Source organism: Giraffa tippelskirchi, chromosome 1 (genome assembly GCF_054371585.1).
Source record: "Giraffa tippelskirchi isolate mGirTip1 chromosome 1, T2T-mGirTip1v1.2.pri, whole genome shotgun sequence".
NCBI classification, from domain to species: domain Eukaryota; kingdom Metazoa; phylum Chordata; class Mammalia; order Artiodactyla; family Giraffidae; genus Giraffa; species Giraffa tippelskirchi.
Genome location: NC_137275.1, coordinates 88,163,323 through 88,447,383, shown reverse-complemented (window position 1 = coordinate 88,447,383; position 284,061 = coordinate 88,163,323). Strand labels below are relative to the sequence as shown.

Here is a 284,061-nt window from a genome sequence, read left to right as displayed (position 1 = left end):
CAAGAAAAACACAAATAACAAATGTCAGCGAGGATATAGAGAAAAGGGAACCCTCCTACACTGTTGGTGCAGATATAGAGTGGTACAGCTGTTACAGAAAATAATACGTAGGCTCTTCAAAAACTAACAATAGAACTACATATGACCCAGTAATTTTACTGCTGAAAATATATCCAAGGAAAAAGAAAATACTTATCCAGAAAGATATATGTGCCCAACTATTCACAGCAACACTACTTACAGTAGCCAAGACATGGAAGCAACCTAAATGCCTATCAGCAGATAAGTATATAAAGAAGATGTGGTATATATATGCATACAATGAATTATTCACTTCAGTTTAGTCGCTCAGTCGTGTCTGACTCTTTGCGATCCCATTAATCACAGCATGCCAGGCCTCCCTGTCCATCAGCAACTCCCAGAGGTTACCCAAACCCATGTCCATTGAGTCGGTGATGCTATCCAGCCATCTCAACCTCGGTTGTCCCCTTCTCCTCCTGCCCCCAATCCTTCCCAGCATCAGGGTATTTTCCAATGATTCAACTCTTCCCATGAGGTGGCCAAAGTATTGAAGTTTCAGCTTCAACATCAATCATTCCAATGAACAGCCAGGATTGATCTCCTTTAGGATGGACTGGTTGGATCTCCTTGCAGTCCAAGGGACTCTCAAGACTCTTCTCCAACACCACAGTTCAAAAGCATCAATTCTTCGGTGCTCAGCTTTCTTCACAGTCCAACTCTCACATCCATACATGACCACTGGAAAAACCATAGCCTTGACTAGACAGACCTTTGTTGACAAAGTAATGTCTCTGCTTTTAAATAAGCTATCTAGGTTGGTCATAACCTTCCTTCCAAGGAGTAAGTGTCTTTTAATTTCAGGGCTGCAATCACCATCTGCAGTGATTTTGGAGCCCCCAAAAATAAAGTCTGACATACATGACCACTGGAAAAACCATAGCCTTGACTAGACAGACCTTTGTTGACAAAGTAATGTCTCTGCTTTTAAATAAGCTATCTAGGTTGGTCATAACCTTCCTTCCAAGGAGTAAGTGTCTTTTAATTTCAGGGCTGCAATCACCATCTGCAGTGATTTTGGAGCCCCCAAAAATAAAGTCTGACACTATTTCCACTGTTTTCCCATCTATTTCCCATGAAGTGATGGGACCAGATGCCATGATGTTAGTTTTCTGAATGTTGAGCTTTAAGCCAACTTTTTCACTCTCCTCTCTCACTTTCATCAAGAGGCTCTTTAGTTCTTCTTCACTTTCTGCCATAAGGGTGGGGTCATCTGCATATCTGAGGTTATTGATATTTCTCCCAGCAATCTTGATTCCAGCTTGTGCTTCCTCCAGCCCAGCATTTTGCATGTTGTACTCTGCATATAAGTTAAATAAGCGGGGTGACAATATACAGCCTTGACGTACTCCTTTTCCTATTTGGAACCAGTCTGTTGTTCCATGTCCAGTTCTAACTATTGCTTCCTGACCTGCATACAGGTTTCTCAAGAGGCAGGTCAGGTGGTCTGGTATTTCCATCTCTTTCAGAATTTTCCACAGTTTATTGTGATGCACACAGTCAAAGGCTTTGGCATAGTCAATAAAGCAGAAATAGGTGTTTTTCTGGAACTCTCTCGCTTTTTCGATGATCCAGCGGATGTTGGCAATTTGATCTCTGGTTCCTCTGTCTTTTCTAAAACCAGCTGGAATATCTGGAAGTTCACGGTTCACGTATTGCTGAAGCCTAGCTTGGAGAATTTTGAGCATTAATTTACTAGCGTGTGAGATGAGTGCAATTGTGCGGTAGTTTGAGCATTCTTTGGCATTGCCTTTCTTTGGGATTGGAATGAAAACTGACCTTTTCCAGTTCTGTGGCCAATGCTGAGTTTGCCAAATTTGCTGACATATTGAGTGCAGCACTTTCACAGCGTCATCTTTCAGGATTTGAAATAGCTCAACTGGAATTCCATCACCTCCACTAGCTTTGTTCATAGTGATGCTTCCTAAAGCCCACTTGACTTCACAGTCCCTGATGTCTGGCTCTAGGAGAGTGATCACACCACCATGATGATCTGGGTCGTGAAGATCTTTTTTGTACAGTTCTTCTGTATATTCTTGCCACCTCTTCTTAATATCTTCTGCTTCTGTTAGGTCCCTACCATTTCTGTCCTTTATCGAGCCCATCTTTGCATGAAATGTACCCTTGGTATCTCTAATTTTCTTGAAGAGATTAGTCATTAAAAAAGAATGAAATTCTGCTTTTTGCAACAATGTGGATGGACCTAGAGGGTATTATGCATGCGTGCTAAGTCACTTCAGTTGTATCTGACTCTTTGCAACCCCATGGACTGTAGCCCACCAGCCTCCTCTGTCAAAGGAATTCTCCAGGCAGGAGTACTGGAGTGAGTTGCCACGTCTTCCTCCAGGAGATCTTTCCAACCCAGGGACTGAACCCGTGTCTCTTATGTCTCCTGCATTGGCAGGTGGGTTCTTTACCACTAGTGCCATGTGGGAAGCCCAGTGGGTATTATGTTTAGGGATAATAAGTCTGACTGAGAAAGACAAATACACCTGTGACCAACCTCAGGACCATCTATGTATGAGCTTCTGATTAAACAGACTTAAAATGATCCTTATACCAAATGCATCATAACTGACTTACATACAACCATGACTGGTTTTCTTTTCTGAGAGATTTGGGCATTAAATTTTGAAAATTCTGATAGATATCTATGTCTAAAATAGAAAACATGATAATATCAATCTCAGTTTCAGTGCAGAGGAACCATTTTATTGGAGAAAATGATATTCAAAAGTTATAAACATATCGATTAATTTATCCTCCAGAAAAACATGTAAAATAAAAGGGTATGTAGCTTCAGAGAAAATAGATATTTCAAAAATCACAAAATTATAGGCATGTAAAATTCAAAGCATTAAATTCCAGAGCTCATAACTCCAATGAACTGATACTAATTAAACAAAGTCATCTAACTGAGGATGTCTGCAAACTGAATTAAGCCTTTATAATCTTTGTAGACTAATTTATTGCATTTCTCTATGATCAGTATTATACTAAAGCTATACTAAAGCAATTTCTATCAAAAAGAATTATATGACAGCCTTTTAAGCAGATCTGGTCAATAATAGTTTCACTACATGGAGATTAACATTTTAAAATTAAAATTTTAGTAACTGCAGATGCAACTATTTCTTTGCATTTAACCAACTTATCTCAATGATTAATTTGTTCATAGAAATTTAAAAGTTGTACTTTAATTTAGGAAATTAAAACTTTTAGTAAAGTTACTAATAAGCTTACATACTGATCTGAGCTGATACACATTACCATTGCTTCCTTAGATAATTTCATTCTGCAAAAGATGTAATTTTGAGATAAGAAGATATTTGCCAGGGAAAAAGCTTTTTGTCATTTTAAACTTAATGTAAATAAAGAGATTGAAGGAAAGATGTAGTTTAGCAACAGCCTTTAGGAGAGATAAAAGCCAGGCAGCCAAGGTACCCATGGTAAACCTGAAGTTGGAATAAAGATTTAAATACTATCTTGTTTTTAATCAGCAGCTTTTCCAGACTAACCATAGATATTCATGGATATGATAAGGGTATTTATGAAATATAATGAGTCAAATTATAGAAAGCTGTTAAAATTAAATACCCATATCATTCATCAATGCTTGAAAGTAGGAATGAGATATATCCTACCCCCCAACCTTTTCTTTTGTTGTTGTTTTGTTTGTTTGTTTTCTTACAACTTGAAGTTGCTGCTATTCAGCAAAGGAGGAAGGGCTGAAGACTGTCTTGGGGGTGGTATTTTTTCATGAATTCTACATACAGGTAGTGGCTGGCTTTAATGTGCTCAATACTACATGGAATCTTAATCTCATCAAGCGGAAATCAAAGTTAGATCACAATATGAATCAGCATATGGTCAATCTGCAGAGGAGTTAAGGCTTCACCATGAACTTTAACTTGGGTTCTGCCTTCAAATAAGGAATTAACCAGAGAGAATAGGGGAAGGCAGCACAGCAGCAAAAACAAGATGATTTGAAAACTCAAATGAAAATGGAGAATTTGAAGAAAATTGCAATAAAAGCTTGTTTTCTTTGAGTAAAAGTTTTAAGCATGGGAATGGCTTGATTTTGTGCCTTAGTCCCTAATCTGATGTCTTAAATGGATGACCTTGGTTGAATCTAACAGAAATCAGCAATCGTCCTTTTTCCCTTAAAGGTCAAATAAATGAGAGCACAACGTTAACAAATGATACTTTAGTTCTCATTTGTCAGGGCCTCCTTTTGCACCTCCTTAGATCCTGCAGCTAAAGACTTCCAAGCAGAAGCTTACTTGAGCCAAAATTTTACTTTTCTTATAAGAGATAATAACAAAATGACTGTTTTGAGGGGTAAAACTGTTAAGCATTATATAAATGTTCATTAAATCAAGTTAAAGGAGCTCCATGCAATGGAACTCTAGTATAGATAAGCATACTTATACAACTACACATTTTGAGTACTTTGAGTTTATAAGTCCCAAGACAAACTCTCACTATGGCTAAATGTGTATTGCAGGATCTTGAACCAGAACTTAAGACATTAAATTAAAAACTAAAATAGTCTTCCACAGCAAAAAATTAAATGTACATAACTTTATAATTCGTGTACTATTTATTATTATAAAAGAAAATTTAGCAGAGTCCTTTTGAATGCCAAAACCAGGACCTATGTTCATGCTTGAAGTCTGAACTAATCTGAAAATCAGGAGCATATATTTTCCATTACTATACTATTTGCAACTCAAGGAATCCACCTCTAGAAAGCTGTTTTCCCTTCTAAGTCTATCCTACAGATAGCATAGTTCCCATTGTCATAATTCTCTTATTCTTGTGAAAGTGAAAGTCGCTCAGTCGTGTCTGACTCTTTGCGACCCCATGGACTATACAGTCCATGAAATTCTCCAGGCCAGAATACTGGAGTGGGTATCCTTCCCTTCTCCAGGGGATCTTCCCAACCCAGGGATCGAACCCAGGTCTCCCGCATTGCAGGCGGATTCTTTACCAGCTGAGCCACAAAGGAGGTCCTTGTTATCAGTGTACAATTGGTATAGAGAAAAAAAATCCAAGTAAAGGAGAATATGTATGAGGCATATTCACTCTGGAAAACAGTTGGCAGGTCTCATAAAGTTAAAACATTCTTATTGAATGGCTCAAAAATCCCACTCTTGACTATTTATGCAAGAGAAATAAACACGTTTATAGACACACACACACACACACACACACGTCAAAATCTCATTCTAAGCAGAAATCAGTTTCAGGAAGTCCTAATTTGGGTCCATTGCCCAGTGTAATCTAGCTCATAGAACACTGGAAACACTAGAATAGAAATATCATAAGTTCATTGGCAGTTAAAGAAAATAAATGTGGCTTTTCTAGTTGTTTCTTAGGAGACTCAAAAAGCAGCTAATGTCCCCAGATAGGTTTTAAATCAGATTTGCTTCAGAAATGGACCTAGTGAAGTGTTTCCCTGCAAAACAAACTCTCGGTTAGGACAGAATAGACCATTAGTTTGCCCCAAATGGTTTCCTGGGGAGATGACACCAAGACTTTGACTTTTTTAGCCTCTCTGAGTACATTAATCTCTCTGATTTGTAGGAGAATTCTATGAAACTCAACCCTTATGAAATAAAGATAGAAAGGATTTAAAGATACTTAAAATAATACCTGAATGCCTTTTGGAGATTATATAACCTAATCCTTGATTCTTAGACATTTATCCAGTTCTATGACATTTTATTCAAGCAGAGCAGTAGACTTAGTTTTAAATTTGTTTTTGTTTTGTTTTAATGTGTTTGTCTTCTAATCTCCCTTTTATCTTTTCGGATTTTTCCCTTTGTGAGTTACTTACACTGAAATGAAAATTAAGCATGTTTGTATATTTAGAAGATAAGGAGGAACAAATTTACAATCAAATTTGCTGTTGAGAAAAGAGAATAGAACTTTTTCTGTTGTCTCAAAATTTTACCTAATACCTCAAAGCTGGAAAAAATGGGTGATGCATTATGAAAGAGGGAAAAGAAACTCATAGAATTTACAACCACCATGGAATCCACCTGCAATGCAGGGGATGCAGGAGACACATTCAGTCACTGGGTTAGGAAGATCCCCTGGAGGAGGATATGGCAACCCTCTCCTCTATTCTTGCCTGAAAAATCCTAGGGACAGAGGATCCTGGCGGGCTACAGTCCAAAGAGTCACAAAGAGTTGGACATGACTGAATGACTGAGCATGCACGCATATTATGTACCTAATTTAAATATCTGGTTGTTGTACAAATTAAATATGTGCAAAACTCTTAGCAAAAGATTATTGCTGTTTAGTCACTCAGTTGTGTCCGACTCTTTGCGACAGATTATGCAGTTATTTTTCTATAAGTATTATTGCTGCTGTTGCTGTTGTTATTGTTTCTTTAAGGAGTGTTCATGTAAGTATAATAGTATCTACTCACATGTTCACAGATATTTGATTCTTATATTATTTTTTCAAACTAACACCCAGTACATATATATATTCTCTCAATAAAAGAAAAAATATTTGGAAAGGGCACTAATATCTATTGATAAAGATTGTATTAGTAGCAGTTATGGTCTAAAATATCTAAACCACACCATTAAGCATGTGTTCCAAGACAAGAATTTCAAGGAAAACCTTCCTAATCACCACCTCAAGTCTCACTGAGCATACTATTAGTAAGTTTTCTAACATACGGTACCCTCAACACTTGCTTTTATAAACAGGGTAAAGACTGTCACAATCAAGCACTGGCTAAGCACCTGATTTGTCACTTATTGTTGCTGTTGTTCAGTCACTAAGTCATGTCTGACTCTTTACGACTTCATGGACCCTATGGACTGCAGCACACCAGCATGCCATTGATGACGAAGCATAAATGAGAGGGTGATTTGTGGAGGAGACATTACATTGCCAACAAAGGTCCGTCTAGTCAAGGCTATGGTTTTTCCAGTGGTCATGTATGGATGTGCGAGTTGGACGGTGAAGAAAGCTGAGTGCCGCAGAATTGATGTTTTTGAACTGTGGTGTTGGAGAAGACTCTTGAGAGTCCCTTGGACTGCAAGGAGATCCAACCAGTCCATCCTAAAGGAGATCAGTCCTGGGTGTTCATTGGAAGGACTGATGTTGAAGCTGAAACCCCAATACTTTGGCCACCTGATGCGAAGAGCTGACTCACTGGAAAAGATTCTGATGCTGGGAAAGATTGAGGGTGGGAGGAGAAGGGGATGACAGAGGATGAGATGGCTGGATGGTATCACCGACTCGATGGACATGGGTTTGGGTGGACTCAGGGAGTTTGTGATGCACAGGGATGCCTGGCGTGCTGCGGTTCATGGGATCGCAAAGAGTCGGACACGACTGAGCGACTGAACTGAACTGAATGTATGGTCGGTGGTGCCTTTTGGAAAATACAACTGAAGTTCTCAGAGACCCACTTGGCAGAAGGTTTAATCATTCCATTGCAAGACTCATTGAAAGCTCAGACTGGAGGTCGATACTAGTGGAATTCTCCAGGCAAGAACACTGGAGTGGGTTGCCATTTCCTTCTCCAATGCATAAAAGTGAAAAGTGAAAGTGAAGTTGCTCAGTCGTGTCTGACTCTTAGCGACCCCATGGACTGCAGCCCACCAGGCTCCTCCATCCATGGGATTTTCCAGGCAAGAGTACTGGAGTGGGTTGCCATTGCTTTCTCTGAGTAATGAAAAGGCAAACTTCTATTCCTCTTCACTTTGAAAATATTCTGTGTCACTCTTCTATCCCAGGAAAAGAAGAATAGTTGAATATATACTTACCGAGTTTTTCTGTGAAAATTGTCTCCAGAAATTTTAGCAGGCTTGGAAATTTTTTTGTGAATGATCAAATCTCCTAAGCTATTTCAAGTTGTTATTTCCCTGCCCTTGGTTAGGAGACAGTCTACTTTTGAAAAGTCTGTCTTTAAGAAAATGACAGAAAATACTCTCAAGCTACTGTCAAACCAAAAGTTTCAGCAAAGTTAAACAGTGTAAGTCTTCACTCAAGTCTACTGCAATAGGAAAGAGTGACCAGAAGTCAGCTATGCTCAACTCCCAGCAACGAATGGTGAGACCGTTTTCATCACTAGGGTGAGAGGAGAACATTAGCCACTTGTGTTTGCTAATTGACCTCACCCAGAGAAAAAGCAAACTTTCTCTTATGTTTATGACAGGAGATAGTTCTACAACTTGGGGCAACTGAAATTAGGCTCCTACTCTCCCAGAGAAACAGGGAGGTAGGAGCACTAACTTTGGTGATTATTATATTTCAAAAACATATCTCCCAGGTCCTTGAAAAAGATAGTACTGGAAACTGCCAAAACTGGCAAGAGGGATTTTTAAAGATTTACATCTCAATAGAACAAAAAAAGAATGTACAATTACACGTGTTCTAAATTAAATCCTCTAGGGAAAGGAAGGGGAGGGACCTCGGGGGTGAGGCCAAGTGGATTCCCTAAAAAGGAGGGATGAGAGAGAGGGGCTTATAGGCAGGAAGTGAAGTGAAAGTCGCTCACTTGTGTCCGACTCTTTGCGACCCTCCAAAGAGGGTCTCCAGGTCAGAATACTGGAGTGGGTAGCCTTTCCCTTCTCCAGGGGATCTTCCCAACACAGGGATCCAACCCAGCCTCCCGCATTGCGGGCGGATTCTTTACCAGCTGAGCCACAGGGAAACGCAGGAATACTGGAGTGGGTAGCCTATCCTTCTCCAGCGGATCTTCCCGACCCAGGAACCGAACCAGGGTCTCCTGACATTGCAGGCGGATTCTTTACCACTGAGCCACATATAGGCAGGAAGAAACCGTGTAAAACTTGGTCAAGCTGAGGAGAACACTCAGACCGCCTCGGCAACTAAAAAGTAAATGAGCAACACAAAAGATAAATTTATAAAATAAAAAAATTGTGATATTTTTCTTGTTTTTCCCTCAAATCTCCACACCCTTTTAAAATGTATTCCACCTAGATAAACTTTATTCTCTATTTTTATCCTAGCTTCTTCTCACTCTAGTAGCCCTTAATATTATTTTGCAATTCACCTCTTGTTCTTTAACTCCCCCAGAATGCTTGGATCTGAAATTACAGTGGCAACAAAACAACTTACTATCAAAGCCCCAGCTGGAACCCTGAGGCTAGTTAGTTACTTTCAAGTATATCCCATCTTCCTCTGTATTCCTTGCCTTTCTAGTGCCCTTGATCTATAATCCACATTGCAAAGCCCTCCATCTAATTTATCTCTTCTCCCTCCCAGAGCTATCTGATTCTACTTCTACCTCTTTTTACTGGAACCACATTGAATCCCATTCTGTTTCAAAGAACTTCTCTATAATGCACAATATCCTAACAATTCCCTCCACCTCTTGGCCCTAACTATACCCCAGCTCTCCTCTAATGATATAAAAGTCCTCCACAAAAGTTGTTAATTCTCCTTGTATAATATTTTATAGTGAGAAGATATATTCCTCTTTCTCCTATTTATCTACTGCAATTTCATTCTCATTACATTTGATGTTCACCCACAAATCCCTCATTTGAGCCCCTAAAAATTCAACTATACCCTGTGCTTCTGATTTTCATCACAGCCATTAACTGTCCTCCATTTTCTTATGCCATCTTTACTGTCCTGATTATAGTCTTTTATTCCACCAACTCCTGTTATTATTCTGAAAGACAATGCCCATGTGGACAGCCATTTAACAATCTTCACTCCCATTCCCCTCTGACAAAACGTTATTAAGGTCTATATTTCCAGTCTTGCCATTTTCCTAAATTCATCTTCTGATCTAAAATGTGAAAATATAATTTGCATACCTACATTTATACCTCTACCACTACCTGTTCCCAGTAAGCATCCATGAGGCCTTATATCTTCTTAACTCAAACTGACCCTAAGAACCAGCACTTCCAGGGCATCCTCACAGAACTGTTATTACTTTCCTGTGACAGTCACACCTCTGCCAGCCTGCTTTGTAAATCTCTGTCCTGGAGGTATGGCAAATGTGAGTATAATCAAAAAGTTTCTCTAATAGATAATTACATGTGCTTAGGCCTTAAATTTCCTAATCCTAAGTGTCCTCATCTATAAATAAGGAAAATGTTGAAAATATTACATGAACCACTACATATAAAGTGCTAAACTCATTCTTGCATATATAAACTACAGCCATTATTAAGCATTATCATCGTCAAAATGCCTTGTCTCTGAAACTATACAATACTGGAGAATATCATAATGGTTAGCTACCAATGTAGAGCTGTGGTTTTCAACCACAATTAAATATTTAACATTATTGGCTATTTTTTTCTTTTACTCATTAGCCTTCCTTCATCATTTCTCTTTGTAACTACACAAATTTTACCCGTCTTCTCAATTTTTATTCCAGCAACTACCTACTCTGCTTTGCAGTTATCATTCATAGGCAAAAACCAAAGATGTCACATTGGAGTTGTATCTGCGTATTTCCCATTATCCCTAAACTTACCTGTGTTTGTACTGACCCATTCATCTATTCATTCATCCGTGTATGCATTCAAGAAATAGTTGCCAAGCAACTGCTATCTGCCAGATACTAGGGATTTGGTAGAGAACAAGACAGAGTTTTACTCCTGAATCTTACATTCCAGCATGGCAGACAGTCATTGAATGAGTTATTAAAGTTCTCCTGGTGTTACATAGGATTCAACAACTTTCTGCAGGTACATAAAATATTCTTAATTCGAAATAATTTTCAGCTTGTGAAGAAGAGGATGAAAGGCTTATGAAGTAGAAAGAATGACATCGGCAAAACCCACAGGAAAGGAAAGAGCAATATAGGAACTCAAACTCTATGTCTCTGGAATACAGAGAATGAAGAAGGAGAGAACAAATGGAACTGAAACTGTAGTGAAAGCTCTTCTTCATTTTTTCCCCATGGTTTCTGAATATATGAATGCCCAACTGCATTACATTTCCCAGCTTCCCTTGGAATGAAGTCTGGTATGTAGCTATATTCTTTCTATTGGTGTCCCACTTCCATGTATACATGCTAAGTTGCTTCAGTCATGTCCGACTCTTTGAAACCCCATGGACTGTAGCCCACCAGGCTCCCCTGCCCATTGGATTCTCCAAGCAAGAATACTGGAGTAGGTTGCCATGCCCTCTTCCAGGGGATCTTCCCAACCCAAGGATCGAACCCGCATCTCTTGTGTCTCCTGCATTGGCAGGTGGGTTTTTCACCCCTACCCCTTTTCAAGGGTTGAAAGAATTGCAATTCAAAAGCAGCCTGGCCCATTTGACTCGGTATCCCTCTACTTTTCTCCCCTTGCCAGCAGATATAACAGCAAAATTTCAAAGATTTATGCCTCTGAGTTGAATATGTCCCAGTATCTGGAAGTTTTCCTCTTGTCCCATAGTTTGAATAGATCTCATCAAGGTAAAATTTCACCAACCAGTCAGTGCTTCCCTATCACATGTTGTGCAGTTGCTCAGTCATGTCTGACTCTTTGCAACCACATGGACTGTAGCACGCCAGGATTCCCTGTCCTCCACCATCTCCCAGAGCTTGCTCAGACTCATGTTCATTGAATCAGTGATACCATCCAACCATCTCGTTTCTGTCACCCCTTCTCCTCCTCTCTTCAACCTTTCCCAGCAACAGGGTCTTTTCCAATGAGTTGGCACTTCCCATCAGGTGGCCAAAGTATTAGAGCTTCAGCCTCAGCATCACCCCCTTCAATGCATATTCAGGATTGATTTTCATACAGTTCAGCTCAGTTCAGTCACTCAGTTGTGTCTGACTCTTTGCGAACCCGTGGAATACAGCACATTGGGCCTCCCTGTCCATCGCCAACTCCTGGAGTTTACTCAAACTCATGTCCATTGAGTCGGTGATGCCATCCAACCATCTCATCCTCTGTCATCCTCTTCTCCTCCTACCTTCAATCTTTCCCAGCATCAGGGTCTTTTCCAATGAGTCAGTTCTTTGCATCAGGTGTCCAAAGTATTGGAGTTTCAGCTTCAGCATCAGTCCTCCCAATGAATATTCAGGACTGATTTCCTTTAGGATGGACTGATTTGGATCTCTTGCAGTCCAAGGGAGTCTCAAGAGTCCTCTCCAACACCACAGTTCAAAAGCATCAATTCTTCGGTGCTCCGCTTTGTTTATTGTCCAAATCTCACATCCATACATGACTACTGGAAAAACCATAGCTTTGACTAGATGGACCTTTGTCGGCAAAGTATTGTCTCTGCTTTTTAATACGCTGTCTAGGTTTGTCATAGTTTTTCTTCCAGGGAGCAAGTGTCTTTTATTTTCATGATTGGTCACCATCTGCAGTTATTTTGGAGCCCAAGAAAATAAAGTTGTCACTGTTGTCATTGTTTCCCTATTTATTTGTCATTAAGTGATGGGACCAGATGCCATGATCTTCGTTTTTTGAATGTTGAGTTTTAAGCCAGCTTTTTCACTCTCCTCTTTCACCTTCATCAAGAGGATCTTTAGTTCTTCACTTACTACCATAATGGTGGTGTCATCTGCATATCTGAGTTTATTAATATTTGTCCCAGAAATCTTCATTCCAGCTTGTGATTCATCCAGCTTTGCATTTTGCATGAAGTACTCTGCATATAAGTTAAATAAACAGGTGACAATATACAGCCTTGACATACTCCATTCCCAGTTTGGAACCAGTCCATTGTTCCATGTTGTTTCTTGACCTTGCATACAAGTTTTGCAGGAGGCAGGTAAGCATGCTATCACATACTAAGCACCAAAGTAGGACTGGGATGGGAGTCCTATTGCATACTTCATATAAGCAACAAAATTTTTGAAAGCAGCAAGTTAGTACTTGTCTCAATATACTTTAGGAAGGAGAAAAGATGAGGAGGAATGGAGTTCAAGGTCCTGGTTAAGGTATAAACCAAATTTCTGAACTTCCTTATATTAAGAATGGGCATCTGAGTATTAAAATCTTCTCTATTCAACTTCCTACTTGACATAACTGTATGTTTGTCAAACAGGGTAATATAACATATGCATACCTGAACTTCTTGATTCTGATCTCCAACCCCCAAACTGACTTTTCTCTCGGTCTTCCCATCTTAGTAAATGCTACCATTATATACTTAGTTGCTCAAGTAAAAAACTTACAAGCTTACACTGCATGCAAAAGTTAACTTCAAGTCAATCTTAGATTTAAATGTTCAATGCACAATTATAAAATTTCTAGAAGAACATTGAAGAAAATCTACATGACCCTGAGTTTGGTGATGAGTTTTGCAACTTCCAAAAACATAATCCATGAAAGAAGAAATTGACATTAGATTTTATCAAGTTTAAAAGTCTGGGAACTTTTCTGCCAGTCCAGTGGTTAAGACTCCATCTTCCAATGCAGGGGATGCAGGTTTGATCCCTGGTCGAGGAACTAAGATCCCACATGCTACAGGGCAACTAAACCCACCTGCTGCAACTAGGGAAGCCCACACACCACAACTAGAGAGCCTGTGCCCCGCAATGAAGAGCCTGTTCATCACAATAAAGACCTAGCACAGCCAACTATTTATTTATAAATAAATAAAAGTCTGCCCTGCAAAGACACTGTAAAGAGAATGAGAATATAAGCCACAGGCTGAGAGGAAATATTGCAAAACACATATCTAACAAAGGCTTTATACCTAAAGTTGAAAAGAACTCTTGTACCCAAAATAAAAAAAAAATAAACTCTTTTTTTTATTTTAAATTAGTTTATTTATCTATTTTTTAACTTTACAATATTGTATTTGTTTTGCCATACATTGACATGAATCCACCATAAGTGTACACATTTTCCCCTACCAGAACCTCCCTCCTACCTCCCTCCCCATCCCATCCCTCCGAGTCATCCCAGTGCACCAGCCCTGAGCGCCCCTGTATCATGCATCGAACCTGGACAGGCGATTCATTTCACATATGATAATTTACATGCTTCAACGATGAAAGAGACACGTGTACCCCAATGTTCATCGCAGCACTGTTTATAATAGCCAGGAGATGGAAGCAGCCTAGATGCCCATCAGTAGACAAAAGAATAAGGAAGCTGTGGTACATATACACAATGGAATATTACTCAGCCATTAAAAAGAATACATTCGAATCAGTTCTAATGAGGTGAATGAAACTGGAGCCTATTATACAGAGTGAAATAAGCCAGAAAGAAAAACACCAATACAGTATACTAACACATATATATGGTATTTAGTTAATCAGTAAAGATAACCCTGTATGCAAGACATCAAAAGAGACACAGATAAAAAATAAACCCTTAAAACTCAACAATACAGAAACAACCAAATTTAAAAATAGGCAAAAGATCTGAGCAGATACCTCACCAAAGAACATACATGCACAGCAAACAAACATACAAAAAGTTGTTCACTACAGCAAAGTAAAACTGAACTACAGCAGATATTTCAAAATATTTTTTTAATTTAAATTAGTTTATTTTCTAATTTTTAACTTTAAAATATTGGATTTGTTCTGCCATACATTGACATGAATCCACCATGGGTGTACATGTTTCCCCTTCCAGAACCCCCCTTCCACCTCCCTTCCCATCCCATCCCTCTGGGTCATCCCAGTGCTCCAACCCCGAGCACCCTGTATCATGCATGGAACCTGGACTGGCGATTCATTTCACATATGATAATTTACATGCTTCAATGCCATTCTCCCATATCATCCCACCTGCGCCATCTCCCATAGAGTCCATAACACTGTTCTATTTATCTGTGTCTCTTTGGCTGTCTCGCATACAAGGTTATCATACCGATTTACTAAATTCCATATATATGTGTTAGTATACTGTATTGGTGTTTTTCTTTCTGGCTTATTTCACTCTGTATAATAGGCTCCAGTTTCATCCACCTCATTAGAACTGATTCAAATGTATTCTTTTTAATGGCTGAGTAATATTCCATTGTGTATATGTACCACAGCTTCCTTATCCATTCATCTGCTGATGGGCATCTAGGCTGCTTCCATGTCCTGGCTATTATAAACAGTGCTGTGATGAACATTGGGGTACATGTGTCTCTTTCAATTCTGGTTTGCTCAGTGTGTATGCCCAGCAGTGGGATTGCTGGGTCATATGGAAGTTCTATTTCCAGTTTCTTGAGGAATCTCCACACTGTTCTCCATAGTGGCTGTACTAGTTTGCATTCCCACCAACAGTGTAAGAGGGTTCCCTTTTCTCCACACCCTCTCCAGCATTTATTGCTTGTAGTCTTTTGGTAGCAGCCATTCTGACAGGTGTGAAGTGGTACCTCATTGTGCTTTTGATTTGCATTTCTCTGATAATGAGTGATGTTGAGCATCTTTTCATGTGTTTGTTAGCCATCTGTATGTCTTCTTTGGAGAAGTGTCTGTTTAGTTCTTTGGCCCACTCTTTGATTGGGTCATTTATTTTTCTGGTATTGAACTGCAGGAGTTGCTTGTATATTTTTGAGATTAATTGTTTGTCCGTTGCTTCGTTTGCTATTATTTTCTCCAATTCCTAAGGCTGTCTTTTCACCTTGCTTATAGTTTCCTTTGTTGTGCAAAAGTTTTTAATTTTAATTAGGTCCCATTTGTTTATTTTTGCTTTTATTTCCAATATTCTGGGAGGTGGGTCATAGAGGATCTTTCTGTGGTTTATATCGGTGAGCGTTTTGCCTATGTTTTCCTCTAGGAGTTTTATAGTTTCTGGTCTTACATTTAGATCTTTAATCCATTTTGAGTTTATTTTTGTGTATGGTGCTAGAAGGTGTTCTAGTTTCATTCTTTTACAAGTGGTTGACCAGTTTTCCCAGCACCACTTGTTAAAGAGATTGTCTTTTCTCCATTGTATATTCTTGCCTCCTTTGTCAAAGATAAGGTGTCCATAGGTGCGTGGATTTATCTCTGGGCTTTCTATTTTGTTCCATTGATCTATATTTCTGTCCTTGGGCCAGTACCACACTGTCTTAATGAATGTGGCTTTGTAGTAGAGCCTGAAGTCAGGCAGGTGGATTCCTCCAGTTCCATTCTTCTTTCTCAAGATTGCTTTGGCTATTCGAGGGTTTTTTTGTATTTCCATACAAATTGTGAAATTATTCGTTCTAGTTCTCTGAAGAATACCGTTGGAAGCGAAAATATTTATTCTTCTAAGTGGTTTCTATAATAAATCATGACTACACTGAAACAGTCTTTCTGATTTTTCATATTTATGCTATTACAGTTCAGAAAAAAATAAGAATCAAATTTTATTGAGAAGTTTTTAATTGTCCTTCTGCCTTTTCCTTTATACAACTGAATTCAATATAGATGGGTTTTTGCTCTGAAACTGAATTTGTTGAGAATTTCAGTTTTTCTTATGCATCCCTCAGATATTTTTACTTGCTTTATTGTAAAAAAAAAAAAACTTTTTGAAAAGTAAAATTATTAGCTTTATCTTAATATCTTTCTTTTTCCATGTTATGGTCTTATCTTGGTCCATATGCATTCATACTTTAAATAGTGGGAAAATGTCATGTTATCAATTCTCTGCCTCTATTCTTATTTCCTATTTGTTTCAGCTAGTATTTGGATATAATTTTCAGTCCAGTACAATGCCCCATATTCCAGTACTTTTATAACTTTAAGAAAGAACATGGAGACTGTTAGAGTCTATACTCCCTGGAGTTTTCATGGCTCTCAGTCTTGCATGATGAGAAAATTTGAATGGCTAGGAGAGCAGGGCATGTCCCTCCCACTTATAAGAAAGAAGGCAGAGTTCTTAGTAATTTCCAACTTTTCTTTTTATGTTATCTCCCCTTGCAGAGTTTTTCCCTTGTGAATTCACAGTATTATTGGCTATTCTTATTTCCAGTAAAAGCAGTCAGCAAAGTTTAAAGAGTTCTATTCTCTCCCTAGAGAGAGCAAGACTTCAATCCAAAAGAAGAAACTACACGACAGTGAAATTCTAGGCATTATATGATCTGGGTGGTAGAGATATTTTGGAGATGTCTTTCTGGCACCCTTCAGTTGCCTTCCAAAATACGCAAAGCCTGCTGCAAGCACATATACAACAGTGATTGTCTGTAATTACAGAAATAGTAGTTCAATTAATTCTCTCTTTTTATCATTAATTGCTCCTAAGTGGATCATAAGTTGGGAACTGCCACTTATTTACATATTTTTGGCTTGATAATTAATACATGTGATCCAATAGACACTCCTATAGATCAAGAAATTTTCTTCTTTGTTCACCAAATTCTTTCTCCTTAAGTTTTGCTAAATACATTGACAGAAAATGTTTTCCTACTCTGCTTTTTACATCCTCTGCTCTGCAGTTTAGTACACACTGGAACTTAGTTTTAATAAGAACTGCAAACTTTCCAAATTGCATTCTCTTCTCCCAAGTGTGTGAAAAAAATCTCTGTTTCTTAGTATTGGCCTCATTTGAAGTTATTTACTTTCTGCAGTGGATGCTTTGAGTGGGCTAATCGTACTTCTCATAAACTGAGAGAAAATGTTTCTCAAATCATAAAAAGGGCATAATTATGAAAATATAATAGATATTATAACTTTAATATATTGCAATTTTCAAAGTCCCAAACCTAATAATATCCTCTTCAACAAACATTCTCTTATAGAGAAGAGGCTTGAACTTCCAGTCTTTGGTAGAGAAGCATGAAAAATGCATAACTTCCACAAATCAAAACAGATACTCTAGAATTTAGCCAGGCTTGATCAGTTTTTAAAGGATGCCTTCTAGGATAATAATCTACTGTGAATAACGACCTGCAGAAAGAAGCAGCATGGCTTACGCCACCCCAACAGAGTTGAGCTAGAGCAATGAGAAGCTGGTAGAGGTCAATGTATCAGAAAGTAGAGTATCAGAGGTCCAAGCTGGGTAGATAGAGTTCTCCAAGAACCCACAAAAAGCTAACTTTAATGCATCTGGCAGACAGAGGGCCTAAAGACAAATAACAACTGTACCATTTCTTCTTGGGCCCCTCTCTGTCCCAATGCTGGAGGTGAAAGCAGTGATGATGAGGGAGTGGAAGAACAGGTGAAAAAGAGGGAAAAGACAGATCACAACTTCTTTCTCTGCTGGACTGCACAGTCTGGCCTGAGCTGAGTTGGGGACACAGTGGGGGTTTGAAATGAGACACTGAGGTTTCAATTTAGATAGGACTTGTCTTTTTAATATACAAAAATGGACTATAAGTTAATAGCTGAGAACAAGTAGCAAAAACTGTACCCTACTCTAAAGTCTAATCTTAATACTCAAACACTATTAGTGAGATTTGCTTATAGTATACACTTTTTAAAAACTAGACAATAAAATCATTACTTTTAAATTTCAATGTCCCTTCTGCTTATGTTCCTTCATTTTACTTTCTCTTTTGCTTTTATAGATTCTATGGGAGTACTTTTCTGTTTATTTTTCATCTTTTTTTCTTTGAATAGGGCCTGTTCCATCTAGACATCTGTTTGGCTATTTCTGCAAATGTGGGATTGGGCAAGAAGGGTGAATTGTTGCCTGGAAAGGTTCACAGCTACAGTTCTCTTCTGTAGTTCTGTAGTCAGGAATGGCCTAGTACTATCACACTTCTTTCATCTTCTTCCTGGGAGTAGGACTTACCTTGATTTTCAGAATTTAGGAGGTCAACTTCAGGGAAGTTTCTCACATCACATTCTCCTCATGTTCAATGAAGTGATGTTGCTTATCTTCCTTCAGTGCAAGGCTATGTTAAAGATGACAGCAATTGTGTGATGGTGACATGGTCCCTCCCCTTTACCTCCCCAGCAATGTTGTTGTGGTTTCTGTACTGTAGAGCTAAGTCTCTTTAGAGACATTACCAGGTTTCCAGAGCCCTTTTTATGCTTTAGATTTTGTTGATCCAAACTAGGAAAAGAAGTATTAAAGAAAGGTTTCAGAACTGAAACACTTCCTCTTAGAGACATCACCATACTTGGGATCTAAGAAATTATGAATCATCACCTAGTGTCTCCTTTCATATAGACCCATATTCACTAAAATGAGTACATATTTAATGAATGTTGGCATATTCTATCTATAACATCTTAATTATTTTCACAGTGTTCAGCTGATGGTCAATGGTTTGGAGTTGAGACTATTTTTGTTGTTACCATTAAATCTTTGAATGATAAGGATAAATCCATTTCATAAACAATGAGTATCTTTGTGTGTTGCTTATTTTATTGGGAAGCCCAAAAGAATACACAGCCTCATCTTCTGACACTAAGACAAATGAACATTTTGTTCTTGTCATACTTAGCATTTCCTAATTACTTGAGCATACACAGTTCATGACCCAGGCCTTTGACCATGCTGCTCCTTCCATATGTGTTCCTTCTTAGACCTCTCTTCCTTCATGACATTTCAAGAGTTACCTCTTTGAGACAACTACTCTGATTTCTCTAGGAAGGACAAGCCAGCCAGCCCCTCCTATATGTTCCTACAGCACTTCCTTCATGCTTTGCTCTAATATCTGACCTTTGACTGGGAAGACTCTCTTTCCTGGCCCTGGAGATTCCAAGCTTTGGAACTTCTATCACCTAAATAGTACCTTGTACACAACGGGCACTCAATAAATTTTGGGGAATAAAATTGAAACTAATAAATATCAAATAACAAGAAAATATCTAGCATAATATAGTCAATAACTTGTATTTTACACAGCATGGAAAGCTAGACAAAATTATGTAATAATTCCTCATGAAATTATGAGTATAAAAAATTAATATTTAAAGGGGATACAATTAATTTACATGAAAAACAATTAAGTGTAATATGAATATTGGAAAAATTAAGTATCATTACAAAATATTCATTCATATATTTCATTTTTCATAGTTTTAATAGAATTCCCAAAGCATTTTCAGGATATATTTCTACTAAAACTTGAAATATATCACTTTTCAGTGGAATAAGTACTATTAATATATTTCTAAAACAATTGCTTTAGTATATCTGTTAATAAACTGTGCAGTTAACCAAAAAAATTCTTTGAAATGAACTGGAAAAGATACAGGATAATGAATGAAAACTGAAAATTATGAATTTGCTGTCTTCCATAATTATAGCAAATGTACACTACTAAATTTTTTTTTCTAAGAATTCAGATTTAAAGGTCTTCCTTCAGTAGATTAAGCCATCTTTGTAGATATGTCTACCAAAAACCCACAAATCTTTATTAGTTATTAAAAATATATGTGCTTACTTAATGAATTTTGGCTTTATTTATCCATGACATTTTAATTTATTCTATCATCTAGTCAATAGCAATTTCAATAAACATCTGTTATTTTGAAAGCTATGATGTCACATGTTGCCATACAAAGAATGAAGTGTGGTCACTGCTTTTAAGAAGTCACTTCTTAAGTGGTCACTATAAATTTTATTTTATATTTTTATTTTTTAATTGAATAATTGTTTTACAATGTTGTGTTGGTTTCTGCCATACAACAACATGAATCAGCCATAATTCTATATATAACCCCTCCCTCTTGAGCCTCCCTCCCCTCTCCCATCCCACTCCTCTAGGTCGTAACAGAGCACCAGGCTGGGCTCTCTGTGGTGTAGAGCAGCTTCCCACTAGCTTTCATTTTACACATGAGATATAAGTCAACGCTATTTTCTCAATTCATCCTATCCTCTATTTCCCCCACACAGCTCGCTGTTAACTGAAGATACAGTTACTTCAGCAGAGAAATTGCTTTATGTGCCATAAAGAGATCTAAACATTGTCCCAAAAGAACCTAAAGGACATGAGCCTGTTTCTAATGCTACTGGAGTAGTCAGAAAATGCTAATATGAATGGAGATATTTGAACTGAGTTTTAATAGGTAAGAAACAGTTTGATCTATAACGAAGAAGGAATTTTCCTTCTTCTCTGACATTTTCCATATCCAGTTCATCAATAGGTCTTGATATTTACCTCCTAAATACAGCTGGAGTATTCCACTTCTCACCATCTCCAGTCTGACTGCGCTCCCAGGTTACTATAATCTCTCACTTAAACCAATGCAACAGCACACCACTGTTTCTCATTGCATTCATTCACTCCTCTGCCTTCAATCTCTTTACAAAACAGCCAAATCCGATCACATCACACAGACTGCTGGCATGGTTAATCCCCTTCAGTGATTTTCACTGACATTAGAATGAAGACCAAAAAACTCACCTTGGACACTTGGACCCTGTATAACCTGTTCCACACCTGCCAGTCCAAGTTCAGCACTAATGATTTGCTCCCTTTCTTTCTGTATTCCTACCACACAGCTCTTCTCTCAGTTTCTCAAGCAGATCATGTTCATTCCCATTATACAAGGTCTTTAATCACACTATTCTCTTTATCAGGAATGTCCAATTATAAAGGCAAACACTGTGATTCTGTGTAAGGCCAACTTCTCCACTAGGGCACTAGATCCCACTTCCTCTTACCTACTCAAAGAACTTACTTCTAAGATTATACCTTCCCTCTCATCATCACGTTTTTCATACTCTCTATTGACTTATTTAGAAAAGGCAGAGGAGCCAGAGATCAAATTGCAAACATCCATTGGATCATTGAAAAAGCAAGAGAGTTCCAGAAAAACATCTATTTCTGCTTTATTGACTATGCCAAAGTCTTTGACTGTGTGGATCACAATAAACTGTGGAAAATTCTTAAAGAGATGGGAATACCAGACCACCTCACCTGCCTCCTGAGAAATCTGTGTGCAGGTCAGAAAGCAACAGTTAGAACTGGACATGGAACAACACACTGGTTCCAAACTGGGAAAGGAGTACATCAAGGCTGTATATTGTCACCCCGCTTATTTAACTTATATGCAGAGTACCTCATGAGAAATGCTGGGCGGGAGGAAGCACAAGCTGGAATCAAGATTGCTGGGAGAAATATCAATAACCACACATATGCAGATGACACCAGCCTTATGGCAGAAAGCGAAGAAGAAATAAAGAGTCTCTTGATGAAAGTGAAAGAGGAGAGTGAAAAAGTTGGCTTAAAACTCAACATTCAGAAAACTAAGATCATGGCATCTGGTCCCATTACTTCATAGCAAATAGATGGAGAAACAGTGGAAACACTGACAGAATTTACTTTTTTGGGCTCCAAAATCACTGCAGATGGTGACTGCAGCCACGAAACTGAAAGAAGCTTGCTCCTTGGAAGAAAAGTTATGACCAACCTAGACAGCATATTAAAAATCAGAGACATTACTTTGTCAACAAAGGTCTGTCTAGTCAAAGCTAGGTTTTTCCAGTAGTCATGTATGGATGTGAGATTTGGACAATAAACAAAGCTGAGTGCCGAAGAACTGATGCTTTTGAACTGTGCTGTTGGAGAGGACTCTTGAGAGTCCCTTGGACTGCAAGGTGATCCAACCAGTCCATCCTAAAGGAGATCAGTCCTGAATATTCATTGGAAGGACTGATGTTGAAGCTGAAACTCCAATACTTTGGCCACCTGATGTGAAGAACTGACTCATTGGAAAAGATCCTGACACTGGGCAAGACTGAAGGCAGGAGGAGAAAGGGACACCAGAGGATGAGATGGTTGGATGGCATCACCGATTTGATGGACATGAATTTAAGCAAGGCCCGGGAGTTGGTGATGGACAAGGAAGCCTGGTGTGCTGCAGCCCATGGGGTTGCAAAGAGTCAGACATGACTGAGCGACTGAACTGAACTGAATTAACTTATTACAGTTATCACACAAATATGCTATAATATTTCCTATTAAAAAACATCCTTCCTAATAAAGAGGAACGACAAACTGCCAGAATACGGAATGGCCACCCCAAACACGGCAATATAAACAAGATGAAAAGGCAGAAAAATACTCAGCACGTAAAAGAACAGGATAAACGCCCACCAAACCAAACAAAAGAGAAAGAGATAGGGAATCTACCTAATAAAGAATTCAGAATAATGATAGTGAAAATGATCCAAAATCTTGAAAACAAAATGAAGTTACATATAAATAGCCTGGAGACAAGGATTGAGAAGATGGAAGAAATGTTTAACAAGGACCTAGAAGAAATAAAAAAGAGTCAATATATAATGAATAATGCAATAAATGAGATAAAAAACACTCTGGAGGGAACCAACAGTAGAATAACGGAAGCAGAAGATAGGATAAGTGAAGTAGAAGATAAAATGGTAGAAATAAATGAGGCAGAGAGGAAAAAAGAATTAAAAGAAATGAGGACAACCTCAGAGACCTCTGGGACAATACGAAATGCCCCAACATTCGAATCATAGGAGTCCCAGAAGAAGACAAAAAAGAAATACCATGAGAAAATACTTCAGGAGATAATAGTTGAAAACATCCCTAAAATGGGGAAGGAAATAGTCACCCAAGTCCAAGAAACCCAGAGAGTCCCAAACAGGATAAACCCAAGGCAAAACACCCCAAGACACATATTAATCAAATTAACAAAGATCAAACACAAAGTACGAATATTAAAAGCAGCAAGGGAAAAACAACAAATAACATACAAGGGGAATTCCCATAGGGATAACAGCTGATCTTTCAATAGAAACTCTTCAGGCCAGAAAGGAATGGCAGGACATACTTAAAGTGATGAAAGAGAAAAACCTACAACCCAGATTACTGTACCCAGCAAGGATCTCATTCAAATATGAAGGAGAAATCAAAAGCTTTACAGACAAGCAAAAGCTGAGAGAATTCAGCACCACCAAACCAGCTCTCCAACAAATGCTAAAGGATCTTTTCTAGACAGGAAACACAGAAAGGGTGTATGAACTCAAACCCAAAACAACAAAGTAAATGGCAATGGGATCATACTTATCAATAATTAACATAAATGTAAATGGGTTGAATGCCCCAACCAAAAGACAAAGACTGGCTGAATGGATACAAAAACAAGACCCCTATATATGCTGTCTACAAGAGACCCACCTCGAACAAGGGACACATACAGACTCAAAGTAAAGGGCTGGAAAAAGATATTTCATGCAAACAGATACCAAAAGAAAGCAGGAGTAGCAATACTCATATCAGATAAAATAGACTTTAAAACAAAGGCTGTGAAAACAAAGATGGACACAACATAATGATCAAAAGATCAATCCAAGAAGAAGATATAACAATTATAAATATATATGCACCCAACATAGGAGCACCACAATCTGTAAGGCAAATGCTAACAATAATGAAAAGGGAAATTAACAATAACACAATAATATTGGGAGACTTTAATACCCCACTCACACCTATGGATCGATCAACCAAACAGAAAATTAACAAGGAAACACAAACTTTAAATGATACAATAGATCAGTTAGACCTAATTGATATCTATAGGACATTTCACCCCAAAACAATGAATTTCACCTTTTTCTCAAATGCACATGAAACCTTCTCCAGGATAGATCACATCCTGGGCCATAATTCTAGCCTTGGTAAATTTAAAAAAAGATGAAATCATTCCGAGCATCTTTTCTGACCACAATGCAGTAAGATTAGATGTCAATTATAGGAGAAAAACTATTAAAAATTCCAACATATGGAAGCTGAACAACACGCTGCTGAATAACCAACAAGTCACAGAAGAAACAAAAAAAGAAATCAAAATATGCATAGAAACAAACGTAAATGAAAACACAACCATCCAAAACCTATGGGACACTGTAAAAGCAGTGCTAAGGGGAAGGTTGATAGCAATACAGGCTTACCTCAAGAAACAAGAAAAAAGTCAAATAAATAACCTAACTCTACACCTAAAGCAACTAGAAAAGGAAGAAATGAAGAACCCCCGGGTTAGTAGAAGTAAAGAAATGTTAAAAATTAGGGCAAAATCTTAAAAATTAGGGCAGAGGTAAATGCAAAAGAAACAAAAGAGACCATAGCAAAAATCAACAAAGCTGAAAGCTGGTTCTTTGACAAGATAAATAAAATTGACAAACCATTAGCCACATTCATCAAGAAACAAAGGGAGAAGAATCAAATCAAAAAAATTAGAAATGAAAATGGAGAGATCACAACAGACAACACAGAAATACAAAGGATCATAAGAGACTACTATCAGTAACTATATAACAATAAAATGGACATCTTTGAAGAAATGGACAAATTCTTAGAAAAGTACAACTTTCCAAAACTGAACCAGGAAGAAATAGAAGATCTTAACAGACCCATCACAAGCACGGAAATCGAAACTGTAAACAGAAATCTTCCAGCAAACAAAAGTCCAGGACCAGACGGCTTCACAGCTGAATTCTACCAAAAATTTACAGAAGAGCTATCCTACTCAAACTCTTCCAGAAAATTGCAGAGGAAGGTAAACTTCCAAACTCATTCTATGAGGCCACCATCACCCTAATACCAAAACCAGACAAAGATGCCACAAAAAAAAAGAAAAGAAAACTACAGGCCAATATCACTGGTGAACATAGATGCAAAAATCCTTAACAAAATTCTAGCAAACAGAATCCAACAACATATTAAAAAGATCATACATCATGACCAAGTGGGCTTTATCCCAGGGATGCAAGGATTCTTCAATACCCACAAATCAATCAACATAATACACCACATTAACAAATTGAAAGATAAAGACCATATGATTATCTCAATAGGTACAGAGAAAGCCTTTAACAAAATTCAGCATCCGTTTATGATAAAAACCCTCCAGAAAGCAGGAATAGAAGGAACATACCTCAACATAATAAAAGCTATATATGACAAACCCACAGCAAACCTTATTCTCAATGGTGAAAAACTGAAAGCATTTCCCCTAAAGTCAGGAACAAGACAAGGATGCCCACTCTCACCACTAATAATCAACATAGTTTTGGAAGTTTTGGCCACAGCAATCAGAGAGAGAAAGAAATAAAAGGAATCCAGATAGGAAAAGAAGAAGTAAAACTCTCACTGTTTGCAGATGACATGATCCTGTACATAGAAAACCCTAAAGACTCCACCAGAAAATTACTAGAGCTAATCAATGAATATAGTAAAGTTGCAGGATATAAAACCAACACACAGAAATCCCTTGCGTTCCTATACACTAACAATGAGAAAATAGAAAGAGAAATTAAGGAAACAACTCCATTCACCATTGAAATGAAAAGAATAAAATACTTAGGAATATATCTACCTAAAGAAGCAAAAAGACCTATATATAGAAAACTATAAAACACTGATGAAAGAAATCAAAGAGGACACAAATAGATGGAGAAATATACCATGTTCATGGATTGGAAGAATCAATATAGTGAAAATGAGTATACTACCCAGAGCAATCTATAAATTCAGTGCAATCCCTATCAAGTTACCAATGGTATTTTTCACAGAACTAGAACAAATAATTTCACAATTTGTATGGAAATAGAAAAAAACTCAAATAGCCAAAGCAATCTTGAGAAAGAAGAATGGAACTGGAGGAATCAACCTGCCTGACTTCAGGCTCTACTACAAAGCCACAGTCATCAAGATAGTATGGTACTGGCACAAAGACAGAAATATAGATCAATGGAACAAAATAGAAAGCCCAGAGATAAATCCACGCACCTATGGACACCTTATCTTCGACAAAGGAGGCAAGAACACACAATGGAGAAAAGACAATCTCTTTAACAAGTGGTGCTGGGAAAACTGGTCAACCACTTGTAAAAGAATGAAACCAGAACACTTTCTAACACCATACACAAAAATAAACTCAAAATGGATTAAAGATCTAAACGTAAGACCAGGAACTATAAAACTCCTAGAGGAAAACATAGGGAAAACACTCTGACAAAATCACAGCAGGATCCTCTATGACCCACCTCCCAGAGTATTGGAAATAAAAGCAAAAATAAACAAATGGGACCTAATTAAAATTAAAAGCTTTTGCACAATGAAGGAAACCATAAGCAAGGTGAAAAGACAGCCTTCAGAATGGGAGAAAATAATAGCAAACGAAGCAATGGACAAAGAATTAATCTCAAAAATATACAAGCAACTCCTGCAGCTGAATTCCAGAAAAATAAATGACCCAATCAAAAAATGGGCCAAAGAACTAAACAGACATTTCTCCAAAGAAGACATACAGATGGCTAACAAACACATGAAAAGATGCTCAACATCACTCATGATCAGAGAAATGCAAATCAAAACCACAACGAGGTACCATTTCACGCCAGTCAGAATGGCTGCTATCCAAAAGTCTACAAGCAATAAATGCTGGAGAGGGTGTGGAGAAAAGGGAACCCTCTTAACACTGTTGGTGGGAATGCAAACTAGTATATTCACTATGGAGAACAGTGTGGAGATTCCTTAAAAAACTGGAAGTAGAACTTCCATATGACCCAGCAATTCCACTGCTGGGCATATACACCGAGTGAACCAGAATTGAAAGAGACACATGTACCGCAATGTTCATCACAGCACTCTTTACAATAGCCAGGATATGGAAGCAACCTAGATGCCATCAGCAGTGCTACATATACACAGTGGAATATTACTCAGCCATTAAAAAGAATACATTTTAATCAGTTCTACTGAGGTGGATGAAACTGGAGCCTATTATACAGAGTGAAGTAAGCCAGAAAGAAAAACACCAATATAGTATACTAACGCATATATATGGAATTTAGAAAGACGGTAACGATAACCCTATATGTGAGACAGCAAGACACAGATGTATAGAACAGTCTTTTGGACTCTGTGGGAGAGGACGAGGGTGGGATGATTTGAGAGAATGGCATTGAAACATGTATATTATCATATGTGAAATGGATTGCCAGTCCTGGTTCGATGCATGAGACCCAGTGCTCAGGGCTGGTGCACTGGGATGACCCTGAGGGCTGGGATGGGGAGGGAGATGGGAGGGGGGTTTGGGATAGGGAACACATGTACACCAGTGGAGGATCCATTTCAATGTATGGCAAAACCACTACAATATTGTAAAGTAATTAGCTTCCAATTAAAATAAATAAATTTATATTTTAAAAAAACCCTTCCTGAATTCTCTATGTTGTTCTAACTGCCACTCTCTTTTCAATCCCCTTTCTAACAATATTCCTTCAGTGTTGTGCAAACTTGCAAACTCTACCTCACCACTTTGCATATCCTCTCAAACCTGTTTCCATTAGACTTGCCCCTGTAAAGACATCCAGATTGCCAAATCTAATGATCAAGTCCTTCTTACCCAACTATCCCACAGTATATGACATAGCTGATCACTTCATTTTACTCAGAACACTGTCTTCACTTGACATCGAGGATGCCACAAACCTCTGAGTTATTTCCTACTCAACTCATCACCATGTTAGCCTCCTTTGCCGCATCTTCTGTTTGTTGTTGTTTAGAGGCTAAGTCATGTCTGACTCTTTTGTAACCCCATGGACTGTAGCCCGCCAGGCTCTTCTGTCCATGAGATTTCCCAGGCACGTATACTGGAGTGAGTTGCCATTTCTTTCTCCAGGAATCTTTCCAATCCAGGGATCAAATCCATGTCTCCTACACTGGCAGGTGGATTCTATATTACTGAACCACCAAGGAAGCACATTTTCTATTTACATTCTAAATTTTGGTGTCCCTGAGGACTCAGTCTCTGGACTATTTTCTAGCCATGTTTATCCCCTCACCTGCCATTTACATAGAAATAACTCAAATTTTTACCATCACCCCACATCTCCCACCCTACACTTCTTACTTTTTATCCACTTCTGCACCTCCATCTGAATTTATAATAAGCATCTCATAGTTAACAAGTTCATATCAGAATTCTTGATCCCACTCACCTGTAGCTGGTGACCATGGATTTAAAATGAGATCAGTCAGAATAATGTTTTTTGTTTTTCTCCAAATTTCAGCTCAAATAATTCAGTCTTAGAGTAGACAGACATTTTTATTTAATTAGAATGTGATGTTTCCAAACAATTACAAAGAAACAAAAGAGACAAGGCAGTTAAAAGTGCATGTGTCTGTGTGATCCTGACCTGCAAAGTGTTTCATCAGCTGACTCCTGGCTGCCTCTCTGACCTAACTTCCTCCCACTTTCTCTCTGCCCATTCCCTTCCAGCCATCCAGCTTCCTTGTACGTTCCAATCTCTGAGTCTTTGGACTTGCTGCGCCTTCTTCCCTGAACACTCTCACCCTAAATATTCATCTACACCTCTACTCGAAAGGCACCTCTCAGGGGAAAAAAGTCTCTCATTAATTTACCTGGAATAGCAACCATATCACTCATTATCCCATCACTCCATTCTATTTTCTTTTATTTCACGTCTTGCTACCTATAATATTATGTACTTATTTATTTTGTGTCTCACTTTCTAGAATATATGGTACATAAGGGCAGAAGTTTAGTCTCTCTTATTACCTAGAATTTAAATAAGATATCCTATATAGCTAACATTCAATAAACATTTGTTGAAAAAATAAATTCTGACTCAAAATATCTATTTTGTGAGGCAGTTCAGATGTTATGTTTCATGATAATATTCTTACAGAAATAAGTATGGAAGCTTCTGCTAATAACAATGGAAATTTCAAGCAAGAGAATCTACATAGACTACTTAAAACAGCATCTGACAAGTAATGATCATTTAACACATACTAATTGTCATAATTAATGATTAATAGAAATAACACTTTAAAACTCAAAAGCATCCAAGACATATTTTTGGTTTTATGTGCCCTAATATTTTTGATTAATAACAAAAAAGAAAACTTTAAAATAACCATTTTCTGGTTTGCTTTAAGTTTATTCTAGCTTGTTTTTGAAGTTACTTTGTAAGTATTATGAAGAGCTTCAAAAGAAGAACAATGATCTCTGCAATGCCTTTTGTATTATAAAGTGAAAGTACATCATGCCACTAGCTCCATCCAGTCTTGTATATTGTTCTCAAATCGTTGCCTTGCATTCTCCCCTTTATCTCTAATGGAGCTGTGAAACGATGAAGAATTATAGGCTTTCCAACAGATATAGAGCAATCAAAACTCCTATGAAAGTCAAAACTGCGATTATTTTTTGAGACATATACTGAGAGAAAGAAAATAAACCTAGAATTGACAATTTAATTATGGTCTTCCATAGTTTGAGGATGTGGTGTTATATAGCATTCACTCTGGGCTGCTTCAAGTCTGAATCATGAGACCACTAAATTGCCTGGTTTGTCATCACCATGATGCTCAAAAACCTTACATTTAGTATGTATTGGCTGAAGTAACAACACATGTTTTGAAATAAATACGGCATTTTTATTACGAGAAACCAAAAGAAAAATAATAAAAATCTTATATCTTGTATAATTTCATTGAATGAAATGCATTTTCTATAGTGCCAGACAAAGAAAATTTAAGGAGTGAAGTCAAGACTCCACTCCAATTCAAAATCCCATCAAAATTAGAAATGAAAATGCCTACTGGACTTCTTAATATTTAAAATATTGATTTTCATTTCAGCTCTTAGAACAATTAGAACTGTTCTGCTGCTGCTGCTGCTGCTAAGTCGCTTCAGTCGTGTCCGACTCTGTGCGACCCCATAGACGGCAGCCCACCAGGCTCCCCCGTCCCTGGGATTCTCTAGGCAAGAACACTGGAGTGGGTTGCCATTTCCTTCTCCAATGCATGAAAGTGAAAAGTGAAAGTCAAGACACTCAGTCGTGTCTGACTCTTAGCGACCCAATGGACTGCAGCCTACCAGGTTCCTCCGCCCATGGGATTCTCCAGGCAAGAGTACTGGAGTGGGTTGCCAGTGCCTTCTCCATAGAACTGTTCAGTAGCTGTTAAATCATTTCCTGTGTGTTGAACCCCTTGTTATCGTCTCCTTGTGGTCTCTTTCATTCTCTGTAGAAACAGAGATTAAAAAGCTATGGATTTTGTAAAGGTGAATTTTTATTTACATCTTGGCTTCACATAGCCAAAGGAGAAGGTTTTGCATTATAACATGTCACCCTTTGGTCATGGATTTATAAATCTTCCTCTCAGAAGTTAAGTGGGCAGGATGGTCCTCCCCGTATCATTTCAAGACCTATCGGGTCAAAATGTCATATTAGTCATGCACAGTTGCATTGTCTTAGAGAAAACTGCAAGGGAGTTCTAGCAGTTTAGTAAATCACACATTAACAAGATAAGGTTAAGAGAGAGTCTAGACCATTCAATATTAAACAAATTGGGAAGCTTCTCTAAAGCTTGTTTTTCTCACTTACAAACTAGAGTCCCATTTTACAACAGTACAATAATACAAGCTGTTTTAGTCATTTAGGACTTCTATAACAAAAATATCATAAACTAGGTAGCTTAACAATATTTGTTTCTCACAGTTCTGAAGGCTAGGGAGTCTGCTATCATGTTGCCCGCACATTTTGTGTGTGGTGAAGGAACCCTTCCTGATTCATAGACACCCATCCTGACTGTGTCCTCACATGTTAGAAAGAGAAAGAGACTGCTCTGGTCAGTTTGTAGGGCACTAATTCCATTCATGACGCTCAACCCTTATGACCTAAACACCTTCCAAAGGCCTCATCTCCCAATATCTTCACACTGGGGGGTTACCATCTCAACTTGAGAATTTGGGGGCGATATAAACATTCAGTCCCTAACACCTCTTCATGAAGTTTTGAGACTTTAACAATGCTTTACACAGAGCAGGTGTTATATACATGGTTGATTCAAATAAGATATTGCTATTTCAGGTCCGATGCATGAGACAGGGTGTTCAGGGCTGGTGCACTGGGATGACCCTGAGGGATGGAATGGTGAGGGAGGTGGGAGGGAGATTCAAGATGGGGAACACATGTACACCCCTGGCTGATTCATGTGAATGTATGGCAAAAATCACCACAATATTGTAAAGTAATCAGCCTCCAATTAAAATAAATAAATTAAAAAAAATTTAAAAAAATAATAATACTGTTGTACATTTGAAAGATCTATGAGAGTAGATCTTAAAAGTCCTCATCACAAGAAAAACATTTTTTGGCCACTGGTCATGGGTGATAAGTAGACTTATTGTGGTGATCATTTTGCAATGTATACAAACATGGAATTACTATGTGGTATACCTGAAATCAATACACTGTTATCCATCAATTTTACCTCAATAAATAAAACAAAATCCAAAATACAAACCCCCTCCCCCCCCAAAAAAAAACTATTTTGCACAAGCCTGGGCCACAGTAAGCACTGAAAACATGGTAGAAGTAGTAATAGCAATGATAGTGATGTTAGCATTAATATTGATACTTACGTTAGTCATAATTCAATATTAATATTGATTTATTTTACAATGGATTGCTAAATCATTCATCCAGTGCTGAGAGTAACAAGAAGGATATTCCAAACAATCAAGAAATATGATCTATGCTTTCTCTGTCAGCTCTTTACTCATCTTTTTCTGCATATAGATTTACCAAAATAAACCTCATACTTGTTTTCTTCTTCTAGTTTCCTCTTTTCTTCAAGCCATCCTGCAAATAATGGTAACCCACTCCAGTATTCTTGCCTGGAAAATCCCATGGACAGAGGAGCCTGGAGAATTCCATGGGGTTGCAAAGAGTTGGACACAACTTAGCAACTAAACAACAACAACTACTACTACTACTACTTCAAGGTAGGCCTTGAGTAATATTAAAATATGGCCTAAACACCCATCTCAACAAGGAAACAGGATAAATTTTTTATTGATTTATTGATTTTATTAATAAATAATTAAATTTACAAATTAATTATACATGGGATCAGAGAGACTTGGGTTTGAATCCTGACTCTACTGTGCATAAAATCCTCAGAAAATTAGTCTCTATCAATTTTCTCTTTTATAAAATGGTGATAACAACCCACATTGTTAGTTAATTATGAAGATTAAATTAATAAAATGTGGATTATTATCAGAGGTATGCTAATAATGTTTAACAAACAGCATTCTAGTTGATAAAAAAAAACAAAACATGATTTGTAGCATTTGCCAATTTCCGGGGTATAAATACTCCCACCATGGTTGATCTCAAGTTACCAATATAATGCCGCTGAACACAGAATTACAGAGATGAGCACCATCAACTCTCATTATAACATGACTCCAGTACACCATGGGTTGATAAAAATTTGTCAAATAGCTGCAAACAATTTCCATTTCTCTTTGGTTCATAAGACAAAATGAGTTAGGCAACTCTAAAGAGCAGAAATCCAGCTCCACCCACCAGAACACCGACACAAGCTCCCCCAACCAGGAAGCCTTGACAAGCCACCTGTCCAACCCCAACCGCAGTGAGAAACCTCCACAATAAAGAGGAACTTCATACTACCAGAATACAGAAGGGCCACGCCTAACACAGCAATCTAAACAAGATGAAAAGGCAGAGATATACTCAGCAAGTAAAGGAAAATGAGAAATGCCCACAAAGCCAAACAACAGAGGAGGAGATAGGGAATCTATCTGAAAAAGAATTTAGAATAATGATAATAAAAATGATCCAAAATCTTGAAAGCAAAATGGAGTTACAGATAAATAGCCTGGAGACAAAGATTGAGAAGATGCAAGAAATGTTTATCAAGGACTTAGAAGAAATAAAAAGGAGTCAATATAGAATGAATAATGAAATAAAGGAGATAAAAGACACTCTGGAGGGAACCAACAGTAGAATAACGGAGGCAGAAGATAGGATAAGTGAGGTAGAAGATAGAATGATGGAAATAAACGAAGCAGAGAGGAAAAAAGAAAAAAGAATCAAAAGAAATGAGGAAAACCTCCGGGACCTCTGGGACAATATGAAACGCCCCAACATTCGAATCATAGGAGTCCCAGAAGAAGAAGATAAAAGGAAAGGCCATGAAAAAATACTCGAGGAGATAACAGTTGAAAATTTCCCTAAAATGAGGAAAGAAATAGTCACAGAAGTCCAAGAAACCCAGAGAGTTCCAAACAGGATAAACCCAAGGCGAAACACCCCAAGACACATATTAATCAAATTAACAAAGATCAAACACAAAGAACAAATATTAAAAGCAGCAAGGGAAAAACAACAAATAACACACAAGGGGATCCCCATAAGGATAACAGCTGATCTTTCAATAGAAACCCTTCAGGCTAGAAGGGAATGGCAGGACATACTTAAAGTAATGAAAGAGAATAAACTACAACCCAGATTACTGTACCCAGCAAGGATCTCATTCAGATATGAAGGAGAATTCAAAAGCTTTACAGACAAGCAAGAGCTGAGGGAATTCAGCACCACCAAACCAGCTCTCCAACAAATGCTAAAGGATCTTCTCTAAACAGGAAACACAGAAAGGATGTTTCAACACGAACTCAAAACAACAAAGTAAATGGCAACGGGATCATACTTATCAATAATTACCTTAAATGTAAATGGGTTGAATGCCCCAACCAAAAGACAAAGGCTTGCTGAATGGATACAAAAACAAGACCCCTATATATGCTGTCTACAAGAGACCCACCTCAAAACTAGGGACACACACAGGCTGAAAGTGAAGGGATGGAAAAACATATTTCATGCAAACGGAGACCAAAAGAAAGCAGGAGTCGCAATACTCATTTCAGATAAAATAGACTTTAAAATAAAGGATGTGAAAAGGGACAAAGAAGGACACTACATAAAGATCAAAGGTTCAATCCAAGAAGAAGACGTAACAATCATAAATATATATGCACCCAACATAGGAGCACCACAATATATAAGGCAAATACTAACAAGTATGAAAGGGGAAATTAACAATAACACAATAATAGTGGGAGACTTTAATACTCCACTCACGCATATGGATAGATCAACTAAACAGAAAATTAACAAGGAAACACAAACTTTAAATGATACAATAGACAAATTAGATTTAATTGATATTTACAGGACTTTCCACCCCAAAACAATCAATTTTACCTTTTTCTCAAGTGCACATGGAACTTTCTCCAGGATAGATCACATCCTGGGCCATAAATCTAGCCTTGGTAAATCCAAAAAAATTGAAATCATCCCAGCCATCTTCTCTGACCACAATGCAGTAAGATTAGACCTCAATTACAGGAAAAAAACTATTAAAAATTCCAACATATGGAGGCTAAACAACACACTTCTGAATAACCAACAAATCACAGAAGAAATCAAAAAAGAAATCAAATTATGCATAGAAACGAATGAAAATGAAAACACAACAACCCAAAACCTATGGGACACTGTAAAAGCAATACTAAGGGGAAGGTTCATAGCAATACAGGCGTACCTCAAGAAACAAGAAAAAAATCAAATAAATCAACTAACTCTACACCTAAAGCAACTAGAGAAGGAAGAAATGAAAAACCCCAGGGTCAGTAGAAGGAAAGAAATCTTAAAAATTAGGGCAGAAATAAATGCAAAAGAAACAAAAGAGACCAGAGCAAAAATCAACAAAACTAAAAGCTGGTTTTTCGAGAAGATAAACAAAATTGACAAGCCATTAGCCAGACTCATCAAGAAACAACGGGAGAAGAATCAGATCAACAAAATTAGAAATGAAAATGGAGAGACCACAACAGACTCCACAGAAATACAAAGGATCATAAGAGACTACTACCAACAGCTATATGGCAATAAAATGGACAACTTGGAAGAAATGGACAAATTCTTAGAAAAGTATAACTTTCCAAAACTGAACCAGGAAGAAATAGAAGATCTTAACAGACCCATCACAAGCACGGAAATCGAAACTGTAATCAGAAATCTTCCAGCAAACAAAAGCCCAGGACCAGACGGCTTCACAGCGGAATTCTACCAAAAATTTAGAGAAGAGCTAACACCTATCCTACTCAAACTCTTCCAGAAAATTGCAGAAGATGGTAAACTTCCAAACTCATTCTATGAGGCCACCATCACCCTAATTCCAAAACCAGACAAAGATGTCACAAAAAAGGAAAACTACAGGCCAATATCACTGATGAACATAGATGCAAAAATCCTTAATAAAATTCTAGCAAACAGAATCCAACATCATATTAAAAAGATCATACATCATGACCAAGTGGGCTTTATCCCAGGAATGCAAGGTTTTTTTAACATCCGCAAAGCAATCAATGTAATACACCACATTAACAAATTGAAAGAAAAAAACCATATGGTTATCTCAATAGATGCAGAAAAAGCCTTTGACAAAATTCAGCATCCATTTATGATAAAAAACCCTCCAGAAAGCAGGAATAGAAGGAACATATCTCAACATAATAAAAGCTATATATGACAAACCCACAGCAAACATTACCCTCAATGATGAAAAATTGAAAGCATTTCCCCTAAAGTCAGGAACAAGGCAAGGATGCCCACTCTCACCACTACTATTCAACATAGTTTTGGAAGTTTTGGCCACAGCAATCAGAACTGAAAAAGAAATAAAAGGAATACAGATAGGAAAAGAAGAAGTAAAACTCTCACTGTTTGCAGATGACATGATCCTCTACATAGAAAACCCTAAAGACTCTACTAGAAAATTACTAGAGTTGATCAATGAATATAGTAAAGTTGCAGGATATAAAATTAACACACAGAAATCCCTTGCATTCCTATACTCCAATAATGAGAAAACAGAAAGAGAAATTAAGGAAACAATACCATTCACCATTGCAACAAAAAGAATAAAATACTTAGGAATATATCTACCTAAAGAAACAAAAGACTTATATATAGAAAACTATAAAACACTGATGAAAGAAATCAAAGAGGACACAAACAGATGGAGAAATATACCGTGTTCATGGATTGGAAGAATTAATATAGTGAAAATGAGTATACTACCCAAAGCAATCTATAGATTCAATGCAATCCCTATCAAGCTACCAATGATATTTTTCACAGAACTAGAACAAATCATCTCACAATTTGTATGGAAACATAAGAAACCTCGAATAGCCAAAGCAATCTTGAGGAAGAAGAATGGAACTGGAGGAATCAACCTGCCTGACTTCAGGCTCTACTACAAAGCCACAGTCATCAAGACAGTATGGTACTGGCACAAAGATAGAAATATAGATCAATAGAACAAAATAGAAAGCCCAGAGATAAACCCACGCACATATGGACACCTTATCTTCGACAAAGGAGGCAAGAATATACAATGGAGAAAAGACAATCTCTTTAACAAGTGGTGCTGGGAAAACTGGTCAACCACTTGTAAAGGAATGAAACTAGAACACTTTCTAACACCATACACAAAAATAAACTCAAAATGGATTAAAGATCTAAACGTAAGACCAGAAACTATAAAACTCCTAGAGGAAAACATAGGCAAAACACTCTCCGACATAAATCACAGCAGGATCCTCCATGACCCACCTCCCAGAATATTGGAAATAAAAGCAAAAATAAACAAATGGGACCTAATTAAAATTAAAAGCTTTTGCACAACAAAGGAAACTATAAGCAAGGTGAAAAGACAGCCTTCAGAATGGGAGAAAATAATAGCAAATGAAGCAACAGACAAACAATTAATCTCAAAAATATACAAGCAACTTCTGCAGCTGAATTCCAGAAAAATAAACGACCCAATCAAAAAATGGGCCAAAGAACTAAACAGACATTTCTCCAAAGAAGACATACAGATGGCTAACAAACACATGAAAAGATGCTCAACATCACTCATTATTAGAGAAATGCAAATCAAAACCTCAATGAGGTATCATTTCACACCAGTCAGAATGGCTGCTATCCAAAAGTCTACAAGCAATAAATGCTGGAGAGGGTGTGGAGAAAAGGGAACCCTCTTACACTGTTGGTGGGAATGCAAACTAGTACAGCCACTCTGGAGAACAGTGTGGAGGTTCCTTAAAAAACTGGGAATAGAACTGCCATATGACCCAGCAATCCCACTGCTGGGCATATACCCCGAGGAAACCAGAATTGAAAGAGACACGTGTACCCCAATGTTCATCGCAGCACTGTTTACAATAGCCAGGACATGGAAGCAACCTAGATGTCCATCAGCAGACGAATGGATAAGGAAGCTGTGGTACATATACACAATGGAATATTACTCAGCCATTAAAAAAAATACATTTGAATCGGTTCTACTGAGATGGATGAAACTGGAGCCCATTATACAGAGTGAAGTAAGCCAGAAAGAAAAACAACAATACAGTATACTAATGCATATATATGGAATTTGAAAGATGGTAACAATAACCCTATATGCGAGACAGAATAAGAGACACAGATGCATGGAACAATTTTATGGACTCTGAGGGAGAAGGTGAGGGTGGGACGTTCTGGGAGAATAGCATTGAAACATGTATATTATCGTATGTGAAACAGAACACCATTCCATGTTCGATGCATGAGGCAAGGGCTCAGGGCCGGGGCAATGGGATGACCCAGAGGGATGGGATGGGGAGGGAGGTGGGTGGGGGGTCCAGGAAGGGGAACACATGTAAACCCATGACTGATTCATGTCAATGTATGGCAAAAACTATTACAATATTGTAAAGTAATTAGCCCCCAACTAAAATAAATAAATTTATTAAAAAAAAAAAAAAAAGATTTTCTTCAAAAAAAAAAAATGAGTTAGGCAAAATCCTTATAACTGAGCCTAATGTTTCATAACTAAAACTTACTGCTTTTGTGAAAGACTAGTCTATAGCCAACTGAAAATTGTAAATGATTCTCTTTTCCAGGATATCCTACTAACAGTTTTTACTAAACCACTGAGCACTAATTAGAGACAGCTCTGTTGTTATCTATATTAACTATAAAATAATTTAGAGTTAGTAAACTTGCTAATATCCAGAGGTTTTAAGTATTTTTGAAAATTCAAAATGTGTTCTAATAAAGAACCTTGTATACAAATAAAAACTAAAAATTTTATTTCATCTTATTTTATTTTTGAATACCTATGTAGAATATATTATAACTTGAAAATGGTTTACATTCTACAGCAATGTCCATTCTAGCATGTTTTATTTTGGTTTTTGTCGCTGAACATTTAACATGACACTTTCTAACTGTATCACTGTCCTCATTAAAAATATTGTTTACTAATCAGAGAAAATTTTGATAGCATATTAAATTAAGCAAAAAACCAGAATGCTTCAATTTCTTCTGTGGAAATATATTATTATTAAATTCTCAATATACAAAAGCCTAAATATTTGGTTTTGCTCATTGTGCTCACAAATATCTATTCCATTATCAGAAACTTAGAATGCAATTTCTGATTTTTTTTCTCTTAATAAAAAATTCTAATATCATTTCTAGTGTGTAGTACCAGAAAGTAATAGGAAGAGCTAATAATAAATAACACTAAAAAGGCATGGGCTTTAGAAATAATTCTGTATTGAGTTTTTCATAAAAGCCCAATTGCAATCAAACTATCAGAGTATAGTATTCCTGCAACAGACAAGACCTAAGCCATAACAGATAAGAAGATGGGCATTTTCCAACAAGCAAAACATGAGTGCCTTGTAGAGCACTTGTGTAATGACTGAAGTCACCCAGAAAAAAATAGTTACCTATCTCTAGGAACCAGTTAGGCTTAGGTAAAGAAGCTGTAGGGTGGCTACAGCTATGATTTTAGTTTAGAAAGCTTAAAATAACATTTGAGCAAACTAATGCATCAAGTAGTTATCTGGAAACACAATGTTAGGAATCAATCAAGAAGCAAAGTGATATTGATATCTGATAAGATTTCTGACGCAACATCAGAAGGAAATATAGCAACCTGGAGCTTTAATGATATGCTAAATATAGAATTAAAAAAAAAAGTCAACTCTGTCAAATGTGCTGTGTGCTGTTGAAATTGATTGTAAATGAAAAAAAAAATTAAACAATGGAACCAATAATTAGTCCACAGATTAAAGTGCCAATTCTAACTTCTTTGGGTACCTTTTAATGAATATGGATTTCCATAAAAGAGTATGAAGAAGAATGAAAGGAGTATGTAGAAAAAATTACTTTTAAATAGTTCTGAAACCTCCAACATCCTCTGACACTTAACATACTAAAGAAAAAAAATTGTACAAAAATCTTCCTTGTGTTAATTCACACTTTATTAAGTCTCTAAATGAAATCATGAGAAATCCTTTTACAAGAATTTTTAGTGTTATTAATATTTATTTTAATGATATTTTAGTTTAAGAAAATGTTACATATAGGAAGTTTCAGTTAACTGCTTAACTTTAATTAATATGCTAATTTTTAATCAGTTTGATAGCAAAAATTTTTACTATTGTTTTACCTAAGGCATGAAAAAACAAACTATAAAATTTAACACATAATAAATATGACTCCTATTAACAGAAGTTACAAAAATACAAAAATGAAAATAAACACAATTGAATATGTAATAATGAAGAAAATTAAGAAACTTTATTGAAAGACATTAAAGGAGTCCTAAATAAATAGAGACAAAATAAATTCATTGCTGAGACACAGAAAACTGTAACAATATCTATTTTTCTCTAAAATGATTATGAGAATCAATACAACTCCAATGAAAATTCCTATTATTTTTTATATCTTGACAAATTCTAAAATTTATATGGAAGAGCAAGGGGCCAAAAATAGCATGGATTTTCTTCCTAGACATTGATATTTATAATAAAGCTTTAGTAATTAAGACAGCCTTGTCTTAATTGGAAAGGACAGCTGAGAATCTAGAGACATACTCAAACCTGTGTGGAAATCCGGTGTTCCACAGACTTGGTACTGAAAATACAAAGATAAGGCATAGTTCATTAAATATCCAATGCTGCAACAAACTGCTAAAAAAAAAAAAGAAGCCACAGAATGGGAAGAGACTATATAAAATAAGCAAAATGGTAGTTTCTAAAATACATATATACTTCTTTCACATTAATAAGAATAAAAAGACGAGAATGCAATAAAAATTATTAGGGCAACAACTCTATTAAAATGGGAAGATTTGAACAGATACTTTATTTTTTTTTAAATAAGAATATTTACATGGCCAAAATGCACATTTAACTGAATAAAATTTTATTACCAAATTTCATGGATGTGCAATATTTAAGAATCTCATTGTTCTGAGAATTATACCACATTACAAAGAAAAATGTAACTAGTAATCTCTTTTCTGAAAGGCAAACTTGAAGAAATGTATGTGAAAATTCAATTGAGAAAAACAGCTAAAAACAGAAAAGACATTTTATCAAAAAAATGTGATCCATAATGACAGGTCATTTTAAAAGGGGGAAGGTAAGAATTTGGATTTTTTTTTTTATATATAGGGTATAATAAATTCTTTTAAAGACTTTGGGGGCTAAAATGTCATTACCTGTGACTTAATCCTGTTTATGAGCTGTTTATCTTTCTAATTTGGTATTATACCCAAGGAAAGAGTCTATTTTTTGGTGTCTTTCCATACTCTCCTTTCTTTATGGGCAAATATTCCTGACTTGAAACAGGGGCAGTAGACCAAGGACAGGACCAGATTAATGAGGCAGAGGGCAGAGTTTTCTGTAATACAACTAAGTGTTTTATATTGGTGTGGAAAACAAAACTACCAGCCATATAGAGTCTGAAAATGAATTTAATCAGGATTTCAGGTATAAGTAATTTATGTTGTTTAGTTAGGAGTTAAAGTCTCAGGCAAGGGTATTAACTTCCTATTGCTCTAACAAGAAAATACCACAAACAGTGGCTTAAAAGAACACAGATTTGTAATCTTACATTTCTGGAAGTCATGAATTCAAAAAAAAAAAAAATGATACTCAAGGGGCTAAAATCAAGATAGTGGCAGAACTTCTGGAGGCACTAGAAAAGAACCCATTTCCTTGCCTTTTCCAGTTGCTAGGGATCAGCTGAATTTCTTGGTTTGTGACCCACTTCCTACTCCAAAGACAGGAATGGCTGATTGAGTATTTCTCACATTCAGTTCAGTTCAGTCGCTCAGTTGTGTCCAACCCTTTGCAACCCCATGAATCGCAGCACACCAGGCCTCTCTGTCCATCACCAACTCCCGGAGTTTACCCAAACCCATGTCCATCAAGTCAGTGATGCCATCCAACCATCTCATCCTATGTCGTCCCCTTCTCCTCCGGCCCCCAATCCTACCCAGAATTAGGGTTTTTTCCAATGAGTCAACTCTTCCCATGAGGTGGCCAAAGTATTGGAGTTTCAGCTTCAACATCAGTCCTTCCAATGAACACCCAGGACTGATCTCCTTTAGGATGGACTGGTTGGATCTCCTTGCAGTCCAAGGGACTCTCAAGACTCTTCTCCAACACCACAGTTCAAAAGCATCAATTCTGCGGCGCTCAGCTTTCTTCACCTTCCAACTCTCACATCCATACGTGACCACTGGAAAAACCATAGCCTTGACTAGATGGACCTTTGTTGACAAAGTAATGTCTCTGCTTTTAAATATGCTATCTAGGTTGGTCATAACCTTCCTTCCAAGGAGGAAGCGTCTTTTAATTTCATGGCTGCAATCACCATCAGCAGTGATTTTGGAGCCCAAAAAAATAAAGTCTGACATGGTTCCCACTGTTTCCCCATCTATTTCCCATGAAGTGATGGGACCAGATGCCATGATCTTAGTTTTCTGAATGTTGAGCTTTAAGCCAACTTTTTCACTCTCCTTTTTCACTTTCATCAAGAGGCTTTTTAGTTCGTCTTCGCTTTCTGCCATAAGGGTGGTGTCATCTGCATATCTGAGCTTATTGATATTCCTCCCGGCAATCTTGATTCCAGTTTGTGTTTCTTCCAGCCCAGCGTTTCTCATGATGTACTCTGCATATAAGTTAAATAAGCAGGGTGACAATATGCAGCCTTGACGTACTCCTTTTCCTATTTGGAACCAGTCTGTTGTTCCATGTCCAGTTCTAACTGTTGCTTCCTGACCTGCATACAGGTTTCTCAAGAGACAGCTCAGATGGTCTGGTATGCCCATCTCTTTCAGAATTTTCCACAGTTTATTGTGATTCACGCAGTCAAAGGCTTTAGCATAGTCAATAAAGCAGAAATAGATGTTTTTCTGGAACTCTCTTGCTTTTTCGATGATCCAGCGGATGGTGGCAATTTGATCTCTGGTTCCTCTGCCTTTTCTAAAACCAGCTTGAATATCTGGAAGTTCACGGTTCACGTATTGCTGAAGCCTGGCTTGGAGAATTTTGAGCACTACTTTACTAGCATGTGATATGAGTGCAATTGTGCGCTAGCTTGAGCATTCTTTGGCATTGCCTTTATTTGGGATTTGAATGAAAACTGACCTTTTCTAGTCCCATGGCCAGTGCTGAGTTTTCCAGATTTGCTGGCATATTGAGTGCAGCACTTTCACAGCATCATCTTTGAGGATTTGAAATAGCTCAACTGGAATTCCATCACCTCCACCAGCTTTGTTCGTAGTGATGCTTTCTAAGGCCCACTTGACTTCACATTCCAGGGTGAGTGATCACCCCATCGTGATTATCTGGGTGGTGAAGATCTTTTTTGTTTCTCACATTACCTCCTTCTAATACTGACACATCAACCTCTTCCATATTAAAAGGACTCTTGTGATTACACTGGGTCCATCTGGATCAAATCCAGGAACTTTAAGGTCAGTTGATTAGCAACCCAAGTGCCATACCTGCAACATTAATTCTCCTTTGCCATGGCATAACATATTTGCAGGTTCACAGGTGAAGATGTGAACAATTTTGGGTGTAAGGGCACATCTTTCTGCCACCAACAGCAAAATTACCTAAGAAAGGTTCAAATTATTTTGCTTCCCTAAGTGTTTTGTTAGTGAAGTATTTATCTAAATACAGCTACATTTTTACTGTCTATTTGAATTGCTCTGCAGTCACTAAATATATCAGAAAGGGTAGCAAAGAATAAAAATTGAGTTTCTAAACCCTTTATCACACAATACTGAGTTGGAATTTAATCAGAAATCAAGGTCCTTCAGTTTTCACTTTTGAGAAAATTCTTAAACCTGTTCTATAGGTAGCCTTTATATCCACAAGAAAAAAAAAAAAGAAAGAAAAAATAGCATGCCTCAGTATGGTTGTTAGACAAATGAGTTTCCAACAGTTAGAAAAACAATTAACTATATTTGCATACCAGATGAGCCCTTGTGTCTTTATACCACTGTCTTACAACTGGATAGAACTTTTCAGGTTACAACAGCTTTTGTGTGCATTGTTTTGCTTCAGTCTTTTGACAGATCAGGAAATATGGCTATATTAAGATGACTTTCTGGAGGAAAAAAGTTTGCCTTTTAATAGATTGTTGCTGCTTTACTAGTAAAATATGGCTTTCAGATTTAATCATCTTGAAATAAAATAAGGAAAAGGATATTCATTAGAATACTTAGCCCATGCTTGTGGCTGGCTAGAGTACCCTTAGTCAGTTGAGATGGGTTTGTAAGACTCCCAAGTTTCATGACTGAATAACAATAGAAAGTATACAATTAATGGTGGATAAGCTCTAACCTCAGTCAGTTCTACAGAGTTTGCTAATGCTTTTTTGAACAACTGCACTATCTGATGGAAAACAAAATAGGTGCAGATGGTTTGATTAAGGTATTCTGGAAAAATAGAACAGATATTAAACTTACAAAAAGAAGATACTAATCTTTAGTAATTTAGTAGTCAGGGGACAAGTGACTGTCAGGTCACAGTTCAGGAAAGCAAACCAATCAACTAGCTCCTTTTTATTAAAAAAAAAAAAGGAGAAAATAGCATCCTATTATATTGATAATTTAAAGCAGTACATGATAGAGTTATTGAAGGACAAGTGGGATATATATATACATATGTGTATATATAATTTCTATTTTAGACCTTGAAAATGTTTAAGACTAATTGTTCTTAAGTATAATTAGGTATAATATAATTAAGTATAATATGATTAAAATAATATAATAATATAATATATAAAATATATAATATAATATATTATATATATTATATTATAATATATATAATATATTATATATTATATTATAATATATAATATAATATAATAATATAAATAAAGTAATATAATTAAGTATAATAAAAGTTCCTAAGACTAATTGTATATTCCTCCTGTATTTTACAGATAAAGATTTGGACCTGAAGAATTTAGAGATATTTTCAACATCATTAAGCTGGTTTGAAAGAGATAATGACATTTTTGAGAGCTTATTAAGTGCTAGACAATGCAGTACTTTATATGTGTGCATGCATGTGTGCAAAGTAACTTAGTTGTGTCAGACTCTTCGCACCCTACGGACTGTAGCCAGACAAGCTCTTCTGTCTATGGGATGCTCCGGCAAGAATACTGGAATGGGTTGCCATTTCCTCCTCCAGTGGTCTTCCAGACCCAAGGATGGAACCTGCTTCTACATGTCTTGCATTAGCAGGCAGGTTCTTTACCACTAGCGCCACCTGAGAAGCCCCATACTTTATGTGCATTAGTTATTTAATTCTCACCTAAAAACTAGGTAATGGATACTATTTCTACTGCCATCTAGTAGATGAGAAAACTAATGCTCAGAAAAGTTGTATAATCAAAGTCAGAGCAATAGTGGTAGATAGAGCTGTGAATCAGTTTTGTCTGGTAGTAATGTACTCGATGGACATGGGTTTGGGTAGACTCCGGGAGTTGGTGATGGACAGGGAGGCCTGGCATGCAGCGATTCATGGGGTCACAAAGAGTCGGACACGACTGAGTGACTGAACTGAACTGAATGTCCATTCTCCTACATACTCATATATTGTTCAGATCCCAATACCCAATTTCCATACTTTACCCATTAAACTACATGAAAAAAAAACCATTCTACATTATTATACATCAAAAATAACTTAAATTCTGAATACTTAGCTGTCCTTTCAAAATACTGAGTGATTAACAGTGAGAGAGTATATATTGAAAATGCCACTCTATAGCATTAAATATAAATTGGAAGTTTTTCATACTTATTGGATTACAGCTGAGTGAATTAAATCAACCAAACTTAACTCCTCCTTCAAAAAGAAATAGAAAATAGTATCCCATTATATGGATAATTTAAAGCAATATGTGATAGAGTCACTGAAGGATAGGTATTCAGGCAATAATTAAGGCAGTAGTTTATAAAAACATTTTTCTGAATTTAAAAAATAAAAGTCCAGGAATAAAGTTACCAAATCAATTTCAAAAGTACATATTGTCTCATATTGTCTCACTTTTCAGTTTGTATTGAAGTATTGTGCATAGACTAAACATTAAACATTTCTGATATCTCACAGATTGACTAAGACCAATATAACACTTCACTGTGGTCTATCCACAAGGTTTCTCAACCTTGGTGTATGGACTCAATAATTCTTTCTTATGGGGGAAGGTGAGGGAGGCTTTCCTAGGAGTTACAGAAGGTTTAGGAGCACCCCTGGAGCCTAGATGCTAAGTAGTATTCTTCTTCAGTTGTCACCATCAAAAATATCTCCAGACATTGCCAGATGTCCTGAGATGGGGTGGACAGAGGCTGTCCATAACTGCTCCCAAGTGAGAATCATTGATCTTTAGGAATGTGGTACATAGTCCAGCTCCTGCCCATGTATACTGCTCTGATTCTTGTTCAATTCTTTCTAATCCCACAGATCTTTCTGTCCTTCATATCTACTACAGATAGCCCCTTGAGAACAAGGACCTAACTCAGCATTTCCCATGCTTTATGCATTCCACACCTTACCCAATAGGACAATCCTACACTGTAGGCTCAACTTCCATATTCATTCTACAGAAACGTGTTGTTCAAAAATACCCTCCAGAATCATTATTTTCTCCTCTCCTTTAGTTTTATTTCATTTAATTACTTTGATCCTACGACTGCTATATGCTATGCAAGAAAATAAAACAAGTCACACCAAAATGCTGCATACACAGTAGACTGTCCTGAGTAGGCATCCCTGTTCTAGATGCTCTCAATTGTTCCTTCTTCTCTTTCCTTTCCATTTCCACTCACAGCAGTTCCTTCCTACATTTTAAGATCCAGTCATGCCTTCTGCTGTTATCCTGCCCCCTGCCAGGTTCTTATTCTTATTCATTCTAGAAGGTAAAAAAATCCATCATTTCTTCTTATAGCTCTTTCTTGGAACTCTCTTGTCTCTCAAAACTGTTCCATATCTCTACATTCTTCCTCTCCCCAAATCATTTCTTCCAAAACATTGTGGAATTTCTCCTGAGAGAGAAATAATTTCATTTCATCATTATGAACTAGTATTATTTCATTTACTGAGTTTGCATTTCTAGAATCATAAAATTAAACAACAGTAAGGATAGGATTAAAATAACACTCCATTTATTAACACTCTTACTTTCATCAGTGCCTACGTGAGTCCTTTGTTTTGTATTATAATATGTAACTATGCCAACAATCCTGTGCACTTGATTATGGCCTGAACTTATTCCTATGAGCCTCACAGACAAAATCCCTTTAGTCCATTTTACTAAAGCCTGTTTTGCAAGCTTAAATGCACTTAGCACAGGGAAGGAAAGAGCATTATTCAAAGCAAAGCAAGATTTGAGTGTGGGAATGGGGCAGAGGGTATAGAAGGAGAAGAAGCTTAAAATGGGAAGTTCATTCATTCATTCATCAAAAATTCACTGACCACCATAAATGCACCAGGGCCTGGGTGCTGGGAGCACATCAACAAAGAAAGTTGGGGACATTATAAAGGTTTTTTTATACAGTGCTAGGAAGTTTAGGGTTTTTCTTCTGGATATTAGAAACCATATAATGGTATTAAAGAAAGAATGTGCATTATCTCATTTTTATAATTAATGGCTATATTGTGGAGCAGGAATTGGAACAGAAAGATTGTAGTAAAACAGAATAGTAAAGTTACAATTTATACAGTCACTGTAAAGCACCAATGAGAAGACCAAACAATGACTGTGGCAATGAGATTAGAGCTGAGAAATATTTAAAAGGCATACATAGTAAACAAAACTGCATGATTAAATAAATGATGGGGATTTGGGGATACAGGCAAATTTTTTCTTAATTCTTACATAAAATTAGTAAAAGGATTTAATCCAATTGAATTAAATAACTTTACTAACTATTTATTAATCATATACCAGTAACTATTATAATTTTATAATACCTTACATTTTTAAAAATATGAAAATCATATTAGAGGATTCAATGGTGGGGGTTAGTAATGTCTTATTTATTTCCACAATTCATGACAAGAGAGAATAAATAAAACCAAGAGTAAAATGAAGATGCTTTCAGGTAATTGGCAGCTATTTGGGGGAGAATTAAGAATATAATCACTAATGGTGATATTATATCCTGACTTTAATTGTTCTATATAATCAAATCAAGCCTCTCTTTTTCTCCTATATTTTATAAATAATTCATTAACAATAAAAACCATCACTGAAACAAATTATCTCTAAATATCTTTAATAAATTTAACACTATCAAATAACTTTGCCCATGTTAAAGACACACCTAAATTATAATTACCTTGTTTTAGCTAATTTAAGTAAATTTGTCTTTTAAAGTTTAAAATACACATACTACTCATTATTTTATCAAAGATGTAAGTTTTTTACCCTTTGACTTTTAAACACCAAGTAGCTCAAGAATAATATTAATACAACAGAAAGCTATGAATATAGATGTTCTACAGAATTGAAATTCTTGTACCTAACACTGCCTTCCAGTACCACACTGGCTTGATGTTTTGTGTCACATACTTCCACAGGCACCATCTTATTTAATCTCCACAACCATCCTGAGAAGGAGGATCTTACAAAAGAAGAAACTGAAATTTCTAAGAACTAAGCCATTTTCCAGATCACGTGATTCATAAATGGCAGAAATAATCATTTCAAGTCTTGTGCCATTGTATACTACCAAGATATCATTGAAAATACCAATATTGTAATGTAAAGTGATATGGTAACAGCAAAAATTAAGGGGAAAAAGGAGTTCCAGAAGAAAAATGTAACAAATTAAATGGAAGGCAAAATGGTCTCCTTTTTTGGTGTGTGGGAAATACTCTGCTTTCTTGCAATCTAACATGCAGTCACTATGAGGCCCTAAACTGGGTCATTTTTACTGCAAGTTTACAATCATCTAACTTATTACTATGACCCTCCAGAACCACTTAGAGCAGGAGCTTCTAGACTATCTTTCAATAAGATAATAGAAATGTTCTTCAGAAAACATTCTTTTCTATGCTGTAGAGATGTCTCAGAGCATACGGCCAGTCTCTGGCTTAGTTCCAGGTTCTACCTTGCAGTTTAAACCACCCTTTGAAGAATTAATCATCAATATTGTTAAAGTGCAGATGGGACCCTGTAGGATAGAGGAGGCTGAGTAGAGTAGACAAGTTTATAAGCTAGGGAAATACGGGCTGATACTGGTATTCTTGCATACTCACAGGCAGGATGGAGAACAACAGAATTACCAAATGTTTACCAACCTTACATATTTAACAAATTAAATAACATAAAGTAAAGAAAAAAGTTTAAATATCTCTTCTTTTCATAATAAAAATAAGATTAGAAAAGGAAAAATGAAAACAATTTTCCTCTAGTATCTATATAAGAAGTAAAATCAATTTTATTATTATATTCACAGCAGGAAAATTCTCTAAAAGATTAATATAAAGAAACAAAGGTACAGACGGCCAAGAGGCACATGAAAAGAGGTTAAACCTCACTAATTATTGGGGAAATGCAAATCAAAACTATAATGGGGTATCACATCACACCTGTCAGACGGCCATCATCAAAAAATCTGCTGCTGCTGCTGCTGCTGCGTCGCTTCAGTCGTGTCCGACTCTGTGCGACCCCATAGACGGAAGCCCACCAGGCTCCGCTGTCCCTGGGATTCTCCAGGCAAGAACACTGGAGTGGGTTGCCATTTCCTTCTCCAATGCATGAAAGTGAAAAGTGAAAGTGAAGTCGCTCAGTCATGTCTGACTCTTCGCGACCCCACGGACTGCAGCCTACCAGGCTCTTCTGTCCATGGGATTTTCCAGGCAAGAGTACTGGAGTGGGGTGCCATTGCCTTCTCCCATCAAAAAAAAAAAAAAATCTACAAACAATAAATGCTGAAGAGAGTGTGGAGAGAAGGGAACCATCTTACACTGTTGGTGGGAATGTAAATCAATATAGCCACTATGGCAAACAGTATGGAATTTCCTTAAAAAACTAAAATTAGAACTATTAATACCATATGACCCAGCAATCCCACTCCTGGGCATATAATTCCAAAAGATACACCCACCTCTGTGTTCATTGCAGCACTATTTACAGTAGCCAGGACATGGAAGGAACCAAAATGTCTGTCAACATAGGAACAGATAAAAATTTGGCACATATATACAATGGTATATTATTCAGCCATAAAAAGAAATGAACTTGTGCCATTTACAGAGACGTGGTTGAACCTAGAGACTGTCACACAGTGAAGTCAGAAAGAGAAGGACTATCAGCACAAGGAGACTGAAAAAGAGGAAGCAGTCTAGAGAATCAAGTTTTTAAGGAATGAGTGGTGAATCATACTGAACACTGCTGAGTGGTAGAGCAATATGAGTACAGGGAAGGTTCACTGAATCTGGCAGTTTGGTTGTTATTAGTGATAGGAATGGATTGATGAGAGCAAAAGGCAGGTGAAGAATGGAACAAACAAGTTAAGACAACAATGTTTTGAAAACTTGGAGTAAAATATTTAGGGAAATATGAAGTCAAGGAATAGAATTTTTAATGAATGACATAAGAGCATATCAAGTAAAGGTGGACATAATCCACTAGAAAGGAAGCCTATTATGATACAATTACTTCAAAGGGTCTAAAACACTTGAGAGAAGCTGGGGTCTGTACCACACACAGAAGCATTGGTCATGAAGGGCTTCAATGGATGATAAAGAATATGACTCATACTCTCTTATCAAAATGGCATCACAGCTATGGAGCTAAGAAGATGAAATGGACCAATTCTTAGAAAAAGACATACTTTCTAAAATTAAAAAAAAAAGTACCTGTAAAAATGACTCTAAACTAGTTTGTCTAACTCCCGCTAGCAAGGTACAACCAGCAAGGTACAACCCAGTTAATACCCTTGAAGCACAGAACACTGGGCACAGTACATTTTTAAAAGAAAAGTGTGATGTCTCTCTACTCTTCCATCCCTGATTCAAAGATAAAAGATGATTACAACTTCACATTCTTCCTTGGGATGGAAATGACTAGACATGTTTATAATGCTCAGTTCAGTTCAGTTCAGTTGCTCAGTCGTGTCCGACTTTTTGCGACCCCTTGGACTGCAGCACGCCAGGCCCCCCTGTCCGTGACCAACTCCTAGAGCTTACTCAAACTCATGTCCATCGAGTTGGTGATGCCACCCAACTATCTCATCCTCTGTTATCCCCTTCTCCTCCTGCATTCAATCTTTCCCAACATCAGGGTCTTTTCTAATGAGTCAGCTCTTCACATCAGGTGGCCAAAGTATTGGAGTTTCAGCTTCAACATCAGTCTTTCCAATGAACATTCAGGACTGATATCCTTTAGGACAGACTGGTTGGATCTCCTTGCAGTCCAAGGGACTCTCAAGAGTCTTCTCCAACACCACAGTTCAAAAGCATCAATTCTTTGGCACTCAGCTTTCTTTATAGTCCAACTCTCACATCCATACATGACTACTGGAAAAACAATAGCCTTGACTAGATGGACCTTTGTTGACAAAGTAATGTCTCTGCTTTTTAACATGCTGTCTAGGTTGGTCATAACTTTTCTTTCAAGGAGCAAGTGAATTTTAAATTCATGCTTGCAATCACCATCTGCAGTGATTTTGGAGCCCCCCAAAACAAAGTCTGCCACTGTTTCCACTGTTTCTCCATCTATTTGCCATGAAGTGATGGGACCAGATGCCATGATCTTTGTTTTCTGAATGTTGAGCTTTAAGCCAACTTTTGCACTCTCCTCTTTCACTTTCATCAATGTGTCCTTTAGTTCTTCTTCACTTTCTGCCATAATGGTGGTGTCATCTATATATCTGAGGTTATTGATATTACTCCCAGCAATCTTGATTCCAGCTTGTGCTTTGTTCAGTCCAGCGTTTCTCATGATGTACTCTGCATATAAGTTAAATAAGCATGGTGACAATATACAGCCTTGACATACTCCTTTCCCAATGGGGAACCAGTCAGTTGTTCCATGTCCAGTTCTAACTGTTGCTTCTTGACCTGCATACAGATTTTTCATGAGGCAGGTCAGGTGGTCTGGTGTTCCCATCTCTTTAGGAATTTTCCACAGTTTGTTGTGACCCAGACAGCCAAAGGCTTTAGCATAGTCAGTGAAACAGAAGTAGATGATTTTTTCTGGAATTCTCTTGCTTTTTGTATGATCCAACTGATGTTGGCAGTTTGATCTCTGGTTCATCTGACTTTTCTAAATCCAGCTTGAACATCTGGAAGTTCTTGGTTCATGTACTGGTGAAGCCTAGCTTGGAGAATTTTGAGCATTACTTCGCTAGTGTGTGAAATGAGTGCAACTGTGTAGTAGTTCGTACATTCTTTGGCATTGCCTTTCTTTGGGAAAGGTAAAGAATGAAAACTGACCTTTTCCAATCCTGTGGCCACTGCTGAGCTTTCCAAATTTGCTGGCTTATTGAGTGCAGCACTTTCACAGCATCATCTTTTAGGATTTGAAATAGCTCAACTGGAATTCCATCACCTCCACTAGCTTTGTTTGTAGTGATGCTTCCTAAGGCCCACTTGACTTCAGACTCCAGGATGTCTGGCTCTAGGTGAGTGATTACACCATCGTGGTTATCTGGGTCATTAAGGTTTGTTTGTTTGTTTGTACAGTTCTTCTTGCCACCTTTTCTTAATATCTTCTGCTTCTGTTAGGTTCATACCGTTTCTGTCCTTTATTGTGCCCATCTTTGCATGAAATATTCCCTTGGTATCCCTAATTTTCTTGAAGAGATCTCTAGTCTTTCCCATTCTATTGTTTTCCTCTATTTCTTTGCATTGCTCACTTACAAAAGCTTTTTATCTCTCCCTGATATTCTTTGGAACTCTGCATTCAGAGAGTATATCTTTTCTTTTCTCCTTTGTCTTTCACTTCTCTTCTTTTCTCAGCTCTGTAAGGCCTCCTCAGACAACCATTTTGCCTTTTTGCATTTCATAAAGTTTAGAAAGATGAAGTAACATTCCCAAGCTGTATCACGTCAGTACTGAAATTCTAACCTAGGCATTGTGGTTCCAAATATAGTCATAACATTCAGAATACAGTTAAAAATACAGTAATGTGTATGTGAAAGTGTAAGTCACATCATTGGACCATTATGTTGTTGTTATTGTTGCTGTTGTTCAGTTGCTAAGTTGTGTCCAACTCTTTGGCACCCCATGGACTGCAGCATGTCAGGCTCCTCTGTCCTTCACTATCTCCCAGAGTTTCCTCATATTCATGTCCTCTGCCACCTGCTCTTCTCCTTTTGCCTTCAATCTTTCCCAGCATCAAGGTCTTTTCCAATGAATTGATTCTTCACATCAGGTCACCAGTGTATTGGAGCTTCAGCTTCACCATCAGTCCTTCCAACGAATATTCAGGGTTGATTTATTTTAGGACTGACTAGTTTCATCTCCTTGCAGTCTGACTCTCAGGAGTCTTCTCCAGCACCACAATTTGAAAGCATCAGTTCTTCAGTGTTTGGCCTTCTTTATGATCCAACTCTCACATCCATACATGACTACTGGTAAAACTATAGCTTTGACTATATGGACCTTTGTTGGCAAAGTGATGTCTCAGCTTTTTAATACGCCATCTAGATTTGGCACAACAGGAAAACATTGGACCATATCAGTTGGCTTTATCCAATAAATTTATTTTAGATAAACTTATTATGTGTACAATTTGGGCTTGAAAACCTCACTGATCTGATACACATATACAATGAGGAAATCAAAGTAGAAATTCTATTTTTCAAAGATAATCTATAGATTTTATTAAAAGTTTTACCCAAAGCAAATCAAACAAAAAAGGAGATTAATATCAAAGATTGGCAAAGTAAATGTTACAGAGAACTACAAAATTAAATCCCAAATGTACACGGTTTGATATTAAAGTTCCAGGTTCTCCTGTGACAACTGAAAATATTAAACACTTTTAACAATGTGTATGATAACATTTGCCAAGTTTTAATCTAACGTAAACATTTTTTTAATAGTTAAACCACTTATGTTGTACCTTAATGATACCATCAATGGTAGTTCATAAACTCTAGAATGTTACATATATGTATAATAATAAAAAATTTGGAATTTGCATATTATTTCTGTCTTGAGACTATACTAAAGCTGTTTACTTAGCATTATTTAATTTAGACTATTTAACATTTACTATAGAAGATAAAGTTTGTTTATTGCTCAGTTCAAAATTCCTCCCAAGAAACAAAATACTGTGAATCCATCTGAGTAAAATGTTTGCTCTTCTTTTAGATTTAGGTTGACAGTAACCCAAAGGAGCAGATTAATCTTGCAGATCAGCTTCAAGTAGAACTTAATACGGGATGTGAGGCACATCTTCCCTTTGAGCACACTCTTTTCAAACTATGCCAGATTTGGGAGATCCAGCTAATATATATTTTTCATGGAAGTCTAGACCAGAAAACTATTGTTTTTTCAAATATCTCAATAGACTAAAGAATTAGAGTATGTGTTCATTTAACAGAAAAATACAGTATTTTATACACTAGTAAAATATGTAAATATACTTTATGTCTAAAATGAGAATAGGTAGAATTGAAAAAGAAGTTAAGTTGTTAGGACATTATGCATTTATTAATTGATTCATTTATTAAAAAAAATATTTGAGTATTTCAATAGCTAGCACAAATGCTATAGATTTTTAGTGGGAAGAGTATAAAAAAGTAGAAGGGAATCACACAGGAAAGGAAGAGGCTAAGAAATCTTATCTATTCCCTCAAATCTCTGAAGTCTCAGCCTTTCAGACAGGAAGTACATGCTGGAGGCTACTGATGAATTGTTTACTTGACAATATTTATGTGTCAGCAACAGCTACTTCTAAACTAAATGGACCTCTTTATTCTGAATGACCTAGTGTGGTTTCTTGCATAGCTCAAGGTCTAGCATTCTGAAAATCTATTTATGTTTAGCTGAAAGCATCTTCAGTATTCCAGAGTATCAGGAAAGGTTTATACCAGTAACACTTTAAAGTGCGAATGCAGACTAATGGTTATTTAATACTTCTTCAACAAGAGGGCATAATAAAACCATCAAAAGGTCATAATAATAACAGGTCAAAATAATTACAAATGAAAAACTCAGATTCAAAAACACAATAAGTGCAATAAACCTGTTTTAAAATACAGTGTACTTTATACTAAAGAGGGAGAAAAAGTTGTAAAGAAAGTTTATAGGAGAGCTATAAAAATATTACAGTTTGGAAACACTACACCTTGGGTTTCCAAAGATTATGTGAGCTGAAAATTTTCAGCCTGAAGAGTCAAAGGTTGGAAAATAACTATGTTTTAAATTACAGTATGCAGAGTCTTTGGAACAACAGATGGCAGCAATCATTTTTTTTAATTCCCTAAATGACAGAGTCAACAAACATAAATACTTCAGCAAAACCGGTATCATTTTTATCATCACTGAAGAATGTACTGAATGTTTGGTATATACCAGCACTGTGCTAAATGCTATACATATTTTACCTCATTTATGCTCAAAAAACCTTTAGGTTTCAATACCCCCATTTGAAAAATTAAAAAGCGGAAGCTCATAAATATCATATAACTTGCCCAAGTTCACACAGTTGGTAAGGGGAGGAGCTAGAATGAAATATTTAACTCCAGCACCAATGCTATGAATCATTACACTAGGATTTAGTGTTAGTCACTCAATCGTGTCCAACTCTTTGTGACCATGTGGACTGTAGCCCACCATGCTCTTCTGTCCATGGAATTCTCCAGGCAAGAATACTGGAGTGGGTAGCCATTCCCTTCTCCAGGGGATCTTCCCAACCCAGGGACCAAACTCAGGTCTCTTGCATTGCAGGTGGATTCTTTACCATCTAACCCACCAGAGGAGCCCAAGGTTATTCTAAGAGAGAACAAACTGAATTGTTTTAAAGCTTAACTCCAGTTTCACAGTTCTGTCCCTCCCCATCCATGGAACTTTGATAAGCCATTAAAGGATGACAATTTTCTCATCTATAAAATTATCAATAGGAGTAATAATCGCTATGATTTCCTTCTATCCTACAATTTGGAGGCTCCAAGACCTAAAGAAACTAGTTGGCATCTACCTAGACATAGAGAATGTATAAAAGACTGTGGGGTATTCCATGAAACTCAAAATGGTTTACTGTTATTTCTTTAATCAGAAGTTTACATTGTGGTTAGAGAGACGATAAGTATGTGAAAAGTTGGCACAGAAGTTACATAATTGTTCAGGATGGCAAATAGATCATGGAGAAAATAAGTTCTACAGCAGTTCAGAGAGGAGGGAGTGACTTGACAGAGAAGACGTTGAGATGAAGATAGAACTTGAATGAAATAATTAAAAATGAGCTTGAATCTATACATGCAGGAGCATGTTTTATTGCGTACATATTATGTGTCACTCGGGCTTCCCAGGTGGTGCTAGTGGTAAAGAACCCGCCTGCCAATGCAGGAGACATGAGACTTGAGTTTGATCCTTGTGTCAGGAAGACCCCCTGGAGAAGGAAATGGCAGCCTACTCCAGTATTCTTGCTTGGAAAATTCCCTGGACAGAGGAGACCGGTGGGCTACAGTCCATAGCATCACAAAGAGTCGGACACGACTGAAGCAACTTAGACTAAGACTATTATGTGTCAAGCAGTATGTTAGGTGTTTAAGTACATTATTTTACTGAGACTTCAGAATGATAATCCTATTGTCAGGATTCTAAGATCCAGAGGGATGAAGTAACATAACTAGAAGCTCAAAAAGAGAATATGACTGAGCTAGGATGAAAACACAAGTTTATCTAAATCAAAGTCCAGTCTCTTTGCACTATGTGACACAGTTGTAGATAAAACTTTAGGAGCAAAACTGTTGGACAAAACATTGCCAAAGCTGTTCAATAAATGGTAAAGATGATACTTTAACAGGAGAAGCAAGCTTGAAGGTAGAATGGCAGAGTGAGACCAGAGCACAGAGCATCACTCAGACAGAAAGCCCAGACCTAAACAAAAATATGGCTGGAAAAAAAAACAAAAGCAGTGAATCCAGGGCAGGGGAAGAAGAGAGTGCACTCACCCAGAAAAATAGTTATATCTGCCTCATTTTACTGTAGTTGCAAAGTGGCAGACCAACAGCTGACTCTGGCCTACCAATGGATTTAATTTAACCTACAAAATGAAAGGTCGAAGTGTTAGTCAGTCATGTCTGACTCTTTGCTATCCCATGGACTGTAGCCTGCCAGGTTCCTCTGTTCATGGGATTCTCCAGGCAAGAATACTAGAGTGGGTAGCCATTCCCTTCTCTAGGGGATCTTCCTAACCCAGGGATTGAACCCAGGTCTCCTGCATTGAAGGCAGATTCTTTACACTCTGAGACACCAGGGAAGCCTTTAACCTATAAATTGTAAGTAGCTGGAATGTAACAATATAGAAATAAAGACACCAACATTTCTGTCTTTCCTTTCAAAATCAGACTACTTAATAAAACTCAACATCCACTTGTTGCCATTCCCAGATGACAGCATGCATTTACCTTCTATAAACAGGGCATGAACTCAGTCTAGACAGAGTGCCCTATCAAATGGGGTAGCTCTCTAATCTCTTCTGTTGGCACTGGAAGCATTTGAGTTTGCAAACTCTTTAGAATCTATTAGATTAGCTTTAAATATTAGAAGGAACTATTCTAAAACTGGTGTTTTGAAATTAAGTTGGATAGATAAAGAGAATTGTTTGTATTTTCTTTATAATTATGACCAAAGGAAAACATGATAGGATTATGGGAAAACGTTGCTGTTTTCGTTTTTCCCATAAGAGAATGCTTTAATCACCTGTTAAGAGAGTATGAGGAAAGGGATGAGGGTAAGGTTTAAACTGTGTCTTACTATTATAATTATTTTTAAAAAGTCAAGCATAATTGAAGCATATAAATTATCATATGTGAAATGAATCGTCAGTCCAGGTTTGATGCCTGTTACAGGGTGCTCGGGGCTGGTGCACCAGGATGACCCAGAGGGATGGGATTGGGAGGGAGGTGGGAGGGTGGTTCTGGAAGGGAACACATGTACACCCATGGTGGATTCATGTCAATGTGTGGAAAACTAATATAATATTATAAAAAAAAAAAGCCAAGCATAGGTGAAATAATTTTGTATCTATTTAATTTGCTAATTTGGTGTACAAGAGATACAACTCAATATCAAACAACAAACGATCTGATTAAAACATGAGCAGAGAATCTGAATATATATTTTTTCCAAATAAGACATACAGATGGCCAACAGACACATGAAAGGATGCTCAATATCACAAATCACCATGGAAATGGAAATCAAAATCACAGTGAGATACCACCCTAACATCTGTCAGAATGACTATTATCAAAAATATAAGAAATACACTGTTGGTGGGAATGTAAATTGATACAGCCACTATGGAAGATGGTATGGAGATTCCTTAAAAAACTAGGAATAAAACCACCATATGGCCCAGCAATCCCACTCCTAAACATATACCCCGAGGAAACCAAAATTGAAAGAGACACGTGTATCCCATTGTTCATTGCAGCACTATTTACAATAGCTAGGACATGGAAGCAACCTAGATGTCCATTGACAGATGCATGGATAAAGAAGTTGTGGTAGATATACACAATGGAATATTACTCAACCATAAAAAGGAACACATTTGAGTCATTTCTAATGAGGTGGATGAACCTAGAACCTATTATACAGAGTGAAATGAGTCAGAAAGAGAAAGATAAACAACGTATTCTAACACATGTATATGGAATCTAGAAAAACTGTACTGAAGAATTTATTTGCAGGGCAACAATGGAGAAACAGACATAGAAAGTAGACTTATGGACATAGGGAGAGGTGAGGAGAGGGTGAGATGTATGGAAAGAGTAACATAGAAACTTACATTACCATATGTAAAATAGATAGTCAACAGGAATTTGCTGTATGGCTCAGGAAACTCAAACAGGGGTGCTATATCAACCTAGAGGGGTGGGATGGGGAGGGAGATGGGAGGGATTTCAAAAGGGAGGGGATATATGTACACCTATGGCTGATTCATGTTGAGGTTTGACAGAAAACAGCAAAATTCTGTAAAGCAATTATCCTTCAATAAAAAATACATTAATTTTAAAAAATAACAGAAGAAATAACAAATGTTGGCAAGGATGTGGAGACAAGTGTACCCTCACACACTGTTGGTGGGACTATAAATTGATGCAGTCAATATCGAAAACAGTATGAAGTTTTCTTGAAAAAAAATTAAAAACAGAACTACCATCTGATCCAATAATTCCACTCCTGGGTATTAATCCAAAGAAAATGAAAACAATAATTCAAAAATACATATGCATAATCAGCATGCTGATCATGATGGATTATTATAGTAATAATAATTTCTGCCACCCTTATGGCAGAAAGTGAAGAGAAACTAAAGAGCCTCTTGATGAGGGTAAAAGAGGAGAGTGAAAGAGCTGGCTTAAAACTCAACATTCAAAAAACTAAGATCACGGCATCTGGTCCTATCACTTCATGGCAAATAGATGAGGAAACAATGGAAACAGTGACAGACTATTTTCTTGGGCTCCAAAATCACTGCAGATGGTGAGTGCAGCCATGAAATTAAAAGATGCTTGCTCCTTGGAAGAAAAACTATGACAAATCTAGACAGTACATTAAAAAGTAGAAATATTACTTTGTTGACTAAGGCCCATATAGTCAAAGCTATGGTTTTTCCAGTAGTCATGTATGGATGTGAGATTTGGACCATAAAGATGGCTGAGCACTGAAGAATTGATGCTTTTGAACTGTGATGTTGGAGAAGGCTCTTGAGAGTCCCTTGGACTGCAAGGAGATCCAACCAGTCCATCCTAAAGGAAAGCAGCCCTGAGGGTTCATTGGAAGGACTGATGTTGAGGTTGAAGCTTCAAGACTGTGGCCACCTGATGTGAAGAGCTGACTTGTTGGAAAAGACCCCGATGCTGGGAAGGATTGAAGGCAGGAGAAGGGGAAGACAGAGGACGAGATGGTTGGATGGCATCACTGACTCAATGGATATGAGTTTGAGCAAGCTCTGGGAGACAGTGAAGGACAAGGAAGCCTGGAGTGTTGCAGTCCATGGGGTGGCAAAGAGTTGGACATGACTGAGTTACTGAACAACAAAAATTATAGTAATGGCCTTTAATGAATGACATCTCTTTGTATCCATGTTCTTAAGTCCCTTCCACATTAATTCTGAGCTCAGCCAGTGACAATGTGACATGTTTTGGTTGATGCTGTGCTGTGCTGAGCTTAGTCACTCAGTAGTGTCTGACTCTTTGAGACACCATGGACTGTAGCCTGCCAGGCTCCTCTGTCCATGGGGATTCTCCAGGCAAGAATACTACAGAGGGTTGTCATGTCCTCCTCCAGGGGATCTTCCCAATCCCGGGATCAAACCCAGGTCTCCTGCATTGCAGGTGGATTCTTTATCAGCTAAGCTACCAGAGAAGCCCAAGAATACTGGAGTGGGTAGTCTATCGCTTCTCTAGGGGATCTTCTTGACCCAGGAATTGAACCAGGGTATTCTGCATTGCAGGCGGATTCTTTACCAGCTGAGCTACCAGGGAGGCCCTTTGGTTGATGAGACATCAGCAAATGTAATACAAGCAGAGGTTTTAAAGATCTTTTATGTTCTCCAGCTTGGCTGCCTTGCTGTTCATTGGGAATCCTTCTGGCACCATATAAAGAAGCCAAGCTAGCATCCTTGACAATGAGACCATGTGGAGATGAGACAAGTTATCTCCTCTGAGATCCTTTAGATCAACCAGCTCCCAACTTAACCACTTGCTGACTACAGTTGCATGAATAACCCCTATGAAACCAACAGAAAAACCACTCAGTTGAGCTTACTTCCCAAGTCCAAACTGCTGATCCATAGAATCATGAGCAAATGAAATGGCTGTTAAACCACTGTGTTTTAGGATGATTTGTTACAGCATAATAAATAACATATATATGTTTTGCCCTCCACTATATCACCAATAAGTAACACAGTACTAATATATATGGAATTTGAAAGATGGTAACGATAACCCTATATGCGAGACAGAATAAGAGACACAGAGGCATAGTACAGTCTTATGGACTCTGAGGGAGAAGGTGAGGGTGGAACGTTCTGAGAGAATAGCATTGAAACATGTATATTATCATATGTGAAACAGAACACCATTCCAGGTTCGATGCATGAGACAAATGCTCAGGGCTGGGGCAATGGGATGACCCAGAGGGATGGGATGGGGAGGGAGGTGGGAGGGGGGTTCAGGAAGGGGAACACATGTAAACCCATGGCTGATTCATGTCAATGTATGGCAAAAACCACTACAATATTGTAAAGTAATTTAGCCCCCACCTAAAATAAATAAATTTATTTAAAAAAATAAACAAATTGCACAATAAATATTTTTAAATGCTGCTGCTGCTGCTAAGTCACTTCAGTCCTGTCCGACTCTGTGCGACCCCACAGATGGCAGCCCACCAGGCTCCTCCATCCCTGGGCTTCTCCAGGCAAGAATACTGGAGTGGGTTGCCATTTCCTTCTCCAATTTTTAAATGAGGAAATGAATAAATTGATGATGAGGATGTTTCTAGTTATGTCTTCTTGAAGGATGATAATGTTATAATAATCTAGATATCATCTAAGGTTGACTATACTTGCAAGATCCTTAATAAATAGTAAGAACTAAAAACCATATTTTATATTCTAAGGAAGTCAAACCTCACCAAAAATGTAATAGATTTCTGGGATACAAGTTCTCATGGTTATGCTTTTTCTGTCTTTAGCCCTGAAAGACTTCATCTAATCATGAGCATTAATCTTTACTGGGATTACACACATACACCTACACACACACACTTACGAGCACACACATCCATGCCCAGAAGCATGCATACATATAGGCACACATGTACCTATGCAAGATAGAAAAAACTCACACAATCACATATATACATATGAAATGGACTTTAAAAAATATAAAAGGGTCAGAAGAAGGTCTCAGTAAAAATCCTCAAGTTGTCTATTAGAGACTGTTCTCCTCAAAGGTCATTTCATTCAAGGAGAGTCATCCCTTGGTATCCATGGGGGTTTGGTTGCCAAGACGCCCGAGGATACCAAACTTCACAGACGCTCAAGTACCTTAAATAAAATGGCATATTCCATACTCTCATTTAACTTTTTAATTGCCAAAGTGTTTTCAAAAGTATTCACAATATTTTCAATCTATGAGGCTTCCAGTTCCTCCACATCATTGCCAATATTTATTGCTGTCAGTTTTTTTTTTCAATTCTAGCCATTTTAATAGGTATACTATTATTCAATTGTAAACAGTAAAAATTTAATTTGCATTTATAAAATTAATTTATATTAGATAATAGCAAAATTTTTTACACAAATTTAACCATATAGGTAAGTTTCTTGTACAGTACAATCGTGATAGACTTTTCAGAAGTCATCTTAGACTCATAACCTATTCAAAGTCAGATATTAAAAAAGTTATTCTACCAACAGGGAAAACAATATCAGACATCTTTTAGAAAAGGTTTTCTCTCATACACGGGTATGAATTTTTTTCTGGAATTTGAAAAATTTGTAAAAACTATTTCCTCTTACGTTTACAAGTCCACTCAAATACCACACATTCAAATTTCTTTTTCAATTCAAAATCTTCAGGACCTGCAAAACTCCCCATGCTTCTCCTAAGTTTGTCTTAATGGTTAGGTTCCTTGACTTTTGATGATCTAATATTATATTTATTCCTGCATACTTTATTTTAAATCAGTAGCTACTGGTTAAATAATTTAAACATTTCTAAATGTTCCAAATCCGATTTAAAGCTTACTTCAACTGTTATTAGGTCTAACTTCCTTAACTTTAATTCTTATTCCAAATACTAAAGGAGAATTTTAATAATCTACCCTTAACATATGTAGAGATTTTTATTCCAAAACTCTGAGCTCAGAGAAACACAATTTCAGATTTGGAGGTCATCCTGACCAAAGTATATCTTTTGAGATCTTAGGGATTCCAGACTGAGAGGAATAAAACAGGGGGTAAAAAAAAACATCAATTATTGTTCAAGCCACAAGGATGCCAAAGGAGAGTGAATATTCTCCAATTACCCCCCCCCGCAAAAAAAAAAAAGTAAAAGTACTTGGAGTCTAAAGAGACAGATTCTAACCCTAACTCCGTCATTAACTATGGGAACATAGATAAGTTACTGGATCACTTTACCTCTTTTTCCCTAGTTAAACGAAAATCTTATGTGTTTGGTATTGACATTGGTCTACATGGTAGACATCCATCAAATGTTCTGATAATCTAAAAACATTCAGAAAGAAGGAAGATGTTTACGAGGCTCAAGGAAAAACATGTGAAGCCCAGTCAATAATAACTGTTTCCTAATAAATCTTAGACGAAGCACAGGAAAGTAGTATTACAGATTTACTACGGATTTTCCCAATATCCAGAGTCAATGTCCTGATTTAAACTGTCAGGTAGCATCAAGTTAATAGGTACAACTGTTTGGCTTTTAATGGTATACTAATAAGTAAAACTATTCCATAGAAATTATAATTGTAGCACTTAAATTCTCCTATTCTTTGTTATGATGGAAAAGAATACCCCTAAAATATTTGGTTCAGATGGTAAAGAATCTGCCTGCAATGCGGGAGATCTGGGTTCGATCCTGGGTTGGGAAGATACCCTGGAAAAGGGCATGGCAACCCACTCCAGTATTCTTGCCTGGAGAATCCCTAAAGACAAAGGAGCCTGGCAGGCTACAGTCCATGGGGTTACAAAGAGTTGCATACGACTGAGCGACTAAGCACAAAATATTTACCACACAAAACTATTTTATACAACAGTTTGGGAAGAAATATATAAAAATTTGAAGGTGGAATTTTTAAGTTGAAGACAGGAAAGAAGCCCAAACAATTTTGTCCAATAATATACAAAATAATACACGAAAATATGAAGAGCAAGAGAGAGATAAGGAAAAAATAAAGAAAGAGAAAAAGGTTTGGAAATGAATAGACCCAAAATCTAAAATCTCAAGAACTATAATATGATATTCAAGGATGCTAATGCTATGGAATTGTATCTTTCTAAAGTACTGAAAGATAACAGGGATAGTTCATTAATCCATATATTTGTTCATTCAACAAACATTTCTTGACACTATTGTAGACACTGGGTACACAGAGCTATAAGGGGCATCTTTGTTTTTGCTGTTTGTCACTCAGTTATATCTGACTCCTTGCGAACCCATGGACTGTAGCTCTCTAGGCTGCTCTGTCCATGGGATTTCCCAGGCGAGAATAATGGAGTGGGTTGCCATTTCCTTCTCCAGGGGATCTTCCTGACCCAAGGATCATACCCACGTATACAGCATTAGCAGGCAGATTCTTTATCACTGAGCCACCAGGGAAGCTCAATGGCCATTTTGGACAATATTAAAAATGCCACTAGCTCTGTGGAGAGAGGTTAGTAACTAATGATTGAACTAGAATCTCAGTTCAGTTCAGTCCCTCAGTCGTGTCTGACTCGTTCCAACCTCATGGACTGCAGCACGCCAGGCCTGTCTGTCCATCACCAACTCCCGGGGTCCAACAAAACCCATGTCCGTTGAGTTGGTGATGCCATCTAATCATCTCATCTTCTGTTGTCCCCTTCTCCTCTGGCCCTCAATCTTTCCCAGCATCAAGGTCTTTTCAAATGAGTCACCTCTTTGCATCAGGTGGCTGAAGTACTGGAGCTTCAGCTTCAGCATCAGTCCTTCCAATGAACATTCAGGACTGATTTCCTTTAGGACTGACTGGTCTGATCTCCTTGCAGTCCAAGGGACTCTAAAGAGTCTTCTCCAACACCACAGTTCAAAAGCATCAATTCTTTGGCGCTCAGCTTTCTTTATAGTCCAATTCTCACATCCATACATGACCACTGGAAAAACCATAGCCTTGACTAGACGGACCTTGTTGACAAAGTAATGCCTCTGTTTTTTAATATGTTGTCTAGGTTGGTCATAACTCTCTTTCCAAGGGGTAAGTGTCTTTTAATTTCATGGCTGCTGTCACCACCTGCAGTGATTTTGGAGCCCAAAAAAATAAAGTCTGACACTGTTTCCACTGTTTCCCCATCTATTTCCCATGAAGTGATGGGAATGGATGCCATGATCTTAGTTTTCTGAATGTTGAGCTTTAAGCCAACTTTTGCACTCTCCTTTTTCACATTCATCAAGAGGCTCTTTAGTTCTTCTTCACTTTCAGCCATAAGGGTGGTGCCATCTCTGTATCTGAGGTTATTGATATTTCTCCCGGCAATCTTCATTCCAGCTTGTGCTTCCTCCAGCCCAGCGTTTCTCATGATGTACTCTGCATATAAGTTAAATAAGCAGGGTGACAATATACAGCCTTGACTTACTCCTTTTCCTATTTGGAACCAGTCTGTTGTTCCATGTCCAGTTCTAACTGTTCCTTCCTGACCTGCATACACGTTTCTCAAGAGGCAGATCAGGTGGTCTGGTATTCCCATCTCTTTAAGAATTTTCCACAGTTTATTGTGATCCACACAGTCTAAGGCTTTGGAATAGTCAATAGAGCAGAAATAGATGTTTTTCTGGAACTCCCTTGCTTTTTCAATGATTCAGCAGATGCTGGCAATTTAATCTCTGGTTCCTCTGTCTTTTCTAAAACGAGCTTGAACATCTGGAAGTTCACGGTTCACATATTGCTGAAGCCTGGCTTGGAGAATTTTAAGCATTACTTTACTAGCATGTGAGATGAGTGCAATTGTGCGGTAGTTTGAGCATTCTTTGGCATTGTTTTTCTTTGGGATTGAAATGAAAACTGACCTTTTCCAGTCCTGTGGCCACTGCTGAGTTTGCCAAATTTGCTCGCACATTGAGTGCAGCACTTTCCCAACATCATCTTTCAGGATTTGAAATAGCTCAACTGGAATTCCTTCACTTCCACTAGCTTTGTTCGTAGTGATGCTTCCTAAGGCCCACTTGACTTCACATTCCAGGGTGTCTGGCTCTAGGTGAGTGATCACACCATTGGGATTATCTGAGTCATGAAGACCTTTTTTGTACAGTTCTTCTGTGTATTCTTGCCACCGCTTCTTACTATCTTCTGCTTCTGTTAGGTACATACCATTTCTGTCCTTTAGTGAGCCCATGTTTGCATGAAATGTTCCCTTGGTATCTCTAGTTTTCTTGAAGAGATCTCTAGTCTTTCCCATACTATTGCTTTCCTCTAATTCTTTGCATTGATCGCTGAGGAAGGCTTTCTTATCTCTCCTTGCTATTCTTTGGAACTCTGCATTCAAATGGGTATATCTTTCCTTTTCTCCTTCGCTTTTCATTTCTCTTCTTTTCCTAGATATTTGTAAGGCCTCCTCAGACAGCCATTTGCTTTTTTGTATTTCTTTTTCTTGGGGATGGTCTTGATTCCTGTCTCCTGTACAATGGCATGAACTTCCATCCATAGTTCATCAGGCACTCTGTCTATCAGATCTAGTCCCTTAAATCTATTTCTCACTTCCACTGTATAGTCATAAGGGATTTGATTTAGGTCATACCTGAATGGTCTAGTGGTTTTCTCTACTTTCTTCAATTTAAGTCTGAATTTGGCAACAAGGAGTTCATGATCTGAGCCACAGTCAGCTCCTGGTCTTGTTTTTGCTGACTGTATAGAGCTTCTCCACCTTTGGCTGTAAAGAATATTATCAATCTGATTTCGGTGTTGACCATCTGGTGATGTCCATGTGTAGAGTCTTCTCTTGTGTTGTTGGAAGAGGGTGTTTGCTATGACCAGTGTGTTCTCTTGACAAAACTCTATTAGCCTTTGTCCTGCTTCATTCTGTACCCCAAGGCCAAATTTGCCTGTTACTCAGGGGTTTCTTGACTTCCCACTTTTGCATTTCAGTCCCCTATAATGAAAAGGACATCTGTTTTGGGTGTTAGTTCTAGAAGGTCTTGTAGGTCTTCATAGAACCGTTTGACTTCAGCTTCTTCAGCGTTACTGGTCAGAGCATAGACTTGGATTACCATGATATTGAATGGTTTGCCTTGGAAATGAATAGAGATCATTCTGTTGTTTTTGAGATTGCATCCAAGTACTGCATTTCGGACTCTTTTGTTGACTATGATGGCTACTCCATTTCTTCTAAGGGATTCCTGCCCACAGTAGTAGATATAATGGTCATCTGAGTTAAATTCACCCATTTCAGTCCATCTTAGTTCGCTGATTCCTAGAACGTCAATGTTCACTCTTGCCATCTCCTGTTTGACCTCTTCCAATTTGCCTTGATTCATGGCCCTAACATTCTAGGTTCCTATGCAATATTGCTCTTTACAGCAATATTGCATCAAACCTCGCTTCTATCACCAGTCCCATCCACAACTGGGTGTTGTTTTTGCTTTGGCTCCGTCCCTTCACTCTTTCTGGAGTTATTTTTCCACAGATCTCCAGTAGCATATTGGGCACCTACCAACCGAGGGAGTTCATCTTTCAGTGTCCTATCTTTTTGCCTTTTCACACTGTTCATGGGGTTCTCAAGGCAAGAATACTGAAGTGGTTTGCCATTCCCTTCTCCAGCAGACCACATTCTGTCAGACCTCTCCACCATGACCCGTCCATCTTGGGGGCCCCACACGGCATGGCTTAGTTTCATTGAGTTAGACAAGGCTGTGGCTCGTGTGATCAGATTGGCTAGTTGTCTGTGATTGTGGTTTCAATCTGTCTGCCCTCTGATGCCTTCTCTCAGTGCCTACTGTCTTACTTTGGTTTCTCTTACCTTGGACATGGGGTATCTCTTCACGGCTGCTCCAGCAAAGCGCAGCCGCTGCTCCTTACCTTGGACGTGGGGTAGATCCTTTCGGCTGCCGCCCTTGACCTTGGATGTGGGGTAGATCCTCTTGATCGCCGCCCCTGACCTTGGACATGGGGTCGCAGCCGCTGTGCTCCTGCCAACTAGAATCTAAAGGTAAGAAAGAAAGCATGATCTTCAAGGCCAGATTACCTAGGTGCCTGGTATTCTCTGTTGTCTTCTACGTAAGTCCCGTGTGTTCCAAGACATTAAAGCATGTGATTTAAATCATTAAATTAAACTTATTTTTACTTTTGGATATATTTTAAAGTGGAAAACATATCCTTTGGAATGTGGTAGAAATAATGAGAAGTCCCAGGAGAGATAAAGGCGTCAAGTCAGGGACAGATTTTGCAGCCAGTTGCCAGCATCCCCGACCACATCTTCATTTCCATTACCTGTCAAGAATATTCTTATTCCCAATCCATTTTAAGACATTCTCTCTCTTTACAGTAAAAATAATTTGTGTATACCATTGAGTGGGGGGTGGGGGGTTGCATTTACCTATTTTCTGTTTCATGCTCTTCATGTTTAAGTAGTCAATTCTTCAATAGTTTTCCTTTAACATAAAACCAATCAAACTGCTTTCAAATTTTATGACCCTCTGATGATAATTACAGTTGGAAGCCAAAATGCCTCTAACTTACCATAAACATTTATGGATCATTGCTTTTATATTGTTCCATAATTTTATGAAGCCTTCTTGAAACCATCCACAATTTATATTAGTTCTAAATCCTGCTTCTTGATACTATCTTCTACATTTGTTCCATCTCATCACTGTCCCCTGGTTATTTCTATGTTTTTCTGGTACTCCTTTCCCATTTCCATTATAGATTCCCCTTCTTGTGACAATCTTTAAATTGTGGCATTGCTGATATTTCATTCTCCATACGCTTTTTTGTAATTCACTCATTCACACATGCCCTTAGCTTCAATTAACACCTACTTGATGATGATTTCCTAATTTAAGAGAATATTTGGCCATTGGTCGTTAGATTGTCACTTCCAATAACCAGGGCCAGGTCTTAAATTCAATGTTTCTTTTTGTAAAGTAATAAGTAAATGTTTCAAAAGTTCAAGGGACAACTCTCCGTGAGATTTTTTTCTTTAAACAAAATATATTTTATTATTTTATATTTTATTATTATCACATATTTTATTTACTATTTAGATTATTCTTCTTACTATATATGTTTTATTATTACTAACATAAATAACTACATATATTATTAATATTAGCACTGGTTTCTCACTTCAAAATCTGAAAAGGCACACAATGCCCCATTCATGGTTTCTAAATAGTATTCTCCAGTAAATGGAATCAAGACTCGTGGGCTAAATGGTTGATTCTAGAGTTAGGCCAGGGAATATACAAGATGAGCCTAAACCATCCTGTCATGTCAGAAAGTAAAGAAGTCTTCATAAGTCAAAAGGACAGTGCATGTCAAAAAACACAGGAGCCAATCTGAAGGAAATTCCAATGACTGAAGCTGGAACATTTGTTGCAATAAAATAATGTAATATTAAATCGTAATCAAAATTATAAAATATCTTACCTGTGAGTCCATGCCAAGGAAAAATAAATTATTATAAATAAATAAAGGAAGGGAGGGAGGAAAAGAAGAAAGGGAAGGAAGTAGGGAAGGATGAAGGAAGGAGGGAAAAGAGATATATCTTTAGTACAGAAGAATTCCAAATTATACAGATTCCTTCTCCACTCCAGGAATTAAGCTTAACCTTCCCTTTCCCACCCCCCAGGCTTGAGTGTGTTCTGTGCCTAGTGACTTGCTTCCAACAAGTAGTGAAAGTAAGGAAGGTGGGCAGTAACTTTGCTGTAGAGAAACTTGACAAACAGTACTTCTGCCCATTTATCAAGGTTAAGGTCCTCTTGATAGGATGTGATGAGAATGCAACTCACCTCTGTCATCTCCTTCCTTAAGCCTCTAACCTAATTCTAACAAAAAAAAAAACAAGGAAATGAAAACCAAAACCACAAGGATATCACCTCACATCTGCCAAAATGGCTATCATCAAAAAGACAAGAAATAAGAAGTGTTGGTGAGGATATGGAGAAAAGAGAAGCCTTGTGCAATGTTGGTAAAAATGTAAATAGTGCAGACATTATGGAAAACAGGGTGTCAATTCCTAAAAAAAAAAACAACTACCATATGATCCAGCAATTCCACTTTTGGGTATTTATCTGAAGAAAACAAAAACACTAAGTCAAAAAGATACATACACCCTTATGTTCACTGTTCTTTGCAGCATTATTTACAATACCCACGATATGGAAACAACCTAAGCATCCTCAATGGAGAATGGATAAAGCAAATTCTTTATATATATGCACTGCTGCTGCTGCTGCTAAGTCGCTTCAGTCGTGTCCGACTCTGTGCGACCCCATAGATGGCAGCCCACCAGGCTCTGCCATCCCTGGGATTCTCCAGGCAAGAATACTGGAGTGGGTTGCCATTTCCTTCTCCAGTGCATGAATGGGAAAAGTGAAAGTGAAGTCACTCAGTCATGTCCGACTCTTCGCGACCCCCTGGACTGCAGCCTACCAGGCCCCTCCGTCCCTGGGATTCTCCAGGCAAGAATACTGGAGTGGGTTGCCATTGCCTTCTCCAGTGCATGAAAGTGAAAAGTGAAAGTGAAGTCGCTCAGTCGTGTCCGACTCTTAGCGACCCCATGGACTATAGCCTACCAGGCTGGTCCATGGGATTTTCCAGGCAAGAGTACTGGAGTGGGGTGCCATTGCCTTCTCCATATTTATATCCACACACACACACACATATATATATATATACAATATACAAAATTATCCAGCTGTAAAAAGGAAGGAAATCTTTCCATTTGCAACAACATGGATAGACTTTAAGGGCTTTATGATAACTGAAATGTCAGACAAAGACAAATACAGAATGATCTCATTTATATGTGGAATCTACAACAGACAAACAAAACCATGCTCATGGATACAGAGAACAGATTGGTGGTTGCCAGAGGTGGGGGTGAGGTTACCAGAGATGTATGAAAGGGGTCAAAAAGGTACAAGCTTCCAGTTATAACGTGAATAAGTCATAGTGATGAAGGCCTGGCATGCTGTGATTCATGGGGTCCAAAAGAGTAGGACACGACTGAGTGACTGAACTGAACTGAACTGTTGAAACATAGAGGGTGTGACTACAGTTAATAATACTGTATTATATGTTAGTAGCTCAGTCGTGTCTGACTCTGCAACCCCATGGACTGTAGCCCACCAGGCTCCGCTGTCCATGGAATTCTCCAGGCAAGAATACTGGAGTGGGTAGCCATTCCCTTCTCTAGGGGATCTTCCCAACCCAGGGACTAAATCTGGGTCTCCTGCATTGCAGGCAGATTCTTTCACCATCTGAGCCACCAGGGAAGTCCCAATATGCAGATCTTAAAAGACTTCATCACAAGAAAAAATATTTTTGTAACTATCTATGATGATAGACATTAACTAGACTTATTGTGGTGATTGTTTTGCAATTTATATAAATATCAAGTCATTATGCTACACACTTGAAACTAATATACGTCAGCTACACTCAATAAAAAATTCAGAATCTTGAATGAATATATGCCCTTACAGATAAAATAACAACATGCCCCTACATCAGCCATTCAACCTTAAAAAAGGGAGCGTCTTAACAAAGATATCAATACTTGAAGATACTGTAAACAGAAAGGACATAGGGGTAATTTTTTCTCTGTCTTGACTAAGAAAACAGAGAAAATACATAAAAAGTGGAATGATTAATCAATGAGGTGCTCAGAAGGAACATGCAAGGAAAAGTCTCTCTAAAGATTAAGGAGTGCTTCTTAGAGGATTATGGAGATAAATGAGTGCTTAGATATTGAATATTCCTAAAAATCCTTAGAAAATAAAGTCATTAAACTATTACTTGCAATATGCTAAAAAAAGAAAAGAGAGTATTCTCATTGAAAGTTGACTCGGATGTCTTAAGAACTCAAGTTCCCATACTTTAGGTAAAATTTTGCAAATAAGACATCTTTTATTTCTATTTAATAAAAATAACTATGCCTTCTCTGATTTTCAGCATTAAGCATAACATGAGTTTATATATTTTTAGTCTATTTTAGCATGTTCTTCCTAAACTTACACAGAACCACTGATGAAATAAACCACTGCTACTTCTGCATAACATGTAAGGCTTTCAAAAATGTAAACTGGAATTTAACCAGATTGATCCATTATTCTGAAATTTTTATTTTAACAGTAATTACATTTTATATTATGTAAGCTAGATTAATATTAATATGTTATTACCCACATATTGGACAGGAACTCACTACCTTAGCAAACTTATACTGCTTTCAAGATTGTCTCTCATATCATTCAGGGTCCATTTGGGGCCACTTGATTTTTCTTTTAAGAAAAAGAGATAAGTATGTAATTTAATGCAAGAAGGGGAAAACTGGGCTCTGATTCAAGAACTGAAATGCTTACTACAGTGGGAAATTTTCAGAAAATAATGGACAATTTAGATAATGCCACTAAGGCCAAAGAACTCCTCGACCAAAAAGTTCATGCAGTTGAACACAAGTGGTTCAAATTAGAGTTGCAGTAGATATAATATGGGCCTCTTTAGGGGTGTTGTTCAGTCACTCAGTGGTGTCTGATCCATTCGACTCCATGGACAGCAGCATGTCAGGCTTCCCTTTCCCTCATCGTCTTCTGGAGCTTGCTCAAACCCATGCCCATTGAGTCAGTGATGCCATCCAACCATCTCGTCCTCTGTCATCCCCTTCTCCTCCTGCCCTCAATCCTTCTCAGCGTCAGGGTCTTTTCTTTTTTTTTTTTTTTATAAATTTATTTATTTTAGTTGGGGGCTAATTACTTTACAATATTGTAATAGTTTTTGCCATACATTGACATGAATCAGCCATGGGTTTACATGTGTTCCCCTTCCTGGACCCCCCACCAACCTCCCTCCCCATCCCATCCCTCTGGGTCATCCCATTGCCCCGGCCCTGAGCCCTTGTCTCATGCATCGAACATGGAATGGTGTTCTGTTTCACATACAATTTCTAATGAGTCAGTTCTTTGCATCAGGTGGCCCAAGTATTGGAGCTTCAGCTTCAGTATCAGTCCTTCCAACGAATATTCAGAATTGATTTCCTTTAGGATTGACTGGTTTGATCTCCTTGCAGTCCGAGGGACTCTCAAGAGTCTTCTCCAACACCACAGTTCAAAAGCATCAATTCTTCAGCGCTCAGCCTTCTTTATGGTCCAGCTCTCACATTTATACACGACGCCTGGAAAAACCATAACTTTGACTATACAGACCTTTGTAGGCAAAGTAACGTCTCTCTGTTTTTTATTATGCTGTGTAGGTTTGTCATTGCTTTTCTTCCAAAGAGCAAATTTGGAAGAGTCTTTTAAAATTAAAAGAAAGAAAAAAAATTAAAGAGTCTTTTAATTTCTTCAAGGGTAATGTGTGCTATTTTAGGGGAAGAATTTTGTACTTGCATCCCTGCAGATCTCTCTGAGATTTTTAATAATACTAAAAGTATCTGGGAAGTAAACAAAGAACAACTGCTTACAAGTGATAAAGAAAAAAAAAAAAAAAGACTTCTCCTTAGAGGGCTGCCATGAGTACACTTACTACCTCACTTGGTGAATTCTGACCTAGAACTCTCTACTCCCAAATGCTTCATAGCTACTATAGGAAATTGATGAGGGAATTTGTATGTAAAAAGACTGCATATTCTGATGTTATTTGTCAAACTGGTTATTACATTCATTTCTCCAGGCCATCAGAAACACTGAAGAAAATTTTCAACCCCAAATACGTATTGTTTAAGCCCAACATTAAAATTGAATTCTAAAGCTGAACTTTAAAAGCTTGAGCCTATCAAGTATAGGGAGGTTTAATTCACTGTCCATAGAAGTAGCTAAGGAAATTATATCAGTGATTACCCCACTCTACTTTAAAATTGGCTAACTTGGCTAATAAAACAGGATCTTGGAAACGCATCTGGGACACGAGTTCACATTTCATTTTCCTGTTTGCCAATATTAAATTGGCCATGTGTCTAATGGCACAAAATCAACACAGCATGCTGCTATGAAAATGATTCCATGGCAATAAAATCTCAAGTTACCTGGATGATTTATCTAGTTGAACTGAAAGACATTAACAGTCTTGGCCTAAGTTGTTAACCACTCTACACATTAAGTACCAATTGTAAAAAAGTAAATTGTGCCAGTGAATTAAGAAAGGTAACTATAATGAAGCAATATATAGCTTCTATCAAGAAAAAAGTAAAAGGCATGTTCTGTAATGTCTTCTTCAATTTCTCTTATCATAGAAAAGTCACTGATATCTTCATTTAGAAAAGGAGATTCCCTTAGAGAATCTGCTTCTTATGGACTGGCTGGCTTGGGCTCAGGATTCTTTGTTTATAACAAGTGTCCCAGATATTTTGTGGTCAAAGACTTTTGGAAAATACCTCTAGGGTATATTTTATATTTTCCTGTTAGTTCCTAAAATTTCTAATCTTAAATTCTTATGCATCTTCATGTTGCTCACATAACCCTGGCCCATGAGGTTTAAACATCTAGGACTTCCACTTGAATTTATGCCTATAGCACTTGACATATTGAAAACTTAAAATAACCTTCAAACTAATAATCCTCTCTCTCTAGGCTCTTATACAGATGCCAAACTAATCTTCCAAATGTACTTCTGCAATTATGTTAATTTCTTGATAAAGAAAATATTTTGAGAGCACAGTCAAGTAAGTGGAGGCTCTGGATTAGATTTCTGGGTTTGAACCTTCACTTGACCATTGACTTTCTAGCTCGACAAGCTTGTCAAAGTGTTTAACTCCTCAGAGTTCTACTATCTTTACTCAAAATATATACCCGTGCATAACATTTAATACTATACTGATTAATCAAATCATTAATTATTTAATCAAGATGAGATAATCCATGTGTATTGTCCCAGGTTCTGGCACAGGCTATGCGGTCAATAAATATTACTATCACTATTATGTAGTGAGAAAATGGCTTGAAATATTACTCTTTATATCGTATTTCCTTATGTGTAATTCTCCAATCAGTCAGAGATCAGAATTATGAAGTAGGAAGAAAAGTTAAAATAAACTGCCAATGTTCAGTTTGTATGCTTCTCATTTTTTTAAATTGTAAATAAGGTCCTGAACTCACAACAAAAATAAAACAAAACAACCAATTTTTTTTTTTTGTAGGAACCAAGATTATTAAGGGAAGAAGTGACTCTCAAAAATCAGAAAGGAAAACAGAAGCAGAGCACAGAGTTCATGTCATAAAAATAGATTCATAAGATTCATAAAAGACTATAGGATTACCCTGACTATCTGACTTAGGCAAAACTAAATGAGAATTATTGGTCTCAGGAGGAAAGAGGATTCAATGACATAGGAACTTGTAGGATGTCTATAGATCTCAGAATGAGATGCCAAAGACAAGACCTGGGGACTCTAGGAAAGGATTGAAATCACATCTAGGCACTGCTAAGCATTGTCTGGCCCCCAAAAAAATGTTAGACAGAGAAAGCCAAATGAGCCTATTGTCCATCCCTGTGTTAGGAGCGCTGTTAGATGTGCTCTTTGTAGCTGCTTGGTGCAAACCTTCCATTGACCCTGATTTGTCTGTATGTCTCTCGGCAGAAATGACACCCTCCAATAGCTAGGAATTTACTTAGTCCCATCCAAACTCTCCCTTGTGAACTAATCTTTTTCAATAGTCTAGAACATTCATAAGCTTCCTAAAACAGAGCTCAATCCTCAGAGAAATGGTGGAATAGAGGGAGAAAACTCAACAATTATGCCTGGGCTAATACTGAAAACTACTGATTGTTTTTATTATTATAATAATTCCTTATTGCTTTTTATGTCATATAAAACCCTAAGGCCTTCATAATCTAAACTCCAGAGTCAGATTATGCACACTATTTCCCCTCTAGCTGCAAGCGTAAGTCATTCATCCAAATCAGATCAGTCTCTCTAAATGTCTATATAACACAATGATGCCAATTCATGTCTTCAATCATGTTTAGGTTATTTCTGATGCTTCTCCTTTGTCTTTTCGAAACCTATCTATTTTCCAGTGCCCAGCTTAAATCCAATCTTCTCCATATGTTTTCTATAACTAAACCCAATCAACTCATCCATCTCTAAGCCACTATTATGGTTAGAAACTATGCAGTTACACCCTTGAATATATATATTGCCTTGTGTTAATATCTCTTCGTATTTTGTGCATTTTTCTTATATCTCCAAGTAGTTTAGATATTCATAATGGTTAAAGATTATATCTTTAAAGATATAATCTTTTGTATAAAGATACAATCTTGTGTAAAGATTATATCTTATTTGTCTTGTGTACACCATACAATGCCACTCCAAAGTCTGTCTTAAGTATCTGTTGTTTAATTGAAATGTTCTGAACATCACAGGTTCATAAACCACCTTTTTTCCAAAGTTTTACTTTTTATTTTGCATTGGGGGTATAGCCGATTAACAATGTTGTGAACTATCTATTTGTGATAGTGAACTTGTGAACTATCTATTTAACTGTTCAGGTATAAATGAAAATGTGAACTATCTATTAACAATCTATTAACTATCTATTAACAATGTTGTGAACTATCTATTTGTGATAGTGAACTTGTGAACTATCTATTTAACTGTTCAGGTATAAATGAAAATGTTTCTGAAAGAAAAAATCTGTAAATCAATATATTCCTGTGTTTTGTATCAAAATGTATTATATATGATTTTCATTTTTTCCACAGGCACAAAAACATCAGCAGAAGTGTGTGAAAATCAATTAAAAATAGTTTCTGACTTATAAAACTCTCTACCAGCTATACATCTTCCTTTTTGTTAGGCTGATCCATCTTTAATACTATTCTTGGTAATACAGTCTTTAACATACTAAAATTTTTATAAAATACTAATAAAATTTAAAATATGTTAAATATTAATAAAATAAAGTTTAGTAATACATGCTACCAAAGTTTCTTCTAGAGCTGATATCTGATCCCATTTAATGTGTTAGCTATACCTGTTGTGGGTAACTCAATGATCAGATAAATAAAGATCACAATCCAGTTCTTTTCTCAGAGGCTTTCTTGATATTTTCCTACTTTGAACTATCTACCCCATAGTATTCCACAGAACAAACTCTCCCTTATTTTTCCCTTCTTTTGTGTTTTCTACCCCAAATATGAAAAGGAAAAGGAAATTTCGAAAAACTTGTAGAATTTCTTGAATGAACTTAGTTCTCCACTATCAAATTTGAAAAAGCAATTATCACCTGGTAGAAAAGAGAAGTGTGTGCTTATAGCCCTACTGCATGTTAAGAAGGAATATGAAATAATTTAGAAGTCTTATTGCAATCTTGTCAAATGTCTTGCAGTGACTTTTCAAGTTCCTATGAGAGCTGTTCATATAACACCCTCAAGTATTCTCTCTGTGACATTGTCTTACTTCTTCTCTGGTCACACAAACTGCAGGGGCCCTGCACTGCCTATTTCCCTCCACATGAACTTCTCTTCTTCTGGACATGTGCAAGGTCACCTCCTCAGGCTTTTTGCAAATGGATCTATTCTTATCATCTTCCCTAAAATAGTAAACCACGTCCATTATCAACTCCATGTATTCAAGTTTATATTTTTATGCATTGCAATTATCGTTTTCCACCATATTTTACAATTTCCTCCCTCATTTTGTTTATATTTTATCTCCACCAATAGAATAAATTTCCAAGGGGATAAGGATCATTATCATTTTATTTATTCATATGTGCTAAACTTAAAACAGTTCCTGTAATATAATAGGTGCTTAATATTTATTTAACTTATATGTAGAGTACATCATGCGAAATGCCAGGCTGGATGAAGCAAGCACAAGCTGGAATGAAGATTGCTGGGAGAAATATCAATAAACTCATATACACAGATGACACCACCCTTATGGCAGAAAGCAAAGAAGAACTAAAGAGCCTCTTCATGAAAGTGAAAGAGTGGAGTGAAAAAGTTGGCTTAAAACTCAACATTAAGAAAACTAAGATCATGGCATCTGATCCCATCACTTCATGGCAAACAGATAGGGAAACAGTGGAAACAGTGGCTGACTTTATTTTTTGGGGCAGCCATGAAATTAAAAGACACTTGCTCCTTGGAAGAAAAGCTATGACCAACCTAGACAGCATATTAAAAAGCAGAGAAATTACTTTACCAACAAAGGTCCATATAGTCAAAGTTATGGTTTCTCCAGTAGTCATGTGTGGATGTGAGAGTTGGACTATAAAGTAAGTTGAGCGCCAAAGAATTGATGCTTTTGAACTGTGGTGTTGGAGAAGACTCTTAAAAGTCCCTTGGACTGCAAGGAGATCAGACCAGTCAGTCCTAAAGGAAATCAGCCCTGAATATTCATTGGAAGGACTGATGCTGAAGCTGAAGCTCCAATACTTCGGCCCCTGATGCGAAGAACTGCCTCCTTGGAAAAGACCCTAATGCTGGGAAAGATTGAAGGCAGGAGGAGAAGGGGACGATAGAGGATGAGATGGTTGGATGGCATCACTGACACGATGGGCATGAGTTTGAGTAGGCTCCAGGAGTTGGTGATGGACAGGGAGGTCTGGCGTTCTGCAGTCCATGGGGTTGCAGAGTCAGACACGACTGAGTGACTGAACTGAACAGAACTGAAATATTTATTAAATGAATGGGTAATTCTAAAGATGCTGCTGCTGCTAAGTCGCTTCAGTCGTGTCCGACTCTGTGCGACCCCACAGATGGCAGCCCACCAGGATGACAATGATGCAAAAGACACAGACATGGGACAGCCAAGAAGAAAACACTAAGTACCTTTAATTGTAGCTAAGAAAATGTATTATTTGCCTATAGAAAATGTAGTAATTAATCCAATTTAAATCATTGTTTAAAATCACACAGAAAAACCAATGCAATTTTTCACAGAATTACAACAACAAAAAAATTGAAATTTGTATCAAAACACAAAAGACCCCAAATAGCCAAACCAATCTTAAGAAAAGAATAGATTTTGAGTAATCAACCCCTTACTGAAGACTATACTATACTATACAAAGCAACAGTAAGCAAAAAAATATGCTGTAGCATAAAGACACACATATACATCAATGCAACAGTATAGAAAGTCCAGAAATAAACCCACTCACCTATGGTCAATTAGTCTATGACAAAGGAGGCAATAATATACAATGGAGAAAAGACAGTCTCTTCAATAACAGTGCTGGGAAAACTGAAAAACTACCAATACACATAAAATAATGAAGTGAGAACATTCTATAACACCATATACAAAAATAAACTCAAAATGGAGTGAAGCTCTAAATATAAGATTGGATACTATAAAACTCCTAGAGGAAAACATAGGCAGAACATTCTTTGACATAAATCACCACAACGTTTTTTGGATCCATCTCCTAGAATAATGGAAGTAAAAACAAAAATAAAACAAATGAGAGTTAATCAAACTTAAAATCTTTTGCAGAGCAAAGGAAACCATAAATGAAACAAAGAAACAATTTATGGGGGGAAAAAAATCTATGGAATGGGAGAATATTTGCAAGTCATTCAACCAACAAGGGATTAATTTCCAAAATATACAAATAGTTCATACAACTTAGTATCAAACAAACAAACAACTCAATCAAAATATGGGTAGAACACCTAAATAGACATTTTTCAAAAGAAGACATACAGAATGCCAGCGGGCATATGAAAAGATGCTCAACATTGCTAAGTATTAGAGAAATGCAAATTAAAACTACAAAAAAGTATCACCTCACACCAGTCAGAATAGTCATCATTAAAAAGTCTACAAATAATAAATGACAGAGAGGATGTGGAGAAAAAGGATCTTTCTTACACTGTCTGTGCTATTATAAATTGATTTACCCACGTGTAAAATAGTAAGGAGGTTTCTCAAAAAACTAAAAATAGCTACCATATGATCTTTCAATCCCACACCAGGGCATATATCCAGAGAAAATGATAATTTGAAAAGATACATGCACCCCAGTGTTCACAGCAGCACTATTTACAATAGCCAAGACAGAGAAGCTGCCTAAATGTCCATCGACAAATGAATGGATGAAGATGTGGTGTGTATATATATACGTATACATATATATATAATATATATATACACTCACACACAATGGAATATTTCTCAGCCAAAAAAAAAAAAAAAGAATGGCATAATGCCACTTGCAGCATTATGACATTATCATAGAGATTATCGTTAAGTGAAGTAAGTCAGAGAAAGACAAACATCATATGATATCACTTATACGTGGAGTCCAAAATATGACACAAATGAACTTATTTATGAAGCAGACTCATATATATATACACAATAACAAGTATATGTACAACTGAATCAATTTGCTGTACACTTAAAACTAACACAACATTGTAAATTAATGATATCTCAATTTTGAAAAGTTAAAAATAAAATAAAGCCATACAAAAGGGATTAGAAATCAAGAGTCCAGTGCATTGAGTTTATCTCTCCCTTGTGGTTCAGATAGTAAAGAGTCTGCCTGCAATGCAGGAGACCCTGGTTCGATCCCTGGGTCAGGAAGATCCCCTGGAGGAGGACATAGCAATCCACTCCAGTATCGTTGCCTGGAGAATCTCATGGATAGAGAAGTCTGGCAGGCTACAGTCCATGGGGTGGCATAGAGTCAGACATGACTGAGCAACTAACACACACACAGAACAAAATGTAAGCCGTATAAATGTTTTCAGTTCAGTTCAGTCACTCAGTCATGTCCAACTCTTTGCAACCCCATGAACTGCAGCACACCATGCTTCCCTGTCCATTACAAACTCCCAGAGCTTCCTCAAACTCCTGTCCATCGAGTCGGTGATGCCATCCAACCATCTCATTCTTTGTCATCCCCTTCTCCTCCTGTCTTCAATCTTTCTCAGCATCATAATCTTTCCCAAGGAATCAGTTCTTCACAACAGGGGCCAAAGTATTGGAGCTTCAGCTTCAGCATCAGTCTTTCCAATAAATATTCAGGAATGATTTCCCTCAGGATTGACTGGTTTGATCTCCTTGCAGTCCAAGGGACTCTCAAGAGTCTTCTCCAACAGCACAGTTCAAAAGCATTAATTCTCTGGCACTCAGCTTTCTTTATGCTCCAACTCTCACATCCATACATGACTGCTGGAAAAACAACAGCTTTAACTAGATGGACTTTTGTCAGTAAAGTAATTTCTCTGCTTTTTAATATGCTGTCTAGGTTTGTCATAGCTTCTCTTCCAAGGAGCAAGCATCTTTTAATTTCATGGCTGCAGTCACCATCTGCAGTGATTTTGGAGCCCAAGAAAATGTTTTAGCTTGGTCTAAATCCAACTTCTATCACTTGTGAACTAGATGAACTAGCTCAAGTTCTTCTACTTCTTTAGCCTTGACCAACTTAGCTATAAAATCAGATAATAATGCCTGTTTCTTAGGTCCACTCACTGTAGATGGTTTATATCAAGTAGTGAACCCAAGGAATGATTCAATAAAATGATAAAAATTACTTAGATTTTTTGGGGAAGAAATACAGAGAGGAGATCTTGCTTCTATCAGCAAATACATAGTTATTTAAACATAGCAAGGAGGCTTACATAATTCAGTATGACTTAGATTTTGCAGAGATATATCTCCTTCATTTTGCTTATAACTAATCTATCTGCAAGACAGAAACTCAAATAAATGTGTACCCAGTTTAAATTTACTCTTACCCTATAACTTAAAAGACCACACAATTTATCTGTTCATATTTTTATTAGTAAAAACATTTAATCTCCCATATAGCCAATCCATCCCCTGTTTCCCTCCCTAAATTGACCCCCAGGGATATAAGAAAAGGAATATGGCTTACGTGCCCTTGTGGCACAGCAAGCAAGGACACCCCTCTTTTCTTTTTTTTAAATTAGTTTATTTATTTTTTAACTTTACAATATTGTATTGGTTTTGCCATACATTGACATGAATTCACCATGGGTGTACATATGTTCCCCTTCTAGAACCCCCCTCCCACTTCCCTCCCCACCCCATCCCTCCAGGTCATCCCAGTGCACCAGCCCTGAGCACCCTCTATCATGCATCGAACCTGGGCTGGCGATTCGTTTCACATATGATAATTTACATGCTTCCATGCCATTCTCTCATATCATCCCACCCTCGCCCTCTCCCATAGAGTCCATAATACTGTTCTATATACCTGTGCCTCTTTTGCTGTCTCGCATACAGGGTTATCTTTACTGATTTACTAAATTCCATATATATGTGTTAGTATACTGTATTGGTGTTTTTTTCTGACTTAACTTCACTCTGTATAATAGGCTCCAGTTTCATCCACCTCATTAGATTTGATTTGAATGTATTCTTTTTAATGGCTGAATAATATTCCGTTGTGTATATGTACCACAGCTTCCTTATCCATTCATCTGCTGATGGGCATCTAGGCTGCTTCCATGTCCTGGCTATTATAAACAGTGCTGCGATGAACATTGGGGTACAGGCGTCTCTTTCAATTCTGGTTTCCTCAGTGTGTATGCCCAGCAGTGGGATTGCTGGGTCATATGGCAGTTCTATTTCCAGTTTTTTGAGGAATCTCCACACTGTTCTCCATAGTGGCTGTACTAGTTTGCATTCCCACCAACAGTGTAAGAGGGTTCCCTTTTCTCCACACCCTCTCCAGCATTTATTGCTTGTAGACTTTTGGATAGCAGCCATTCTGATGGGCATGAAATGGTATCTCATTATGGTTTTGATTTGCATTTCTCTGATAATGAGTGATGTTGAGCATCTTTTCATGTGTTTGTTAGCCATCCATATGTCTTCTCTGGAGAAATGTCTGTTTAGTTCTTTGGCCCACTTTTTGATTGGGTCGTTTATTTTTCTGGAATTGAGCTGCAGGAGTTGCTTGTATATTTTTGAGATTAATTCTTTGTCCGTTGCTTCGTTTGCTATTATTTTCTCCCATTCTGAAGGCTGTCTTTTCACCTTGATTTAAAAGCTTTTGCACAACAAAGGAAACTATAAGCAAGGTGAAAAGACACCCCTCTTTTCATGCAGACACTGTTTTCTGGAGCAATGTCATCTGTCTTCAGATCACTAGAGTCTAATGACCTCTGATAATCCAGCTACCCCTGGATCACAGTAGGCTCTTTGACTCACAGTATCTTTATAGACTACCTACACTTGGTGATCACCATTTACTTCATCCAGTCTCATGGGCTGGAGTTTTCACCTGTCTCTGTTGTGGGGTCACCTAACCTCATCAGAAGCTTCCTAATGACAGGCTGGCTGGCTCTCCTCTCAGGGTGCATGACACAGAGGAAGGCCATCAGGGCACTCACTCTATCAGGAGGCACCATATCCTCTAAAGTAGGTTGGTTATGCACACCTTCTTGGTACAGAGTAGCTAACCATATATACCAGATGTTCAACAACAAAAAAATTGTCAATTTTCCCAAATGTCTCAGTGTGATTTCTTTCACTCTAGAAAATGTTGTGCTCTGGATCATAAATTGAATTGTCACCCTACAAATGGGAGAGCAGATGAAAATGCCCTGCTCTTTACCACCCATTCACTTATCTAAGGTCCCTGTCTGTACCTTGCATCATCCCCTTGGAAACCAAAGACAAGAGACAGGAAATCAGGATGCAAAAGCCCTATGGCTTTACTTTCCTTCCAGAGTCATTCCTTCTCTTCTCTTTTCTTTTCTCCCCTCCAACTCTCAGACTCCAATCTGTTATTAAGCTTTTATAACAAGCAAGGATATTTCTTCCATGTAATAGGAGACATCTAGGAGCTGAGAGAGTCCTCTAGACTGGATATCTGGTATAATTATAAGGCAGATAAACAAATTCTGCTTAATTCCTTCTTAAAACAATAGACTTACAGATTCTATACTGTTGTGTAATCCTGTTTTTTAATGAGAGAAGCTGAACATTTGGCTCATACTCCCTGCTTTTCTAGAGCTTATTCTGTCTGTTGGGTCAGATTATAGACGTTAAGACTGTAATATCTGTATTACTCACCCTAAAGTGTTTTATTAATTTTCTCTTAATGATTCTTTCAGTCTTATATTAATTCAACTGAGATCTTCTTCAAAGAGATTAACTTCAATTACTTAAACACCAAAGGCAAGAAAGAATGCTCTGTAAATCAGAAAGTGAGTACCTCTTAATCAAAACATGAAACCAGAGCTGAAGAGGAGTAAAATTGTCAAGTTAACAGCTGGCCTCAGAACTGCCTCCACATTTCTAATCAGCATCCTCCTCTCCGCTGAGGCACATTCACCTTCCTACCAACCATTTCTTGATCAAATTTTTCTCCCCCTTAAACCGTGTGTTTTGTTCTTGACAAAAATATTCTCGGGGTACCATTTTATCTTCTGTCAATATCTATGCCATAAAAATAAACAACTGGGAAAGCACTAACAAAATATTCGGAAGTGTTATATGTTGGCCTTCCCTTGTGGCTCAGCAGAAATTGCCTGCAATGCGGGAGACCTGGGTTCGATCCCTAGGTTGGGAAGATCCCCTGGAGAAGGGAATAGCTACCCACTTCAGTATTTTGGCCTGGAGAATTTCATGGACTGTATAATCCATGGGGTCACAAAGAATCAGACACGACTAAGTGACTTTCACTTTCATATTATATGTCAGATGAAACAATGTGAGTCTGGGAAAATGAGTATCCAGTTTTTCTAATGTCTAATAGGCAGCAATGGGAAGGACAGTTGGGAAAAGATTTTTCAGTTGGTCAGAGAACAGCATTCGCCATGACCTCCTCTCACTCTTAATGTCCCTGAAGGTAATATGTCAGGAGAAATAGTACCTGTTAATTTTTTTCTTTTAAGATGGATTAATTCTTTATTTTTAGATACTTTCTCAAAGAGGTTTTCATTAAACTTTCCAGTGGGGAAGAGAGAATGTGAAAATGAGCCTGCAGCCATGCAGCTGCTCCGTTTAGGACCTAGGCTTCTTGTTGTCCCAGTGCAGAGGCAGAGACATGTGCATCCCTTCTTTCACTAGGTGATCCTAATACCTCTCAATGGCACTCACATCATTTTCCACTGAAGCAGACATTTTAATGAAAAACAACATAAAGATGTTCAGTTCAGTTCAGTCGCTCAGTCGTGTCCAACTCTTTGCAACCCCATGGACTGCAGAACATCAGGCCTCCATGTCCATCACCAACTCCTGGGGTTTACTCAAACTCATGTCCATTGAGTCAGTGATGCCATCCAACCATCTCATCCTCTGTCGTTCTCTTCTCCTGCCTTCAATCTTACCCAGCATCAGGGTCTTTCCAAATGAGTCAGTTCTTCGCATCAGGTGGCCAAAGTATTGGAGCTTCAGCTTCGCATCAGTCCTTCCAATGAACACCCAGGACTGATTTCCTTTAGGATAGACTAGTTGGATCTCCTTGCAGTCCAAGGGACTCTCAAAAGTCTTCTCCAACACCACAGTTCAAAAGCAACAATTCTTCTGCACTCAGCTTTCTTTATAGTCCAACTTTCACATCCATACATGACTACTGGAAAAACCATAGCCTTGACTAGATGGACCTTTGTTAGCAAAGTAATGTCTCAGCTTTTTAATATGCTATCTAGGTTGGTCATAACTTTCCTTCCAAGGAGTAAGTGTCTTTTAATTTCATGGCTGCTGTCACCACCTGCAGTAATTTTGGACCCCAGAAAAATAAAGTTTGCCATTGTTTCCACTGTTTCCCCATCTATTTGATATGAAGTGATGGGACCAGATGCCATGATCTTAGTTTTCTGAATGGTGAGCTTTAAGCCAAATTTTCACTCTCCTCTTTGACTTTCATCAAGAGGCTCTTTAGTTCTTCTTCACTTTCTGCCATAAGGATGGTGTCATCTGCATATCTGAAGTTATTGATATTTCTCCCGGCAATCTTCATTCCAGCTTGTGCTTCATCCAGCCCAGCGTTTCTCATGATGTACTCTGCATATAAGTTAAATAAGCAGAGTGACAATATACAGCCTTAATATACTCCTTTTCCTATTTGGAACCAGTCTGTTGTTCCATGTCCAGTTCTAAGTGTTGCTTCTTGACCTGCATACAGATTTCTCAAGAGACAGGTCAGGTGATCTGGTATTCCCATCTTTTTCAGAATTTTCCACAGTTTGTTGTGATCCACACAGTCAAAGGTTTTGGCATAGTCAATAAAGCAGAAGTAGATGTTTTTCTGGAACTCTCTTGCTTTTTTGATGATCCAGTGGATGTTGGCAATTTGATCTTTGGTTCCTCTGCCTTTTCTTAATCCAGCTTGAACATCTGGAAGTTCATGGTTCACAGGTTGTTGAAGCCTGGCTTGGAGAATTTTGAGCATTACTTTACTACTGTGTGAGATGAGTGCAATTCTATGGTAGTTTGAACATTCTTTGGCATTTCCTTTCTTTGGGATTGGAATGAAAGCTGACCTTTTCCAGTCCTGTGGCCACTGCTGAGTTTTCCAAATGTTAGAAATTTGTTTTTCAATTTTGGGTCTTTTTAAAAGTTCATCTTTGTAAATATAGTTCATTTAGGTAAATTTTTCAAAGAGGCAGAAATCCTGGGGGCTAGGGCATTTCCATGAAAGATTCTAGCTATACCCCATCTCCACAAATCATACAAACATAATACACTCACACCATTACATTAAAATGTGTCATTTAACACAAAGAAGGAAACTGTAAGGGTTTTCTTAGCTGAGCTCCTTCTATATGTCAAGTATTGTGATTACAATCATTGGTAAGATCTAGAGATAAGTCAACATTTATCAAGCATTTAGAATATGCTTAGCATGGGTTATATCAATTAATTTTTTATAGCAACTCTATGGGGTAAGTTCCATTATTATTCACAGTTGACAAATGAAGATAGGAAGTCCTTCAGAAGTTAAATAACCTGATCAAGATTACAACTGCTAGAAAGCAATTCAGATGGGATTCAAACCATAGCCATCTACCTCCAGAGCCTGAATTCCCACTACTAAACTATACTGTCAGCAGAGAGATGGAGTAAGAAATATTTTAGGAAACATCATGTGCAGGGTGAAAATGAAGAAGTGATACAATAGTAAGATTCTGCAAGAACTTCAGGAAGCCCTACATGGTAGTTAAGCTGCCTTTTCGGTAGTTAAGCTCACAGCAATCTTGTTTTTAAAGTGTCCAGCCCCAGAGACAGCAGAAATGAGAAGATATTGTGGCAGACACTGTTCTTCAACCAACTCAAAAGTCATTTCCCAACTGTCCTTTCCATTGCTGCCTATTAGAGAATCCAAAAGCTAGACATTCATTTTCACAGACTCACAACAGGTTGCCATGTGACAGAGTTCTGGTCAAAAAGTCATGAGTTTCAAAATGGATTAGATCTAAACGTAAGACCAGAAATTATAAAACTCCTAGAGGAAAACATAGGCAAAACACTCTCCGACATAAATCACAGCAGGATCCTCCATGACCCACCTCCCAGAATATTGGAAATAAAAGCAAAAATAAACAAGTGGGACCTAATTAAAATTAAAAGCTTTTGCACAACAAAGGAAACTATAAGCAAGATGAAAAGACAGCCTTCAGAATGGGAGAAAATAATAGCAAACAAAGCAACGGACAAAGAATTAATCTCAAAAATATACAAGCAACTCCTGCAGCTCAATTCCAGAAAAATAAACGACCCAATCAAAAAATGGGCCAAAGAACTAAACAGACATTTCTCCAAAGAAGACATACAGATGGCTAACAAACACATGAAAAGATGCTCAACATCACTCATTATTAGAGAAATGCAAATCAAAACCACAATGAGGTACCATTTCACACCAGTCAGAATTGCTGCTATCCAAAAGTCTACAAGCAATAAATGCTGGAGAGGGTGTGGAGAAAAGGGAACCCTCTTACACTGTTGGTGGGAATGCAAACTAGTACAGCCACTATGGAGAACAGTGTGGAGATTCCTTAAAAAACTGGGAATAGAACTGCCATATGACCCAGCAATCCCACTGCTGGGCATACACACTGAGGAAACCAGAATTGAAAGAGACGCCTGTACCCCAGTGTTCATCGCAGCACTGTTTACAATAGCCAGGACATGGAAGCAACCTAGATGTCCATCAGCAGACGAATGGATAAGGAAGCTATGGTAGATATACACAATGGAATATTACTCAGCCATTAAAAAAAATACATTTGAATCGGTTCTATTGAGATGGATGAAACTGGAGCCCATTATACAGGGTGAAGTAAGCCAGAAAGAAAAACACCAATACAGTATACTAATGCATATATATATGGAATTTGAAAAATGGCAACGATAACCCTATATGTGAGACAGAATAAGGGACACAGATGCATAGAACAGTCTTATGGACTCTGAGTAAGAAGGTGAGGGTGGGACGTTCTGGGAGAATAGCATTGTAACATGTATATTATCATATGTGAAACAGAACACCATTCCATGTTTGATGCATGAGACAAATGCTCAGGGCTGGGGCAATGGGATGACCCAGAGGGATGGGATGGGGAGGGAGGTGGGACGGGGGTCCAGGAAGGGAAACACATGTAAACCCATGGCTGATTCATGTCAATGTATGGCAAAAACTACTACAATATTGTAAAGTAATTAGCCCCCAACTAAAATAAATAAATTTATTTAATAAAAAAAAGAAATCATGAGTTTAAAAGGGCAATCTAGTAGAGAATTTCTGGAAAAGATTTCATTTGCTGACTTTTTTTTTAAAAAAAAGCAATTGATATAACTCTCTGACATAAATCATAGCAGGATCCTCTATGACCCACCTCCCAGAGTAATGGAAATAAAAGCAAAAATAAATAGGACCTAATTAAAAGCTTTTGCACAATGAAGGAAACTATAGGCAAGGTGAAAAGACAGCCTTCAGAATGGGAGAAAATAATAGCAAATGAAGCAACTGACAAAGAATTAATCTCAAAAATATACAAGCAGCTCATGTAGCTCAATGTACCAGAAAAATAAACGACCCAATCAAAAAATGGACCAAAGAATTAAACCGACATTTCTCCAAAGAAGACACACAGATGGCTAACAAACTCATGAAAAGATGCTTAACATCACTCATTATCAGAGAAATGCAAGTCAAAACCACACTGAGGTACCATCTCACGCCGGTCAGAATGGCTGCTATCAAAAAGTGTACAAACAATAAATGCTGGAGAGGGTGTGGAGAAAAGGGAACCCTCTTACACTGTTGGTGGGAATGCAAACTAGTACAGCCACTATGGAAAACAGTGTGGAGATTCCTCAAAAAACTGGAAATAGAACTGCCATATGACCCAGCAATCCCACTGCTGGGCATACACACTGAGGAAACCAGAATTGAAAGAGACACATGTACCCCAATGTTCATCACAGCACTGTTTACAATAGCCAGGACATGGAAGCAGCCTAGATGCCCATCAGGAGAGGAATGGATAAGGAAGCTGTGGTACATATACACAATGGAATATTACTCAGCTATTAAAAAGAATGCATTTTAATCTGTTCTAATGAGTTGGATGAAACTGGAGCCTATTAAACAGAGTGAAGTTAAGTCAGAAAGAAAAACACCAATACAGTATATTAACGCATATATATGGAATTTAGAAAGATGGTAATGATGACCCTATATGTGAGACAGCAAAAGAGACACAGATATAAAGAACAGTCTTTTGGACTCTGTGTGAGAAGGTGAGGGTTGGATGATTTGAGAGAATAGCATTGAAACATGTATATTACCATATGTGAAATAGATCACCAGTCCAGTTCGATGCATGAGACAGGGTGCTCAGGGCCGGTGCACTGGGATGACTCTGAGGGATGGGATGGAGAAGGAAGTGGGAGGGGGGTTCAGGATGGGGGACCATGTACACCCATGGCAGATTCATGTCAATGTATGGCAAAAACCACTACAGTATTGTAAAGTAATTAGCCTTCAATTAAAATAAATAAATTTAAAAAAGATAAAAAAGCAATTGATAGTACCACCCTTTCCTCCTTTCTTTCTGCCTTGACTATTGGCATAAAGCCAGGAATTACAGCAACACCTTAAGTACTGAAGTCAAAAAAAGAAAGCTGTGGAACAGACAGAAAAGATACGGATATTGTGGAGAGGCTGACCCAACAGCAGCCCTTACCCACATAAAGATTTGTTATATGAGAAAAATAAACCCTATTTGATTAATATAGCTGAATGCATTCCTAACAGGCATAAGGCCTTAATAAACTAAATCAATCTTTATTTCATTTTCTCAGAGTAGAATCAGCCTCAGTTGGATTTTAGGAGTTTCGACTAAATGACTAATGAATTGTGAATTGTTTACTACATCTGCTGCCCTCCCTTTTTCTAGTGGGTTGTACACTTTGTGAAATTAAAGATAATGTCAGGAAATACTGAAGGAACTTTGGGTAAATTATGGATTTTTTTCATTTTTTAAAAAATCAAACTTAAGCGTATTTTAGGACCTACATGTATTTGTTCTCCCACCAGATTTTTCAAAGCTTTATTTTTCGTTTCCAAATCATGAAAAACAAACTTGTCACATCACAAAACTAAAAAGTAAAGAGCAGTTCTTTTCTTTGTATTCAAAAAATAACTCAAGATATTGCTTTAAAAGCTGCAAGTAGTTAGATTGCCATGGTGGTTCAGTATTCTAATACATAAACACTCTGATTACTCATAGATATTAAGCATCTACTATGAATTCATCCATGTGCTAAGCTATGAATGTAATAAAAAAGATTCATTGTCTTAAAAATGATTGTATTCATCATTTCATGTTCTGTTAATGTACGTTAATCATTGCTCACATTACATACTGTGATTTCTGGAACAAAGTTTGTCAAACATAAGGGAGCATAAGAATTGTCTAAAGCAGTTATTAAAGATGCAGATTCCTAGACTTAAACTCCAAATTTTAATTCAGTGGATCTGGGTGGCATTCAGTCATCTGCTTATTTAATAAGCATTCCAGGAAACTGTGATGGAATGAGAATCAAATAATTGTCCTAAAAGGCAAGGACAATCTTTTTGTTTCTCTTTGTCCAGGAGAGTTCTTAATCACTTAATATAGGACTTGCTGATGAAGGGGAATATAGGAGTTTTATACACAGTTTTGAATAAATGAAAGTAAAATATATATAATAAAAAGCATAAAGTGGTTTTATGTTCATCCTTGCTGTCAGGATGCTTTCACAGTTTATATGATCCTACTCTGCTATAAATCAAAGCTGTCAACTATGATATGAGTTCTGACAGAAAGTAGAAATTTTACAACATGTTCTTTTATATCTATTGGTATTTATGGTACTTGTTGATATTTATTGGTAAGGTTAGTTATCTTAATTTGATGATTAAAATTTCCATTATAAACATTTAATTATTAAAAGTAAAATTTCTAATTGTAATCATTCAATTAAAGTCATAATTTTATTAAAGTCTCTTCAGCATTCATTCACATATGGATCATTTCACAGAAAAATTCATGATTCAAAATTAACATTTGCCTAAAAATTAGAATATAATAGCAGTAGATTACAGTCTTCTTCAACCCTCTTTGATCTTCTTCCAAGTGGTAGAATTTTGGAGGATAGATCATTTTACTTTTGTTTCCTTTACTCAGTTTCTCTTGTCCCTTCTCATTTCTTTTATGCAGTCTGAAGTATTTTATCATCAAGTCTAAAGATTATTTATGATTACAAAGCACTTCACATCATAAAAAATGCTAAACTTTTACCCATGTGATGTGATAATGGTTGAAGTGTTCTGACATACAGTGTTACTGAATATCAGAAGCAAGATAATAAAAAGAAAGGACTGATATAAAAATTTCTGACTTTGAATGAAATATATATTAACATATCCGAAACATGGCTTAGTGGCCTGTGAAACTAAGTATTTCTATTTATATCTCTTCATCTATTTTAAATAAACACACCCTCCCAATTTTCCTCACCTCTCTGAACTGTCTCTTTCCAGACTTTAGAATTACATTTTCTCTTCTTCCTCTGTGTCTCCAACACTCAACTGCCCCTCTGCTGCTGCCTGAGATTGGCCTCTCTTTCCTTTCCCTCAGTCTTCCTCACCATCAGAGGCTCTGTCACCTCACACACATCTGACTGTCACAGCCTTACCCAGAGAGCTGCTCTCTCTGCCTCCACTGCCTTTCCAGTTCACACCCACAGTTCATTGTGTTCCAACCTGCTGATACAAAGTTGCTCAAAAATCACTTTTATAATATAATTGTCCTGCTTGAGTAACTGTTATCCATTTTCTATCCCTGACTTTAACAGACTTGTCTCCTGCATAGATTTGCTTGTATCAGCCATGCTATCCAAAGAGGTAGCATGGGTGTCTTTTTAGCCAAAAGAAGCAGAGTATAAGATGAAGACCAGAAGACTCAGGAGCAGAAGTTAGTGACATATTTTCAAAAATATTTATTTATTTTACTTATTTGACTTAATTGTAGCATGCGAACTCATAACTGTGGCATATGGGATCTCATTGCCAGGGAGCGAATCTGGGCCCCTTGCATTGGGAGCACAGAGTCTTAGCCACTGGACCACCAGGGAAGTTTCATGGAATCAGTGACACATTTTTAACAAATCTAGAATCCAACTATTTTTGCAAAACTGCATTATATATTCTTATTTGTTAAAATTCATACCCTAAATCAGCCTTTCAATAAGCAACCCCAATTTTCCAGAAAGTAATGGCAGCATCTTAAGACTCATGACAGATAAGGAGGCAAATTTGGTCAGTATCTGAGACAGAAAAAAATAATACAATCTAAGCAGGTTAGGTATCTAAACAAGAAATTTTAACTGTAAAATGGCTAATTAGGCATATGAGAAAAGTAAAAGCAATGTAGTTATACTAGAAACATTCCAACATCTTCAAAATACCAAAGAATAAAAATAAACAGGGTACATATCAAAGGATAAATATCAAAGTATGGTATCATTCTATAAAAATCATCATAGAAAGGCTAACACCATAATGAGCTGATTAGGAAGACAGCTGAAGGCCGTAAAAATAAAGCTTTATAACATGTTGAGAAACAACAACAGAAAAAAAAAAAAAAACCAAGAGAAGAAAAGATCTGCTTTGAAAACAAATAGTGTCCTGCTGATGGCTGGCAGTGGGAAAGCAGCATTTTATCCTTTTTTCTCTGTCAATAAGAAAGATTATAAAACTGAAGACATAATGCCTGCCAGTATGCAGAAATCAAAGCCTAAAGGCAAAAATGCAAGAGAGCATTTAGCTCCCTAAAATAAGTGTCAGGCTCTGGTTAGGCAAATAACGTTTTAGGACTTCGAGACAATATCATGAAATCTTATCTTAGCATATAACATAACTTATGTGTGACTAAGAAGAAATGAGTTGCTCACAGATTTACTGTGGTTGTAAGACAAAGCACAGAGTGAAATGTAGAATATAATGGTGAATTATTCACAATAGATAAAATACATCTGCAATTTTTCTCATTACTTCTCTGGGAGAAAGAGTGTTGAGATGGGTTTTTGAAAGGAAGTCAAGTAGAGTAGAGCGAGAACATTATTGCCAAATTCAATCAGAAACTGTACAGCTAAAAACTGTACCATAACTCTGGACCAGGAAATGCAAAAAGGCACGTCACTCCCATGTCAACTTTTACCATGGGGAGGGTCTGCAGCACAGTTTTGAGATAATGAAGAATGAGTTGACTCCCACAAATCAAGGCAAGAAAGGGCTTATGCAATTAGTATGCTGACTCTTTAACACCTGGAGGTATAAAAATGAAACAATTCTTTTCCAATTTCTGATTTTTAAAAAAAATCCATTGACAAAACCCTCTTTCCTGTTCATTAATAACATTTTAAGTATTTTATTTGTCTCCAAGCACTTTTGATTATTAACGACTTAGTCTTGTCCATTTTACAACTCCAAGATCACATCCATTTCCAAGTTTTCCGTTTCCTCCAATGAGGCTAGATCTGTGACCATATGAGTTGTATGGAAAGGAGGGGGTGGTCTAGTCTTAACACTCCTCACCCTCCTCTTCAATTTTAGGTTTCAATGAAGTCATTTTGGGGAAAGGTAGAAGAATCCTGGGAAATTAAAATGTCCTGTGCTTACATGATGAGATGAGATCATGTAACTCTGCCTACAGGTCACTGATGCCCTGGACTGGCACTGACAGTTGTGATTTCTCCTCCCTGTATGACAAATGTCTACACTCTGACTCTCACATGGGTTGCACAGGAATACTTCACAAGAGCCCTGCATGGACTCCCCACTGGAGAATTCCCTGAAATAAGATCTGGTTCTGGATCACCTTCTTCCATCAACTCTCAGTCCACCTCTACCCTCTTTGGTGCACTTCTGGCAAGAGGGCTTGAGTCCAACTGTTATCTGTACAATCTATTAAATTTGTAAGAAACTTGTCACAGATTTTGCCAATCTAGTTCTGCCTCTTGTCCTCTCTTCAATTCTCTTTTCTTTGGATCAGATAGATACAAGTGAGGATCAACCAGGCCCCTCCCTAAGCAGATGAGCCACAGCCAGGAGATGGTCTACTAATTCTCTTTTCTTGCAGGCATCTCCAACCACAATCAGAGATTTCTCTAGGACCCTTTCTCTTTGTTTCCAAAATGGAAAGGAACAACCTCTTGCACAAGTACTGTATTCTCTACTGATGTATGTATTCCAGCATCTTCTCTTTTTCCTCCACAGACTTTTCCTTAACTGTTTTGGGGGCTGAATGGAGGATGGGCACAGGGTAGTTGACTCTAGTTAGGCTTTCTGCTTGATAATGGGGTGCTTAGTCCTTTTTATTCTCACTTTGGCATAAGTAGTAATTTAAGAATAGAGATGATTCCACTCAGTATCTTGTTAATTTAAATAAGTCCTAATGGCTTGGGAAATGGAGTGGGTTTTTAATAAAACATTTTTCAGAATCCTACAAATCTCATTTTTGGAAAGACTACATTCCTCCGTAAGAGAAGCTCAGTGACTTGCCCACCTTGCAACCATGTAAATGATAAATTTAGACCTATCTTCTTTGCCACTTTCTTCCCTCTCTGTTATTTCCAGTTTCTAAACTACCGCTAACCACATCCATTCTTTAGCCGTGCTACTCCTGAGACTCTTATCCTTGACATACACCAGATTTGGGACTAAATCTTTAGACACTGGCAAAGCTGAAAAATCAACATCCAAATTGAAGGGAAAAGCTACTTGCTTATATAAGTAAGATCCAAATAAATTGTGGGGCATACTTTCATGACCTTTGTTTCCAAGAGTATAATCATAGCTTCATAGTGCTTCACAAACTCTAATAGAAATCTTTGTATTGGTGTTTGTGCTGCACTGAGCAACTGCCACCACTGTCATGCCATTTGATCATTATACAAAAAACAGCAAGAAACTCTGACACTATAAGACATCAAAATGACTCACAACCCATTGAATACAGATCTTGATCAATCACATGTCCAGAAAGCAAAGCATTTTTCTTCAGTTTAGGCTAAATAATGACCAGAAGTGGAGAAGAGCATTGAGAAATAAAATAGAAAATCACAGAAACCACAGAATAACACTTTATTATAACATTTAAGCTGTACCTAATCATGATGTGCAACATAATAATACAAGCTCAAGTACTCTAATATTTTGAACATCAACTCATGACAGACTCCTGTGCTATAACAAAAGAAATATCGGTTGTTCCAACTACTTGCCTAGTTTACAAATTTATTAACCAATTCCCAGGCCACTTTTATAGGCACTCTTCAAAATGTTCCTACTGAGGCTCCCTTGCCCAGAAAGTTTATAGGATAAATAAATTTTCCTTGTGTTCTTTGCATGGGGGCTTCAATGGCGTACAACACATAGGAACAGGATTCAGACATTACAGGGCATTGTTAAAGGCTGAACTGTGTCTTTCAAAATTCATTTGAAGTACCTCAGGATGAGACTGCATTTGGAGATAAAGTCTTTAAAGAAGTAATTAAGTTAAAATTATATAATTGGGGTGGGCTGTAATCCAATATGACTGGTGCTCTTACAAGAAGAAAAGATTTGAATATAAACAAACACACACAGCAGGAATACCATGTGAAGACAGCAATCTGTAAGCCAAGAAGAAAGGCCTTGGAAGAAATTAACTCCATTAACAACTTTAATCTCAGAATTCTAGCCTCCAGAATTGTGAGAAAATATATTTGTTATTTAAGCCACCTAGTTTGTGGTGGCAGTCATTGAAAACTAACACAAACATGTTAAGAATTTTGGTCTCTTATCCTAACTATATTTGGAAAACCTCTTATCTTAGTCCATTCATGCTGCTATAACAAAACTACCATGAATAGAGTGGCTTATAAACAACAAACATTTATTTCTCACAGTTCTAGAGACAAGGAAGTTCAAAATCATGGCACCAGCAACATCGTTGTCTCGTGAGACCCTACTTCCAAGATAGATCTTCTCCGTATATTCTCACACAGCAGAAGGGAAGAGCTGGCTCTGTGAGGTCTCTTTTGTTGTTGTTGTTGAGTTACTAAATCGTGTTGGCTCTGTGTGACCCCATGGACTGTAGCCTCCCAGGCTCCTCTATCCATGGAATTTTCCAGGCAAGAATACTGGAGCAGGTTGCCATTTCTTTCTCCAGGGTTTCTTCCCAACCCAGGGACTGAACCCGAATCTCCTGCACTGGCAGGCAGATTCTTTACCATTGAGCCACCACGGAAGCCCCGAGGTCGTTTTTAACAAGGGCACTAATCCCAATCCTGAGGGCTCTACCCTCATTTTTAATCTGAGGGAAGATAAATGCCTTTTGAATGTTGAACTAAATTAAAACAGATCTACAGGGCTCTGCCCTTATAACCTAATCACTTCCCAAAGGCTCCACCCTCCTAATACCTTCAACTTGGGGGTCAGAATTTCGACATATGAAATTTGTGGGAGGACAAACATTTAGACCAATAGCATCTCTGTAGAATTTCAGCCTAGAAGAGGAGTAAGTAATAATCTGAACCAATTTATTTTCTGAAAACACTGATGAGACCAAAAGGTGGAAAACATATAGGAGAAGTGTAGATTGGATTGTATAGACTATTTAGGAAACCACTGCAACAAAGAGTCAGACAGGACTGAAGTGACTTGGCAGTATGCAAGCAACAATTTAAGTAATCGGTTCAGAAAACAAAGATCATGACATCTGGTCCCATCACTTCATGGCAAATAGATGGAGAAACAGTGGAAACACTGGCAGACTAACTTTTTGGGCTCCAAAATCACAGCAGATTGTGACTGCAGTCATGAAATTAAAAGACTCTTACTCCTTGGGAGAAAAGTTATGACCAACCTAGAGAGCATATTAAAAAGCAGAGGTGTTACTTTGCCAACAAAGGTCCATCTAGTCAAAGCTATGGTTTTTCCAATAGTGATGTATGGATGTGAGAGTTGGACTATAAAGAAATCTGAGTGCCAAAGAACTGATTCTTTTGAACTATAGTGTTGGAGAAAACTCTTGAGAGTCCCTTAGACTGCAAGGAGATCCAACCAGTCCATCCTGAAGGAAATCAGTCCTGAGTGTTCGTTGGAAGGACTGATGCTGAAGCTGAAACTCCAATACTTTGGCCACCTGATGTGAAGAGCTGACTCATTAGAAAAAACCCTGATGCTGGGAAAGATTGAAGGCAGGAGGAGAACGGAACGACAGAGGATGAGCTGGTTGGATGGCATCACTGACTCAATGGACATGAATTTGGGTGAACTCCAGGAGTTGTTCGGAGAAGGCAATGGCACCCCACCCCAGTACTCTTGCCTGGGAAGTCCCATGGACAGAGGAGCCTGGTAGGCTGCAGTCAATGGGACCGCTAAGAGTCGGACATGACTGAGTGACTTCACTTTCACTTTTCACCTTCATGCACTGGAGAAGGAATGGCAACCCACTCCAGTGTTCTTGCCTGGAGAATCCCAGGGACGGGGGAGCCAGGTGGGCTTCCGTCTGTGGGGTCGCACAGAGTTGGACACGACTGAAGCGACTTAGCAGCAGCAGCAGCAGCAGCAGCAGTAGCAGCAGGAGTTGTTGATGGACAGGGAGGCCTGGCATGCTGCAGTCCATGGGGTCGCAAAGAGTCGGACACAACTGAGCAACTGAACTGAACTGAACTAGAGGTGGCAGGCTAAGGACAGTGCTGGCAGTGGTGGTGGTCAGGCTTGTGAAAGTAGATAAGAGAGAGAGAAAAAAAGAACAGCGTTAAGAAATATAAAAAGAAAACAAGAAAGAATTTGGTGCTGAATTTTGCACAATATTGGTTAAGATTTAGATTCAGATACATTTGGAAGAAAAACCAAAATGTCTTGAACAACACAGCAGTTTGTTTCTATTTCTTTTTTTTTTAGTAATAAAATATTTGTACTTTTTAAATTTATTTTATATTGAAGTATAATTAATTAACAACATTGTGGTAGTTTCAGATATACAGCAAAATGATTCAGTTATACATATATAAGTATATATTTTTTCAAATTACTTTCCCATTTAGGTTATTAGTGAATATTGAGCAGAGTTCCCTGTGCTATACAGTAGGTCCTTGCTGGTTATCTATTTTAAATATAACAGTGCGTACATGTTAATCTCAAACTCCCATTATGTCTATTTCATATAAATTAAATCTATGGATAAGTAATACAGAGATCCAAGATTCTTCTACTGCTACTTTAATATTCTTAGCTTGCTACTCTTCATTCAAGATGGTGACTCAAGCTCTGGCCACATTACAGGTAGCAGGCAGGACAGTAAGAGGAAAGAAAAGTATGCAACCTCCAGTTAAGACTTCTGAGAAATCCCACATAATATTTCTACTTACATTTCATTAGTAAAACTTAATCATGTGGCTATATCTAGCTGCAAACAACCTGGGAGATTATGGGTTTTAACTGGATTCACTGCAGCTCCAAATAAAATTAGAGATCCATTAAGAGAGAAGAAGAGAAGAATGGATATGGAGTTTGTCCCCACCCAAGAAGGCTTTCTACAATGTTGTTGTCACTTTTCAGAAGCAGTGAGTTGATGTCATTCTAACCCTCGGTCACTGACTGCCATATAAAAGAGACTTGATGGAGTCCAATGATCACTCCACTTAAATAAATCCCTTGTTATTGTTGTTCAGTTGCTAAGTCATGTCCAACTCTTTGCAACTCCATTGACTACAGCATGCTAGGCTCCCCTGTTCTCTACTACCTCCCAGATTTTGCACAAATTCACATCCAATGATTCAATGATGCTATCTAACGATCTCATACTCTGCTGCCCTCTTCTCTCTTTGCCTTCAATCTTTCCCAGCATCAGAGTATTTTCCAATGAGTCAGTTCTTCACATCAGGTGGCCAAAGTATTGGAGCTTTAGTTTCAGTATCAGTCCTTCCAGTGAACAGTCAGGGTTGATTTCCCTTAGGACTGACTAGTTTAATCTCCTTGCAGTCCTACACTATGTCAAAGTATATGTTCTTCATTGGGTGAGTTAGTGGCACCACTTTTGTACAAGAAGACATAAGGGGAAATATTAATGAGAACAATGGATTAAGGGTCTACCAATGCTTTACGCATCTTCCTTCACTCCATACATCTTCCACCTGAACACTTACATAATAATTCATAATCAAACAAGTATAAAAATAATTCAAAAAGCCAACAGGAATCACATTTGAGGTTTAAAAAAAGTTTGAAGTTATAATACTATTGTAAAATGTTACATTTTCAGAAGTATAAATGGTATCTGAAAAATAGAGAACTGGCTCCTTGTTTCTACAGAGAAGGGAATCAACATTCATAGAAGATAAATGCCTTTTGAATGTTAAACTAAAACAGACCTAGAGAGTGAACTCATAATTTCTCATTCAGTGCTTGCTTCATTATATCACTAATCTACTTGACTGATACTATTAACTTATTTGCACTGATACAAAATGCCAAGCTAAAATGGAAAACATCTTCTTTTTATTCTTTTTTCTTAAAAATTACTCTTAATTTGTTGCTGAAAAGAGAGAATATGGCACTGATTCTTCATATACATGGAGAACAGCCATCTCTCCTAGAGTAGATATATTTTGATCTACATAATCATTTACACCGAATACTTTTGACAGAAATACAATTTAAACTTTGATAAAATCTCCTGTGCTCTTTAGTATGTAGCATTTAATATGTTCATACTATCCCTTCCTCCACCATACACCCAATGTACATTTGGGCCATATATTAAGGTATCCCCACATACACTATGCATTTTTATAGCTTTTCTATTTAAGAAAGTTCTTTCTTTCTGGAAGGGCCTATCCCTTCTTCCTTAACTGAGAAATTCCTACTCCTCCTACCACTCCAAACAGAACTGCTGATGTCTTCCTTGATGTATCCACATCACTCTGTGCCTCTATCCATAAGTACTTTTTACCCAGTAACATACTTAATGCATACATATTCTCCCAATGGGACCTAAGTTCCTCAAGAGCAGGAGCATGTCTTCTGCTCTTTATAAAAACAGAACCAGCCACAAAATCTGGCACATAGTAGGAATGCAAAAAAACTGTTAAAATCATGGATCCAAACCTTTAGCAATAGATATAAATTGTTCCAAATAAAAAAATTTTCATTTAGGGAAAGAAAACATTAGAAGATGGTATCATTTAGGATTTTTTTTTAACTTGTAGGCAACACAGAACTGAAATTAAATGGGTTGAAATTTACTACATAGGAATGCATTGGTTTCCATGACTGTGAATTCCACACGTGAGGCAGTCCTCAGGAATAACTTGATCGGAACCTGTGCTCCACTTGTCTTCTCACTGCCTTCTCTTCTGGATCAGCTATATCTTCACGTTGGCCCCACTGTGGTACAAAATGGTTTCAGGAATTCCAGGCATCACATCTGTATATCTCAGCTTCCAGAGGATAGGTGAGCTTGTCTTTTCCATACCATTAACTTAGTTAACAAATCAAGCACCCAGCAAAGAAGAAAGAGTTCAGGGGATTGGTTTACACTAGTTACAGCCCAGCTACCTGCAAATGATTATTTATAGCAAATCCTCTTGTCTGAGGAATTTGGTGTCCTATTTGAAGTGGGGAGGGGGGAAAAGAACAAGTGATAAATGATCAAAAATGTCTACTACAAATAGTTAATAACTACAGTTCCTTCTAACTCTTGGGGTTTATGTTTCTATTAATCTAATTGATACCCTTACCATTTAACTTATGAATTATTAAATGTCTGTATATTTTACCAAATTGCTTTCCATTTTAAAGAGAATGAAAATACTTTAGAATTATTTCACTCTCAACTCTAATACATAATTGATATATAATTGAGAAAAAGTAACAGACGATCCCTTCAGGAAAAGGTTTTTGCAATACTCATTTCATACGAAAAATACACATACTTATAAAACCTGCAATTTTTTGCCCTGTTTCATGTTATTACTTTCAATTTCTCTTCATGTAAATTTAGAGCCTAAAGTACAATCCATGTACAGCATTGTGCCTTTTCTGAGAAAAATTCTTTTACCTAAACAAAATGAAATTATTATTAATTATATCAATCACAGGTGGTTTTGGGGTAAATCACCCAGAACAATGATCGAGATGCTTATTTCATAAAATGAAAATTACAAATTAATCATTGGCATCTTGGCAGAGAAAGACTATTTTCAAAGATATATAGCATTATTGAAGCAAGATTTGTCTAAAAATGCATGAAAAGCTTATTCATTTTTCTGTGTCCTTATGGGAGAAAGTTCAGGCCCAAACAACAAAAGTCAGTGAAGGGGGGTGAAAATGCAGAGGGAGGATATGAAACCTAATACAAACACACTGAGTCACTTTGGAGAATAAAACCAGGATATCTAGGGCAGAGTGCACAAAGGTCATGGTGATTGTCCTTGGCTTTAAGTAGGTGGGAGCAGCAGTAGAGGAAGACCTCATGATGCTCTGGTTCCTGGCAACCTGCCCATTTCTAGCCATACTCTGGCTAATGGATGCTTAACTTCATTATAAGAGTTCTACTTCTGAAGAAAGGAAGGGAGGAAAGGGGGAAAGCAAGATAGAAAGAAGGACAAAATAAAAAGAGAAAAGAGGGAAGGAGAAAAGGAAAGAAAATGAAACAAATCTCAAAGCTATGAGGATGATCTAAATGATGGGTGCAAGTGATGAGTTTGACTCCTTGACTTGGAAGGATACGTAACAGTGAGTTGCTGGTAAATATTCAGCAACTAGGTTTCTGGAGGGGAAAAAATAACTCTCTTTTCAGCATCTGCAGATTCCTGTGGTATAAAAACCCCCACCATAACCCACTTCAAGCTACCAAAGTGATGTTACTGTACAGAGATACACAGTAGTACACCAATATGTGGTATTTCTACGTTGCATACAAAACGGATATAAAAACAATATAACATATGTGTAATTATAAATTATATAATATATATTAATATTTATAATTATATAATGATTACATAATATAATAATAGGAAAATATGGTAAAATAACGAGGAAGTGATGAAACTTGAGCTTTCATTAACTTTGTGTTCAGTCACTCAGTCATAATCGACTCTTTGTGACCCCATGGACTGTAGCCTGCCAGACTCCTCTGGCCATGGAGTTTTTGAGGTAAGAACACTGGAGTGGGTTGCCATTTCCTTCTCCAGGGGATCTTCCCAACCTAGGGGTTGAACTTGATATACTTTATTTAATAATAAGGCTATATAACTTTAATAATCATTGTGCATATAACTGATTCACAAAAATTCATGAAAATTAACCATTTAATTAACAATCAGCTCTTGTAAGCTGACTTCCCTACACCACACATGATATCTCCACCACCAGCAACTAGATGCAGAGTTTAATGACATAAACACATATTTCAAAACCACCTAAATATTAGGAAGATGTTAAATTAAAAATTATGTAAGATGCTTAAGCAGAAAATACGTGTTTAAGCATGATGGAATTGATACACATGTTTTTTCTACTTGTCCCCAAAATCAACTAAAATGTCCACGAAGGAATAAAAAATATTAAAATCTACAAGGCCAAAGAGAATTTGAAACAACAATATACCACAAAAAATATATATATATAGCCCAAATTTTGGAAGCTAGGAGTAGAGACATGAAAGGCAACTGTTTTATTAGCAGAACGGAAAAATAGAACTTAACTATCTATAGAGGAGCAGTTAGAAATCTGTATTTCTCATTCACACCTTTTATTTCACACAGTCATATGATCTCCCCTCCCCAGATACTTGCAGGAGGCAAAAGGATGTATATGGGAGGGTTGGTGTGTGGGTGTGGATGTACTCTGTGTGCGTGGATGTACTCTGTGTGTGTGTGTGTGTGTGTATGTGTGTAAAATATGAGAAAGTATTTAGTCTTAAGACTGTACAGATTAAAATCAGAGGCTGTCCACTGGCACTATTATATCTGAATTACATTAGTGTATCCTTGAAATAGCATGGTCTTTCTACAAACTGTATATCCTCCACCCAAATATAGCTGGGTCTGTCCATCTTTGCTTGCTCCATTAATTCAACAAATATTTTTTTGAGTGCCTGCTGTGGGCTGGGAAATTTCATAGGCCCTATATACACAATGAAGAATAAGAGGTACTTAGTTTCAAAAGACACTCAAAGATTAATACAGAAGATATTCTTATAATAATAGCATAATTATTATAACATAAATTAGAAATATAGAATTAATTAACATAGGGATAAGAACAGAGGGGGCACAAGCTGGCTGACTCCTGAAAATTAAGTAGGTGTTGAGTAGGGTGGGAAATGTTATTCTGTCAGGAAAACAGATTATAGGAAGGCCAAGATGGAAGAATACTTCAAATTTGAGAATCAGCAGGTAGATCAGAAGTAAGTAAGTATGGCTGAGATACAAAGTAGTTGTAAGAAATGAAGAAAGATCTAGATACAGAGGTAAACAGGGACCATATTATAAATGACGTAAAAAATCAGGTTAGGAATTTTGGAATTTATACTAAAAGCAATTCAGTATATTATATGGAGGAATCACAATTTACAATTTTTCCATAACTTTGGGGATCCTGACTTAACACTTGCTATTCTACCTGCTCTAGCTGAAGTTAATAGGACTATGGTTATTTGTATTCCAACATCATCTCCCTATAAAAATCTCCTTATAATTCACACAAAAAAGTATTAAATTCTGTCATAGTGAATAAGCTAAGTTCTATTTAATTTTCTACAGATTGATTTTCAAAGTGCATTTGTATGATGTTTCAGTTCAGTTCAGTTCAGTCACTCAATCATGTCCGACTTTTTGCTACCCCATGGACTGCAGCACGCTAGGCTTCCCTGTCCATCACCAACTCTTGGAGCTACTCAAACTCATATCCATCGAGTCGGTGATGCCATCCAACCATCTCATCCTCTGTTATCCCCTTCCCTTCCCGCCTTCAATCTTTCCCAGCATCAGGGTCTTTTCCAAGGAGGCAGTTCTTCCCATCAGGTGGCCAAAGTATTGGAGTTTCAGCTTTTAGTATCAGTCCTTTCAATGAATATCCAGGACTGACTTCCTTTAGGATTAACTGGTTTGATCTCCTTGCAGTCTAAGGAACTCTCAAGAGTAGTCTCCAGTTCAAAAGCATCAGTTCTTCAGTGCTCAGATTTCTTTATAGTCCGACTCACACCCATGCATGACTACTGGAAAAACCATAGCTTTGACTAGATGGATCTTTGTTGGCAAAGTAATGTCTCTGCTTTTTAATATGCTATCTAGGTTGGTCACAGCTTTTCTTCCAAGGAACAAGCATCTTTTAGTTTCATGGCTGCAGCCACCATCTGCAGTGATTTTGGAGCCCAAAAACTAAAGTCTGTCACTGTTTCCATTGTTTCCCCATCTACTTGCCATGAAGTGATGAGACCGGATGCCATGATCTTAGTTTTCTGAATGTTGAGATTTAAGCCAACTGTTTCACTCTCCTCTCTCACTTGCATCAAAAGGCTCTTTAGTTCTTCACTTTCTGCCATAAGGGTGGGGTCATCTGCATATCTGAGGTTATTGATATTTCTCCTGGCAATCTTGATTCCAGCTTGTGCTTCATCCAGTCCAACATTTCGCATGATGTACTCTATATATAAGTTAAATAAGCAGGGTGACAATATACAGCCTTGACATACTCCTTTCGCAATTTGGAACCAGTCTGTTGTTCCATGTCCAGTTCTAACTGTTGCTTCTTGACCTGCATACAGATTTCTCAGGAGGCAGGTGAGGTGGTCTGGTAGTCCCATCTCTTTAAGAGTTTTCCATAGTTTGTTTTCCAAATGCATACATCTATTCACAAAAGCCAGAATGAGAATGCAAATAAGAGCAGGACCAAGAGACAGTGCCAGAGTAGAAAATGGATAAATGTATAAGTTGGCTAGCAGTGAATGAGGAGACTCTAAAAAAAATTCAAATTTGTATTTAATATTGACATCTTTGGACAAAAACCGAGTGTGTTTATGTCTGTATCTGTGTGTAACTCATAAAGACATAAAGGTAAGACAAGCACTATGTTCTCCCTATGCTGCTGTGACTCACGGGTCTGTGCCACACGATCTCTTACAGGGGCGATCTTGTTACATTAAGTTTCCTCTGGAGCCTCTTTCTTCCCTGGATGGGCTTGCAGGTGGTCGCGTATCAGTATAGATATCTTTAATTCTTCTTATTCTTCAAAGAAGTCAAAAGACTCTTCTTTAGCAAGAGCCATTCTTATCCAAATGTGGATGGGAGTGAAGAGCTTTTCTCTATTGTTTGAACAGTATTCTCACAGAATACTAGGGGTTGTTGTACCTTTAAAACTAAGTGGGGCCATTCCTGGACAAAGCAGCTCCTGAAAATTCTGACCTCTCATGATCCATCTCTGATTATCCAAACCTCTAGCCTAGGAGAACTGAACATGACCAGCTCATCTTCTACATCATCCACCTCTCAGTTTTTCCAGAGTGTTCAGGTTTCTCAACCATCTGATCTGCATCTACTAGGCTTAGTAACTAATCCCAATTTCTCCAACAAGCTACTTATTCCAATAAGAAGCTCTAGACTTTATTCCTACCAATTTTCCTTATTCTTTGCTGTTTTGCCTTTCATTTTTTGCTTTATATTTCTGTGGATAATAGCCAAAGTGCAATAAAAAAGCACCTGCCTTGCATGGGAATTTGCAATACAGAATCCAGGCCAGGAAATATAACTTGAAATAAGAAATTAGGTTTGTAGATGCTGACTGATGATGAACTTAAACTACTGAGGATTAAAACCTCAAATAAAGAGGAACTCAAGCAGAACACAAGCAAACATCAAAGAGATTCAAGTTGGAGAAACTCAAATTAGTATTTCCAGATAAGAAGAGGTATAATAAGCGCTATGTTCTCCCTATGCTGCTGTGACTCACGGGTCTGTGCCACACGATCTCTTACAGGGGAGATCTTGTTACATTAAGTTTTCTCTGGAGCCTCTTTCTTATAATCTGAATTTCATATAAACAACAGTTCAAATATAATTATATTTTTATTTGCTAAATCTACTCACCCTACCTCCAGTGGAATTTTAACAACTCTGTAGAGCAGCATTCAAAACTCATCTCCCATCTTATTTAAGTGTGCAGACTTGGGTCAAAGAATTGCTGACCTTGAAAAAAGAGGAAGAGGTCAACATCCAGCATCTCTTTGATTATATTTAGAGGTAAAATTTACGGGAATGATGTGTATCAAAAAATTGATTTCAATAAAATTTAATTTTATTGAGTATCAATCTACACATGAACCTACACATGAACAATGACATGACTTCTTTACAAAAGAATCCAATATAGAGATATGTAAAATTTATCAAGTTTTCCTAATATATTATATACCAGAGTCAAATAAATCTGGGTATGACTCTCATTTCAGCTTTAGCAGGGTCAGTTTGAAAAACTTACAAAACTTCTCTCAGAGTTCACATTTGTACAATGAGAATTATAGTCTTCCCGGGTGGCTTCCCAGGTGGCACTAGTGGTAAAGAACCCGCCTGCCAATGCAAGAGACATAAGAGACGCAGGTTTGATACCTGGGTCAGGAAGATCCCCTGTAGGAGGGCATGGCAACCCACTCCAGTATTCCTGCTTGGAGAATCCCATGGACATAAGGAGGAGGTTGCCAGCTACAGTCCACAGGGTCACAAAGAGTCAGAGATAACTGAAGCAACTTAGTATATATATATATATATGTATATATGTATATATATATATGTATATATGTATATATATATATATATACACACACACATACATATATATACACACACACACACACACATATATAAATCATTATATATAATCATTCTATGAGGATTTAATAATATTAGATTTACAAAGGACTTGGCACAGAAACTGGTCTTTAGAAGTAGTCAATAAATATCAGTTACTAGCTAATTCAATCCATATTATGTTCTGCTGCTGCTGCTGCTAAATCACTTCAGTCGTGTCCGACTCTGTGCGACCCCATAGACGGCAGCCCACCAGGCTCCTCCATCCATGGGATTCTCCAGGCAAGAACACTGGAGTGGGTTGCCATTTCCTTCTCCAATGCATGAAAGTGAAAAGTGAAAGTGAAGTCGTTCAGTCATGTCTGACTCTTAGCGACCCCACGGACGGCAGCCTATCAGGCTCCTCCATCCATGGGATTTTCCAGGCAAGAGTACTGGAGTAGGGTGCCATAGCCTTCTCTGATATTATGTTCTAGAACGCATCAATTGTATAAAACAAACCTACCAGCTACAATTATTTTTAAATGAATGTTATAAGTGTTTCCCTTCCAATTGAGTATCTCTAGAATTTTGGAAAATCCTATCAATCTTTCCATTGTTCAAATCTGTCCCTCTAACAAGGTTAGTTCACAGAAGTGAAAAACAGTATATGAGCTCTTGATTTCTGGCACTCTGCTATACTAGGATGAGCTTGCCTCTTCTGAATCAGCCACTAATCAGATCTCTTTGTGTCTTCTATCCTACAATTTATGCAGTGACATTCTCTAATGATAATTGCTTTGTAAGGAGTGGATTGCTTCAGTGCTAAAATCTATTTGCTGAAACAGGAGAGACAAAGAGAAGTCTAGCAATGTTGTGAGCACCCAAAATTAATTCCCTCAAAATTATATTCTATATAGGTGAGATGCTTTGGCCGGTACTGCCATAGCCAACATTACCTCTGACATTTCCAAATGTCATAGTTAATCCACTCTTAACAGTAATGCTTTTAAATGTTTTTGAAGGAAGACTTCCAAAAGTCATGCCTAAGCTAGAGGAAGCATAGTGTTTTAGCTCAGGGTCTTTCTCAAAAAATAATAATAATAAATAGCAGTTATTTAGACATGCATTTGGAAAGTTCATTATCAGTAGTTTCAGAATCTCCACAAAGTTCAACATAGAAAATGTTTAATGTTATTAGTGAGAAGCTGGTACTAACGCTTTCATATGTTGAATCTCAATATGGCTGACTTAGTTTTACTCTACTCTGTAACTAAATATTTCCAGCCATGACATTTCACTAAACTCTTGTTATAGACCAAATGTTTATATGCCACCAAAATTCATATGCTGAAACCCTATTTCCCAGTGAGATGGTATTAGAAGGCGAGGCCCTGGAGTGGTAGCCAGGATTAGATGAGACCATGAGGGTGGAGCCCCCAGGAATGGGATTAATGGTTTTATAAAAGTCACCCAAGAGCTTGCTTCTACTCTCTATTCTCTACCACATGAAAACAGAGAAGCTGGCAGTCTGCAACTCAGAAGAGGGCCCTCACCAGAACTTGTCCATACTGGCACCCTGATCTCAGACTATCAGGTTCCAGAACTGTGAGAAATAAGTTTCTGTTGTTTATAAGCCACCTAGTCTATGGTACTTTGTTATAGCAGCCCAAACTGACTAAGACAACCTAACCATAGTAACAGATGTTGTAAGCTGAGTCTGACAAAGTATCCCATCCCCTTGACCACATAATTGACCTGAAAACTAGAAGGTGACATAACCGAGGCCAATCAGAATCATTCTGCTAAACTGTAAGAATGGGCACCATCTCCTTTCTCAGTAGTGGTCACTAAATTGGAATGACACAATTTTAAAGCTCTCTGTGGCTATGCACAACACGGAGATGCCAGTCTATTGTAGGAAGTCAACACATTAACAGAAACAGAGCCAAGTGATGGAGAAGATATTGGACAGAGAGATAGACCAAAAAAAAGAAAAACACACACACACACCACACACACACATATATGTATGTGTGTGGTGTGTGTGTGTGTGTATATATATATATATGCGTGCTAAGTCACTTCAGTCATGTCTGACTCTTTGCGACCCCACGGACTATAGTCCGCCAGGCTCCTCTGTCCATGGGATTCTCCAGGTAAGAATACTGCAGTGGGTTGCCATGCACCCCTTCCAGGGGATCTTCTTGACCCAGGGATCAAACCTGGATCTCCTGTGGTTCCTGCATTGCAGGCAGATTCTTTACCACTGAGCCACCGGGGAAGCTCATATATATATAAAATTCTTTGAATCTATAGTGGTCTTAAAGAGAACATCACCCTCTTGGAATTCTTGGTTACATGCATGATTCAATAAGTCTCATTTAAAAACTAGTTTATTTGGGTTTCTGTCACTGCAATATAACAGTATCTTGATCATACTATTTAGCCCACCTAAACAAAAAAGGACGCACATTTTATATTAAAGCAACCCTTAAATGTTGCTTTGAAGATTAACTCTCTATTGCCACATGATATTCTTAACAACATAAGCTCTTTATTTACAGCACAGTAGATTTCAACTGGAAAGTTCCATTGCAGTAATTATGAGCACACAATTTACCTGTGCCAGGATAATTCAAATAGTCCTTGCCTTTGTGCATGAATTTATATGACAAGATTTTGAAACTTTTACAAGATAGAAACATGTGCCATTTCACCTTCACACACTCCTCAGGTGGACCAATTTGTAGGAATAACTTCTGAGTTTTAAAAGAATAAAATATTTGTCCTCTCTTTTCAGAGGTCAATCAATATAAAAATGTTTTTATCAGTGGAATAGTATAGTGAGTTGAACAATGCTCCTCAAAAGGTTTGTCCACATCGAACCTCAGAATGTGAACTTATTTGGAATAAGGATCTTTGCAGATATTTGGAATAAGAATCTTTGCATCTTAAGGTAAGATCTTAAGATGAAATCATCCCAGATTAGCATGCACCTCTTATAAAAAGACAGGAAAGGAGAAGACACAGAGAGAGACAAAGAAGAAGGCCATGTAAAGATGGAGGCAAGATTGAAGTGATGTAGATAAAAGGTGAGGACTGTCAACAATTGCTGGGAGCCACTAACAGTTAAGAAGGAAGTAAGAATTCTTCCCTAGAGCCCTCAGAGGGAGCATGGCTATGACAAAATCTTGATTTTGGATGTCTAGCCTCCAGAACTGTGAAAGAATAAATTTCTGTCGTTTTAAATCAACAAGTTTGTGGTAATTTTTTATGGCAGCCCAAGGAAACTTATCATATAGTAATACATATTTCTTAGAATTAATTTGAGTGTTCTTTCTGTTGGTTTCTTGGTGGCTTATCAAGACTAGGGTTTTAATACTATTAGAAAATCTGCCATAACAGATTTTGCCATGTGTGAAAGTTTCTGAGAGTTTTGACTTATTTTTCCCTGGATGATTATTTTAAGGAAATGAAAGAGTATAGACCAACCTATATTCTACAACTAAACTGCATTTATCAATTACATTTCTATAACTGGTTTTCATAAGGTTTATACTTGAACAAGACATCTGCTGAATATTAATTAATACTATCATTCAGAAAGTATTTGTTAAATCTTGTAGTTAACAATTGCATAATCAATTTATTTTTCTGCCTTAGCTCATGTCTGTTTTCAGGTCCTTGAGTCTGTAAATCCTCTTCCCTATATGAAGTCTTGGCTTCTTTACTCACTGTGATGTTATTGGCTTCAGTTTCCCAACACTGAGATAAAAATTAAAATATTCGAAGGATATTTTAAAACTTATGAAGCATTTCTGCATACAACATGCTACTCAGTATAAGTAAATGTACCTAATATAAACCCATCTTTATAACACTTTGACTCTCTGGTTTTTAAATAAACTAACAGTGTTGATAGAACTTCTGGGTTTCTTTGATAATCTTATACGTCATATGCCCCATAGTGACAACAAAAGTGCTTTTTGTATAATAACTATCTACTATTTGTTTAACAGATGGATAAAAAAGTGAATGATTTTCTACTTTTATTCCAGAGAGATAGCATCCTCAAATTAAATACTTCCCTTCCATCTCCACGTTGTTTGCACAGCACTAAGAGAGGAAGAGTGGATGCCATGGATGAGGCAGGGCAAGATCGAAGGCCGTCGCTTTTCCCAGACTTTTCAAACCAACATGAAGAATCATAGATTGAGAGCAGAGTTACCTAATTTGAAGTCTGAAAGGGGCTCCTGATAGTCTATAAGAAATTTGCTATATAATTTACATCTAGAGAGGAGCTTCCTAACTTTCATCAGATTATCAAAAGGGTTCTTCATCTAAAAACAAGTTTAGAACTAACTACTGATTCATAGGTTGTGGCAATACAAATCAAAGAGAGAAATGTATAATGTATGCATTGAAGACATTTTTTTATTGCTCAGGAAAAAAGTTATAAAGCTATGAAGTAGGTATCTCTGTAACTAGCTAAAACAGTCTTAGTGTTCAAGTCATATTCTGTAACATTATTTTCTTCATAGATGGGCATCCCATTGTAAAACTGCTGTCAGAACCAGTTACCTGTCAAATATTTCCAGTCTCATGATAAGAAATTTATACTACATGTAACTGCAAACACAAGAGGTTTGATTTGACCAGCAAATAGCGAAATTAACTTTACTGTTAGATACTTTACTACAGAACTATGCATAATTTATTTCCATACTTGTTACTTTATCTTAATAGTCTCATCTTTATTTGTATTCAGATATAATTGACATTATAGAGTATGCATCTATCTCTACTTAAAATCCCTATATATTCAAAATCCCCTAGTAGAATTAGATTAGCACTTTTAATAAGTATTTGAAACAAAAATATTGATTAACTACAATATTTCCTTAATATGTCCACCACTCCACCATCCTGGAGATTTTTTCCTTTCTAGACTTCCTCCCATTTCCTGGAGCTGGCTCTTCTTTTCTGAGTTTTTAATCTGGGTCCTTCTGGTTACCCCAAACCTGATAACAGGACAAGCACAGCTCCCTCAGAAGAAATGAAACAAGAAATCAGGGGCAACTCTAACCATACTTTCAAGGTCTCTTGCATCCTCCCACATTCCTACACAAAACATAATAAACATCTCAGATCATTTCCTGCTTCTGCTACACTTGTGATAAGAAACAAGCCACAAAGGACAAGTCCACCCTAACCAATACCAAGAACAACAAAATTTGCTCAATACCTGCCAAAGTGTAAATTGACTCATGATGTCACTGAATGGGGTTATACGTTTTTTCATGTTGACTACAAAAGCATAATTTTCAAAAGATGTGAGGTCAGGTAAAAAAGAGGAATCAGGGACACATGTTTTAAAATCCTAAAACAGGAGAATTCTTCCACACCTGCAACTTTCCATTTAAATGCTAATTTGCCTGTTATAATTTTCACACTCGGTGCTTTCTTTCTTCACCACTCCACATATAATGCCATTCATTTTGTAGGGGGACCTCAGGAGAAGACACACATGCTAAGCTTCTACTTTAACCTTCACTGTAATAAGCTTACAATGGGCATTAAGTAATTTTTTATTGAAATGAAGTGTGAAATTTCTCTAAGAAACGTAGAAACAAAGGATTCAAGAATGCACCTGGCAGAAAAGTAGTTACGCATCTGATCTACAAAGGCACACAAAGACAAAAACAAAAAGCATTAATACTCTTAATACTTCCCAATGTCCATTTTTAGAGTCTGAAATCAATGAGGTATGTCTGCAGCAGTGAAGAATTACATAAACAACTTTTTATTGAAAATATCCAAGTAGTCAAAAGCTTTCTCCAAATGTACCTTTCTAACCAGTCTTATATTTGATACTTAGTTTATAACATAATATTTACTCCTTTATTTCTGAGGCAAGTTATTCAATTACAACATTTCCTTGATACAAAGGGACATAATCTTTCCTCCAAGAATCCTGGAACAATTAAAGAGGCAAAAAAGAAAGAAAATTTTAGATACCCATAAAACCACCCCCAAAGAGAAACACTTAATGCTTACCATTTTAAACTTTTTATAATACAGAGGTATTCTGAATAGAAATTATAAAAATGATCCATTGGCCACATGCAACCTTCCATATGCTTTTCTCATTCTACACATGCCACACGTTCAAGATTGCAGTGCCACAGAAGTAAGAAGCTGAGCTCCTCTATTACCACAGGGAAAGTTACCACCAAATATCCAATTAGACTGTAAGTGCATGGGTGCTAAGTCACTTCGGTCCTGACTGACTCTGCAATCCCATGAATTGTAGCCTGCCAGGCTCCTCTGTCCACGGAATTCTCCAGGCAATAATACTGGAGTAGCTTGCCATGCTCTCCTTCAGGGGATCTTCCCAGCCCAGGAATCAAACCCACATCTCTTGTTCTTCCTGCACTGCAGGTGAATTCTTCACTGCTGAGCCACCAGGGAAGCCCCCGATTTAGACTGATGTGTGAGTAAAAAATAAGCATGTTAAGCTACTGAGATTTTCACATTGATCTATTTAGCAACAATTTAGTTTAATCTGACTAATATAGCAACTGGTACTTGGAAATGAGATGTTGCCTTAACAAATCCTTAAATATCCATCATTAGCTGAGCAGTTGGATATTGAGTGGTGGGACCACTGACATAGGAGGTTAAAAACAATGAGCCTTATACATAATAGAAAGTAGTTACCTCTGTAACTACTATAAAGAACCATCATATGGGGGCAGCTAGCTGTTACGAGAAATAGATAAGCCCAGGAGAAAATTTGCTGACTTGCAAGGAAACAGAGTCAACAAATTTTGAACCCTGAAGAACTGGAAAATCTGATCACTTCCAGAAACCAAACAGTAAGACATAACATTGAGAAAGTTGTTGAAGGACCAAAGCCGTTTAAGACATAGTCTTGTGAAAAAGACAGAATAAGGAAATGGATTTTTAGCTTTAGGATGTTAGATTGCCTCTATTAGAAAGAGGATGAGAATGAAAGTAGAATAAAATGTGTATTTAGTGACTAGAAGAGAAGATAGTGTAAGAAACAATGCAATCTGTTCATTAAATAATTCTATTCCTGTTTTGAGCACACACATTAAAAAAAAAAAAAGTATTTTCAAGTCTCCTTGTGTCAAAATGGAACCTTTATTTTTCATCAAAGAGAGTGAGCAGAAGTTCTATGTTTCAAGTGGTCAAAATCCCTTCTCTACACTTCTTTTTTCTTTCCCTACTGACTGGGTGATGCAGTTATAGCTTTAAAGTCATGAATTTGGCCTCATGATAATGTGTGAGAGATCTCTGAATGACTACATGGAGCAGACACTTCTCACTCTCCTCCTCCCACCAAACACACGCACTGATCCACATCAGATTGTGAAATGAGAACTCAATGACCTTGTATTATATTTAGCAACTGCGATATTGAGATTGTAACAGGAATTAGCACTATTTCCTTGACTAATATAAATGAATAAATAGATCATGTTGTATTTATGTAATGGAATACCAACAGCAATGTAAATGAATGAATTAATGAATTATAGGTACACACAATATCAAGGGTGAATCTCAGGAATAAGATTACTGAGATGAAAATAAATAAATAAACAGCCAAACAAGCTTAAGAAGAAATGTGGGTAAGAAAACAAATTCAGTATCTCTGAGAATGAAGAAAGGGGTATGCTTTCCCCGCATCTTTCCCTCCCACTCCTAGCAACCATAAGTTTGTTCTCTAAGTCTGTGAGTCTTTTTTGTTGGGGGGAAGGGATAGTTAGGGAGTTTGGGATGGATAGGTACACACTGCCATATTTAAAATGGATAACCAACTGTACAGCACAGGGAACTCTGTTCAATGTTATATGGCAGCCTGGATGGGAGGGGAGTTTGGGGGAGAATGGATACATGTTTGTGTATATATGGCTGATTCCCTTCACTGTTCACCTGAAACTATCACAACATTGTTAATTGGCTATCAGTTCAGGTCAGTCGCTTAGTCGTGTCCGACTCTTTGCGACCCCATGAACCATAGCATGCCAGGCCTCCCTGTCCATCACTAACTCCCTAAGTCCACCCAAACCCATGCCCATCGAGTTGGTGATGCCATCCAGCCATCTCATCCTCTGTCGTCCCTTTCTCCTCCACTCCAATACAAAATAAAAAAAAAAATTTTTAATTTTTAAATTTAAAGAAAGGGGTATGACACTGGGGAGAACAGACATAATGCTCAACGACAAAGGCATTGTTTTATGCCTTAAATTAAGTGGTCCTTGTATCATTTTTTAAAATATATTTCCACATTTTATAAAAGTAATTTACTATTCAATTAATATTTACCTTAAAAAACTTAGAGCCAAAATAATTAGTACTCACATATTTGAGATCACAAATATATATATATATCTGTACCTACAAGGTAAATGAATAAACAACTGCCTAAATAATATGGAAATATATACTGAGACTTTTGAAAAGTCTCTAGTGACAGCACTTGGTGGGCTACACAGTTTGGTCTCAAAAAAACTTACAGTCAACATAATGTTCTCTGGACAATTATTAGGCACCCCAGAAAGTGACTAAACAATGAAAACAAGTTATTGATATCAAATATATAACTAAATCTTTGAATAAAATTAATTCCTAAAATGTGAAGAGGCAATATTTATATTATAAATCATATCATGTAATATATGGTTTTAAATATGTATTTACAACTACAAAGTAAATATAAACTGATATGTAACTGTGGATAGTATGATTTTTATATATATTTTGGTATTCAGTACTGTTTGAAGCTTTTTACAATGAGCATATGATCAGTTTTACAAAAGCCCTTCCCCACCCAGGGATCGAACCTGCATCTCCTGCATTGGCTGGAGGGTTCCTTACCACTAGCGCCACCTGGGAAGCCCCGGAATATAACATATGGGGGCCTTATTGGAGCGATAAACTTCACTTTCTATGTTAGCCATTCTGCAAGATTTTCATATAACATTAAACAACAGAAAACTCCACTTGAAGACCTAATAGGCATCTCAAATTTAACATGTCCAAAACTGAACTTCTAACTACCCTCTCAAACTGCTCTCCCCACATTGCTTCCCCATCTCAGTCAATAGCAACTTCACTGTTCAGACTACTCGGGACAAAAATCTTTAAGTCACCCTTCTCCATCCCTTAGTCAATCTAAGCAGCTTTCCCCACAAAACATGTCCTGGACCTGGCTCCCTCTTACCACCTCTACCATCAGAACCACAGCACAAGCCACGATGACCTTCTAACTGATCTCATTGCTTCCATCCTTCCATGCTACAGGCTTTTCTCTACACAGAGAATTAAGAGACCCCTTTAAAATAAGCTCAGAGTAGGTTACTCTTCTGTACAATTCCTTCAGTGCCTTTCCATCTCACTAAGAGTAAAAACCAAGGTCTTTTATATGGCCTAGCCTCTTATCCACTTATCTGCTCTTATCTCCTGGCACACTCTTCCTGTTCACTCTACTCCAGCCACATCAGCTATTCCTCATTGATTTGTTCCTCAAACACACCACGCATGTTCCTTCTGCAAGGCCTTTGTCTTGGCCGTTTCTTCCTAGGCACATTCTTCCATCAGATACCCACATGGCTTACTCTGACACTTTCTTCACGTCTTTGCTCAAATACAATCAATTCCTGTTATTCACAGTAGTAATGTTTTATGTGTTATGTTCCATGATATAGTAGTGCCTAGATCATAGAAGTGGAGAAGGCAATGGCACCCCACTCCAGTACTCTTGCCTGGAAAATCCCATAGACAGAGGAGCCTGGTGGGCTGCAGTCCACGGGGTCTCAAAGAGTCGAATATGACTGAGCGACTTCACCTTCACTTTTCACTTTCATGCTTTGGAGAAGGAAATGGCAACCCACTCCAGCGTTCTTGCCTGGAGAATCCCAGGGACGGGGGAGCCTGCTGGGCTGCCGTCTATGGGGTCGCACAGAGTCAGACACGACTGAAGCGACTTAGCAGCAGCAGCAGCAGATCATAGAAGGCACTCAAAACACAGTTGTTAAATGAATGAATGATATTGGTCAGGTGGGAGGAAGCCATTTTCTATCAACTGTTCAGAAGCAAAAGACATCATCAAGGAAGATTGCAACCCAGCCTAAATGTCAAGTAAGAAACCTAGGAAACTAGATGCTCTCAGCCATGAAGAACTCTTAGAGAGGGGCTAAGGAAAGAATTGATAAGATCAATTATATCTTACCAAAAAACGACAACTTTTATTGTCAGACAGAGTATCCGAGGGGAAAAATTGCCATGATCTGCCCCTACACAGAAAGCTAAGGTCCCCACTACTTTACAACATCCTGTGTTACCTAACTCTTATATGCTGGGATAGAGGGAAAGATAAGATATCTAAACATCTAGTGTAAAGCCCTAGAAAAATTCATTCGGCTTGTAAAATTCAAGCAATAAAATATTTCTCCCTTAAATCCACACACACATATGCTACTCAGAACCTCTTATGCTGCCTGTCACCATTTTTTTCCTGTTAAACATTCTCAAAATTCTACCTTTCCAGAATGGCTACATTCATAACAAGTTCTTAACTCATGGAGGCTTCAGCCTCCCCAGGAAAGACTTGGGAGTCACATGCAGAGGAGCAAGGCAGCAATACTGTGATTTTTCTTTCTCAGATGCACATCTATGAAAAAGAGATGCAGTTTAAGGTTAAGGTCTTAGAACACTTAGGTCTTAGCATTGTCATTTTTTTCTATCATATACATTAAATAATGCATAATCTTGGAACCACTGGTGTCTTAGAGTCAATGAAATGTGTTTAAAGCAAATTTAGAAGGATCAGCCAGAGCCAGAAGAGTTATGCTAATAGAGGCTTTTGTCAGAGGCTCATCTGATGAGGCAGAGTCAGACACGACTGAAGCGACTTAGCAGCAGCAGCAGCAGCAGCAGCATCTGATGAGGATTTTTTTGTTAGATGCTGACCAGAGTACCTGGCCTGAATAGAAGTAGACACTGTTCTCAGGCTAAGAGGTTTTCAAATCTAGCTGAAGAAGGAGCCATCTCCCTCAGCATGGAATGTGGGCCAGATGAAAGCCAAGTCCTTCAAGCTCTCTGCTTCCTTGCAGCCTGCTACCAGAATCAGGGTTCTTGTAATAGGTCTTTTAACTGAGCTTCTAACACCCATAGTAACAATTTCCACATATCCCAGTTTTGCTAACAGTAAATACTTAGCAGCTAGAGCTCCTTAACATATGGACATCATCTGGTTTCCTTCTCAACATTCAAACTCACTCATTAGAAAGATGATTTTAAATGTCTTCATATATTACCCCATTAACATTTTAAACTACACAATCTAAAGAGTCTTTTAAAGATAAGAAATTTCATCCAAGGGAAGAATAATAAAAGCATCTTATATACTTAATATCTTTCATATTTACCTCCCATATTTATAATAGTCTGAGCGGTAAATTTTAATTTCAGGTTTAGTAGAAATGTACTACTTACTAAAAGGAGGTGGGTTTATACAATCTTTTACTTAAAATAAGATGTTTAAATTATATCTCACACAGACTAGTATCTATTTTCGGAAAAAAAGTCATTCTTATGAGGAAATCTCATCTTTACTCTTGTGCTTCTTAATACTTTCATGACCACATTGCATGGCGACCTCCCGGGAAATCAGTCACAAAAGAAACAGGCTAAAATCTCATAAGCCTGCACAAGCTAAAGCCAAATCCATGGGAAAACGCACCCTCCCAGCCTGACACTGCCCTTCTGTATCTTGGCAAAGTATTCAGGCAGAGCAGGCAATTAAGAGATTGTTCAAGGATCTGGATACAGTAATTGAAATCCTGATCACTGAATTTCAATACAGTTGTCACCACTGCAGGGGACAGAGTAAGGAAATAGGACAGAAATAGGCTCTACAGAATATTCAGAGGGCACTTAAACTTAGTCAATTTTCTCTCAATAAATGATGACAGCTTCATCTTCTCAACAAAGGCTCTAAATAGTAATCACTGCAGATGAGCCTTGTCACTGTAACTCCCTTGAGTTATCTCATGTTGTTCAACAGATGTGCAGTTAAAAGGCATTTTTAAAATCTCATATTGGATGGTACAATCATATCAGATCTTCCTGAATGGACCAAAGAAGCAGCAACATTTTTTATAGGGAAGAAAATGCCTCATGAAGAAATAAAAGTCTCCAATCTATGTCTTTATTGGTGGCTATTCTATGGCGTTTTCAAAATAGCTCATATACCACTAATACATTTAAAGATAAATGAAGATAATTTTCTAGGGTAATTTAAAAATAAATACTGAAGAGCAAAAATGAAGATCACATGTTTTCCTTTCTTATTCTCTTCCTGTAACATCTCCTAACCTCTATGGAGGGATTAATGTCCTCTGTGTATGTGACTTTTTTTTAAATCAAATCATTTGGAAACAGTGAGAGACTTATTTTGGGGGCTCCAAAATCACTGCAGATGGTGACTGCGGCCATGAAATTAAGAGGCTTGCTCCTTGGAAGAAAAGCCATGACAAACCTAGACAGCATATTAAAAAGCAGAAACATTACTCTGCCAACAAAAGTCTATATAGTCAAAGCTATGGTTTTTCCAGTGGTCATGTATGGATGTGAGAGTTGGACTATAAGGAAAGCTGAGTGCCAAAGAATTGATGCTTTTGAACTTTTGAGAGTCCCTTGGACTGCAAGGAGATAAAACCAGTCAATCCTAAAGGAAATCAGTCCTGAATATTCATTGGAAGGACTAATGCTGAATCTGAAACACCAATACTTTGGCCACCTGATGTGAAGAACTGACTCATTTGAAAAGACCCTGATGCTGGGAAAGATTGAAGGCGGGAGGAGAAGGGGACGACAGAGGATGAGACAGTTGGATGGCATCACCGACTCAATGGACATGAGTTTGAGTAAGCTCCAGGAGTTGGTGATGGACAGGGAAGCCTGGAGTGCTGCAGTCCATGCGAGTCCATGTGACTCTTTGCAGTCCCATCGCAAAGAGCAGGACACAACTGAGCGACTGAACTGAACTGATTTGCCCTTCATTTGATGAACCAACTTCTTTCCTCTACTTCATGTCTTTTGAAATTGTTACAAGAAAGCAATTTCTTAGTATTCACTCTAGGAAATTAGTTTCGGATCAAAACAGTTCTAAGGTCTGACCAGGCAGTTCAAGTTTCCTATCATGGCCTTTCAAGATAATGTCCATTTAAGTCCAGCCAGTTAATTAGCTGGCAGTCTTCTCCCTCTTATTTGATCATTTTTCAGTAAAAGCCAAGCTTTCTGACTCACTAGTTATGGAATTTTTCCTTGAATCTCAGTGATGCAAGAAAGCCTACAGTACCTAATATGACACTTCTATTAACAAAGTCATAACACATGCTGTCTCTAAACTTTCCTACTAAGGAAAACAAGACTTGCTTTTCCTAAATAAATTCTCTTTCAAAGTCTTCAACATCTCTAATCTAATTAAATAATAAAGCAAGATGTTCTTACACACTCAAGTCTGGCACTTCATTTTTCTTTCCAACATCACATCCTTCTATCCTCATTTTTCAAATTTACAAATAGACAACCTGTCAAGTTAGGATTCTCATCTTGATGACATATGCTGAACAGGTTTTGGTTCCCTAAAGGTCATTTAGACACCATATAATAAACATATAGATATGGATGGTGTATGTGCATGTATATTGGTTGTGGTTTTTAACATATAATCATATTTAAATTCTGTATTAGATTAGCTCTGATTTAATTCTGTTCTTTAGACAAAAACTAATTGGTTTTTGTATAAGAAATTACATTTCATAAGATATTTAAAGAACTGCTAATTAATTTTTCACAGTGGTTAAACCTGACAAAGCCAACTGTGGTCATTTGTAATTTATATCTCATCTGTCACAATTTTATCACCAGTCTTCTAACCATTATGCCAAAAAAACTTGTCTGTACATACACAAGTAGGCCAACAAGGAGACCTACATAAACAGATATTTTCACAAAATTTTTGCCCTCAGAGCTACTTGTAATAGTCCATCTATAAAGAAACACAGTACTTCAAGCAATGACATTGTAGATTTCCACTGATCACCTCACAGAATAATGAGTGAGCACCTCACTGAATAATGTCAGTTCAGTTCAGTTCAGTTCAGTCGCTCATTCGTGTCCTACTCTTTGCGACCCCTTGGACTGCAGCATGCCAGGCCTCCCTGCCCATCACCAACTCCCGGAGTTTACTCAAACTCATGTCCATTGAGTCGGTGATGCCATCCAACCATCTCATCCTCTGTCGTCCCCTTCTTCTCCTGTCTTCAATCTTTCCCAGCATCAAGGTCTTTTCAAATGAGTCAGCTCTTCGCATCAGGTGGCCAAAGTATTGGAGTTTGAGCTTCAACATCAGACCTTCCAATGAACACCCAGAACTGATCTCCTTTAGAATGGACTGGGTGGATCTCTCTGCAGTCCAAGGGACTCTCAGCAGTCTTCTCCAACACCACAGTTCAAAAGCATCAGTTCTTCAGCACTTAGCTTTCTTTATAGTCCAACTCTCACATCCATACATGACTACTGGAAAAACCATAGCCTTGACTAGACGGACCTTTGTTAGCAAAGTAATGTCTCTGCTTTTTAATATGCTGTCTAGGTTGGTCTAACTTTCCTTCCAAGGAGTAAGCGTCTTTTAATATCATGGCTGCAATCATCATCTGGAGTGATTTTAGAGCCCCCCAAAAAATAAAGTCTGACACTGTTTCCACTGTTTCCCCAACTATTTCCCATGAAGTGATGGGACCAGATGCCATGGTTTTAGTTTTCTGAATGTTGAACTTTAAGCCAACTTTTTTACTCTCCTCTTTCACTTTCATCAAGAGGGTCTTTACTTCTTCTTCACTTTCTGTCATAAGGGTGGTGTCATCTGCATATCTGAGGTTATTGATATTTCTCCCGGCAATCTTGATTCCAGCCTGTGCTTCCTCCAGGCCAGCATTTCTCATGATGTACTCTGCATATAAAGTTAAATAAGCGGGGTGACAATATACAGCCTTGACATACTCCTTTCCCTGTTTGGAACCAGTCTGTTGTTCCATGTCCAGTTCTAACTGTTGCTTCCTGACCTGCATACAGGTTTCTCAAGAGACAGGTCAGGTGGTCTGGTATGCCAATCTCTTTCAGAATATCCCACAGTTTATTGTGATCCACACAGTCAAAGGCTTTGGCATAGTCAATAAAGCAGAAGTAGATGTTTTTCTGGAACTCTCTTGCTGTTTCGATAATCCAGCAGATGTTGGCAATTTGATCTCTGGTTCCTCTCTGCCTCTTCTAAAACCAGCTTGAACATCTGGAAGTTCACGGTTCACATACTGCTGAAGCCTGGCTCAGAGAATTTTGAGCATTACTTTACTAGTGTGTGAGATGAGTGCAATTGTGCAGTAGTTTGAGCATTTTTTTGCATTTCCTTTCTTTGTGACTGGAATGAAAAACTGACCTTTTCCAGTCCTGTGGCCATTGCTGAGTTTTCCAAATTTGCTGGCATATTGAGTGAAACACTTTCACAGCATCATTTTTCAGGATTTGAAATAGCTCAACTGGAATTCCATCATCTCCACTAGCTTTGCTTGTAGTGATACTTCCTAAGGTCCACTTGACTTCACATTCCAGGATGTCTCACTCTAGGTAAGTGATCACACCATCGTGATTATCTGGGTCATGAAGATCTTTTCTGTACAGTTCTTCTGTGTATGCTTGACGCCTCTTCTTAATATCTTCTGCTTCTGTCAGATCCATACCATTTCTGTCCTTTATTGAGCCCATCTTTGCATGAAATGTTCCCTTGGTATCTCTGATTTTCTTGAAGAGATCTCTAGTCTTTCCCATTCTATTGTTTTCCTCTATTTCTTTGCACTGATCACCAAGAAAGGCTTTCTTATCTCTCCTCGCTGTTCTTTGGAATTCTGCATTCAAATGGGTATATCTTTCCCTTTCTCCTTTGCTTTTCTCTTCTCTTCTTTTCACAGCTATTTGTAAGGCCTCCTCAGACAGCCATTTTTCATTTTTGCATTTCTTTTTCCTGGGGATGATCTTGATCCCTGTCTGCTGTACAATGTCATGAACCTCTGTCCATTCCATTGCTATAAGCATTTTCTCAGCAAGTTACCTTTTAAGACTAAGCTGCAGTTTCAAAGGCATTTTTTATGCATTTACATTTTGAGCTCCTAGGCTGCTCACAGTTTTGAGTGCAGTAAACTAGGTATTGCACAAGTTCTTCAGGTACTTACAAAACAGTACAAAATAATGTCTTCACCTTCAAGCACAGAGAATAATTCTAGCCTAAAGGAGCATTGTGGGTTCAAATTTTAAAACAATAAAAATAAAAACTAACCCTAAGGAATAAGATAAGGAATATTGCCTGGATGACATTAATGGTCTCTTCTGCATGTTAAGTTACTTCAGTTGTGTCCAACTCTTTGTGACCCTACGGACTGTAGCCCGCCAAGCTCCTGTGTCCATGGGGATTCTCCAGGCAAGAATATTGGAGTTGGTTACCATGCCCTCCTCCAGCATGATCTTCCTGACCCAGGGATCGAACCCTTGTCTTTTATGTCTCCTACATTGGCAGGCGAGTCTTTTTTACCACTAGTGCTACCTGTTCCCTTACTTAATCACACTTGAGAAACAACTAATCAAACACAACCCTCTACATCACTTTGCTTGAATAGATATAGTTTGTACAGATAATTACCATGACCTTCCAAATTATAACTAAAGTGATTTGATACCTAGATAGGAGTTCACATGTCTTCTGTCCTTTCTAAATCCTGGAATCTTCACTTATGCAGTATGTATTCCAAACATTCTGAAAGCTATCACCATATAAAAATAGTGCTTAACTCTTCTCTTTGTCTCTGAATGAGGACCAGAAAAACCAAGATTCTGTCCAAGTCTGCTGCTTGTTGCCTGGATGAACTTAGTTATCAAATCTTTACAAGCAAGTCTGTTCTCATCTGCTCAATGGGGATAATTTTGCACAGAACTCAGAGTTCTGATGAGTATAGAGTTAAATAATGAACAAAGAAGATCTTTGAAAAGAAATACAAAGTACTATGCTCAGTCGCTCAGTCGTGTCTGACTCTTTGCAATCCCATGGACTTAGCCCTTCAGGCTTCTCTGGGATTTTCCAGGTAAGAATACTGGAGTGGGTTGCCATTTCCTTCTCCAACAAAATACTATATCAGTGTAAATTATCATTTTTCATAGTTATATGCCATGAGTAAATCACATACAACTCTTCAAATACATGCCTAAATGTTATTCAGATCTAGTATTATCTAAAGCAAATGTCAGATTTTGCTACAGTCACTAGATTAACTTCCTGGATCTTTTTCTAAAGTTTTTCTTGACAACAGAGAACAGATTCAGATATATTACTATTTTATTTTTAAAAATAGTTGAACTTTTTAAATTAAATTGAAATATGTTTAAACATAAACATTATGAGATTTATTTAATACCAACTGGGTAATCCATCACAGGTGCACAGAAAGATCATTTAGGAACCAGATGTCTGTGCCTTTCACATGAAGGAGCCACATCTTGATTGCATCCCTTTCCTCACTTATCTTTTTAATAAATGACCAAATCCTCCTAAATACATCTTAAATATTAATATGTTTGCTCTCTTCATCCATTTGAACACTGCTCCTAGCCCTGGGAGCAGTGTACTGGGTTCGGGTCCAGTATATCATCATACAAATTGCAGATATCCACCTATTTTAAGATAAGAAAATCTACCTTCCCAAACTTTGCCAATCAGTTCTCCACCTATTTTTAAGGCAAGTATTAATAATCTCTTGATTGTGCAACACTATAATATCCTGACTCAGAGTTGTTCATTGTCTTCAGATAATCATCTCAATTTTACCCAGGCATAAACCCATATAAAGCTATCTTTCAAGCTTATATATAATATCAGAACTTAATCGGGTATATTGAAGAACTAGTAGGGTAATCATCTTTATTTGTGAAGAATAATACTAGCACCGTAACACTGAACATGATTCTCAGACTCGATCTTATTTTAGCACTAACCTCAGTAAACTCTCTCTAATCATCACAGTTAAATACAGAAGTAAAGTATTTGATGCTTCTCCAGATTATCTCAGCCACTTTCATTTCCATATTTTATATTTCAACCACCCAGAAAGTTTTTCAATTTTTCAAATGTTCTAAATATACTATGTTTCACTGTAAATCTTTTTACAAATGCTGGTATCTTTAACTGGACACTTACTACCCAATAGCCCTCCTCCATCAGTTTATTTTAATTCACACATTGTTCAGGTTGTCTCTCAAAGATATTCCTTTAGGAAGCCCCACCTGACTGTTCTTTTTAATTTATTTTTTAATCAGAGGAAAATTGCTTTACAATGTTGTGTTGGTTTCTGCCATACAACAACACAAATCAGCCATAATTATACATATATCACCTCCCTCTTGAGCCTCCCTCCCCTCGCCCCTGGCTGGGCTCCCTGTTATATAGCAACTTCTCACCAGCTACCTATTTTATACATGGTAATTCCTAACACAGGGATCGAACCCAGCTCTTCTGTATTGGAGGCAGATTCTTTACTGCCTAACCCATCAGGTAAGTCCAGTGTATGTATGTCTATGCTACCTTCTCCACTTGTTCCACTTTCTCCTTCTCCAGCTGTGTCCACAAATCCGTTCTCTATATCTGAGTCTCCATTCCTTCCCTGCAAATAGACCCATCAATACCATTTTTCTAGATTCCATTTATATATGTTAATATACGATATTTGTTTTTCTATTTCTGACATACTTCATTCTGTATAACAGGCTGTAGGTTCATTCACCTTACTAGAACCAACTCAAATTTGTTCCTTTTTTATAGCTGAGTAATATTTCACTGTATATATGTACCACAACTTCTTTATCCATTCATCTGTCAATGGACATCTAAGTTGCTTCCATGTCCTAGCTATTGTAAATAGTGCTACTATGAACATTGGGGTACATATGTCTTTTTCAATTATGGTTTTCTCAGGGTTGCTGGGTCATATAGTAGTTTTATCCCTAGTTTTGTTTTTTTTTGTCATAGAATTTTTTTTTTAAATAAATTTATTTATTTTAGTTGGGGGCTAATTACTTTATAATATTGTAGTGGTTTTTGCCATACATTGACATGAATCAGCCATGGGTTTACATGTGTTCCCCATCCTGAACCCCCCTCCCACCTCCCTCCCCATCCCATCCCTCTGGGTCATCCCATTGCCCCAGCCCCGAGCATCTGTCTCATGCATCGAACCTGGAATGGTGTTCTGTTTCACATATGATAATATACATGTTTCAGTGCTATTCTCTCAGAACGTCCCATCCTCACCTTCTCCCTCAGAGTCCATAAGACTGTTCTATGCATCTGTGTCTCTTATTCTGTGAGGTACCATTTCACGCCAGTCAGAATGGCTGCTATCCAAAAGTCTACAAGCAATAAATGCTGGAGAGGGTGTGGAGAAAAGGGAACCCTCTTACACTGTTGGTGGGAATGCAAACTAGTACAGCCACTATGGAGAACAGTGTGGAGATTCCTTAAAAAACTGGGAATAGAACTGCCATATGACCCAGCAATCCCACTGCTGGGCATACACACCGAGGAAACCAGAATTGAAAGAGACACGTGTACCCCAATGTTCATCGCAGCACTGTTTACAATAGCCAGGACATGGAAGCAACCTAGATGTCCATCAGCAGACAAATGGATAAGGAAGCTGTGGTACATATACACAGTGGAATATTACTCAGCCATTAAAAAGAATACATTTGAATCAGGTCTATTGAGATGGATGAAACTGGAGCCCATTATACAGAGTGAAATAAGCCAGAAAGAAAAACACCAATACAGTATCCCTAGTTTTTTAAGAACTCTCCATATGTTCTGCAGAGTGCCTGTATCACTTTATATTCTACCAGCAGTGCAAGAAGGTTTCCTTTTCTCTACATCCTCTCCAACATTTATTGCTGTACATATATATATTTTTTGATGATGGCTATTCTGACCATTGTAGTTTTGATTTGCATTTCTCTAATAATTAGGGATGTTGCACATCTCTTCATGTGTTTATTGGCCATCTTTATGTTTTCTTTGGAGAAACGTCTATTTAGGTCTTATGCCCATTTTTTGATTGGGCTGTTTGTTTTTCTGATATCGAACTATATGGGTTGCTTATATATTTTGGAGATTAATCCTTTGTCAGTTGTTTCATTTGCAATTATTTTCTCCCATTCTGAGGGTTGTCTTTTAAACTTGTTTACTGTTTCCTTTGGGGCTTCCCTGGTAGCTCTAATAGTAAAAAATCCACCTGCAATGTAGGAGACCCCAATTCAATCCCTGAGTCAGGAAGATCCCATGCAGAAGGGAATGGCAACCCTCTCCAGTATTCTTGCTTGGAGAATCCCATGGACATAGGAGCCTGGCGGGCTATAGTTGGACTCTGTAAGTCGGACATTGCAAAGAGCTGGACACAACTGAGCGACTAACACCTTTCACCTTTCATTGTTTTCTTTGCTGTGCAAAAGCCTTTAAGTTAAACTAGGCCTCATTTGTTTATTTTTATTTTTATTTACATTGCTCTAGGAGGTGGGTCAAAGAGGATCTTGCTGTCATTTACATCAAAGAATGTACTGCCTACATTTTACTCTAAGAGTTTTATACTTTCTGGCCTTACATTTAAGTCTTAATCCATTTTGAGTTTATCGTGGTGTTAGAGAGTGTTCTAATTTCATTCTTTTACATGTAGCTGTCTCATTTTCCCTGTACCACTTATTGAAGAGACTTATCTTTTCTCCATTGTATATTCTTGCCTTCTTTGTCAAAGATAAGGTGCCCATAGGTGTGTGGGTTTATCTCTGGGTTTTCTATCTTGTTCCATTGGAAAATATTTCTGTTTTTGTGCAAGTATCATGCTGTCTTGATGACTGTAGCTTTATAGTATAAAGTCAGGAAGGTTGATTCCTCCAGTTCCATTTTTCTTTCTCAAGATTGCTTTGGCTATTTGGAATCTTTTGTGTTTCCATACAAATTGTGAAATTTCTTCCTCTAGTTCTGTGAAAAATACCATTGGTAGTTTGATAGGGATTGCACTGAATCTGTAGACTTCTTTGAGTATTATAGTCATTTCCACAATATTGATTTGCCCAATCCAGGAACATGTTATATCTTCCCATCTGTTTGTGTCACCTTTCATTTTTTTCATCAGTGTCTCCTGACTGTTCTTGATGAAAGTTCATGTTGTATTCTCTTATTCCCCCAATAGAGCTGTTACCAGAGCTCTTGTAATGATGATTAATTTCTTTTTATTAGACAGTATCCTCCTGCCAATGCAGGATATGCAAGAGATGTGGGTTCAATCCCTGGGTTGGAAAGATCCCCTAGAGTAGGAAATTGCAACTCACATCGATCTCTTCTGTGAATGTAATACTTTTTTTCAGCTCTGTATATCTCCTTTATTTTAAATTAATATATCAACCCAAAATGCTGGGTTTTCTATTTTGTTATTCACTAAAGGCATGATAGTTTCTAGCCTCTTATATTAATCAGTGTCCTTAGTCACAAGCAATAAAAAGTGATTCTCACTATACTAAATATTTTGAGTAACTCGCAGAACCTGAAAGAGCCCAGCAACCAGTCAGACAGACTTCCAAACCAAGGAAATGCCCAAATTCATATCATAAAATTGATTTCATGAAGAAATCACAGCTACCATCCATGGATGCAGACATTCTTAGGTTATTCCACTAACCCGTAGTGCTAGCCATTAGGTATATCTACTTTCTATCACTACTGTCAGTTGCTTCTGGAGAGAGGATGCAGGGGCAGCCACAGCCTCACCTCAGCACAATGTATTCTGAGTGATCCCCCTAGTATCTGGGGATGTATGTCTGCTTGTCAGTGCTGGTCAGATGTCACGGGGGCCAGGAAGGGAGGTCCTCCAGTGGGAGGCACATATATCTCAGGAGGTGAAAGAGGCTTCACCTGAAGCCTGCTGAAGGTTGTACTGGGACAAAAAGGGGAAATGTCTGCTATATCCCACATGATACTTTCATGAGTTAGGATGAATGAATGGAGACAAAATCCTATCTTATTGTTGTGTGGTATCTCTCAAAGTGCCCAGAACAATGCACTGCATACACTAGAATGTAAATGATTAACATTTTGAAACAGTAATGGACTTTCAGGAAAAAACTATTGATTAAACTCACATCAAAAAATACCACTGAGGGGGGCTTCAAAAATCCCATTTGAAAGCTGAGTCAAATTGTACCACAATCCATGTGACCTTCTTACTTTATGCCACTCATGGATCGAACCCAGGTCTCCCGTATTGCAGGCGGATTCTTTTTGCAGCTGAGCCACCAGGGAAGCCCTACTTAAGCCACACCATCTGTGATATTACAAAAATCTAGGCCTAGTCAACTGTAGTGCAAAATAAGTGAAGCAAATTCTCCTTTAAGCAGCCAGCAGGTGCTGACTGCTTAGCAACATGGAATAATGAAGTGATTAAGGGACATCATAAAGAATATTGTAGATTCAGTATTAGGAAGAAGACATCACGTGTCATGCAGAAAACCCTCAGTAACAGATTCTCAGACAGCTGGTCACCAGCATCATTCAAAGGAATGCCTGGTAGAAAAAAGTCATAAAAGTGAACTCATTTACCTTTGAAAGCAAGCATTTCACCAATGAAGCAATAACAGAGAGATCAAAAACAGACTGTACATAACCACATGGTCTTTGAGTAATAAAACAGTTATTTCTTTCTACTAAAACAATTCTTCGAGCTAGTGAATAGTTACTAGATTTTAAAACTTCATTTCACAAAGCCAGGATTAAAAAAGATTCATTGACATGGTATTATTTATGTGAACAAGAGTTCACTTTCTGACAGAAATGTTCAAGTATGCATATTTGAATGAGCTTTCTGTAGTAGGCTGTGACCAGGCTAGACAAAGAACAATTACATTACTAGGTTGCTTTTTACCTCTAAGCTTGGATATAAAATTTAATCTATGTAGAAGCAATTTAAAAAAAATACACATAAAAGAGATTACCATGGCTTTTCTCTTCACACAAAAATCTGTTGAATAAAATCTTAATATCTGCACTGTAGTAATCATTCAGAAAGAATAAAGAAAGAAAATTTTGAAAAAGAAAGACTTCCGCTGTCTAACAGTTTACACTGTGGTGACAGGATTTCACACATAGTTTTCACAGATTTAGAAGACCTAAATAGTGTTAAGACCTTTGAAAAATCTTTCAGCCCTTATCTCCATATCCTTTTTGGAAATGATTAAGACTTCAAGCCATGCCCAAAATGTAAGCTCCAAAAGTTTTCTTAAATGTCTGCACTAAGAAAACTCAGTATCTTTCAGAAATGTTTTCTTTAGTCCTGAACAGAATACCAAGTTGAAAAAAAAATTAGGCATAAATCAAACCAATAAAAGATATGAATTTTCACAGCCTTCACATGCCTTACCTTAAAATAATTTATCTAAATAAACAGAAGAAACTAATAAATATGCTCAGAATGGGGCCACACAGCAATGAAACTATTAAATATTCCTTTATGCTTATACATGGCAGAGGTTACCAGTAATCTCCTATATCAATTCTACTCTTTCTTTAGGGCTTCTCTTTCAATAGGCACTAACTTTCTCAGGTGGCTCAGTGACAAGGAATTCATCTGCCAATGCAGGAGACACAGGAGATGCAGATTTGATACCTGGGTCAGGAAGATCCTCCAGAGTAGGAAATGGCAACCCACTCCAGTATTCTTGCCTGGAAAATTCCATAGACAGAGAAGCCTCGCAGGCTACAGTCCATGGAGTTGTACAGAGTCAGAAGCGACTGAGCATGCACACACAACTTTTACCTATACACACAGCCACCTATCATAAGAGGTGCATTTCTCAGCCTCCCTCATAGCTGAATCCTGCCAAAAATTTCAGAGCAACTTCAAGGACCATCACCATAATGCTGGCCAGTAAGTGCCCTTTTGGCTCCTTTGGTTTTATCCTTTTTTTCATCCAACTGCTTGAAATGTATATAATTAATGTTTGACCCATGGGCATGAGGCCCATTTTCCTCTAGGGATGGCAAAGCAGAATCTGAAAGGAATCTCACTCCTTGTACTACCTGCTCTGAACTTCTAGGAAGAAAAGTAAATTTCCCTCTTGTTTAAATCAGAGTTATCTGGGGTCTGTATTAGTAACAAGCAAACTAAGTCCTATACACACACATTGATATTAATACAATGTGTATAGAAACTACTGCTAGTGACCAACTCAGTAGTCTTTCTCCTCTTGTTTCTTAAAAAAATGAAAAAAAGGAAGAACAATTATGATTCTTTTCTAGGAAACAACTTTCCTAGGCCAAGAAAAATCATAGCGGGTGAAAATATCCATGTCAACTCCATGACCCTCTGCCAGAAAATCATCTTCTCAGCTTTCTTTACAGCAAATGAGCCAAATATCTAGTTCTGACCAACAGAGTAGGAGAGATTTATGGAATTATTTTTTCTCCCTGATGAAAGTACTTTCCTTACTCAGCATTTTCCTCCTGCCAGTAATGTTCCTCCTGCTACATCTTGAATGAAGATGTAGCACCTGAGGTTGTGGCAGTCACCTTATAGCCCCAACTAGAGATGGAACCTGTATGCCCTGCAGTGGAAGTGTACAGTCTTAGCCACTGGACTGTCCAGGAAGTCCCTCTCTAGCATTTTTTAATAATTTTTTATATGTAATTCTTCAATACATCTGAAATTTATTCTGGTGATTAGTATAAAGGAAAGCTACAAATTGATTTTTTTTTTTAGCACATCAATTTTCCCTTTCACGGCTTTAAATCTTAAATGTCCAACAGCTGTGAAAGAATATCATTGCCTAAATCTAATGAACCTAGATAAATCAAATGTTAGGGAAAAGAAAACAAACCATGGCAGAGGCAATAAATTTCAAGATCTTTTCATCTACTGCTGGCTGATAAACAACTGATTTGGGACACTGTTCTAGAGCATTTAAGGACCTTATATATCCTAAAAATCACACAAAACACAGTGCAGTTTGAGTTGGAAATAATGTCACATTAATAAGAGAGCTGGAAACCGTTTTAATTCTAATGTTTTGGCTGATTCGGATAAGTACCGAGTTTATAAGTTATCACAACATAATTTAGAGTCCTAAACTATCTTAACATTGTTGGAATCTTCTAATTCATTCAGAGCAGAAAACATAGACTCAAAACAAGGCCAGAATTTTCTGTGGTTTAGCTTTTCATGACAAGCTAGATGTTCAAGCTGGTTTTAGAAAAGGCAGAGGAACCAGAGATCAAATTGCCAATATCCGCTAGATCATTGAAAAAGCAAGAGAGTTCCAGAAAAACATCTATTTCTGCTTTATTGACTATGCCAAAGCCTTTGACTGTGTGGATCACAATAAACTGTGGAAAATTCTGAAAGAGATGGGAATACCAGACCACCTGACCTGTCTCTTGAGAAACCTGTATGCAAGTCAGGAAGCAACAGTTAGAACTGGACACAGAATGACAGACTGGTACCAAATAGGAAAAGGAGTACGTCAAGGCTGTATATTGTCACCCTGCTTATTTAACTTATATGCAGAGTACATCATGAGAAACGCTGGGCTGGAAGAAACACAAGCTGGAATCAAGATTGCCGGGAGAAATATCAATAACCTCAGATATGCGGATGACATCACCCTTATGGCAGAAAGTGAAGAAGAACTAAAGAGCCTCTTGATGAAAGTGAAAGAGGGGAGTGAAAAAGTTGGCTTAAAGTTCAATATTCAGAAAACTAAGATCATCAGTGTCAGACTTTATTTTTTTGGGCTCCAAAATCACTGCTGATGGTGACTGCAGCCATGAAATTAAAAGACACTTACTCCTTGGAAGGAAGGTTATGGCCAACCTAGATAGCATATTTAAAAGCAGAGACATTACTTTGCCAACCAAAGTCTGTCTAGTCAAGGCTATGGTTTTTCCAGTGGTTATGTATGGATGTGAGAGTTGGACGGTGAAGAAAGCTGAGCGCCGCAGAATTGATGCTACTGAACTGTGGTGTTGGAGAAGACTCTTGAGAGTCCCTTGGACTGCAAGGAGATCCAATCAATCCATCCTAAAGGAGATCAATCCTGGGTGTTCATTGGAAGGACTGATGTTGAAGCTGAAACTCCAATACTTTGGCCACCTCATGCGAAGAGCTGATTCATTGGAAAAGACCCTAATGCTGGGTAGGATTGGGGGCAGGAGGAGAAGGGGACAACAGAGGATGAGATGGTTGGATGGCATCACTGACTTGATGAACATGGGTTTGGGAAGACTCTGGGAGTTGGTGATGGACAGAGAGGCCTGGTGTGCTGAAATTCATGGGGTCGCAAAGAGTCGGACACGACTGAGCAACTGAACTGAACTGAACTGAAAGCTTCTTTTTAATTTTTTTTTTAATTTATGGTTTATTTGTGAAAATTTTATTCCACTGATTTAATATGCTTCCGTGGTGACTCAGACAGTAAAGAATCTGCCAGTAATGTGGGAGACCCAGGTTCGATCCCTGGGTCAGGAAGATACCCTGGAGGAGGAAATGACAACTCACTCCAGTAAACTTGTCTGGAAAATTCCATGGACAAAGGAGCCTGGGAGGCTACAGTCCAGGCGGTCACAAAGAGTTGGACACGACTGAGCAACTAACACATATTTACCATGCATTTATTTGTATGAGGCTCATATCCTCAATATTTTCTTCAGTGGAGAAAAAGAACAGTAAATGTGCCCTTTTAAATAATAACAGAACACTTGATAATAAATATTCATACTTCCACTAAACATTTCCACTTAACTAATCAAGTTCTTTTCAATAATACATGTCTTCTATGATAAAAATATATATATACTTTTTTTTCCATACTGACTTATATGGGGAATCTAAAAAAAACAACAAACCAGTTAATAAGACATTTTGCACTTCCAATAACAGTATTTGAGAGTTCCCTTTGCCTCTTTTTTATCTGCATATTTGTCATTTTGATTTGTCATCATGTTTTTGTGTAGATTCTGAGCTCCCCCTGGTATCTTTTCCTTCTGCCTGTGAAGCACAACACTAACTTTTCTTTATAATGCAGTTTTGATAATGTTAAATTCACTCAGTTTTCATGTCTGAAGATATCTTTAATTTGTGTTTGTTTTTAAATTCTATTTTTGCTGAATATATAAAATCTGGGTCGATAGACTTTTTCTTTCAGTAAAAGATGTCATTACACTGTCTTAAACTTTGAATTATTTCTGATGAAGAATCACTCAGTCTTTACTTCATTTCTCTGTACTTAGTGTGTTTTCTCTCACCCACTCTGGCTGCTTTCAGAGTTTTACTTCATCATAGCTTTTAAACATATCAATTTTGATGGGCCCTGGAGAAGAATTTTCTTCATGATTCTTGTGTTTGAAGTTTGTTAAAATTCCTGGATCCTTAGCTTTTATCGTTTGATAAAACTTTCAGCAATTATTTTTAGAAATGCTTTTTCTGTCCTGGCCTCTCACCCTATTTTCTTCTCAGGATTCTAATTTCCCACACATTAGGCCATCTAAAGTTGTTCTGCAGCTCACTGATACTCTGTTCACTTTTTCCCCAGACTTATTTCTCTCTGTATAATGTTGAATCATTTCTATTGCAATGTCTTCAATTCATTCATCTTTTCTTCTGTAGTGTCCAATCTACTGCTAATTCCATCTAATGCATACATCTCAGACCACGTGTTTTTTTTTTTTTTAATCTCTGCAAGTGTAATGGGTCCTCTTTTACATATGTTTATTTCTTAACATACTCTTTCTCTCCTACTTTCCACTTTCTTGATTCTATAGAATAGAGTTTTAATATGGTTTTAATGTTCTTGTCTATTAATTTTATCATCTGAGTCACTTCTGGGTACTTTTTAAAACTTATTTAATGTTTTAATTGAAGTATAGTTAGTTCTGGCTTCCCTGCTGGCTCAGTCAGTAAAGAATTTGTCTGCAATGTGGGAGACCCGGGTTTGATCCCTGGGTCAAGAAGATCCCCTGGAGAAGGGAATGGCAACCCACTCCAGTACTCTTGCCTGGAGAATTCCATGGACAGAGAAGCCTAATGGGCTACAGTCCACAGGTCACAAAGAGTCAGCCACAACTGAGTGACTAACACTTCACTTCATAGTTAGTTTACAATGTTGTTATTTACAAGCGTACAGCAAAGTGAGTCAGTTACACACACATACACACACACACATTCTTTTTCAGATTCTTTTCCACTATGGCTTATTACAGATACTGAATATAGTTCCCTGTGCTAAACTTGTTGTTTACCTCTCTTATATATAATAATGTGTATGTTAATTCCAAGCTCCTAGTTTATTTATCACCCCACCCTCCCACTATCCCCTTTGGTAACCATATAATTGTTTTCATTTTCTATGTATGTGAGTCTGTTTCTCTTTCAAAGATAAGTTCATTTGTATCATAGTTTAGATTCCACATTTCAACAATATCAATAACCTCAGATATGCAGATGACACCACCCTTATGGCAGAAAGTGAAGAAGAATTAAAGAGTCTCTTGATGAAAGTGAAAGAGGAGAGTGAAAAAGATAGCTTAAAACTCAACATTCAGAAAACGAAGATCATGGCATACAGTCCCATCACTTCATGGCAAATACATGGGGAAACAGTGGAAACAGTGACAGTCTTTATTTTGGGGGGCTCCAAAATCACTGCAGACGGTGACTGCAGCCATGAAATTAAAAGACACTTGCTCCTTGGAAGAAAAGTTATGACCAACCTAGTTCAGTTCAGTTCAGTCGCTCAGTCGTGTCCGACTCTCTGCGACCCCATGAATTGCAGCACGCCAGGCCTCTCTGTCCATCACCAACTCCCGGAGTCTACCCAAGCCCATGTTCATCGAGTCGGTGATGCCATCCAACCATCTCATCCTCTGTCGTCCCCTTCTCCTCCTGCCCCCAATCCTACCCAGCATTAGGGTCTTTTCCAATGAGTCAATCCTTCGCATGAGGTGGCCAAAGTATTGGAGTTTCAGCTTCAACATCAGTCCTTCCAATGAACACCCAGGATTGATCTCTTTTAGGATGGATTGATTGGATCTCCTTGCAGTCCAAGGGACTCTCAAGAGTCTTCTCCAACACCACAGTTCAAAAGCATCAATTCTGCGGCGCTCAGCTTTCTTCACCATCCAACTCTCACATCCATACATGACCACTGGAAAAACCATAGCCTTGACTAGACAGACTTTGGTTGGCAAAGTAATGTCTCTGCTTTTAAACATGCTATCTAGGTTGGCCATAACCTCCCTTCCAAGGAGTAAGTGTCTTTTAATTTCATGGCTGCAGTCACCATCAGCAGTGATTCTGGAGCCCAAAAAAGTAAAGTCTGACACTGTTTCCACTGTTTCCCCATCTATTTCCCATGGAGTGAAGGGACCAGATGCCATGATCTTAGTTTTCTGAACGTGGAGCTTTAAGCCAACTTTTTCACTCTCCTCTTTCACCTTCATCAAGAGGCTCTTTAGTTCTTCTTCACTTTCTGCCATAAGGGTTGTGTCATCCGCATATCTGAGGTTATTGATATTTCGCCTGGCAATCTTGATTCCAGCTCGTGTTTCTTCCAGCCCAGCGTTTCTCATGATGTACTCTGCATATAAGTTAAATAAGCAGGGTGACAATATACAGCCTTGACGTACTCCTTTTCCTATTTGGAACCAGTCTGTTGTTCTGTGTCCAGTTCTAACTGTTGCTTCCTGACTTGCATACAGGTTTCTCAAGAGACAGGTCAGGTGGTCTGGTATTCCCATCTCTTTCAGAATTTTCCACAGTTTATTGTGATCCACACAGTCAAAGGCTTTGGCATAGTCAATAAAGCAGAAATAGATGTTTTTCTGGAACTCTCTTGCTTTTGCGATGATCCAGCGGATATTGGCAATTTGATCTCTGGTTCCTCTGCCTTTTCTAAAACCAGCTTGAACATCTGGAAGTTCACGGTTCATGTATTGCTGAAGCCTGGCTTGGAGAATTTTGAGCATTACTTTACTAGCATGTGAGATGAGTGCAATTGTGCGGTAGTTTGAGCATTCTTTGGCATTGCCTTTCTTTGGGATTGGAACGAAAACTGACCTTTTCCAGTCCTGTGGCCACTGCTGAGTTTTCCAAATTTGCTGGCATATCGAGCACTTTCACAACATCACCTTTGAGGATTTGAAATAGCTCAACTGGAATTCCATCACTAGACAATATATTAAAAAGCAGAGACATTACTTTGCCAACAAAGGTCTGTCTAGTCTTGGTTTTTCCAGTAGTCATATATGGATGTGAGAGTTGGACTGTAAAGAAAGCTGAGCGCCAAAGAATTGATGCTTTTGGACTGTGGTGTTGGAGAAGACTCTTGAGAGTCCTTTGGACTGCAAGGAGATCCAACCAGTCGATCCTAAAGGAAATCAGTCCTGAATATTGATTGGAAGAACCAATGTTGAAGCTGAAACTCTAATACTTTGGCCACCTGATGTGAAGAGCTGACTCATTTGAAAAGACCCTGATGCTGGCAAAGATTGAAGGCGGGAGGAGTAGGGGACGACAGAAGATGAGATGGTTGAATGCCATCACCGATTCAATGGACATGAGTTTGAGTGAACTCCAGGAGATGTGATGGACAGGAAGGCCTGGCGTGCTGCAGTCCATGGGGTTGCAAAGAGTTGGACACGACTGAGCAACTGAACTGAACTTAGATTCCACATATAAGGGACATCATATGATATTTGTCTTTCTTTATTTGACTAACTTCACTTAGTATGATAATCTCTAGGTTCATCCAGGTTGCTGCAAATGGAATTATTTCATTCTGCTTTCTAGCTGAGTCATATTTCATTGTATGTGTGTGTGCATATATATATATATATATATATATATATCTTTATCTAGTCATCTGTCAGTGGACATTTAGATCTTGGCTATTGTACATTGGGGTACAGGTATCTTTTTGAATTAGAGTTTTCTCCAAATATATGCCCAAGAGTGGGACTGCAGGATCATATAGTAACTCAGGTCCATTTCTATTGTTGATTTTTCTCTTTATTGTGTGTCATATATTTCTGCTTCTTTTGCATGCCAGATATTATGCATATTACTTTGTCAAGTACTGAGTATTCTTAAGTTTTATTCTAATAAAAATTATTTGGAAAATTTTATCCGAGGCTTGGGATAAAAAATTTTATCCTGAGGCTTGCTTTCAGGCTTTACTGAGTAAGAACAGTACAGTTTTTAGTCTCTATTGATACATTACTCTTCTGAGTACTTTCACTGATGTATCTTTCTACTCTGGCAGGTGAGAATACAAAGTATCCCATCTCTCTGGAACCTCTACATATTTCTCCACTAACTTCTTTCCAGTGGCTAGAAATTTATTCACACATATGTAATACTCAAAACTCAGCTGAACACGCAAGAATAAATCCTCTAGAGAACAAATCTCTAGAATATATAACTGAGTAATTCCCTCTTTCCTGGTATTCCATCATGTGAATTCTAGCTGTGTTGCTATTCAGCAATTTTTCACCCTGTTTCCTCAACTCAGAGACACTCCAGGTTCTATGTTGGTTTACCTATACTACTACACAGACAGTAAGCTCTCTCCAGGCAATAACATAGGGAAGTAAAGGCTCATCTAATTGTTTTCCTTCCCTCAAAGATTAGCCTTTTGCTGACTATCTGCTAATGTGAAAATTCTTGTTTTATATGTTTTGTCCATTTTTTAAACTGTTAGAGGCAGGAGCATATATATGATCTTTGTTACTATATTATGACTAGAAGCTAGAAGTAGGAATACTGGCACTTTACACTGAAACATGGTTTTGATATTTCTCTGAAGAGAATTCTTTGGGGATTGTTGTAGGATAAAAGAAAAATCCTGATAAGGCAAGTCCTCCGCTACAAGCCAGAACCCCTACACCTGCATACTGCAGCATAGACTAATAGTTTCATTAGTACACTTTACTAGATTGTGTCCTAAAGTCTTAAAACTTAATCTGAAAAGAACATTTTATTATAAGAATTCAAGTGCTTGCACTCACAATCCTTGTCAAACAACGTATATTATCCATGATGCAAAGAGAATATTTTAAATAATATAAAAAATTTTTTCCAAATTTTGAAGTGAACAGTTACTGACAACTGAATCACTTATTAACAATCAAAATTATCCACTGATCCTCTGAAACTGATCACTCAATATATTTTTTTTTTTTTTTTGGCTACATCAGATCTTAGTTGCAACACAAAGGATCTTCAGTTGCATCATGTGGAGCACAGACTCTAGTTATGGCGCATGGGTTCTGTAGTTGCAGTGTGCAGACTCAGTAGTTCCGTGGCATGTGGTATCTTAGTTCCCTGATTAGGGATCAAAACCTTGTCCCCTGCATCTCAAGGCAGATTCTTACCCACTGGGCCACCAGGAAAGTCCTATTCAATAATTCTTGATTGATTGAATTACAATTACATTGAATTACATCCATACATATAGTTATTGTTGAAAATAATAGCCTTTGTCTTTTAAGAATATATTTATATATTTTATACAATTATCCATATAATTACAAATTATAATTACATGAATTTTTTTTCTGTATTCAGTTTTTTGGCAAGTCACAATAAATATGAGCCTGAAAAGCAAAGAAATTTGCATACTGAGCTTTGAGTAACCCAATTATGGAAAATATAAATGGAAACTGAATTTTAGTAGTTTGGAAAAGATGACCTTTTTTCAAAGTATCTATTTAGTGACTGTAAATCCTTTGTGGAAAAGGGCAGGAATATAGTAAGTAAATGAAAAGAAAATAAAAACTTCTGCTATTTTTTATACTCTTAGATCTGATTATCAGGCATAGCTCACACATCTTATAGATTTTCTATGTATTTTTATTACTGTTCACTAAACATCTCTTACTTGAAAATTCAGGTCTCATACACAAGTATTCTAGAAGTCAAATTGGAAGTAGGGCATTGCTTGATAGTTCTGAATTCAATTAACTTGTATACTTCCAAATAAGCATACTACTGAAAAATCAGTAAAGGCATAGGTCATTTAACAAGTAGCAGTTGCATTCTATAAGACATACACCACAAGCATACTGAACACACTGCAGAGTTCGTTTTGAACGCTCTGACAACTCTTTTGTCCTGCTTTCTCTTCCCTGTATCTTTAACTAAATCCCTTCATGCTCTCAAATCCAAAAGCATAAATATTGCATTGAATAGTTTCAGGTATTTTTTTCCAGAGAACCAAATGAGTCTTTTCCACTTAGACACTGTCCTGTTTAACCTTAAAATTGCTTGTGAGATGAATTCAATTCAATTTCAGTAGTTTTCTTGAGTGCCTAATTCTGTACTGAATGCTTGACAGAAATTAATACGACATGCTATCTTCCCCCAGCAAATAATAATAGCAAAAATTCCTTGGGCATCCCGACTATGCCACATTCTATTAAGTGCTTTACTTACATTAACTCATTTAATTCTCACAACAATTCTCACAACCATTTTACAGAGAAGAAAAGTAAAGCTTTAAAAAAAAAAAAAAGTAAGCAATTGATTAAAATTACACAGCAGGTAAGAGGTGGAGTTGAGCCTTAAATCCAGGCTGACTGACTATGGACTACAATGCATGCCGCCCATCCACAAAAGACGTAGAGCCACACAAACAACAAACTGTGCTATATTACCCCAAAACACAGTAAGGAAAAATGCCATGAAGGCATCAAGGCTGTGTATGTAATTCATTTCATTTAGAAAAATTAACAATAGCTTAAAATAAGGCAATATTTGAGCTGAATGTTAAAGAAAGGGAATATCAACAGAGCTGAAAGCAAAAGACAGTAAAACCAAAGGCTCATCTTGAGGAGAATGGCATCCCCTGTTAGAATGGTTCTGACTCCAGAGCACATAAGAATCGTACATAAGATACTTCACAGCCATGTACATTTCCTTGAAATACACTCATACACTAGTTCAGAAAGTCTGAAAATCCACATTCAGAAAGACTTCAAATGGTTCAAATGTAATTTCAGGATTATATGGAGAAACATAAACCTTTTTTTCTCCATTTTTAAAAATTTTTTAAATTATTTATTTTGATTGGAGGCTAATTACTTTACAATATTGTAGTGGTTTTGCCATACAGTGACATGAATCAGCCATGAGTGTACATGTGTTCCCCATCCTGAACCCCCCTCCCACCTCCCTCCCCATCCCATCCTTCAGGGTCATCCCAGTGCACCAGCCCTGAGCACCCTGTCTCATGCATCGAACCTGGACTGGTGATCTATTTCACACATGATAATATACTTGTTTCAATGCTATTCTCTCAAATCATCCCACCCTTGCCTTCTCCCACAGAGTCCAAAAGACTGTTCTTTACATCTGTGTCTCTTTTGCTGTCTCACATATAGAGTCATTGTTACTATCTTTCTAAATTCCATATATATGTGTTAGAATACTGTATTGGTGTTTTTCTTTCTGACTTACTTCACTCTGTATAATAGGCTCCAGTTTCATCCACCTCATTAGAACTGATTCAAATGCATTCTTTTTAATAGCTCAGTAATATTCCATCGTGTATATGTACCACAGCTTCCTTATCCATTCATCTGCCATGGACATCTAGGTTGCTTCCATGTCCTGGCTATTGTAAACAGTGCTGCAATAAATATTGGGGTACACGTGTCTCTTTCAATTCTGGTTTCCTCAGTGTGTATGCCCAGCAGTGGGATTGCTGGGTCATATGGCAGTTCTATTCCCAGTTTTTTTAAGGAATCTCCACACTGTTCTCCATAGTGGCTGTACTGGTTTGCATTCCCATCAACAGTGCTAAGAGGGTTCCCTTTTCTCCACACCCTCTCAGCATTTATTGCTTGTAGACTTTTGATAGCAGCCATTCTGACTGGCGTGAGATGGTACCTCATTGTGGTTTTGATTTGCATTTCTCTGATAATGAGTGATGTTGAACATCTTTTCATGAGTTTGTTAGCCATCTGTATGTCTTCTCTGGAGAAATGTCTGTTTAGTTCTTTGGCCCATTTTTTGATTGGGTTGTTTATTTTTCTGGAACTGAGCTGCAGGAGCTGCTTATATACTTTTGAGATTAATTCTTTGTCAATTGCTTCATTTGCTATTATTTTCTCCCATCCTGAAGGCTGTCTTTTCACCTTGCTTATAGTTTCCTTCATTGTGCAAAAGTTTTTAGTTTAATTAGGTCCCATTTGTTTATTTTTGCTTTTATCTCCATTACTCTGGGAGATGAGTCATAGAGGATCCTGCTATGATTTATGTCAGAGAGTGTTTTGCCTATGTTTTCCTCTAGGAGTTTTATAGGAGGAACCCAAACCTTAATGACTTTAAGCCCTAGCATCTACTGTCACACTTCCTCCATTCTGTAAACTCAAACCTCTCACCACTATCCTCACTCCAAACTAAATCTAACCTCCTGTGGGTAAAATCTAAGGAACCCTAATCTAATATTCAGGATTCAGCATCTATAATCCTCACTTCTGGTCCATCTCTGATCTTGTATTTGAAGTTAAATAATGAGACTATTCTCTTATTCTATTTTTGAGTCCTTGACTCTGCTTCATACCAGTTTTTTCACTGGTACTAAATACAGGAAAGACTCTCCTTATTTGAAGGTCTACATATTAAGTGAATTAGAATTTTTATTCTATAAAATACCCAGAACAACAGTATTTCCAAAACCAGGGCCCTGAATACTATGTTCTTTCCAAGGGCCTACCTATAGACTGCAGTTCTGATCCTAACCTCTATTCCAGGGTATAGAGAATACATGGCACCAAGTGAGTTTTGACACCAATGTCTCCTTGCCTATATTTCCAAGTGTCACTTGTTTCCAGGTTGCCAAGCTATACTCCACCTGTCAGCTAAGATGACTTCATTCATTTTATATATACCCTATTCTATTCTCCATCATCTCCCCTAACCATGGGGAAATTTGATGTGCTGCTACTTACATTTTTTATAAATTGGAGAAGGGATCCCTAGATAGAGAAAAAACCTAAGGTTATACAGAGCTTTTAGAACTTTCATTAAATCAAGCAATATTTGTCTTCAACAAGAAAAGCCATTTTATACTTATATAATATAAAATTCTAAGCTTTTCACTGTCTCTTTTGAATATTAAACTGGCTCTTTAAAAATATGACATTTATACATATTTCCCTAATTATATCATAAGTTAGGGCAGTATTTAGGGAGTGAACTAAGAAGTAAGAACCAAGCTAGTGATAAAAACAACTAATTTACTGCTAGATTTTAAAAGCCAGAAAGTAAAAATATGTTGCTTTTCAATAATATTTTTTAAGTTAAAAAAAGGGATATAGTCACAAAACAGGTGAGAAAGTACATACAAGTTCAAACTGAAACAATTATAACTTCATCTTACCACCTCTTCACAGCCAATGTTAGTATTTTGAGGCACAAGCTTTTGTTTTTGTGTTATGTTTCCTAAAGTTGAATTTCAGTCAAGATCAAAACATGATTGATCTTGCATACCAGAGAGAAGGGCCAGACTCAAATGGACAGTTTATTAATTTTTAAAAAGTAGAAGAGAGAGCAGTCCCCCAGGGCTTTCAGAATTTTTAACCACATCAGGGATGCAAAAATGAAACCCAAACAGGAGAGAAGAAAATTTTCAAAGAAAGATTTGGGGAGTTACTGAGATATTGGACATCCTCATCTCTGAGATACTGATACCCAACAGAGAAGCATTGGGAATGCCCATCCCACACCTAAAGCTCAATGATGGAGGGAACCCAAGCTTCAAGAGAACTAATAAGAGAGTTTAATATGCGGCCCCAAAATGGGAATGCAGTGGGCTGGAATCTGACATTCCCTTGGAGGACACAAAGGCTGAATGTTCAGGAGGAGCAAGGTGGGCTCCAGCTGCATGACACTCGGCCTCAACTTCTTCTCTGAGTTTCTCAGGTTTAAAGATAAGTGAAAATTTCCCATGTAAAAAAGTGCAGGGATTGGAATTGTCTTGGGTCTCTAGAAAGGGAAGGGATTCCAGCAATGAAAAATTGGAAGTGGACTTAGAATTCCTAGGGATTGCTGGAAACATCTTAGAAGATCACCAGAAAGAGCAATGTGCCTGCTGAGGCATGGCATCAAGAAGTCTCAGATATAAGGATCTGAGGAATCCACCAAAGTACTCCAAAAAGAGTCATAAGTCAGCCATCTGCCCACCCAGGAGCCAAAGCCAGCTTACAGCACTAAGGATTCCACTGAGGACTTTCTTATCCCCTTTTCTTTCCTTTCTCTCATGTGCACCAGTTACAGAAGGGCTTGATATCAGGTCGGGAAACATCAGACCAAGAGCAGGAGGAGGAGGAGAAGCTATCCATACAGTCTTCCCAAAAACAGGGAGCCCACCTGAATACTGTGCTCTATGAAAGAGGAGAGAAGATTTGATCTAGAAGTTTGGAGGTTTGATCATTAAAACTTCACATCCTATTTTCTAAATCAATACTGTGTTTTGTAATTTAGAGAATTCATTTTTAAGTTTACATTTAGGGGAAGAAACTTTCTACACTAAATTAACTTTAAAGGGGCTGAAGGAGATAAAAATAAAATTTCATTTTGATTACATTCCTTTACCAAGTTACTGGTCATATAAACATTATACAGAGGTATATGATTATACTATGTGATAAAATATGCTTATATTATACACTTACATATATATACATATCTTTGGAAAATAGTATAACCATCTACACAATTTTGTCTCCTGCTTACCTTTACAAGTCTATTGTATCATAGTCTAGAAGCAACTGTCATCCTATAATCTACCTGGCCAACTTACTAAAACACTCTGTGTAAGTGGTCGTTTTTCTACTATAAAATGCCTGTGATAATAAAAACAATCCACCTTTTTAAAGAATATGGTATGTTAAAATAAAAATATGCAAACTCAGGTAAACCAAAGACTCTTAATAAGAGACCAAACCAAGGGACTTTTCCGCATATATTTATTCATTCAGCCTCTAACTGTAGCATGTATTTTGTTCAAGTGCACTATGGTTCATGTTTAATTTCCCTTTCTACTCCAGGAAGTTATAAAATTTGGCAGATATCAACAATTTAAAGTCAGCAAAAATGAAGCAACAATGAATGTAGCAGTTAGCTCAAAGTATGGAAGAAGATTATTATGGAGGCAAAGATATCTGAAAAATACTAAGGCCTCGAACTATGGAAGAATACAGTTCAGTTTAATAAATAAATTACAAAGGGTGATTTGAACTAGTATACAAGCCTATTCTAACAGGCCATAAAGGACAGCACACAGACTAGATTCACTAATCATTAATGCCATTCAATGATTCCCATAGTATCCAAACGAGACAATATAGTGCTTCATAATCAACACAAGGATTGAACTGTGCTTCTGAGAGAAATAAATGTAACTATTTATGCTTTATTGATTATTCATATTTTAAGCAAATAAATTGAAATAATAAGCTTCACCAGGCTCTCATTTTGCATTAAGACAAGCATAAAGTACCTGACAAAACAAAGAATACCAGGCCTATAGTTGGTTAATAAATAACATAATTTGCATTTTAATAAGATTTTTATATGGTTTATATACCCACAAAGTTTAAGAAACATTGTTTTAAGGGATGGCAAAACAACATGATAGGGTTACTTAATATCCCTGGGCCACCTCGCAGAACAGAGCTGCCCTGCAAGAAGTTAAGATAGACTTGGGGCTGACCTTCAAAATCTTGCACTGGTAGGGCTGTATCTGGAGACTTTTAAAATGTCATTCTTTAATTTCTCTCCTAAATCAAAGAAAATATTGAACCCAAGGATCTGAGGAGAGATTTCATTCAATGAAAATAACAATATTCATGTTTGCTTATAATTTCTAGACTATTAAATTAACATTGGCAAGAACAAGTATTCATTAATCAATTCAACAAAAGTTTATTGAATACTTACTCGATGTTAGAACTAAAGCTGTTGTTTAGATAAAGTCATGGGGGAGTCTTTATTTCAATCAACTAGTTTATTGAGTGGAGAAGGCAATGGCAACCCACTCCAGTACTCTTGCCTGGAAAATCCCATGGACGGAGGAGCCTGGCGGGCTGCAGTCCATGGGGTCGCTAAGAGTCGGACACGACTGAGCGACTTTACTTTCGCTTTTCACTTTCATGCATTGGAGAAGGCAATGGCAACCCACTCCAGTGTTCTTGCCTGGAGAATCCCAGGGACGGAGGAGCCTGGTGGGCTGCCGTCTATGGGGTCGCACAGAGTTGGACACGACTGAAGCGACTTAGCAGCAGCAGCAGCAGTTTATTCAGAAGAAAAGTTTGAAAAGATCTAAATTATTCAAATGGTTGTAAAATTGATCCTGTAAGAAATAATAAATATACAAGTAATTTTTAAAATACCAAATAAGAGAGGAAACAAGTCTGTTTCCTTGCAGTCACTATTACATTTTACAGGGTATTGAAAATATAAATTATTTAATTTTTTGAAAAATGATTTCTTCTGAAACCTGAAAAGGTAATTACAAGTGTTTCTGTAGTAACAATACCTAAACAAACTGGAGTCTTCATAAAATTATAAACAAAATAACTATGGGTTCTATCATTTATATGAATCAAAAATAAAACTGTTCATTGTATTTTATAAAATATATGTCAAGTAATTTTTATATTTGTACCCAGGAAATTTCTAACAATGAATGCATTTAATCAATCTACAAATACAATGCCCTGCTAAAAATACACAATAATACTGTGATATAGAACATACAGATTATTCTGTATAGGGCTAATTCTCTTTCTAGTATTAACTGTAAATACTAGTAGCTGTCATTCCTTCAGATTAATAGAGGGTTTTTTTGCATCTCTGTGGTATAATATAACTAATCTTCAAAGGGAATTCCATTTACATCCACAAAGGGATTACCTGAAAAAAACTGGCTCTGTTTCTATAAATGGAAATTATGGCTTTGGTGTTGACCAAGTTTCTCAGTCTCTCCCAGAAAAACAACGAAGTGAAGGGGAGATAGTAAACCTTCTGGAAAAATAATTCAGCATAATTATAGTGAAGATGATCCACGATGTTGGGAAAAGGATGGAGGCAAGTATCCAGAAGACGCAAGAAATGTTTAACAAAGACCTAGAAGAATTAAAGAACAAATAGAGATGAACAATACAATAACTGAAATGAAAAATACACTAGAAGTATCAATAGCAGAATAACTGAGGTAGAAGAATGGATAAGTGACCCAGAAGACAGATGGTAGAAATCACTGCTGCAGAACAGAATAAAGAAAAAAGAATCAACTGAAATGAAGACAGTCTATGAGACCTCTGGGACAACACTGAACACACCAACATTAATGTGATAGGGGTTCCAGAAGGAGAAGAGTGAGAGAAAGGACCTGAGAAAATATTTGAAGAGGTAATAGCTGAAAATTTCCCTAACATGGTAAAGGAAACAGTCATCCAGATGAGAAAAAATGCAGAGAATCCCAGGCAGGATAAATCCAAGGAGGAACACACCAAGACACATAGTAATCAAACTGGCAAAAATTAAAGACAAAGAAAACAATATTAAAAGCAACAAGGGAAAAATGACAAGTAATATTACAAGGGAACTCCCATAAGGTTATAAGCTGATTTCTAATCAAAAACTCTGTAGGCCAGAAAGGAGTGACAAGATATATTTAAAGTGATGAAAGAAAAGAATCTATAACCAAGAATACTCTACCCAGCAAGATTTTCATTCAAATTCAACAGAGAAATGAAATCAAAAGTTTTACAGACAAGTAAAAGCTTAAAGAGTTCAACACCACCAGACCAGCTTTGCAACAAATGCTACAAGAACTCCTCTAGGTGGGAAAGAGACCAGCAACTTAAAACAACATTGTCCATATACAGACTGTCATATTAAAACCTCACGGGAACAGCAAATCCAAAAACCAAAACAGATACACAAAAAAAGAAAAAGCAACTAACTCAACACTGAAGACAGTCATTAAGCCAAAAGAGTAGAGAACAAAAGAGGAAGGGATGAAAAAAGACTTACCAAAAATTAAGTCAATTTTCTTTTACCTAAAACAATTAGGAAAATGGCAAACATATAAGAAAATAATAACAGAAACATACATCTTGATAATTACCCTAAATATAAATGGATTAAATGCTCCAACCAAAAGACACAGACTGGCTGAATGGATACAAAAACAAGGCCCATATGTATGTTGTCTACAAAAGATCCACTTCAGACCTAGGGAAACATAAAGACTGAAAGTGAGGGAATGAAAGAATGTACTCCATGCAAATGTAAATCAAAAGAAAGCCAAAGCAGCAATACTCATATCAGACAAAACAGACTTTAAAATAAAGGATGTTATGAGAGACCGAGAAAGACTGATGCTGAAGCTGAAGCTCCAATACTTTGGCCACCTGATGCAAAGAACTGACTCATTGGATAAAACCCTGGTGCTGGGAACGATTGAAGGCAGGAGGAGAAGTGAATGACAGAGGATGAGATGGTTGGATGGCATCACCAGCTCAATGGACTTGAGTTTGAGCAAGCTCTGGGAGTTGGTGGTGGACAGGAAAGCCTGGCATGCTGCAGTCCACAGGGTTGCAAAAAGTCAGACATGATTGATTGAACTGAACTCTCTGAAGAGACAGAGAAAGACACTACATAATGATCAAGACATCAATTCAAGAAGATATAACAATTATAAATATATATGTACCCAATATAGGAGCACCTCAATATAAAAGGCAAATACTAAGCCATAAAGGGAGAAATCAACAGTAACACAATAATAGGGGGGACTTTAAACTCCATTTTCATCAGTGGACAGATCGTCTCAATAGAAAACCAATAAGGAAACACAGACCTTAAATAACACATTAGATCAGATGGACTTAACTGATATTTATAGAGCATTCCATCCAAAGGTAGCAGAATACACATTCTTCTCAAGTACACAGGGCCCATTCTCCAGGATTGACCATGTACTGGGACACAAAGTAAGCCTTGGAAAATTTAAGAAAATTGAAATCATAGCAAGCATCTTGTCTGACCACAACACTATGAGATTAGAAATAAACAACAAGGAAACAAGACAAAAACTATAAAAACACAAATATGTGGAGGCTAAACATTATGCTACTAAACAACCAATGGATCACAGAAGAAATCAAAGGGGAAATCAAAAATATGTAAATACAAACGAAATTTAATTAAAGCACAACAATCCAAAACCTATGAAATGTGGTAAATACAGTTCTAAGAAGGAAGTTTACAACCTCAGGAAACAAGAAAAATCTCAAATGAACAACCTAGTCTTAAACACCTAAAGCAACTAGAGAAAGAAGAACAAACAAAACCTAAAGTTAATAGAAGGAAAGAAATCCTAAAGATCAGAGCAGAAATAAATGAAATAGAGACAGAAAAAAATAGCAGAGATCAATGAAATTAAAGCTGGTTCTTTTAAAAGATAAAACTGATATGCCTTTAGCCAGATTTATCAAGAAAAAAAGGGAGAAGACTCAAATCAATAAAATTAGAAATTAAAAAGGAGAAGTTACAACTGACACCACAGAAATACAAAGAATCATAAGAGACTACTACAGGTAATTATATGCCAATAAAATTAACAATATGGAAGAAATGGACAAATTCTTAGAAAGGTGCAATCTCCCAAGATTGAACCAGGAGGAAATAGAAAATATGAACAGACAAATCACAAGCACTGAAATTGAAACTGTGATTTTAAAACTTCCAACAAACAAAAGTCCAGGACCTAACAGCTTTAGAGGTAAATTCTATCAAACATTTAGAGAAGAGCTAACACCTATCCTTCTGAAACTGTTCACAAAGATTTCAGAGGAAGGAAAACTCCCAAATTCATTCTATGAGTCCGCCATCACTGATATCAAAACCAGACAAAGATACCACCAAAAAAAAAAAAAATTAGAGGCCAATATCACTGATGAACATAGATACAAAAACTCTCAACAAAATATTAGCAATCTGAATCAAACAATACATTAAAAAAAATCATACACCATGGTCAAGTGGAATTCACCCAAAAGATACAAGGATTTCTCAATATCTGCAACTGAATCAATGTGATACACCATATCAACAAATCGAAGAATAAAAACCATGATCATCTCAAGAGACGCAGAAAAAGCTTTTGACAAAATTCAGTACTCATTTATGATAAAAACTCTCCAGAAAGTGGGCATAGAAGGAATATACTTAAACATAATAAAGGCCATATACAACAAACCTAGTATGAGATTGCAATGAATAAAGAATCCCAAAGACGACCTAGAAATTAAACAGAAATTCTGGAGATGGAAAGTATAATAAGTAAAATAGAATTTTAAAAATCAACAAAGGGATTAAAACAGTACATTGTAAATATATGTAGTTGTCTTACGCAGAAGAACCAAAATCTAGAAACAATTCAAATATCCATTAATTGAGGAATGGATAAATAAAATGTGGCATATACAAACAAAAGACTATTGTTTCACAACAAAAAAGAATGAAGTAATGAAATACTAATACATGTTATAATACAGATGAGCCTTGGAAACATACTAAGTGATAGAAGCCAGACATAAAAAACTACTTAGATGATTCCACTTATATGAAATATTTTGAGAAGACAAATTTAAAGAAGCAAAAAGCAGATCAGTAATTGCCTGTGACTGAGGCAACCAGAATTAGGCTTAACGGCAAGCAAGACTGAGGAAAATTGGGGGAGTAATGGAAATGTTCTAAAAAATGGATTGTGGTGATATCTACATAGCTCTATAAATTTACCAAAAACAATTGAAATGTATATTGTTTTTCTTGCACTAAACCCTAATCTTTAGTGAGCCCTTGCACCAAGCAGTAGACTGCTTATCCAGTCTACTATTCTCTATAAACTTGCTTTCCTAACCTAAGCAATAGGCAACTCCAAATCACCTCTGAAGGCTTCAGCTTACGAGTCAAAAAAAAAAAAAAAAAAGTATTTGGGCGATCCTGGTGATCCACTGGCTAAGACTTCACACTCCCAATGCAAGGAGCCTGGGTTCAACCACTGGTCAGGGTACTAGATCCCACATGCTGCAACTAAAGATCCCACATGCTGACCTAGTATAGTCAAATAAATGTTGTTTTTTTATTTAATTTTTATTTTCCTTGGACAGTCATTGTACTTTGATATGCAGTGAAAGGACATTCTTTCTTTATTTTAGTGTTGTCTTAAATTCTTACTGCCTCCACTCCTGCTAAATTCCAAGGGTTTCCTTCACCCTTGCCTTTGCACTATTGGTACAAATGTTAAGATAATAAAAGAGGCCAAAAAAAGACTATTATTATGAAAATAATTTTGATCTCATAGATTTCCTTAAGGCTCAGGGACCTTTGAGGGTCTATGGACCACACTTTGACAGCCAGATGTCAAAGTGTGGCTTCCCTCATGGCTCAGATGGTATCTTTACTGTCTGCCTGCAATGCAATCTGCCTACAATGCAAGAGATCTGGTTCAATCCCTGCATGTGGAAGATCCCCTGGAGAAGGGAATGGCAACTCACTCCAGTATTAGTGCCTGGAGAATCCCATGAATAGAGGAGCCTGGTGAGCTACAGTCCGGGATTGAGTGACTAACACACTTCCTGGAAGGAAAATGAATCATAATGAGGAAGGTGTAATGAGTGCCTTCAAGCAAATAGTTGAATTGGATTTTGAGAAAGGAAAATAAGGAAGCATGAAAGTGGCATGATTTGGTAGGATCTCATTTTCAGAACTAAATAGAAGATATCTTTTACCAAAGATTTCTTTTTTGTGATTTCTGAGAGCAAGAAGCAGCCTGGATATAAAAAATGTTGTAATTACTAAGACATCTGGGTAGTTTACAATAAATGGGGCAGAACATTTGAAGTCCATATTTTTAAAAGACACATATATTTTGTGAGCATAAAGAAAACATTTTTTAAAAAATTATTGTTCTGAAAGGCCCTAAGCAACCTATGTTCAATATTTTTCCCTCCTATAAAAACTAAAGGAAATAAAGAAATACAAGCAAAGTGAAATACAAAGGAAAAAACAGAAATAAATTCAAATAGTGCATAAAATGAAATACTATCAACTTTTTGAGATTTTATATTTTGTATGTCACTCTCTACTAGACATTATGATTGCCACTTATCTCAGTATTTACCCAATAAATTTGGAAATCCAATTTTCTGACATTAAGATAGTCAACAAATATTGAGTATAGGACCAGACACAACAATAAGGCAAGTGGTCTCAGTTTCTGTCCTAACTAACAGAACATAGAACCTAGCTGTCAGAAATAAACCTTCATATGTATCACATGATATTATTAAAGAGTGGTAGTGAGATTTGAATTGCTATTTACAATAAAGAGAAGCCAAATGGCATTAAATATAAGCCTGAGCATAAAGATCTCTTTGCACAAAAGTTATAAACCTATAAGCTACACACCAAATAAAGCCCATAAATTTGCTTTGTTTGGTCCATGACATACTTTATTTTTAATTAGTTTTTTAAAAATGGAACATAAAACTCAGATTTCTGGCTACTCATAAATAACTGCAAAATATGGCAAAAAAAAAAAAAAACAGATTTACATTTTCACATGACAATTGGCATGCAATTCAACCCCAATCCCCAACACTTCCTGTCCAAGCCCCTGTCCTAGCCCTTTCAGACTCATTGTTACTCTCAATGCTGATGTCAGTTAACTGGAGGCAACTAGAAAGGGGGAGGATTTTTCCCTATTTTCCTACTGAAATAAAATAAAAGGAACAAAAATAATTCTTAGAAAACCTCAAAAAGCCTCATTTTAGGGAACAGATCTAAGGGAAAGCTGTGAGAATTGGCTTTTCTCCCCCATGGTGAGTTTGAGAAGATAAAAACCTTAATTTGAAGCAACTAATAGGCAATGGCACCCCACTCCAGTACTCTTGCCTAGAAAATCCCATGGATGGAGGAGCCTGGTAGGCTACAGTCCATGGGGTCACTACGAGTCAGACACAACTGAGCAACTTCACTTTCACTTTTCCCTTTCATGCACTGGAGAAGGAAATGGCAACCCACTCCAGTATTCTTGCCTGGAGAATCCTAGGGATGGCAGAGCCTGGTGAGCTGCCGTCCATGGGGTCGCACAGAGTTGGACACGACTGAAGCGACTTAGCAGCAATAGTGAACAATCTTCCCCGGTAGCTCAGCTGGTAAAAATCTGCCTGCAATGCAGGAGACCCTGATTCAATTCCTGGGTCAGGAAGATCCCCTGGAGAAGGGATAGGCTACCCACTAGAGTGTTCATGGGCTTCCCTGGTGGCTCAGACGGTAAAGAACATGCCCACAATGTGGGAAACCTGGGTTCAATCCCTGAGTTGGGAATATCCCCTGGAGGAGGGCAAAAAGCTTATTTGGGCTTCCCTGGTAGCTCAGCTGGTAAAGAATCCACAATCCTGCAATGCAGGAGATCCCAGTTCAAATAGTGAACATGAAAAATACACAAATCAACTAATATTTTCATGTGCAAAATTCAGCACCATGTGCAAATTTTGTGCCAAATACCTTAGGGGGCCAAAGCATAAGCCTGTGTCTAGTTAAGCTCATGGTCTGGTGTATGATTTCCAAACAATGTGCAGCAGACCACTGAAGTACATAAACCAAACTTTAAAAGTCAACTAAGTCATATTTGTCAACTAACTCATCTTATGCATGCATGCACAAACATGTTTTTTCAAATATAGAATGCTATTTTGAAAACTAAAATTCAAACTTTTTAAATGCAGTGATATCACTACATGACAAGAAACAAAAACTGTAAGTATAATCATGTCATATATGGGACCGTGAAATTCTTTATACTAAAAGAGATCCTTCAAAACAGGAGCTCTCTAACATTGAATTTAAATTATTTTATAGGAAAATTTGGAACAATCTATTAAATTTTCAATGCATTAACGTTCAAATTTTTCACTTCTAGGAATTTATTCTTCAGATATGTATACTTGAATTAGTACATACAAATGTTCATTGAATATTGTTTGTAATAGTAGAACTCAAGAAAATGGTTAAAACCCATTAGGAGGTGAGGAAGGATAGTGGTCTCGAGAAGTTCTCCCAGATATCTGAACTGGGGTCTGCCAGAGGACCTAACCAAGAACCTCAACTTTCAGTCAAGGTTGAAAGTCTTTGATATCATCTGCTCACTGTTATGAGCAGTGACAGCTGCTGCTGCTAAGTCGCTTCAGTCGTGTCCGACTCTGTGCAACCGCATAGACGGCAGCCCACCAGGCTCCACCGTCCCTGGGATTCTCCAGGCAAGAACACTGGAGTGGGTTGCCATTTCCTTCTCCAGTGCATGAAAGTGAAGTCGCTCAGTCATGTCTGACTCTTCGCAACCCCATGGACTGCAGCCTACCAGGCTCCTCCATCCATGGGATTTTCCAGGCAAGAGTACTGGAGTGGAGTGCCATTGCCTTCTCCATGAGCAGTGACTACTATGTAGTAATCTTAAGCTTCTACAAAATGAAACAGTAGGAAGTAGGGAGTGTGGGTAGAGTGGAAGAAATTTCACGAGTAAACTCACAATGATTACTCAGAGTAGTCCTCTTTACCACTAAACATCTATGGAATTTACATACAAGATCAATACACAAAATATGAAAAAAAAGTGAAATCACCTTCAACCTTGGAAAATCACATTCAAACAAGTTTTACTTGTTAAATGTCAATGCCTAAATTTAGCAATATAAAAAAAAGAAAAAGAGCCTTCTGCAAAATGCAAAAGAACTTTCCACATAACAGTGTTCTAATTTTGCAATGAGTTGGTTTAACAGAAAACATGATTTCTGTAAAACAGACTGGCAACTGAATTGTTAAAAGGCTTAATTAATCATAAAACTCTAATATTAACTAAGATCTTAAAATGCTGTTTGTTATCCAGTGTCTCTCCAATATCCACCTTGAACTCCCAAAGAGAGTAAAATCTAAACTCCTTTCAATATATCTAATTTATCAATATCTTATCCTATTGGGAAAGCCCCTCTGAAAATTATCAGATATAACATCTCACTTCCAATACTATTTCTCAATGACCCCACTTCTACTTTATTTCTCCTTCTGACTTCACCAAAACTGAAAGAATTTCCTTCTAATAGCCTTCTAATATTTAATAACATTCACTGTTGAGACTTATTCACTGTTGAGACTTATTCCATCCTTCATGTGTAATTCAATATAAATTCTTTTTGTCCTTCCTCAGCAGAAAATGGACAATAAACAAATACCACACTCCGCTTAGAAGATTTTCTTATAGTTGAAAACATTGTTAAATTATTCCTCAGTTTTAATTTGCTAAGAAACAAATGTAGTTTCCAGGAATTGCATCTCACAAGGTAGAACTGTTGAGGAGACCAAGTACATCTTTTCAGCAGCTGTGTTTTAGTATCTTTAATGAATGCACAGCTCTACTGGTTTCCCATATCAAGGTCATTGCTTACAAACATCAAAAATTAGATCAAAGATCCAAACTTAAAACATATACACAAACATAGCGATAAACAAAACACAAATGAAGGAGCATAGTATAATATAATCTTTCTGTGCACATTTTTCTTTATGCTAAATTCCTTAGATGTTACAATTGAAAGACTCTTTAAAATAAGACTTGGAATTTTATTGTGTTGAACTGAGAGGAAAGCAGAAGTCAAATGTTGAGAGGTAAAATTAAAAAAGAAGTAGCTAATTTCATGACCTATAAATGGTACAATATCAAGTCAAACTGATATTGGGTAAATAGACCTGAGAGAATGCCTCTCTCCTAATGGTTGCTATTATCATTACAGATCTGGGATCTTGGGATAACTACAGTTTATTCTTAATCCACAAAAGAAGAATATTATTAGTACACTTAAAAGTCATCTATATACATTTTAAAGGTGCATAAACATAAAAAGAGCAGAATAAGCACTACAAAAATAGCTGAATGGCATGGGAACGCCAGAAGTCAGGTTAGAAGCAGCCCTGCTCCCTGGTCTTTATTACCCAGAACCAGAGCTTCCAGTTCAAGGAGACTGCTTTCAATTTGATTTTTTATCAATTTTTATTTTGGCTTGGTTTATTGTAGGAGTTTCTGGCTTGTTGTTGTTGCCTGAGGGGTGAGGAGATAATAAACTATATACACATAGCAAAACAAAGGAGCAAGAAGCTTACTACTTGGAACCATCTATTATATCATGTGTAGATATGTGCTCAGTCGCTCAGTTGTGTCTGACTCTTTGTGACCCCATGGACTATAGCCCACCAGGGTCCTCTGCCCATGGAATCCTTCAGGCAAGAATACTGAAGTGGGGTTCCATTTCCTACTTCTCCTGACCCAGGGATCAAATATGCATCTCTTGCGTTTCCTGCATTGGCAGGCAGATTATCACTAGTGCCACCTGGGAAGCCCATTACACTATAATACATTACTAACAATTAACAGAGAGACCTAGTGGGTCTTTTGTTTTGCTTTTATCCTTGTTTTAAGAAGAATGATCTTTTTTAAAAATGGATAGGATAAACTTTTTAAAAACACACAAAGGCTCTAAATAGACAAAGGAATTTGAGAAAGAAGAAAGCTGGAAGCATCAAACTTTCTGATTTCAAACTCTATTACAAAGCTACAGTGATTAAAACAGTATGGTATTGGCATTAAAATAGACACATTGATCAATGGAATGTTATACAGAAAGCCCAGAAATAAACCCAAACAAATATGATCTATTAATTTACAACAAAGGAGTCAAGAATATACAATGAGGAAATAATAATCTTTTCAATCAACACTGTTGGGATCACTGGACAGCCATGTGCAAAAGAATGAAAACTTAACACCAGTAACAAAAACTAACTCAAAATGTATTAAAACCTTGAAAGTAAGACCTGACACCAATAAAACCCCTAGAAGAAAATATAGGTGGTAACCTCCTTGACATAGATCTTGGTGATGATTTTTTGGGTCTGACACCAAAAGTAAAGACAACAAAAGCAAAAATAGATAAATGGAACTACTTCAACCTAAAAAGTTTCTGTACATCAAAGGAAACCATCAACAAAATGAAAAGACAATCTACCGAGTAGGTGAAAATATTTGCAAATCATATATCTGATAAAGGGTTAACATTCGAAGTACATAAAAAACTCGTACAACTTAATAGAAAAAAAAATAAATTAAAAAAATGGGCAGAGGATCTGAATAGACTTTTTTCCAAAGAAGACATACAGATGGCCAGCAGGCATATGAAAAGGTTCTCAACATCATTAACTGTCAGGGAAATGCAAATCAAAATGCAATGAGATATCATTTCACACGTTAGAATTATCAAAAAGACAAGAAATAACAAGTGTTGGAAAGCTGTGGAGAAAAGGGAACACTTTTGGTTTGCTTTTGGTGGGAATGTAAATTGGCACAGCCACTGTGGAAAACAGTATGGAGGGTCCTCAAAAAATTAAAAATAGAACTGTCATATGATCCAGAAATTCCACTTTCAGGTATTTATTTAAATGAAATGAAAATATTAACTGGGAAAGATAAAGAATATATGCACCTTTATATTCATTGCACCATTATTTATAACAGTCAGGATATGGATATATGGAAATAACCTATGTTTCCATCAACAGATCAATAGATAAAGAAGATGTGGTATGTGTATGTATGTATGTATGTATGTATGTATATGTGTGTGTGAAATATTATGCAGCCATAAAAAAAGAAATCTCATCATTCACAACAATATGGGTGGAGCTCAAGGGCATTATGGTAAGTAAAATAAGTCAAAGACAAATATGGTACAATCTTGCATATGTAAAATCATTTTTTTAAAAACCTCAGTGAGAACAGATCATTGGTTGCCAGATGGGCGTGTGGGGTGAGAGAAATGGGCAAAAGAGATCAAAAAGTAAAATAAATAAGTAAATTTTTTATACAATAAATACACAAATTCCAAAATTTATTTCAAACTTGTCTGAGAAACATAGCAGATATGTGATAATTAGCTTGCTATTATTTCTGTCCACTTATTAATTCCCCACATAAAGTCACAAACATACTGTAGCAAAGAGAGTGAATTGTTGTCAGGTGGGGTTTCGAGTAGCACTCCTCTTTATGCATTGTTTTCTCACGTCTTAAGATGAGAGAAGGAATACGTCACCATGAAGACCATGAAGCTCCTTTACCTCTTCAATAAATCTAGAACATCATTTCATAGAAGGGTGGATTTTAATAAGGTGCCTCTGTTAAAAAATAAATTCAATTCTATGTCTTCAATATCAATGGAAGTAAAAGGGTCTTCAAATAATTAGAATTTCAAATTCAGAGCTAGTCTTAAACATAGCACATAAATTTGATAGCTACTCTTCCCTCACAGTGGATATTACATAGCATCCAATTTTTTATCTTAACTTAAAAACTACTCCAGTCCAACAGAGGGTAAGTTCAATGCTTACATGATTAGAAACATAGAACTGAAATCAAAAATTGGTTGACAGGAGAGGTGAAGAACTCTCATCAGCTTAGTTTGTGTGTGTGTGGTTTGGGGTTTTTGTTTTCATTTGTTGGTTTTTGTCTTTTACTTGCTCTCAGTTTTAGTGAATCTATCTGGGATGAATTTTATCCCTCAATACTGAAAGGATTTACAAGTGCAATGCAAGACAAACATTAGCATTCTGAGACAGTGTAGTCAATAAAAGAGAATGGCAAAAGACTGAAGATTAGCAAGCCAATGTTCCATTTTCCAAATATATTTTTTGGAAGCTACAGACTTAAAAAGTTTATTTCAACCAAAAAAATAAATAAACTTGAATAAATCATTAACAGGGTATGTGAGATTTTTAAGTGTTAATGACTAGGAGCCAGCCTGGCCTGATGAGAAAAAATTCATGAGAGTTAACCTAATATTCTTTTCTAATCACCAGGCCAGCACAAAATGTTGTATTGGGGTTGCAGAAAGACCTTTGAAACTTTTAATTATGTACTTACTAATTCTATGAAGACATGTAATATGGATAACATTACAAGTGAATGAATTAGTAGCTAGAAGAATAATGATAACAAATAGCATTGGTTAGTAGATCAAATTCAATCTATAATAAATTGTCTATTCTGATGTTTTCACCAACATTTGGATTGAAAATTTGACTATCTACTTATAAAATTTACAAATAAACAGAAACTGGAGACATAATTAATATGTTTGAGAGTAAAATCAAGATCCAAAATATACAACAACAATGAAGAAAGAGGAGTTCAGCTGGAGGATAGAACTAATGAGAATCTGGGAGTAAGTGTTAATGCAGGAAGCAGGTAAAGAGCAAGAGACTTCAGAGCAAGGGAAATAACCGTAACAGTACCATTTAGGAAGATAATCATCCCAATGCCATTTTGAGTTTATGATTCCTCTGGCTGCTGTGTAGACACTGCATGGAAGGATGGTGGCATGAATCATGTGAAAAGTGCTGTCATTTCCATCCAAGTAGAGATGAGATTATCTTAGTGACAGTGAAAACAGGAGGCAAACATTGGTCATACTTAAGGAGGCATGAATAATTTTTCTTCCTGTTGTGGGACTAGCCTCTTCAAAAACAAAATACTTTTAATGAAAATAGTTGAGACAAGGCATAGTGCAAGGCACTTTGGAGAAAACAACTTGAGCAAGATACCAACGCTGCCTTAGGAGTTACAATTTTAATAGAGAGGTTTTCACGCACATTGAATCCAAAGCAATGTCTGCTGTGTTTAATGACTAGGACAAACACAGTGCTAGGGATGTTCAAAAGCTAGCAAGACTCCTTCTGCTTGGGGTTAGGAGGAAACCTTCTTGGAAGAAACAGCCCTGAGCAGGGCTGAAGTTATTAACCCAGGCATTCCTTGGATTTGAGGCAGTCTACTTCTTGAAGAATGCCTGAACCCTCAAAACAGAAAAATAACGTGGCCATAGGTTGATCTCTAATGTTTCCCTCTCCAGATCCCTTTCCACCCTATCCACCCCCAAGGAAACTGGCCTGTGTGGACTGCAGCAAGCTTCCAGTTGGGTTCAGCCAACCTGAGGCACCAGCAGGACACCAGCAGGCAGGTCAGTCTCAGGGCTCCCACCTCCTACCTGCTGCCCCCTGCTGTCCATTCAGATTATCTGCGTCTTTCTCCCAACAGCCAGCTCTTGTAATTGGACCAACTCACACAGCTCTCTCATCAGATTGACGGTTCATCTTCTTTCCTTGCCCTTTTCAGCCTAGGAGGGCAAAGGATCCCAGAAAATACTAACCCTGAGGAGCTGCACTACCCTTTGTGGGCTTCATTAAGCCTCACCTGCACCTTTGTAAATTGTTCCTTTAATCAACTCAGTTGAATTTTATTCAAGTCAGTTACCAGTTTGAGTGTGCCATCACTTTCCTTGGCAAGACCCTGGTGCACACAATCCCCTTTGGGGTGTCATATTTATATTGCTTCCGAGGTGGCACAGTGGTAAAGAATCCACTTGCCAGTGCAGGACATGCAAGAGACACGTGTTCGAATCCCCTGGGTGGGGAAGATCCTCTGGAGTAGGAAACAGCCACCCATTACAATATTCTTGCTTGGAAAATTCCATGGACAAAATTCCATGCAGCCTGGGCTACAGTCCATGGGGTCACAAAGAGTCAGACACAACCAAGTGACAGAACACATACATGTTCATATTGCTCAGCTGAAGACTGTTATCAAGCCTTGAACTAAGAGTCTTTGTCCATGGAGAATGAGAGATCAAGACCCAATCTGACTACAAAAGGACTCTTAGGAAAGAGAATCAGCAGAAGCAGGCACAAAGTCTTGCCCTTTCCCACATCATTAATAACTTTGTGTATGTATATTCAGAATAAGAAAGACGATGAAAATGAGTACCTCAATAAGATAAACAGCCCCTAATTTGCACTTCTGGGCCAAGCTAAAGGCAAACTATGAATCTTCTAAGAAGTATGACCCCCGCTGTCCCTTCTGCTGTCACTGCCCCACCACATACTCTGCTGGCTCTCTGCTCCCCACTGTCCCAGAGGAAGCCTCCAAAGACCAAACAAATGTTTATGTTTACATTATTTTTATAATACAAATAAAATAAAGTAGACTTCTCAATTGGGGGAGATTTGAGGCTTGCTTTAGTAAAATGTTGTAAAGGCAGCCTCAACATTATTGGTAATACTATTCCTTAGTTTAGGTAGATTCATGAGTTTATTTTCTTGTATTGTGCTCCTTTTTCTCACTCCATCTGGCCTCATCCTTTGTCTTTTAGCAACCAAGACTCAAAGCTGTGCCGGCAGGAATTTGTGAAGAGCAGATCAGTCTCAGTACTACACAGCACTGCCAATAATTTACAATTAAGGATTAGACCTCCCTTCTGCTAATTCCACCTCAGAGGCCTTTTCAATGCTTGTGTCTTCCCAGGCTCCAGTCTTCCAACCATTCTTCAGAATCTCCACTTTCCTCCCACCTTTTCTCTCCTTCCTTTTCCTCCATGGACCATTCTGCTCCAAACCGCAACCCTTAAGTTTCTTTTCTTTCCTAGTCAGAAAAGTTTAGCAATCTCTCTGTACTTCACTGCACTCCAGAAGGTCGCATCTTGTTAATCAAACACATCTACTAATGTAGGACCCCAAATAAAGACAGTCGTCTCCCTGAGATAAACACTATGCATTAGCTTAGAAAGTAATATATACAACTTTCTCTTTACCACAGCTATGAACATGCCTTGTAAATGGAATGGATTTTAACAAGCCTGTTCCACAAAGAACTTCTAATCACTTTTTGTTTACAGATGCCATCAGTGTCTAAACCATAGGTCTAAAGAAAACATAAATGAAAGACATCTTTGGAGACTTCCTTCCTGCATTAAGGACCTTTAAATTTCAGGACTTAAAATACCCAATTCATATATCTATACTTCCACTCCCCTTCACAGCACAAGCCTATCTGCTAGAGTTATTTCACAGTATAACCTGACTGTGGCTGGCAGGCACAATCAATATTGCAGACTTTATAGTTCCTGGCACAGCTTTCTGCACAGAGTGGATACTAGATAAATATTGCTGACAGATTGATTCAGACTCCAGTGCTCCAGAGAGCTCACACAGAAGCCACCAGTTTGAAACTGGTGCAGGTGGTTTCTGTGCAAGGAACTGTGCAAGTAGATCCTGACCAGGGAAAATTTGTTCTAGGATGAACTGAAGGCAGTTTTCACTTTTTCATTTTTAATTTTCAAACTAGTGTTCTATTATGGGCTGAATTGTGTCCTCTCTCCCCAAAAATCTATAGTTGAAGTTCTAACCCCTAATGTTAAGTAAAGTGACTCTCTTTGAAGATATTGTCTTTAGAGAGGGAATCAATTAATGTGAGGTCATCAGCATGGACCCTACCTAATATAAAGAGTGTTCTGATGATTAAAAAGAGATTGGGACACAAACATGCACAGAGGAAAGACCATGTGAGGACACAGGGAGAAGACAGCCATCTACAAGCCAAGGAGAAGAAACCAACCCTGCTGAGTCCCTGAATTGTGAGAAAATAAATTTTTGTTGATTAAGCCACCCAGTCTATTATATTTGTTATGGCCACCCTAGCAAACTCATACATACTCTCAAAACCTTCTAGTAGCAAGCTTCATAACATCTGAAGAAGGAAAATTTACAGAACTCTCTAAAAGCATAATGGAAGCCCTCAGGAATCTCTTTCCTTAAAAAATGCTTATAAGTGCAAAATAAAAATTTTGCATATAATTTCAGGAGATTCATGGATCCCTTTGATCCAGACCCACAGTTAAGAATCCCTGTGTTTAGTATCAAATACCCTCAAGCAACATGTATGAAAGATTTGCTGGTCTAGCACAGAGATCTATGAGTTCAGTTCAGATCAGTTGCTCAGTCATGTTTGACTCTTTGCGACCCCATGAACTGCAGCACACCAGGATTTATTCAAATCTCCAGTGACTGGTATAAGGATTATTGTCATTATCTTTGCAACCCACTAATAAAAAAAGACATCAGCTAAATGACTAATTATATAACACTATCAGTTCAGTTCAGTCGCTCAGTCGTGTCTGACTCTTTGCGACCCCATGAATCACAGCATGCCAGGCCTCCCTGTCCATCACCAACTCCCGGAGTTTACCCAAACTCATGTCCATTGAGTCAGTGATGCCATCCAACCATCTCATCCTCTGTCGTCCCCTTCTCCTCCTGTCCCCAATCCTTCTCAGCATCAGGGTCTTTTCCAATTAGTCAACTCTTTGCATCAGGTGGCCAAAGTATTGGAGTTTCAGCTTCAACATCACTCCTTCCAATGAACACCCAGGATTGATCTCCTTTAGGATGGACTGGTTGGATCTCCTTGCAGTCCAAGGGACTCTCAAGAGTCTTCTCCAACACCACACTTCAAAAGCATCAATTCTTCGGTGCCCAGCTTTCTTCACAGTCCAACTCTCACATCCATACATGACTACTGGAAAAACCATAGCCTTAACTAGATGGACCTTTGTTGGCAAAGTAATGTCTCTGCTTTTTAATATGCTGTCTAGGTTGGTCATAAGTTTCCTTCCAAGGAGTAAGCATCTTTTAATTTCATGGCTGCAATCACCATCAGCAGTGATTTTAGAGCCCAAAAAATGTCTGACACTGTTTCCACTGTTTCCCCATCTATTTCCCATGAAGTGATGGGACCGGATACCGTGATCTTAGTTTTCTGAATGTTGAGCTTTAAGCCAACTTTTTCACTTTCCTCTTTCACTTTCATCAAGAGGCTTTTTAGTTCCTCTTTACTTTCTGCCATAAGGGTGGTGTCATCTGCATATCTGAGGTTATTGATATTTCTCCCGGCAATCTTGATTCCAGCTTGTGTTTCTTCCAGCCCAGCATTTCTCATGATGTACTCTGCATATAAGTTAAAGAAGCAGAGTGACAATATACAGCCTTGATGTACTCCTTTTCCTATTTGGAACCAGTCTGTTGTTCCATGTTCAGTTCTAACTGTGGCTTCCTGACCTGCATACGGGTTTCTCAAGAGACAGGTCAGGTGGTCTGGTATTCCCATCTCTTTCAGAATTTTCCACAGTTTATTGTGATCCACACAGTCAAAGGCTTTGGCATAGTCAATAAAGCAGAAATAGATGTTACTTCACAAAGAAAAGCAAGAGAGACCATGGAAACAAACCATGAACATAAACTTGATTCTACATTACAGTAAAATAATTGTGATGAACAAGTCAAAGAATACATTAATAAGTAAGTCAAATATGTTTAACTGTTTCTATGATATAATACTCAAGAAAACATGGATAATTATGATCAGAATTTAAAAAGAAAAGTGAAAAATATCCATGCAGAAATAAAATGAACTAGAATAAAATGTATTCTTTTTTAATTAAAATATGACATGATTTATGTCAATAAATTAGCTTAGCTAAATGAAAGGAGAGAAACCTGCTACTCAAAGATATGTTGTAAGACTTCTGGAGGCAGGTGCAGGGGCTAGATAATTAGCTGTTAGTAGTGTGAGAAGAGTTTCCGGTTGTGAGTGGAAAGCTAAACTGCATGCCCTTTAACACTTACACTTCACTAGGGAGGAAAGTGATATATGCAAAAAAAATGCCACTGCAGAATGTACTGTGTCACAAGAGAAGGACAAACTGATAGAGGATTTCCAAGAAAAGTGCCGCCTTTTGTATATGCATTTCTAACTCTGACTTCCTGAGCACCTTTCATATGCTAGCCAGCAGACCATACCGGGGCAGCATAATCTTATATCAGCATAAGCAGATATAACATAACTTAATTTTATATCTCAGGGAGCATAAAAGATGCATGGCCTCATGCATCGAACATGGAATGGTGTTCTGTTTCACATATGATAATATACATGTTTCAATGCTATTCTCCCAGAACGTCCCACCCTCACCTTCTCCCTCAGAGTCCATAAAATTGTTCTATGCATCTGTGTCTCTTATTCTGTCTCGCATATAGGGTTATCGTTACCATCTTTCAAATTCCATATATATGCATTAGTATACTGTATTGTTGTTTTTCTTTCTGGCTTACTTCACTCCATTCCATGTTCGATGCATGAGACAAGGGCTCAGGGCCGGGGCAATGGGATGACCCAGAGGGATGGGATGGGGAGGGAGGTGGGTGGGGGGTCCAGGAAGGGGAACACATGTAAACCCATGGCTGATTCATGTCAATGTATGGCAAAAAATATTACAATATTGTAAAGTAATTAGCCCCCAACTAAAATAAATAAATTTATTTAAAAAAAAAAAAAAAAAAAAGATGCATGGCCAGCAGAAAACAAGTGTGTTGTCTCCCAGCACCAGTCGGCTAGGACAGCAACTAAAAATCTGTGTCAACTCTGAAGAGGTGAAGCTTAAAACTAAAAGTCAGCACTAAACATTTCACTTGAAACAGAGAAAGCCAGGAACAACATGTCTCTTGGCGTTAAGAGGTCTCCTGTCAGAGTCATGGACGTGGAAATGTAAGCCCCAGTTGATGGCTGGCCAAGGCTACCATCTCTATTACATACACTCCAGAGACCGCTCTGCCCATTTTTCATTGGTTGGTTACAGTGATGCCATTACAAAGTTAAAGAAAGGCACCTCTAACTATTCTGTGATAACAGGGGAGTTCTCAGTGCCCTCCATACTCCCCACCTGTCAACCTACCATGACACAATTCTGTGATAATGAGCTCTTTCCAATGTTGCTGGACCACAACTACTGATTTTGTTCACAGTCATGATTCTTGACAGTACCTGCTTGAAGTTCACATTTTGATCTTATTTCATTCATTCATTGAAATTTTTACATATGTTTCTATGTTGAAGTTCTGCTTTCAACCCTATACTTAATGGTCTTGAGAATCAATCTAAAAATCTACTTCAACATAACATTATGGATTATTATGATCTTGATAGATAATTGTATGTTTAACTTGATTCCTTCTAGTTATTTCTGGTTTCTTTCCCTCTCTCATTCCTCTGAACCCATACTCAAATTCTTTCTCATTGTATCCTAAAATCTAATACTGTACTCCAGCTCTTATTGAGATTAGGAGCAAGTGAAACCTTTGTGAAAATTAAAATATCCAGAATACTCAGAATATGCCCTAGAGAAATCCAAAACTATCATTCAGAAAAAATGGCTAAAGTCCTCCTGTGTAAAAAATTGATACTGTCATTCACCCTAGACATTAACATTTTATTGGACACACTGAAAGATGACACATATTAGCTTTTCTAAAAGGAAGCCTCCAGTCTTTTTCTGTTTATTTCAAAGGTGCATTTTAAGGAAAGAAAAACTTTGATAACTGAGGTTAGCCTTAGAGGTAGATGTATTTAGGGATGTGACAGTCTGAGTCAAAACAGAAAGAAAGAATAATGAGCCCAGTTAAAGAGTCATATAAAATTTTTCACACAATGATATAAAACCCAATTACAAAATGACAGGTGTTCTAAATTATCCTGTCTGAGTGCTTTGGATTGCACTCATAATATTTAAATTCATGTCACTGGTATGACTTATGCAAGCTGTGGCTAATATTCACCCTCCATAAATTGTGGGGAAACCCAGGCACATATGTGGTGGCAACTGGCAAGAAGGAAAAAGGATATACACTCAAGTCTACAAATCTGAGCCAAAGAGCAGCAACAGTCATATGTTGAGGCTCATGCATGCATGCATGCTCGGTAACGTCTGATTCTTTGGACTACAGCCCGCCAGGCTCCTCTTTCCAGGGGATTTTTCAGGCACGAATACTGGAGTATATTGCCATTTTCTCCTCCAACAGATCTTACCAACCCAGGGATTGAACCCACATCTCCTGCGTCTCCTGCATTACAGACGGATTCTTTACTGCTGAGCCATCAGAGAAGCCCACGTTGCTGCTCACTAAACAGGAAGACACATTCTTCAATGCCAGTGAAACTTTCAGTCCTATATTTTATCAAATATAATGTTATGATCTTCCAACTGCTCAGGCCAAAAACTTGAGATGCCTATCTTTGACTTATCTCTTTTTCTCTGATGCCATCAGAGAAGCCCACGTAGCTGCTCACTAAACAGGAAGACACATTCTTCAACGCCAGTGAAACTTTCAGTCCTATATTTTATCAAATATAATGTTATGATCTTCCAACTGCTCAGGCCAAAAACTTGAGATGCCTATCTTTGACTTATCTCTTTTTCTCAGACTCCACATCCAATCCACCAGTAAAAACTTTGGTCTCTACTTTTAAATTACAGTAGACAATCCACTTCTTACCTGCACCACTACCATCTCCTCCAGCCCCATTCCAATCCACTTCTGTCTCTCATCTAGATTACTGCAATATCCTCCTTCCTAAATACTCTCTCTTCGCTTCTACTCTTACACTCTACAATCTGTTCTCAACAGAGCAATAAGAACAATCCTTTTAAACATAGGAAAGATAATGTCATTTTCTGCTCATATCTTTAACAGCTTCCCATTTCATTCACAGTAAAAGCCACAAGACTTACTGTGACCTACAGTTTCCTACATAATTCTTCCACCCTCTGCTCTACCACCACTTCTCTAACCTCTCTGATTACTCTCATTCCATCCAGCCACACCGGCCTCCTTGCAATTCCCCCAATATATCAAACTCCTTTCCACCTGTATTAGTCAGTATTCTCCAGTTAACGGAACCAATAATATATATACAGATATATAAAAGAGGATATTTATTACAGTAATTGGCTCATGTGATTATGGAAGTTTGAAAAGGAATTCTTGCCATTTTTTAAATTCCTCTCTTGAGGAAATCACTGTATAAATTTTAGCTTTTCTTTATTTACATAACCTTGAAGTTAGAAGGGACCTGAAAGTTTCTCTAGTTTAAGTGCCTCTTCCCTAAATAACATATCCCACATTTGAATGTTTATCAAAAATTTTTCTTTATGTTGAACCAAAATTTGTCTACTTGTAACAGTCATACTGTGAAGTGTGTTCAGTTGTGCCTTTACATGCTCAGGAAGAAAATTTTTAAGAAAAAACAAACTTGAAACAAAGGACTTGAAGTAGGAATTAAGAACTAAGAACTTGAAAAATTGCTTCAATTAAGGGAATTATTTCCATGATATTATGCCACCCATGATTTCTCCCATTTTATTTTTCTTTTTCAAAATTGCTTTAGCTGATCTAGTTCCTTTTTCTTTCCATATAAATTTTATAATAATCTTGTGTATCTCTATAAAAAGTCTTTGGGGGATTTTGAATACTTGTGTATCAATTACAGAAGAATTGACATCTTTACTATGTTGATTCTTCTAATCTATGAACTTGGTATGTTTCTCCATTTATTTAGATCTTCTTTAATTTCTAAAGGTCCTTCATATGTATTGCAAAATTTACATTTAAGTATTTCTTTGAGTGATTGTAAATGGCATCATATTTTTTATTTCAGCGTCAACATTTATTTATGGAAAATAAAACTCTCAGAAAACTAGGGATAAAGGGAAACTTCCTCAACTTTAAAGTACATTTACAAAAAACCCATACCTAACATCATACTTAATGGTGAAAGACTGCAAGCTTTGCCCTAAGCGTGTTCAAGGCAAGAATGTCCACTCTCACCACTGCTGTTCAACATAATATGAGATGTTTTAGCCAGTGCAATAAGCAACAAAGAGAAACAAGAGACATACATATCAGAAAATAAGAAGTAAAACTGTCCCTATTTGCAGATGCTCTACAAGAGAAAATTCCAAGGAATCTATTAAAAAGAAAAACTCTTAGAGCTAGTAAGTGAGTTAAGCAAGGTGGCAGGTGAAAGATTAATGTAAAAAATCAATTGCATTTCTGTATAATAGCAATAGGGGCTTCCCAGGTGGCTCAGGGTAAAGAATCTGTCTGCAATGCAGAAGACATAGGTTTGATCCCTGGGTCAGGGAGATACCCTGGAGGAGGGCATGGCAACCCAATTCAATATTCTTGCCTGGAGAATCCCATGGACAAAGGAGTGTGGTGGGCTACAGTCTATAGCATCAGAAAGAGTTGGACATGACTGAAGCAACTTAGCATGCAAGTAGGAATAATAGCAATAGACACCTCTCTTCTCTATCTCTCTCCAAAACTACAGTGACTTGAATTGCTGTAGTCCCATATGTCCCTGAGGCTCTATGTATCTTTTCATCTATTTTTCTCTTTGTTCTTCAGACGGGATAGTTTCTATTGTTGTATGTTAAAGTTCACTGACTTATTTTTTCTTTGTCTTCTCCACTCTTCTATTGAAACTACCCTTTGAGGGGTTTGTGTGTGTGTGTGTGTGTGTGTGTGTGTGTGCGCGCACGCACGCATGTGCTTATTGGTCTTTTTACTTCTAAATTTCCATTTGGTTCTTCTTTATATTTTCAATTTTTTGCTGAGAATTTCAATTTTTGCCCAGACCTTCTATTATTCAATGATTTCAAGCATATCTAGATGAGGTTTGGGGCTTTTAATTGAAATATAGTTGATGTACAATAGTATGTTAGTTTTAAAAGTAGAGAACAGTAGTTTGATATTGGCATACATTATGAAACGATCACCATTATAAATCTACTAACCATCATCCCCCAAAAAAAATTACAATGTTGTTCATCATAATCCATTTGCTTTATATTACAACCCTATGGCTTATTTATTTTATAACTGGAGGTTTGTACCCCTTAATTCCCTTCCTCTATGTATCTCACATCTTCTTTATCTATTGATCTATCCATGAATAGTTAGATTCTTCTCTATCTTGGCTACTGCAAATAATGCCTTGTGATAATTATTGTAAATAATGTAAACATGCATGTACACTATATGCTTCGTAATGAATGTTTTCATTTTCTTTGAATAACCACCAAGAGTAGAAATGTTGGACTGTATGGTAGTTCTATTTTTAATTTTTTGAATAATCTCTGTTTTCTATAGTAATAAACCAATTTACATCCCCACGACAGTGAATATGAGTTTTCCCATTTCTCCACATTTTTCAAGCACTTATTTTTTGTCTTTTTGATAACAGTCACTATAATAGGTGTGAAGTGATATATCATTGTGTTTTGATTTGCATTTCCTTAATAATTTGTAATGTTGAGCATCTTTTCATGTACCTGTTTGCCACTTTCTTTAGTAAAATGTCTATCCAGGTCCTCTGTCCATTTTTAATCAGGTTTTTTGTGCTTTTTTTTTTTTTTTATGTTAGTTGTATGAGTTGTTTGTATATTTTGGATATTAACACCTGATCGGATACATCATTTGCAAATAACTTTTCATTTTGTTGATAATTTCATTTGCTGAACAAAAGCTTTTTAGTCTGAGGCAGTCCCATTTGTTTATTTTTGCTTTCATTTCCCTTAGCTGAGGAGATATTCCAAAAAGGCACTGCTAAGACAGATGTCAAGGTATATACAGCCTATGTTTTCTTCTAGAAGCTTTCTGGTTTCACGTCTTACCTCTAAGTTTTTAATCCATTTTGAGTTTATTTTTGTACCTGATCTGAGAAAGTAGTCCAGTTTGATTCTTTTGCATGTCTGGTTTCCCAGTTGGAAAAGCAATCATTCTCAGTTTCAATCATTAACTGAAGAAGCTGCCTTTTACTCACTGTATATTCTTGCTTCCTTAGTCACAGATTGGTTGGTTTAGTCACTAAGCCGTGTCCGACTCTCGTGACCCCATGGACTATAGCCAGTGAGGCTCGTCTGTCCATGGGATTCTCCAGGCAAGAATACTGGAGTGGGTTGCCATTTCCTTCTCCATTGTCATAGATTAATTACCAATATAAGTGTTGGCTCATTTCTTGGCTCTCTATTCTGTTCCATCGATCTATGTCTATTTTTGTGCAAGTACCATACTATTTTAGGGATTCCCAAGTGGCACAGTGTTAGTAAAAGAATTTGCCTACCAATGCAGGAGACATAAAAGATGTGGGTTTGATCCCTGGATCAGGAAGATCCCCTGGAGTAGGAAATGGCAACCCACTTCAGCATCTTGGCCTGGAAAATTCCACAGACAGAGAAGCCTGAAGGGCTATAGTTCATGAAGTCACAAAGAGTTGGATATGACTGAGCATGAGCACCTACCATACTGCAAACTGCCTGGAACAGTGCCTGGAAGATAATAAACATTCAATAGATGTTATTTATTAATACTCCAAAAATGTAAACTTAGAAAAAATTTTCACAATTTCAAACTTCACATAAATTTTTATTATTTATTTATGTCTTATGTATACTTCTTTCTAACTCAAAAGCCATAAACTAACACAAATAATTTGTTACAAGTAGAATACACAGGCATCTTATCCTTGTAACCCTCATTTTTTTCCTGGGGACAGGAAAAGCAAAAAAGTTTACCTAAACTACTAAAGAAGGTAGAAATTCTGGATTTCAATTAATTCTCTATATAATTTCTATATTTTCTATGGAAGTTTTTAAAATCTGTTTGACATTATTTGAAATAATATGTGTCAGAAAAGTGTGAAAATTTAATGACAACTCTCAAAAAAATTAAAAACTAAATCACCTACCACATGACCAACAGATGATTTGAAAAGTAAAAGGCAATTACAAAGAGATAGCCAGTGTTTGTCAGGAACAAATAATGCCAAAATAACCTATTTTTTTCCGTTAGCAAGTTTCTTTCCTAAGTGGGAAAGAGGAGAATCTTACTGATTTTGTATATTTTTTATTTTTAACAAGACATCTGACAAAATATTTAATCTTATCGTCATGACTAAAGTAGGAAAATGTGACCTAAGTGAAACAACTACATAGGTGAATTTGTAGGAATTGAAAACTGTCATCCAAAGCTGGACTGCTGTGCACAATGGTGCATTTGAATATATGTGAATACACACCCTGATTTGTGCACTGCACAACCTGTACAACTAAACATACATGCACCAAAATGTTAGTTTATTCATCTGTAAAATTAAAGATTTTACCATGATTGAAAGTTTGGCATCAACCTAAACGGAGTCTCCAATGAAATACAGTAATTTTCAACCCTTGGCCCTTTCCTGCTTAACTTTTTAAAATCAATTACTTGGATAAAGTAATTGAAGAAAGTAGGGAAAACCACTAGACCATTCAGGTATGACCTAGATCAAATCCGTTATGATTATACCATGGAAGAGACAAATAGATTTAAGGGTCAAGACCTGATAGACAGAGTGCCGATGAACTACGGACAGAGGTTCGTGACATTGTACAGGAGACAGGGATCAAGAAAATCCCCATGGAAAAGAAATGCAAAAAAGCAAAATGGCTGTCTGAGGAGGACTTACAGATAGCTGGGAAGAGAAGAGAAGCGAAAAGCAAAGGAGAAAAGGAAAGATATTCCCATCTGAATGCAGAGTTCCAAAGAATAGCAAGGAGAGATAAGAAAGCCTTCCTCAGCGATCAGTGCAAAGAAATAGAGGAGAACAACAGATTGGGAAAGACTAGAGATCTCTTCAAGAAAATTAGAGATACCAAAGGAATATTTCATGCAAAGATGGGCTCGATAAAGGACAGAAATGGTATGGACCTACCAGAAGCAGAAGATATTAAGAAGAGGTGACAAGAATACACAGAAGAACTGTACAAAAAAGATCTTCACGACCCAGGTAATCACGATGGTGTGATCACTCACCTAGAGCCAGACATCCTGGAATGTGAAGTCAAGTGGGCCTTAGAAAGCATCACTATGAACAAAGCTAGTGGAGGTGATGGAATTCCAGTTGAGCTATTTCAAATCCTCAAAGGTGATGCTGTGAAAGTGCTGCACTCGATATGCCAGCAAATTTGGAAAATTCAGCAGTGGCCACAGGACTGGAAGAGGTCAGTCTTCGTTCCAATCCCAAAGAAAGGCAATGCCAAAGAACGCTCAAACTACCGCACAATTGCATTCATCTCACATGCTAGTAAAGTAATGCTCAAAATTCTCCAAGCCAGGCTTCAGCAATACGTGAACTGTGAACTTCCAGATGTTCAAGCTGGTTTTAGAAAAGGCAGAGGAACCAGAGATCAAATTGCCAATATCCGCTGGATCATCGCAAAAGCAAGAGAGTTCCAGAAAAACATCTATTTCTGCTTTATTGACTATGCCAAAGCCTTTGACTGTGTGGATCACAATAAACTGTGGAAAATTCTGAAAGAGATGGGAATACCAGACCATCTGACCTGTCTCTTGAGAAACCTGTATGCAGGTCAGGAAGCAACAGTTAGAACTGGACATGGAACAACAGACTGGTTCCAAATAGGAAAAGGAGTACATCAAGGCTGTATATTGTCACCCTGCTTATTTAACTTATATGCAGAGTACATCATGAGAAACGCTGGGCTGGAAGAAACACGAGCTGGAATCAAGATTGCCGGGAGAAATATCAATAACCTCAGATATGCGGATGACACCACCCTTATGGCAGAAAATGAAGAGGAACTAAAGAGCCTCTTGATGAAGGTGAAAGAAGAGAGTGAAAAAGTTGGCTTAAAGCTCAACGTTCAGAAAACTAAGATCATGGCATCTGGTCCCATCACTTCATGGCAAATAGATGGGGAAACAGTGGAAACAGTGTCAGACTTTATTTTTTGGGGCTCCAAAATCACTGCTGATGGTGATTGCAGCCATGAAATTAAAAGACGCTTACTCCTTGGAAGGAAGGTTATGGCCAACCTAGATAGCATATTTAAAAGCAGAGACATTACTTTGCCAACAAAAGTCTGTCTAGTCAAGGCTATGGTTTTTCCAGTGGTCATGTATGGATGTGAGAGTTGGACGGTGAAGAAAGCTGAGCGCTGAAGAATTGATGCTTTTGAACTGTGGTGTTGGAGAAGACTCTTGAGAGTCCCTTGGACTGCAAGGAGATCCAATCAATCCATCCTAAAAGAGATCAATCCTGGGTGTTCATTGGAAGGACTGATGTTGAAGCTGAAACTCCAATACTTCGGCCACCTCATGCGAAGGGTTGACTCATTGGAAAAGACCCTAATGCTGGGTAGGATTGGGGGCGGGAGGAGAAGGGGACGACAGAGGATGAGATGGTTGAATGGCATCACCGACTCGATGGACGTGGGTTTGGGTAGACTCCAGGAGTTGGTGATAGACAAAGAGGCCTAGTGTGCTGCAATTCATGGGGTCGCAAAGAGTCGGACACGACTGAGTGACTGAACTGAACTGAACTTGGATAAAAAAAAAGAAAGCATTCTTAAGTAATCTTCAGAAGGATAGTACTGAGATAATAGCTAATAAATCAAAAAAAAAGGAAACCAAGATCCAGAAAGACCTGAATAAGCTGAATCACTGGTATGTAGTAATCAAGAGGAAATTTAACAGTCATTGTAATATTTTGTACCCTAGACTTCAAAAAATCAATTGTAGTGGTGTCTTAAGGAGAGAACCCAGCTTGGCAGCAGTTCTTATGAAAAGTACCTAGCACAACAGGCTGTGCAAAAGAGCTAATGCAATCATTGTATGTGCTTAGTCACTCAGTCATGTCCAACTCTGTGTGATCCCATGAATTGTAGCCTCTCAGGCTCCTTTATCCACAGGGATTCTCCAGGCAAGAATACTGGAGTGGTTTGCCATGCCTTCCTCCAGAGGATCTTCCCAACCCAAGCATCGAACCCAGGTCTCCCTCACTGAGGCAGATTCTTTACCATCTGAGCCACCAGGGAAGCCCATGAATGCTGGAGTAGGTATCCTATCCCTTCTTAAAATAAGTGTTACGAAGAGTCTGATACAGCTTTGGAATTCAATGCCCTCAAAATGCCTGAAAATAATTCATTTTCCAAACCAAGTTAATATGTTGGTTCTATTATAATTTCAGGAATTGGGATATAAAATTTCTATAGGATAAACTGTCCTAACTTCACAAATCCTTAACAGACTCACTAAACTCATTAGTCTTTCAGCTCAAGTTCAACTTTTGAACTTGTTCAATGGCTGGATTTTAAACAATCCTAATTATCTAGTGCTCAATAAGTAAATCATAGTGCATAAGATATATTCCCCGGTGGCTCAGTAGGTAAAGAATCCGCCTGCAAGAGAAGAGACCTGGGTTCGATTCCTAGGTCGGGAAGATCCTCTTGAGGAGGGCACGGCAACACACTACAGCATTCTTGCCTGGAGAATCCCATGGACAGAGGAGCCTGGCAGGGTAAAGTCCATAGGGTTGCAAAGAGTCAGACACAACTGAAATGATTTTGCATGCATGCATGCATGCAAGATATGTGAAAACAATTCATCATGATACTTAGAACAGGTCATTTTCATATCATATATTCAACACTAACACAGGGTCATATACACACAAGTGCTTGAGATAAATGATTAATTTTTAGTATCATCCAAGGAACAATAGTAATTTGACTACAAGAAGTAGTATAGCTTATTAGGTTATGAAGGAAACAATAACACTTATTCAATGCCTTTTGTATAGAAGGACTTTCCCAAACTCTTAATCTTCACTCCAGAGTTCTATAAGTGAATAAGACACACTCAGAGAACTGGCATGGCTTAATTAATTTGCTCAATGTCACAGAGTTAGAAAGTGGCAGAAATTAAACCCAACCTAGAGGTTACCAGGGGTTGGGAGGGTGGGGGGAATGGAGAGATGTTGCTCAAGTGGTACAAACTTCCAGTTATAAATGAATACTTTCTGGGGATATAATGTACAGCATGGTGATTTCAGTTAACACCACTATATTAAATACTTTTAAGTTGCTAAGAGAGTAGATCTTAAATGTCCTCACCCCCCCCCCAAAAAAAGGTAATTCTGTGAGGTGATGGAGGTGTTAACTAACCTTAATGTAGTAATAATTTCTCAATGTACACATGTATCAAATCATCATGCTGAATCCTTAAAGGTAAGGTTATATGTCAATTGTATCTCAAAAAGCTGTAAAAAGACACATCTTTTTTAAAAAGCTGAGAGACAGCAAAAATCACCTGAGATTCAGCCATAGCACAATTTATCCTTGCAATAATAATAATGGTCCTCAGGATAACATTCTCATCAGACATCCTCAAGTTAGACCCAGTTATATCTCAAAACTTGGCAGGCCACAAGTATTTAAAGATGTAGCACCTAATAAGGAGAGCATCAGTGTCCAACAGTTGTTTGTATGCATGATTATGGATAAATGCAAACCATAATATAAGAATTGCTAACAGTGTCTGAAAATTATTACTTAAGTTGCAATGGATATGCAAAAAATATTAATATGAAAATATTATATTAATATACCATTACTATCAATATTCTATGTTTTAACGTCAATAACAGAGCAAGTAAAGAGAATAAATAATTAATAAGTATTACATACTTGTATTTATAAGCTTCTTATCTCATATACACCACAAACCTCATACAATTCTGAGCCTTTTAAATATTTCAAAGAAGTCAGTAACTATATTGGGTAAACTATGTGACAGATAGAAAACCAAGTAGAAGTCAGATTTGATAAAATATAAATTTTCTAAAAGATTAGTTTTTTCCCATACAACTGAAACCAGACACTCTCTGCCAGTAATAGAATTTTAACAGAAAAGAAAATAACATTTTTATTGTAGACAAGATGTACCCTCTATAAACTATGAAGAAAGAAAAATAAATTTTCTCTCTGGAATGACATTATGACATAGCCAACTACAGGAAAAAAATGTTAAACTCTTCAAAATAATTGTTAGACTTATGCTTTATGATTTTGGTATTTCTGGTATTAGTTTACAAAATATTTTAATGAGTCACCCAAGTGTAATAAAGAATTTGCTTTGTTCATCCTTTCTGCAGTCAAAGAGAAACTGAATGAGAGATTATGTACTATCTCTAAATCAGTCAAATCGGCAGTACTGAAAGTCACTAATAAATATTCATTACAGGCTGCTCAACAGGTTCATAAAAGAACAATAAGGAAAAGCTGAAACCATCTTCACTTGTAAATCAACAAATATCACTTATAAATTGAGTGATTCTCAATAAACGCTGCTGAGAATATAAAGCCTTCAGGGGACACAATCTCTACTCAACAATTTGAAATTTTAGGGAAATTTTTAGAAACATAAAAAATGAGTGAGCAATATGAGCATGCAATTAAATGTAAATATTGTGTAAACAGCTCTAAGCAAAGGTCAATGAACTAAACAGATTACTAGCTTCCACTCTTCTTAAAAAGTAGAGAATTACTCTAAGACTATATTTTGGTTTATGATGCACAAAAGATGAAAGAATTCTGAAAGAGAGAGAAGCAGGAATCTATGAGGAATTACTTCAATGGAAGATAGAAACAAAATCTGAGAACTGATTTGATCACCACCCACAGACGGCTCAGCTGGTAAAGAATCCGCCTGCAATGCAGAAGACCTGGGTTCAATGCCTGGGTTGGGAAGAACCCCTGGAGAAGGGAATGGCTACCCACTCCAGTATTCTGGCCTGGAGAATTCCACGGACTGTATAGTCCATGGGGTCGCAAAGAGTCAGACACGACTGAACAGCTTTCACTTTCACTTTCACAGGTGGTAGCCAGGGACAGGTACAGAAGCATTTATCCAGGTGACTGATCATCCAGAGTACTGCAAACATCCAAGAGGGGCTTACAACACGAAGCATTTCAAATGTATTATGAAATGAATGCCAGGTATAGTCTACGGATGAAATTCTGATTGGAACACATAAACAGCAGTAAGAATTAAGGAAGAAAGTACCAAATGTTACAGAAGTCTGTCTTTATCCTGTTAAAAACACTGTAAAAATATTTCTCTTACTATTTAATTTTGCTATTTACCATAATATCTAATCTTTTTAGATAAAAGAAAATTAATCTGTATTTTATGTAAATCACTGAATGAGGCTAAAATACTAACCACTAGCTTAAAACAACATGTTTCATTTCAGAAGAACCTTAAAAACATCAAATGTTGGTACTGCAGAGCAAAAAATTAAAATGTAATCACATGTACTACAGAAACATAAATACCTGAGAATAGACATCATATTACTCTAAAATAGTGGCTGACCTATTCTGCATTTTATGTTACTGACATTTATCATCATAATTTAATTCAACAGAGATTTATTGAGCACCTACCATGGGCTGAGCATCATGACAGATGCTGGGCTAAAGAGATGAATTAACAAAGTAAATGGTGCTTCTAAAATCCTTCTAGCTTCAGTTTTCTTTCAGTGTTTTCCCACACTCTCCTCTTCCTGTTTAATTCCACCTGAATTTTAACTCAGTGAAAATCAATATCATAAAAAGTATTTGATGCAAACAGTAGTAGATAGTACTACTATTAGTACTACTAGTAGTAGATGTGCCCTGTACGTGCTAGGTTGCTTCAGTCATATCAGACTCTTTGCGACACCATGGGTCATAGCTCACCAGACCCCTCTGTCCATGGGATTTTCCAGGCCAGAATTCTGGAGTGGGTAGCCATTTCCTTCTCCAGGAGATCTTCCAGTCTGAGGAATCAAACCCCGGATCTCTTATGTTTCTTGCATTGGCAGCTGGGTTCTTTACCACTAGTGCCACCTGGGAAGCAGCAGTAGGTGCAAACAACTGCATATAGAATGAACAGACAACAATGTCCTACTGTCTAGTACAGGGAACTATATTCAATGTCTTGGGGTACTATAATGGAGAGATTCCAACACAAGAAATCTAGATTGCTTTATCACCTTTATATTTAACTTTCATGACAACCTCATGAGAACCTGACAAATCAGGAAATAATCAGTGAATTACAGAACAAAATGAAAACCCAAGGTTAGGAGACTGTCTTAGCACTTTGCCTCTCAGATAGAAGTCTGACCAATAAAGAAAGGACCTGACGGAGGTGGTAGCTCATCATGAGCAGGAAGGAAACAGTAAAAGAACAACAAAATATTAACCATGGCCTCAAGGATTGATATGTCAACAGTAATAACACTAACTTTTGGTTGAACATGTATATAAAATGCTTGCACAGTACTTCTGCATGTATTTTTGATGGTAACAAACATCCCATATATCATCATTCCTACTTTACAGCATTAGAGAAGTTTAATGGTGTACTAGTACTAGCAAGTCACACTGCTGGTAAATTCTGGAGCCAGAATGCCAGCATTTATTTTTGACATACATTTTAGTGTTCTTTCCTTTTTCTTTTTGGTATTTTTTCTATTAAAATGTGCTGCCTCTCCATAATAGTATATAGAACAAGGGCTATTAAAATTTTTAAATCAATTCAAAATTTTGACACAAGGAATTAAATGGCCCCCATTAGTTAGATCACAGAAATTTATAGAATAAAATTCATGATAGAGATACAATAATTATTTTTAAAATCTAACAGAAAAAAAAATAGCTCTAAAGTCAGTCAGGCAAAAATATAAAACCCATGTTGGATGTAGACTCATTTCTGCTGATTCACTGTAAAAAAACAACATAGTCAGGAGGTAGTGGAATTCAGCTTGAGCAACCTTGAAACTCTCCTTAGGAAATGGAGGGTTTAGGGGCACAGGTGGTGCTGCTCCTTCAGCTTCTATTGAAGATCATGATTTAGAAATGAAAACTGAACAGCAGCTACCCAGATGTCATACAAAAGTAGGGTTCGTTAATTCTTATGCCTTACTGTGCCAGTCTAGTTGAGGGCATTTAGATAAGGGAGAAAAAGAGATAATGATGTCATTACAGATTCTCACGTGGAAGAAAGGAGTGACACTTCCATAACACAGGTGACAAATCCAGCACAAGGCAAGAGACAGTGGTGATGGGGTGTTTCAATAACATGGACATCTGCTAAAATCAAAGCCTTCTTTTAAATAATACCTCAGAAATTCTCTCTCTTTCTCTCTCTCTTTCTCTCTCTCTCACACATTTTTTGCCTTTCCAATAATATCCTCATGCACAAAACTGGAAAAATATGCTTTCAGACTAGTTTGTGACATACATATGATAAAAATTTAGGTAGGAAATTGGCCGTTTATTTTGGGATAAAGAATAACAGAAGAAAGAAATCCTGGACATACTAGACATAGTCAAACAGTGAAACTGCAGATTTTAAAATCTATTGAGAAATAAAAGGAGAGAATAATATGATCTCAAAGTTTTAAAACACAACATTACAGAAGTGACATAAATTCTTTAAACAGCTCCAAAAAGGCTTAAGCCAAAAATGTCCTGAAATTTTGGAAAACATGAAAACAACTGAGATGCCTTTACTTAATTCCAGGGAAGCAATAAATAAGGAATGTCTATTTCCCTGCTAGAGTTGGATAACAGAATGTTAATGGATAACAAAGAAAAGGCCAAAAGATCCATTAAGTGACTTCATTTTTATCTTCTCCAAGGAGTACAATCTTTATGAATGTTACCCCAACTTGCCTGAGATGTTCAGATATCAACCACAAATTCTAAACAAATTCTGGAGAGCCGGTAAGGCAGCACTAAGTAGTCCTTTCCAATGAATAGAAAATAACAGATATTTCATTTTACCCAAAAATATTTTAGTTTATGTATCTACAAGAAAAGGATTGTTTTTATTAAAAATAACCATTATAACTCTTTAAAATTAATCCAGGTACCCTCTCCCCCAAAATTAACAATAATATTTTTAATATTATCAAATAATGAATCGATGTTCAAATGTCTCCAACTACTTCACTGTGTTTTATTTAGAGTTGATTTAACTCAATCAAGAATCAACCCAGGTCCAATGTTGCATTTGGTTGACATTTCTTAAGTCTCTTTAAATCGTATGTTCCTTCTTTTATTCCTGCAATTTTTTTTGAAGAAACAAGACTTTTATTCCTACCGAGCTTTCCACATTCTAGATTTTGCTGATTGTATCCCCATGGTGTCAGTTAGCATATTATTCTGTCTCCTGGTGGTGTTGTTCAGTCCCTCAGTTGTGTCCGACTCTTTACGACCCCATGGACTGCAGCATGGGGATTCCCTGTCCTTCATCATCTCCCTGGAGCTTGCTCAAACTCATGCCCATTGAGTCATGATGCATTCCAACCATCTCGTCCTCTGTCATCCTCTTCTCCTCCTTGCTTCAATATTTACCAGCATCAGGGTCTTTTCTAATTAGTTGGCTCTTCACATCAGGGAGCCAAAGTGGAGCTTCAGCTTAAGCATCAGTCCTTCTAATGAATATTCAGGATTGATTTCTTTTAGGATTGACTGGTTTGATCTCCTTGCAGTCCGAGGCACTCTAAGAGTCTTCTCCAACACCACAGTTCAAAAGCACCGATTCTTTGGCGTTCAGCCTTCTTTATGGTCCAACTCTCACACCCGTACAATACTACTGGAAAAACCATAGCTTTGACTATGGGTAGTTGGATATACAAGTCTGTTCAGATTCAGCTCGATATATTGTCAAATTGGTGCTGTGTACGTCTACTAAGAAGTATATAATATCTGGTTGTACCTCTTTTTGTGAATTTGGTGTTGCTGGCCTGATTTTTTCATTAAAATATTTTTAGCAGCTTGGGTACTCTAAGGTAATGTCTCAGGATTTTTTCAGTGACATGGCTAGAAACACTTGTTTTAAGAGAAAATATGTTATAAGTTCATCTTAATATCTCCACCTAAATTTAGGATGTTTTTACTTAATTTTTTATTTATACTTTCATCTCTCTTCTCTTTTTGCTAAAAATATTGGTTCTTGGGACTTCCCTGGTGGTCCTGTGGTTAAGACACCGTACTTCCAACACAGGGGCTCAGATTCCATCCCTGGTCACAAAAAGAAGATCCCATAGTGCATTGCAGCCAAAAGAAAATTGGTTCCAGAGGGGGATGACAAAGGATGAGATGGTTGGATGGCATCACCAACTGGATGGACATGAGTTTGAGCAAGCTCCAGGAGTTGGTGATGGACAGGGAAGCCTGGTGTGCTGTTGTTCATGAGGTCACAAAGAGTCGGACATGACTCAGCAAATGAACTGAACAACATTAACATAATTACTCATTAATTATTGAATAAAATCAATATTATTGCTAAGACTGATTACTAAAAAAAATTAATATTTCTTGGCAGTTCATTTTCGCTTTACAGTACATTCACTAGAGTTGTACAAATTATTATGTTTTGAAGTCACTTGGGATATCTATCCTGTGTGATTAACCTACCAGCTCAATTTGTTTCATTTTGCTCCCAATTTTCAGGAATGGCTTTTATTTTGGATTAATTGACTATATAGTTACATAAAACATTTACATGGTTCCAAAGTCAAATCTTAAAACAAAAAAGATATATTCTGAGAAACCGAGCTTCCATTTCTACCCTTCTACTTTTCTCTTCCACAGTCAGTGAAGTTCTCAAATGAGAAAACGGTGCCCCTTAGGGAACATCTGTCAGTGTCCACTTGTCACAACCAAGTAGGAGCTGCTGGCCTTAGTAGGAAGAGGCCAGGGACGTTACTAACCATCCTACGATGCACCAGGAAGCCTTAAAACAAAAAATTATTCAGTTCAAAGTTTCAATAGTGTTACTGTTGAGAAATCCTACTCTATATAACACTTTTCCTTTTAGTTTTGGGTTGCTCTTTCATTTTTTTAATACGAATTTTTTAAAAAGTACTTTCTTAGATAAACAATAAGCATAATATACACAGTTTCTCCTTTATTTTTTTACTAAATTATTTACCTGGAGCTCATTTCAAACTAGTATATAAATATCTTCTTTATTCTACAGGAGCATAATATATTATTATGTGGATGCGTAATAGTTTGACTATTTCTCATTCATGGATAGTTGACTTGTTTAAATCTTTTTATACTGAAAATAGTTCTACAAATAGCTCTGTGGATGTGTTCCTTTTTACTTTTGCAATATCCATATATTTGAGATGAGTTTCTAGAAGTGGAATTGCTGGGTCAAAGGAAAAATGCAAATACAACTTGGCTATGAATTGCCAATTTCCCTCCATAGAGTTTATATCTTTCTGCTTTTCTACCAGCCAATAGAGTATATTATTTTTTTTATAAAATAAAAAACTTTTTAATTTTTTTATTGAAGGATAATTGCTTTACATAATTTTGTTGCTTTCTGTCAAACCTCAACATGAATCAACCATAGGTATACATATATCCCCTCCCTTTTGAAACTCCCTTCCATCTCCAGTCCCATCTCACTCCTCTAGGTTGATACAGCACCCCTGTTTGAGTTTCCTGAGCCATACAGCAAATTCCTGTTGACTATCTATTTTACATATGGTAATGTAAGTTTCCATGTTACTCTTTCCATACATCTCACCCTCTCCTCCCCTCTCCCCACGTCCATAAATCTATTCTCTATGTCTGTTTCTCCATTGTTGCCCTGTAAATAAATTTTTCAGTACCATTTTTCTAGATTTCATATATACGTATTAGAATACAATATTTATCTTTCTCTTTCTGACTCACTTCACTCTGTATAATAGGTTCCAGGTTCATCGACCTCATCAGAACTGATTCAAATGTGTTCCTTTTTATGGCTAAGTAATATTCCATTGTGTATATGTACCACAACTTCTTTATCCATTCATCTGTCGATGGACATCTAGGTTGCTTCCATATTCTAGCTATTGTAAATAGTGCTCCAATGAACAATGGGATACATGTGTCTTTTTCAATTTTGGTTTCCTCAGGGTATATGCCTAGGAATGGGATTGCTGGGTCATATGGTGGTTTTATGCCTAGTTTTTTAAGGAATCTCCATACCATCTTCCATAGTGGCTGTATCAATTTACATTCCCACCAACAGTGCAAGAGCATTCCCTTTTCTCCACACCCTCCCCAGCATTCACTGTTTGTAGACTTTTTTGATGATGGCCATTCTGATCAGTGTGAGGTGCTTTCTCACTATAGTTTTGATTTGCATTTCTCTAACAATGAGTGATGTTGAGCATCTTTTCATGTGTTTATTATAGTTTTTCTGATGGTTGAAAAAATGTATGTCACTGTAATTTTAATGGCATCCCATGTGGTGCTAGTAGTAAAGAAAGAAAGTGAAAGTGAAGTTGCTGAGCTGTGTCCTACTCTTTGCGACCCCATGGACCATAGCCTACCAGGCTTCTCCATCCATGGGATTTTCCAGATAAGAGTACCAGAGTGGGTTGCCATTGCCTTCTCCAGGGGATCTTTCTGACACAGGGATCGAACCTGTGTCTCCTGCATTGCAAGCAGACACTTTACCCTCTGAGCCACCAGGGAAGCCCACCTGCAAATGCAGGAGATGTAAGACATTTTCCATTACAGGTGACATTGAATATCTTTTCATTTTATTTAGGACCATTAACATTTATTATTTTTTTCTTAGTTAACTTCTGCCAATTTTTCTTAGGGTTACTAGTTTTCTTCTACTGTATGTTTTGAAGCTTTTTTGTATTGGAGATAGCATCCCTTTATCTGTAATATAATTCATAAATACTTTTCACAGTTTGTTTTGTATTTCAATTTTCTTATAGCTTTTTTCATGCAAAAGTTCTTTTCTATTTTGATGCAGTCAAACTTATCTGTCATTATCATACATCTTCTACCATATTTTTTAAATCTTAACCAAGAAAGTCTTCCCGTTAACAAAATAAAGTTATTCCCCCATACTTTCTCTAGTAGTATCATGGTATCACAACACATTTGGAATTCATCCCAGTGTATGGTTTAAGGGAGGATCAAATTTTATCATTTTCCATACAGCTATTATGCTAATATCAATTAAAATATCCATCTTTTCGGCACTGCTTTAGATATCTTTATCCTATATCAATTTCTGTATGTATTTGGGACTATTTCTGGATTCTTTTATTCTATTCTATTAGTCTGTCTAGTTACATTAGTTTCTCTATTACATTAATCTCTCTAATTCACATAGCAATAATATCTGTTCAGTTCAGTTTAGTCAGTCAGTCGTGTCCAGCTCTTCGCGACCCCATGGACTGCAGCACACAAGGCTTCCTTGTCCATCACCAACTCCTGAAGCTTGCTCAAACTCATGTCCATCAAATGGGTGATGCCATCCAACCATCTCGTCCTCCATTGTCTCCTTCTCCTCCTGCCTTCAATCTTTCCTAGCGTCAGGGTCTTTTCCAAGGAGACAGTTCTTCACATCAGGTGGCCAAAGTATTGGAGTTTCAGCTTCAGCATCAGTCCTTCCAATGAATATTCAGGACTGATTTCCTTTAGGATGGACTGGTTGGATCCAAGGGACTCTCAAGAGTCTTCTCCAACACCACAGTTCAAAAGTATCAATTCCTTGGTGTTCAGCTTTCTTTATAGTCCAAATATCACATCTACACATGACTACTGGAAAAACCATAGCTTTGACTAGATGGACCTTTGTTGGCAAAGTAATGTCTCTGCTTTTTAATATGTTGTCTAGGTTGGTCATAGCTTTTCTTCAAAGGAGCAAGCATCTTTTAATTTCATGGCTACAATCACCATCTGCTGTGATTTTGGAGCTACCCAAAATAAAGTCTCTCACTGTTTCCATTGTTTCCCCATCTATTTGCCATGAAGTGATGGGACCAGATGCCATGATCTTAGTTTTCTGAATGTTGAGCTTTAAGCCACCTTTTTCACTCTCCTCTTTCACTTTCATCAAGAGGCTCTTCAGTTCTTCTTCGCTTTTTTCCATAAGGGTGGTGTCATCTGCATATCTGACGTTATTGATATTTCTCCTGGCAATCTTGATTCCAGAATGTGCTTCATCCAGCCTGGCATTTCTCATGATGTACTCTGCATATAAGTTAAATAAGCAGTTTGACAATATACAGCCTTGACATGCTCCTTTCCCAATTTGGAACCAGTCTGTTGTTTCATGTCCAGCTCTAATTGTTGCTTCTTGACCTGCATACAGATTTCTCAGGTAAGGTGGTCCCATCTCTTTAAGAATTTTCCACAGTTTATTGTGATCCACATGAAAAGGCTTTGGCATAGTCAATAAAGCAGAAGTAGATGTATTTCTGGAACTCTCTCACTTTCTCGATGATCCAACGGATGTTGGCAATTTGATCTCTGGTTCCTCTGGCTTTTCTAAATCCAGGTTGAACACCTGGAAGTTCACAGTTCATGTACTGTTGAAGCCTGGCTTGGAGAATTTTGAGCATTACTTTGATTGCATGTGAGACGAGTGCAATTGTGTGACAGTTTGAACATTCTTTGGCATTCTACATTCTGGCATTCTTTGAACATTCTAATAATACCTGTTAGGACCAGCATTCCAGTCATTTCTTTCTTAGGGTTTTCCTGGCTATTTTTGCTTGGCAATCATCCAAATAAATTTTAATCAACCAATATAGCTCCAGTTTTCATTTGGATAACACTAAATTTAGAAATTAATTTAGGAAAAGTCATATGTATGATATTCAAGACAAGAATATGGTGCGTCTTTCCATTTGTTCAAACCTAATTTTGTGCATTTTGGAGTTCTCTCATAGTTTTCTCACACAAGCTTGAATATTTCTTGTTAAGTTCATGCCTAGATACTCCATTTCAATTCATTCAATTTTTCATCAGCAATAGGATTCTCCTTTTCTATTATGTCCTCTAATAGGGTAGCATGTGTAAATATGAGTACTATTAATTTTGCCTATTGATTAAATAACCTACTAGTTTGCAAAATATCAGATGAATTTGGGTTGCTGTAGCTTTCCCTTATAATGGTTGGAAGAAGGCCAGAAGAAGACTTGTTTATTATGTTTGAGAATTCCTATTTTCATCTTAGGACTAGGGAAACAGATTATCATGAATCAAAAGAGTAAAACAAACACTATCAAGAAAAAATTGAAGCCCTATCAGGAAAGGAGATAATAAATGCATACTTTTATATTGTTGTTTGGTCACTAAGTCATGTCTGACTCTTTGCAACCCCATGGACTATAGCCCACCAGGCTCCTCTGTCCATGAGATTTCCCAGGCAGAACATGAGTGGGTTGCTATTTCCTTTTCCAATCAATCTTCCTGACCCAGGGATCAAACCTGCATCTCCTGCTTGGCAGGTAGACTCTACCACTGAGCCATTAGCGAAGTTCTCAAAAAGCATACCTAGGGAGCCACTTTTCTGGAGTGATGGGAATGCTCTGCCTTTGTGTTCATGCAAGTGACATGCATTTGTCAAGATTCATAGAATTCTACACTTAGTATTTCTGCATGTCACTGCATATAAATTTTACCTCATAACCTGTTAAAAAAGAGTGTCTAGGCTCTTTTCTAATTTTTTATTATAAATAAATAAATATCCACTGAAAAACATCAAACCAACAAAAAAAGACACAAAATTTTCACCTCCTCCATGAGCCTCTTCAGAGGAAATCAGTGAAAACATTTTGCTTATTGAGAATAATAGCTAGTTTGCTGATTAATAAGTGTCAACCTGGAGTGTGTTCTCTAGTGATTTGCTGTAGAACTCTATTACTGGCTCTACTCCGTTCATCATTTTTATTGATAATGTGAATAAAGACATAAAAAGTATGTGTCTCAAATTGCATTTGATACGACTGTAAGAGTGACTGTTAATGTAATAGGTGACATAATAAAGATTCAAACTAGTCCTCATACATTTAAGTAAGCTAAAAATCAACATGGAAAAATATGAAGGGGAAATATAAAGTTTGAAACATAAGAATAAAGGCTTAAGAACTTAGGTACAAGATGAAAATGAGTAACAGTAATTCCCATAAAAATAACCAAAGAAGTTTTAAATGACCAAAAGTAGAACATTAATAATAACATGATGTCTAAAACACATTTTTTTTATTTGCATTGACAGAAAGTTAACATCCAGATCAAAGAGGATCACAGTACTTAATACTCAGTGTAACCTGACAATGACCAGCCATACTGACTGGTTTAATTCTAGGCACCAAACCTCTACTGACAAATAACAGTGTATCCAGAGGAAAACAAGGATAACGAGGGGTATGGAAACTACTTTACATAGTTTATGTGAACTAAATAATGAAAAGTGATTTACATGTGGAAGCCATAATTAAATATTTCACATGTCTGAAGGACTGACATGTGAAAGAGGACAAATACAGTATGTATCATCACAAAGGAAGAGTAGGGTCAGTGTATTGAAATCAGTGAAAAGCTGTATTTATTAGAAATAGCCATATACAACCTTCTATTATACCAGCCTTGTATATATATATATAAAAAAGAATAATGAAAAATATACTTTAATTTTAGGGACAGCATGTCTTTTATTTAATGTGTCTTCCATGCTTTGTTCATCAAGGTTAAAGATACATTTTATATCTTTATCTTATTGCCAAGTTGTCTATTGTTGCAAACTCTGGTGTATAAGCCATCTATCCAACAGACTGGCAAAGGTCCACTGTGAGTAAAATCGATGACATAGAAAAACTATTCTTCAAACCAGGGCCAGGAGTGGTGGCCAGCCATATGGCATAACTTCCTTTCATATTTTTATCAAAATGAATAAAAAATTTCATAAGAATGATAATTTACCAGGAACCTTCAAATTACTAATTCTTCTATTATCTAAATCTTTTCATGAATGAGATGCTGTCAGTAGTGATACCCATCATTGGTTGGCTGTGCCTTCCATTTCCTTTTTCTTCTAGTACATCCAGAGCTAAAATGGCTTAATTGCCCCAAGGCACTAATCAAACTCTTTTTCAATAACAGATGGTTCAACAGCTGTTGACATTTGATAAATCCTTTTGTTCTTATCCCAGAATATTTTGTTTATTCACATTAAACGCAAAGGAAAGAAATGAAAGAAAACACAAGAGAGACTGTGAATAAAACTGCTCTTCAGAAAACTTTCTAGCTTAACCTATGAGCCATGAAATTAGTGACTGTGCTAAATAAGCTGGAAATTTTACAATTTAAACAGTCTCACAAAGTAGCAAGCCCGTGTATATAAGAAAATACATAAATTATGGATATAAATTGCAATTCATATCAATACCACAAATAGACCTCCTAAAACAGGGGCAGTCAAACTGAGGCCCATAGGCCAAATCCAGCCTACCATCTATTTTCATAAGGCCCAGGAAATAAGAATGATTTTTACATTTTTGAATGGTTAAATTTTTTAAAAAAAGAATATTTTATGATATGTAAAAATTAAAATGAATTTAAGTTTCATTGTCTGTAAATAAAATTTTATTAGAACACCACGATACCTATTCATTTACAAATTATCTATAGCTGCTTTCAGACTGTGATGGCAGAACTGAGTAATTGTAACAGAGACCACAAGGCCCACAAAGCCTAAGATAATGGCCATGGTCTTTTGGAGAAAAAGTAAAAGGTAAAGAGTGTCAGAAAAAAATTAATCATGTACATGGATGCTTAATAAACCCTTTTTGAAAGCAGTACTAGTGGTACATAAGTATTGGGCCTGCATTCCACTTCTGATTCAAAGGCAAATAATTCAATCTTTTAATTTTGGCTTGCTCAACTGTGAAACAGAAATGAGAATACTGAAGTCACCTTTTCCACATTAATAAATTGAAAGATAAAAACCATATGATTATCTCAGTAGATGCAGAGAAATGCATTCCTATACACTAACAATGAGAAAACAGAAAGAGAAATTAAGGAAACAATCCCATTCACCAAAGCAATGACAAGAATAAAATACTTAGGAATAAATTTACCTAAAGAAACAAAACACCTATATATATAGAAAACCATAAAACACTGATGAAAGAAATCAAAGATGACACAAATAGATGGAGAAATGTACCATGTTCATGGATCAGAAGAATCAATATAGTGAAAATGAGTGTACTACCCAAAGCAATCTACAGATTCAATGCAATTCTTATCAAGCTACCAATGGCATTTTTCACAGAACTAGAACAAATAATTTCACAATTTGTATGGAAATACAGAAAATCCTGAATAGCCAAAGAAATCTTGAGAAAGAAGAATGGAGCTGGAGGAATCAACCTGCCTAACTTCAGATTATACTACAAAGTGACAGTCATCAAGACAGTATGGTACTGGCACAAAGACAGAAATATAGATCAATGGAACAAAATAGAAAGCCCTGAGATAAATCCATGCACCTATGGACACCTTTTCTTTGACAAAGGAGGCAAAAATATACAATGGAGAAAAGACAATCTCTAACAAGTGGTGCTGGGAAAACTGGTCAACCACCTGTAAAAGAATGAAACCAGAACACTTTCTAATACCATACACAAAAATAAAATCAAAATGAATTAAAAATGAAGTATGTAATTGAGTATGATATAAATAACATATAAACTGCAACCGTCAGCTCATTATACATTCACAAAGTGAACACACTTCTGCAATCTCCACAAACACCAAGAAAAAGAATACTACCAGAACCCAGAAGTCCCCATCAAGCCCCTTCCAATTATAATACTCCACCTCCCCAAAAGAAACAACTATCCTGATTTCTAACACTATTGATTTGCTTTACCTATTTCAAAATTTTATTTAAAATAGTGTGTATTCTTCTGTGTCCAGCTGTTTATATTCAACATCAAATTTGTGAGTTTTAAATACTTCACTGTAGCTAGCAGTACTTCATTCATTTTCATTCTGTATTTAACAGGAAAATACCGTAATTTATTTATTCATTCTACTTGTGATAAGCATTTGATTGTTTCTACTTTTTTGCCCATTGCAACTACTGCTACTATGAACATTTCTATATATCTCTTTTGAAGCATATGTATGCATTTCTATGTGCTACAGTCCAGTTCAGTCGCTCAGTCGTGTCCGACTCTTTGCGACCCCATGAATTGCAGCACACCAGACCTCTCTGTCCATCACCAACTCCCAGAGTCTACCAAAACCCATGTCCATCGAGTCGGTGATGCCATCCAACCATCTCATCCTCTGCTGTCCCCTTCTCCTCCTGCCCCCAATCCTACCCAGCATTAGGGTCTTTTCCAATGAGTCAACCCTTCGCATGAGGTGGCCAAAGTATTGGAGTTTCAGCTTCAACATCAGTCCTTCCAATGAACACCCAGGATTGATCTCTTTTAGGATGGATTGATTGGATCTCCTTGCAGTCCAAGGGACTCTCAAGAGTCTTCTCCAACACCACAGTTCAAAAGCATCAATTCTTCGGCGCTCAGCTTTCTTCACCGTCCAACTCTCACATCCATACATGACCACTGGAAAAACCATAGCCTTGACTAGACGGACTTTTGTTGGCAAAGTAATGTCTCTGCTTTTAAATATGCTATCTAGGTTGGCCATAACCTTCCTTCCAAGGAGTAAGCGTCTTTTAATTTCATGGCTGCAATCACCATCAGCAGTGATTTTGGAGCCCCCAAAAATAAAGTCTGACACTGTTTCCACTGTTTCCCCATCTATTTGCCATGAAGTGATGGGACCAGATGCCATGATCTTAGTTTTCTGAATGTTGAGCTTTAAGCCAACTTTTTCACTCTCCTCTTTCACCTTCATCAAGAGGCTCTTTAGTTCCTCTTCACTTTCTGCCATAAGGGTGGTGTCATCCGCATATCTGAGGTTATTGATATTTCTCCCGGCAATCTTGATTCCAGCTTGTGTCTCTATGTGCTACAGACGTACCCTTATCTTACTTATTTACTTATACCCCAACATATAAGGTATTAAAGGCCATTTTTAAAATTGCAATAACCACGCTGCAAGTATTATTAATAGGCAGCACCCAAGTTCCACTTATGGAGTAACAATCTTTGTCAGGAATGAAAGGTGAGACTCTGAAGGTATAAATTGGAGACGGACATAGAAACCAAGAAATGGCTCTACAATTTTTTAAGGCAGAAATTTATGGGCAAGAAAGAATATAAAAGAAAGAAGAGTAAAGAGTACAGAGAGAAAGGGATAAGATATGTAAAAACATGGCAGAAGGCTAAATACAATAGAAATAACTAGCCTATGAGAGAAGTCACAAAAGAACTTTTAAAAAGAGAAATTTTAAATATTAAGTTCCATACATCATGTAAACCATTTTCACTTATCCCTACTTAAAAAATTAGTTGCCCACACAAATGCCTTTGACAGTAAGTTAGTCAAAAAAATTTTTTTTCATGAACATCAAGGAGAATGGGAGTTATTACACATCTGGGGTAATATAATGCAGAATAGAGCAGCAAAATTAAGAAATCAGCAGACATGCTGAGTGTCTCAAATGATTAATGTGTTTTGTTTGTTACTGTTTATGGACGCAAACAAAGATGAATAAGACACAGTCCTACCTTGAAGTCCTGCATAACTGACAATCTTTAAAAATTAAATAAACTATTTTTCCTAAAGCAATGTGGCTTTGTTTAAACAAGAAAAAAAAACTCTCTTTTTCTAAGAAAATCACTTATAACTGTGCTACCCAGAGCATCAAGAGTCCATCTTCCACATTTATAGAAACTTATTAAATATTGATTCAGGCTGCTTTAAAAAGATTAGAATAATCATTGTGAAACTGCTAAACACTGAGTAAATCACTTTAACTTTTTTTAATTAAATTTATTTTTAATTTAAGCATAATTGCTTTATAGTATTGTGTTAGGTTATGCCAAACATCAACATGAATCAACAATAGGTATACAGCCTATGTTTCCTCTCTCTTGAACACACCTCCCACTTCCCTCCCCATTCCACCCCTGTAAGTTGTTACAGAGCCCTGGTTTGAGTTCCCTGAGTCATACAGTAAATTCCCATTGGCTATCTATTTTACATATGGTAATGTATATTTCCATGTTACTGTCTCCATACATCCAACCCTCTCCCTTCTCCTCCACTTTAACTTTTAATTTCGAGATAATTGTAGATTCACATGAAATTGCAAAAAAAAAAAAAAGTAAAGGGAGTGACCTTCTACTGTACCCTTTGTCCAGTTTCTCCCAATGATAACACCTTTCATAACTTATAATAGGGTACCAAAACCAGGAAAATGACATTGGCACAACCTAGAGCTCATTCAGATTTCACTAGTTTTATATGTATTCATATACATATGGAGTTCCATGAAATTTTATCACATGGGTAGATTTGTGTGATCACCATTCCAGTTGAGCTATTTCATATCCTGAAAGATGATGCTGTGAAAGTGCTGCACTCAATAGGCCAGCAAATTCGGAAAACTCAGCAGTGGCCACAGGACTGGAAAAGGTCAGTTTTCACGCCAATCTGAAAGAAAGGCAATGCCAAAGAATGCTCAAACTACCACACTATTGCACTCATCTCACATGCTAGTAAAGTAATGCTCAAAATTCTCCAAGGCAGGCTTCAGCAATACGTGAACCGTGAACTTCCAGATGTTCAAGCTGGTTTTAGAAAAGGCAGAGGAACCAGAGATCAAATTGCCAACATCCGCTGGATCATCGAAAAAGCAAGAGAGTTCCAGAAAAACATCTACTTCTGCTTTATTGACTATGCCAAAGCCTTTGACTGTGTGGATCACAATAAACTGTGGAAAATTCTGAAAAAGATGCGTATACCAGACCACCTGACCTGCCTCTTGAGAAACCTGTATGCAGGTCAGGAAGCAACAGTTAGAATTGGACATGGAACAACAGACCGGTTCCAAATAGGAAAAGGAGTACGTCAAGGCTGTATATTGTCACCCTGCTTATTTAACTTATATGCAGAGTACATCATGAGAAACGCTGGGCTGGAGGAAGCATAAGATGGAATCAAGATTGCCAGGAGAAATATCAATAACGTCAGATATGCAGATGACACCACCCTTATGGGAAAAAGTGAAGAAGTAAAGAGCCTCTTGATGAAAGTGAAAGAGGAGAGTGAAAAAGTTGGCTTAAAGCTCAACATTCAGAAAATGAAGATCATGGCATGCAGTCCCATCACTTCATGGCAAATAGATGGGGAAACAATGGAAACAGTGAGAGACTTTATTTTGGGGGGCTCCAAAATCACTGCAGATGGTGATTGCAGCCATGAAACTAAAAGATGCTTACTCCTTGGAAGGAAAGTTATGATCAACCTAGACAGCATATTAAAAAGCAGAGACATTACTTTGTCAACAAAGGTCTGTCTAGTCAAGGCTATGGTTTCTCCAGTAGTTGTGTATGGATGTGAGAGTTGAACTATAAAGAAAGCTGAGTGCCGAAGAATTGATGCTTTTGAACTGTGGTGTTGGAGAAGACTCTTGAGAGTCCCTTGGACTGCAAGGAGATCCAACCAGTCCATCCTAAAGGAGATCAGTCCTGCGTGTTCTGATGTTGAAGCTGAAACTCCAATACTTTGGCCACCTGCAAAGAGCTGACTCATTGGACAAGACCCTGATGCTGGGAAATATTGAGGGCAGGAGGAGGAGGGGACGACAGAGGATGAGATGGCTGGATGGCATCACCGACTCAATGGTCATGGGTTTGAGTGGACTCTGGGAGTTCGTGATGGACAGGGAGGCCTGGCGTGCTGTGGTTTATGGGGTCGCAAAGAGTCAGACACAACTGAGCGACTGAACTGAACTGAACACCATCGAGATGCAGAACTGTTCCATCAGCACAATGCTCCCCCTCACTTCTGTATGGCAAACCCACTCTACTGTCACTTCCCATTTCTAATACCTTGCAACCACCAGTCTATCTCTGTAATTTTATTCCAGTATAAATGGAATCATGTGTGTGCATGCTAAGTTGCTTCAATATTATCACACTGCAACCCTATGGACTGTAGCCAGAAAGGCTTCTCTGTCCATGAGATTTTCCAGGCAAGAATACTGGAGAGGGTTGCCATGCCCTCCTCCAAGGAATCTTCTCCACCCAGGGATTGAATCCATGTTTCTTATGTTTCCTGCATTGGCAGGTGGGTTCTTTATCAGTAGAGTTGGAATCATAAGATATGCAACCTTTTGAGATTGGCATTTTTCACTCAGCATAATTACTATGAGATCCATCCAAGTGATTGCATGTATCACTGGTTCCTTTTTTATTGCTGAGTGATACTGAATGGCATATTATTCATTTACCTGTTGGAGGACCTTTGAGATATTCCCAGCTTTTGGCTACTACAAATAAAGCTGCTAAGAACATTCATGTATAGGAATTTGTGTGAACTTGTTTTCACTCCCTGTGGTAAATGTCCAAAAGTGCAATCGCACTTGTACTCTACCTGGAGACCTCCTCTGAGTTGTCTGGCTACCCAAATGGGACTCAGTGAGAACCCAGAGCCCAGTGCCTTCAAAGGAAATGGGCTCCTAGCAGGCCATGCTCCAAGGAGGCAAAGGAGGGGGGATTTTCTTTGTCTCCATTATTCCCCAGCTGTCATCATCAATCAGGATTTCATCCTGGCAACTTTGTCACTAACATCAACCATACTAAATCAAATGACGAAATCTGGTCAAGGGACAAAGATTGGTAAGAATGGTACAGGCTCCTCTGTCCATGGACTTCTCCAGGCAAGAATATTGGAGTGGGTAGCCATTCCTCTCTCCAGGGCATCTTCCTGACCCAGGGATGCAACCTAGGTCCCCTGCATTGCAAGAAGATTCTTCACTGTCTGAGCACCAGGGAAGCCCAATTTGGCCCGGCTAGAGCCATTTTCTGGAGAAGGAAATGGCAACCCACTCCAGTGTTCTTGCCTGGAGAATCCCAGGGCTGGGGGAGCCTGGTGCGATGCTGTCTATGCGGTCGCATAGAGTCGGACACAACTGAAGCGACTTAGCAGCAGCAGCGGCAGCAGAGCCATTTTCATTTTATTTTTACTACTTCTTCAATTATCAAGCAAAGGAGATCAAGGACGTTGATGATGCAAGTGAATGTTTCTCTAATGTTTCTCAGAATAGAGACCAGAGTTTTACGAAGGCTCCACATGTCCAAGGATCACAGGAATAGTGGCTTTCTGGTGTCACTCCCCTTTTAGATAGGAAACATCAGTCCATCACACTGGCTTTGGGCATCAGAGTGGAAAGGACTTCATTGGGAAGTAATCTTTTCTCTTTGGGGGTTTTTGAAGAATGTCTCACCTGTAGTTCCCCTGATACAAGTAATGACACCCCACCTCCACTCCTGAGCTGTTTCCTCATAATTAACTCCTGCCATAGTCACCAATCTCCAGTGGGGTCTCTTGGAGAAGTCCCACTCAAGGAGAACCACTACAGTTTTCCTTCAATGGGTGTACATCTAGTGTATAAGAAATAACACAGGAACTAATGCCCAAATTTGGAGTTAATAATTTCGTCTTAATAATTTCATCTTACAAGCTTTCTTCTTCCAAGTAAAGTCTTATTTTTATTGATATGCTATGTACAAGAATTTACAAATTAAGAATGTGAAAAAGCTTAAAACAAAAACAGCAAGGACTTCCTCTGTGGTCCAATGGTGAAGACTCCAAGCTTCCACTGCAGAGGGCACAGGTTCAATCCCTGGTTGGGGAACAAAGATCTCACATGCCACAAGGTGCAGCCAAAGAAAGAAAACAAAACAACAGCTTCTACTCTTTATCTACCACCCACAACTATTCCTCTGAGGCAGCTGCTTTCAAATATCTTAGCTAGGTAATGAGGGAACTGAACTCTCTTTCCAAATAGTACATACATAAATTTCTATATAATTCGGTTATTATCAGTGAGTTTATTTGGGTTGTTTTTTTTTTAGTCTGAAGAAGCCAAGGTTGGCAGTAAAGGAATGGAGTGAGCTATTTTTTAGGAGTTCCTTGGGATTTGCTTGCACTTTCAGTTAACTCTCCAGTAGTTTCTTACAAGATGGCAAGTTATCTCACAAAAGAAAATTCAAATTTCAAAGTTGTCTAGAAGAAACTGAAAAATAAACAATCAAGGGTACTCTAGCAAAGAGCTCAATGTTTTGCTGTAATAAGCACGACTATTTCAAATAAACATTATTATTCTGTGTACTAAGAAAATTCAGGTTGTTCTCATACATACATTTGCAAAAAAGTACTTCAAAAGTAAGCTTTCAAAACTCAAACTAAATAGTTCTGCTCTAAATACTTAAAGAAACATATGAGCAATAAAGCTAAACCAGCATGTTTTACTGGTGAGCAGATCTTACACTTCACCAAATTAAATAGGTGTTTTATTATAAAAATTTACTGTATCCTCTTCTACTAGTATATATACATGAATGACAACAGAAGTCAGAGAAGCAAAAATCCACATACATGGAAATCATAATCAAAACAATCACTCTTAACTGACTGTGCAAATGTAACCTCACTCATTAATATATTCTGCTAATTACATATTACATACAGTGTCCTTCATGGATTCTGGAATAAAATGATGTGGTTCTCAATATTACTGACGTACACTCATTTTAGCAACTGCATTTCAGAGATGCCTCTAAATATTAAAAATTATGTACTAGGTCCTTTCTAGTTGTAGTATATCAATTAACATTTTCAGAAAGAATATTATGAGAAATTTCAGCTGCTTCTCTCAGTATAGAAATAACTTCTTTGGGAACAATAATTTTTATAGGTATTAAAGTATCTGTATTCCATTTCTTATAATATCATGAAAATGCTGAGGAAATAACTGTCATCAACTGATACTTCAAAAAGACATAATCAAATGTTTAAATAATTTAAAAAGTAGGATATAAGGAAAATGATACTAAGCCCTACTCTCTAACAGTTTACTGCTCATTGGGAAGTCATATCAGGCTCCAAGTTATAGGTCCTACCTATGGTACGAGAGTAACACATAGGATTAAAAAACAGAGGCTTCTTAGAAAATGGTGTTTGAACTGATTCTGGGGGGAAAAAAAAAGGAGTCAGTCACAAAAAGGAGGGAAGGCTGAAATATATCAGTGGTATTAGTGATGCTCAAGAAGGTAAGGGGTTCAAAAAGATATTTAGGAAAGAACTCCATAGGACTTTTTGATTTGTTAGCCATGGGCTCTGAACAAGAGTAGTAGTTAAAAGTAACTTCCAATTGTTGTTAAACCAGATGGAAATTCAAATAAAGGCGCGTGGGTAAGTGCTAAGTTGCTTCAATCATGTCTGACTCTTTGAGACCCTATGGAATGTAGTCCACCAGGCTCCTCTGTCAATGGGATTCTTCAGGTACCTGGGAAGCCCAAATTAAGAAGGTAGAGCTAATTTAATGAAAAATATGAAACTAGTTTGAGCAATTCTGAGATGACTGTGAAATGTTCATGTGATGTCCAGTAAAGAGTCAGATGTATATTTCTAAAGCTCAGAAAAGATTTTGGTTTAGAGATACAGATTTGGGAGTTATCAACCTACAAATGATAACTAAAGCAATGATAGGTGACAGATTAAAAAAAGCAGAGGACTTTGAATGAAGCCATCACGAAACATAATGTCCAAGAATAAGGCAAAGATAAGGAGCTTACCAAGGAGACCAAAGAGCAATGACTAGAAAGAAGGGAATCAGTGAAGGGATGTATATGAGAATCACAGGGTCAGAGCTATACTGTCCAATACAGAATCCACCAGTCCCATGTGGCTATTGAGGATCTGAAATGGGCTTAGTGCACCTGAGGAATTAAATTTTTAACTTAATTTAAAAACTGATAATTGATTCAGTTTTTGAAAAGTGTTTAAGTATGCTTAATAACTTGAATATATGAATCTATTTTTTTTATTGAAAATTTATCTCTTTATTGCTAATACAAGTACAGAGGAGGTATGGGTGGCATGGGCAGCACGGGCAGCCCAGGTGTCAGTGGCACCAGAAGAACCCATCTCTAACATGGCTCCAGAACCAGGATGGGATCTTAGGGCGCATTCATCAGGAAGAAGTAAAGGCGCCTCATGGCAGCAGGTGCTGGATCTTGAATCACAGCTGCTGTCTCATGTCTCTGACTCTTGGCTCTCCTATTCTTAAACCAAATCTGCACTCTGGTGTCAGTCACACCCATGCGTCTCGCAATCTCCCTTCTGGTGAGTAGGTCCGAATCTATTTTTTCAATGATAAATTTTGTAAAATCTCAACAAACATAAGTATCTCTGATAAAAAAATTGGCATTAGAATTGTGACACAGAGTAAATATAAAATACACTCATTTTGGAGATTTTTGTATGAAGAACAGAATGTAAAAATATTTTATTAAAGCTTCTGTACACTGATGATATGCTTTTTGGTTTTTGGGTTTTATTTTAACAAGGATAGTTGCTAACATTTATTTGAAGTGACTTAAATGCCCATGTTTAAGTCACATGTTTAAGTCATAAGTAGAAGTTGTTTTTAAAACATTTAGATCAATGAATCTTTAACTTTTCTTCATAATAATGGCATCAATGTACATGTAGTGCTTTGCAACCTGCTTTTCTTGAGTTAACTATATGTCATGGTGATTATATGTTGAAACGATAATATCCTGGATATACTTGTTTAACTAAAATGTTATTAAAATTAATTTCACTTGTTTCTCTTTTTTATTTTTTGAGTGGCTAATAGGTATCATGGCTTTTATTTCTATCAGACATAGAATATTTCAGGAAAAAAGTAATCATGACTATTGGGAGACAATTCTCCATCGGTCTCAAGTTTCCGTAGATCTTGTAAGTAAAGCACTGGGTGCCCTTTATTCCAACATATCTTTCCAAACATATTTGTATAAAGAACAGTCCTGGAAAATGAAGATAATATCTCATTGTAGAGCAAAGAGAAGGCATACTTACTGCCCATTATAAAAGATAAAGTTTTCTTAAGCTCAAGGTTCCTCTTTTGTGACTAAATCCACTGTGTATAGAAGTGTCACTTGACCCTCTTTGCATTGTCTTCTGGGAACTGGGGTTCAGAAAACTAGTACAAAAATGCTGATGTTCTGGCTACTGTTATTGCAATAATAAGTAATAAATTGTTGCTTTTTATAATAAACTTTTCTCTATCCCTGACCCAGAAGTCTTGGGTCTTCTACTAGCATCCATGAAATTGTGCCAAGATAACTTGTTGGCTTACAAGAAAAGTTAAATCTCACACCTTTCACAGTCCTTGACAGTGACTCTGTCAGCTATATACTGCTGTATAACAAACTGCCCTAAAATTCAGAAGCTTAAAAAAATAACAATTAAAGACAGACATGTATATCAAGGGAATGAAATAGAGAGTCCCGAATAGACACAAAGAGATCAAATGACTTTTTTAGAAAAGTACAAAGGCAATTCAATGTAGTAAAGAGAATCTTTTCAATGAATGGTGCTGGCACAAATGACTATATATATGCCAAAAATGAACATAATCCCATATATCACATCTTATATAAAAACTAACCCAAAATAGACGATAAACATAATTTAAAATCTAAACCTACAAAACTCTTAAAGTAAACATGAAGAAAAACTTTGTGAACTAGGTTAGGCCAAGAGTCCTTAGATATGTCCCCAAAGTACAATACATAAAAGACAAAAAATGATAAATTGGGCTTCATAAAAACTATAAATCTTTGCTGTATGAAGGACATTGTTAATACAAATCATAAAATGGAAGCATATATATGTAAATAACATCTGGTAAAAGACATATCTAGGATATATAAAGCACTCTTAAGACTCAAAAGTAAGAAGACAGGCAAATTTTTAAAAGTGAGAAAAATATTTGAACAGATATACAATCTACATTTAAAAATAGACATAGGAACAAAGGACTATTTAATCCAAATGGACAGTTCAAAACTAAGATGTAAATATTACTAAAAGCAATGAAAGGACATCCAATCCTATTTGCAGTCAGGGAATTGCAAATTAAAATAAGAAAATATTTTTCCCCATAAAACTGAAAAAATAGAAATACTGATAATATCATGTGATGGAGAAGGAACGAAGAAATGAACACTCAGATTTTCTTGGCTGCCATACAAATTATTTAGGAAGCAATTTGGTAATAGTTATTATAACTCAAAACTAAAATATCATTTGGGTTAATATTTTGAATTCTAGTAATCTATTCTATGAAAATAAAATCATGAAAGTATAAAGATGTATATAGATGGATTTTCTATTATAAGCTATAATGAAAAATGGGCAGCAATCTCAATATCCATAAAAGCATGATTAAATAAACTACAATGCAACCATATAATTGAAAATGAGGAAAAAATATTAGGCAAATGAGGAAAAAATATATAGTGATTTGTTAATGTAAAAAGCAAATTTCACACCAGTAAGTACAGAGTGATTCCATTCCTTAAAATATAAATGTGGCTGCTTCTCTATATAGATTTCTTGCAACTACTCAAGAAAAGATTGGAAAGAAACTTAATGTAAGTCACTTTCAGTTCAGTTCAGTTCAGTCGCTCAGTTGTGTCCGACTCTTTGCGACACCATGGACTGCAGCAGGCCACCCTCCCTGTCCATCACCAACTCCTGGAGTTTATTCAAACTCAGGTCCACTGAGTCGGTGATACCATCTGATCATCTCCGCCTCTTCTCCTCCCCTTCTCCTCCTGCCTTCAATCCTTCCCAGCATCAGGTTCTTTTCAAACGAGTCACTTCTTCACATCAGGTGGCCAAAGTATTGAAGTTTCAGCTTCAGCATCAGTCCTTCCAATGAATATTCAGGACTGATTTCCTTTAGGATGGACTGGTTGGATCTCCTTGCAGTCCAAGGGACTCTCAAGAGTCTTCTCCAACACCACAGTTCAAAAGCATCAATTCTTCGGCACTCAGGTTTCTTCACAGTCCAACTCTCATATCCATGCATGACTACTGGAAAAACCATAGTTTTGACTAGACGGGCTTTTGTTGGCAAAGTAATCTCTCTGCTTTTTAATATGCTATCTAGGTTGGTCATAACTTTTCTTCCAAGGAGCAAGCATCTTTTAATTTCATGGCTGCAGTCACCATCTGCAGTGATTTTGGAGCCCCCCAAAAATAGTCTGTCACTGTTTCCACTGTTTCCCCATCTATTTGCCATGAAGTGTTGGGACCAGATGCCATGATCTTTGTTTTATGAACGTTGAGCTTTAAGCCAACTTTTTCACTCTCCTCTTTCACTTTCATCAAGAGGCTCTTTAGTTCTTCTTCACTTTCTGCCATAAGGGTGGTGTCATCTGCATATCTGAGGTTATTGATATTTCTCCCAGCAATCTTGATTCCAGCTTGTGCTTCATCCAGCCCAGAGTTTCTCATGATGTACTCTGCATATAAGTTAAATAAGCGGGGTGACAATATACAGCCTTGACGTACTCCTTTTCTGATTTGGAACCAGTCTGTTGTTCCATGTCCAGTTCTAACTGTTCCTTCCTCACCTGCATACAAATTTCTCAAGAGTCTCAAGAGTCACTTTAGAGAAGATGAAATTTGATGGGTGGATGATAAGGAATATTCACTTGACAATCCTAGATAATTTTGTTAGACTAGTAGAATTACAGTGATTCTTATTACTGTTGTTTTTCAGCATTTTTCTGAAATAGAGAATAACTGCTAAAGCAAAGTCCTAGAGACTGAAAGGAAAGAATTGAGGGAGCATATGAATAGATCCACCTCAGAAACAGCAGACACCTCATTTTCATGAAGTGCATGAAAAGAGGCAAGAATTAATGGGGCTATGGATCAGTTGGAGTGCAGGCTATATGGGTGGGAGGGCTGGGAGGTGAGATATGATTTACCTAAGAGTTGTGGTTTCTCAGTAACGAGGATGGGACCCAGGACTGGGGAGAGTGGTCAAGGTTTGGAATGGCTGATAAGGTAAAGTGGAAGGACGTTCACCAGGACAAGGCAGGAAAGGTGCCCCTGTGAAGTTTTTATTATCTAGTCCTAGAAGTAGCAGACTGGGTGTAAGACAGGCTGGGAGGATAGTCTTACTTTCTGGCCAGAAAGAGAACAGATTTTGGTGGACTGCCATCAGTCTCTGCAGCACTATGACCACCTTAGTTTTTGTCTGTAACCTACATCACTTTTCCACCCCCTCACACATCCATACTCTACACTCATCTACACTCTATTTTTAAAAGTTTCTTCTTTTATGAAGACATTATAGACTTACCAAAGCTGAAAGGAACCTTAGGAGTACCGATCCCCCCATTTTGTGGACGAGAAAATGGTGAGTCACAGAGATAAATGATTTTCTAATGAAGCAATAGTTCATAAATGGTAGAATCAGACTAACCCAGGTGCCAAACAAACCCTGTGTAACCATGATTACATAAAGAAAGGGATACTATGTCTGCAATCATCACAAATAGTTGTTACAAAATTAAGGCAAGACTCACTGCTGTCAAAATCAAACACTGTATCCACTAAACAAAAATGACTCCTGTTGAAGGTGTGGCATGATACAAATATACTGCTGCTGCTGCTGCTAAGTCGCTTCAGTCGTGTCTGACTCTGTGCGACCCCATAGATGGAAGCCCACCAGGCTCCTTCGTCCCTGGGATTCTCCAGGCAAGAATACTGGCATGGGTTGCCATTTCCTTCTCCAAGGCATGAATACTGGAGTGGGTTGCCATTTCCTTCTCCAAGGCATGAATACTGGAGTGGGTTGCCATTTCCTTCTCCAAGGCATGCGTGCATGCTACGTCACATCAGTCGTGTCCGACTCTGTGCAACCCTATGGACAGCAGCTCACCAGGTTCCTCTGTCCACAGGATTCTCTAAGCAAGAAAACTGGAGTGGGTTGTCATTTCCTTCTACACTGCAATTGATTTTAAATGAGATACCTATAAGAGCTGAGTAATCTGAGATGATGTATATTTGTAATATCAGAGTCTTCTCCAAATCCTAAAATTTGTACCATCCTCAAGAATTTTTGCTTGGAAAATTCCATGGACGGAGGAGCCTGGTAGGCTGCAGTCCACGGGGTTGCAAAGAGTCGGACACGAGTAAGCGACTTCACTTTCACTTTTCACTTTCATGCATTGGAGAAGTAAATGGCAACCCACTCCAGTGTTCTTGCCTGGAGAATCCCAGGGACGGTGGAGCCTGTTGGGCTGCCATCTATGGGGTCACACAGAGTCAGACATGACTGAAGCTACTTAGCAGCAGCAGCAGCAAGAACTTTAAAGCACCATCCAGGCTATGCTATGATTTTGGAAGACTTACAGTGCCCTCTGCAGTTTCAGCAGAAATAAATAAAATCACAATTGTGATTTAAAAGAACAAACAAAATCAGTATTTTGAACACCAACATAGAAGTGTACGCAATTAACATGCCTCAGAAACTCACTTTACTTTAAACTTTGAATTAAAATATTTATGTCAAGATCACTTTTTAATCAAAGTGCACTGAAGCATGTATAGCAGGTATCTATTTGCATAAAAAGATACACAATAAAGAAAAAGATACATATATGTGTCTAACTGTAGGTTAATTTGAGGGTAATACTCTAAAATATGGCTCAGTTGCCTCCAGAGACACAAACTGGCACCCTAGGGATCATATGTGGGAAGGTTATTCCCACTGTGGCTCCCCTAGTACTGTTACTGAGTCTGAACTCATTCTGCTCACCAAAAGACAGGCCAAGGTGTTGAGGCAAGGAATATGGCTTTATATAGAAACCTGGCTGACAGAGATGATATAGACTAATGTCTCAAAATAACCATCTTATTGTGGTCTGGATGTCAGGTTCTTTTACAGATTAGAGACAGGAGGAGGTAAGGAAACAAAAAGGTCATTAATCTTGCAAATATGTCCTAGAATGGCAAGCCTCAGAGTTCAGTAGAGTTCAATTGCTCAGTCATGTCCAACTCTTTCTGACTCTAAGGACTGCAGCACGCCAGGCCTCTCTGTCCATCGCCAACTCCCAGAGTTAACTCAAACTCATGTCCATTGAGTCAGTAATGCCATCCAACCATCTCATTCTCTGTCATCCTCTTCTCCTCCCGCCTTCAATCTTTTCCAGCATCAGGATCTTTTCAAATGAGTCAGGTCTTCACATAATGTGGCCAAAGTATTAAGTTTCAGCTTTAGCATCGGACCTTCCAATGAATATTCAGGACTGATTTCCTTTAGGATGGATTGGTTGGACCTCCTTGCTGTCCAAGGGACTCTCAGGAATCTTCTCCAACACCACAGTTCAAAAGTATCAATACTTCAGCACTCAGTTTTCTTTATAGTCCAATTCTCACATCCATACATGAGTACTGGAAAAACCATAGCTTTGACTAGACAGACTTTTGTTGGCAAAGTAATCTCTCTGCTTTTTAATAATCTGTCTAGGTTGGCATTAAATCTTCTTCCAAGGAGCAAGCATCTTTTAATTTCATGGCTGCAGTCACCATCTGCAGTGATTTTGGAGCCCCCTCAAAAAAAAGTTTATCACTGTTTCCACTGTTTCCCCATCTATTTGTCACGAAGTAATGTGACCAGAGATCAAATTGCCAACATCCGCTGGATCATTGAAAAAGCAAGAGAGTTCCAGAAAAACATCTATTTCTGCTTTATTGACTATGCCAAAGCCTTTGACTGTGTGGATCACAATAAACTGTGGAAAATTCTGAAAGAGATGGGAATACCAGACCATTTGATCTGTCTCTTGAGAAACCTGTATGCAAGTCAGGAAGCAACAGTTAGAACTGGACACAGAACAACAGACTGGTTCCAAATAGGAAAAGGAGTACGTCAAGGCTGTATATTGTCACCCTGCTTATTTAACTTATATGCAGAGTACATCATGAGAAATGCTGGGTTGGAAGAAACACAAGCTGGAATCAAGATTGCCGGGAGAAATATCAATAACCTCAGATATGCAGATGACACCACCCTTATGGCAGAAAGTGAAGAAGAACTAAAGGGCCTCTTGATGAAAGTGAAAGAGGAGAGTGAAAAAGTTGGCTTAAAGCTCAACGTTCATAAAACTAAGATCATGGCATCTAGTCCCATCACTTCATGGGGAATAGATGGGGAAACAGTGGAAACAGTGTCAGACTTTATTTTTTGGGCTCCAAAATCACTGCTGATGGTGACTGCAGCCATGAAATTAAAAGACGCTTACTCCTTGGAAGGAAGGTTATGGCCAACCTAGATAGCATATTTAAAAGCAGAGACATTACTTTTCCAACAAAAGTCCGTCTAGTCAAGGCTATGGTTTTTCCAGTGGTCATGTATGGATGTGAGAGTTGGACTGTGAAGAAAGCTGAGCGCCGAAGAATTGACGCTTTTGAACTGTGGTTTTGGAGAAGACTCTTGAGAGTCCCTTGGGCTGCAAGGAGATCCAATCAATCCATCCTAAAGGAGATCAATCCTGGGTGTTCGTTGGAAGGTCTGATGTTGAAGCTGAAACTCCAATACTTTGGCCACCTCATGTGAAGAGTTGACTCATTGGAAAAGACCGTAATGCTAGGTAGCCCTAATGCTGGGTAGGATTGGGGGCAGGAGGAGGAGGGGACGACAGAGGATGAGATGGTTGGATGGCATCACTGACTCGATGGACATGGGTTTGGGTGGACTCCGGGAGCTGGTGATGGACAGAGAGGCCTGGCGTGTTGCAGTTCATGGGGTTGCAAAGAGTCGGACACGACTGAGCAAATGAACTGAACTGAACTGAAACTCCAAGTATCTTTCCAGGTGCAGGGTATAAGGAGTAAATAAAAACAAAGTTGCTAACCTCACAGAGTTGACACTTTGGTGGGAGGAAACAGATAATATAGACTTAAATGAATACATACTAATTATATCTGAATGTTATGAGAAATATTTTAAAAGAAACAGAATAGACGAGACAGTTGTTATTTTATATAGAGTTCTGAAAAAGCAAGCGCTATTTCTGAAAAACAATTATCTAGACTTCTATTTCTGCTTCCCTGGTGCTGGGAAAGATTGAGGACAAGAGAAGGGGATGATAGAGGACGAGATGGTTGGATGGCATCACTGACTCAATGGACAAGAGTTTAAGAAAGCTCCGGGAAATAGCGAAGGACAGGGAAGCCTGGTGTGCTGCAGTCCATTGGGTCGCAGAGTCCGACGCCATGACGACTGAGCGACTGACCAACAAATTTCTGCTAATAAAAGTTTCACCTAACTACCAGTCTTCAGTAACTCTTTTCCCAAGTCAGCCTATTAGGAACTCACAGCCAATGGGAAAAAAGGAGTGTAAGCAAGCGGAAAATGAACACCCTAAAACCCAAGGGTTTTCAAAGGAGCACCGGATTCTTGTTTCTGGGCTGGGCCAGTAACTTTCAACTCTTGTCATCTGAGGTACTTCGTTTGTTTCATTTTTTTTTTTTTAAACCCAACTGTTAATGTAGTTCTTTAACGTTCCTAATTCCCTTTTATTAATAAAGAAAAAAAATTTCGGCTATGTTTTTTCCAGATTTCAAACACGTAAACGGTGGGGCGAAAGAAGGCGTTTCTACACGGCTGCCAGCACTTCAACGGCATTTAGCAAATATTAGTTATTTCCGCTATTACCTGGTGAATCGCTCGCCAGGCGCTTCCTGGACCCGGTCTTTGCGGCCCGAAACCTTCCAACCCATTATCCTTGGACGTGCCGCCGGCCTGGCGTCCCCCGCGCCGCGACACAGATGGAACGAACCGTGACGTCACGAGACCGCGACTCAATCAGACGCGGCGTTTGGGAAATTTTAAATTTAAAGGCGGGGTGGCCCGTAGGCTCTGAAGCGCCGGCCGCGGAGGTTTCTGACGTATTCCCTGGGATCCAACCAGGCAGGATGGCGGAGGAAGGAGCCGTAGCCGTCTGCGTGCGGGTTCGGCCGCTCAATAACAGGTAGGTAGGCCAGACCGAGCCCAGATCCCCACTGCGGACTCCGGCGCCGGTATGAACCGGAGGGATGAGTCCTGGCTCCTCTTTCTTGCTCAGCTGCCTAGAAACTCGGCCACTTACCCGCTTTCTGCCTCGGTTTCCTATCTGTAATGGGACGGGGCAGGATCGAGGATCTAGAGGATCCTTTTCAACTGTGGAATTCTCTTATATCTGTAACCCAGGCTCACCGACGTTAAAGACCTTACTCCCTGCGCTGCACTGCCGTCGCCCCATCTGCGGTCCCCACCTCTCCCCTAGGAAAGTCGAAATCGGAAAGATCCTACTGCACACATCACAGTGCAGTTAAATTTTACGTTTAACTGACTCTCGCTTTCCCTTTACTGTATACTCCTTAAGAGCGAAAACGAATCAGTTTTGTTGCATTGTATTCGGTAGACACTTATTGCTTCAGTCAATAACTGAATTCCGCATTCAGAATGTTGAATGAACGATATTCGTCAGTATTGATTTGTTTTTTAGTACAGTGTACTGTATTAAAACAGACACTACCATCGTTGCCCAGTGGATCTCACAACAGAAAATAGATAACAGATATAGAATATTAGGTGGTGATACTGGAGTAATAAATGCTTTAGAGAAAAAGCAGGAAGGGGAAGCAAGGAAAGTCTGTTTGCTATGCCAGTCTTGGGTCCTCGCCCCAGAATGCTAACACAGTTTTGTCTCTGAGAAACATTTGTTAAATCTTACTGGGTGCTTAATAAATGAGGATACCAAGATGAGGAATTTCCTATTTTTAATAAGCTTATTGATGCATTAGAAGACAGCTACATAAAGAAACATTATAATATATCATGATAGATGTTATGATAGACAGTTAAAGAATGTTTGCTAGCGAAGTCATTAGTCCTTTAGTGAGATGACTGTAGGGGAGGAACAGGGCAGTGTCAGGAAACACCTGAATCATGAATGAAAGAACAGTTAAGGTACTTAGTGGAAACCTCAGTCAGGGTATTCCAGGCAGAGAAAGGTTGAATCTAATTTTGGGAGTGAACTTCAGGTAGTTGATTCGTCTGGGAGTTAAGATGTGTAAGGAATTTAGAGGAAGATGAGATTGAAGAGAGGAATTATAGTGATAGAGGTATCATACCAAATTAAAGATTTCAGATGGTTTTTAAATGTTTTACAAGAGAGGGACATATCAACTGCCACTACTCGATAAGAAGGTAGAAGTGAAGAGTTTCACAAAGAAACTCCCATGAAAGTGCAGGAGGTCACTGAAGCCCCATTTAAAAGTGTTGCCCCTCAAAGGTAGATTTTCCACATTTATCTTATTTATGGTATAAGTCATTACAATCTTTTAAAATATTTATCAGAAGATGAAGTCTGTGTACTATCTTTCATATAACACAGCTTCTATGACCAGTTATTCTAAAATGCATTGTTTTTATTCTTTTAGAGAAGAAGCACCTGGAAAAGATACTCAAGTTTACTGGAAAACTGACAATAATACAGTTTATCAAGTTGATGGGAGTAAATCCTTCAATTTTGGTAAGTTCATAATAGCATCAAAAGTTAACCTGGTATCCTTTTTCTGAGTACAAAAGCCTTATGAATAACACTGGATTTGTCACTAAAGATCAAACCAAACCTTCAATAAACTGCTTCAATGGAAACTTTGAGAAATTGTTCATCCATCATTTCAGTTCAGTTCAGTTCAGTCGCTCAGTCGTGTCCGACTCTTTGCGACCCCATGAATTGCAGCACGCCAGGCCTCTCTGTCCATCACCAACTCCCGGAGTCTACCCAAACCCATGTCCATCGAGTCGGTGATGCCATCCAACCATCTCATCCTCTGTCGTCCCCTTCTCCTCCCGCCCCCAATCCTACCCAGCATTAGGGTCTTTTCCAATGAGTCGACCCTTTGCATGAGGTGGCCGAAGTATTGGAGTTTCAGCTTCAACATCAGTCCTTCCAATGAACACCCAGGATTGATCTCTTTTAGGATGGATTGATTGGATCTCCTTGCAGTCCAAGGGACTCTCAAGAGTCTTCTCCAACACCACAGTTCAAAAGCATCAATTCTTCGGCGCTCAGCTTTCTTCACCGTCCAACTCTCACATCCATACATGACCACTGGAAAAACCATAGCCTTGACTAGACAGACTTTTGTTGGCAAAGTAATGTCTCTGCTTTTAAATATGCTATCTAGGTTGGCCATAACCTTCCTTCCAAGGAGTAAGCGTCTTTTAATTTCATGGCTGCAGTCACCATCTGCAGTGATTCTGGAGCCCAAAAAAATAAAGTCTGACACTGTTTCCCCATCTATTTCCCATGAAGTGATGGGTCCATCATTTATAAGCTAATAATTTGATGCTTAAATACAGTAGTAGTAAAAAAGAAAAAGGAAATAAAAAATTAAACACATATACTATTACTGTAGTCACAGTAACTTATGACTGAAACTAACATTCTTCCTCTTATTCATGAGAGTACTTGTGGCTTAAAATTCTATAAGTCCAAAATATGTTGCTTAGTGTCAAGTCATCTTTAAGATCTTCCAATTTGTTTTTGTTGTTTTGGGTTTTTTGTTTGTTTTTCAGCTATTTCAAAACTCTTTGAAGAATAAATAGTGAAGGTATTGCTTCTTTGTCTGCTAGAATACAGCAGGGACCTACGTCTGCTGTTGTGGAGCTTATATAATGGAAAGAAAGGCTTTAAACAAGTAATTTCACTTATGCTGACATAAGCTTTTGCAGAGATCTAACTAAACTAGATGTCTGGAATGGTACCATTTACACCAGGACCTGCAGGATGAGTGAGAGCTAGCTAGAACAGAGGGACTTCCAGGCTCTGATGATTAACTAGACTGATTTGTACATTGATTTAGCATGTATATAGTGCTGACAACTGAAGCAAAGTGGCCTGGAGTCACATAGCCAGCAAATAAGAGAGAAAGGCTCCGGATCCGTATTCTAGCCATACCACCATGCTGCCACTTAGGCTCCATAGAGCAACAGTGATGTCCTCTGAACAACCTCAGGAGTAAGCGTGATTAAGTTGTCAAATTAGTGTGAAACAAGAAAGCCACAAAGATGCGTAGAAGAGAAAATGAGTTCTGGTAAAGGAATGTTTGATGGTATTAACATAATTTTTTTTCACACTTTTTATTTTGTATTGGGATATAGCCAATTAATAGTTTCAGGTGAATAGTGAAAGAACTCAGCCATACATACACATGTATCCATTCTCCCCCAAATCCCGATCCCATCCAGTCTGGCACGTAACATTGAGCAGAGTTCCTTGTGCTATACAATAGGTCCTTGTTGGTTATCCATTTTAAATGTAACAGTGTGTACATAACCTTCCCAAAGTCCCTAACTCTCCCTCCCCCCTGGCAACCATAAGTTCATTTTCTAAGTCTGTGAGTCTCTGCTAGAGATTAAAAAACCTAAGTACCACAGATTCTCGGTAGCCATATATGCCCATAAAGAATTTGGACTCATCCACCTATCTGAACCACATAACATTAAGGTTTGAATCATCTGCCATTTCTCCTTGCTCTGAGATAATGACCCTTAAGCAGCCTTCAGGTGGCACTTAGGTTTTCCACATTGTTCTGCCAATAGGGCAGATGTGTGGTCGCCGTGCAAGGAGTATAATCACTGAACTGTTGATTGCAGGTCAGTAATTTTCCCTCCTGATTTACAAATCCATTTCTTGCGAGCTTTTTAAGGTGAGGCCACTACTAAAAGAGTGGTCTATTTTTAATGTTCTAACAAAAGCAGAGAACCACATCCTGAACTTGTGAATTCATCAGTGTAAATACCACCCTAAACACCAGCCTTCAGCAGCCAGCTCATTGATCATTCCCCATAACACTTCAGCCTTGGTCAGTTCTTTTCTTCCAGATATCTGCATTTCTTGGTTTAGTTTGAGCTAGACTTTCTTGCTAGGTATGTTAGGAACATTAGAATTTCTCAAAGAGGAGTAATAGTCTGCATTTCCTAAGTGTTAACATATGTTCACAATAATTCTATGAAGAAGATATTATATGTCCATTTTACAGATTAGGGAACTGAGGCATGGAGACATCAACCACTTCCCCAAAATCACACAGTCTGTAAGTGGCAGAATCAGGATTTGCAGTATTGATTCCAAACCCCCATATTCAGATTCAGCTACCATGCCCTACTGCCTCTTGAAAGCACACAGGATAATAGACTTGTATTTTTTCTGTGTGACGACCAACACATTTTACCTAAAGGAAGTATTTTCATAGGACCAATGAGTTGAAGAAAATATTGAACCTTAAATATTCTATCATACCATATCCTGACAGTTTTATTCCTTTGGGCAACTACTAATTCAGAATGAAAATACAGTCAATTTGTTTGATTTAACTTAAATGTTTTGTTTTTTAGATCGTGTCTTTCATAGTAATGAAACTACTAAAAATGTGTATGAAGAAATTGCGGTACCAATCATAGATTCTGCCATCCAAGGCTATAATGGTGTGTATTCACTGCAGAAACATTGCAGTCTTTGGTGTCTGTTCAGCAGGTATCAATCATTTTCTACACTGTAGATTCATTTGTAATCTCTGCATGCGTGTGTTTTGTTTTTGCAGGTACTATATTTGCCTACGGGCAGACTGCTTCAGGAAAAACATATACTATGATGGGTTCACAAGAGTATTTGGGAGTAATACCCAGGGCAATTCATGACATTTTCCAGAAAATTAAGAAGGTAAATAACTTAGCTAAGTTTCTAGTACATGCAGGTGAAAATAGTGATAATAGGATAGCAAACTTACTGTCCTCTTGTAATGATGAAAGGAAGTAGATTTACAGTTATCTCTTAATTATCCAGGGGGAATGAAGGAAAGCATAGCATAGATTCATTTTTTTTCCCCATAAACTTACTTAGGAAACTTAAAGTTCTTTCCCTTGAATCATGAAGCAGTACTCCCACCAGTTCAGTTCAGTTCAGTCGCTCAGTCGTGTCCGACTCTTTGCGACCCCATGAACCGCAGCACGCCAGGCCTCCCTGTCCATCACTAACTCTCTAAGTCCACCCAAACCCATGTCCATCGAGTCGGTGATGCCTTCCAGCCATCTCATCCTCTATCGTCCCCTTTTCCTCCTGCCTTCAATCTTTCCCAGCATCAGTGTCTTTTCCAATGAGTCAGCTCTTCGCATGAGGTGGCCAAAGTATTGGAGCTTCAGCTTCAACATCAGTCCTTCCAATGAACATCCAGGACTGATCTCCTTTAGGATGGACTGGTTGGACCTCCTTGCAGTCCAAGGGACTCTCAAGAGTCTTCTCCAACACCACAGTGGGCATTAAGGAACAGGAAAACCTTATCGCAGTTGGGTTCTCATTGCCTTTGTTTAGCTACCAGTGATTATTAAGGAGCAGTAAAAAGTAGACTAGATAAAAGACAAGGAGAGCAGGCGGCCAGCATAGGCAACCTACTTAGTTAAGAGTTGATTTTAAATTACTTTTTCATCATTATTTTAATGATTTTTAATCTCTTGAATATATACAGGTTGAGTTTTATTTTGAGGTTAGAGAGTTGGATGGGGTACTTTCCTGTTACAATTCTATGATACTGTTGGTTATTTCTGAAACTGTTTTTTGTTGTTTATTATTGTCAGTATAGAAACACAGGGAGAATTTTGTTTTGTTTTTTTGTTTGTTTTACAAAGATAATTTCTTGAAAGACAAATCCACATGACTTCACCTCTATGTAGAATCTAAAAAAAAAAACGAACAAACAGAAACAGACTCATAGATAACAGAGAACAGGTGATTGTCAGAGGGAACAGAAGTCTGAGGAATGAGAAATAGGGTAAGGGAGATTAAGGGGTACAAACTTTCCATCAGAAAATCAGTGAGTCACAGAGATGAAATGTGCAGCGTGGGGAATATAGTCAATAATATTGTAACATCTTTGTATGGTGACACATGGCAATTAGACTCCTTGATCATTTGGAAATATATAGAAATAGTGACTCATCATGTTGTGTACCAGGAACTAACATACTGGAATGGGTCAACCATACATCAACTAAAAGATAAATTAAAATTTTATAAAGGTGTTTTCTCAAAGAATATTTTAATATTTAATATTAGCACATAAGCATTCGTTATCAGGTTTTCATAACTGGATGATCTCTGAAGTCATCACGTATCTTTTTCTTCTAGTTTCCTGATAGGGAATTTCTCTTACGTGTGTCTTACATGGAGATATACAATGAAACCATTACAGACTTACTTTGTGACACTCAAAAAATGAAGCCTTTAATAATTCGGGAAGACTTCAATGTGAGTAACAGAGTTAACAAGGTGGCTCAAAAATTAGATTTACTGATTGGGATTATTTTTTCTTGAACATTTGCCTTTAATTTCTGTATACTGTAAAGTATCTCCTGTTACTATGGTTTGTTTTTTGTTTTCTTCCTTAGACACTTACAGAGATTATCTCTTAAGTAATATGTATAGTTTTTAAATATTGACAGTTATGGTATTTCGGTGTAAGTGCTTAAAAAGAGCAAGTTGGAACTATCAGGTTAGAATTTGATATACTTTGGCATAGGAAATATGTTGTAAATATCAGAAGTATACTTATTATTTTCATACAGAATAAAAGTCCCCATTTTCCACTTAACATCCACAAATAATCTCTATGATAGTTTGTACTTTCTTTTTGAAATGCAAACTTTTAAGTGACTTATATTTCCCTACTTTTACTGTAATTAAACTTGTTTCAGAGGAATGTGTATGTGGCTGACCTCACAGAAGAAGTTGTTTATACATCAGAAATGGCTTTGAAGTGGATCACTAAGGGAGAAAGTAAGACTTTATAATATATTTCTTCAAAACACTTGTAGAGATTATTTAATTGAATGTATTCAGGCTTTAAATCACACTTTTCACTTTTCATCTAAAATACAAGTTAGTGTTTTTCTTTGGATTTTAATACACACAGCTGAAATGTGAATCTCTTACAGAGAACAGGCATTACGGAATTACAAAAATGAATCAGCGAAGTAGTCGTTCTCATACCATTTTTAGGATGGTAGGTAATTCTCTCTATATTTTGTCTTTCCAATTAAGAATACACTAATTTTTCTATAAGTTGCCTTTTCTTTCTAGATTTTGGAAAGTAGAGAGAAAGGTGAACCTTCCAATTTTGAAGGATCTGTCAAAGTGTCCCATTTGGTGAGTATTGAGGAACCGTGATAATGTACTGTATGAGCCAAAGCAAAATTTAATTTAGCTACTGAAGGTTTGGTTTCATAAGAACTATTGACTATTTGGCAAAAGCATCTATAAATTGGTAGTTTAGTCTCATCAGTAGCATGAAATTACTCACAGAAATGCAGGAAGAGGTCAGAGGATCTTACTTCCTGTCATCTTACGCTGCCAATTCCTAAGCTTTAGAGGTAAGAACTGTAGGGGTGGGGCTTTCCCTAACCAGTAATGGAGAAAGGGCTAATTCTATGCACACTTAAGAGTTAAAGTAATCTTGGGATTCGATGAGGTTTTGTGTGTTCGTGATTTGGGGGTTTTGTTTTTTGGCCTCCACCAGTGCAACTGAGACTTGTGAGATGAATAAAAACCTGGGTGAGATAGTTAAAAAAAATAAATCACATTACTCTAGTTTATACTCAGTACCTGTCTGTTGGTGAGTGAATATAAGCATTAGGCAAACATTCCTTCTTGCTGAACTGCATCATTTTTCTTTCTTTTGTGTGTGTGTGTGTGTGTGCTCTTCCTTTCTATTCCTTACCGTTATTGTTTTGTTCTCTGTCTTCAAGGCCTAAATTCTTTAGTGGGATATGATTTAAGATTACTGCATTTGATTTGAAAACTTCAGGGGAAAAAGTAATAAATCTATAATATGTTTACTTTCAGATTTTGAAAACTCAGTTAAATATCTAATTCCAGTTCATCTTCGTTATTTTACCATATAAGTATAGCATTTATTTTAATAGACTGGTCTTTTAACAACAACAACAAACCTAACTTCTGTTTTGTTGTCCAAAGCTGGCCTGTGATATATCACTACAATTTTAACTTTTAACATAATTTAGCTTTAGGCACCCCACTACAGTACTCTTGCCTGGAAAATCCCATGGACAGAGGAGCCTGGTAGGCTACAGTCCATGGGGTCACTAAGAGTCGGACACAACTGTGCGACTTCACTTTCACTTTTCCCATTCATGCACTGGAGAAGGAAATGGCAACCCACTCCAGTATTCTTGCCTGGAGAATCCCAGGGACGGCGGAGCCTGGTGGGCTGCCATCTATGGGGTCGCACAGAGTCGGACACGACTGAAGCGACTTAGCAGCAGCAGCTGCAGCAGCAGCAGCAGCTTTACTAGTCTTGACATACTCAGTGATCCATTTGGTGTCTTTTCTCATATTTTTTGATGATCTATCACCTAGGGACCATAGATACTATCTAACCCAACACTCCAGATTTGCCACTTACTCTTAAGTATCTTATTTGAAAGAAGACTTCCCCAAAGAGTCATTTTCTGGCTCTTTAAAGATGGCTTTTTGGTTTGTTTGTTTTTTTTTTTTTTTTGAGTGTCTCCTGGCCTTCCTGGAATAATAACATCCAAGTGCTCTCAGCCCAGGTCCTTTATTTTTGGGGTTTCTTTCTCCTACCCTCCTAATCAAAGCACAAGAGTGTTCTGTAGCCTTTCTTCCCTTGTTTGCCCTCAGGCATTGTTACCGTTTCTGTGATGATGGGCAAATATTTACTGTTTCTGAAGTCTCTGAGTTCTAAGTCATGTCTTTCCATAAAGATTGTCCCACTGTTAGTTATCTCAAGCTTCAGTGGGTCTAAAGCCAAATTAATTTATTCCTATCATAGTGAATATTCCTTTTACCAGTAGTACTTCTATCTTAATTCATGCTGCTTTCCTTACCACTTTGCCCCTTTATTATGCCCCTACCTAGGTCATTTGTAGTAGATGCTGTATAACAGTGATTAGATTTCCTTGAATATTTTAGTGACAACAGTACGTATCTGAGACAGGACTGTAAAACAAGAGTACATAATTATCTGCCCACTCCCCAAAGAAAGAAGTAATTTAAACCTCTCACCTTCTTTTAATACATTAAGAATATTTAATGGGCTCTCAAATTAAAAAAAAGAAGAAGACATCCCTCCACTACTTGCTGTCTTCACTACCACTTCCCTAGCCCAAGCCACCATCATCTCTCACTTAGATTCCTGCACTAACCTCCTGACTGGGCTCCCACTGTCACTTTTGCCCCTCTCTGGCTCATTTTCCATCTAGGGGGGCCGCAGGTCATCCTTCAGAAAGTTAAGTCAAGGTATGTCACTCTTCTGCTTAAAGTCCCGTCTCGGCTTCCCATCGCATTTGGAAAATCCAGAGTCCTTACCCTTGTTTACAGAGCCCTGAGTAATCTGACTCCTACCTCCTTCTCTTACACTGTATTGTCCCATCTCCACGTCACCAACTCTGCCATGCTGCCTTTTCTATTTTATGAACACACCAAGCTCATTTCCGTTTTGTAACTGGAAATACTGGCTGTTTTTAATCTGGACTGTGTTTCCCTTGGTCTTGCATGGCTGCCTCCCTCTGTCATTTCAGATCTTAGCTTAATGGGAAGCCTTCCCCTACCAATCAGAGAACCTCCTTTGTCCCTTCTTCCCTCTTGCAGGACTATTTAAATTATCTTTATTACACTTACCATATTCTGTTTCTCATTTGTTTGTCTTTTTCTGTCTCTTCATCAATTTCCTCCTCTCATACACTCCATAGACAATAAAAGCTCTATGAGGGCAGGGACCTTGCTTGTTTAGTTCACTGCCGTATCCCTAGCACCTAACATACTACCTGAAGCATGGCAGTCACTTTTTTCAGCAATATCTGTGAAATGATAGAGATTTTTGTGCTTTTAAAGATGCTGCAGTATAGTCAAAAACACATAACTAGCTCTACACAGTAAGTGTTGTAAGAAAAAGTCATACCTATAATGACCTCTGGGTGCACAGTTTAAAAGAGCAGCTCATTCAAGGAATGGGAGAAGGAAGGATAAAATCAGCAAAGCTACATTGAGTAGGTAACATTTGCCTTGGGTCCTGAATAAAGAACTTTAGAAGTAACAGAGAATGGCATACGGTAGCACTTGGAAGTATAGAAGTATGTGAGGTATTCAGGGTGTAGTAAGTAGTTCCGTTTGAGTTAGGCGTAAGTAATGAATAGATATAAGGCTGAAACAACACAAGTGCCAGATTGCAAAGAATCACATTCACCATGATATGGTTTTGAACTTTGTGTAGAAAATAGAAAACCTATTCTGGCGGCATTATGGAGGATATGTTACATTACAAAGAAGGAACAAACGTTACAGATTGGTTTGACAAGGGAAGGCCTAAACGGTGGGGTGAGAGATGAGGTTACAGATGGAGTGTTCAAGTAAACTGTGTATTTAAAATGTTCTTTCAGTAGTTTGGATTTTATCTCAAGTTATACTTTCTAAAGGTTTATTTCCATCTATCTTACAGAATTTGGTCGATCTTGCAGGCAGTGAAAGGGCTGCTCAAACAGGTGCTGAAGGTAAGGAAAGCTCATGAAATACGACATTGACTTGAGTGTCTTTCAATTCTTTCACAGAATAAAAGTGCTACCATGCATTTTAGAAACTAATAAAGTAATGATAATAATAATATTGTGATAAAAGTCCTCAGTGTAAAAAGTAGTTTCTGTATCTGACTAATTATCTCATTTGGGATACTATGTGTGTGTTAGTTGCTGAGTTGTGTCCAACTTTTTGCAACCCCGTGGACTGTGGGTCTCCATGTGACCCACCAGACTCCTCTGTCCATGGAATTCTCCAGGCAGGAATACTGGAGTGGGTTGCCATTTCCTTCTCCAAGGAATCTTCCCTGGGCCAGGGATCGAACCCTGGTCTCCCACATTGAAGGCAAATTCTTTACCGACTGAGCCACCAGGGAAGTCCCTGGGCTACTATAGCATCAATTTTTTAAAAAGCCAAAACTATGCAGTTTATAGAATTGTATAGCTGAAGAGCTTATGAGAGGACCATGAAAACCATCTAAATTTTTGAAATCAGTAAGAAAATTCAGAAAGGTCGTGGGCACACAATTAATATTCAGACATTAATAATTCCTAAAGACAACCAGCTACAATATTTAGTGTACAAAAATATGCAATATACAACAATAGGTTAGAAGATGTAATACCTCAGAAGAAACTCAAGAAAAATTGCACAGGGCCAAAAAAAGAAAACTTCAAAACAGACCTGAAGGACATAACCAAATATTAATACATAAACAAATGGAAACGCACACTTAAATGGAAAGGGGCAAAATCATAAAGATGTCAAGCCTCTCTCTGTGTTAATTTCCTGCAGCCTGACATAAAGTTACCCAGCTGAGCATAGCCCGTATCCACCAAATCAGACCCATGAACAGGAAGTACATACTGTTGTTTCAAGTTGGCTTATTAAATAAGAGTATTATAGCAGTAGTGAAATAACAGCTATTCAGAGTTATTTGATGCATTATTTTTTGTGTACATAGTAGATTGGAATCCTACATATCCCTCAACAGGGTTCTGGATAAGTAATTTCTGATACGTCCATACAGTGGAATTCTATGTTGTAAAAAAGAATGAAAAAGACCAGTGTTTACTAATCTGATGCATATATACTGCCACGTGAAAAAAAACAAAGTGCAAAATAGTAAATATAGTATGCTACTATTTGTCTGAAAATTACAGGGAGAAATGAGTGTATATGAACTTGTATTTCTAAAAATCTCCAGAAGAATAAATAATAAACATGGTTTCCTGGTAGAGGGGACAGGAAACCTGTCCTGGTTGGGGCATAAAACTGGAAGAGAGCTTTTCAGAGTACTTGTTCTTTTTTTAATGTTAGAGTCATGTGTGCATATTTAGTTTTAAAATTAAAGATTTTGGGGTTGTCAGTCCATATAGGAATTAATTTGGTTTTAAGTCTGTAGTTGTCTGTATTTGAAGTTTTAAAAAACTAGATTCAAATGGAGTAATTAGAGGGGATCTTTTAAGAAACGGACTTTTCCTCCCTCTTGTTCTTTTTTTATTCATCTTTTTTGTTGTGCTGTTTCTCTCAGATGATAACCTTTCTGATTCACCTAATAGGTGGGAGGGTAGGGAGAGAGCGCTTCCATCAGTGATATTAAAGGTAGACTCAGACTTAGTCCAAAACAGAGACTTCAACATCTGTCCCTTTAATTTCTATTTTCTTTCACAATTTGCTGATAAATAAGTTCATCATCCAATGCAGGGCTCAATATTAGTTTTTATATTTGTGTAATAAGTATAGGTTTGCGACTCAAAGAAGGCTGTAATATAAATCGAAGTTTATTTATTTTGGGACAAGTGATCAAGAAACTTAGCGATGGACAAGTTGGGTAAGTGTATCCCACTGTACATTTATCTGTTAATACTTATGTTTAAATTAGGTCGAAAATTTTAATAGTTTTGTGTGTGCTTGCTTAGTCATGTCCGACTCTTTGCAACCCTAGGCCCTATAACCCGCCAGGCTCCTCTGTCCATGGAATTTTTCAGGCAAGAACACTGGAGTGGTTTGCCATTTCCTACTGCAAGGAATCTTCCTGACCCAGAGATTGAACCCACGTCTCTTGAGTCTCCTGCGTTGGGAAAGGCAGATTCTTTGCCACTTTGCCATGTGGGAATCCCTTAGTGACACTCAAAATATATGTGCCTATTTCTTTCATATATTTGAAAGCTCTCATGACTCTGTGAGCATTTGTGGCTTCTTATACATATGATTGTGTCCTACTAAATTTACTTTCTGTATTTTAAATATTTTTTTAGTTAATAGTTTCAATCTGCCCCATGTAACCTGTAAAGAATTAATTTTATAACTGTAGCTATTTTAAGGTTCTCCATTAAAAACCAACCAATTTTGTTATATAAAAGCTTTCTCTTTTTCTTCCCAAACTCATTTCTCATTAAGTGGTTTCATAAATTATCGAGATAGCAAATTAACACGAATTCTCCAGAATTCCTTGGGAGGAAATGCAAAAACACGTATTATCTGCACAATTACTCCGGTGTCTTTTGATGAAACACTTAGTACTCTCCAGGTGAGTTTGATTTTTATCTCAACTTAATATGAGGGGATATCATCTTTAAGAAGGAAAAATTACCTACTAAAAATAGGTATAGGTCTTTTAATTGACATAAGATACCTGATAAAATAAGATTGATTTTTTTTCCAAAATCCAGTATGCCACCTCCACAATTTCTGCCACATTCAACACTATTTTACTGAAATTGACTTGATTTTTTATTTTTACAAACTCACTTATGAAAGGAAACTTTATATCAGTTCCATAAATGAAAAACTAATATCACTTACAACAAATAAAAGGTGACCCAAAGAACATGTGCATGTGTTTATAACAACAACAAAAAAAACTTCCAAAATTCCTGCTAGCTAATTGTTGCCTGTCTTTGCACTGAGCCTAGGTCCTGCATTTTATGTTTAAAGAAAAAAAGGAGGAGGGTTGGGGTGGGGGAACTGAATTGTCAATAGAATAGCTGTCTCAGTGAATGATTCAGGGTCATTTATAATGGACACCTTCATGTACCCACTTAAAGTTATTTCTGATACACTCTTAAGAAATATTGGTTTAAATAGCTACTGAGTACTAGATCTAGGTACTGTCAGAGAAAAAAGATAGAAAATAGAGTCACGGGCTTCACAGAATTTATAGTCTTATAGGGAAGACAAGACCTGTCTTCCAACGTGATTGCCTTGGATTAATGCTTAAGTGGCTAGTAAGTAGGATAGAGTTCAAAGGAAGGAGAAGGGCTTTTGATGGGAGCACTACTGGCCTTGTTATGGGGACATAGAATGCTCTCAGTATTCACAAGTATTAAACTACCTGGGAAGAGGACTGATTTTTTTATTTTTTACAAAACTTAAATACAAGAAAACCAAGTATTATTAATTTTTGTGTGTGTTGAGTGCATAACACTCTTGCATTTTTTCCCAGTTTGCCAGCACTGCCAAATATATGAAGAATACTCCTTATGTTAATGAGGTATCAAGTGATGAAGCTCTCCTGAAAAGATACAGGAAAGAAATAATGGATCTTAAAAAGCAATTAGAGGAGGTATGTATGACCCATGTATTTCAGTAAAGAGAAGAGACAGGTTTAGAATTGAGATCTGCCTAAATGCCCAGAGATTCTGAAGCCATCAATAACTGAGATCTGCAACCTAGATTTAAAACAATTTTCAACTAAGAAGAAATCAACTCATAAAAAATTTAGTTTAATTTACTATAAACTAAAAGACTTAGTTCTTGAAATTATTTTAGGTTTTGTTTTTCATTTTCAAAGGGCAAAATTTGATGTTTTCAAATGGGCCAATTTGAGAGAGTTTTTTAAAAAAATTATCACAAATACCTAGAAAATTAGGTTAAAAAAGAGAGAGGCCATGTATAGTTACCTAAAACTACTTTCCAGAGTTTCACATTATCTTGAATTTTTCTTCCAGCCCCAGGAAAGGAATTCAGTAAAATAGGATAGCGCTTGTAATTTGTTTGTTTTAACTATTATGGCCCTCAATTTTGTGTAAATCTTGCATTCTGGTGATATTTTTAGGAATGATCTAAAATAACAAATGGTACTCTTAGGAAAACATCTCTTCTTTTGCTGTAGGTATTCAAGTCTCTGCTTTTATGATCTCTCTGCCTTCTATTTATATATTTTAAGCAGTTAATAGAATTGCCTTAGCCGCATTGTAATAATTTTACACACAGCATATAGAATAATGACATGAGAAGAAATGGATATTTTACTTTATTTTTAGTTTGAGAAATTACTGATTATGGTAACTGTGTACTAGAGTTCTGCACGTAGAGTATATTTTATTTCAATATAATTAAAATTCTCTTAGTTCACATACAAATTTCTATTCTGTTCTTTTCAGCTACTTTCAAGGTTTTAAAATATAGCTACATTTATTATTAACATAATCCATTATTACATTCTATAGGTTTCTTTAGAGACTCGAGCCCAGGCAATGGAAAAAGACCAGCTGGCCCAGCTCTTGGAAGAAAAAGATCTACTTCAAAAAGTCCAGATTGAGAAAATTCAAAACCTAACACGGATGCTGGTGACATCTTCTTCCCTAGCATCGCAGCAAGAATTAAAGGTAAAGTTTAAAAGATGACAGCTTAAACTTGGTATACAGAGAATAGAACCGGACATTCCTATACATTTATTACATAATTATTCATTTATCATCTTTTGATACATTGTATTCAAGAAACCAGGAACCTGTTGTATATTTGAAGTTCGTTAAAATTACCGATCCCTGATGTAGAAGTACTAATTCAAGAATTCAAGCTTACTACCTTAGTTTTCTTCTAGGAGTTTTATGGTTTCAGGTGTTTAACATTCAAGTTGAATGTTCAACTTGAATGTTAAACATTCAAGTCTCGAATCAGTTTCAATTGATTTTTATATATGAAAAAATCATATATTATATACGTGTAAATATAGTGGTCCAGTGTAAGTGTATCTTACGTATAAGTAAAATGGTGGTCCAGTTTCATTCTTTTACATATGGCTCTCCAGTTTTCCCAACATCACTTACTGATCAGACTATCTTTTCCCTATTTTATCTTCCTGGTTCCTTTGTTGTAAATTAATTGATCATATATGTGAGGGTTTATTTTTATGTGTCTGTTTCTGTGGCACTATCATATATATTATTTTGATTGCTATAGAGTTGTAATATAGTTTGAAATCAGGAAGCATGATGCTTCCAGCTTTGCCCTTCTTTCTCAAGATTGTTTTGGCTATTTGGAGTCTTTTGTGGTTTACAGTCTACGGTATAGCCAAGGAATCTGTTTGTGGTAGTTTCTTAAGAAATTCTAATATAATTAATTAGCTGATTGGAAACCACAGTTGTCTGAAGTATATTGAAATATTTTCTGTTTAAAGAAACAAAAAGGTTAATATCAAGACATTGATCTAGACTATAGATCAACATAGTAATCAAAATTCTGACTTCCAATTTGTGTGTTTTTTGTTTTTACTAGGGTTTTATTTATCCAACAGAGTTTTTTTTTATTTAAGAGGATAGCCTTTGGATTTGAACTCCCTGGATGTGAATCCCAGTTCTGCCAATTCCTAACACTTGACCTTAGACAATTTCTCAAATACACTTTGCTACAGTTTCTTTATGTGTGATGTAATAGCTTGGTCCCTACTTCATAGGACTGTTGTGAGAATTAAGTGAAGAATTATGTTAATACAGTATGTGCATAACACTACACTTTACACTCAGAAATCCTCAATAAATATATACTGCTAAGATTATTACTAGGCTTTCCTGGTGGCTCAGTAGTAAAGAATCCACCTGCCAACACAGGAGACAGTTTTGATCCCTAATCTGGGAAGATCCCACATGCTGCGAAGCAACTAAGCCTGTGCTCCGCAGCTATTGAGCTTGTGCTCTAGAGCCCAGGAGCTGCAACTACTGAAGCCTGCCTCGAGCCCATGCTCCACAACAAGAGAAGTCACTGCAATGAGAAGCCCACTCGCTGCAATTAAAGGAAAGCTTGCACAGCAGCAAAGACCCTACATAGACAGAAATAAATATGTTTTAAAAATATATATATTATCACTGGGTATCATGTACAGATCACCATACTAAGTATAGAGACACTTAAGATCTATTTCTTGACTGAGTGATGAGTAGAAAATAGCCCAGTGGAAGGTATAAGGAATAGTATTTCAGAAAAACACATATACAAAAGCTTGAAATTGTGGGACAACAGTATATTAGACGTTCTGGTGGCAGGGGCATTGTAAACCTCATTAAAGGATTTGAACTTTGCATTTTGCTAAAGACAAGGAAAAGCCTTGTATAGAACGTAATCTCAATTGCATTTTGGAAAGGTGTGATTGCTATATGCATCAGATTGATTTGGCCTCTACAAGGATTGTGGTTCTGAAGATGGAAGAAATTGGATAAACTGGAGAGCTATTTGGGAGGCAGACTCAACTGGACTTTGTGGTTGCAGGGGCAAGGAAAGAGAGAAAGAGGCATCCTGAATGACTTGCAAGCATTGCTAGGCTTTCTGGGCAGTTGGTAGTGTATTCACTGAATGAAGAGTAGTGGAGGTGCTCAATGTTTGATTCAGGACATCTCCATTTTAAGACATCAGGCATGGAGAAGGAAATGGCAACCCACTCCAGTATTCTTGCCTGGAAAATCCCCATGGACAGAGGTGCCCTGTGGGCCACAGTCCATGTGGTAAAAAAAAAAAAAGACATCAGGCAGTTGGAAATGTGAAAGGTCTGAGATGGAGATATCAGTTTGAGGATTAACTACAGCTGATCCAATTTAAAGTCCTGGGAATAGATGAGCTTGCCCTTGGAGCATGTTGAAAATGGAAAGAACAGAGGGTCAAACACAGAACCCCAAGAAACAACTTTTAGGCAAAAGCAGAATAAAAGAATCCCTAAAGGAGCCCATGTTGAGCTGTAGAATTGAAAGGAAATCAAGTGAATGTGGTAAGCAGTGTCACGTTCTGCTGAGAAGTTAAATGAGATACATATAGACAAAGATGCTTCAGATTTAAAAATGAGAAGCTTATTTGCAAAAGCAGTTTGAGTTATGCGTTGGTAATAAAAGCCACCTTGCTATAGGTAGAGATGCCCAAAGGGATGGGATCTTGAATACAGTTAAGAGTCTGGCCTTAGATAGAAGGAGAAACATCTATTCATTTCAACAAGGACAGAAGAAGGAATGTTTTTGTAAGTTTAGGCTTATATTGTCTTTGTGAAATAGGAGGTTTAACTTTTCTGCTGAGATATCAGGAGATGGTTGGAGACACACATTCATAGAGTTTGAAATAGTATAGCGCATGGTGTTGAGCTGAAGGTCATTGGAGTGAAATATTTATGTACAGCTGGGTTTTGCAGAGCAGGCTGTGGAAAGGGCTGGCTGTCTCAACCCTAAAGGTAGTATGTGTAGAGGCATGAAAGCAATCAGTGTATTCTGGGAACAGCAGTTAATCTTGAGAGGCAGTGCAGTAGACAGAAATGATCCTGAAGAGACAAAGAAGTAGATAAATGATGAGGAAGAAGACAGTGTCTAAACTAAAAGAAAATGGTAGCTAGAGAGAAGTGAGGAGGCAAGAGTTTGTTTCTTTAAAAAATCAAATGCAAATAAATAGGCTTGAGCATTTGTAAAGCCAAGAAGAAGGAGCTAGGGAAGGTGACAGATGACCAGATAACTGAGGGAGCAGAACTGGGTACCCCAAAGTGCCGTTGATATCTATGGGGTGGCAGCAGCAGCTGTCCCTTCCTTGTAACACCAGAGTACTTGAAGAGTTGTACATCAACCGATTCCTTTCAGCTATGTTCCAGAAAAGCTTATAAATAAACCTTCAAACAAAATGTATAGTGTAAATAATAGCTTCCTCAAAGGTTTCATGGGGTTAAACACTGATCTGAAAAGCTTGAGTATGTTTTCTTATCTCAGGATATCCTTAAACTATTAAGATACTAAACTCGACTTAGTAAAAATTCTACCAAGACAATGGTTATTTAAAATGGAAACTAGTTCCCTTGTTTTACAGTATATGAGCCCCAATCTATGTGAGGTAATTTTGATTTCTTTCTTTTTAGTCTAAAAAAAAACGAAGAGTCACTTGGTGCGTGGGGAAAGTTAACAAAATGAAGGACTCAAACTATGTAAATGAATTTAATATGGAAGTGAATGTAACAACAAAAACACATAAAGCTGCTGTAAGTTTAGGAGAAATTGATGAATGTGAGTACTTTTCCAATTACTTTCATTTATAAAAGCATCCCTATAAAGAAGGACTTTTTTTTTTAACTTTATTTGTTTTTAATTGAAGGATGATTGCTTTACAGAATTTTGTTGTTTTCTGTTAAACTTCAACATAATCAGCCATCAGTGTACATATGTCCCCTCCCTAAAGCAAGACTTTATTTATAACTCAGTAATGTGATAAACACATTTAAATAAAATGTATGGATTAATATTTTAAGTGTAATTACACTGGAGATAATGAGAAAGTTAAGTGATTTTAAGAAAGTGAGCATTCATGAAGTTTCCTATTATTTCCACATCTCTTAAGAATGATGATGCATTGTAGTTGAAGCATACATTTTTGTTCTAATCATTATCCAGTTAAATTAGTATCCACATAACATCAGCCTTAAACTACTAATCTTGAAAGAATTCCTGTGTTTGCGACAGAAATCTGTTTCAGAATTGTCTCCAACGTAGTTATAAGTATTTTTTAGGGGCATTTTATTTATTTATCTATTTATTTATTTTTTAATTTTTTTGCTGTGCTGACTTTTCTTTTTTTTTTTAATTAATTTATTTTAATTGGAGGCTAATTACTTTACAATATTGTAGTGGTTTTTGCCATACATTGACATGAATCAGCCATGGGTGTAAATATGTTCCCCATCCTGAACCCCTCTCCCACCTCCCTCCCCATGCCATCCTTCAGGATCATCCCAGTGCACCAGCCCTGAGCACCCTGTCTCATGCATCGAACCTGGACTAGTGATCTATTTCACATATGATAATATACTTGTTTCAATGCTATTCTCTCAAATCATCCCACCCTCGCCTTCTCCCACAGAGTCCAAAAGTCTGTTCTTTACATCTGTGTCTCTTTTGCTGTCTTGCGTATAGGGTCATCATTACCATCTTTCTAAGTTCCATATATATGCGTTAATATACTGTATTGGTGTTTTTCTTTCTGACTTACTTCACTCTGTATAATAGGCTCCAGTTTCATCCACCTCATTAGAACTGATTCAAATGCATTCTTTTTAATAGCTCAGTAATATTCCATTGTGTATATGTATCACAGCTTTCTTATCCATTCATCTGCCGATGGACATCTAGGTTGCTTCCATGTCCTAGCTATTGTAAACAGTGCTGTGATGAACATTGGGATACACGTGTCTCTTTCAATTCTGGTTTCCTCAGTGTGTATGCCCAGCAGTGGGATTGCTGGGTCATATGGCAGTTCTATTTCCAGTTTTTTAAGGAATCTCCACACTGTTCTCCACAGTGGTTGTACTAGTTTGCATTCCCACCAACAGGGTTCCCTTTTCTCCACACCCTCTCCAGCATTTATTGCTTGTAGACTTTTTGATAGCAGCCATTCTGACTGGCATGAGATGGTACTTCACTGTGGTTTTGATTTGCATTTCTCTGATAATGAGTGATGTTGAGCATCTTTTCATGTGTTTGTTAGCCACCTGTATGTCTTCTTTGGAGAAGTGTCTGTTTAGTTCTTTGTCCCATTTTTTGATTGGGTCGTTTATTTTTCTGGAATTGAGCTACATGAGCTGCTTGTATATTTTTGAGATTAATTCTTTGTCAGTTACTTCATATGCTATTATTTCTCTTAGGGGCATTTTAAAATCTACTTAAAATAATCAAGTCTCAAATTTATAATTTGTCCTTTTTAGCTATACTGTACTCAGGATCTATGTATTTTATCACTTATTCTAACCAGTGATCTTAATTCACACAATAATACAAATGATCACATCTGTTTTTAATGTATTCTTAATATTCTTGTAATATGTAAGTACACATTTTTTAGTTTATTACCTCTGATGAGAATTTTTTTAAGAAGCTTAATAACATGTTTATGGATAAATTTCTTTTCTCTCTAATTATAGCTCTCTGTTCAGAGTCTGATATTTTCAGTAACACTCTTGATACATTGACTGAGATAGAATGGAATCCAGCAACAAAGCTACTAAGTCAGGTAATTTAAATGTATTTTACAGAGCATTATGCTTTTACTCTTTAAAACTCATTTGTTATTGGTGTTTATTGTTGTTGTAACACATTTCTAGCTCTCAATTAATTTCAGTAACAGTTTTGGTTCCATTTAGGGCTTCCTGGGTGGTGCTAATGGTAAGGTGAAAGTTAAAGTTGCTCAGTCCTGTTGGATTCTTTGCGACCCCATGAACTCTACAGTCCATGGAATTCTCCAGGTCAGAATACTGGAGCGGGTAGCCTTTCCCTTCTCCAGGGGATCTTCCCAACCCAGGGATTGAACCCAGGTCTCCCACATTGCAGGCGGATTCTTTACCAGCTGAGCCACAAGGGAAGCCCAGTGGTAAAGAACCCACCTACCAATGCAGAATACTTAAGAGGTGCAGGTTCAATTCCCTGGGTCGGGAAGATACCCTGGAGGAGGGCGTGGCAACCCACTCCAGTATTCTTGCCTGCAGAATCCCAGGGACAGAGGACCCTGATGGGCTATGGTCCATAGGGTCGCAAAGAGTCAGACAGAAGTGACTTAGCAACAATCCCCTAGGGATGAAAAGGGTTGACTTTTAGTGTCAAAATTCTCAGTCGTATGTTAGAAGAATGATACATGTTAGGGTATGATAAGATTGCCAGATAATACTGAAAATTAAAAGTAAGTGTCTATTGTCTTATCAAGAGTTTAAGAAATAAGGAATAATATAATCAGTACTATAGTAAGTTAAATTATATATTTACTTTCTAGGCTCTTAATGTTCAAAGAAATATAGTTTTACAAATGTATTTATTAAAGAAAATTTTATTTTCACTTTGGAGGAAAATGGCAGTGATTCTTAGGAATTATTATTACCATTAGCTGACCATTGCAACTAGTTTTAATTAGTTAAGTATTTAGACGGAGTATTTTTGTGTCCCTAAAACATAATCTAGAAGTTCATTGTTTTTTGAAAATCCCTGAGGTTAGTTTTGTTTTTAACTCATGGTTTGACTCTCAAACAGTATAGAAAGCAGAAACAAACCTCTTTTGAATATAGGAAAACCTAGCAGCCACTAGAGTTTTAAAGATCAATAATCTCTCAGTTTCACTTCTTAAATTCAGAGATACCTGAGAAATAAAATAGTAGTAAGACAAGTGGAGAGTTAAATTATCAGCTTTATAACTAATGAGTTTAAAGACCTGTATTCCATTTTATGAGCCCTACCTCCTACTTCTGACTCAACTTTTTCCAGTCAGGAACAGGCAGAGCATTTGTTTATAAGATCCTTTTTTTTTTTCCCCATCCTAACCCTTTCAAAATAGTCTTCTTCTATTCTGAGTTAGTTTACCGAAATTGCAGACCCCTTATCTTACTCTGTATCAAGTTCAGTTCAGTTCAGTTCAGTCACTCAGTCGTGTCTGACTGTTTGCCACCCCATGAACCGCAGCATGCCAGGCCTCCCTGTCCATCACCAACTACCGGAGTTTATTCAGACTCATGTCCATTGAGTCGGTGATGCCATCCAACCATCTCATTCTCTGTCATCCTCTTCTTCTCCTGCCCTCAATCTTTCCCAGCATCAGGGTCTTTTCTGATGAGTCAGCTCTTCGCATCAGGTGGCCAAAGTATTGTAGTTTCAGCTTCAACATCAGTCCTTCCAGTGAACACCCAGGACTGATCTCCTTTAGGATGGACTGGTTGGATCTCCTTGCAGTCCAAGGGACTCTCAAGAGTCTTCTCCAACACCACAGTTCAAAAGCATCAATTCTGCACTCAGCTTTCTTTATCAAGCTGGACCGTTAAAAAGATATTGAAGAAGAAAATGGCCTGAACTACTAAATGATTCAAAGTTAAATTAATTATTTGATTAATCTAAATTTTAGTTAAGAAAACAAAGAATATATGATTTGAATTCTGACTTGAAAATTTGGTTTTGTTTACAATAGGAAAACTTAGAAAGTGAATTGAATTCACTTCGTGCTAACTATGATAACCTGGTACTAGACTATGAACAATTAAGAAGAGAAAATGAAGAAATGGAATTGAAATTAAAAGAAAAGAATGATTTGGATGAATTTGAAGCTCTAGAAAGAAAAGCAGAGAAAGATCAAGAGGTAAAGAATGTGAAAATGTGAAACTAAACTAAAAACACAAGTTTAAAGGCAGTATTCTCTTAAAAATATTTATTTCTAAAGTTGAGATATTGAAGATGTACCTGTTTTCAACATATATACACAATTTAGAGAATTTAAGAAATAATTTCTTTATATTGTTTTAAAAATAGTTAAATCATATTTGTTTCTCTTGTGCTTATGCACAAGAAGAAGAAATTAAGAACATCTTTAGGAAGATTTGGTGAATCTGCCTATTGATGGATTTGTCTTGAAGAAATTATTTCCTTATAATTTGTATGTTAAAGTATCCAATTTGTTGAGCATATGAGAAGTGCTGCCTAGACTATAGCCATTTCCTTCTGAGACCAACATGAATTTTAATATCCAGCTAAATGTTTTATATATGGATACTATCTATTAATGAACTTTGTTTTCTTTAGAAAATATATACCTAAATAACTGTGTGTAGTATTAGGCTACATGTTAAGCTAATTCAGAAGCCATCAGACTTTGGGACTTGGAAACTGTCCAAAAGATTCAAGAGATTTCTTAGTGTAAAGAGTCTTTAACCTAGAGTTCATAAACATTTTGAAATTATTTTATGGAATTTTGGAGTCCATATTCAGTTTTCTAGAGTAAGAATCCACAGCTACTATCAGACCTGGGACATGATCCATTAGTGAAGTGAAAGTCTCTCAGTCGTGTCCACCTCTTTGCAGCCCCATGGACTGTATAGTTCATGGAATTCTCCAGGCCAGAATAATGGAGTGGATAGCCTTTCCCTCCTCCAGGAGGTCTTCCAACCCAGGGATCGAACTCAGGTCTCCCACGTTGCAGGTGGATTCTTGACCAGCTAAGCCACAAGGGAAGCCTGACATGATCCATGAATCCCCTTAAAAATGAGAGTCAGTGTTTTGGTGTAGGTAAAATATGAGTTAATTTGTAGCTGCTTCTCAGATTTCTGTGTGGAGAGCCCAGAGGAACACAGTTCTTTTTTCTCAGTTTCATAGTTTCTTTCTTAAGAAGAAAAAAAGAATTCTGTGCCAAAAGTTCTACCTACAAACTGTAGTATATTTACTTCTACATTTCATAGGTATATCCTGAGAGGCAAAAATCTGTAAGTTCTCCACAGAATTTCATTTAACTTGTTTTAAAATTTGTAAATTCACAAAATGTAAAACATCATGAAAAGAAGAGTGGACTTCAGTGTGTAATCTGAGTTTTATTGAGAGGGAAGTTCTAGTATCATGCTGAAGAGCATGGTCTCTGGAGCAGACTAGCTGGAATGAAGCTCTAGTTTTTCTGTTTATTAGCTCACCACAAATTTGAGCCTGGCATGAATTGTGGGCAAGGCTTTGAGGAAGTCATCAAACCTCTCAGGGCTTACTTTTCTGTGTATCTTCCCTCCTGAAGTTAAATTGGGAGCTTTTCAAGTCCCCTTCTAATGCCAAAATCTTATCTAATTTTTCATATGTATCTTATAAATAATATGGTATAAAATTAACTTTAGGCAATTTTATACCCAAAGTTTAGCAATAATGTCTCTAATTTTTCTTACATTAAATAAATATATTCCATTAATCGTTAAAAGTGAACAAATTCACCGAATTGAATCACATACAGAAAGATTACAAAAATAGCAGAGTCTCACATCTTGATTTTTTTTTCCTTTTTACCATGAAAGGGGTAAATAATCCTATTCTTTTCATTTTCACTTGGACACACTTTGAAATTCTAGGTTCTGTGAAGTAACCTAAAAGTTTAAGTAATACAAACTTAATCTGTTCAAAGACAGTTTTACAGTATCCATTCCATATTAAACTAAAAATACAAGTCTGGGTATAAGCAATGAAGTATGTTCTAAAACCTGCATTTTGGGGGAAAGTTTAGCCAAAAAGGAATAAAAGTCAAATTACAGCCTTAGGACATGTGATCATCGCCTTGGCTTCCTAAGGGTTTTGTCAAAAATCACTAAAGCTGTGAGTAATTTTCAAGTAAGAATACAGTAATAAAGATATTTAAATAGTAATTTTAAAGAAAGGAATAAACAAGGTCAAGTATTATGATCAGGGAACAAGAGAAATTTCATTTCTCTACCAATTTGAACTTGATTTAATTTTGTAATTTTCACGACTTGGAGATATTTATGTTAATTAATATTTCATTTCACCTGCTGAAAATTACAGCTGAAATATGCAACATTTTTTATGTAGCAGTGGATTAACTTTGACCATATCATATACATTCTCTACTCTCTGCATTTTAAACAATACATCATTGGAAAAATACACTCATCTCTTTTCAAAAATTATTTAATCTTTTTCTGTTTATGTGAACCAGTACTTAAAATGAAGAACAATTTCAAGTGAGAAGTAAAGGAACTTTTCCTTCTAAATATTTTCAAAACTTAAGGTTAATTATTTAGTTCTTCATTTCTGGCAAATGTGGTTTCCTTGCACAAAAATTAGAGAAGGAAAGGTAAAAGAGCCAGCCAATTTAAATTATAACAATACAGATTAAAACTTTGCTGAACAATGGGCTAGCCACTAGTCACATGTGCCAGCTGAGCACTTAAAACGGGGCCAGTCTCTACTGACCTAATTATGAAAAAAAGATGAAAAGTTACATGAATTTTTAAATACTGATTACATGAAGTAAAATAGTTCTATTTATTAGATTAAAGTATACTAAGGGGCTTCCCTAATGGCTCAGTGGGTAAAGCATCTGCCTGCAGTGCAGAAGACACAGGAGACTTGGGTCCAGTCCCTGGTTTGGGAAGATCCCCTGGAGGAAGAAATGGCAACCCACTCCAATATTCTTGCCTAGAAAATCCCATGGACAGAGGAGCCTGGCAGGCTTCAGTCCAGACGGTTGCAAAGAATCAGACACGACTGAGCATGAGTACAGCATGACTAATTATATTAAAATTAATTCTACCTATTTCTTTTTACTTTTAATAGTGGCTACTAGAAAATTTTTAATTATAAATTTGGCTCATATTATATTTCTACTGAATAGTCTGAAATCTAAAATTAGTTAGGACTGAATTATTCATCCAGAAAATTTTATTTAAATGAGATGCTATTTTTGTAAGTCCCTTATATTTGACTAGAAGTTGCTTTTACTCCTAAGGACTCATCTGATTATGAAGATTAAAGAACTCTAAGGGATAATACATGTATCTTTGTTAAACTGTAGTTTACTTGTTTTTGAACACTAAAGTTTCTGGTACTCAAATATTTAATGCTGCAGATATATCAATAAAAAAAAGCTTCAATAAAAATTCTCATATCTTTAAGTAATCTTTATACTTTTAGACAGTTGAACAATATAAAGCAGTAACATCATCTTTCCAGTATTTCCTGTAGAATAAACCAACAAGGTAATAGTTCATAATCCCATACATATCTCTGTAGCTTTGGTGAACAGTAAAATACTATAAAGGTACCACTTAAAACTGTCATAATCCAAAACTAAATTTCAAGTCACAACTCATTAAAAGTATTCCAGTAGAAAGCTAGGTGGATAATTAATCAGAAGAGAGAAAAATCTTATAGAATAAATACATTTCTGCACTTAACCCAAAACAAAAGTCTATTAAAAATATGTTTGTTTTTTTTTTAGAATTTGATTACCACTCTATCTTCTACAAATGGTGGATACTAATTTGCTTTTGACATTATTGTAGCTTTATTAACAGATGACGTAACTATTTTGGGGTCATGCTTAAGCTTTTTTCTTATTTGTTTTGTAGGGTTTGGGGATTTTTTTGTTTGACTGGAGAATTTGGGGTTTTATTTGTTTATTTTTAAATAATGAGGTGCTTTGTTGCAGTAGCTTGAACAGTTGCTTTCCCAGTCCTTGCTGTGTTGGGTGATTCTAGAGCGGTGAATGAATGCTATCTTTTTTTTTTTCTTTGCTTTATTAACTGTTGGTTTGCTCTGTTGCCTATTCACATGCTCTTACAGATGCAACTAATTCATGAAATTTCCAACTTAAAGAATTTAGTTAAGCATGCAGAAGTATATAATCAAGATCTTGAGGTGAGCATTTATGTTGATATTTCTATTGATAAGGAGCCCAAACTGTAAAACAACTATGTAATTAAAAACGATTTCAGAAAATAGAGGGAATTATATTTTTTAAATCTCAACTCTTTGAATTTTGCTATCTACTGAATTAAACTATTTAATGTAAGTTCTTTTTAATTCCTTAGAATTGAAACCCATTTAAATTATGTTGTATTCTCCTTTAAATGTTTTAGAATGAACTAAGTTCAAAAGTAGAGCTGCTTAGAGAAAAGGAAGACCAGATTAAGAAACTACAGGAATACATAGAGTCTCAGAAGTCAGAAAGTATGAAAATGGACTTGTCCTACTCATCGGTAAAAGTCAGATTTATTTTGTTGTGTCATCATTTTGACATTAGTAGTTATACTATCATCATCATTGCAAATACTTATAATGAGCCTACTATGTGCCGGGCATTGTTCTAGTTGTTTTAAGTATAGTATTTTATTTAATACTGTGAGAGAGGCACAATTAATATCATTGCCATTTTATGGATAAAAATCAGAGAAAGTTGACAATACTGTCCTTCAATCAAATGTAAATAAGTTAGTGATGAACTTCCATTAAAAATCAATAATTAAAAATTTTTAATTTTTTTCCATTGCTTTATACAAATGCATGGAGAAATATATAATCAGTATCTTCAAGTAAGCACTTGACATTGATTAGTAATTAGAAATATAAAACATGTAATTGAGCATGATTTCATAAATTACATTGATTTTATTTCATTAACGTATATATTAATGTATTATTATAATGAAGTAACTATTTTAACAGTTTGATATTTTTCAGAAATTGTTGCTGTAGGTTAGTTTGGTCAGTATAAGATCATGCCATTAAACAGTACTGAATCTTATGGTGTAATTAGCTTTTTTTTTTCTATTTTCTTTCAATTCACCTAATTACTTCAAGAAAGTATCAGTTGATTTCTAGTTTTTAACTCTCTTTTTTTTTAAAGGCAGCAATTTCTAGCCAGAAATGTTAGATTTTTAGCTGCTATTGTTCTTATTTTGTTTGCATTTGAGTTTTTCAGAATACTTTTTGTTATTTTCTATTGGTACTCTTTTATTACCTTTTGTTAATGGCAAATGATCTTTTTGAAAGTGTTCTTATCGTTCTAAGGCCTTGGGGAGAAAGACACTTTCATATAATCCTGGCGTGTGTATTGATAGAATAAAAACTACCCCCACCACCACCTTTTTTTTCCTAATTTTTTTGGCTGTGCCACATGGCATGTGGGATCTTAGCTCTCCGACCAAGGGTCAGACCCAGGCACCCTGCATTGGAAGCTTGGAGTCCCAACACCTGGACTGCCATGGGTGACCTTGCCCATTTTTTTAATTGTTGTTTATTTCTTTCTCTTTATTCATCCAGTTCATTGATTCATGCATGCACCCATTAATATTTTGCCAAGGACATATGGTTGAATTCATGTATGCTGAAGTCATGTTAAAATGCCACTTCTTTCTAAAAATGAGACTGGATTTTTTTTCATATTTATCAGTCATTTCCTTTTTCTCTTCTGTGAGTTGCCTGTTCATATCTTTTCTCTATTTTTCTACTGAGTTATTTATCTTTTTTTTAATTTGTGATTAAACATCCCTAATTTTAACTATTAACTACTCACCTGTCATGTTTTGCAGAGAGTAACTTAAAAAAATAAAAAAACAAAGACTTCCCTGGCATTCCAGTGGTTAAGACTCCACACTTATACTTCAGGGGGCACAGGTTCAATCTCTGGAAAGGGGACTAAGATCCCACTTGCCCTGCAGCATGACCAAAACAAAACATAAAAAAAGAGTAAAGCAAAAAATAAAAATACATAGAAAACTTTAACAGGCTAGGTAAGCAACAATTAGGTTATCCTTTTTAAAGAATAGCAGAATTATTATAGTACTTCTACACGATGCTTTTATAATTTTGAAACATTATAGCTAGAATTTTTCTTTTTAATTTTTCTCTTTTGGTAGCATTGCATGGCTTATAGGATCTTAATTCCCTGACCAGGGGTCAAACCCAAGCCTTGGCAGTGAAAGCACTGAATCCTAACCACTGAACCCCTTAAAATTCCCTAAAATATTTTTATTATGAAAAATGTTATTCATTTTTATCTATTCTAAAAAAACATTTGGTAATTTTCATATTGTAATCATTTTTCATTTCTTAGGAATAACATACATGTATATATTGGGTTTTCCAAATCTAACAAAATTAGATTTCACTAAATCCTTTTTGTCATGTGTAAAGGAAAACACTGAAGACCTAAAACAAATGAAACAGACTCTGCTTGATGTCGAAACTGTGGCTCTTGATGCTAAGAGAGAATCAGCCTTTCTTAGAAGTGAAAATCTAAAGCTGAAAGAGAAAATGGTGAGTGATTTTTGTAATATTTACAATAACAGTTGAAATCACCAGTACATTTCTGTGAATTTACAGTGTTTCTCTCAATAGAAAGAACTTGCAAGTACATGCAAGCAGATGGAAAATGATACACAGTTATATCAAAGTCAGTTGGAGGCAAAAAAGAAAATGCAAGTTGATCTGGAGAAAGAATTACAATCTTCTTTTAATGAAATAACAAAACTCACCTCCCTTATAGATGGCAAAGTTCCAAAAGGTATTTTATCATTTCAGACTTACCTCTTTCCAAATCTGTCTTTATATAGAATGATACCTAAAAGATCTTGCATCCGTATTCCAGTGATTAAAAATCCATTATTCTCTGGTGTTTTTAATTGCTTAATGTTAAATGTTACTATCATTTGGCATCAGAATTTATAAGTGTTTCCTTGGACATTAAATCAGAAGAGTTTAAAAATTATTTCTCAAGTAAATTGAACCCAATCCTGGACAAGGTGAGTAACTATTGGATTAACTATTTACCAACACTGACTCTTTAATAAATTTTATACAATCTGATTAAATAGTCTAACTACGTATATAATTTAGATTGACCCAATAATTGCAAGTTGTTTTAAACCTCCTAAAAATTTTCTAGATTTGCTGTCTAATATGGAATTGGAAAGAAAAATAACCCATCTGCAGAAAGAATTGAATAAAGCAGTCGAAGAAAATGAAACTTTGCGTAATGAAGTTAATTTCCTGTCAGAATTGAAATCTTTACCTTCAGAAGTAGAAATGCTAAGGAAAGAGGTAAATATATTTTTAAGAAAACAACTCATGAAATAAAAACCTTTGCGAAGTGCCTTAAATATTTTGCCGTAATTTATTTTAAAGTACCAGGCAAGAGGCTATAAATTTTTGATTCCGTTTGTTAGCAATAGAAATACAAGTAAAATTCTAAGAAAAGTCATGCAATGCCTGCCTAATCAGAAAGATAGAAAACATTTTAAAATGATAGGTAAGGACTTAAAGACACATCCTGATTGTGTTTCTACTGAGTGTCCTTCTGTGTGCAATTCTTATTAGAACCAGAGATGAGAAAGCAAAACTTTGAAAGTAAAGTTAAACAGGATAATATGTGTTAAAGAGATATGACAAGAAAAATATTGCCATTCCTCAATCAAACCTTTGTTTAATTTCAGTGTCTTTGGTGGGGAGGGAGTAAGGCAGAGAAAGCTTTTCTTGAAAAATGGTCAACTATATCATATCTTGCTTTCATAGCTAAGTTTTCTTTCTTTTCCATAGATACATGATAAATCTGAAGAGCTCTATTTAGTAACATCAGAAAAAGACAAATTGTCTTCTGAAGTAGTTGATAAGGAAAGTAGAATTCAGTGTTTACTTGAAGAAATTTGGAACACTAAAAATGACTTACCAACTTCCCAGTTGAGTTGTGAAAGCACTGATCAAGAATTCCAAGATGTTAAAAATCATCATATTGAATTTGAGCAAAAGTATAAGCTAGTCCTTGAAGAGAATGCAAAATTGAATCAAGAAATAGGAAATCTCTCTAAAGAAGCTGAAGAACTTGGGTTAAATTTGGAGGCTTTGAAGACAGAGGTTAGTGCAGGACATCCTCTAGGGAAATGATCTTTGTTCTAGGGTTTTGCTTCCATATGTATGTCGCAGAATGATCTGCTTTTCACATTTATTTTTTCTTATCTTAAAGCTCTCTCACAAAACCCAAGACCTTCAGCAAAAAACAACTGAGAATCAAGAAAGACTAAAGGAAGTGGAAGAGCTGAAGGAACAATTAGAAAGTAGGGATTCTAGGCTGCAAACAGTAGAAAAGGAGAAAACGCTGATTACTGAGAAACTTCAACAAACCTTAGTAGAAGTAAAAACCTTAACCCAAGAAAAAGATGATCAAAAACAACTCCAAGAGAGCCTACAGATTGAGAGGGACCAACTCAAAAGTGATATTCAGGATACTATAAATATGGTAAGGTTTTGACTGATTAAACTTTTGAAATCTTAGAGCCTCTTTAAAAACCTTTCAGGAGCCATCATTTATTATTTACAATCAAGCAGTAACTGTAAAATTATTTTCATTGTTTCACACTCTAATGAAAATTATCTTCTATTTCTCTGACAAAGAATATAGACACCCAGGAACAACTACGAAATGCGCTTGAGTCTTTGAAACAACACCAAGAAACAATTAACTTGCTTAAAATGAAAATTTCTGAGGAAACTTCCAAGAATTTGTATATAGAGGAAAACTTAAAAGAAACTAGGGATGAATTTCAGGAAAAGGTAAGGGGTGTTTCTGGTCAAAGTTATCATAAAACCTTGACACTTAAGTATATAACCTTAACCTCAAACATTAAAGTTCAGTTCAGTTCAGTCGCTCAGTCGTGTTCAACTCTTTGCAACCCCATGAACCGCAGCATGCCAGGCCTCCCTGTCCATCACCAACTCCCGGAGTTTATTCAGACTCATGTCCATTGAGTCAGTGACGCCATCCAACCATCTCATCCTCTGTTGTCCCCTTCTCCTCCCACACTCAATCTTTCCCAACATCAGGGTCTTTTCCAATGAATCAGCTCTTTGCATCAGGTGGCCAAAGTATTGGAGTTTCAACTTCAACATCAGTCCTTCCAATGAACACCCGGAACTGATTTCCTTTAGGATGGACTGGTTGGATCTCCTTGCAGTCCAAGGGACTCTCAAGAGTCTTCTCCAACACCACAGTTCAAAAGCATCAATTCTTCTGCGCTCAGCTTTCTTTATAGTTCAACTCTTACATCCATACATGACTACTGGAAAAACCATAGCCTTGACTAGAGAGACTTTTGTTGGCAAAGTAATGTCTCTGCTTTTCAACATGCTGTCTAGGTTGGTCATAACTTTCCTTCCAAGGAGTAAGCATCTTTTAATTTCATGGCTGCAATCACCATCTGCAGTGATTTTGGAGCCCCCAAAAATAAAATCAGCCACTATTTCCACTGTTTTCCCATCTATTTGCCATAAAGTGATGGGACCGGATGCCATGATCTTAGTTTTCTGAATGTTGAGCTTTAAGCCAACTTTTTCACTTTCCTCTTTCACTTTCATCAAGAGGCTCTTTAGTTCATCTTTGCTTTCTGCCATAAGGGTGGTGTCATAATGGTAATCTCAATCTTTATTATTCACAGTGGTAATAACTCAGAATAACTTACATGCTTAAGCCTAATGTCTTTGCAATAACTTCAAATATAACTGCTTACAATCAATTTGAAAAGGAAAAGACAAAAAATACTAATTCAGATTTTGAGCTGATGTTTTTTCTGAGACCTGATATAATTTACACATCTTCAAAACCCACTGAACTCTTAAGAGTGTGAGAAAGATTCAGTACTTATTATGGCTAAAATATTTGCTTTATGTTGGATTTTGTATACTTTATGTTTGTTTAGAGTTTGCTATAGAATCAACCTGTATATCATGTTTGTGTCTATTTCTAGGGTTTGGGCCTTAATTTTACTCTTAGGTGCTTAAATCTTACCTTAATTCATTCGGGATAGTAAGATTCATTTTGCCCTGAGACTTTAGGAGAAAAACTGCTTTAAAAAAACAATACTTAACTGATTATTTAGTCAGTTACAAATTTAATTATATGCATTGGGATGCTAATGGTGATTTTTTTAAAGGGAGGCATATTAGTCTGCTAGGACTGCCATAACAAAATATCACAGACTGTTTGTACACTATTTGTTTATCTTTGCAGAAATGTCTGTTCAAGTTTTTGCCCATTTTTAAGTTGGTTTTTTGTTGTTGTAAGAATTCTATTTTTTTGATATTAACCCTTTATCAGTTTTATGATTTGCAAGTATTTTCTCCCGTTTCATAGGTTGCCTTTTCACTCTGTTGATTATGTCCTCTGATGCACAGTTTTAAATTTTTATACAGTTTAAGTTAGCTTCTTTTTTCCCCCTCTGCCCTGACATACAATATTCTGGTGCTGGAAAAGGAGCTTTCTCTTTTCTCTCCTATGCTTAAGTCTTTTCACTTCCTCTGTTATCTCATGTTCTCAGCTTATCTATAATTTGGATCAACCGTGGGCCAAAGGTTCTTGACCTTGATTTGAAGTTTATAACTTCTGCTTTCGTAAGGGGAAGGTTTTTTGAATAGTTTATTTAGAATAAGATATAACAATATATATCTGCTTTTAAACTAGTGCAATCATAGTGCCCTATGAGAAGGAGGCCTGGAGAAGGAAATGGCAACCCACTCCAATATTCTTGCCTGGAGAATCCCACGGACAGAGGAGTCCATGGGGTCACAAAGAGTTGGACACGACAGAATGACTAACATACACACACATGAGAAGGAGACAATAAATGAGAAGTGAGGAAAGTTATGCTCATTGGGACCACCTGGTTTCTGTAGTATTATGTTCATGCTAGAAGCTTCCATGGTGATAAAGGGTCTGATGGGATTTTCGGCATCATTCTGTTTATTAGAGATCTTGAAGTCTGGCTGGAAGGCTGAGATCACCTTGGTCCAGTGATAACCATATTCCTGCTGGGATCACCCATGTAGATAAAAGAGTGGGTCCAAGAGTCTCCTGGGACCCCCTCTGTTCTGGGCCCCACAGATCTCTATTAGTAGGTCTATCAGAAATCCTCTTGGAGTGCCCATTTTCAACCTACTTGATGTCTCTCTTTTTGGAAATGCAGTTTCTCTAGTGTGTCTCAACAGAAATTAAATTTTGCTCCTATCCACAATGGCTGAAATATTTCCTAGTCTGAGTTCAGTTTTGAAATGTACCTTGGGTATCGTAATAGAATACTTTGTCTCCGTCTTCTTTCTCTTTGTAGATATTCCTTTGTTTAGGAGTAAAGATTCAGGAGTCCGAATTATAGTATCTGACAAACTGGTCCCAAAGGCTATATGTTCCCCACCTTAATTTCTCATGTAGCTAGCTCCATGTTGTGCACCATTGTCAGGAGTTCATGAGTATTGCCAGCACTTAAGAGGGTAACTAAACAAAGGGTGGTTTGTTCATATCCACTCTAGAAAACAAAGAAACTACTAAAAATACTAATTTGAAGTTTACATAATAGTATGGGAAAATGCATATGATCTACATGAAAAAGAAAAGCTACAATGAATCCTATATATGTAAATTAATTATGGTTGCTATGTTTTTAAAAAGTTAATGGAAAAGACTGGAATGAAATAGTCCAGATTTCTAATGGTGGTTGTGTTGGTGACATTGATGATATTTTTTCTCTTTATTTTTCAGATTTTTTCCTAACATTAATTATAAATCTTTATAAAAACCTTTTAAGACATATGTGGCCAATATGGAGTTGAACATTTATTAGACTAGTATAAAGTTATATAGTACCACCTCATTTCATGCCAACAATTGTAATGTTAGTCTTAGTCTCCTTTAACCAGGGAGTTCACATTTTAAGTTACATTTGGTTAAGATTTATTATGGATAAATGAATTTATATAACATGCTTTTCCTAAGCAGTAAGTGAAAACTATATATTAAGAAAAGATGAATTATACTATTATAATGTGAGATATATTTCTACCAAAATTACTTTGCCCTGTACATGTATACTTACAATGGTGCATACTCACCATTGTAAGTAAGTATGCACTACCTCTGAAAATGAAAGTTGGGAATATTCTTATTGGGAATAGGGAATGATTTCCAGCTTTTAAGGAAAGAAATAAAGTGATAGAGCTCAAAGTAGCTTACTTTTTCATAAAATCTGGTTAACCCATCATACATAAAGATAATTGTTAACTATCTATAGCTGTTTAGGTAGTTCTTATTAGTGATCAGGCACAAGAGCATACACTGGAGCCAGAGCATTGTGTTCAAAACCTGGTTATTCATCTCTGAGTGACCTTGGGCAAGTGACCTATCCTCTCTGGGATTATTTCCTCATCTGTCAAATGGAGATAATAATAGTACCTACCTCATAAAGTTATAGTGAAGATTAAGTATGTCAATATCTGAAAATATTGCCTGATATATAAGTAATATGTGTTGGCTGTTTTTATCATTATTATTATTAAAAGTATTATTAACTAAGAAATTCTTTACTGTATTTATATTTTAGAAGGTTGGCATAGATAAAAGCCAAAATTTGGAAACCACAAAAACCCAAGCTCTGATTGCAGATGCTGAGGATAATGAGCTAACTGAGCAACAGAGAAAGATATTTTCTTTAATGCAGGAGAAAAATGAACTGCAACAAATGTTAGAGAGTATTACAGCAGAAAAGGAACAACTGAAGACTGACCTAAGAGAAAACATTGAAATGGTAGGATTTTGTCCTTATATATTGTAGACTTTTACAACTTGATTGAGGTATAACTTACATGCCATGTGATAAATGTAACAGATGCAAGTGTACAGTCTGATGACTTTTGACAAATATCTCTACTGTGGACTTGCCATTTTCATCAAGATGTGGACCCCACCCCAGACTGTTCCCCTGAGCCCTGATCTACTCGAGCCCAATCTTAACCTCTGCCCCATATACTCACTATCCTTATGGTTTTTACCTTAATCACTTTGTCTCTTCTAGAAATTCATACAAATAGAATCACACGGCACACACTCTTTTGTGTCTTCTTTCTGTGTGTACATGCTAAGTTGCTTCAGTTGTGTCTGACTCTTTGCAATCCTATGGACCATAGCCTACCAGGCTCCTCTGTCCATGAGATTCTCCAGGCGTGAATACTGGAGTTGAGTTGCCATGCCCTCTTCCAGGAAATCTTCCCGACCCAGGGATTGAACCCTTGTTTCTTATGTCTCCTGCATTAGCAGGCAGGTTCTTTACCACTAATGCCATCTGGGAAGCCCATGTCTTCTTTCTAGTCTCCTGCTTATTGCTGGGTAGCATTCCATTGTTGGAAAGGCAACAGTTTGTTTAGATTTTCTCCTACTGGTGGAAATTTAGATTCTCTTCACTATTTGGCTATTTTGAATACAGATGCTGTAAACATGCATAAACAAATATTTTTATGAAGATTTTTTTTTTTTATGTCTCTGGGACAAATATCTAAATGGAATAGCTGGATCATAGGGAGATATATATTTAACTTGCTGAAAATTTACTAGGTTGATTTCCAAAATAGTTGTACCATTTTATATTTCTATCAGCAAATTAAAAGAATTCTGATGACTCCACATCCTCACCAACACTTCATAGCATTGTTGTGTTTAATTTGAACCATTCTATTGGGTGTGTGCCTCATTGTTTTCATTTGCCTTTCCCTAATGACTATAAAGGTATTGGACATCTTTTCATGCTTACAGCATGAGATTGCATATTGGCCGTTGTTTATCTTTTTATAAATTATTTGTTGTGTCTGTGATGTGTAATATTTTTCAGTCTACAGATCTTTTCCATATTTTCTTAAATTTGTTCCTAAATGTTTCTCTTTTATATATGCTGTTGCAATTTTTTACTTCATTTTTAACTGTTTATTGTTAATGTTTGCCAATATTTTCAAACCTACTTTAGTATTTTTTTCTAAATTTAGAGACAATATAATGTACCTAGAATGAAGTTAATATTTTGAGAAGTTTGCTATGGATCACAGTAGAATCTGACCTTTTGTGTGGTTTTCTGTGTTTCTTGGGATTGTCTGTTTGGTTAGAATTACTGACTATAAGAATACAGACAAAAGTCATATTCATTTATCAGTCTCTGGCTTGAGATGTTTTTGTGACTTAAGAATGTTAAGTATTCTTAAGAATACTTAAGAATGTTACTGTTTAAGCTTAATAACTTGGAATAGTCCACCTCATACTACCAAACAGTGCTGCCATTTTGAGCTTGCTATTAAGCAGTGTGTAAAATCAAAGCCATTCCAGCATATGAAAAGACCATAACCATATATAGATATATAGATAACTGTCTCATATCATCTGTTGTCAACAAAAGCTTAAAAGTATCTTTTGGCTTAGTAAGGATAGAAAATGAGCAAATCTCTCATGATAAAATACTAAACCCAGTTCTAATTCTCATGACAGGAATGTAAGGTGAGCAATGAAGAAACAGTATGTAAAAAAGCAGATTCTTGGCATTTATATGATTAAATACTCACTTTTTAAATTAATCTTTTCCAATATAGTTTGCCACGATCGCTTCATTTTTTGGCTAAAGTAAATTCTGATTTTTACCTGATTTCTTAAATGTAAGTTAGTATTATTTTGATCTCAACTTTTAAAAAAAATTCTAGACCATTGAAAACCAGGAAGAATTAAGAATTCTTGGAAACGAACTTAAAAAACAACAGGATATTGTTGCACAAGAAAAGAACCATACCATTAAGAAAGAAGAAGAGCTTTCTAGGACCTGTGAAAAACTATCAGAAGTTCAAGAAAAGCTAAAGGAAAAGGTGATTTTTTAAAAATTATCTTCCTGGTCATTTTTACTGACCAAATGTTTTACTTATATAATAAATTTGATTCCAGCAAACCTAAATTCCAGAAATAACCTCTCAGATGAACAGATCTTAATGGACAATATTTTGGACAGTTTCAACTCCTACTGAAATGTTAACTAACATCCTTTGTGACAATTATATTATTCTGGAGTCTTTAGATGGGGGAAGGCCTTCATTTTTCTAAACAAGTCATTTGATATATTCGTTCATCAAGTGCTTATTGAGCACTACTGTAGCCAGGGACTTCTGGGCTCTTGAGATACATTGGTCAGCAAAACAAAGATTCTGCCCTTTTAGAGATACATTAGTTATGCTCTGAAATGTGAGATTCATCTCTACAGTCAGCCCTCTGTATCTGCAGGTTCTGCATCTATGGATTCAACTAGCCACAGATCAAAAATATTCAGAGGAAAACTACAGAAAGTTCCAAAAACTGAAACCCAAAATTGCCACACTTGGGCAACTATTTAGATAGTATTTATATTGTATTCAGTATCATACATAATCTAGAGATGAGTTTAAGTGTATGAGAGGATGTGTTTAGGTTATATACAAATAGTTTGTCATTTTATAAAAGGGACTTGAGCGTTCATGGATTTTGGTAACTACAGAGGTCCTGGAACTACTCTTCCATAGATAACAAGGTCTGACTGTATTATCACTTAGATATTTTCAATAAGATGCTATTGTAAAATTTGTAGACAAGCCTAAGACTCTTGTAACAATTATTCCCTGAGTAATTCTAAAATGCACCCACTGAGATCTTTCTGTATAGTCTAGAATTCTAGAAACAGTATCACATTCCTTACAGATAATATATAGTGATTTCCACTGTGCTTCTGTATATTTTTTCCTAATATGGGTTCTCTTAATTCTCATCCCTTTTCCTATAACCTAATTGAATATGTTAAAACCGAATGTCTATTTCATATTCCTCCTAAAGGAGGGAAATCATTGAGCTTATGTAAAAGTTAATACTTCATTGTTTGGGCCACTCCATATGGCCCTCACTAGAAATGGAAGTAAATTATTCAAGTCTTTACGAGAAGTGGAATTATAGTTATTTGGCACTGTGATATCTGCATATTTAATTAATCTCTTTTGTTTTTTAGTTTTTCTCATTTTCACATTCTTCCTTGATTAACCTAGTGGCACTATATTAGTTTCCTAGGACTTTTGTATCAAATTACCATAAACTCAATGGCTTAAAACAACAAGAATTTATTCTTTCACAGTTCTGCATCTTAGAAGTTCACAATCACAGTGTTGGCGGGTCCAGGCTCCCTCCGAAGGCTCTAGGGAAGAATCCTTTGATTCCTCTTCCTGTCCTTGACTCCCAGCTGACGTTGGTGTTTCTTGGCTTATAGCTGCATCTCTCCAATTTCTGCCTCCATCTTCATAGGACCTTCTCTGTGTCTCTGTGTGTCCTTTTGTCTCTTATAAGGACCACTCACATTGGATTTAGGGTTGACCTTAATCTAGGAGGATTCCTTCTCAGTCCTTAACTAATCACATCTGCAAAAACCCTATTTTCAAAGATCAGGTTCTCAGGGTCTGGGTAGACGTGAACTTGGTATGGGACACTATTTGACCCACTAGACATTGTACCTAGAAAGTTGCTTTACTTTTAATGCCCCTTGTCTGCTTATTTTGGAGTAGTCGACAGGGCTATGATAATGATTATTTCAGTTTGCAAAGTAGACTTTACGTAATAAATTTAAGAGAGTATAGACAAAATAGTAATTATAAAAACTGTATTTCTTAAGAGCCAACAACTGCAAGAAAAACAGCAGCAACTGCTTAGTGTACAAGAAGAGATGAGCGAGATGCAGAAAAAGATGAATGAAATGGAAAACTTAAAGAATGAACTAAAGAACCAAGAATTAACTTTGGAACGTATAAAAATTGAGAAGATAGAGTTAGCTCAGAAACTTCATGAAAATTGTGAGGAAATGAAATTCATAACCAAAGAAAGAAATGATCTAAAGAAATTACAGGAGTCATTTGAAGTAGAGAGAAATAAGCTTAAAGAACACATAAGAGAGATGGAAGCTACAGTAAGTCATGGCCTTTTCCTTCATCTATTAAATGTTTCTTTAAGACTGAGTCAATTGGAAAGGGGGAGGCAGTGTTGGATGATGTTCTTACAATTATTCTTTAAATTTCACTTACTAATAAAGGGTCTAGAAACAAAAGAAGAACTACAAATGGCCCACATGCATCTAAAAGAACACCAAGAAACTATTGACGAACTAAGAAGAAACATTTCTGAGAAGACAGCTCAGATAATAAATATTCAGAAGAACTTAGAAAAATCCAGTACTGAACTGCAAGAAAAGGTTTGTCCTTTCTTCTTTCCATCCTTTCTTCTTCTCCTCCTTTCTTTCCCTTTTCTTTCTCCTTTGAAGGAAAGATAGGTAGTGAATGGGTTATGATTCATTCATTTATTGAGTAATATTTGTTGAGTGTTTAATGTATCAGGTACAGTCCTGGATTATAGAAATAAAGTGGGAACAAGGTGGACAGATCCTCTGCAGTCATAGAACTTATTTTGTAGTGGAAAGAGATTATCAATAAATAAGCAATCAAATGAACAGGATAATTTGCAATAATAACAAATGCTATGGAGAAAATGAAACATGAACTAGACCAACCTATGTTAAAAGCCTGTTGTGTGCTAAGTATTGAGACTATGGATATGAATAAGGCATTGTTCTTTTTCCCCAATATAAGCATATAAAAAACATTCTCAATTCCAATTTGATAAATGCAGAAATATGATATGCAAAGTTATACAGTAGCACTAGTGATCATGGAAAGAGGAAATCAATCTTTATACATAAAAATTTGTTAAGTAGCATTAGAATTCATCTGAGAATATGGCCATTCATTTATTGGGATATAATCTGCTCAGCTCTGAATTTTCTCCTGTTGTATTTGAGAGCTAATATAGAAATGAATCAGTGAAATGAAACTAGTATAGAAATGAATCAGAATTAGTATAGAAATGAATCCAAAATCACTGCAGATGGTGTCTGCAGGCATGAAATTTAAAGATGCTTGCTGCTTGGAAGAAAAGCTATGACCAACCTCGACAGCATAATAAAAAGCTGAGACATTACTTTGCAAATAAAGGTCCATATGGTCAAAGCTATGGTTTTTCCAGTAGTCATGTATGGATATGAGAGTTGAATTATAAAGAAAGCTGAGTGCTGAAGAATTGATGCTTTTAAACTGTGGTGTTGGAGAAGACTCATAAGAGTCCCTTGGACTGCAAGGAGATCTAACCAGTCCATCCTAAAGGAAATCAGTCCTGAATATTCATTGGGAGGACTGATGCGGAAGCTGAAACTCCAATACTTTGGCCACCTGATGCGAAGAGCTGACTCCTTGGAAAAGACCCTGATGCTGGGAAAGATTGAAGGCAGGAGGAGAAGGGGATGACAGAGGCTGAGATGGTGGGATAGCATCACTAACTTGATGGACATGAGTTTGGGCAAGCTCCAGGAGTTGGTGATGGACAAGGAAGCCTGGCTTACTGCAGTCCATGGAGTCGCAAAGAGTTAGACATTACTGAGCGACTGAACTGAACTGATGGAAATGAAGCATGCAACTGATTGGATTAATAACTTATTGGTAAAGTGTGCTTTGGATATAAACTGGAGAAAAAAGAAAATTATGACAGAATATGACTAGCAGTCATGAATAGCTTGAGTACGAAAAAAGGGAAAGTGAGTAAATAGGAGTTTGTGGTCCGTGGTAGGCCATGAAGGTTTAAAATCACTTCCGTTGCTATGGAGAGTATCCTCATCTTTTCCCTTTAAAAATTATAATAACACTGTCTAGATAGTACCCTTAGTATTATATGAATATTGCAAAATCCCAGTGCTTCATGAGGAACAGGAGCTACTTCCTAATGTGAAAGAAGTCACTGATACTCAGGAAACAATGGGTGAACCAGAGCTATTGAAGGAACAATCCAAAACCAAAAATTCAACAACACTAGCAAGTATAGAAATGGAAAGTCTCAGGATAGCTGAAAAACTTCAAGAAAGTCACAAGGAAATAAAATCTCTCACTAAGAGGGTCGCTAAGAGGGTCGCTAAGAGTTGGACACGACTGAGCGACTTCACTTTCACTTTTCCCTTTCATGCATTGGAGAAGGAAATGGCACCCCACTCCAGTATTCTTGCCTGGTGAATCCCAGGGACGGGGGAGCCTGGTGGGCTGCCGTCTATGGGGTCGCACAGAGTCAAACACAACTGACGTGACTTAGCAGCAGCAGCAGCAGCAGCCTATATGTGAAATCCTCCCATTCTTCTCCATATTCTATCATAATTTTCTTCTCCAGTTTACATCCAAAGTACACTTTACCAATATCCTAATCCAAGCCAGGTTTATTTCTCTCTGGCTTTCCTGCAACAGCTTCCTAACTGGTCTCTCTATTCATTTCATACTTGTATAATTCATTCCCCATTCTGTGCCAAGGTGATCTTTTCTCCTTAAAACTTTTTAATAGCTTATTATTGCTCTTGAAATACAGACTAGCATCTGTATTTCACATGACCCTGGATCCCAGACCATGCTGGTTTCTATCCCTGTTTCATCTACTCTTCCTCCTGTTCGCTGTGCTCAGACAACTCTAGGCAACTCTAGTCTATTGCTCTTCCACATCTCACAGCTTTCAGATGGTCTGGTCTTCCGTCCTATAGTATTTCCATACTCCTCTTTGCCTAACAAGTGCTCTCAGCCTTTAGATCTCAACTGAAGCTTTCCATCCCCCAGGAAGCCCTTCCTAATCACTCAGAATAGATTAAGTTTGCCACTGACATAACTGGTACCCTGAAATAACCCACCACCTCTGTTTGGTTAAGATTTGGTATAATATGTATTTTTCCTTCTAAAATGTGTAAGTCTCAAAAAGGCCGATCATGTAAAGTCTCATTTACCATTTCATCTCCAACTTCTATATTATAGGATGCTGACAACACAGTGAATACTCAATAAATGTGTTAAATATCTGAATAATGGAAGAGTGGGTGAGAGGAAATATTGTTCTGGAAATGAGCTGTTAAATCCCTGATTTAGTTGTTCTAGAAAGCATCCTTGTTTCTTTTCCCAAAAAATAAAATAAAGTATTTATCAACTGTATCATTTGATGATTCTCTTTAGATCCAAGCATCTGAAGACAAACAAGAACAGTCCTTCAATATGAAAGAAAAGGACAGTGAGACTAAGAAAATAATGAATGAGATGGAGCAATTGAAAGAGCAATTCAAAGACTCAGCACTACTAAAGGCAGAAATGGAAAAGCTTGAATTGTCTGAAAGACTTCAAGAAAGTCATGATGAAGTGATATCTGTAGCTAAGGAGAGAGCTGACCTTCAGAAGCTACAAGAATTTCTTCAATCTGAAAAGAACCAACTCCAAGAAAACTTAAGAGAAATGGCAGCTAAAGTAGGTGTCATTCTTTTTCGTGTGTGTGTGTTAATATTCTGTAAGCAAATATCTTGGTAAAAACTAAACCTTTAGGGAAAAGGAATTAGTTACCATGTAATGATTATAATGTTTTCAAATTTTCTTGCAATTTCCTTTAATAATAAAGCAACTAGAAACCGAAGAGAAACTTAAAGTTGCTCATTGTCACCTAAAAGAACAAGAGGAAATTATTGGTAAACTGAGAGTGGATCTATCAGAGAAAGAAACTGAAATATCACACATTCAACAGGAATTAGAAACAGCAAATGATGAATTACAGAAAAAGGTAAAATGGGAGTAAAGGAACAGGGGAAGCAAATTTAAGGGAGGTAGCTAACTAGATTACAAAGACTACTGTTTACTTACTAAATTGTTTTAGAAAGCATCCTAAATTTTTTTCCTTAAAAAAATATATATACATATACATATATAAGCACATGTTTTTATGTGTGTTTGCGTGCAAGTATATTTTTGACTTTTTCTTTTTTAGACGCAGGAGCTTTATGAGAAACCGTTTATTACCATCAAAGAATTCAGTGAGACTCAGGAAAAAATAAGTGAACTGGAACAGTTAAAGGAACATCTCAAACCCAAAGACTCATCACTACAAAGAAAAGAAAGCGAGAGGCTCAAGTTGACTGAAAAACTTCAGGCAAGTCAAGAAGAATTAAAAACCATAATTAAGGAAGGAGATGAACTGAAAAGGGTACAGGAGGCCCTTCAGAAGGAAACAGACCAACTCAAAGAAAACACTAAAGAAATTGTAGCTGATGTAAGTTTCCCTCTTGTGATGTTTTCTGGTTATAAAAGTAGTGTTAAGGTGATAATGATGATGTTCACTATTAAGTTAGACTAATTTCCTCTAATCATAAAGGAACAGAAAATCAAAGCAGAACTAAAAGCTACTTACATTCTTCTAAGGAGTACCAAGAAACCATTAATGCATGGAATCTGTTCAGAGAAGACAGATTAAGGAACAAATATCCAGAGAGTCTTAGGGAATTCATATACTGACAGGCAAACGTAGGTCTTGTGTTGTTTAGAAAATGACATCTGATTATTGTGTTCTTCATATCCCTTAAGGAAGAAAATAATATGAAAATTAAACTAAGATATGAAGATGATTGGCATAATTTTAGAAATAGTTCTTTTTCCTAATATTTTTCTGCCTATGTCCTAACTTGCTTTATAATTTTCACAGATTCAAGAACTTCAGGAAGAAGAACATCAACTTCTTGAGATGAAAGATGTCAGTGAGAGTTGGGAAAAAATATGTGAAATAGAAAACTTGAAGAAGCAACTTGAGGCCCAAAAGTCAACTCTAGAAAATACAGAATGGGAGAACATCAAGTTAACTCAGAGACTCAATGAAAACATTGCAGAAATAAGATCTGTTAGAAAAGAAAGAGATGACCTTAGGAATATGGAGGAGACTCTCAAAGTAGAGATAGACCAGCTCAAGGAAAACCTAAGAGAAACAACAAGTAGAGTGAGTTACCATCTTTCACCCAACTTGTAAATGTGAAATCGTGTCCTAAAAGAACTGTGATTGATAGAGTTGGTGGAGATGTAAAAATGATCCAACCCTTAGGGAAAACTGGAGGGATGGATATATGGTGGTGGTGGTTGTTCAGTTCAAATCCTTGCGACCCCATGGACTGGAACATGCCAGGCTTCCTATCGTTCACCATCTCCGGAGCTTGTTCAAACTCATGTCCATTGAATTGGTAATGCCATCCTACCATCTCGTCCTCTATCATTCCCTTCTCCTGCCTTCTATCTTTCCCATCATCAAGGTCTTTTCCAGTGAGTTGGCTCTTCAAATCATGTGGCCAAAGTATTGGAGCTTCAGCTTCAGCATCAGCCCTTTCAGTGAATATTCAGGGTTGATTTCCTTTAGGATTGACTAGTCTTGATCTCCTTGCTGTCTGAGGGACTCTCAAGAGTTTTCTCCAACACCACAGTTCAAAAGCATCAATTCTTCGGTGCTCAGCCTTCTTTATGGTCCAGCTCTCATATCCATACATGACTACTGGAAAAGACATAGCTTTGAGTATACAGACTGTTGTTTCCAGTAACCCCCAAAATCCAGTTATTGCTGTTTGTCTGCACACATTAGCATAATTGTGCAAAGATGTTTATAGACAGATATTCATTGCAGCAAGTTGCAATAACAAAATAAAGCAGCCCCCCTCAACAATAGGAAAAATCCTCACTGTCCATTAGACTGGTTGAACAAAAATATAGCACATTCAGGCCATGGAATACCAACCCATAGGTAAAGAATGAGATAGAGCTGATTAAAATGTTTCCGATGGGAAAAAGGAGTAAGAGTATCTAGAATATATTGACATCCAGAAGTTACTTTTAGAGGATGAGAACTGAGAGGCCCAAGGAGGGAGGGGAATTTTTTGCTTCTTACCATATGCCTTTCCTGCGTATTGTTGAATTGTATTATTCTGAATGTATTATTTTTCTTTCTCTAATAATAAAGGACCTGGAAAAACAAGAGGAACTAAGAACTGCCCAGATGAATCTGAAAGAGCACCAAGAAACTATTGATAAACTCAGAGGAATTGTTTCAGGGAAGATAGATGAAATATCAAATATCCAAATGAACTTAGAAAACACAAATACTGCCTTAAAAGCACAGGTATTTCTTATAATATCTAAGTAACTGAGAGTTTGAATCAGGTCTATTGTGTTATGAAACAGGATATGAGTTTGCCAAATACTGAAGATAAGTAGAGATTTTCCTATTCAATTTAGAAACTATTTTTTAGCTTTCTCTCTGTATCTGTCTATATCTTAACTTACTGTTTGATTATCTCAAGGTCCAAGAACTTCAGGAGAAAGAACATCAACTTCTTAAGGTGAAAAATGATCTCAGGGAAAATATGTATCAAACAGAGCAATTGAAGAAGCAATTAGAGACTCAGAATTCAATCCTGGAAAGCATAGAAACAGAGAAGTTAAGATTGACTCAGAAACTCCATGAAAACATTGAAGAAATAAAATCTGTTACTAAGGAAAGAGATGACCTAAGAAGAATGGAGGGAACCCTCAAAATGGAGCGAGATGAACTCAAGGAAAGCCTCAGAGAAACAAAAGCTAAAGTAAGTTACACCCACTCCTCTTGCCAGCAAGTTAATGTGATGTTTTCCTTACATCAGTGAACCCTTCTTTCAATGAGTGGTACTTTTGGTGAGCGTTAATAGGATACAACCTTTTAGGCAGGTAATTTGGTATTATTTTTGAAAATTTTAAATTCTGTAACCAGCATTTTCGTTATGGGGTTTACCCTACATGTACATTTACTCAGTTGTTAAGATAAAGAAAAAATAAATGTGTGTGTGTATTCATAACACAAACATATAAACATACATACCATAAAGTTGTTCGTTACAGCAATTTATGATTTAAAAAAAAATAGGAAATAACCTAAATGTGCATCACAAGGAAACTGGGTAAATATAAGCAATATGTCCCAGGTGTGGAGAAGGAAATGGCAACCCACTCCAGTATTCTTGCCTGTAAAATCCCATGAACAGAGGAGCCTGGTGGGCTGTGGTTCATGGGGTCACAGAGAGTGGGCCACAACTGAGCACATGTCTGGGTGGCGCAGTGGTAAAAGAATCCACCTGCCAATGCAGGAGATGCTGGAGATGCAGGTTCAATGCCTGAGTTGGGAAGATCCCCTGGAGGAGGAAATGGCAACCCAGTCCAGTATTCTTGCCTGGGAAATCCCACAGACAGAAGACCTGGTGGGCTACAGTCCATGGGATTGCAAAGAGCTGGACACAGCTGAGTGACTGAGTGTGCACATACAGTATACATGCAACCCCTAAAAAAATGAAATAGATTTGAATGTTCTAATATGAAAGCCCAAAGTAAACCTTAGGGGGGAAAGCAAGTTGTAGAAGAGCACATGTATAGCCTGTTTGCCTCTGAAAAATGTGAGTACTTTGTGGGGAGATGAGGCCAGGGGAAGGGAAAACCTACAATTTTCTAACAACCTCAAAGATGTGGAGGAAGAAATAAGAAATTTATCATTTTTACTAAGAAAATATCACTTTCATTAAAAAGAAAGTAGTTAACACTAAGCTATGTTTTTTGGGTTTTTTTCCTATTAATTAAGGATCTGGAAAAACAAGAAGAACTAAGAATAGCTCACTTGTATCTGAAGGAGCACCAGGAAATTATTGATAAACTCAGAGAGATTGTCTCTGAGAAGGAAGAAGAAATATCAAATGTGCAAATGGATTTAGAAAATTCAAATGCTGAATTACAAAAAAAGGTATTGAGGGGGTCATGGGCTTGTAAGTTCGAATACCCGATATATTCCTAGAATAAAAAGTAATGCCTGAAATCCTTGAGGGATATAAAACACTTCAGCAACATTAGAAAACAGCTTGGTAGTTTTTACTAACTCTGAACCATATACCTGCTTGTGGCCCAGAATTTTCTCTCCTTGGGTATGTACTTAAGGAAAAAGAATGTATTCTGCCACATAAAGACATACAGGAATGCTCACAGCAGCTGCAATCATAATTGCGAAGAACTGAAAGCGACCCATATGCCTATCAACAGGAGAATCGATATTTACATTGTGATGCATAAGTTTAAAAGTAGGCAAACGAACTTAAGTTTGCCACAGGGGAAGAGTGAGGGGAAGTGATAGGGAGTTTGGGATGGACATGTGCACACTGCTATATTTTAAATGGATAACCAACAAGTTCTTATTGTATAGCACAAGTAACTCGGCTCAATGTTATGTGGCAGCCTGGATGGGAGGGAAGTTTCAGGGAGCATGGATACATGTATATGTATGGCTGAGTCCCTTTGCTGTCCACCTGAAACTGTCACAACATTGTTAATCAGTTTTACTCTAATATAAAATGTTTAAAAGACAAAAAATAAAATTTTTTAAAAGGCAGACAAACTGATCTGGGATGAAAAAGGTCAAAATAGTGATTTGTTCTTCGAGCACACAGGTAAAGTTAGTGTTCTCTATTTTGATCTGAGTTTTAGTTACATACCTGTATGCATATGTTAAGTATCAGTTCAGTTCAGTTCAGTCGCTCAGTTATGTCTGACTCTTTGCGACCCCATGAACCGCAGCACTCCAGGCCTCCCTGTCCATCACCAACTCCCGGAGTTTACCCAAACTCATGTCCATCGAGTCAGTGATGCCATCCAGCCATCTCATCCTGTCGTCCCCCTTTTCCTCCTGCCCCCAATCCTTCCCAGCATCACGGTCTTCCAATGAGTCAACTCTTCACATGAGGTGGCCAAAATATTGGAGTTTCAGCTTCAATATCAGTTCTTCCAATGAACACTCAGGACTGATCTCCTTTAGGATGGACTGATTGGATCTCCTTGCAGTCCAAGGGACTCTCAAGAGTCTTCTCCAACACCACAGTTCAAAAGCCTGAGCTATATACATGTAAGATTATATGTAGTCATGTATATTATATCACAAAAGACACTAAATCCTGTATGAAATTATACAGCATATCTATTGTCTTAATCAGTTTAGAAACTATTCTTAATCCTTCCCTAAAAAACGATCTAATTAATCCTAACATGATTATCTTAAGGTCCAAGAACTGAAAGCAAATGAACAGCGACTTTTTAAGTTAGAAGAAGAAATTAGTGAGACCCAGAAAAAAATGTGTGACATTGAGCAATTGAAGAACGAATTTAAGAGCCAGAGTTTAACTATGAATAAAATAGAAATGGAGAACTTAAATTTGGCTCAGAAGCTTCATGAAAACCTTGAAGAAATGAAATCTGTAATGAAAGAAAGAGATAACCTAAGGAGAGTGGAAGAGACTCTCAAACTGGAGAGAGACCTACTCAAGGCAGACCTGCAAGGAACCATAGCTAGAGTGAGTTGTCCTCCTCCTTCCTGCCAAATAAATGTTTTTACTCTAAGAAGTTTGAAAATAATTGATGCTATTCATGAAAATTTAAATATTATAACCTTTCAGGGAAACAGTTTGACAATAGCATTTTAAAAATTTATCAACATATACATTTGCTACAGTGGTTCCACTTGTAGGAATTTATCCCACCAGTATATTCACACATATGGACAGAAATACAACAGCATTCACTGCAGCACCATATGTGATGAACAAAATCAGAAACAAAGTGTCTCTCAATAAGGCACTGGATAAGTGGGGTTCGTCTGTATAGTGGAAAACTAAGCATCAGAATAGGACATTCTTTACATGATACTGATTTAGAAAAATATCCAGATGGCATGAAATGTGAAAAATAAGTGGCAGAGTTCAGCATGTTACAGGACTGGGATGGGTGAGGCTAGGGTCAGGGACTTAGACTTTATGTCCTTCTGAACTATTCTAATTTGGCAGTGGTGTGTTGGTTATTTCTAACTATGAATATGTATTTTTTAAGACTTGGTTTAGCTAGTTCATTGTTAAGAAAAGGTAATGTGCCTTTATCTCATATTTCTCAATTTCTTCTGATAACAAAGGAACTGGAAACAAAAGAACAACTAAAAATTGCTCGTATCCATTTGAAAGAACACCAAGAAACTATTGATGAATTGAGAGAGAGAGTTTCAGAAAAGACATCTCAGATTTCAAATATTCAAAAGGATTTAAATAAATCAAAAGATGAATTACAGAAAAAGGTATGTGTTGTTTTGTTCTTTGGGGGAACATGTGCATGCTAAGTCACTTCAGTCGTGCACAACTTTTTGCCACCCCGTGGACTGTAGCCCACCAGACTCCTCTGTCCATGGGATTCTCCAGGCAAGAATACTGGAGTGGGGTGCCATTCCCTTCTCCAGGGGATCTTCCTGATACAGGGATTGAACCCTGTGTCTCTTATGTCTCCTGCGTTGGCAGGTGCATTCCTTACCACTAACGCCACCTGGGAAGGCCCTAATTCTGGGGGAATAACTGTCCAAAATTATTTATGAAATGAGAAAGGACATAGATACAGATATGTCAATATAGATATATATGTATGTATACCATAAATAGACACTATTTTACTTTCTTTAAGGAATTCTGTTTGTGTTCTAACTTGTTTTATAATTATGTCAAGATACAAGAACTTCAGAGAAAAGAGCTTCAACTTCTTAAAATGAAAGAAGATGTCAGTAAAACTCGTAAAAAAGTGAATGAAATGAAACAATTGAAGAAGCAGTTTGAGGCCCAGAATTTATCTGTGCAAAGTGTGGAAATGGATAACTTGCATTTGACTAAGAAACTTTATGAAAGCCTTGAAGAATTAAGAATTGTAGCTAAAGAAAGAGATGAGCTGAGGCAGATAAAAAAGTCTCTCAAAATGGAAAGGGACCAATGCAGAGAAAAATTAAGAGGCCTGATAGCTAGAGTGAGTTCAGAATCATTCCCTACCAAGTTACTGTAAGAATCAAGCTTTTTTTGGAAAGAGTGACAATATTTTGTTGTGTATTTATGTCTACAAACAGTAAAGGATAATGAAGGAAACTTATAGTTTTCACACAAATAGAAAATGCAGTTTTAAAAAGAAGCCAAAATATTATTCAGAAAATACCACTTTTTTTGTTAAGAACTTTTTTTTAATAGAAGTATAGTAGATATACAATATTATATGTTGTAATATACAGTATAGATCCACAATTTTTAAAGATTATACTCCATTTATAGTTACTGTAAAATATTGTCTATTCTCCATGCTACACAGTATTTCTGGGTAGCTAATTTTATACATAATAGTTTGTACTTCTTAATCCCTTAGCCTTGTATTGTCCCTTTCCCCTTCTCTCTCCCCTCTGGTAACCACTAGTTTGTTCTCTGTATTTGTGAGTTTGCTCCTTTTTTTGTTAAATTCATTAGTTTGTTATATTTTTTAGATTCCACATGTAAGTGATATCATACAATATTTGTCTTTATCAGACTTATTTCACTTAGCATAATACCCTCCAAGTCCATCCATGTTTTTTGCAAATGGCAAATTGTAGTTCCTTTTTTATGGCTGAGTAGTATTCCATTGTGTACGTGTCCCACATCTTCACCTGTTCATCTGTTGATGGATATCTGGGTTGCTTCGGCATCTTGGCTATTGTAAATAGTGCTGCTATGAACATTGGGGTACATGTATCTTTTCAAATTAGTGTTTTTGTTTTTCAGAAAATACCTTTTAATTCTCTAGTTCTAAAAAAACAAAAAATGTTAAATAAAGCAGACTATTTCCTTCACTGTAGTTTTTTAAAGGGTTTCTAAGCCAAGAAATCACATTATTCTCAGTGGAGAAATATTTGAAGGATTAGATTTGTAAAAGATTAAATATCTCATTTCTCTGCTTCTGCCTGGTAGAGTTTCAAACATAGGCTTTTGCTAGTGAGTTTTGAAGGAAAAAAGACAAGTATAAATAAGGAGGTTCTTATAATATGTATTTATAAATATTCATATATGTTAAAGAACCTAACTGAATCACTCTATAAAATTCAGACAAATAAGAAATTGTATAAAATCTATAAAAAATCTTTTTTATTCTCATATTTCATTTTCATGTTCATCATTATCTTCTAGTAAAGAAATAAAGTGGAAAGTAATATTGTTTGTAATCTCAGTAGAAATACCAGACACTTGGAAATCATCTTTAGTGGGCCCTAACTAAATTTATAGAGACTTAATTCATTCAACAAATATTTATTGAACAATATTTTATTTTGCACTTCAGAAATACAAAATATAAACAGAGTATGAATTTTCTGTTCCAAGGTTCTGGAAAGAATATATCAGCAGGACTTAGAACACCATAAGTAATTTGGTTTTGCTTGCATATTGAGTTGGCAGCAGTGATTCTAAGGCAGAAATTTGGAAGAGTAGGAACCAGAAATATATCTATAATCCAGTTTTCAACTATAAGTAGTAAAGGAACAGATCCTATATTCTAAAATTATGTTGTTTTGCCACTTTTTCCAATGACTTGAGGTCACTCACTGAAGACTTTCTGATACTATTATTTATTTTCTGAGCATTTTTAAGACTCCTTTAAGTTAGATGTGTTATATTTAATTCTATTATTGAAAAGATATAAAAATGTAATCAAAGTATATGATTAGACATATGTGAATATAGTTACAGCTGAAGTCTTGCTGATTTCTTTATAAAAGCAGGATCAACAGAACCACAAAGAGGTAAAATATGAAAAAAAGTTACTATGTGATGAAAACCAACACCTTATAGGAAGCCTGAGAGAAAAGTGCTTCAGGATAAAAGTAAGTGTTCTCCTGTTAAAATTACGAATGAATATTTGTACCCTTCCAGAGATCTAACGTGAATTGAATAGATAATGCTCAATACTTTTCTAAACTTTATGATCTAGCACTAGTATATATATGTATACATATATACACGCATACACCACACTCACTCAAAACAGAGGAGTTTGTGATCATAAAGCTTCCCTGGAAAGGTGGTGTTTGAGCAAATATCTGAAATAGGTAAAGGATCAAGCCACACAGGCCTGTATCCAGGGAAAGAGCAGTATAAGCAGAGGGAACAGCAGGTACAAAGCTTCTGAGACAAGCTTGCTTGGTGGGTTCCAAGATCTTCAGGAAGGAGGGCAGCCAGTTAGAGGTGAGGTCTGGAGTTAATGAAGAAGAGGCAGGCTGTGGGGCTTTAAGCGGACTGTGGGTTTACTCTGAGTGAGATGGAGATCTCTTGAGAGAGACATGATCTGACTTAGAATTTAAAGAAATGGCTCTGATTGTTAGGTTGAAAATGAGTGGAAGCAGGAGGGCAGTTGAAAGACTGATTCCAGTAATCCAAGCAAAGGTGATAGTGGCTCAGCCCAAAGCGGTAGCAGTGGAAGTGGTGAGAAAGTATTTGGATTCTGAATACATACTAAGGGTAAAGCCAACAGGATTATTGTCACCCCTGTTAAAATGCAGTCCCTAAAAACTATTTGTGTTGCTTATGGCTATATCACTTAGCACAGTTCCCAACAGAAATCAGCATTGAGAATGCCTTTTTCAAAAGTACAAATGAATGACATACAGTGCTGCTCCATGCCATAATATGATTCATTCTAAGACTAAAGGCAGCATCCCCCCTCCAACATCCACAGATTAATGAACATCCATCTAGCTTTTCCTTAAATTATTTTAAAAAAAAAAAAGAATTCATTGTGGTCAGCAGTCCCTTCCATAATTTAACACCGTAAACTAAACATGTTACTTATTACATGATTGTAGCAACTTGATGTTCCTCCACCTGTACTCTGACCAAGGGTTCACCTGCCTGGACTCTTATCATTTGTATTTATGGGCGCAGGCTCATTGTCTTCCATATGCAGGCACTGTACTTACCTCATGAGATAGGTTTTATTGTTCCATTTATAAACAGACTGAGGCTCAGAGGAAGTTTAGTGGTTGCCCAAGTTCACATAGCTAATAAATTAGTAGAATCAGGATTTGAAATCAAGTCTGACAAAGTATAAAACTTGGGCATAGAAGCATTTTTACAAATATAATTTTTACTTACTTTAAAATAATATCTATATTTTATAGATTGCATAGATTCAGGTATCATTTAAAATTTCATCCCCTAGAAAACTCTGTGGCAGTTACTGTAATATCATTTTATAGTGGTGAAAATGGCTCAGTGTTTCCCCAGTCAGCGAGTGGCAGAGCTGGAATCTAAACTCAAACTCTGATAAAAGATTAGAAAACTTGGACTCCAGGCAAATAATAGAAATGTGTGAAGAAGCTCCACCAAACTGACAAATAATTAGTTTGATTCTTGGTCACGTATCTGCTCACTCATACTGCCCACTGTAAATATAAAACAGCATTCAGACTTGAGCTACAATACATACTAGATTGAATTCACTCAAATTTCCCTTCAGACTTTATATAAACAAATGGTCCTTCAAATCATGGAGTTCAAAAGACCAAAAGAAAATGCATCAAATGATAACAATAATTGTTTCTGATTTTCTTTGTTATATTTGTTAAATTTTTAAAAAATTCCCACAGTAATTTTTATAATCCAAAATCAATATAAGTTTGCTTTTGTTTTTTAAACACAAAGATCATAGTTTATTTTCTTTCTATAAGAAGTAATAAATCTTTTTGTTGCAGTTCTAGGGCTGGGAATATTTCTTGTTAAAATGAATTGGTACATTGAATAAATTCTCATTTTCTTTAGGAGCTTCTTGAGAGATACTCAGAGATGGATAATCACTATGAATGTTTAAATAGATTGTCTCTTGACTTGAAGAAGGAAATTGAAACCCAAAAAGAGCTTTCAATTAGAGTAAAAGCAAACCTCTCACTTCCATATCCACAAACCAAACAAATCCAGAAACTTCTCACTGCAAACCAGAGGTATTCCATGGAATTTCATAGAGTCGTGATGAAACTTCAGGTACCATCTTTTTAAGTAATATCTTTGTAAATACTGTTGTAACTTTCTATTACAAACGAATGTGTTTAAGGCCTACCTTGAAAGTTGGCCTGTTGTGCTGCAGTCCATGGGGTTGCAAAGAGTCAGACACAGCTTAGCAACAGACTTTTACTTTTTTCACTTTTTGAGAGTTAGCATATTTGCTATTTAGCATATTTACTATTAAACTGAGGATTGCATGGGTCTAAGAACAGTGTGTCCAAGACCCTCAGAGCACCTAGGACTTGTTTATTCAACAAAACCTGAGCTTTGCCTGTGGACCTAGACACTGTCCAGGTATTTAGGAGACAGATGTGAATAGAATCTCAAGAACCTCATAGTGAGTGAAGCAGACATGTAAACAGATAATAAGCATTGTTATAGAAGTATATTTAGATTGTATCACATACCAGATAAAAAGTTAGAGAAGGTAAGACTGTAGTGGAAGACAGACTTAAGTGATAAAGCTTGGAGTTCATTTTGTAGATGAGGCAGAGCCATTGGATTGTTATTTTAAGGTGCTGGCAGTGGCATGATCACGTTATTATTTTAGATACTTCCCTATAGACAAAGAAGAAATGAGTTTGTGGCCAGAAACAATTGCACTGGGTCCAGATAAGCTGTAACAAGTGACACTACTACTAGGGAAGGATTCTTGAGGATGAAGGGGACAAACCTGTGACAGCTTTAGATAGTAGTCCATGTGATTGATGGTCGAGGTAAGGAAGAGAAGTTTAAAATGAAAATCAAGATTCATGCTTAGCCAGGTTTGTAGACAGTGTTACCATTAACAAATAAAGAGGGGAAAGAGATTAGGTGTTCGGTTTGAGATGTTTTGAGGTAGAAATACCTGTGACAGAATGTTTAAGAAGAGAGGCCAAATAAGCATTCAGTTTAAAGTCTGAGGCTTGTCAGGACTAAAGATAAAGATTTGGGATTCATATAGGTGATTGATTGCACAACATCTGTTGAGTAACATCACCCGGAAGTCATAGTAAAGGAATAAGAGATTGGAGATACAATAAGCACTTCAGAAGGGATAATTCTTCAAGAGACAGTAGCAGAAAAGAGCAGCTCGTGGGCTCAAGGTTAGAAAAAGTCAAAGTGACGGAAGAGAACCAAGCAAAAGTGCCATCACTGAAGTCAGTGAAAGAGTATATGTCAAAGATGAAGTGGTCAGGAAGGCAGATGTGTCAGCCAGCATAAGGACTAAAGAGATCCCCCCAATTTCTTGATAATAGAGCTCACTGGTGACCTCTGTCAGACTGGTTTTAGTTGAGTGGTTAAGGGAGAGGCCAAATTACAAGAGATTAAGGAATGGTGGAAGTTAGGGAAAGTGGGGAACTGGTATCTGGCCTGCCTATTTGGTTAATTGCCCTGCAGGCCCTGATACTCTTCCACAAACCCTGGCAATCAGATACATAACTTACTAAAGAGATCCATGCAGCATATGGTATTCAAATTATTATCACCTTAAAGCCAGACATCTAAATACGCTTGACAAGTAAGTCTTGAGACATGTCATACCCATTTTTGTTACCCGGTCAAGGTAGGCAGAAGATGTTGAAAATGATCTCAGATATCTAGCTGGGAAGCCTGGGTGGTTGATGATATAATTAACCAAAAAGAAGATAATAGACATAGATGGGTTTCTAGGGAAAGGAATCATGTACATTTTAAGCCTACTGAAATTGAGATGATTGTAGGACATCTATGAAGTGTATTGCAGGAGGAAGTTAGAAATACAGAACTAGAGAGAGGCCTGGAAGTTATCCTCCCAAGTTGCTGAGAAGAGAAAATTGAGACTAGAGTGGCTCTTTCCTCATTCCTCACTTAACCAGGGAACATAGACAAAGGAGAGATGCCCTCCTGCCTCACAGTCTCAGGGGTTTGCAACTGCGTCTAAACATGCTACAAGTTTCATTTTCCAATTTGTTTTATGTTTCTCTGCAAGTATGTGCTCAGCTATGTTGCCAGGACAAAGGAAGAGCAACATGAATCCATCAATAAATTTGAAATGGCTTTTATTGATGAAGTGGAAAAGCAAAATGAACTGCTAATGGAAATACAGCACCTTCAACAAGATTATGATATACCATCCAGAGAATCAAGGGACCTCAAATTGAACCAGAGCATGGATCTACACATCGAAGTATAATTTGTTTAAAATGGGTTTAACTAGATGTCAAGCCTTTTATCAAGTCGAAAAGTACCTTTGCATATATTTAGAGTCATTTTTACTTACCAAAAATTAAAAATCAGTTGCGGAATGACAGCTGGCCAGGAGTAAAAAGTGCCAAGTAATAGTGTAGCATCCTTTCAGAACCCCAAAGATACAGAAAATAGACGTAATATCATCAAGTGGGAATTCAAAGAACCCTAGAATAAGTTTCCAAATGCCTTCTAAAACTTCCTAGATATGTGACTGGTAGTCAGAAACATTTTCATTACAACAACTCCACATGAAGTGTCCTGCTCAGCAGTATGAGGCCAGCATCCAATTTCCAATACCCTGTGCAGCCTGTTATGTGCACAGAAAGCAACATCCAGAGGCAGTTCGTATATTGTGATAATTAGTCATAGATTTATAGTTTTGAGGGGCTTTAATTTGAGCAGAATTTGTAGACTTGCCTTTGTTACATAGGTTATACTGCCAAAATTTTATTATCAATAACTAAAGTTTTAAATTAAAATTATATTTACTTAAAATATTGAGGATAAAGTTCAGTAAGGTGTTTTTCCCTTTTTATGATATTTAGATTAAAACTTTTTCTAACGTTCAAGTGATTCAATGCTTATTTTTCACAGAAAATTCTCAAGGATTTTTCAGAAAGTGATTTCCATAGCATAAAGACTGAATTTCAGCAAGTACTAAGTAATAGAAAAGAAATGACTCAGTTTTTGGAAGAGTGGTCGAATGCTCATTTTGATATAGAAAAGCTTAAAAATGTCATCCAGGAGGAAAATGATAGTATTTGTCAAGTGAATAACTTCTATCATAAGAAAATAACGGTAAGTGCCTCATTTGTTTAAAAAAATCTAAGAACAACTTAATTTTAAGTATTTTCTTAAAATCTATTTGCATGTGCTTCGTGAAAAAAGTTGACTGTAAAACATCTTCTGCCTTTAATGTATTCTGCTTCCTTAGGATAATTAAAGATGTATTTATACTTGTAAAGAAGATAAAATCTTGCTGTGTAGCAATCAATTTTTTACACACAAAATCCTCTTGGCATTTTCCTCTTTCTATTCTCACTTTGGGCTGCTTCTGTAGGAACTGAGCCTTTTTTCCAAGCAGCCTCTGACAATGTGAGCCATGAGCCTGTTTCAGGGCTACAGGCAACAGCTAGAGGAAAGCCCTGGGCAAGCCTAGTCAGCTGCTTCATTAGTAAGGCCTCACATGCTTTTCCTCTCAGCAGGGTCACTGTCACATGCCCAGATCCTTCAGCTTTGATGTTCACATTGTGGTTTGTAATCATTGTTCCAAAGGTGACCAGCCCTAGGGAACAGATTCGTAAGAACCGACATCGCTTTCCGTCAGTTTATTGTTTCACCTTTTACTGATCAGAATATTCATTCTACTTTCTGAAGTGATCCCTATCTCATGCACCTAGAAAAATATGCAGTAATCAGAAGATTGCTTGTTACTGCATGTAATCGGTGGAGAAGGCAACCCACTCCAATATTCTTGCCTGGGAAATCCCATGGGGAGAGGAGCCGGGTGGCCTACAGTCCATGGGGTCATAAGAGTCGGACACAACTTAGTGACTAAACCACCATAAGTCATTGGAGCAGAGGGACCTGGATTAATATTACAGCGTTTAATATTAGTATTATATGTCGATGTTTGGGTGGTTATTTCCAGATAAAGACTTTAACTTCATCTGAAAACAATACTTTAATCATATTGAAATATAGATAATGTTTCTAAAAAAAATAATTGCCTGTGACTGGATTGTTCATCCATTTGTTAAATACTCCAAGCTAGCAAAATAGTAAATGAACTATTTCAAAAAAAAAAAAAATAGTTCACAGTCAATGGAGAAACACATAGCCAGTGTTTAGATACAATAATCTCCACATAATTAAGTGTTGTTCTTGTAATGTTGAAGGCCCAGTTGTGATCAGAAAGTAGGAATTCCTACAACAAGGTCCTACTGTTCTGCACAGGGAACTGTACCCAATACCTTGTAATAACCCGTAAGGGAAAAGGATCTGAAGAAAAAATAAGATAGGTATGTGTGTATGTATAACTGAATCACTTTTCTCTACACCTGATACTAACACAGCATTGTAAATCAGTTACACTTCAATGAAAAAAAGAAAGTAAGGACTCTTGCAATGAGAATCAGCATGGATATGTGGCTTCTTCCAGCATCCTGAAAGAAGAAGCTTGTGATTCTATATAGTGTGAAGTGCTAGTTTAGAGGCATGGAGCATCCAGGATGCTGGCAGGAACACAACTAATTTAGGATCTAACTCCGACAAATTTGCCATAAAGTCACCAAGAAATTTATAGGTAAGACAAATAATGCATCCATGATGACAGCAAAAAGTACATCCCTTAGAAATTAGGAAGTAAAAGGATGATATGAGTAATTTCAGCGCTAGTTAGGCTTTGATGTAAAAGAAGATATTGGTTGATCATTATTCCCTGCATAGAAATACAAGGTTTTCAGATTAATTACCAAGTGTCAGTGAATAATTTTCCCTATAAACACTGAGGTTTAGAATGAAAATAGCTTGTTGTTAAGTTAACTGGGTATGCCCTGCTATTAGATGTCAGTTAATGTTTATGTATGATGTGGTTTATGTCATAACATACATAATAACTTTAACCTGCATAATTCTTCACATTCTTCTTTGTATGTTAGTCGGGATCCAATAAAATGAGATTGTCATCTTGCAAAGCAGTACCGGTGCTCTTCAGCCCTTATTCTTTTATTCTTATCACCAACATCCAATGTCATTTGAAATTTCAGGAACTGATTTGAACCACAAAGAATGTTCACATTCTTTTAAAGTTCTATCCTGGAGTGTGCTGAATAATAGATGTCAGCATATGCCTTGTCCTAGAACTCTAGTATTTTCATAGTGTTTTCCTTTTTTTTTTTTTTTTTTTATGTAATTCATTTCATTTTAGGGCTATAATGGTGTTTTTACAATCCAATAGGCTATAATGAATGAATTAACAGAGTTTGAAGAAAGAAATGCTACCATAGCCAAAGAATGGGAACATGATCTGAAATCAGTGAAAGAAAACAATGAAAAACTATTTAAAAACTACCAAACTTTGAAGCTCTCCCTGACCTCTGGTGCTCTTGTTAATCCTACTGCACAAGACAGGAATCTTCATGTCACAACAAGAGCTACACAGCAAGTCACAGAGGTGTGTACTTTCTTAGGGTTTTCAATTTGCAGCTTCATCAAAGTCTTAAAATGCCTTTAACATCTTATATGACAGTTATATATAACATGTCTTACATAGCATTTCAGAGCAAAATTATAGTATTGAATGTGTTAAGGAACGTGGGCTATCTTGGCATATGTGTGATGGGCTTGTTTTTTTAAATAGAGTTCTATTGTGGCTATCATTCAGCTAATTAAACAGCTAGGTGTTATATAAGATCTTCCTTTGGATTATTGTGGCTATCATTCAGCTAATTAAACAGCTAGGTGTTACATAAGATCTTCCTTTGGATTATGAAGCAGAAGTAACTCATAGCTTAATTTGATTACTAGATGCATACACCACTGAAAGTATCATTACCATACAGTGTATGTTTCCTAAATCATGTGACTTTCTGTTAAACTATAATCTATGTCTTTATACAAAACTAGTTTAGGGGGAAAGAGCAATTTAGGGTTTCTCTAATTATCATCAGTGTCTTTCATATTGGTTAATATTATAATCAAAATAAAAATGGAAGAGGCTAAAAATAGATTTTGTAAGCAGATTAACCTGTGCACAAGAATCAGTATGTTACTTGAATAATTCAATTACTTTACCCTTACTGGGACTCTGTAAAGCAAACATGGCATTTTATTTTATTATCACACAAAATGACTTAGTGGGGAACCCAAGAGTAAATTATAACTGATCATTTTTACTGAAATAAACACTCATAATAAAACAAAAGCCACTAGTTTAATAAATACCAGCGGAAACCAGAAGGTCACTAGTATACAGTAGATTGATGTATTGATTACTACAGACCTCAGTCAGCTGGCAGAAATTTGAAACCCATCTAACAAAGCAGTAAGATGAAGAAGCAGTGACCCAGGACATGCCTTACAGATAAGAAATCATATGCTATTAGTTTGGAAATTATGCCAAACTAGAGTAGTTTGGTAATGATATAGGAATAAATAAGTAGAATAGTTTGGTTGCTGCTGCAGAAATAAGTAAATAGAGCATTGGAACAGAACAAAGTTCAGTACACTCAGGAAAGTTTGAGAATTTGTATATGATGATGGTTAACAATCAACTCCGGAGAAGGCAATGGCAACCCGTAAGAGTACCCGTAAGAGTACTCCAGTACTCTTGCCTGGAAAATCCCATAGACAGACAAGCTTGGTAGGCTGCAGTCCGTGGGGTCGCTAAGAGTTGGACACGACTGAGCGACTTCATTTTCACTTTTTCACTTTCATGCATTGGAGAAGGAAATGGCAACCCACTCCAGTGTTCTTGCCTGGAGAATCCCAGGGACGGGAGAGCCTGGTGGGCTGCCGTCTGTGGGGTGGCACAGAGTCAGACACGACTGAAGCGACTTAGCAGCAGCAACAGCAACAATCAACTCAGTGAGGAAAAAACAATTTACTTAATATTTGATTCAGAACAACCAGCTTGACATCTGGAGAAAAAATATCTGGATTTCCACCTCACTCAAACAAAAATAAATTCTGGGTAGGCCAAAAAGAAATGTATTTTCTGAGAAAACCTGCATGTATATGTATGTGAATAATCTTATAAATATGAACAAATTCAGATATTTAAATTCTAGTATTTTTAGTACCTGGAAAAAAACTAGAAATCACCTAAATGTTCATTAGTGGATGATCTCCATGAAATAGAATGTATGTATCCATGAAAACAAATATGAGAGAGCTACATAGATAGCATCATCGACTCAATGGACAGTAATCTGAGCAAATTCCTGGAGAAAGGAATGGCAACCCACTCCAGTATTCTTTCCATGGAGTGAATTCCATGGACAGAGGAGTCTGGCTGGTTACGCCCATGGGGTTACAAAGAATTGACCATGACTTAGCTAATGAACAACAACAGTGTGCATTGATAATGGAAAGATATGGAAAATATATTGTCAAGTTTTTTTTTAATGCAGAACTATTTATTTAGTATGTTCCTTATTATTTAGTATGTTCCTTACTGTTTTTATGAATTGAATATTCATATATGCTTAGATACACATAGAAAACTTCCAAAAGGATACACCTGGAAGAGTCAAGTCATTAACTTAGGGTCAGCTAGGGTACTGAGGTGGGGAAAGTTACTCTTCATCAATTGTTCCATATGCTTTTATTTTTCAAGTTCAAAACTAAGTAATAAAAGTAAAGGAAAAGACATATTACTTTAAAGAGCTAATTATCAGCTCTTAAGTTGTGTTCATTTAAAATGTAGGTGCCTATTTAAAATGCTTGGTACCATGCTAACTAGTAAATGAACACTAAACCTTATAATGTAAAATCTGGGTATTTTTTTAACTCAGAAAGCATCAGCTTATAATTTTTTTTTAAAAAAAGTGTAAATTGGCATTTGGCTTCTCCTTCTCTTTTATCCTGTGTTAATGCAGTCTGTGAAAATGAATACCTGTATATGATTATCTTTGTCTTAAACTTATATACTGTGACTGTCTTTATGGCAGACCTTAAACGTGTACTTTTTCTAATAGAAAATTCAAGCACTGGAAACATCACTCCGTGAAGCTAAAGAAAGTGCTATGCATAAGGAGGGCAAGATTATGAAGATGCAGAAAGAGCTTGAGATGACTAATGATGTAATAGCAGAACTTCAACGGCAAGTTAATGAATCAAATGAATGCCTTGAAAAAACAAAAGAAATGATCCAAGTACTTCAGGTAATTTAACAATCTCATTTTACAAATAAAGGAGTGTTGTTGTTGTTGTTGTTTTCTTTTACTGTTGAATTTGGCAGATGATTTGGGACTCAGCTTTTACTTCAACTTTGTATTATCTATGCATATATGAAGTTCAGGACTCAAAACTTTTAAAAAGCAAGTAACAACTTAGAAATGAAGTGTAGGAATATATTTTCTTCCAAAGTGATTTTTATCTTCCTAAAAAAATTGTTTTTAAGAGACATATAAATATTATTCTTTATAGTTTAAAGTATATTTTTTTTATTTTTCAAAAAAAAAGCTTCAGATCCAAGTAATATTCTTTATCAGATAAGTACATTTTAAAATTCTCTTTTCTTCTACTTAATCCCTTGTTATTGAGTCCCACCTGCTAGCCTGTTGGCTGACTCTGACCTGTTTTTATAAAGAACAGTAGTATAAATGTTTTTGACCATGAATGCCATTACACCGTTTATACCCTCATTCATTCTATCTTTACCACTCCCTTTTGTTTTAGCCCAGCCACTTCTCATACTTCTTTTACTTGAGTCCAGCCCTAATAGGTATTTGTGTTATTTCTGCTCCAATGTCTCTTCATTGTAGTTAAAATTGGGAACTAGTCAAGAATGTCTGTTCTTTCCATTATTTAATATTGTTCTAAAAATTCAGGCTCACTCAATGAGACATGAACAGAGAGGCAAAAGAAAATAATCTGTTTTGTTTTTTTGACAATTGTTGGTATAGCTAAAAACCAAGAAAATTCACTGTGAAGCTTTAGAATTTTGAGACTAATATTTTAATATTTCAAATAATTTAATGACCACATTTTTATTCATTCAACAAATATTTGTTGGGTACCTGCTATGTGTTAGTCATTGTTCTAGATGCCACATGTACAGCAAGGGGATAAAAATGTTTCTCCCTTCCTTCAAGGAGTTTACGTTATCATTCAGGAAGTGAGAGAAAAAATGAAATATATATGTGTGTGTCAAGTAGTGAAAAATGCAATGGAAAAAAATTAAGCCAGACGAGGTACAGGGATACTGAATAAAAGTGGGAGTGTAAGGGAAAGAGATGTGATTTTATAAAGGGTTACTGAGGAGGGCCACACCTTTAGGGTGACGTGAAGTGATGGGGTGAGCAGTGTGGTAGAAGGGCCTTCTAGGCAAAGGAAGTAACAAACACAAAGATCTCAACACAGAAACAGAAAGTTTAGACATGTTTAGGAAACCACAAGAAAGCCAGTGTCTCCTGGACAGAATGAGCAAGAAGATAGAGGTGGGAAAGGAGGTGAAAAATAGCGGAGAGCCAAATCATAAAGGGTCTTGCAGGTTCCTCTGGTTTTTATTCTGGGTGAGATGGGAAATCATCAGAGGATTTTGGCTAAAGGATATCATGGTCTTAGTTAATTTTTAAACAGTTGTCCTTTGAAGAGAGAATCCAGGAGAGTGTATTAATGTGACATGCTAGCTGCTATAAAAAAGGGAACCAAAAATGCAATGGCTCAAATAAGATGGAAGGTTATTTCTCTGGCTCATGTAAAAGCCTGAGTTGCAAGTTGGTGGATGGACCATCTTTGACTATAAAATATCCTCAGCAGGGAACCCCCTGGTGGTCCAGTGATTAAGACTCTGTGCTTCCACTGCAAGGGGGTGTGAGTTCGATCCCTGGTTGGGGAACTAAGATCCCACATGCCATGTAGTGCAGCCAAAAATAAACAAAAAAATTAAAAAATCCTCAACAATGCTGAGTAATACTTTGTGCCTTAAATTTGATTCCAGTTTGATATTTACATTGTTGTACTGACATCTTTTTCTTTCATTTTCCTGATTAACCTTTCTCTATCCATTTCATTGTTTTCCACCTCTGTTTCATTTGTTTAGGTAGATTGTTTTAAATTGGGAAAAAAACTTGTTGAAAGAAACAAAAATCATATGTTGTCTAAATACATATTTGCTTCCAATTACTTTACCTCAAATATCTATCTGTTATTCATTTCAGGGTTAAAATTTGTGCCTCCCCTGCTTTTCATATTTTAAAAGATTGCTGTTTCAAATTGTTTTCTACCAGATCAAGGCAGCTCTTCAGAATTTCTCTAAAATTATTGTATTTTTGTGTTCTCTAAAAAATTTAGGACAAAGCTGCTTTAGGAGCTAAACCTTATAAAGAAGAAATTGAAGATCTCAAAATGAAGCTGGTGAGAGTAGACCTAGAGAAGATGAAAAATGCGAAGGAGTTTGAAAAAGAGTATGTCTTTGCCTTAATTGAATGTGCTTTTGAAAGCTTAAATTTCCTTTAACTATATAAATTTCTTTGCATTAGTTAAGTTTTTAAAATATAAGAAAATATTATTATTTGCTTTTCTAAAAATAAATACAACTCCTCACAGATTTTAAATTTATTAAATTCTCACGTCATACTTAAAGGTTTTTAAATAAGCACAATCCTGGTTGCTAACACTATGTCTTTTTCGGGGGGGTGGAGGTGCTTTTTGCTCATTATATATGCTGCTGCTGCTGCTGCTAAGTCGCTTCAGTCGTGTCCGACTCTTTGCGACCCTATAGATGGCAGCCCACCAGGCTCCGCCGTCCCTAGGATTCTCCAGGCAAGAATACTGGAGTGGGTTGCCATTTCCTTCTCCAGTGCATGAAAGGGAAAAGTTAAAGTGAAGTCGCTCAGTCGTGTCCGACTCTTAGCGACCCCATGGACTATAGCCTACCAGGCTCCTCCGTCCATGGGATTTTCCAGGCATTATATATAAATAGCTTTAAAATACCCTTTTTGCATGAAAGTGAATCTTGAAAACCCTGTGGTGGGGAGCTCCCTGGCAGCCCAGTAGTTAGGACTTGGTGCTTTCAGTGCCATGGCCCCAGGGTCTGTCCCTGGCCCAGGAAGTAAGATTCAGCAAGCCACGACATGTGGCCAAAAAAAAGACCTGCGGGTTCCAGTTTGCTAAGGTTTCTGTTGGCTTTTATTTATTTTATTTATTCTTTCTGTCATGTTTTTGTGGAAAAGTTATATTTCCTTTTAAATTACAATACCGAATACCCAAGAGCATATTCTTTTTTACTGATTTATTTATATAGTACCACATACATGGGGCTTCCCTGGTGGCTCAGATGGTAAAAAAAATCTGCCTGCAATGCGGGAGACCTGGGTTCGATCCCTGGGTCACGAAGATCCCCTAGAGAAGGGAAGGCAACCCACTCCAGTATTCTTGCCTAGAGAATTCCATGAATAGAAGAGCCTGATGGGCTACAGTCAATGGGGGGATTGCAAAGAGTTGAACACAACGGAGCAACTAACACACACACACACACACACACACACCCTATATACATAATAGCATGCCTGAAGTTCTTTGTGATATAGAATAATGAAAAGACCATTAGACAGTGTCAGGGAAACTAAATTAGAAATATATTGCCTCTAATGAATATATCCCTTTAACAAGCTGTTTATCTCTCTGGGCCTCACATTCATAATCAATAAAAGGATTGGTTTATATTAAAGAATTTCTTATCCCTTCTGGCTCTTAACATTTTTTATTCTTCCTAGAAATCTTTAATAAATATTTAATGAAGATGTATAATTTTGCCAAATACGTAGCACTCCAGATCTTCATTCTTTCTAACCAGCCTTCCAGTGATAAAAAGTGAAACTGTTAAGATCTTCATCATAAAAAGCAATTTTACTTACAGAATAGAATCAGCAGATACTGTCCGCCTCTAAAAAAGGCAGAGTATCTTATAATTTATCACTGCTGATGAATGCTTAAGCAAACAGTTCATAAAATGTCTCTACCAGGGAACAATGAGCAGAATTTGACCTTTGATTATAACACCCTGGACCAGAGCTGCAGCTAGGGTTTGCTTTCCTGACTTTAGAACGGAAGCTGCTTTTTGCTTTTATGCTCTGGTGATTGTTATACCTTCTTGGTATTTCTTGGACCTCATGGTAGCAGTCCAGTTACTTGTTTTATGGTGCCTCCAGGTATAATTTTACTCAATATAACTTTAATAGCTATTGAGCTTCCAGAAATTTAAATAGAAATTGATTTCTCAATGTTAAAAAAAAAATCATTCCTGCAACCAGACAAAATACTTTCAATTTGATGATACTATAGCTGTGAGGTGCATGATCCAGGAAGGTATCATGAGGGGTTACCTACTACTACCTATAAACATTATGTTGATATGATGTGTCTTGCTAGAAAATTCTTGACAGCAGTTGTGTTTATTCCTTCATTAAAAATCTGTTTCTGGAAAAAAAATAAAAATAAAAAAAAATAAATAAAAATCTGTTTCTGGGTTTTTACATATTTCTGTTGCTCTTAATAGAATTGCTTCAACAAAAGCCACTGTAGAATATCAAAAAGAAGTTATAAGGCTATTGAGAGAAAATCTTAGAAGAAATCAACAGGCCCAAGATACGTCAGGTAAGTGGAAAATGCTGATACGTCCCAATCTTACCATTTTACTTCAGTACACTTAAACATTTTGAAGACTACTATTATAGATAATGACAATCAAGAATAAACCTAAGTTAATCACTGATTAAGAAAAAAACTGTTTTTCAGATGAATTCATTGGGCTTATATTTATCCTGTGACATCTCCTTAGTTTCCTATAATCTTGACTGTTTCTCCATTATAGATTCTTAGAAAATAGGAAATTTGCTTTTGCATTATCAAATCTTTACATATTAGTGAAGATATCTTCAGTACTATAAAAAAATGACTTAACTATCAGGGTAGAAGTACACTTCCCAATAAAAATACAAGCACATATCTTAGTAAATTGTAACCATATGCACAGTAAAAATATCTGTTCACAGTTAAAATAAACATTATCCAACTTGTTCTTACTGGCAGACTCCAATTTATCATAGGAACAATCTTCAAGTGCAGTGATCAAATTCTGCCTATATATCTCTCAAACTATACCTTTTTCTGTATTTCTGTTCCTTGTGTTTCATTTATAAAGAGAAAACACTGACCAGTACTTAGATCAGCTTTGTAGAATAGGACAAGCATTGAACTCAGTCAAGGACAGGTCTCTGAATTGACTGCCCTCGTTTAATGCTGTGTGAAACCCTTAGGACAGCACTGACTTAGCTTATGTATGTAATTGTTTTAAGGATCACACTAAAAGTTGTATATGCAAGCACACTGAAAATTCTGAAGGTGTAGCAAATGTAGGATGATATTTGTGTGTATTACTGTCCACTCATTTAAAAAAAAATCAGAGTACGCTTCCCTGGTGATCTGGTGGTTGAAGAATCCACCTTGCAATGCAGGGAATGCAGGTTCAATCCCTGGTCAGGGAACTAAGAACCCACATGCCGCAGAACTACTAAGTCCATGTGCCGTAACTAGAGAGTCCACGTGCCATAACTAGAGAGTCCGTGTGCCACAACAAAAGAACCCATGTGCCTCAGCTAAGACCTGACAGCCAAGTAAGTAAATAAATAATAAAAAAAAAAGAATCAGAGATAGTGTTAAGGTGATCACAGCTCCAACCTGAAAAACTTCAAGAGACAAAAATAAAACATAATTCCTTGTTGTTACCGGAGGATCAGTATAAGTACTCTTGATTTGTGACTTTCATGTTGTCCCTGATTTCAGAATCATTCAAAAGGAAATGGACATCGAGTATCTTCCCCACACACACCTTTACCCTTCTTTAAGAACTTGCCAGTGACCCAGTGGATTTTTCTATGTCAGAAAGCACCTCACAGTTTCATTCAGTTTTATCTAAAATGTACAAAGCAGTTCCTTACATTACTTTTACACACATAGTATAGAATCCTTAATAATGTATGCTTTAATATCAACTCAGGTTTATTTAGTGAACAAGTATGTATTGAGTACTAGTAGTTCACTGAAAGTCGGTGGACCCCACACACACACACTGTAGGAAGAAGTCTGCCAGGCGATTCCACTGATAGTAGAAGACAGACGAGTGAGGGACAGCTCTGTCTGGGGAGGATCATTACTACTGCAGCCATGGAAAACAATACTAACAGGATTCTGGTAGTGGAATTGATAGGTAGAAAGAAGCAGGAGGATTCTAGAGCTATTTAAAATTGATGACCAAATAGACATGTGAGGTAAGGGAGAAGGAAGCCAGGGTTGACTTCCAGATAGATGGTAGTCGAGGTATTTTTATTTTTATGACTTATTTCCCTTTGTTATGTTTTTTACTCTTGCCTGGAAAATCCCATGGACAGAGGAGCCTGGTAGACTGCAGTCCATGGGGTCGCTAAGAGTCGGACACGACTGAGCGACTTCACTTTCACTTTTCCCTTTCAATCACTGGAGAAGGAAATGGCAACCCACTCCAGTATTCTTGCCTGGAGAATCCCGGGGACAGCAGAGCCTGGTGGGCGGCCGTCTATGGGGTTGCACAGAGTCGGACACGACTGAAGCGGCTTAGCAGTAGCATTAAAATTATCACCTGTCTGTGCTTTCGCATCCCACAGTGGTATCAGAACATAGTGATACTCAGCCTTCAAATAAACCCTTAACCTGTGGAGGTGGCAGTGGCATTGTACAAAGCACGAAAGCTCTTATTCTGAAAAGTGAATATATACGGCTAGAAAAGGAAGTTTCTAAGTTAAAGCAGCAAAATGAACAGCTCATGAAGCAAAAGAATGAACTGTCAAGGTAAGATCGCCTTATATGATACAGAAATTATACTTATGTCTGTTACATGTTGGGGAGAATGGTGTAAACACATAAGTTTTGTCTTTTAGTTTGTTTTTTTTGGAGGGGGGTACTTTTTCCCAACTAAATATTTTTTTGCTTTTGCAATCCTTCACACATATGGAGAAAGTAACTTTTAAAATTCATATGTCTTTTCTAAAAGGAATAGGAATACAGCAGCACCATTCCATATGTTTGCCATCTAACAACTGACCTTTGTTTAACTAAGCCAAGAACCAGGAAGTAAAAAAAGATCTTTGAAGGGGCAGCTCATATAAACCACAAGTCCATATACCCAAGTTAGTGAGCCCCCTACTCAAGGAAGAGCCCCCTACTCAAGGAAGAGCCCCTTAAGTCCCTTACTGTAGCTGCTTAGTTTTACTTGTAAACATTTCTAATAAATTTAATTATTTGGCTTCTACCAAAGAATAGAATCTTGTACTAACCTCTACCAGTGATACACTAGAGGAAGAATAGGCATTAAACTAATAAGTCCACAAATAACTAATTCTTTATAGTGAGTGCTGTCAAGCAAACAGCAACATCAAAAAGTAGGACGTTATGAAAGAGTATATAACAGAAAGATCAACTCTTGGTGTGAGGAGGGGTGTTGATCAAGAGATTAATCTTTAAGATTCAATGTGAAAACTGAATAGAAGTTAGGCCAGATGAAAGGAGAGGCAGGTAAGCTCTCTAGGCTGAGGGAATGGCATGTGCACATGCTGTGAGTCAGAAAGAGTGACCTGCTGGTGGAACTGAAAGACATCCAGTGTGGCAAGGGCAGAGAGACGGAGACAGTGAGGTGCAAGATGAAATACCAGAGGTAACTGGCCCGGATAGCACAGGCCCCCAGAGGTCACTGGGAGGACGTTTGGAGGGGATCCTAAATGTAATGGAAGGATTGCCTCCACTGGAGGAGACCCTGGCCTTCCGAGAGCAGACACCATCTCAGTATAGGAGGCCCCAGCTTAGGAATCTGTTTACTGTTGCCCAAGCAAAAGGTAGTTTTGGCGTGGACTGGAATGGTGCCAATGCAGATAAAAATAAGGAGATGAATTTGAGAAATAAGTATGAGGAAGAAGGGGCCCTAGGGTTGTTGCCCAGGTTTCTCTCTGGAGGAACCAGAGCAATGCTGGTAGCATTTCCTCTATGAAGCAATAATATAATGAATCCAGAAAAGCACCACGAATTATTTCTCTTAAAATAACAGATACATTAGAGTCATCTACCCCAGAGACTAATTTATCAAATTATGGCACAAAATACACTAGATCATATTATCGATTCATTTAAAAATCTGCTATCATTTCTTTTCAAACCTCCATGATTATGGAGATATACTACAATTACTCAGTTTATACTGACCTCATTTCATTTTCTAAACTGTGGAAACAGTCCAAACAGGAAGCATTAGGTTGAAACTAGAATGTAAATATGATTAAATGGTAAATTTTATGTTATGTATATTTTAACACACACCACAATTTAAAAACATTTTTTTTAACTTAAGTATGAATATGTTGCAGGAATTGCAGTCTTGTGGTCTCCTTTTGTCTCCTCCTACTCCCCCTCGCCCACCACCACCACATTTAAGCAATTATCCTCATCTTTCCAGTGAGATCAAGACATGGAAGGAGAGAACTCTTAAAAGAGAGGTTCACAAAGAAGTAACTTGTGAGAATTCTCCAAAGTCTCCTAAAGTGACTGGGACACCCTCTAAAAAGAGGCACCATATGTCTTCTCAATGCAAGGAACGGAATGTCCAAGATCCTGTGCCAAAGGAGTCACCTAAATCTTGGTTTTTTGATAACCGATCAAAGTCTTTGCCAGTACCTCCTCCAATTCACTATTTTGATAACTCAGGCTTAGGCCTTTGTCCAGGTACGTAAATATACTGGTTACTCAGAAATGGGGGGATAACAGTTGGAACTTCTCTTTACCACATGACCCCACAGGGCAAGTATCGACAGGAAAGGATGGAGTTGACCAAGCTCACAGGGCAGAGACTTCGTTGCTTTCTGGGAGGACAAAGTTGGATCAAGTCAGCACCTTGACAGTGCTCTTAGGGAGATAGTAGGGAACAAAGCAATTTGGAAAAAAAACTGAAACTATTCAGCTCTTTGAATAGTATTTAACAAACACTTAAGGACCTTCCACTAGTTAGCACTTCCATAGAGCTTTTGGTGTATACACACACACATACACATACCATTTTAGAAGAGTCTTTGGAAAAACTGATACATTTTATAATTACCTTTTGATTTTATCTGACAGTGCCAAAGGCACAAGCATAATGTGAACTAATCCAACTGCAAATAAAAATACTTAAGTCTTTTTATCAATACGTGGATCTTTCTGGTACGATTTTTAAGTGAAATAAAAGGCTGCTGCTGCTAAGTCGCTTCAGTCGTGTCCGACTCTGCGCAACCCCAGAGACGGCAACCCAACAGGCTCCACCGTCCCTGGGATTCTCCAGGCAAGAACACTGGAGTGGGTTGCCATTTCCTTCTCCAATGCATGAAAGTGAAAAGTGAAAGTGAAGTCGCTCAGTCGTCTCCGACTCCTAGCGACCCCATGGACTGCAGCCTACCAGGCTCCTCCATCCATGGGATTTTCCAGGCAAGAGTACTGGAGTGGGGTGCCATTGCCTTCTCAATAAAAGGCTGAGGGGATACATAAATCAAAAATTCACCAAGGACATACTCCTTGAGTTAGTATTAATAAAATATCCATCCAAAAAATTAATGTCAGTTTTTAATTTTAATTATAAAAGGAAATTTTCATTATCTCAAGATCAGCTATCCTAGATATATGCATATATAATTTTAAAACAATTATTACTTATAAATAAATAGATGCAGTTAAAATGCTTTTTAAAGCTTCAAAGAAAGCTTTCCAACGATGGCTAAGTATTCTCTAAAATACACAGTATTTGTATAGCACACTAGTTTTTTCCCTAAAAATAGGACAAAAGAAAATCAAACTCAGCTAATCTGTTTGATTCACTTTGCTTCTCAGATTGATGGATTCCAACTAAAAATTTACGACTTCTAGGTTTTATGTACTATATGGTTTTTCTAACCATTCATTTTATGAGAAAATGGGGAATAAACATCTTCAACTCTGATAAAGTAAAGTATACCTTTTTAACAAGGAAATTAGTGACCGTGTGGAAGTGCCATGTTTTATTCTTCATATGTCTCTACTGTCACAACATCCTTTCCACTTTAGTTGTATTTGGGTTTTGTCTATGTTTTCACTAAGATTACTTTTGTTGTTGATATTTTTTTTCCACCTCAGAAGAACAAACTGCTGAAGTGGAGCCCGAGGATCCCCAGCCAGGTCCTTGGCAGATGTCCTCAGGAAAAGATATGCCAGAGTGCAAGACTCAGTAGACTCCACTCTGCCACTTTTCTGGCGGCCCAGCATTCCGTGTTTGGAAGTGTCTACGTTTATGTCTTTATGTGTCTATGCCTGGCAGTCATGGCACAATCCAACTTCAGTTTCCACTTTGCCACTAGAATTGGAAGATGAAGGAATGGGATGCATTCCCATAATCTAGAATGGTGATAGCAATATACCTTCTTCTTAAATGTGGTAATCCTTTAGAAGTTGAAAACTTTTATTTATTTATATATTTCATAAAGAATAAAGTTATTGAAGGAAATTTCCAATCTTTCCATGTATACATAAAATGTATATATTTTTATTACTATAAAATTATCCACATATGACTTAGAGAATTCAAAGCATAATTCATAAGTAAAGTATCATTTGATTAACAAAATTACAGACTCCTCTTTTAGTGCCTTGAACATTCAGTAAATGTTTGATTAGTTGTTCCAGATCACAGCACCATGTAATTTAACTGATGGTTTCTTGGTGGGATACTCAGGGTATATCTTGCCCTCCTCTCTTCTTCTGTGTTGACTTCCAGAATTTTGCTGTAAAAATACACACGTGCATTCCATATGTAGGCTGTTAAGGGATAGCAAGTGATACAACCTCTGCACTTTCTAGTTTTAATCTTCTTTTTGCTGTAATAGCTATGGGAGTTATTTCTCACTTTCCAGTTACAACCCACCCCACTCCTTATGCAAGCACTTTAAATTGGTTTGTTATTAGACTTTGTAGTCAGTTGCACTTCATTAGCAACTGGAAAAAAAACACATCAATTTATTGTGCCCTTTAATTTTAGACATGAGGAAACAGCGCCAGAGTTTCTCTCAAGGTAAAGTTTTCTAAACCTGAGGTGCCCACAGATACATAAGGCATCTGGACTTCATGCAGTCTGTAAAACCTCTGAAGTTCAATATTAACTTTTGTATGTGGATCCATTTTTCTAGGATACTAAGGTCCATACTTTCTTTTGTCATATCTCCAGAGGGGTCTCTGACCTATAAGAGGTTGTTATGAACTATGGTTTTAGAGCGTATCTGATACTTTATATCACATGATTTTGAAAAACGACACAAAAGAGCAAGATGCACTTAGAACAGAGTTAATGACTTCAAGGCAGTCTTGGCTCTTTGGTAAGAATATTTATTCAGAGAAAGAGATTGTGAATTGCATCACAGTTATCATTCTAAAGTCTGTGGATTGGATATTTTCCTTATCTTAACACTGTCACAGGAATTCACTAACGCTAAGGGGAAAGTGTCCCCTCCTATAATGCTCTAACCTGGACCTGTTTCTCCTTTCCACCGTTACTCAAACAAAACACTATAACAATATTGCAGGTTTGCTTCTTTACAATGTCTGCTTCCCCCAAAGTATTGATAGTAGTAGGTTCGGTTCAGTTCAGTGGCTCAGTCGTGTCCGACTCTTTGTGAACCCGTGAATCGCAGCATGCCAGGCCTCCCTGTCCATCACCAATTCCCGGAGTCCACCCAAACCCATGTTCATCGAGTCGGTGATGCCATCTAACTATCTCATCTTCTGTTGTCCCCTTCTCCTCCTGCCCTCAACATTTCCCAGCATCAGGGTCTTTTCCAGTGAGTCAGCTCTTTGCATCAGGTGGCCAAAGTATTGGGTTTCAGCTTCAACATCAATCCTTCCAATGAACACCCAGAAGTGATCTTTAGGATGGACTGGTTGGATCTCCTTGCAGTCCAAGGGACTCTCAACAGTCTTCTCCAACACCACAGTTCAAAAGCATCAATTCTTCGGTGCTCAGCTTTCTTTGTAGTCCAGCTCTCACATCCATACATGACCACTGGAACCCATAGCTTTGACTAGACGGACCTTTGTTGGCAAAGTAATGTCTCTGCTTTTTAATATGATGTCTAGGTTAGTTATAACTTTCCTTTTAAGGAGTAAGCGTCTTTTAATTTCATTGCTGCAATCACCACCTGCAGTGATTTTGAAGCCCCCCAATATTAAGTCAGCCACTGTTTCCCCATCTATCTGCCATGAAATGATGGGGCCAGATGCCATGATCTTAGTTTTCTGAACGTTGAGCTGTAAGCCAACTTTTTCACTCTCCTCTTTCATTTTCATCAAGAGGCTTCTTAGTTCCTCTTCACTTTCTGCAATAGGGTGGTGTCTTCTGCATATCTGAGGTTATTGATATTTCTCCCAACAATCTTGATTCCAGCTTGTGCTTCATCCAGCCCAGCGTTTCGCATGATGTACTCTGCATATAAGCTAAATAAGCAGGGTGAAAATATACAGCCTTGACGTACTACTTTCCCAATTTGGAACCAGTCTGTTGTTCCATGTCCAGTTCTAACTGTTGCTTCCTGACCTGCATACAGGTTTCTCAAGAGGCAGGTCAGGTGGTCTGGTATTCCCATGTCTCAAAATTTTCCACAGTTTATTGTGATCCACACTGTCAAAAGCTTTGGCATAGTCAATAAAGCAGAAATAGATGTTTTCCTGGAACTCTCTTGCTTTTTTGATGATCCAGCAGATGTTGGCAATTTGATCTCTGGTTCCTCTGCCTTTTCTAAAACCAGCTTGAACATCTGGAAGTTCATGGTTCACGTATTACTGAAGCCTGGCTTGGAGAACTTGAAGCATTACTTTACTAGCATGTGAGATGAGTGCAATTGTGCGGTAGTTTGAGCATTCTTTGGCATTGCCTTTTTTTTGGGATTGGAATGAAAACTGACCTTTTCCAGCCCGTGGCCACTGCTGAGGTTTCCAAATTTGCTGCCATATTGAGTGCAGCACTTTCACAGCGTCATCTTTGAGGATTTGAAATAGCTCAACTGGAATTCCATCACCTCC

At 37.1% G+C, this 284,061-nt stretch overlaps 1 protein-coding gene and 2 long non-coding RNA genes across 3 annotated transcripts; 1 reads left to right on the top strand and 2 right to left on the bottom strand.

Moving 5' to 3' along the window:
• Positions 1-29,777: 29,777 nt before the first annotated feature.
• On the bottom strand, positions 29,778-31,486 carry LOC145521288 (uncharacterized). The gene is made up of 3 exons (XR_014065296.1): positions 31,357-31,486; positions 30,737-30,882; positions 29,778-29,980 (listed from the first exon to the last, which is right to left on the bottom strand). It is a non-coding gene; the product is annotated as an uncharacterized LOC145521288 (long non-coding RNA).
• A 35,115-nt stretch (positions 31,487-66,601) lies between these two features.
• On the bottom strand, positions 66,602-208,117 carry LOC145530298 (uncharacterized). The gene is made up of 3 exons (XR_014071656.1): positions 207,965-208,117; positions 106,800-106,898; positions 66,602-68,210 (listed from the first exon to the last, which is right to left on the bottom strand). It is a non-coding gene; the product is annotated as an uncharacterized LOC145530298 (long non-coding RNA).
• A 5-nt stretch (positions 208,118-208,122) lies between these two features.
• Positions 208,123-281,497, top strand: CENPE (centromere protein E). Its single transcript, XM_081516867.1, has 49 exons — positions 208,123-208,280; positions 209,734-209,825; positions 212,699-212,788; positions 212,905-213,023; positions 214,485-214,604; positions 215,051-215,132; positions 215,291-215,358; positions 215,436-215,501; positions 218,830-218,881; positions 220,650-220,737; positions 221,307-221,436; positions 222,352-222,471; positions 223,358-223,516; positions 227,008-227,152; positions 229,060-229,148; positions 231,081-231,248; positions 235,217-235,291; positions 235,513-235,632; positions 237,569-237,691; positions 237,773-237,938; positions 238,320-238,474; positions 238,970-239,284; positions 239,394-239,666; positions 239,822-239,980; positions 243,793-243,996; positions 245,927-246,085; positions 247,900-248,190; positions 248,314-248,476; positions 249,993-250,219; positions 251,306-251,590; positions 251,739-251,897; positions 252,102-252,383; positions 252,813-253,100; positions 254,106-254,264; positions 255,750-255,908; positions 257,212-257,502; positions 258,114-258,272; positions 258,692-258,982; positions 260,754-260,855; positions 262,789-263,007; positions 264,980-265,177; positions 265,834-266,037; positions 268,199-268,414; positions 270,939-271,124; positions 273,259-273,371; positions 275,465-275,562; positions 277,608-277,791; positions 279,425-279,711; positions 281,131-281,497. Exons 1-49 carry the CDS (start codon positions 208,225-208,227, stop codon positions 281,223-281,225), a joined length of 8,049 nt encoding a protein of 2,682 aa, XP_081372993.1. The 5' UTR covers positions 208,123-208,224; the 3' UTR covers positions 281,226-281,497.
• Positions 281,498-284,061: the final 2,564 nt, after the last annotated feature.

Bases quoted from the DNA above. Each gene is read 5' to 3' on its own strand.
- CENPE (XM_081516867.1), top strand. From the start codon at position 208,225: ATGGCGGAGGAAGGAGCCGTAGCCGTCTGCGTGCGGGTTCGGCCGCTC. The intron at 239,981-243,792 runs GTAAGGGGTGTT...TTTATATTTTAG, and splicing joins GGGATGAATTTCAGGAAAAG to AAGGTTGGCATAGATAAAAG. The intron at 266,038-268,198 runs GTAAGTGCCTCA...ACAATCCAATAG, and splicing joins TCTATCATAAGAAAATAACG to GCTATAATGAATGAATTAAC.